We start from the raw sequence: 288,358 nt of genomic DNA on the forward strand, positions 1-288,358 counted from the left end.
TACCAGAGTCCATTCCTCCAGCTACTCCTGCGAGGCCCTCAGGATGCAGTATAGCCAAGACCAGCTCCTGCCATGTTGTTAGTTGTGGGGGAGGAGGTGGGGGTCCGCCGCCAGTCCTCTGAACTGCAATCTGGTGTCTTGAGACAACGGAACGTACCTTCCCCGTAGGTCGTTCCACCTCTTCCTGATGTCATCCCGTGTTCTTGGGTGCTGTCCCACTGCGTTTACCCTGTCCACAATTCTGCACCATAGCTCCATCTTCCTAGCTATGGTGGTGTGCTGCACCTGTGATCCGAATAGCTGTGGCTCTACCCGGATGATTTCCTCCAACATGACCCTGAGCTCCTCCTCAGAAAACCTGGGGTGTCTTTGCGGTGCCATGGGGTGGTGTGGGTGATGTGTGGGGTGGTGTGTGTTGTGATGTGTGGAGTTATTTTTAGGGGTGTGTGGTGTTTTGTGCGTTGGATGTTGTGTGAGTGATGGTGTTGAGTGCCTGTGGATGCTAGTTTGTAGATGGTGGTGTCTCTCTCTGGCTTTCAGTTGCAATTGTGGTCGTAATGGTTTGTGGGTGATGTGGGCGTGTGTTTTATATTGTATTGGATGTGTGGGAGTGGTGTGTGTATGTATATCAGGTGTGTGTATTTGTAATTGTCCAATGTGGTTGTGTTTTGTAAGTGTGTGTGTATTTTGAGTGCGGCGGTGTGTACCGCCAATGGAATACCACGGTTGAAAGACCGCTGCGTGGATTCGTGGGTTGTGATAGTGTGGGCATATTCCTGTTGGCGTGATGGTGGAGGTTTTGTTATGGCCAGTTTATCACTGACCTTTGGTGTGGCGGACTTGTGTGGGTGTCTGGATTTTGGCAGATTCCGGGCTGTGGGTCGTAATAGCTGTGGCGGAATTCCGCAGCCGCGGTGGTGTATTGTCGGTCTTCTGCACGTCGGTAAGCGGCATTTACCGCCAATGTTGTAATGACCCCCTATATGTCCTACCTTAACCATACCCTGCACCCTGCCCTTGGGGCTACCTAGGGCCTACCTGAGGGGTGGCTGACATGTAAGAAAAGGGAAGGTTTAGGCCTGGCAAGTGGGTACACTTTCCAAGTCGAATTTACAGTTAAAACTGCACACACAGACACTGCAATGGCAGGTCTGAGACATGATTACAGAGCTACTTATGTGGGTGGCACAACCAGTGCTGCAGGCCCACTAGTAGCATTCGATTTACAGGCCCTGGCACCTCAGGTGCACTTTACTAGGGACTTACTAGTAAATCAAATATGCCAATCATGGATAAACCAATCAACAATACAATTTACACAGAGAGCATATGCACTTTAGCACTGGTTAGCAGGGCTAAAGTGCTCAGAGTTCCAAAACCAAGAGCAACAGGTCAGAAAAAATAGGAGGCAGGAGGCAAAAAGATTGGGGATGACCCTGCATAAACTCAAAAGTCTAACACACCCCAAGATGGGTCTCGACAGGGCCTGGCATAGCTGCCAGGACAAACTTCTGGACATCTCTGGGCCTCTCACAAAGATTCTGGAGTTGGTCTTTCAGGCTAAAAAGAAAAATGGGCCCACAGAGCCTGATCTTCTTGTGGGGTGGGCATAATGTGCAATCTGTCAGTTGGGTAACGCCAATGTCACCATCTCCACGTAGAGGTGGCAGTCCATTCTCTTGTGCATAAACCCAAAGCTCAAGGACCTAGCCTCTTCTGAGGCAGAAGCTGTGGCTCAAAGCCTACTTTTTGGTGGTAGCTTTGTCAAAGATGTAGGCAAATTTGAAGCAACTTACAACACCTTGGACAAGGCTCAACTCTTCTTAAAAAATGTTTTCCGCAATATCCTTTTTGGCAGGGCCGGGCGACATAGGGGACATCCGTCAGGCCAATGCTACTACTACCAAGGTTTCCAAAGAGATTTCTCCTTCCTTTCCTTGGTTGCAGTTATGGACAGTACCAGTCCTCAGGCAATACACTCTAACCCACATGTTCACATGGAGGATGTCCAGGTTCCGCAGAGAGTACAAGAAAGGTCAACAGGGGACTTCCCATGACCCTGAATATGCAGGTGAGAATTATTACTCTTTCTGAAATAATTTTGGGGGGCAGGACATGTCTATTTGTTCACAATTGGCAAACTCTGATTCAGGACCATTGAGTGGTCATATCCGTCCAGGGTTACAAACTAAAGTTCCACAACACTCCTGCCCAGCCTTTTCCTCAACTAGAACTATCTTTTTCCCTATGAGAGCAAGAGGTCATCTCAGCAGAAATCCAAGTGCTCTTGCAAAAAGGCGCTATCTGCCTTTCTTTCCCTCATCCCTGGAGTTTCCCTGGTCGACAAAACAGGGGGTGGTTCTCGCCTAGTCTTAAACTTAAGAGATTTCAATACCTGGGTAGTGTACAGGCCTTTCAAGACGGAGGGTATTCATCTCCTCTGAGACATACTACAAGAGGGCTACTGGATGGCCCGTCTGGACCTGAAGAACGCGTACTTGATGATACCCTTTTTTCCCCTCCTTGTCGATTCCTCCAGTTCTGTTGGATGGGTTGTTGCTTTGAGCTCAAAGTTCTTCCCTTTGGCATCTCATCAGCTCCTTGGTGCTTCACTACGCCAATGAGACCCATAGTGGAAACCTTGTGGCCCAAAGGGGTGAGACATCATCTACTTTGATGACCTTGATTCTTATGGCACAGGCCCCTTAAACTGTGACTCTGTACTTGTCCTAGACAAGTTTGACTACTGTATGGCCTGGGCTTTGTCATAAACCAACCGAAGTCTTGTCTCGTTCCCTGTCATCAGAGGGAGTTTTTGGGCGTACAAATAGACTCGGAGGCGTCCCAATTAACTCTCCACACTCAAAAAATTTTGAACATCAAAAAAGAGTTGAGGTCTGCGTTGTGCATTCCAGCAATATCATTGAGATTGGCTGCTCAAATTGTGGGTCTCCTGGCTTCCTCCATCCAAGCCATTTTTCCTAGACCTCTCCACTACGGGGCTCTGCAGACTCAAAATTCAACATCTGCAGAAGGACCAGGTTTGCCTCTCAGATGATGCTAAGATGGCGATAACTTGGTGGCTTGAACACATGGATGCCTGGAATGGCATTGCGAAAATCGGAATTGGATGCCAGTAGATGGGGTTGGGGAGCCAGATGTGGACCCCTTTCCATGGGGGGTAGATGGTCAGAATCCGAGCTGCAACTGCACATCAATTGTCTCCTGCAGAAACAGACTGTTGCATATTTTTGATGATGGACAACACCTCAGCAGTCCAATAAATCAACAAACTAGGTGGCACAAAATCTCAGATGTTGGCAGAGATTGCCAAAGATTTCTGGCACTTCTGCCTCCAGAATTGGATCTCTGTGATAGCAGAGTATCTCCCAGGGGAGATCTACTCAGTGGCGGACTGAAATTCCCATTACTTACGTGGCTTCAGCGATCGGAGACTTCACCCAAAGGTATTCTTCAGCCTCAATCGCAAATAAGGACCTTGTTCAGTAGATCAGCTTCTCTCTCACCTCAATCGACAGATTCCTCAATTTTTCAGCTGGTGCCTAGATCCAGAGGCAATCGCAATGGATTCCTTCATACAGGATTGGTTCTGACACCATCATAATTTCTCATGTCCTGTCACAAGTTTGTCGACAGAAGGCAGATATCCTTCTGTGACTCCACTCTGGAGGGCTCAGCTGTGGTTCCCCTTAGTTTGGAACTGTATTTTGATCCTGTTTCCCAAGAACCTCTTGCTGGACACAGTGGGTCTTTATCATCCCTTAATCCTTTCAGAGCAGTTCTGACTGGTGGCCTGGATGGTTTCCCGAGTGTTTGGCAAGTGCCAGGCATTTCTCCACAAGCTTCTGGCTGTATCAACTAAGCCTGAGCTTCAAATGCCCATAAACGTTATGCGTCAGCGTGGAGACAGTGGGTTCATTGGTGTGACAAACAGCACTCTGATCCCACTGGGATGGTGTTAGCCTGGTGATTCATTTCCTCTCTTCCGTGGCAGTTTCAGGTCTGGCTTACAGATCCATTAATAATTACTGCTCTGCCATTTCCCTGGGACACCCACATATTGGGGGCAAACCTGTAGGTATTCTCATGTGCAATCCTCCCTAGGCCAGATATTCTCTTTTGTGGGATGTCAATATTGTCCCAAATTTATTGAGAAGTTGGCCATAAAATAAATACCTTTCCCGTAACCAATTGCCAGTTAAGCTAACCATGTTGCTGTGTCTGACCTCTTGTAAAAGAGTGTCTGAAGGTCAAGCCTTAGATCTTTCTGCCAGAGTTTTTTCCCCGGACGGGGTTTCCTTTATCATCTCTAGGAGGACAGAATGTAATACCAAGATGGTATATTATTGAGCATTTCCCAATAATGCAAAGTTGTGTGTAGGGCAATGCCTCAAGGCTTATGAAGCCGCTACTAGTGAATTTTGAGGGGACAGTTACTAATTGCCTTGCACAAACCTTATAAACCTGTGTTGGCTGCTACGTTAGCCAGATAGATGTATTGGCAGTTATCGGAAGCTGGCATTGACATTTCCATTTTTGGTGCGCTTTAGGCCAGAGGAGCGATGGGTTCAAAATATTTTTCCTTAGGTTTGCGCCTTGAGGATATTTTGAAAGTAGCAGACTGGTCATCTGAATCTACCTTTAAGGCTTTTGGCTGTAAGTCGATTGTGGATGTGGTTTCAGTGCTGGTAGCACAGCTTTAAACAAGCATAATTGGAGCTTCCGGTCATGACACAGAATGAAAAATGTTCTTGCTTATGCAAAAAGAATTTTCAATTCTATTAAGGACATGGAGACGAGGATTATCCCACCCTGACTGGACACTGCTCAATGCACATACGTAAGGTATAAGTACATTTTCTAATGTTTTTTTCTGTGGTTATATGTATTGGATTGCTACTAAAAGTAAATGTTATGCCTTACATCAGCCTAGCCCAGAGCATGCACCAACAAATGAGACGGGTTGTCCTCACACACCACCAGGTGTCATGCTTCATCATAGGACTTCCTGTGCTCTTCAAAAACCCGGTTTGATGAAGCGCGGGCCTACACCTACATTCAGAGAGGCACTTTTATTTAGCTGTCAACCCGTGACTTAGTAAAAATTGAAAAAACAATCTGGTATGCCCCACTGGACTCGTTTAATCGCGGCATACCACTTGGTAGTAAAAATTCAGTGTGGAGATAAAGGGAAGGACTAGTAACCCATCACCACTTACACCGTCAACGTTTCTTCCTGTTTGTTCAAAGGGAGTTCACTGCATTCTTCAGGACGGAAACACAGGGTGTCTACAGTGCACACCATCTAGTATGTATCACTATACCTCTATTTATAATTCACATACCACCGGCAAGGAAGAACAAGTGTTCCTGGGCCTGATGATCCCATTTGGAGCCAGTGGTGTAGAAACAAGATTCCACAATAAAGCGACAGACATAAACAGTTGATGTTTACTGCTCTCCACCCTAGAGCTCTGTGGGATAATCTTCCAGTAGGACAATGCTTGAGGGTAAAGCGAAACTGCTCCTCCCTGACGACCTTTGAAACACAAGCCACTGTCCTTGAGGAGAAACTTCACGAACACAACTACCCTGGAAAAATAGTGAGTAAGGCACGTAAAAGGGCTCGGAACAACAATAGAGAGACTTTGTTAGAAACTCAACAGAAGGTAGATACTGAAAGAATTGCATGTGTCACTATGTGCACCCCTATATCTGACAAAGTATAACACATCATTATGAAAGTTTGGAGGATACCTAATGGTTATACCAATTTACAGGATTTACTGGAACACACCAAGGCTATAGCACCTGCCATGCCGAGGCAAACAGCCCTCTGGAACACCCAACTCCTGGTAGTGCACTATCCATGTGGCAATTGTGCGGCATGTCAATTTACAAAACCTACAGAAGAGGTGAACATTAAAACGGGGAGGCCATGGACATTGAATGCCTTGACAAATTGCAACAGTGAGAAAGTAATATACCTCATAACTTGCCCATATGATGTGTTCTATATTGGGATGACAACCCGGAAAGTAAAAGTGTGCTTAAATGAACTTCGAAGCACCGTATGATGCAAGAAAAACACCAGATTGACACGTCACTATCTAGAGGCCCATCAAAATGACAGGGACATATCCTGGATGGTTTTGGAGAAAATGGCTACGAACACTCCTGAGTTCTACGACAGTCTTTTTGTGTGCGGACAGAGATGGGTTTATTGCCTGAAAACCTGGAAGAATGGACTCAATTATGATATACCATGCATTCAGTTGTAGCTATTCCTATGGATTTGAGTAAGGTGGTGCAGAAGGGGTCTGAACTGTATGTGCTTTTGAAATCCTGAAGAGCTATATGACAGACGATGAGGCCACTTACAGTAATGTGCCTAGGTAGGGTCACTGGACATTGTCCAGTAATGGGGACCATATTTTGAATTTTTATTTTTAAGGTAAAGGTGAATCACATCTCCCTCGTAACTCCTTTGTCCCCAATATATATTGTTTCACGTAAAACACCACTTCCCATACATACAAGTCTAATCCTTTGTTGAGGGAAGGAATATATGAGTGGAAACATGTCACGAAAATTAGCTAACCGAGAAAAATAAAAAAGAGAGGGGAGAGTAGGGGAATTAAAAATTTGCTAGCATTCGCACCAAGAATGTTCAATTCTATTAAGGACACGGAGGCAAGGATTATGCTTCTCTTTCTTTACTACTCTACTTACAGCAGCCAATCAAAAAACAAAAAAAAGTCAAACTACATTTCACAACATGCTTTAGTCAACATGTCCACCAATCATGCATCCCTAGACCCTACATCAGCCAGAACTCCTCTTTCTTGGCTCCGCAGAACTCCAACATGATGAAAATGCAAAACAAAACTTGACAAACATTTGCAAAGGAAACCCATCTCAATGAAGAAAGTCAGTCGTCGAAGATACCACGGTTCGCTCCTCCAGATTCTATACAAATCCTCGTTTTCTCCGACTTCTGCTCAGACCCTAAGAAAGAAGGGGAGAAGTAATAATAATACCATGGTAATCCTAATCACTAACTTCATATCTCAGGAGGGCAAACGTGAAATTACATACATATCAGTCACGCAATACATTGATAAATGACACTGTGAGATACAATGGGAGGGATAATCCTTGCCTCTGTGTCCTTAATAAAATAGAAAATTCTTGTCGCGAATGCTAGCAAATTTTTCATTCAATGTCAGGACCGGAGGCTCCGATTGTGCTAGTTCAAAGATGCCTGAAAAACTCTAAATGCAAAATCATCCACTGGTTTATAATAAAACTGCTTAAAAGTAGAATCTGAAGACCAATTAGCTGATTTCATAATTTCCTACACAGACACTCCCAAATGCACAGATTTAGATCCCCTAATCAAGTGTGCACCAAATAGTTGAATATCAATGCCTGCCTCAACCATTATATCTCATAACCACCTCGCAATGGTGGCTGCGAGACAGGTTTGAAAGGTTTACCCAATGAAATCAGTAATTGACCCGCCAGATCAGACCTCAATGTTCTAGTACAATCTTCATATGCATTCAAGCAATTGACAACACACAACTTCATAGAAAAGGAAATGCAAAATACTCTATACTCCTAGACATTCTCTTAGTCCTTCTAAAGATAAAAAAAGGGAACACCTTCTTGTGTAAAAACTCTACCTGCAAGATCCAGAGCTTTCACATCCGATATCCGTCGACAAGCTGCCAAGCATAAAAGCATTGCTAACTTGGCAGACAATTGTTTCTTTGTCAAACCAGAATTGTCTGGCCAGCTCTCATGCAACCTGAGAACCAGATTCACATCCCACAAACATGTGTACTTTGGTGCAGGAGGATTGGAAACTCTCCCGCCCTTAAGAAGTTTAACCACAATAGGATGCATGCCCACTGAATTATTGATTTTGACATGGCCAGCTGAAATGGCCGATCGAAAATTATTTACCGACCTGTACGACAACCCTTCGTCCGCTTTCTGTGATAAAAATTTTATAGTTTGGACAATCCCACTTGCCACAGGATGCAAATGCCATTCCAGGCACCAACATTGCCACGCTCTCCAAGCTGAGTCCTACCTCTTCCTAGCAGATTGTGCTCATGCTCTACCGATAAATTCTGCAGCTGATGCCGAAATGCCTGGCAAATGCCACTCTTGCCGGAAAGCCTCCAAGCCATCAGGTGCAACTGTCTCTCCACTACCAGGGGATGTCTCTCACCCTGAGGACCCAATAGTATGTCCTGAGACCAAAGAAGACATAGAGGGGACTCGCATGATAGCTCCAGAAGTAATGGGAACCAAGGCTGTGCTCTCCAAATCAGAGTGATCAACACTAGTTCTGCCCCGTGCCTCTTGACCTGAGTCGCCACTCTTGGAATCAGGGCGAATGGAGGAAAAGCATAATTGAGAGATCCTGACCAATCCTGAACATCCGAGGCCCTTGCGCAAGGGTCCGGCCTCCAGCTAAAGAATTCCTCCAGCTGACTGTTCAGATGCGAAGCAAAAAGGTCTATCTTGCACTGACCCCCACAGTTGTTGAGTTAACTGGAATAACTAGGGAAGAAGCTTCCAGTCGCTGCAGTCCCTGAGGTGCCTGGAATTCCAATCCGCTACCACATTGACTTGACCCAGAATATACTCCACTGTCACTATCAACCTGTGGTCCAAGCAATGCCAAACATCCTTGGCTATCTCGGCCAGGGCAGGCGACCAGGGCAGGCAATTTGTTGATGTATCTGACTGCCGAGATATTGTACATCCGCAGAAGGATGGAACACGAAACTTGCTTGGGAGATAAGGTCTTTATCGCAAATGGCCCTGCCAGCAACTTCAGACAATTGATATGCATCTGAAGTTCCTGCTGTGACCATCTCCCCCTGTCGAGATGTCCCCACATCGCGCTCCCCAGCCCCACTGGTTGGCATCCAATTCTATCACTGTCTCCGGTTGGGAACAGAATATAGCCCTGCCATTCCACGCATCCACTTGTGCCAACCACCAACTGAGCTCTGTCCTGACCTCGTCCGTCAGAGGGATCAAATCGGAATATGTCAGGCCCCTCTGAAGATGCTGGATCTTGAGCCGCTGTAAGGCCCTGTAGTGAAAGGGGCCCTGGGAAGATCGCCTGAATTGACGAGGCTAACAAGCCCACAATACGTGCGATCTTCCTTAGAGACAGTGTGGGTTGGGCCAACGCTATCCGCAACTCCTTCTTGATGTCCCGAAGTTTGACCTTGGGAAGGATCAACTGGGACGTCTCTGAATTGATCACAAAACCTAAGAATTCTACTGTTCTGGATGGAGCCAGGATTGATTTCTTCTCGTTTACTACAAACCCCAGATCCTGGAGAAGGGAGATTGCCATTAGATCGTGCTGCCTGAGGTGGTCTTGGGACTGCGCCATAATCAGTATATCGTCCAGATATATGATCGAGCGAATCCCTTTTTCTCTCAGGTGCGCAACCACCGGTTTGAGCTATTTGGTAAAGCACCAAGGCGCCGAAGAAAGCCCGAATGGCAGGACCAAATACTCCATCCAACCGTCCCGTCACCTATACTGGAGGAATCTCCTGTGAGGATGACAAGTGGAAATAGTCAGACATGCATCCTTGAGGTCTAACCGCATCAACCAGTCCCCTGTCTGAACAAGATCTGGCAACAGATGAAGACCCTCCATCTTGAAATGCCTGTAAATGATGAAGGAGTTCAACTCTAGGAAGTTTAAGACCAACCGATGCCCTCCTCCCCTTTTTTGTACCAGAAAAATGTTGCTGTAGAACCCAGAAGGATGGGGTTCGCACACAGAAAATGCCCGTTTCTGGAGCAAAGTCTGAATCTCTAAATTGATCATGCTGGCGTCTTGTAGGGAAAAACTGAGAGGAGAAGGAGGGCCCTCCTGCTGTGAAGTCTGATAAAACTCTAGGTGAAAACCCTGTACTGTCTGTAACACCTAAGCATCTTGCGTTATTCGACATCAGTTGTGAAGAAAGTACTGCACATGACCCCCCAACTGAATGAGAGAAGAATTTATAAGTCTCATCTGTGGAAAAGCTTGATTGGGCGTTGGATCTTGAACCGCCTCTTTCCCCTCTGCGACGAATGTAGCGGGAGCGGGAGGGGAAGAAGGTGCCTCCTCTTGAATAGTCTTGGTCCTGGTTGACGGAGCCTCTTTGGGAGCCTTGGAAGTTTGGATGGCCTGATGAGTGGCCCCTGCCTCGCCCGGCCAGCCCAAAAAGGCCTGAATGGAATACCTTTTTTAGGTTCTCCTGCGCCTTATCCAAAGTTGTAAATGTTGTCACGTACGTGGCAATATCCTTGACAAACTTGTCACCGAAGAGACGACCTTCCGCAAGAGGACCTGTGTCCGCCGAAGCCAACTCTGTTAAGGTGGCATCCATTCTCATGAGGAGTGACTTCCGTCTTTCCGTAGATATGTTACAGTTGGCGTTGCCGAGCAGGCAAATCGCCCTCTGCGTCCACTTTGCTAGTGTCCTTTGCCTTTAATGCCATCTCCAATATCTTCGCCAAAGGGCCTGAAAGATCCAAGAGCTTGTCTTGGCACAAGTGCCAGGCTCTACCAATGCCCTTCTTCGGGTCCTTGGCGAACTTCTTGAGGAAAGTGAGCATACTAGGATCAATCTCTGGCATCCCTGCCACTCCATTAGGAATTTCGGGCCTAGGACATTCGGCCTGCAATCTACTGCATACCTCTTTGTCAAAACTCTTTCTCAATTTGTCATGTAAATATTCCGCCACCGCTTGCGCCGGGGCCGAATTCGCTGACCGAGGATGCACTATGTCCTCCGGGTTAAACTGAAATGGATTTGGAGGAGACTTAGAACTCTCCTTCGCCTGAGAAGAAGACTTCTTTGTCCTCTTGCGCTTAAGCATTGAACCGCTGGAGCGAGAAGAGTCAGAAGCGGCCGAATCCGAAAGAGATGAAAGCTCAGCCTCAAGAGGGGACTCTTTAGAAAAAGAAGGAAGGGAACAATATACATGATCCGAGGCGGAAGACTGAGTCAAAGGTGACATGTCTCCGTCATGAGGCGTTGCAGGGGCCTGAATTTTTGGCTTATGCGAAACAGAAGGACCATCTTCCGTCAGCTTGTCCTCCGGTAAAGGAAACATCCCCTGTTTCTTCACAAAACACTCAAACTGCTGTGTTAGAGGCTTCAAGGCTGCCATCACTGCCTGACTGATTTTCTGCGGTACAGAAACTGCTAGCGCCCTGCTGAGAGACTGCTGGACCGAGGCGTTGATAACCTCAGACATACCGTCTCCTAATTGTGGACCGAGGGCCTCCTCATAACCTTGCCCATACTCCTCCTCCTCAAAGGGCATCCACTTGGTCATTTTTTAATATTGTGCTACACAAATCAGCGAGGAGAGTTACACCAGCTAAACCACTGGAACAATGGGGGGAACCACCCCAGGTGCAAAGCGAAATTGGCCTTGAAACTGTGACTCCTCAGCAAAAGCTATGTAAATGTTATTTCAGCCCTCTTAAATGTATGCAGAGGGCGTCAAGGAGAGCCACAAGAAATACCAAATTGGATGATACAGAGAACGTGCACACCGCTCAAGAAGCAGGGCTTGCCCAGTTATTGCAGCCAGAGCTCGGTGTCTACTCCGTTGACAGGCACGTCAGGAATGCGAAAAACGCGCAATTCCGACAGCCATTCAACGGTCGGGAGGAGGAGAAATTGATGGAGAAATGTGTGTAGCCCAAAACCTACCAAAATGACCAATTGGGCTACGCGCACCTTCACAGCTCTCTGACCCGGGCCGAATGAGTGAAGGCACCGGGGAGCGCTGTAAGCGCAGTGTAGAAAACCAGGGAGCAGCCAAATCACAGGCTCAGTAAAGCGCCAAGAAAAAACAGAAAGTAACTGTAAGGGCCGGCGGGCGCAAATGAGTCGAGCGAACGCTTTGACCGTGCCCGACAGCTGCGTCTGCCAAAACGAAAACCAATGATCACCGAGGCAACTAACGCGCGCAGCCTGCGCAACACAACCAAGAAAAGCACAATTAGAATTGCAAGCCACTAACACCCTCGACAACTCAACACAGTAAAAACACCCAGAGGTGAGAGAGAGTACTTTACTTGCACAGGAGCAGCAAAGAAAGAGGAGTTCTGGCTGACATTATGGATTCTAGTAGGGACTAGGGATACATGATTGGCGGACATGTTGACTAAAGCATGTTGGGAAATGTAGTTTGACTTTTTCTGTTCTTTGTTTGGCTGCTGTAATTTGAGTAGTAAAGAAAAAGAAGCATAATCGGAGCCTCCGGTCCTGACATAGAATTAACACACCACAATGCTGTTGTTTAAACCAGAGTTAAACGGCACCAGCTGATTGGCACTACATTTCCCATAATTCAGGTGTAGGTGTAAGATCATGGATTAAGTTTATTGAAAGCAATGGGCCCACATCCTGAAGCTCCTCCTCTAGTGAGTTCCCACGAAACTGACTGTTGTTGAAGTTTGAACCCATGGAGAAAGAATGCTGGAATGGTAGGGCATTACAAACATAAACATGCTGAGAGACAAGGGTGTGCCCCAGCAATAACATAAAGGTGCGACAGCTGTATAATATATGGCACAGCTATACAATTTTATGGCAGGACCGGAGGCGAGGAGTATACGCTCATCTTTCTTTACAACGTTCCCATGACAACCATAGTCCAATCAACATTGGATACAACAATAGTATAAGTATCCCTTGATGCCTTCCGACTTCCTCTTTCTTCACTGCTCCGGTCAAAGATAAGTTGCCCTTTTTTCTGTCTGCCTCTGCATTCGTTCAACTGTTTTTTCGCTAGCATTTTTGGTTATTTGTGACTCCGAGCTTGCTTCTGTACACTTCCTGGAGCCGTTACCAGGACGCGTTCAAGCGCAGCAGGCTTTTCAGCCCGGGCACAGATTCACCTCGCGGTGACGTGTCAGCTCCTGCAGAGGGTACTCTTTTGCGCTGCTCGGGGTTACAGTGCATTTTTTCTCCATTCGAGCGCTCTCGAACGTCGGAAAAGTGCGCGGTAGGGGTTTTCTAAAAGCCGTGGCTTATTTTAACCCCTCAGACACCCACCAGACGCCTTTGTGGCAAGATTTACACCGCTTTGCACCAAGGGTTATTTGACCGACACAGGTATGCGCGTTTTTGCCAGCGCGTCAGAATATCGTTTGCCCTGTATTCTTTGGCCTGGTACTCGGACAGATAAGTGGGGGGTCTGCCCTTTATAACTGCAGGGCGTTTAGTCTGTCATCATCCGAGTCCTCTCATTCACCATGCAATCCACCCAAGATAGCAAATTTTTTTCCCTCCTTGTCCCCTGGGGAGGGCCCTTCACAACGTGCTCTACCCCTTGGGGTAGATGTTTTACTTCCGCAAGCTATTGCCCAGGCCCTGGCCCCTATTAAGGAGAGTGTAGCACAACTTGCTGAGAATGTGTCTAAGGGGACTGGCATGGGTGGGGAGATGGGATGTCGACCTTCGTCCAAGGCGGTCGTAACTCCCAAGAAGTTGCGCAAGCATGACGTGGGCACCTGGACAGTCTCCAGCGTCTTGCGGAGGTTTGTTCCAAGAATGAGCGCGCGCCTAAGCGCTTGCCCGGGAGGGATTGGCACCCGGACTGACAGGTGACTTGGGGCACCGCTTATTTGACTCTGACAGGGGGTCTCCTAAAGAGGTGGAGGAGGATTCGGAAGGGGATTCTTCCTCTGCGGAGGACCAGGATTCCGGTTGCCCCTAGCACCCCTGGGCCACCGCGCCAGATCCGCTGGAGAGTGAAGACTCCAGTTCGGACATGTTCGAACCCGAGGTCCTCAGAGTGGCAACCGGAGCAGAAGGTGGCTGAGTATGTAGCCAGTAAGATCAGGCAACCTCTGGACAAGGAGGTTAGAGCCCGTCTTAAGGCTGAATGCCCGCGTCCTACCTTGCTGGATAAGGTGGTGGCCACTCTGCATATCAGTTCAAAAATGTGCACCTCTTTTGCCAAATTCGCCAAGGACCCTAAGAAGGGCATCGATCGGTCCTGGAGGGCTTGCCAGGACAAGCTCCTAGATGTGTTAGGACCCCTAACGCAAATTATCCAGCTGGCAGAGCACGCCAGACACACTGACACTCCTCTGCCCATGGATGTCGTGGCGGGGTGGGCCCAGAGGGCAGTGTGTCTTTTGGGCAATGCGAATTGCGCCATCTCGGCAGAGAGACGCCGCTCCCTTCTCATTAAAATCGACTCCAAGTTGGGGGAGTTGTCAAATTCTGAGGCAGGGGCGATCGCCCAGGGCAACTTATTTGGAGACCCCTTTGTGAAGGAGTTGGGTAAATTTGTTGCCACTGTTTCGGCTCTAGATAATCCGCAATCATCAATCAAAAAGATTTTTCCAGGCAAGGTTTTTGGAGGGACCGGAGAAGGTAGGGGTCACTCTTCCGGTCGCCTCTCCCAGCAAGACTCCAGCTCATACAGCTACAGGAACAACGGCTGGCGGGATGGTCGCCAAGGCGCCTTCTTCCCCAATCAGGGTAGAGGGAAAGGTAGAGCCAGCAGAAACGCCTGCAGAACGCCCCAGGAGGCCCTTCCGGTAATGATTACCCTTTCTTCCTCTCAGCGTATAGGAGGGAGACTTCAGTGATTCAAACATATTTGGACACGTATAACTTCGGATTCTTGGGTTTTGCAGACTGTTTCAGGGTTCCACATAGAGTTCTGGGGAACACCGGCTCAGGAACAACCTTGATTTTCTCAGCAGTGGAGTCAACTCGAATAGATTCAGAAGTGCACAATCTTCTTCGGAAGGGGGCCATTCATCCGTCTGCCCTTCACCCCAGGGGTTTCCTGAGCAACCTTTTTCTCGTTCAGAAGAAGGACAAAGGGTTTCGCCGAGGTTGTCAATCTCAGGGACTCCAACGAATGGGTGGTCTACAGACATTTCAAGATGGTGGGCATCCATATGCTCAGAGACCTTCCCCTTCGGGGGGACTAGATGATCCGTCTGGATCTCAAGGATGCTTATCTGATGGTCCCAATTTTTTCCACTCAAGGCAGATTTCTGCAATTCCGGTGGAGGGGTCAGGTATTCGAGTTTACTTCTCTACCGTTCGGTCTTTCTTCAGCACTGTGGTGTTTCACCAAACTGCTCAAACCAGGAGTGGAATACCTTCGTGCACTGGGGATTTGTCTAATAATTTACCTGGACGATATACTTCTTATGGATCAATCTCGGTCGCAACGCTTGTCCAACGCGTGCATGACTATTGCACTTCTCCAGGATCTGGGTTTCGTGATAAATCAGCAGAAATTAGAACTGCTGCCATCGCAATTGATGATCTTTCTGGGTTTTCTCATAGACTCCCAGTCAGCTGTCCTTAGCCTTCCCGCAGCGAAGATCTCCAAGATCAAGAAGGTACTGACAAAGGTTTTGAGACGCAACCGAATCTCTCTCAGACAACTATCCTGTGTAGTGGGTCTGCTCTCATCCTCGATCCAGGCCATTTTTCCAGGCCCTCTTCACTATCGAGTGCTTCAACGTCTGAAGGCACATCATCTCAGATGTGGCCTCATCTACTCCGAACTCATCTCCCTTATGCATGAGTCGAAAACGGAACTCCATTGGTGGCTGGATCACATGGAGTCGTGGAATGGCAGGGCCATTTTCGGTGTCTCCCCAGACCTGGTCATAGAATCAGATGCCAGCCGGCAGTGCTAGGGAGCCCGATGTGGGAATCTCTCCTTAGGGGGACGGTGGACTCCACACGAACTCAACTTACACATCAAGGGTTCCTTCCCAATCTGATCTTTGACTCGGGACAGGATTTCCGGTGTGATCCTCCTGAGGATGGACAACGTCTGTGGTGCAGTACATCAATCGTCTAGGGGCACGCGTTCAAAGGCCCTCACCGAATTGGCGAAAGACTTTTGTCATTTTTGCCTCCAACACCAGGTCTCAGTGACGGCGGAGTATCTTCCGGGCTCCCAGAACACTCTAGCAGACTGGAACTCCAGGTTTCTGGGGGACTCCAGCAACTGGCACCTGGACAGTGTAGTATTTCAGGCACTCATGGAGCGGTGGGGTCCATTTTCGGTAGACCTCTTTGCAACCAGATGGAACGCCCAATTGCCAATATACTTCAGTTGGCGTCCGGATCCGGGAGCGTGAGCAGTGGATGCTTTCCTGCAAAACTGGGGGAACCAATTGGGGTACGCATTTTCCCCGTTCATTCTCATTCCGAAAGTGTCGGCCCAGGCCTGTCGTTAGAGAGCTATGGTGGTTCTGATAACTCCACTGTGGAGATCCCAAGTGTGGTTTCCGTCACTGCTGGAGCTCTCTTGCGATTTCCCCATGCTTCTTCCAAGCTCTCCTTCGATTCTCACGGATCCTACGGGCCACCACCATCCCCTGGTCCTTCAGGGTCACCTCGCAATAGTCGCACGGTGGATCTCTTCGCGTCCAGGTGGAACACTCATCTTCCTCGCTACTTCAGCTGGCGCCCGGATCACGGTGCAATGGCAGTCGATGCTTTCCTTCAAGACTGGGGTCGGAATCAGAATTACGCGTTTCCCCCCTTCCTTCTGATCCCGAGAGTAACGGCTCAGATTCGTCGCCAGGGGGCGACAGTGATTATGATCACACCGCTCTGGCGGTCTCAAGTTTAGTTCCCAGCACTTCTGGAGCTCTCTTGCGACCTTCCTATTCTGCTTCCGGTTCGTCCGAACATTTTGTCGAATCCAGAGGGGCAATTCCATCCGCTAGCTCTTCAGGGCCACCTCTCTCTGGTGGCCTGGAGGATTTCCGGGAGCGTTGGGCAGACCACAGACTTTCACAGGAGGCTGAGGATTTCATCAGACAGGCATGGGCCCCTAGTACTTGCAAGAGGTACAGATCAGCCTGGAACGGCTGGGCTCGTTGGTGTATGGCAAGGCACTTCGATCCCTTGGGGGCCCAGATTACCGATATCTTGAACTTTCTGGCCGGCCTATCGGCTTCTGGCCAATCCTATTGCTCAGTTAACTCTTTTCGATCCGCGATTTCGGCGGGGCACCCCCCAATTAATGATCCCCCCGTCGGGGAATACCCATGGGTGTGCAAGCTCCTGAGGGGCATTCGCATGGCTAAACCACTGGAACCCAGGTATGCCTCCCTGTGGGATGTTGACCAGGTTTTGCGCTTCTTGATCTCATGGCCGGATAATCAGTATCTGTCACGTAAACAGTTATCGGCCAAACTGGCAATCTTGCTTTGCCTTATTTCGTGTAAACGGGTTTCCGATGTCGGGGCTCTTGATGTATCTGCTAGAGTTTTTTCACCGGAGGGAATCACTTTCACGATTTCTGAGTGTACAAAATGTAGTACCAGGTCAGTAACTTATCCTGCTTTTTAACATACACCCAAGCTATGAGTGGTCAGATGTTTAAAGAGATACGAAGAGGTGACGGCGGAACTCCGGCCCCCGGGGGAGAGGCAATTGCTCATTTCGATCAAGAAACCTTTCAGATCGGTTTCCTCCCCTTCCATTGCCCGGTGGGTCAGGTGGATCCTATCGGAATCGGGCATTAATGTCCAGCTGTTCGGAGCTCACTCCACCCGAGGTGCCATGGCTTCTAAAGCAATCCAAGTAGGTGGTAGACTGGAAGACATTATGAATGCGGCCGACTGGTCTTCCGAGTCGACTTTTAAAAAGTTCTACTTTAAACCAATCCACGAAGCCGCTTCATTGGTGGTGAATAAGCTTTGAACATGCATAATCCTCGCCTCCGGTCCTGACATAGAATGAGAAATTTCCTAGCTATCGTGAAGGAAAGTTTCAATTCTATTAAGGACACGGAGGCGAGGATTATCCCACCCGCCACGGTGGCCATGGCGCCCACCCGGAGTGAATTCATCCATTTGAGAGGTGGTATATTCAATTTTCTTTACCTGAAATGATGATTGAGGTATGCTATCTGTTCTACCTATGTTGATACTTCAAGCTTCGTGTGCTATGTTGTTAGGAACACTAGGAATTTCGTTTGGTCTGATTTATTGACTTTCTTGCGGATACAATTGCTTATCTGTGGTTCACATTTGTTCTTAGGAGTGAATCCTGCGACTACCTAGCGACGATTCAGTTCAGTTCGCAGTGAAGACGAGGAAGAACGTCATCGCCTGGGGATATTTATACATACAGTCGGATGGCAGTGTGATTGGACATTGGTTGCCATGGGAGTGGGTCTCATGGGCATTGTAGTTTTTCTTTGTTGAACTTTGAACCTGCTATCAATAAAAGTGAAGAAAGATTGTGCATAATCCTCGCCTCCGTGTCCTTAGTAGAATTGAAACTTTCCTTCACGATAGCTAGAAAATTTCTCATTACTTTTGTCTTTCAATATCCAGAGTTCAGCGGCGTACTATCCTTGTTTGCATTCAGACTCACTGCAGCCTTTCCTCGCAATTGATATGTAAACAGTGCTCCGGGCCAATTGGGCTGAAAACGTGAAATGACCACGACACTCACTTAAAAGGGATAAAAGGCCGCTTTAATAGAACAGGTCTGGCAAAATACAACCTTGGCATAATAGCCTCACAAAACTACCCAAACCTAACTAATACAAATTCATCACCTAACCCCTCCCCCTCCCTCTAAAGTGACCCCACCGCACTACCCCTTGTCCCATCCCCACCTTGACCCGACCAACCCATTAACCCATCTGTCCTGCAGTCACCTTCTCCAGTTCCCCTTGTCTGTGCAAACTCCCTGCTCTCTCATCTTTCTGATCTACCCCTTCCCCCCCGAAAGGCCAACTGAGAACCAAAAACATATGAACCAACCAGACCTGCCTATCAGCGGCAGAAAATAAAAAACCAACCCTCCCTTATTACTAAAAATGCCCTTGAATCATCAACGCAACAAAACAAACAGCAATATATTTGTCCTGTTAAAACTCGAAACAGCTACCGCTGAAACCCTGGAAAAAAAACATAAAAAACCTAATAATTAAAAACCCAAACAACCCTTCCCAAAAGCAAAAAAAAACCACATACCGAAACATTTTTCGGGAGGGCGGGCGGGCACAAATACAAAAAACGCCCACTGGGTGTGACAACGGCCAAAGAGGCCACCCACACCCAGCCCCTACCTTTTATAGCCCTGCCTAAGCCACCGCCCCATCCTGTCTGCAGACCAATCACCGGTTCGGGCTTGTGGATCATACCAGGACAGCCCGACAAGCCCGGGGGGAGACAGGGCAAGCCCTTTGCTCCCCCCAATCCCCCATCAGGCTGAAAACGTGAAATGACCACGACACTCACTTAAAAGGGATAAAAGGCCACTTTAATAGAACAGGTCTGGCAAAATACAACCTTGGCATAATAGCCTCACAAAACTACCCAAACCTAACTAATACAAATTCATCACCTAACCCCTCCCCCTCCCTCTAAAGAGACCCCACCGCACTACCCCTTGTCCCACCCCCACCTTGACCCGACCAACCCATTAACCCATCTGTCCTGCAGTCACCTTCTCCAGTTCCCCTTGTCTGTGCAAACTCCCTGCCCTCTCATCTTTCTGATCTACCCCTTCCCCCCTGAAAGGCCACACAGGAAAACCCGCACAGGCGTTTTCCTGCCCCACCCAAAACCTATCTACCTATCCCATAAACCTTCACCCAATAACTCAGCAATCAACAACCGAAGCTCTAACAAATAATGCTCGTTACCCAAAAAGGATAAGTGAACTCCATCCTGCCGAAACAGTTCAACATCAGAAACCACAATATTCTCGTGTGTCAGCACCGAAAAACCTTGAGCCTTACAAAAACTCCTCATCTCCCTGTTTACCTTTCTGCGCTGCTTCTCAATCCCTTTAAAAGAATTGGCACCCCTCTATACCCTTCTCGGCACAAAACTCGTCCAAACAATGTGGGTGCCTGACCAACGTTCTTTAATCCTACCTAAATCCAATTTCATGACCTTCAACAAACCAATTCCTGAAAGTGCAACTAAATCATTTTCACCCAAATGTAAAACCAATAAATCTGGACAAACCCCTTGCTCCATCCTTTTAGCCAAAACATACAGCAACTCACCCCATCTCATACCACTCTTTCCTACCCAACTAAGTTTTATTCTGGCCCCATCAAGCCCAAGTTGCTTTCCAAAATGCCGTGATGCAGCCTGCTTCTCAGCCCAGCGAACAAAGGAGTGTCCTACAATCCAAACTGCGCACATATTGTCCGGGCCCCCAACGCAACCTACGAGAAAAATATATTGTAGGAAGTTGGCTCTGTATGTGCTATTTCAAAGTAAGGAATAGCATGCACAGAGTCCAAGGGTTCCCCTTAGAGGTAAAATAGTGGTAAAAAGAGATAATACTAATGCTCTATTTTGTGGTAGTGTGGTCGAGCAGTAGGCTTATCCAAGGAGTAGTGTTAAGCATTTGTTGTACATACACATAGACAATAAATGAGGTACACACACTCAGAGACAAATCCAGCCAATAGGTTTTGTTTATAGAAAAATATCTTTTCTTAGTTTATTTTAAGAACCACAGGTTCAAATTTAACATGTAATATCTTGTTTGAAAGGTATTGCAGGTAAGTACATTAGGAACTTTGAATCATTTCAATTGCATGTATACTTTTCAAGTTATTCACAAATAGCTATTTCAAAAGTGGACACTTAGTGCAATTTTCACAGTTCCTGGGGGAGGTAAGTTTTTGTTAGTTTTACCAGGTAAGTAAGACACTTACAGGGTTCAGTTCTTGGTCCAAGGTAGCCCACCGTTGGGGGTTCAGAGCAACCCCAAAGTCACCACACCAGCAGCTCAGGGCCGGTCAGGTGCAGAGTTCAAAGTGGTGCCCAAAACGCATAGGCTGCAATGGAGAGAAGGGGGTGCCCCGGTTCCGGTCTGCTTGCAGGTAAGTACCCGCGTCTTCGGAGGGCAGACCAGGGGGGTTTTGTAGGGCACCGGGGGGGACACAAGCCCACACAGAAATTTCACCCTCAGCAGCGCGGGGGCGGCCGGGTGCAGTGTAGAAACAGGCGTCGGGTTCGCAATGTTAGTCTATGAGAGATCTCGGGATCTCTTCAGCGCTGCAGGCAGGCAAGGGGGGGATTCTTCGGGGAAACCTCCACTTAGGCAAGGGAGAGGGACTCCTGGGGGTCACTTCTCCAGTGAAAGTCCGGTCCTTCAGGTCCTGGGGGCTGCGGGTGCAGGGTCTCTCCCAGGCGTCGGGACTTTGGATTCAAAGAGTCGCGGTCAGGGGAAGCCTCGGGATTCCCTCTGCAGGCGGCGCTGTGGGGGCTCAGGGGGGACAGGTTTTGGTACTCACAGTATCAGAGTAGTCCTGGGGTCCCTCCTGAGGTGTTGGATCTCCACCAGCCGTGTCGGGGTCGCCGGGTGCAGTGTTGCAAGTCTCACGCTTCTTGCGGGGAGCTTGCAGGGTTCTTTCAAAGCTGCTGGAAACAAAGTTGCAGCCTTTCTTGGAGCAGGTCCGCTGTCCTCGGGAGTTTCTTGTCTTTTCGAAGCAGGGGCAGTCCTCAGAGGATGTCGAGGTCGCTGGTCCCTTTGGAAGGCGTCGCTGGAGCAGGATCTTTGGAAGGCAGGAGACAGGCCGGTGAGTTTCTGGAGCCAAGGCAGTTGTCGTCTTCTGGTCTTCCTCTGCAGGGGTTTTCAGCTAGGCAGTCCTTCTTCTTGTAGTTGCAGGAATCTAATTTTCTAGGGTTCAGGGTAGCCCTTAAATACTAAATTTAAGGGCGTGTTTAGGTCTGGGGGGTTAGTAGCCAATGGCTACTAGCCCTGAGGGTGGGTACACCCTCTTTGTGCCTCCTCCCAAGGGGAGGGGGTCACAATCCTAACCCTATTGGGGGAATCCTCCATCTGCAAGATGGAGGATTTCTAAAAGTTAGAGTCACTTCAGCTCAGGACACCTTAGGGGCTGTCCTGACTGGCCAGTGACTCCTCCTTGTTGCTTTCTTTGTTCCCGCCAGCCTTGCCGCCAAAAGTGGGGGCCGTGGCCGGAGGGGGCGGGCAACTCCACTAAGCTGGAGTGCCCTGCTGGGCTGTGACAAAGGGGTGAGCCTTTGAGGCTCACCGCCAGGTGTCACAGCTCCTGCCTGGGGGAGGTGTTAGCATCTCCACCCAGTGCAGGCTTTGTTACTGGCCTCAGAGTGACAAAGGCACTCTCCCCATGGGGCCAGCAACATGTCTCTGGTGTGGCAGGCTGCTGGAACTAGTCAGCCTACACAGACAGTCGGTTAAGTTTCAGGGGGCACCTCTAAGGTGCCCTCTGGGGTGTATTTTGCAATAAAATGTACACTGGCATCAGTGTGCATTTATTGTGCTGAGAAGTTTGATACCAAACTTCCCAGTTTTCAGTGTAGCCATTATGGGGCTGTGGAGTTCGTGTTTGACAGACTCCCAGACCATATACTCTTATGGCTACCCTGCACTTACAATGTCTAAGGTTTTGTTTAGACACTGTAGGGGTACCATGCTCATGCACTGGTACCCTCACCTATGGTATAGTGCACCCTGCCTTAGGGCTGTAAGGCCTGCTAGAGGGGTGTCTTACCTATACTGCATAGGCAGTGAGAGGCTGGCATGGCACCCTGAGGGGAGTGCCATGTCGACTTACTCGTTTTGTCCTCACTAGCACACACAAGCTGGCAAGCAGTGTGTCTGTGCTGAGTGAGAGGTCTCCAGGGTGGCATAAGACATGCTGCAGCCCTTAGAGACCTTCCTTGGCATCAGGGCCCTTGGTACTAGAAGTACCAGTTACAAGGGACTTATCTGGATGCCAGGGTCTGCCAATTGTGGATACAAAAGTACAGGTTAGGGAAAGAACACTGGTGCTGGGGCCTGGTTAGCAGGCCTCAGCACACTTTCAATTGTAAACATAGCATCAGCAAAGGCAAAAAGTCAGGGGGCAACCATGCCAAGGAGGCATTTCCTTACACAACCCCCCCCCAAACGAAAGAGGATGAGACTAACCTTTCCCAAGAGAGTCTTCATTTTCTAAGTGGAAGAACCTGGAAAGGCCATCTGCATTGGCATGGGCAGTCCCAGGTCTGTGTTCCACTATAAAGTCCATTCCCTGTAGGGAGATGGACCACCTCAACAGTTTAGGATTTTCACCTTTCATTTGCATCAGCCATTTGAGAGGTCTGTGGTCAGTTTGAACTAGGAAGTGAGTCCCAAAGAGGTATGGTCTCAGCTTCTTCAGGGACCAAACCACAGCAAAGGCCTCCCTCTCAATGGCACTCCAACGCTGCTCCCTGGGGAGTAACCTCCTGCTAATGAAAGCAACAGGCTGGTCAAGGCCATCATCATTTGTTTGGGACAAAACTGCCCCTATCCCATGTTCAGAGGCATCTGTCTGCACAATGAACTGCTTAGAATAATCTGGAGCTTTTAGAACTGGTGCTGAGCACATTGCTTGTTTCAGGGTGTCAAAGGCCTGTTGGCATTCCACAGTCCAGTTCACTTTCTTGGGCATTTTCTTGGAGGTGAGTTCAGTGAGGGCTGTCACAATGGATCCATATCCCTTCACAAACCTCCTGTAATACTCAGTCAAGCCAAGGAATGCCCTGACTTGAGTCTGGGTTTTTGGAGCTACCCAGTCCAGCATAGTCTGGATCTTGGGTTGGAGTGGCTGAACTTGGCCTCCACCTACAAGGTGTCCCAAGTAAACCACAGTTCCCTGCCCTATCTGGCATTTGGATGCCTTGATAGAGAGGCCTGCAGATTGCAGAGCCTTCAAAACCTTCTTCAGGTGGACCAGGTGATCCTGCCAGGTGGAGCTAAAGACAGCAATATCATCAACATAAGCTGTGCTAAAGGACTCCAAGCCAGCAAGGACTTGATTCACCAACCTTTGGAAGGTGGCAGGGGCATTCTTTAAACCAAAGGGCATAACAGTAAACTGATAATGCCCATCAGGTGTGGAGAATGCTGTTTTCTCTTTTGCTCCAGGTGCCATTTTTATTTGCCAGTACCCTGCTGTCAAGTCAAAGGTACTTAAGAATTTGGCAGCACCTAATTTATCTATGAGCTCATCAGCTCTAGGAATTGGATGAGCATCTGTCTTGGTGACAGAATTGAGCCCTCTGTAGTCCACACAAAACCTCATCTCTTTCTTTCCATCTTTGGTGTGAGGTTTGGGGACTAAGACCACTGGGCTAGCCCAGGGGCTGTCAGAGCGCTCAATTACTCCCAATTCCAGCATCTTGTGGACTTCCACCTTGATGCTTTCCTTAACATGGTCAGACTGTCTAAAGATTTTGTTTTTGACAGGCATGCTGTCTCCTGTGTCCACATCATGGGTACACAGGTGTGTCTGACCAGGGGTTAAGGAGAAGAGTTCAGGAAACTGTTGTAGGACTCTCCTACAATCAGCTTGCTGTTGGCCAGAGAGGGTGTCTGAGTAGATCACTCCATCTACTGAACCATCTTTTGGGTCTGATGACAGAAGATCAGGGAGAGGTTCACTCTCTGCCTCCTGATCCTCATCTGTTACCATCAACAGATTCACATCAGCCCTGTCATGGAAGAGCTTAAGGCGGTTCACATGGATCACCCTCTTGGGGCTCCTGCTTGTGCCCAGGTCCACCAGGTAGGTGACCTGACTCTTCCTTTCTAGCACTGGGTAAGGGCCACTCCATTTGTCCTGGAGTGCCCTGGGAGCCACAGGCTCCAGAACCCAGACTTTCTGCCCTGGTTGGAACTCAACCAGTGCAGCCTTTTGGTCATACCAAAACTTCTGGAGCTGTTGGCTGGCCTCAAGGTTTTTGGTTGCCTTTTCCATGTACTCTGCCATTCTAGAGCGAAGGCCAAGTACATAGTCCACTATGTCTTGTTTAGGCTCATGAAGAGGTCTCTCCCAGCCTTCTTTAACAAGAGCAAGTGGTCCCCTTACAGGGTGACCAAACAGAAGTTCAAAGGGTGAGAATCCTACTCCCTTCTGTGGCACCTCTCTGTAAGCGAAAAGCAGACATGGCAGGAGGACATCCCATCTCCTTTTGAGCTTTTCTGGGAGCCCCATGATCATGCCTTTTAATGTCTTGTTGAATCTCTCAACTAAGCCATTAGTTTGTGGATGGTATGGTGTAGTGAATTTATAAGTCACTCCACACTCATTCCACATGTGTTTTAGGTATGCTGACATGAAGTTGGTACCTCTGTCAGACACCACCTCCTTAGGGAAACCCACTCTGGTAAAGATACCAATGAGGGCCTTGGCTACTGCAGGGGCAGTAGTCGACCTAAGGGGAATAGCTTCAGGATACCTAGTAGCATGATCCACTACTACTAGGATATACATATTTCCTGAGGCTGTGGGAGGTTCCAGTGGACCAACTATGTCCACACCCACTCTTTCAAAGGGGACCCCCACCACTGGAAGTGGAATGAGGGGGGCCTTTGGGTGCCCACCTGTCTTACCACTGGATTGACAGGTGGGGCAGGAGAGGCAAAACTCCTTAACCTTCTGGGACATATTGGGCCAGTAGAAGTGGTTGACTAACCTCTCCCACGTCTTGGTTTGTCCCAAATGCCCAGCAAGGGGAATATCATGGGCTAAGGTCAGAATAAACTCTCTGAACGACTGAGGCACTACCACTCTCCTAGTGGCACCAGGTTTGGGGTCTCTGGCCTCAGTGTACAGGAGTCCATCTTCCCAATAGACCCTATGTGTTCCATTTTTCTTGCCCTTGGACTCTTCAGCAGCTTGCTGCCTAAGGCCTTCAAGAGAGGGACAGGTTTCTGGTCCCTTACACAGCTCTTCCCTTGAGGGTCCCCCTGGGCCTAAGAGCTCAACCTGATAAGGTTCAAGCTCCAAAGGCTCAGTTCCCTCAGAGGGCAGAACTTCTTCCTGAGAAGAGAGGTTCCCTTTTTCTGACTGTGTTGCAGTTGGTTTCCCAACTGACTTTCCTTTTCTCTTGGTAGGCTGGGCCATTTTTCCAGACTCCAGCTCTACTTTTTCACCCTGTGCCTTGCATTGTGCTCTTGTTTTTACACACACCAGTTCAGGGATACCCAGCATGGCTGCATGGGTTTTTAGTTCTACCTCAGCCCATGCTGAGGACTCCAGGTCATTTCCAAGCAGACAGTCTACTGGGATGTTTGAGGAGACCACCACCTGTTTCAGGCCATTGACCCCTCCCCATTCTAAAGTTACCATTGCCATGGGATGTGCTTTAGTTTGATTGTCAGCATTGGTGACTGTATAAGTTTTTCCAGTCAGGTATTGGCCAGGGGAAACCAGTTTCTCTGTCACCATGGTGACACTGGCACCTGTATCCCTCAGGCCCTCTACACTTGTCCCATTAATAAAGAGCTGCTGCCTGTATTTTTGCATGTTAGGGGGCCAGGCAGCTAGTGTGGCTAAATCCACCCCACCCTCAGAGACTAGAGTAGCTTCAGTGTGGACCCTGATTTGCTCTGGGCACACTGTTGATCCCACTTGGAGACTAGCCATTCCAGTGTTACCTGGATTGGAGTTTGGAGTGGAACTTTTCTTGGGACAGGCCTTGTCTCCAGTTTGGTGTCCAGACTGACTACAGTTTCGACACCAGGCCTTTTTGGGATCAAAGTTTTTACCCTTGTACCCAGGATTGTTTTGTGAAGAGGCTCTGGGCCCACCCTCCTGTGCAGGTTTTTGGGGGCCTTTAGAAGACTCTTGACTATTTTTATTTTTGGCTGTCTCACCACCTTTCCCCTGGGGAGGTTTTGTGACCCCTTTCTTTTGGTCACCCCCTGTGGAAGTTTTGGACACCCTTGTCTTGACCCAATGGTCCGCCTTCTTTCCCAATTCTTGGGGAGAAATTGGTCCTAGGCCTACCAGATGCTGATGCAGTTTATCATTGAAACAATTACTTAACAGGTGTTCTTTCACAAATAAATTGTACAGCCCATCATAATTACTTACACCACTGCCTTGAATCCAACCATCTAGTGTTTTTACTGAGTAGTCTACAAAGTCAACCCAGGTCTGGCTCGAGGATTTTTGAGCCCCCCTGAATCTAATCCTATACTCCTCAGTGGAGAATCCAAAGCCCTCAATCAGGGTACCCTTCATGAGGTCATAAGATTCTGCATCTTGTCCAGAGAGTGTGAGGAGTCTATCCCTACACTTTCCTGTGAACATTTCCCAAAGGAGAGCACCCCAGTGAGATCTGTTCACTTTTCTGGTTACACAAGCCCTCTCAAAAGCTGTGAACCATTTGGTGATGTCATCACCATCTTCATATTTAGTTACAATCCCTTTAGGGATTTTCAACATGTCAGGAGAATCTCTGACCCTATTTATGTTGCTGCCACCATTGATGGGTCCTAGGCCCATCTCTTGTCTTTCCCTCTCTATGGCTAGGATCTGTCTTTCCAAAGCCAATCTTTTGGCCATCCTGGCTAACTGGATGTCCTCTTCACTGGAGTTATCCTCAGTGATTTCAGAGGTGTTGGTCTCTCCTGTGAGGGAACCAGCATCTCTGACTATTATTTTTGGAGTCAGGGTTTGAGAGACCCTGTTCTCCCTAGATAGGACTGGTAGGGGGGAATTTTCCTCCAAGTCACTATCCTCTTCCTCTGAGTTGCCACCCTCAGAGGGGTTGGCCTTTTCAAACTCTGCCAAAAGCTCCTGGAGCTGTATTTTGGTAGGTTTGGGGCCCATTGTTATTTTCTTTATTTTACAGAGTGACCTTAGCTCCCTCATCTTAAGATGGAGGTAAGGTGTGGTGTCGAGTTCCACCACAGTCACATCTGTGCTAGACATTTTGCTTCTAAAAGTTGGAATACTTTTTAGGAATCTACAACTGGTTCTAGAATCTAATTCAAACTTTTACAAACTTTTAAACTCTAAAAGAAATGCTAAACAGGATCTAACACAAGGCCCTAGCAGGTCTTTTAAGAATTTAGAAAACTTTTCAAATTGCAAAAAATCAATTTCTAATGACAATTTTGGAATTTGTCGTGTGATCAGGTATTGGCTGAGTAGTCCAGCAAATGCAAAGTCTTGTACCCCACCGCTGATCCACCAATGTAGGAAGTTGGCTCTGTATGTGCTATTTCAAAGTAAGGAATAGCATGCACAGAGTCCAAGGGTTCCCCTTAGAGGTAAAATAGTGGTAAAAAGAGATAATACTAATGCTCTATTTTGTGGTAGTGTGGTCGAGCAGTAGGCTTATCCAAGGAGTAGTGTTAAGCATTTGTTGTACATACACATAGACAATAAATGAGGTACACACACTCAGAGACAAATCCAGCCAATAGGTTTTGTTCATAGAAAAATATCTTTTCTTAGTTTATTTTAAGAACCACAGGTTCAAATTTAACATGTAATATCTTGTTTGAAAGGTATTGCAGGTAAGTACATTAGGAACTTTGAATCATTTCAATTGCATGTATACTTTTCAAGTTATTCACAAATAGCTATTTCAAAAGTGGACACTTAGTGCAATTTTCACAGTTCCTGGGGGAGGTAAGTTTTTGTTAGTTTTACCAGGTAAGTAAGACACTTACAGGTTTCAGTTCTTGGTCCAAGGTAGCCCACCGTTGGGGGTTCAGAGCAACCCCAAAGTCACCACACCAGCAGCTCAGGGCCGGTCAGGTGCAGAGTTCAAAGTGGTGCCCAAAACGCATAGGCTGCAATGGAGAGAAGGGGGTGCCCCGGTTCCGGTCTGCTTGCAGGTAAGTACCCGCGTCTTCGGAGGGCAGACCAGGGGGGTTTTGTAGGGCACCGGGGGGGACACAAGCCCACACAGAAATTTCACCCTCAGCAGCACGGGGGCGGCCGGGTGCAGTGTAGAAACAAGCGTCGGGTTTGCAATGTTAGTCTATGAGAGATCAACGGATCTCTTCAGCGCTGCAGGCAGGCAAGGGGGGGCTTCCTCGGGGAAACCTCCACTTGGGCAAGGGAGAGGGACTCCTGGGGGTCACTTCTGCAGTGAAAGTCCGGTCCTTCAGGTCCTGGGGGCTGCGGGTGCAGGGTCTTTTCCAGGCGTCGGGACTTAGGTTTCAGAGAGTCGCGGTCAGGGGAAGCCTCGGGATTCCCTCTGCAGGCGGCGCTGTGGGGGCTCAGGGGGGACAGGTTTTGGTACTCACTGTCGGAGAGTAGTCCGGGGGTCCTCCCTGAGGTGTTGGTTCTCCACCAGCCGAGTCGGGGTCGCCGGGTGCAGTGTTGCAAGTCTCACGCTTCTTGCGGGGAGTTGCAGGGTTCTTTAAAGCTGCTTCTGGAAACAAAGTTGCAGTCTTTTTGGAGCAGGTCCGCTGTCCTCTGGAGTTTCTTGTCTTTGTCGAAGGAGGGCAGTCCTCAGAGGATTCAGAGGTCGCTGGTCCCTTGGAAAGCATCGCTGGAGCAGGGTTCTTTGGAAGGCAGGAGACAGGCCGGTGAGTTTCTGGAGCCAAGGCAGTTGTTGTCTTCTGTTCTTCCTCTGCAGGGGTTTTCAGCTCAGCAGTCCTCTTCTTCTTTGTAGGTTCAGGAAATCTAATTTTCTAGGGTTCAGGGTAGCCCTTAAATACTAAATTTAAGGGCGTGTTTAGGTCGGGGGGGTTAGTAGCCAATGGCTACTAGCCCTGAGGGTGGGTACACCCTCTTTGTGCCTCCTCCCAAGGGGAGGGGGTCACAATCCTAACCCTATTGGGGGAATCCTCCATCTGCAAGATGGAGGATTTCTAAAAGTTAGAGTCACCTCAGCTCAGGACACCTTAGGGGCTGTCCTGACTGGCCAGTGACTCCTCCTTGTTGCTTTCTTTGTTCCCTCCAGCCTTGCCGCCAAAAGTGGGGGCCGTGGCCGGAGGGGGCGGGCAACTCTACTAAGCTGGAGTGCCCTGCTGGGCTGTGACAAAGGGGTGAGCCTTTGAGGCTCACCGCCAGGTGTCACAGCTCCTGCCTGGGGGAGGTGTTAGCATCTCCACCCAGTGCAGGCTTTGTTACTGGCCTCAGAGTGACAAAGGCACTCTCCCCATGGGGCCAGCAACATGTCTCTAGTGTGGCAGGCTGCTGGAACTAGTCAGCCTACACAGACAGTCGGTTAAGTTTCAGGGGGCACCTCTAAGGTGCCCTCTGGGGTGTATTTTGCAATAAAATGTACACTGGCATCAGTGTGCATTTATTGTGCTGAGAAGTTTGATACCAAACTTCCCAGTTTTCAGTGTAGCCATTATGGTGCTGTGGAGTTCGTGTTTGACAGACTCCCAGACCATATACTCTTATGGCTACCCTGCACTTACAATGTCTAAGGTTTTGTTTAGACACTGTAGGGGTACCATGCTCATGCACTGGTACCCTCACCTATGGTATAGTGCACCCTGCCTTAGGGCTGTAAGGCCTGCTAGAGGGGTGTCTTACCTATACTGCATAGGCAGTGAGAGGCTGGCATGGCACCCTGAGGGGAGTGCCATGTCGACTTACTCGTTTTGTCCTCACTAGCACACACAAGCTGGCAAGCAGTGTGTCTGTGCTGAGTGAGAGGTCTCCAGGGTGGCATAAGACATGCTGCAGCCCTTAGAGACCTTCCTTGGCATCAGGGCCCTTGGTACTAGAAGTACCAGTTACAAGGGACTTATCTGGATGCCAGGGTCTGCCAATTGTGGATACAAAAGTACAGGTTAGGGAAAGAACACTGGTGCTGGGGCCTGGTTAGCAGGCCTCAGCACACTTTCAATTGTAAACATAGCATCAGCAAAGGCAAAAAGTCAGGGGGCAACCATGCCAAGGAGGCATTTCCTTACATATATGTTAAGTGGTATATATTGAAACAAACATGCAAAGAAAAAGAAAGAAAACGTAATAGAATATACGAATAATAGAGGTACAGAAAGCCCGAAAAAAGGTTGAACTAGGAAACTGCAAATGAGCAGAAAAAACTCCAGAAACCTACTGCTTGAACGATCGAACATACCTCTGAAAGCAACTTGACCTCCATCTACCTAACTGCTTAATAGACTGATCCGATTTTCCCTGTCTCCTTGCTTCTGTAGCAGCCCCAATCCTAAAGGAATGTGTACCATAACCACTAGGTTCTAAACCCAACCTCCTAACTGTCAACCTCAGAACCGCTAAAAACTGAGATGCTAATAATTGCGACCCATCCTGATGAACAAATACAGATCTGAAAGAATGTGACCGCAGTCCCATAAAAGAAAACCAACAACTCACTGGACAATCCGGAGAACGCACTGCCTTCAATAACACCTCCTGACCCCTCCCCAGCTGGTCCCCTTTGGAAAAAGGTAACCATATGCAAACACCTTGATCCCCCACATGGACATTATCCTGGATGAGTCCCAGCCTCCCTTTTACCCCCAAAAGTTCAGAAATACGAAAAGCCCCATGAAACAACCATGACATGCAAAGAGCGAATAAACAAACCTCCCATTCGGAAAAGCAAACCTCACCTAAACCTCCCAACAATGCCTTCAGAAGATCCTGTGTGATAGGACGCCTACGATCACACCTCACACCACCCCACCTAGCCCAGCCAGCTAAAATTCTCCTACATAACTCACCTTCCACCGGATCGTAGCCCCAGAAATACTTACCATAAAACGAAACTCCTGATAACTTACCCGATATAGTAACCGCCGCCAAACCTGACTCAATCTGCTGCATAAGGAATCTAACTGCATCATCCTGTCTCCTAGATGTCACATCAAGCCCACCTATTCTTCTTACCGCACCTGAATCCAGAAACTCTGACCATGCCTGAAAATAAGTCTTCCTCGTCGACGTAGCTATAGATTGCTGAACTAGCTCCAACATCCTCAATCTCCTAGCGCCCACAACTCCCCAGGAATGCCCGTCTTCTGTGCATCTGCTCCCGGCGCCAAACCACGGAATCTCTGCCACTGAAATCGAGATAAGGCATCAGCTATATCATTCTTAATGCCGGGTACGTGTCGACCTTTGAACAGAATATTGCACTTCAAACAATTCAGCAAAAAAATCCTCAGCAATTTCAGCACCTTTTCATCTTTTGCCTTCTGGTAATTCACCAAATGTACCACAGTCTGATTATCCACATTGAAAACAACAGTCTTATTGGCTAAAAACCTGCCCCAAATCGCTAAAGCAACCACTAGGGGAAAAAATTCCAAGAATGCAATGCTAAACTTCGCCTGTTTCCAATTCACCGGCCAAGCCTCTGCTGCCCAATGCCCGTCCCAGAATAGACCAAATCCATGAGCACTGGATGCGTCTGAAAAAATCTGAATGTGCCAAAACCAATTCTCGTCCTCCACCAGCATCGTCACACCATTAAATTCCTTAAGAAAATCAATCCACATTCTCAAGTCTTCTTTAACACATGCCCGCAAGCGAATGTGGTGATGTGGTAAAACAGCTCCCCGCATAGAGAAACCGAGCCTATGGCAAAACGCCCTACCAGCCCTGACCACATTACAGGCAAAGTTCAAATGGCCAAGCAACGATTGCGCCTGACGCAACTCAATCTTTGATTTTGCAACGACTTCTTCTAACAGAGAAACCAACTGTTGTACTTTATTCCTAGGTAACCTCGCCTCCATTTTGTCTGAGTCCAATTCAATACCTAAAAAAGTAAGGCACGTTGCAGGCCTTTCTGTCTTATCAAGCGCCAATGGAACACCAAACATAGACATCAACTTCTCAAAATCCCTTAATGCTCTGACGCAATTGCCAGACCTGGGTTTGCCAACAAAGAAAAAATCATCTAAATAATGGGTCATCAACGTACCACTGCTGTGAAAAAGAAAACACCTTTCCAAAAATGAACTAAACATCTCGAACAAAGAACAAGAAACTGAACAACCCATAGGCAACATCCTGTCAACATATATGGCCTCATCCAATTGCATACCCAATAAGGAAAAATCATCCGGATGAACCGGCAAGAGTCGGAAGGCTGCTTCCACATCTGATTTCGCCATCTCTGCACCTTTCCCACACTTCCGTATCAAAGCAATAGCCTCATCCACTGATGCATAATGCACCATTGAATCCTCTGTTGCAATGAAATCATTTACTGAGGCCCCCGCGGGCCATGATAAGTGGTGTATCAATCGAAATTCTCCCTCCTGTTTTTTAGGAACCACACCCAAAGGGGAAATAGTCAAATTCGCCAACGGCCACTCTAGAAAAGGACCAACAATCCTGCCTAAATCCACTTCCTTCTTCAGTTTAGCCTTCACTACCTCAGGATGTTCTCTTGCTGACTTCAAGTTATTGGCCCATCTCCTTAACCTAGGGCCTTGGTAACATAACCTAAAACCATTTAAGAAACCACTAAACAAAACTTTAGCGTCTTCCCCATTTGGGTAAAACTGCAACCAATAGGCCACGACCTCCAATCTAATAGGCGTAGGGCCCTTTTCCTGTAACTTGCTGTGTAAAACCTCTGCCCCTGTCGCCACCTCTTGACGGCTGCCCGTGCCATGACCATTGCATCCCACCGAAGCATTGATACACGGGATGCCTTCGCCACAATTGGAGCAATCATGTCTAAATTTGCATTGCTGTCTGTTACAAACGCCGGTGTTGTAAGACCAGCACGCCCCATTGGCTTGAAATTGCCCCCTGTGCCCGAAACCCACCCCAGTATGGGTGGGACGTCCCTGAAAGGGCTTATATTGAACCGGCAAACCGCTTGCCGTATGCGTCGTGGGCGCATTTCGTGCTGTTCTTAACCATTGCATCCATAACTCATTATCAATTTCGCCCCACAACTTAGATGAATCCAAAGCCTTCCTTGCCCGAAATTCCTCGTCATATCTAAACCAGCCAAAACCACCGAAATCCATTTGAGCTCTCCGAACCACGTCCATGTATTTTAGCAAAGCTACGCATGAATCCTGATGCCTCTCACAATAAACACTCGCATAAATCAAAAAAGCCGAAGTCCAATTTTCGATCGTATTTGGTACTCTAGGCCTCCTGGCTAGCTCCCATTCCTCTTCCTTTGACCCTTCCTTCGCCTGAACCTCCCTATGGAGTAGTTTAAAAACGTCAATAAACTCCCCTTTCCAAATCTTTTCTTTCAGATTAAGAGTGAGATGCGCCCCCAAAGGCATCGACACTCCCATATAAGGTAGCTACTTTCACTTGACACCACTCACCACTTCTTTACCACCAGGATTAGCGTCCACCTTTTTCCCGCCTCCATCTGATTCATCCTTTTCAAGTACCCCATCACCAGTACTCCCACTTACCCCCGACTTACTAGCCAACTCTGTGATCTCACTCACCTGTATGGATGCGTCCACTGTGTTTCTTAATACCCTTGCACCACTCGTAGCCTTCGAGACCTCTGCCCGACCTGAATCCCCAAAACTATCCCGCCCCTTATGCAATCTCAAAGGCCCAACCATTCCTTCCTCACCTCTAGGTAAGTTGCCGGAGACTTCGTGCCGATGAGCTGGAACATGGCCGCCCTGGACCACACCAGGCATCTCTTCTGTCACCACCGCCTGCTTTATTACTGATGCAGGCACCTCTGGATCATCGTCATAATCGAGTAATTCTTCCTCCAAGGAAACACAACCAGCACCAGCGCCCTGGCTAGTGGATGGCTGTGCCTCATGCGGTCTATCTCTCTCCCACGAAGTCGGGTGGACCGCTCCTGATCGCACCCTCCCTTCATACCGATGTTCTGAGGGTGCCCTGACCCTCACCGGCAGCCTCTGATCACCGACAATCCGCCCAGATTGCCGATAAATCGCCCGCACCCCACGTCCGCCCAAAACATGGGATGTGTCACACCCAGTGGCTCCCTCAAATCTATCAGGCTCCCAAAAATCCAAGCTCACATATGCCCTACCTAAAGCACCCGAACTACCAGCCTCACCACACACCGTACCTTTTAACACTGACCCTCTCCCATCCACAAGCTCGATTTGCTCACCTAAATTAACCGCCACCTGGTTACCTACCTCCCATGACTGTACTCTATGAAGCATTGGGCTAACTGCCCTAGGTATCCACTGCATACACTTATTATACTTCTGACCTTGAAAACCCCACCTATCACTTAATTCTGGATCCAATAGACTTCCAGCGTCCTCCTGCCCTTCTTCATCCTCATCAGATACAATGATAACCTCTTTTGACACCTGAACACCAGGAACCAAAACCCTAACTGGCTTCCCTGCTTCAATTCCAATCGAAGCCGGCATCGACCGAACTAAATCCGTGGGCGGCGCCATCTTGGATGCGCCTGCTAACTCCCTTTCCTCGTAATTTCCCAAACCGCGCTCAACGCCTCTTTCTAAAGGTGATTGAGCTTGCGCGCGCGAATGCAACCGCGCACGCGCGCCTTTTTGCCTCGCCCCCATGCGGCCAGCTCTCACCACCGCAGGCTTGAGAGGGACGCCTCTCCCGCCCGCGTAGGCGCGCCGTAATAACGACGAACCTTGCCGACGGGGTAAAGAAACCCCTCGTCTCCCTCGTGACAGAACTGGAGACCCTTGCGGCACAGACAAATCAGTCACCACCAATTCAGGTGAGCTGGAAACTTTCCTTCCTTGAACGCTTTTAGACTTAAACTTTTTGCCCAATTTCGGCGATGAACAAGCCGCTACCGCGGCTGACACACCCCCAGCCGAACGACGCTTCGGCCTCTTCAAGCCCACCCACGCCTCTTCTAAAACACCTTCCTTTATTAAATCTTCCCTCCCCTCATCTTGTAATACTTTCAATGCCATTACTACCTTATTCGGTTCCATCCTTAAACACTCGTACTAAACTCCGCCCTGATAAACCAAATAAAAAACACCACCTAAAATCTCCTAAATCACATACCTCAAACTTTGGCACAAATACAAAAAACGCCCACTGGGTGTGACAACGGCCAAAGAGGCCGCCCACACCCAGCCCCTACCTTTTATAGCCCTGCCTAAGCCACCGCCCCATCCTGTCTGCAGACCAATCACCGGTTCGGGCTCGTGGATCATACCACGACAGCTGGACAAGCAGGGGGGGGGGAGACAGGGCAAGCCCTTTGCTCCCCCCGAGCCCCCAATCTGCTAGACTAAAACTCTAATTTAACTTTTGCTTATTGCGAATTTAGTACCTTTTACTGCTGTCTCGACGCAAAGCCATGCAACATATATATGCTTCGTTTATGCAACAGCGAAACGTGTATTTTCGAATACAACCTAGCAGTTCTGAGCTGTGTATAAAAAAAGCGTTTGTAAGACTGGGAATAGCTGAGTGGGGACTCCCCCTGCCGCTAGCACGTCAGAAGCTCCGTGACAGGGATTCCTGTCGTGCTAGGCTGCAAAACACCCCCGTTCGGTGCGCAGCAGCTTTTCCCTGCAGCACTTCTCTTGGCGCAGCAGAATCTGTGACTGCAGGGGGTGATTCATTCTCGTGCGCTCAGGCTCTGCCGCGCGCTGGATGGAATGTTGCTGTCCGTAAAGAACACACCTCGGCGATCTGACCGGGAATGTAGCTCAGGCCCTGGAATATTCTAGAAAACGCTCTTTTGTACCCTGAGAGTTGTTAATTATTTATAAGCACGAGTTACGAATAATCATTTTTTTTCTGACAGGAGACCATTGGAAGTACTGTTGTTGTTCATCTTCTCGTTTTTAATTTGAATATGTGCAGTAACTATGTCAGACAGTTTATAACACCAAAATTGGCGTCGCACATGACCGAACGCATTGGCGGACTTTCTCTCTAAGAAGCCACGGATTTCTTTCTCAGCGAGTAGCTGGTAGGTGAAAATGAATGTGAAATAATGGATATCCAATTTATAGTGGGTTTTCGTTCGATTCATTTAGTGCCAGGTGGATTTTTGAATAGACGTTTGTTACCTACAGGCCAGCTGAATAAACCTAGAAACACCGCTTTATTCGAAAATACTGAAAGTCAATATGCAAAACACAAATACTTTGGAAAATAGCTCTAAATCGCGCGTTAAATAGAAGGCATTTGCTGTTTTGCACAGGCGTGTTACTTTCAATATTCTTGCAAATGTCTGATTCCAGTTAGGACCGAATTCAGGTAACGCATGGCTGGAAACCGCATTTGCGTTGTGGCTCTCTTAGCCCCTCCTAGCTGGGGCAGATCCGGTGGTCTTTTTGTAGAAGCGCAGTTCATTCAAGCTTGTAAGTTTTTATACGAGTGTCGCTCGGGCACTGAAAGAGCTAGTACGATGAGCTACGCGAAATGACAAACATCAATGGAATATAGCCGCCATTTTCGAATGAAACCTGCGCCGTTTTCTTCCAGTTTCATATAGCTTGAGTCAACAGGTGCATTAAAACGATGAATGAAAAATCACGGATAGAAACGAAGTGTTACACGGTGCATAAATAGGTACGTTAAACACAACATATATATTTATTCTAAATACACGCTAGAACTGTTCATTAAATTATTTTCTGTATGCTGCACTAATATACGAAGGATGATTTAGTCGTTCTATTTTAACGCATATTTATGCAAGTGCACCTGGACAACGTATTACTTTGCATGATGGCCACTCTGTTTAGCTATCTCTAGGGGTGGGTGGGGGGAAGCACGGCACTCAAAATTGGGCAACTGTCGTCTTTCTTCTGTGTTGGTGTCGAAGTGGCCTCTCGTTGATGTCGGAAGGTAGAGGCAAAAGGGGAAAAAAAGTGTTGTGGCGTCACCGGGCGAGAAAGACTGTGGCAGGCCTGGTGACGTCTCGTCGCCAAGGCGACGGGTCTACGCTATAAGGGGGCAGGAGTGATGTAGGACGGCGTGGGCGGGGGCTGAGCGCCGCTTTCAGCACCAGGCTCCCGGCGGACAGAGGTCGCTCCGGCGCTCGCAGCCAATCTTCTCCTTGGTATCTGGCTCGCAGGAGCCAGCGCGGGCCGCGCTCTAACTGGCAGCGCACGGCGAGGACCCGCGTCCGGCACATCTCTCCTCTGAGCGGCTGTTGTGAAGAAGGGGCCCGAGGAAGGATCAGAACAGCATATCAGCAGCACGAGCAGGGGAGAGGTGTGCACCGGCTAGCAGCAATCCGGGGCGGCAGGATCGGGTGAGTCACCAACTCTATCTACATCACTGCCCCTGTCACTAAGCAGTGCTGCAGGCAGAGCCTTGAATAAACAGTTGGTATTAGTACCTGGGCCCTTAAATACCAGAATATCAGCAGAGGGACATTTCCAGAAATTGGCTAAGTGCTTTGTTGAAATCAACAAGTGGGCATTAACGCAGCGTACTTCAGCAGCCGGCGGCATAAGCAGCTTTCCGCTTTGAAAACCCCAGTAGTAAAAGTACCGTGGAACTAATAGAACATAAACTAACTATTGCTGATTGAGTAAGCGGGAACGATGGATGCATTAACAGTGCAGCACCTAAACAGTTCCAGATAATAAGACTAGGTATTCAAAGATGGACTGTCCAAAGCACCTGTGAAATGCGGGGAAGTGATCACCCAACCCATAAAAAAAGCACGTAGCGTAATTAATCATACCGCACTTAGTTCAGGGGCATTACACGGGGTTGCTGTGTTGTCTGTCACTTGTTGAATGCTATGTCACGTAAAATAATACAAGGAAGGCGCAAACTCTCAAAAGTACATACATGTCAGTCCTATTATCGTGTTCAATAACTTCTGGGGATTTTTTTATCTTTTTTTCTTCTGGCTATAAATTTCCGAATGTAATAAATAACCACGTCACCACCCGATTCACGAATTGTTTTTCCCCTGTTAATAGACAGTCCTGGTTCTTGATACAGAAGTGTCCTGTTTGCTCGGGACCGCACTTCTGAGGAAAGATAGATTCTGCTTTATTGTGGTGAACGATTGCAACTGAGTTATTGTCCTGGTCGCCTTTGAGGATGTTATTGTATAATTGGCATTTCCGCGAGAATGGCTCATCGATAGAATTAGCACTCTATTAAGTTAAGAAGAAACATACCTTCCAAAGAGCCGCGTTCACTAAGTAGACACCTCACAGTGTTTAATGTGGACTTAGACCAATCAATGGCCACTTTATTCTGACCATTGTACAGCGGGGCACAATGGCTAAAGTTGATGTATTTCAGACCTTTGGAGGAAATGTACTGACAACAGACACCAGGGTCAGATTGACCATACCACTACACGACATTTTCCCAATGTTTTCGATGTTTTCAGGGCAGGATGGACAGACAGATACTCTAGAAGTCGTAGCTTAGGCATCGTACCTTAGGCTTCACTTAATACGCTTTATGGCAAATGAACTGTTCGGTCGCCGCTCTAACAGATGAAAGGTATCGGTCTGGTGAAAGAGCAGCTTTGTGGTTGCAGGGCCCTACAAGTCCTATCTGTCTCCACTTCCAAGGTCACAAAATAAAAAACAGAAAGTATGTCAAACTTTTCCTAGCCACGAAGTCCAATAAAGTAACAATGGCGCTTCATGCGCAGCTCTGTGGAAGGAAGTGTGACAGGGGCTAACCCTCCACGCTAGACATATTTAGTAATCTACATTTTTCTTCTGGTCCCAAAAGAACCTATCCTCTCGGAACCTTATAATATACCGCAGTAGCAAGGTTAGGCGCCCCATTCCGTTTTCCATATTTAGTATGACTGCAGTGATTTCGTTGGCATGGCCGTTCTGTGGGGACACCGTTTCTAAACCAAAAGAAGAGGGTTCTTATTCGTTTCTGTTGTCACACGCCCCGATGGTCCTTTCCATTGGAGGGACCCGAGTTACCCCGTAGAGCCTGTTTTAAAAGTAGAATTGACGCATCTTTTCCCTAACGTCAGTCAGCGTCACTGTTGGCAGTATCATCATTTACCGGATATTTACAGCAGTACACGGGGTGTTTACCTTACGTACTTCAGACAGGGTTTTACTGTGGGTGTGTGCGCGTGCATAAGAAAGGATTTGCTTTCAAGTCTCTCTGCCAGCCTCCCGCCGCCCTGCGCTGGGGATAATGTGTGACCACTTTAAATCTTAACACACAACCTGCTTATTATCCCAGCACTAGGGCCGCAGTAAATGAAACACGCCTGAGTATTTCTATTTTCTGCGCATTAATCCAAATAACAGGTTAGGGATTGATTTGAAAGCGGAGCCGTTGAGTCATTTTAAAGGTCAGAATCAATAGCATTGTGGAGAAGCGTAGAATCGCAGGGAAAGGCAACAGCGCGTGAACCTACCCTGGTTAAACTGATACTAATGACTGCCATTCGCTTTTCGCATTTCATTTGTTGGGGGAATTACTGAATGTTGTGTCACGTCTGTTAAATTGAGCTGCACCCTTAAAACTAACTCGGAGGGAGGTGGAGAAATAAACACTGGGCAAGCGTGCCAGAAAATACGGACGGGAGGAAGACATAACTTATTTTACAGTGTATCGTTTCGTACCAAACGTCTGACTTCTAAACCCAAGCTATAATAGGTGATACTATTGCCCAGTTTATCGGCCTCGAAAGAATTGACGTCTGAGTCGGCTTGCACCCCAACAGGTGAGGGTCCATCTCAATGAGAATACCCTGCCTGCTTTTAAATATAGGTAAGTCAAATATCGAACACATGCACAGGTCACTTGCAACCTTCTAGTAATCACGTCAGCAGTAAAACAATATAAGACAACTTAAAACTAAAGAAAATAAAAACACAAGACCGTGACCCTCCCAAAAACAATAATATGCCATCTCCTGCATCACAGGAAGCTCTTTTGAACCAGTCCTTTAAAGCTGAGTGTAGTTTCCCAAAGTAACCTTTTTCAGAATAAGAAGAAAGCACACAAGGTTGAAATTATTGGCGTAGGCAAGCACATAGCTGATATTTGCTTTCCCTCAGTTATGTGTCCTTACATAAACAAACAAAAATGTAACCTGATAGATACACTCTCCAGTGTTAAGTTCTCCATTGTAAACCAAGAGTGAGGTACCAGAAACACTTCTACAGGAATTAAGGCACATTGGCATAGCTTAGCAGACACCTGCTTCTTCGACAAATTTGAGTGGCCAGTTCTTTAAGAAGTGTAAAATTCAGTTGACATCCCATAGCTTGGAGAGTCTTAAAAGCTTGCATACTGTAGGGATTTCTCCACCTTTAGAAATTGGTATTGGAATATTGCCTGACGGGTAGCTGATCTGCAGGATTTAAGGGCACTTTAAGATAGAGCCTCCTCAATTTAAAAAGAGAGGACTCTGAAGACATTGATTATATCCGTCCTCATGGAACTGAAATCTCTTTCAGCAGTCCAAAAGGACCAACCTGCCTAGCCTGAAGATCGCTTGTGTGCCCTTACACCAGGCTTGCCGGATGCAACTGGCATCCTGTTATGAAAGACCTGGGACATGCCATCATCCCTCAAAATTCTCCAGATCAGTTGAGGTAAGCTGACTTCTACTAACAGCTGCACCTGATGTAGCAAAGTACTTGTTAGAATCATCAAAGTCTGGGATAGATGGATTTGAGAAGTCCACAAAGTTTTTGGTAGGACTGGAAAACAGATTTGAAATCTCCAAAGGAGACTCACTCAGACGATACGATATCCTCACACTGTGTCTGATTTGGGATTTGTTTAACCCTTGGTATCATTCTGAACGGGAGGATACTATCATGCTGAAACCTACTGCGCCCCTTGAAAAAAGGCATCCAGTGCTTGAACTTCCAGCTTTAGGCTCTAGCCTGAGATTCTCAGAAGTTGCTTTTTCAGTCTGGAAGCAAATTGACCGCTGTCACTGTGCCCTAGTTTAGTTGCTGGAGTCCTTGAGCAATCTGGAGTTACAGACTGCTGTGATGCTGGGCTTCCTCACAAGGTACTCCACTATCACTGACAGTCTGTTCAATCAGTAACGTCAAAAGTCTTTGGCTATGTTCGTTGGATGCGTTAACAAGGTCACTGATACCAAATCAGAACACTTAAGAACTTCATCTATCTCTTTGGCTCCTGGTCTGACTTCAGACAGTTGATATTGAATAATAAGTCCTGCAGCAGTGATATTACTATCTATAACTGACTAAGTTGCAAAGAGTCTTCGACATAAAGATCATGCCGTCCCGATAGATTATCTCTTAGAGGTATTTAACCACTGTTCTCATCAACTTGGCGAAACATCAATGAACTCAGGATAGACTAAAAGCTAATAGAATGAATTTGAAAGACCCCTACCAATGAAGCTGAAGAATTGTTTGGTGTGGGGCAATGATTGAATTTTAGGGAAAGGCATCTTTGAGGACTGGGCCATCCAGTTTCCTTCTCTAACGGTCTCACTCAAGGGATGAACACTCACAAATTAAAATTAGTGTATAGGAATCATCCGTTGAATATCCTCAAGTTTATCACAATTCAAAAGCCCTTGAATTTCTTGTTACTAAAAAACATTGCCACAGAACCCTATTTGAAGCTGTAAGAAAGGAGTGACTGCCTCATTCCATAACAACACATTAACTTTCGCCTGCATTATAACTTTTTCTTGAAAGGAGATGTTTTGCTGTCTGCAAGATGCCTATTGACACATGCTCCCTTAGTATTCTTAACGATGCATGTGTGGAAGTCACCCATCAGTATATTTTCGGCTGCACATGAATGCAGGAATTCTAATGCCATTTTAATTGGTGCATCACATTTTAGTCAGATAGTAATACTGCATTAGCAGTACTTTCTTTTCTTTGATGTGTCCCATAAGTGCCTGGTCACGAGAATATTTAATCTTTCCTATTCCTACCAGAGAGAGTAATGCTAATCCCCCACTGACTCTTCCATTCTTTCCTTTGATGTAGATCCAAGAGAAACAAGATTTATACACTCACATTTGTAAAACACCATGTTTCCTCAAATATGCCATATCATGTCTATTAAGTTTCTCACCATTCAGAGCTATCAGTTGCTGGAGTGGAAGATATAATTCCTAAATTATAATAAGAATGCAGAAACTCCAACATGAGTGTGTAGCAAAGTACAAATTACAGTTTAAGGGAAGCACCAATTGAGCGTTTTAAATTAGAGGGTCCTTGGAAGCCACTTATGATTTAGGATTGAAATTAAACAAAGGAAAAGGCTGCATCTTCTCCATGGTTGGAATTGCTACTGTAGTTACTACTGTGGAAGTAAGAGGGATAGATTCATGTCAATAAAACTGAAATTGTAAGGTAGTAGAATCTCTGAAAACAGCAGCCAGTTGTGAAATGAGAGAGTGCAGGCAATGACTTTGAACCATTGTTTCTCCTGGGCAGAATCTCAAAGTGTTCCTGAATACGAAGGGCTTGGCTTTTGTTGGTGATATGTGTGGGTTCTGATCCTTTTAGAAGATAAATATTTTGAAGGAATTTCATTGATGACAACCTAAACCTCTTAGTCAAAGGTGCCACATTTAAATTACTAATAAATTGGGGAAGCTACGAAATAGAGTGTTTGAGACCTCTTGGGTTGTGCCTCTGCTATTTGTTTATGAAATGATCCACATGCTGTGAAATGTATATGAGAGAGGCCATTAAATCTTTTTTCGGACATGCAAAAGGATTCCTCGAAGTTGTCACCTGATGCCTTTTCTACCAAGTGAGAAATTTGGGACATTTGTTTCTTATTTTTCTGCATGGCTTAGTACTAAGCAGACTTAGGGGGTCGTTTTGACCATGGCTGCCGGCGGTAAGGTGGCGGGAACACCGCCAACAGGCTGGCGGTGTCCCGCCAGCTATTATGACCGTGGCGCAAAAGCCACGGCCATACCGCCGGCCCCTCCACTTTACCGCCAGGTCTCCCCCTGGCAGTCATAATCCCCAGGGCAGCGGTGCTTGACTGCCAGCCTGTCCGTGGCGGTAAACACCGCCATGGAAAGGCTGGCGGTAAGGGGACTTGGGGTGCCCCTGGGGGCCCCTACACTGCCCATGCACTTGGCATGGGCAGTGCAGGGGCCCCCAGGCATAGCCCCGTCGCACATTTCCGCAGTGAAATGTGCGACGGGTGCTAATGCACCCGCTGCACATCAGCATTGCCGCTGGCTCCATTACGAGCCGGCAGCAATGTTGATGTGACATTTCCGCTGGGTCAGCAGACGGTAACACTGTTACCGTCTGCTGGGCCAGCGGAAATGTCATAATAGGGAGGCAGGAATACCGCCAGCAATGGCGGTATTCTGTCTCCCGCGGCCTCAGGTCGTAATGATCCCCTTAGTGTTTGACCGTTCAATATGCTGCATGGGCAGTGCAGGGGCCCCCAGGCATAGCCCCGTCGCACATTTCACTGCCCGAATTTCGGGCAGTGAAATGTGCGACGGGTGCTAATGCACCCGCTGCACATCAGCATTGCCGCCGGCTCCATTACGAGCCGGCAGCAATGTTGATGTGACATTTCCGCTGGGCCAGCGGACGGTAACACTGTTACCGTCTGCTGGGCCAGCGGAAATGTCATAATAGGGAGGCAGGAATACCGCCAGCAATGGCGGTATTCTGTCTCCCGCGGCCTCAGGTCGTAATGATCCCCTTAGTGTTTGACCGTTCAATATGCTAACTTCAAAATCAAAAATATAGCTTTTTCATGTTTTAACTTCAGAAGACTACATTAATGTCTTTTTTGGAATAAGCATGAATAATCAGTTTTTTCTGTTTCAATCTCCTTTAATTCCTTGTACAATAGAGGACAACTCTGTGACTCCATTCTGATTCTCCTTTCCACTTTTTGGAATCTCTATAGTTCTGGAGTAAAGACTGTGTATGAGGTCTGACGGAACTTTTGTAATGAAGAAAAACATCATGAACACTATACATAGAGTAACTGAGTCTTTCCCCACAACCTTTGCCTGTTTCATGTGTCACTCACATATTGGATCACGGCACAATGAAGTACAACTGTCTGCATTTCCCTATTGTTGGAAATCGGGCCTCTAGTTGGCAGAGGTTTGCTCTTTGTCCAAATAGGGACAACAATCCTAGTCAGGTCAAGTAAGATACACACAAAAAGTTTACCTGTCCTCACCCCTTGGGAGTTTGGCACAGAACAGTCAGGCTAAACTAAATAGGCAAAGTGTAGAGTATTTGTGCACACTCACAGTAGCACAGTGAAAACACCAAAAAAGGACTCCACACTAGTTTGAGAAATAACCAATATTTATCAGAGTCAAACAATAACAAAATGGCAAAAATCCAACATATACAAGTCAAGTTATGATTTTTAAAAAGGTTAAATCAAAATGCAGTGCTTAGAAGGCAATAGCTATCTGGTCGTGCTGGACCGGGGCAAATCCAAAAGTTCAGCCTGACCGTGATGGAATATGGGCTGGGTACAGGAGTCATGCAGAGCCGTTGACAGTACCTTGGTTGCATCGAGGCTCGGTGACGATGCATTGATCCAAGGAGGGGATGTTTTGTGCTTGTAGGCAATGCGTTGTTTCCTGATCAGGCAACGTCAGTGATCAGGCAACGTCAGTGATGCAGTGATGCATCAATGTCGAGAAACATTGACTACTGGTTCCGATGCATCGGTGCTGCATCGGCCAAGCTGTGTTGTAGGTCAGTGTTGTTGCATTGCCCAGTTGGTGAACGATGTACAGGCTTCAGTGTAGGCAGTGGCAAAGCGGCGTTTCTGCAGCGGGATGCGTCAGTTCCAAGTGACCCTCTTGTGTTGTTGCATTAGTTCTTGTGTTGCAGCACCACACTGACCTCCAAGGGCTGAGGACTAGATTTGGCACCACTTGGCAGAGCAGGACTCACAGCAGAGGAGCCCAGGAGCTGGTAACAAGATGCAGATGAAATCTTTGGTATCCGTGAAAGTTCAGAAACCGGAGGCAAGCTCAGACTGGCCCTTGGACACACTGTATATTGCAAGGATGCAGAGAGTTAGATCCAGTCCTCTCACTCCCAGGCAAGAAGTAGCAGGCAGCAGGTCAACCCAGCAGAGCATCCAGCAAAGTGGCAGTCCCTCCTGACAGCCCCATGGTCCTTCTTTCCAGTAGAATGACCTCAGTCCAGAAGTCTTCTGAGTATATGGTGTCAGCGGCCCAGTACTTTCGCCCAAATGTACCTTTGAAGTGGTGGAGACTTCAGAGAATGGTTTTGAAGTGCCCCAGTTCTCTTTCAGCCCAGTCCTGTCTGCTAGGAGATCTGTTCAGGGGCAGGGGGTTATCAGTCCCTTGTGTGGCCTCAGGCCACTACCCTTTGAAGTACAAGTGAGAACCCCTCCACTCTTCCTACCCAAGAAGACCCATCAGTTTGCAGATGGAATGCAGGGGCAGTTGAGTGTCCTGTATTTATGGCTCACTGAATGGAATGCACAAAGGTAGCTTTTACTATACCTTACCCAGACCAGATGTGGAATTGGAGGCAGGCTGAGGCACAGGATGGCTAAAGTGAGAAAATGCCAACATCTGAAAAGTGGCATTTTTAGACCTGCAATTGAAAAAACACCTTGTCCCAAGATGTTTCTAAATTGTGAGCCCAACTCAATTTGTCTACCTTTCCCCAATTAGAAATTACACTCAGAAGATGTTTTAAGGCAATCCCTATACTAGCATATGGGAGAGACAGTCCTTGCAATAGGGGTGTCTTACATGTAAGGAAAGGGAAGGTTTGAGGTCTGGTAAGTGGGTACACTTGCTAGGTTGAAATGACAGTTTAAATTGCGCACACAGGCTCTGCAATGGCAGGCCTAAGACATGTTTGAAAGGCTGCTGTAGTGGGTGGCACAACCAGTGCTGCCCGTCCACTAGTAGCATTTGACTTATAGGCCCTGGGCACACATAGTGCACTCTACTAGGGACTTACTAGTAAATCATATATGCCAATCATGGAGAAGCCAATGTTACCATGTTTTAGACACAGAGCACATGAGGTTTAGCACTGGTCAGCAGTGAAAAAGCACACAGAATCCTAAAGCTAACAAAAACAGGGTCAGAAGAAGAGGAAGTCAAATGCTCTGGAAATGATCCTGCAGAAAGTGTCATTTCCAACACCTATGTTTTGTTGTCCCCTTTTCTTTCTACTTTTCGTGCAGTTTTCCAAGCGTTTTCCTCTTCTAACTCACTTCAATTTCAAAATGACAATTCTGCTAACAAGAGGTCACCCTCTGAGCAGCAAAAGACAATGTTTTCAAATAATTAAACTTTTTTGTGTTAATTGTTTTTACAAGCAATATTTTTTGAGGTGAAGTAACTTTTCTATTAAGCTTATTTTTGGAAGAGGCATAAGAGACTTATAGATCAAAAGGAAGCATTTCCTTCCACTGTGGTAGAATGAGTGTTGGCCTCTGGAGCGGATCTTGAAGCTAGAGACCCATGGTGAGGAAAACAAAAAAAACAGCAAATTGTAGGTGTGATGCACAGTTTTGTGCAGATTTTGATGTTTGGGCTCATTTGTATCTTTTGAAAGATCAGAAGGCCTTGTATTAACAATTTTTTTCTTTACCAAAGGAGAGGGTGGATTGGAAGCCTCAAGCTCTTACCAATTCATTTTGTTTAATAAACTCGGGAATACTAGAGGAAAATATAGTATTAACTATTTAGAAGTAAACCTTTCAGTGAAGTCCCTTGGAGAGGTGATGACACATTTGGGACTATGGGATAGTTGGAGGGAGCTGCACCCAGAGAGCAGGGAATACACTTGTCATTTCAGAACACATAATACGCATACCGATTGGACAGGTTCCTGCTGGGAGGTCTTAATCGCTCGCAAGTACTAGATGTCACGCATATGGGTAGATTCTTGTCCGATCATGCACCGGTGTAGTTACAGTTTTAGTGGGGTGCAGCGACTGCCTCTCTAGTGCGTAGTTGGCGCATGCCTGCGCCCTTCCTTACTGATGCGGGGTGTTGTGAACGGGTGGGTGAGGCCATTAAACAGTACATGGAATTGAATTGGAACACGACACAGGCTAGGGGCCTGGAATGGGAGGCTATGAAAACAGTAATAAGGGGGGAGTGTATAGGGATCCTACTGCGTTGGAGGAGAAATTGGGGGATTTGCAACACCAGGCGCGGAAATGGAAGAACGGGAAGAACTTATGTTATACAAGGAGTTTAAGAGTTGTTGGGATACTTTAAGCCGGATCACTCTTAGAGGGTATAGACAGCGAATGCACTGTGAGGGAGATAAATCTGGCAAACTCCTGCCGTGGATTCTGAAACGGGAGCTGGAGGCCTCCTATACTGCATATTAGGAATGCTGACGGCGAAATGCTCACAAAGCGTGAGGATGTTCTGCGAGAACTGGCGGCGCACCTTTAAAGGGTTTCGAGGGCTGGTGCTGTCTCATCTAAGGAGGGTGTGGGGGGGTTTCTGAAGCAGATACGTCTTCTGCACTTGTGCTTGGAAAGTAGGGATGCCCTTGAGACTGTGGTTACTATTGAGGAGGTGAGTGAGGCAGTTGCTGCAGTGGCTAAGTCCAAATCCCCTGGTAGTGACGGTTTTCCTGTTGAGTTGTATCAACCGTTTTCCTTGTCTCTATGGGAGAAGCTCCTGGAGGTCTTTGAGGAAGCTCAAGTGCGTGGTAGGTTGCTGGCATCCATGCATCAGGGTATTGTTTGCTTGATGCTCAAGGCGGGTAGACCCTGGAGACCCCTAGTTGTATCGCCTGCTTACCATGTTAAACAGTGATGTCAAGATACTTTGTAAGATCTTGGCCACCCGGCTCCGGGGGGGGGAGTCGGGGTCTAGTGCATGAGGACCAATGTGGGTTTATCCCTGGTTGCAGTACATCCTATAATTTGCACTGCTTGGCACATATCCTGCACGAGACTGAAGAAGTGAGGACTGAGCTGGCGCTAGTGTCCGTGGACCTGGAATAGGGCTTTGACACAGTTGAGTGGGGGTACCTCTTAGAGGTTTTGCAGGGCCCGGTTTTTGTGGTTGGGTGCGGTTGCTGTATACTGCTCCTACCTCACAAGTCAGGGTGGGAGGAGAACTCTCAAATACCTGGGAGATCAGTAGGGGCACGAGGCAGGGATGCCCACTTTCACCTCTTTTGTTTGCTCTGGTGGTGGAGCCACTAGCGATTTGGCTTCGTGAGGAAATGGAGCCATGGGGGATCCAGGTGGGACGGTCTACACATGTAATCTCCCTGTATGCGAATGATGCATTGTTTTATGTATGGGACCCTTGTGTCTCGGTGCCAATGCTGTTGCGGAGGCTGGAGGTTTTTGGTGCTGTCTCTAGTCTTAGAGTCAGCTGAAAGAAGTCGCTCCTGTTCCCCTTGGGGTCCCTTTGCGGGATTTTGTGTGTCGACCTACCTGGAGCAGGACTTCGCTGGGAGGTTTAGAGTTTTTGGTACTTGGGCATATGGGTCACTCATTCTTTGACTGCGCATGAGAAACACAATGTCGAGTGAGTAGTAGCTGGCCTGGAATGCTAGGTCTCCTTTGGAACAGGTTGCCTCTATCTGTGATGGGCAGGGCTGCGGTGGCTAAGATGGTGTTCTTAACACAGTGTCTGTACTTGGTTCAGAACTCATTATTTCCGTTGGCTGCCCGGCTCTTTCGTTGTTTGGATAGTCTGCTGATCTCTCTGGTCTGGGCTGGTCGGCGAAGGAGGGTGGCATTGCTGGTGTTGTAGAAGGATCTTGAAGGGGGCGGGCTGGCGATCCTCAACATTAGACACTATTATTACGCAGCACACTTGCAATGTGCTGCTCAGTGGATGACGGACGCTGATAATTTGGAGAAGAGGTTGTATGCAGGATCGTGCGATGGTCTGTCATTGGTGCACATATTGATGTCGGGGTAGATCTGACCCCGGGTCGGGGGTAGATCTGACCCTGCTGCGCCCTACCTGGTCAAGACCACTGCTGGGATTTGGGAGCAGGTAGTTAAACATGTACTCAGACGTGCCCCCTTTGATAGGGAGCTGAAGTTGTGGGACTTAGCCCCATTTCGGGGCATGGAAAAGTTAATGTCAGTAGAGGCTTGGAGACTCAGAGGATGTGAGGTGGCTGGGGATCTCTCCCCTTATGGAGAGTTTCTCTCTGACGCTCAAGATTTGTTTGATCTGGGTTCGGGTCAATTCCTGCAATATGCGAAAATCGAGAATGTGGTCCGTGAGATCTGGAGTAGTTTCTCGGTCGCCCCTTAGGCCTTGAACGGACTGATTAACTGGGGTGAGGGGACGCATTTGATTACCTGGTTTTATAAAGCCCTACAGGAGGATCAACCAGGTGTGATTAGTGTGGGACGTAAGGCATGGGAGGCTAACCTGGGAGAACCCATGACGGATGCTGACTGGGACTTGGCTCTTTATTTGGTGCATGTGGTATCCTGCAATCATAGGTTTAAGCTGCTACATTTTAACTTTGTGCATAGAACATATCTTACACCCAGTCGACTGAACAGGATCGACCCCAACCGTAGAGCGTGCTGTCCTAGGTGTGGTATGTTTGATACTTCCTTCCTTCATTTGGCTTGGGCTTGCAGGGCAGTATATGACTTTTGGCAGGCAGTGGTAGCAGCAATTGTGGAGGCCAGGGGATTGGGGTTACGGGTGGCGCAGATGACCTGTCTTCTGAGAGTGGTAAGGAAGCACAGAGGTCGGGGCATTCCATATAAATTGGAACAGCTGGTGCCGGTGCTGGCCAAGCGTAGAGTAGCAATCAGCTGTATGAGCTCCCGGAGCCCAATGCTCTGCAGTTGGATCAGGGACTTATTGGAATGGGGTGCAGCCAAGGAGCAGCATATGCGCCTGACACGAAGAGATAAGAAGACACTCGCTGATGTAGCGGCTTGGGGAGCCTTGCTGGAACGGTTCACTGGGGGGAAGACATAAGCTCCATAAGCAGTGCGAAGGATGGGGTGGGGTGGGGGGACACTCCCTGTGTCGTATGAATAGGGGCCGGCCAACTATGGTTTAGATATGTTCCTGCTTCCATAAGTTGTTTAATGTTTGGTCTCACAATGCTCTGGGTTGGGGTGGCGGGATGGAGAGTACTGTTCATACAGTGGTTATGTCTCTCACATGACTTGAATTTGGACTTGAATGGGCCACTGGTGCTCCAATGTAAGGATGATGTATTGTCTTGCTATTATCTGCACTGTTCATATGCTCTTGTTGGTTTTAATTTACCAAAATTCAATAAAAACAGTTAAAGAATTGATGTAGTTTGATAATCATGGGACTACAGTCACAGTGATGTTGAAATTAATTTATATTTATTGTTCTTTTACCCCACTCACACTGCACAGTATCTACCAGCAACTCACTCCTAACTAGGACAATTGACACATTTTTGTGAAAAATGCCTCTATTTGTGATCCTTGAGTTTGACTTGAAGTCATCTTTAATGGCATTCATGCCAAGTCTTGCTTGTATGCAGATCTTCAGGCATTGTCAGTGATGCACTATTCTGAATTATTAATTGAGATGAAGCTGTATGTGCTTCCACGCAATTAGAAAAGCTGTTCCTTGTTAAGTGAATACAGTTTCAGTGAGAAAAGCTGGGCCCTAATAGCTACAGGACAAAGTATCATGCCTGTCCTCGTAGAAATGTGAGTAAATTATTTAAGCAGCACCAGAACAGTATTAAAGTCTAGTTCTAAGACAGTAGAATTACCAAAGTGATTTATTTAAAAAAAGAAAAATTATTGAACAAAACGAGAACAAGATACCAACTGTTGGACCTAAGAAACTGGAGAAACGAATTGGTAGAGTTTAAAGTAAAAAAAAATCCCAAGAAACTGCAAAGCATCTATGGATGCGGTGACCAGGTCCTAGCAATGAATAGAAGGAAGGTCTACTATTAACTCCTCCCTTCCTACTTACCAAAGTATTGCTGGCAGGCCCAGCCTTTTTGTTCTCTCACTGAATGGTATTTAATATATCTAATTTAGCCATAGAGAGTGTACTGAATTTAGCACTGCCTGGATGCAAAGGTATGTAATGCCTAATAATTAGATTAGTATGTTCCTGCAGTGACAGTGCAGTGGTCCATATCCTGCAGTTACAGGATATATATTTAGTGGTAAGACTGTGTTAGGATTTTCCTATTGTAAAAGCCTACTTGTGAACGAAAGTTATATTTTTTATCATACATGGACTTGCGTAACAACTACAGAAATAATGATTTCACTTTTGTAATACTTGTCAAAGATCACTACAATACAAAACTTTAGGTTATAGGAAATGTAGGGCCGAAATCGTGTTTAACCAGCTGTCCTTAATATAAAAGACAGAATTATTGGCTCGTATTTCGCACTGTTGATCTCCAGTAGGTCTGATTACAGGACTGGCTAGTACAATGAATTAGTTTACCTAACTTTTCAAGCAGCTGTGTTTTTTCGTTAAAGAAAAGAAGACTGTTGAATGTTTTTTTAATACTTTTACTTGAGCAAATATTTCGAATGTCAAGTGCCTCGTTTCACCCTTCTGGATTTAGCCCCGACCTTATTTGTTCTCTGTTTATGCCCTAAGTGTTTTTCCATTTTAGAGTCAGGGTTTCAGGTCAGCAGTCTGTTTTCTGGCACAGTTATCTCTGCTTTTATGTCCAAGTAAACTTCAAGCTCTGTGAATGCAAATCTACAACATGGAAGAGCAAAGAACCGGGCTGTACAGCAGCGGGCCAATTACGAGAAAGGAACACCAAAGTACTTATAACATGAGAGTGGTCCTTCTCTCATTAGTGTTCTCGGCAATGATCAACGAGTACACCCTTGATTAATGTTAGTTATTTGATATGTACATGATCGCTACTTGTATTGGGACGCCTTCAACAGTGTTTGTGTGGTGGACATCACTCATGGGGATGTTTTCTATGTGCACTGACTTAGGTTTTTCGTGATCAGCTCACACAAATATTGTGACCTTTCAGATTGACTCTGAAACATCGGCACATTGAAGTTAATAATGGAACATCTACCCTTACTTTGAAAATCTTTTTGGATTAGATATGTTAGTTACAATATACAGGAGGGTCAGCAGTGAGACATACAACTGCTAACGAAGTACATATTTATTTCCAAGTGCACATTCATGGTATCTAGCAGATATAGGAAATAACAAGTTCATGTACACAGCTGCCAATTTCACGTGGATGAAGTGGCACTGGCAGTGTTTCACTCCTAGTTACAGGGGTATCCATAAACAGTCATCAAACAGGGGCTTTTCTCTGCGTGGATAATCAAGCTTTCATATGCCAACCTTCTGGTCCCATGCAGAACTTAATTTCCTTACTCCTTGCCCCTGCCAATTCTTTGGGATTACAACAGACCTTGGTCTGTTGCATCTCAGTAATGAAAACCTGTGCATTAAGAGGAACAGCAAACTAAATCTGGCCCAGAGTTCCTAACCAGAGCAGAGTTTTGGTGAGGGGGTTACTCTTTAACAAACGTGACGGATATCCCATCTGCCCTATTAAGATCCCATAATAGGCTATGGAGATTGTAATACAGTGGCCCGGATATCTGTCACATTTGTGACGGAGTAACCCTCTCTCCCAAACTCTGAATCAGGCCCTCTGTTAAACCATGAGAATGGTCTGGTGAACACATGTGACCTTCCAGATTCCCCTCAGAAGTGGCACAGCAAGAAAATTAGGAACCGTGGGCTGGCAGCCTAGGCAAGGTAGGCATTAGCATGTCACGACAGTGTAGCTGGGAGAATGGAGTCTGTCTTATTTTTAATTATTTTGTTTTTGCAATTTTATATAGCGCTGACCTGGCAGGAAGGCATCAGAGCGCTTTACTACACACAGAATACAGAGTTACATGGCTTACATTAATAGTAATTGAACTTGAACATTTATGTCAATGTATGTATACAGGGATTACCACAAGAGACAGTTACAACTATAGGGCGGAGGACATGAACAGTTAAACGAAGCAGATCAAGGCACATTGGAAAAAGTAAATAAGTCTGGTTGAGGGTGAATTACCCAAGATGTCGGTCATACAGGAGGAGCTTGAGGTCCTTTTTGAAGGTTGCTAGGTAGGTAGTTAGACGGAGTGGGGGAGGCAGAGAGTTCTGGATTTTAGTGGGGCTGTCAGAAAAGGGTTGATTCATGTATTGTTCTCACCTGAAGGTTTGGGGTTCCAGGCGCAGGAATTGGGCATTTCTGGAATCCCTATTTGCTCCAGAGAGTTTCAGTTTCTTGTTTAGAAAGGAGGGTGAGGAGGACTGCAGCGCTCTGTGGGTGATGCAAGCGATTTTTTAAGTGGGCCCACGCTTAAATAGGTGGCCATTGAAGGGTTATCAAGGCAGGGGAAATCTGGTTAAATTTCTTGAGACCTAAGACAAAGCGTGCTGCAGTATGTAGTGTTGGTCTCAGTGGACCTAGGTGAATTTTGGGAACGCCTGAGAGAAGGGCTATTCCATAGTCTATTCTAGAGAGAACGAGAGACTAAAACACTGTTTTGAGGTCTTGTTCCGGAATCATTTGCCCCAAAGGTGCCTAAGTTGGTGTTGTGCATAGTTGGCCATGGCTGCTATGTGGCTGTGGAGATTAGGACGATTGTTCAGAGTGATTCCAGGTGCTCTGGCACTTGTGACAATGTCAGGGCAGCCTACAAAGGGGGGAAGGTTGGCCATCCATTCTTGTACATGTGTTTTTTCTTTCGGGGGCGAAATCAAAAGAAATTCTGTTTTAGTTGGGTTGAATTTTAAATGGTAGTTAGACATCCAGTTTTGAATCTTTGAGAGTGTATTTGAAAGCAGGGCAACATTCTCTGGGGATGAGATTTTCAAGACTATTTGAGTAGGTGGAAGAGAATACCAGAGTTTCTGAGAATCACACATAATGGTTGTAGCTAGAGGTTGAAGAAGATTGGGGAGAGGATCAAACCTTGGGGGACACCTTGGTGAACGCTAACTGGTCTCGAGAATGAGTTGCCCTTTTTCACAATTTGGAAATGGTTGGATAGGTAAGAGGAAAACCAGTTGAGGACCATTCATCCCATGCATAGTTCAAGAATACAAAGGAGACCATGATGGTTAATAGTGTCAAATGCGGTGGATAAATCCAGGAGGACAAGGATACAGGAATTGTCAGAGTTGAGGATGCTAAGGAAATCATTCACTATTTGGAGGATCGCAGTTTCTGTACTGTGACCCTGGTGGAAACTTGATTGGAGAGTGTCTAGGAGGTTGGTTTTTTGGATGTGTGAGGGTATTTGGGACGTTACACAGCTTTCAATGACTTTGCCTAAAAATGGGAGTGTGGAGACTGGGCGATAGTTGTTCAGCCTCTCTGGATCAAGAGGTTGTGTTTTTTTAAGAGCTGAGTGATTTGATCCATTTTTAGTAGTTTGGGGAAGATGCCCTGATTAAGAGAGGAACTGACCAATGTGGCCCATATGGTGAGTAGGTGTGTGGCAAGAGATTTGCTGATAGATCCTGGAATAGCATCCTGATGATAGTTTAAGGGGTTTTGCTTTGGAGATAGCTCGTATTAGGTCCTGCTCGGAGACTGAAGAGAAAGATGACCATAGTTGTATTGATTTGCATGGTAGAGATTCAACTGTTTCAAGGAATCGTTGATAGGGAAGCAAAATATGGATGTCTCTAACTTTTTTATCAAAGAAACTTATGAACTCATCACAACGGGCCATGGATGGCTTGGGAGCCGAAGTGATAGCGGAGTTAGTAAACTGTGCAATAACCTCGAAAAGACACTTTGGTCTATTCTTTGCGCAATTCATAATGGAGGGTTTAGCTGAGGATTTGGTCTTTGTATTGTTTTCTCACTATGTGACGCTTAGTCATACTCAGGAAGGATGGTGCTTTTCTTCATCCTTTCTCATATTTTCTGAAAAGCTTTTGTTCTTCATAAAGCTCTTTAGAGAACCAGGGCCTAAAGGGTTTTGGTCTGGATATTTTGCACTTCAGTGGTATGCATTTGTCAATAAGGGATTCCATGCAGGAGTTCAACTTGTTGGTGGCCTCGTTGATGTCAGGATGGGGTGTAATCGCAATTAGGATTGGAAGGGCTGTGATGGCCATGGCTCCTGTGTCACGGTTAGATGTGTCTCTAAACCATATTTTCTCTTTCTTGGGTTGCCCATAAATTTTGGTGTAAGAGCCGGTCAAAGATAACAGGATCAGCACGTGATCAGACTAGTCTGCTGGAATGGGGTCACATGTCTTTAGGTAGTGTGAATTGGAGATTATCAGATCCAGAATGGTGCATTTGTGGTGTGTAGGTTTATGGCAGTGTAGTTTGAGAACGTTGGCGTTGTGAAAGGAGGTAGAAGTGTCCACAACACTATTGCCCATGTCTCCCCAGTAAATGTTGAAGTCACCAAGTAATATATTGTTGTCAAAGCTGTTGTCAAATCTACAGTACTGATCCTTCACTTTAGGATAAGAACCGGAGAAGTTAAGCCAGAGCACTTTGCTGGGATATTCTTCGGTTACATTCTTTGTCATTCCAGAGACAGGAGCTTCCTGAATTTCAACGACTAGGCCTGGAATGAGATCCAAAGCATAAAACCTTGAGCGCTTGTTGAGGAAAGCATTCAGATCTTGTAGCGGGGCAGAGCGATTGGCAGGAGAACTGGGAGAGCTTGTACCTACAGGCCTTAGCCCCCCAAATGCTTATAAAGTCATGACAGGGGTGTGTCCAAGAAACTTCGGTACTCCACGTTTTAGGTGGAGTCAGCAAACTGTGTTTGTTAATCAGCTGGACAGCAGACTTCCTGCCAATGCAACCTTTGATATGTCAGTGTTGTGATGTTATGTCATGGATATATTCGGGACTACGAATCATTGATTCATATATTATAGGGCTCATAGGTAATGCGAGTTATGATTGGCAATGTGAAAGATTGTTTGTGTCTGTTTTTTTTTTTTTTTAGTTACCTTGCTTCCTCCCAGAACTGCACCCTGCTGCTTTTAACTTCTGGTATACTGTTCCGGTAAAGGACCCCTCGAGACGCACAATTTTCCCTTTCTTGCTCCCTCGTTTCCAGCCCTTGGCTTACCTCTTACAAGATGTACTAGGTGACTTACTACGCAAGAGGGGAAAAAACAAATGTGCGTGACACTAGACTTATTTATCTTTCTTGTGTAAAACAAATAAACTGACGCACAACCGCACATTTGTCAGGACCGCGCAGGCAATTGAACATATGTATCTACAGCAACACGTACCTCCCTCGGGGTGATAATAATTACAGAGCTTGGCACAGACATGTTTTATAATGCATGAGTGTTTGGCAAAAAGGGTATCGTCGCACGTTTCAAATCCCACTTGTAAGCAAATATGAGCATCATTCCAGAAGGATGTGTCAAGCATAAGCGAAAACACAACGACAGAAAAACACCCACGTATTTCAAAACAGAACACACAGCATCCGTCAGATATTTTCTCTAGGCTTGTGGCAGATGCTATCAGTTTGACGTTGCCATTTCAGGCAGGATGCATTGTGCGAGCTGCTTGACTTCGCTGCGGCTTCTGATTGTTAATGCCTACATTTTTTAAGAAATAGGAAATCTGTTTCCAGTTCGGTCCAAACTTTTCATGGTTATCAGTCACCAAAGAAATCCTGGGGTCTGATCAAGTGCAGTTATTTCTCAATTTGTGTATGCCGTCGCATCTTTGAAATAATTGAGATTTTAAGAAGTTGATATTTTCATATTGTAGTCATGTTACATGTTATTTATTCAACCAAGTATCTCTGTGTAGATTCCACTTGCATCGTGTTGACTTTCAAGATGTTCCAATACTACATAAAGCGTGTTGATGTTGCAAATGGTGGTTTCCTGAATATTGATAAATTGTATGGCAGTTTTAACAATGTAATCTTCATTCACATTGGTCCCAGTGGGTCGCACGGATTGTCAATCGTATGCACATGTGCAGTTCTGTTATGGTTAAATATATATTGCGGCTTACTGTACAATTGTTGATATGATTAATATACTTTAAATTGTGGACTGCTCTTATTGTTTTGGCAATAAAAAACTGTTTAGGTTTGCACGTCATATACTACCATTATTCAAAATAAAATTCTAATATGGAATGCCGTGAATCATATGTGTCTCTGCCTTTAAATCTGGCGAAGATGGAGGGTGGGTGCATTGAAACCATCTGAGGCATGGAGCCAGTTCCAAGCTGTATGAGCCATGCTGGTGAAGTCATCATTTCCAGTGCTTTTGCATCCAAGGAGAGGCACTTTGTAAAATACCTTAGTGCAAAGCCGGATTTAAGCTTTCATTTTTAAATCCTTTAATACAACATCACTTATGGTGGTCTGGATGGTCATTTGGTGGCAGGAGTCGTCTTTGCAAGTACAATCAAGGAAATCATTAAAGTACATTTAATTAATTATGTTAACTTTCACTTCCACTTTGCCAGGTTTCATAAGTACATCATACAGTCTACCTGATATTCCACGAGTGACGTAAATGTATGCATCTAGCCTGTCTCTTCGGAAGTCTACTATTTCTGCCTTTGTCAGAACATATCGACCCTGTATCATACAGACCTAAGGGCTCATTGCTGGATTACAGTCTCCCTAGTGCACCCAGTAGGGGTGATTCTCCATAGGTTAAGAACCCAAGGTTCGACTTCTGTGTTCCTCCTCCAACCCTTATATCTGCACTGAGCGAGGTGAAACATGGAAATGATGGATTTACCAAAGTACATGTTGATCTCCAGTAGGTCTGATTACAGGACTAGCTAGTACAATGAATTAGTTTACCTAACTTTTCAAGCAGCTGTTTTTTTTCATTAGGGAAAAGAAGCCGGTTGAATGCTTTTTGGTTCATATTTGTGGACCTTCAAATCAGGGAAAATGCGCCTTTCTAGTATATCCACACTCAGTGACAACTGGTTTAGTGTACTCGTTGGCACAGAGAAGCAGTTGTTATCCCTATCAGAAACGTCTGATGGAGGAAACAAGATGAGTGAAGAGGAAGAGCATGTCTGCATACATCAAGTATCTGTTTCTCAGGGTAAAGAGAAACCACTGAAATGGGATTCCGTCAATTGACTTCCTTGACTGCGTCACCTAGGAGGGAGATCCAGTATTCTCCACCTGGCCTGGCTAGTATGGTTTCTGGATAGACAGAAATAGAATCTACACTTGCCACAAAAAGTAGTCTGGAACATACAAGAAAGAAACAAAGTCTAATTTTGCCTTTATTACAAACAGGAGTACGCAGATACTAAATGATCAAGCTTGAACAAAGGGTGGCAGAAGTAGAACCTCATATCAATGAACAGGTATATCAGGAAGCTCATCATACTAAATTGGTAATCGTGGAATGGTGCTCAGAAATTCTGTAAATCAAACATTAACTTAATATGGAAGCTGTGTCAAATATTCTATATTTCTAAGGGATTAGGTAGTAGTGATGTATTGTAAAGTCATGTGAAGCTGCATTCAACTTTACAGGGGAAGTGTTGGATAAGCTTGTCAGACAAGAAGGAGGCCAAAGAGAAGCCAATTGCGATAAGGAAGTCATATACTTCTTTTTTGTTCATTGTAGGTTGAGTCTGCCCGAGTGCTGTTACGTTGGATGCTTGTTCTGCTGTCTATTACAGCCAGGGATATGGGTAATGCGCTGGGTTTGGGGGATTGGAAAGTGCTAAGTACAAGGTCAGTGTGGATGAGAAAGGTGAGGTTTGGTGCACAAGTGGTTGGTTAGAAGCCCAGAAAAACAGAGAAAAAAGTATTAGCATATTTTTGCTTGCAGTATTATTAACTACATTTCTTGTGTTTATCCATTTAACATTTTTCACGTTGAGTGGTGAGGGTCTAAATAAATCAGAGCTAAACAGGGTCTGATGTAAAGTTCAGGTGTTAAATTCTAATGTGTTGTGTATATTAGAGACCCATGTACTGTGAAAGGACAAATGCAAGCCATGGACTTCACTACATATATTGCTACGTCTTTAACTGGTATCTATTTTTGGTGTTACCATTGTAATTTATAATAATGAGAAACCAAACATCTCAAAGACCAAAGTTAATGCCTGTTGTTGATGGGTTATCACATGTATCACTAGTTTGTGAGAATTCTGATTAATGCGCCATTTAAACGGCCCCAATATTGATGAAGCCTGATTTTTTCAAAGATTGGCTCTGAAGTTGGCAGGGTCGGAAGAACCACTAGCGATTGGCAGCGCTTTAAATAGCAGCATAAACATCAAAGTTCAGATGTCCATTCCACACAATTTAGGTGTAATGCAGCAAGTGCGATAAGCTTTTTATAAGCTGATGGTCAGAGGTTAGACCTTTATGTTCATGCACCGTGTGTACATCACCCCTTGATTTACCTTTTCTTCCAGTTAACATAACACATTCGTACAAGTTGCAAATAAGCCCACTGATTATGTCTGATAATTCTGTTTCAATCTCAATTCTGGCTAGGTAAGGTCTCCATGGCCAAAGAATGTTACCTTGCTACATACAATAGTGCATACTCAGAGATTCCCATGCAAGAATCTTGATCTACATAGATAACTCTTATCTAAAACTGCTGCACACACATACTGTAAAGTCTTGGTGTCTGTAAAACCAGCTCAGTTATTTCAACTCCGGGAAAAGTCCAGCTGGGCTTGTCTTTTATGGTTAAAGATAACATCATATGCAATGGTTAATGTGATAAAAAATCACACAGGCCAAGTTACTACAGAACTGCTTGCAGTCTTAAGTGTTCCACAACTACTACTCTGAGCTACATCTTGTTGCTAAAGTAACTAACATCATTTGAGATGCAGTAGTTTCTTGATGGTATAATGCTGATAACATTCTATAGGCATCAGTCCAAACTGCTTGAAAAGGGGGCTACAGTTATGCAGAACATTTTCAAACATAAAGTTGTTGGCCCAGATATCCTCCACAGCGAACCCTATATAAATTCACAGGTAATTCTTACAACATATCCCAAAATCTTTAGAAAAATATCTGTCAGACTCCCTTTCACAACCTTGCATTAGTAATCGTAGCAGCATCTTTTTGTTTGTGATGAAAATTCCACTTCCCACTTGACATAGGCAGGAGTGTCCTCAGAGTTTTCAGGCAAAACTATCTTTTTTACTATGAGAGGTCAAAAATAATTTTTTTGGAGTGGCTCAGTGGTTTTTGTGGGGAGTGGTGGATCAAGAAAGGTAAGGCTTTTCTTAATAAACGAAGGCTCTATACAAAGCTCTATATGCTATGGGTACAATTAACTGTTAATTTAATTGAGAGTCTCAGAATATGGTGTGGCACAATACATATTGTCACCCTCCCCAATTGCCCTCTTTTATTCTTAATGCAGTGTTCTGGGATTCTTCCTATTGTGTTTCAAGACTGTATTGCTAACTTAACAGCTGAATTTTGTTTAGATCCTGCCTGGGGTTTGCCTCCAGTTGAGGAAGCAGGTTCTTCAATTTTAGGGAATTTGCGGAATATATTAAACTGCCAGCAGAGAGTCTGGTTGTTTTGCCATGGGGGAACAATCGGAGGATTCTGGGTCACTTTATTGAATATCTGATGTAATGTTTAGGCTTTGCTACCTTAATATATCCAAGGAAGTAGTATTTAAAACTTTGATCAATTTGTTTTGTATCTGATGTGAAATCATGGGTTGTTTCATTACCCATAACCAACACAAAACGTCACCTATCTGGGCGCAACCCCTTGCTCCTGATAAGTCTCAAGATGGCAAAAATGACCTTTTGAATTGTTCTTCTTTACCTTGTCCAACTGTCTGTTGGTACTACTTTGAAATCATTCACCCAGTTAACTGCAAAATTTGATGTCCCCATGAGGATTTATTATATATTTCAGCTAAATGATTTTTATCATCATCATTCATGACATGAGTTCCTTCCCAATGTTCGTACATTTATTAAATCAATCTTGGGCTCTGAAATTCCATTATTATATTATCTGTCATTTCTTTCAATACTTCTTGCATACCCAGGCAGACAGTATAAAACATTGGACTGACTTAAATAGAGAGTTCTGTTCCTTATGAAATCCTCAGTCACTTCGTAATTTATCATCATTCAATCTCTGAGCATCTAAATAAAATCTTTCACAATTAAACATTCACGGTTCTTATCACAGGTATACTAATGTATCCAAAGGGAACTATATTGGAAGGATGCACTGTCGTGCGTGCTGCTCCTGATGTGGACAGACGTCCCATTTTTGTTAATTGCAGATCTATAGAAGGCTTCTGGAAGCAATTTTCAAATGCTTATGCATAGTGCTAGAGAGGCAACTGAAAACTGGCACATCATTTACTATGTTTGAAATCCCCAATACAAATACAGAGGCTTTGGTATTTTATGCCTTGCTTTAAGCTAGAGCTAGCAATTGGCCTCAAGGTGCTGGAGAAAGAGCCCACTATATTGAAACTGGTGGAATGAAATATGAGAGGTTTTTCTTTCTTTGCAGAAATTGGCTATCTTCTGCATTTGAATGAGACATCTTCAAATGGCGTGAACTACGTTTAATCTTAATTTAGGTCTTTGAAAGCTCAAACTATGTTATAATGTTTCAGTCTTCCAAGTTTTAGGGATTTAAATGTTGTTTTGAGTAATGACTTTGAGAATTATCTATTACTTATGTAGAATCATTTTTTGTATTGCTTGCTAATAAAAAAAAACAAAAGACATGCATCATTACCTGTGTTGTATTGCTTTCAAGAATACACCTGTTTATTTTGTGCATTATACTCACAAATTGAGCATGTTCGGTCAATAAGAAACTCAACTGTCATATGAAATGCTATTTTCATTGATGAAAGTCTTGTTCTATGAACTTATTATTACCCTTTCCCAGGGAGTTTATTGTCTTGTTAATATATTTCATAAATGTGTAGGTTCAGGATAACGTCATTGCTGTGTAACCACTCTCTTATCCGAAGGTTTTGGTATCTGAACCTCTACTTTTGTCTGTCAACATCTATTATACTAGGAGTTGTGTTTGAGAGTTTCTCATTTTTAGGTCATGTAGAAGGAGGGGGAGATCTTAACAATGATGTATGAGGTTAAATATTATGAGTCTTAATTACCAAAGCAAATCAAACATTTTAATGCCCAGAGCGTTATCTTTATGTGCATATTTTGTGAAATCAGTATATATTGTGTTATCATGATGCAAATATTTATTTTTAATTATTGTCAAAGGATATGCACCGGTTATGTACAGACTTTCAAAAGAGTGACAAATGCCCACAGCCGTCAACATGTTGTAGTCTTGGTGGACCACTCGCCAAAGAAGTTTGCTAGACAGGAATGCAAGACGAACTAACTCTCCCTACAGAACAAAAACCCATGTCTTTATGGCTTTCCTAAATGGAGAGTACAGTTTATTGCAGGTCAAATGATGATGGAGTGAGTTCCAAAGTCTCGCAGCCGGGACAGAGGAAGTTCTGCCTCCCCATCCTTTCTTGCGAGCTCTGGGGACAGTTACCAAGGTGTAATAAGCTGAACGGAGATTTCTCCCAGTATACCAATGTAACATAGCCTTAATTCCCTCTGTACTAACATGATAAAGAGCATAACACACAATGCAGAATGGCTTGGACACTATGCACGTTTTGATTGGGAGTCAGTGCAGGTCATGTAGTCCCTTGGACACCCACTGCTGTTTTGGAATGTCCAGGTTGTGCCTTAACAGTGCATTCTGCACTAAGTGCAGCTTGGCTTAAGTGTTTTTGTTGGGATCTAGGTAAAACGCATTACAATAGTCAATCTTTGAAGAGACCAGGGCCAAGACTACTTGTTTCCATGCCGGTAGGGGATGAATGGAAAGATTTCCTTCAGCATTCTAATGATCTAGAAACAGGTTGTTATAGTACTATTAACCTGCCAGTACAGTGAGAGCTCACTATTCAGAATCACCCCTAGATTCTTGGCAATGTCTGTTGGCGCTGATAAGATACCCATTGTATCAGGCCACCAATTATTGTTCCACATGTGTTCCGAAGGACATCACCTCCGTTTTCTCACCATTAAGCTTCAGATGTTTTTATCACCCACCCAGTTAAAGCTGTCATACAGTTGTTAAAGCTAGCTGCAATTACATCTGTGTCTTTAGGAATCAACACAATTTCCTGGCCGTCATCAGCATACAACACTGCTTGTAGCCCATAGGAGCGTCTGAGCCTGGCCAGTAGGGAGATGTAGAGATTAAATAGCGTGGGGCTCAGATGAGTCTTGCAGCATCCCACAAGGCATGGATAATGGGTCAGATTGGAACTGATTTACAGACTCCCTTTGAGATCTATCTTTAAGAAATAGCAGCTGGTATATTTCTGCCAAAAATTAACTATTCAGTAAAGTTAGAAAATGTAATCTTACACAGAAGATAGGACAAGAGAAGAGTACTAGGGTATAAAAAGAGGCTGTTGCATGTCAGCAGACTTGCACTTGTGACTGACTCTCCTTACCCTTTCCCCCATTTATAGTCACAAGTACTTTATGAAATTCCTAGATTCCAGTCCGAATATGTAATCTTTGTTGCTCATTGCAAAAGTATTCGGATTGGTAAGTGTATAATGAAACTGGGATGCACAAATGAGTATAACATTTAAGTAAGCTAATGGTGAAAGTAGAAAATAAAAATGTATCTTTTCACAAAGTTGACAGGATAGAACCTACACATTGAGTTCTCAGTATGAGTGTAGATGGTGTGTGTGAGAAAGAATACCTGGTGTAGTAGTGGATGCTAGATCTGAGTGGATGTTGATAGTGAAAGTGTGTATGCTGAGTATGAGAGAGTGGATGCCAGACGTGAGAGGCTGGATAGAGGGCAATTGTTTTTCAGAAACTACACTTATAAAGCTACTACAGCTCTAAATGTCACAAAACAGAATGTTCCTCATCAAGGCTTGGAGTAAGTCTAGCATCACATATAGCCACTCACAGGTTCTGCAACTCACTGCCATTGTAACTAATGGAGGTAGATACTTAAAATAGCACCTCCTGGGAAATAATGTTAAAATAATTCAATTAATTTTCTTTTAAATTAAATATATATAATTTGTAATGTTAAAAGTTCTAAAAAAAATAGAATATTATTTTAAAATGTAATACTTAACCCCTTCGCTGCCAGGCCTTTTCCCCCTCCTGTGCCAGGCCTTTTTTTGCCTATTTGGGGCAGTTCGCGCTTAGGCCCTCATAACTTTTTGTCCACATAAGCTAACCAAGCCAAATTTGCGTCCTTTTTTTCCAAAATCCTAGGGATTCTAGAGGTACCCAGACTTTGTGGGTTCCCTTGAAGGAGGCCAAGAAATTGGCCAAAATACAGTGAAAATTTTGTTTTTTTCAAAAAAATTGGAAAAGTGGCTGCAGAAGAAGGCTTGTGGATTTCCCCCTGAAAATGGCATCAACAAAGGGTTTGCAGTGCTAAACTCAGCAGCTTCCTAGCTTTCAGGAACAGGCAGACTTGAATCAGAAAACCCAATTTTTCAACACAATTTTGGCATTTTACTGGGGCATACCCCATTTTTGCAATTTTTTGTGCTTTCAGCCTCCTTCCAGTCAGTGACAGGAATGGGCATGAAACCAATGCTGGATCCCAGAAACCTAACCATTTCTGAAAAGTAGACACAAATCTGAATTCAGCAAGGGGTCATTTGTGTAGATCCTACAAGGGTTTCCTACAGAAAATAACAACTGAAAAAGAAAAATATTGAAATTGAGGTGAAAAAAACATAAATGTTTCTCTACGTTTTACTCTGTAACTTTTCCCTGCAATGTCAGATTATCGAAAGCAATATACCGTTACGTCTGCTGGACTCCTCTGGTTGCGGGGATATATAGGGCTTGTAGGTTCATCAAGAACCCAAGGAACCCAGAGCCAATAAATGAGCTGCACCCTGACGTGCGTTTTCATTCTATACCGGGTATACAGCAATTCATTTGCTGAAATATAAAGAGTAAAAAATTGCTATCAAGAAAACCTTTGCATTTCCAAAAAGGGCACAAGATAAGGTGCTGAGGAGCAGTGGTTATTTGCACATCTCTGAATTCCGGGGTGACCATACAAGCATGTGAATTATAGGGAATTTCTCAAATAGATGTCTTTTTTACACACTCTCCTATATTTGGAAGGAAAAAATGTAGAGAAAGACAAGGGGCAATAGCACTTGTTTTGCTAATCTATGTTCCCCCAAGTCTCCCGATAAAAATGATACCTCACTTGCGTGGGTAGGCCTTGCGCCGGCGACAGGAAACACCCCAAAGCGCAACGTGGACACATCCTAAATTTTGGAAAAAAACAGAGGTGTTTTTTGCGAAGTGCCTACCTGTAGATTTTGGCCTCTAGCTCAGCCGGCACCTAGGGAAACCTACCAAACCTGTGCATTTCTGAAAACTAGAGACCTGGGGGAATCCAAGGAGGGGTGACTTGCGGGGCTCGGACCAGGTTCTGTTACCCAGAATCCTTTGCAAACCTCAAAATTTGGCTAAAAAAACACATGTTCCTCACATTTCTGTGGCAGAAAGTTCTGGAATCTGAGAGGAGCTACAAATTTCCTTCCACCCAGCGTTCCCCCAAGTCTCCCAATAAAAATGATACCTCACTTGCGTGGGTAGGCCTAGCGCCCGCGACAGGAAACACCCCAAAGCGCAACGTGGACACATCCTAAATTTTGGAAAAAAACAGAGGTGTTTTTTGCGAAGTGCCTACCTGTAGATTTTGGCCTCTAGCTCAGCCGGCACCTAGGGAAACCTACCAAACCTGTGCATTTCTGAAAACTAGAGACCTAGGGGAATCCAAGGAGGGGTGACTTGCGGGGCTCGGACCAGGTTCTGTTACCCAGAATCCTTTGCAAACCTCAAAATTTGGCTAAAAAAACACATGTCCCTCACATTTCTGTGGCAGAAAGTTCTGGAATCTGAGAGGAGCTACAAATTTCCTTCCATCCAGCGTTCCCCCAAGTCTCCCGATAAAAATGATACCTCACTTGCGTGGGTAGGCCTAGCGCCGGCGACAGGAAACACCCCAAAGCGCAACGTGGACACATCCTAAATTTTGGGAAAAAACAGAGGTGTTTTTTGCGAAGTGCCTACCTGTAGATTTTGGCCTCTAGCTCAGCCGGCACCTAGGGAAACCTACCAAACCTGTGCATTTCTGAAAACTAGAGACCTAGGGGAATCCAAGGAGGGCTGACTTGCGGGGCTCGGACCAGGTTCTGTTACCCAGAATCCTTTGCAAACCTCAAAATTTGGCTAAAAAAACACATGTCCCTCACATTTCTGTGGCAGAAAGTTCTGGAATCTGAGAGGAGCTACAAATTTCCTTCCACCCAGCGTTCCCCCAAGTCTCCCGATAAAAATGATACCTCACTTGCGTGGGTAGGCCTAGCGCCGGCGACAGGAAACACCCCAAAGCGCAACGTGGACACATCCTAAATTTTGGAAAAAAACAGAGGGGTTTTTTGCGAAGTGCCTACCTGTAGATTTTGGCCTCTAGCTCAGCCGGCACCTAGGGAAACCTACCAAACCTGTGCATTTCTGAAAACTAGAGACCTAGGGGAATCCAAGGAGGGGTGGCTTGCGGGGCTCGGACCAGGTTCTGTTACCCAGAATCCTTTGCAAACCTCAAAATTTGGCTAAAAAAACACATGTTCCTCACATTTCTGTGGCAGAAAGTTCTGGAATCTGAGCGGAGCTACAAATTTCCTTCCACCCAGCGTTCCCCCAAGTCTCCCGATAAAAATTATACCTCACTTGCGTGGGTAGGCCTAGCGCCGGCGACAGGAAACACCCCAAAGCGCAACGTGGACACATCCTAAATTTTGGGAAAAAATAGAGGTGTTTTTTGCGAAGTGCCTACCTGTAAATTTTGGCCTCTAGCTCAGCCGGCACCTAGGGAAACCTACCAAACCTGTGCATTTCTGAAAACTAGAGACCTAGGGGAATCCAAGGAGGGCTGACTTGCGGGGCTCGGACCAGGTTCTGTTACCCAGAATCCTTTGCAAACCTCAAAATTTTGCTAAAAAAAACACATGTCCCTCACATTTCTGTGGCAGAAAGTTCTGGAATCTGAGAGGAGCTACAAATTTCCTTCCACCCAGCGTTCCCCCAAGTCTCCCGATAAAAATGATACCTCACTTGCGTGGGTAGGCCTAGCGCCGGCGACAGGAAACACCCCAAAGCGCAATGTGGACACATCCTAAATTTTGGAAAAAAACAGAGGTGTTTTTTGCGAAGTGCCTACCTGTAGATTTTGGCCTCTAGCTCAGCCGGCACCTAGGGAAACCTACCAAACCTGTGCATTTCTGAAAACTAGAGACCTAGGGGAATCCAAGGAGGGCTGACTTGCGGGGCTCGGACCAGGTTCTGTTACCCAGAATCCTTTGCAAACCTCAAAATTTGGCTAAAAAATCACATGTCCCTCACATTTCTGTGGCAGAAAGTTCTGGAATCTGAGAGGAGCTACGAATTTCCTTCCACCCAGCGTTCCCCCAAATCTCCCGATAAACATGATACCTCACTTGCGTGGGTAGGCCTAGCGCCGGCGACAGGAAACACCCCAAAGCGCAACGTGGACACATCCTAAATTTTGGAAAAAAACAGAGGGGTTTTTTGCGAAGTGCCTACCTGTAGATTTTGGCCTCTAGCTCAGCCGGCACCTAGGGAAACCTACCAAACCTGTGCATTTCTGAAAACTAGAGACCTAGGGGAATCCAAGGAGGGCTGACTTGCGGGGCTCGGACCGGGTTCTGTTACCCAGAATCCTTTGCAAACCTCAAAATTTGGCTAAAAAAACACATGTCCCTCACATTTCTGTGGCAGAAAGTTCTGGAATCTGAGAGGAGCTACAAATTTCCTTCCACCCAGCATTCCCCCAAGTCTCCCGATAAAAATGATACCTCACTTGCGTGGGTAGGCCTAGCGCCGGCGACAGGAAACACCCCAAAGCGCAACGTGGACACATCCTAAATTTTGGGAAAAAACAGAGGGGTTTTTTGCGAAGTGCCTACCTGTAGATTTTGGCCTCTAGCTCAGCCGGCACCTAGGGAAACCTACCAAACCTGTGCATTTCTGAAAACTAGAGACCTAGGGGAATCCAAGGAGGGCTGACTTGCGGGGCTCGGACCAAGTTCTGTTACCCAGAATCCTTTGCAAACCTCAAAATTTGGCTAAAAAAACACATGTCCCTCACATTTCTGTGGCAGAAAGTTCTGGAATCTGAGAGGAGCTACAAATTTCCTTCCACCCAGCGTTCCACCAAGTCTCCCGATAAAAATGATACCTCACTTGCGTGGGTAGGCCTAGCGCTGGCGACAGGAAACACCCCAAAGCGCAACGTGGAAACATCCTAAATTTTGGAAAAAAACAGAGGTGTTTTTTGCGAAGTGCCTACCTGTAGATTTTGGCCTCTAGCTCAGCCGGCACCTAGGGAAACCTACCAAACCTGTGCGTTTCTGAAAACTAGAGACCTAGGGGAATCCAAGGAGGGGTGACTTGCGGGGCTCGGACCAGGTTCTGTTACCCAGAATCCTTTGCAAACCTCAAAATTTGGCTAAAAAAACACATGTCCCTCACATTTTTGTGGCAGAAAGTTCTGGAATCTGAGAGGAGCTACAAATTTCCTTCCACCCAGCGTTCCCCCAAGTCTTCCGATAAAAATGATACCTCACTTGCGTGGGTAGGCCTAGCGCCGGCGACAGGAAACACCCCAAAGCGCAACGTGGACACATCCTAAATTTTGGAAAAAAACAGAGGTGTTTTTTGCGAAGTGCCTACCTGTAGATTTTTGCCTCTAGCTCAGCCGGCACCTAGGGAAACCTACCAAACCTGTGCATTTCTGAAAACTAGAGACCTAGGGGAATCCAAGGAGGGGTGACTTGCGGGGCTCGGACCAGGTTCTGTTACCCAGAATCCTTTGCAAACCTCAAAATTTGGCTAAAAAAACACATGTTCCTCACATTTCTGTGGCAGAAAGTTCTGGAATCTGAGAGGAGCTACAAATTTCCTTCCACCCAGCGTTCCCCCAAGTCTCCCGATAAAAATGATACCTCACTTGCGTGGGTAGGCCTAGCGCCCGCAACAGGAAACGCCCCAAAACGCAACGTGGACACATCCCATTTTTTGAAAGAAAACAGTGCCTACCTGTGGATTTTGGCCTGTAGCTCACCCGGCACCTAGGGAAACCTACCAAACCTGTGCATTTCTGAAAACTAGAGACCTAGGGGAATCCAAGATGGGGTGACTTGCGGGGCTCGGACCAGGTTCTGTTACCCAGAATCCTTTGCAAACCTCAAAATGTGGCTAAAAAAACACATGTTCCTCACATTTCTGTGGCAGAAAGTTCTGGAATCTGAGAGGAGCCACAAATTTCCTTCCACCCAGCGTTCCCCTAAGTCTCTCAATAAAAATGGTACCTCACTTCTGTGGGTAGGCCTAGCGCCCACGAAAGGAAATGGCCCAAAACACAACGTGGACAGAACATATTTTTTCACAGAAAACAGAGGTGTTTTTTGCAAAGTGCCTACCTGTGGAGTTTGGCCTCTAGCTCAGCCGGCCCCGGGAGGGGGGGGGCAGAAATGCCCTAAAATAAATCTGCCCCCCCCCAGCCCCCACCCCCCCCCGGGAGCGACCCTTGCCTACGGGGTCGCTCCCCCTGCGTGACATTGGCGCCAAAAAACAAATCCCCGGTGCCTAGTGGTTTCTGCCCCCTTGGGGGCAGATTGACCTAAAATCGGCCAATCTGCCCCCAGGGGGGCAGAAATGGTCTAAATACAATTTGCCCCCCAGGGGAGCGACCCTTGCCTGATGGGTCGCTCCCCATCTCTAAAAAAACACTCAAACAAAAAAAAACAAAAATTGCCCTGGCGCCTAGAGGTTTCTGCCCCCCCCCCGGGGGCAGAACGGCCTAATACTAGGCCAATCTGCCCCCCGGGGGGGGCAGAAAAGGCCTAAAATAAATTTGCCCCCCCAGCACCCCCCCCGGGAGCGACCCTTGCCTACGGGGTCGCTCCCCCTGCGTGACATTGGCCCCAAAAAACAAATCCCAGGTGCCTAGTGGTTTCTGTCCCCTTGGGGGCAGATTGACCTAAAATCGGCCAATCTGCCCCCAAGGGGGGCAGAAATGGCCTCAATACAATTTGCCCCCCAGGGGAGCGACCCTTGCCTGATGGGTCGCTCCCCATCTCGAAAAAAACAAACAAACAAAAAAAAAAAACACAACAAAAAAAATTGCCCTGGTGCCCTGAGGGTTCTGCCCCCCCCTGGGGGCAGTTCGGCCTAATAATAGGCCGATCTGCCCCCAGGGGGGGCAGAAATGGCCTAAAATAAATTTGCCCCCCCCAGCCCCCACCCCCCCCGGGAGCGACCCTTGCCTACGGGGTCGCTCCCCCTGCATGACATTGGCGCCAAAAAACAAATCCCCGGTGCCTAGTGGTTTCTGCCCCCTTGGGGGCAGATTGACCTAAAATCTGCCAATCTGCACCCAAGGGGGGGCAGAAATGGCCTCAATACAATTTGCTCCCCAGGGGAGCGACCCTTGCCTGATGGGTCGCTCCCCATCTCGAAAAAACAAAAAAAAAAAAAAAAAAAAACACAACAAAAATATTTGCCCTGAGGGTTCTGCCCCCCCCGGGGGCAGTTCGGCCTAGTAATAGGCCGATCTGCCCCCAGGGGGGGCAGAAATGGCCTAAAATAAATTTGTCCCCCCCCGGCCCCCACCCCGCCCCGGGAGCGACCCTTGCCTACGGGGTCGCTCCCCCTGCGTGACATTGGCGCCAAAAAACAAATCCCCGGTGCCTAGTGGTTTCTGCCCCCTTGGGGGCAGATTGACCTAAAATCGGCCAATCTGCCCCCAAGGGGGGCAGAAATGGCCTAAATACAATTTGCCCCCCAGGGGAGCGACCCTTGCCTGATGGGTCGCTCCCCATCTCGAAAAAAACAAACAAACCAAAAAAAAAACACAACAAAAAAATTTGCCCTGGTGCCCTGAGGGTTCTGCCCCCCCCGGGGGCAGTTCGGCCTAATAATAGGCCGATCTGCCCCCAGGGGGGGCAGAAATGGCACAAAATAAATTTTACACAGAAGTCATCGGAGGTCTAAGACTGGAGACTCGTCATCCCATAAGTCTCATTGGAAGAGGCGCCGGCACAACTCTCAATGTCGTTCTTCTAGAGGTTGATCTTGGTCTCCATGCAGATGGCGTCGTACGAAGTGAGAGGTTAGGCCCACTGTAACTCCCCAGCCTCAAAGTCCTCAGGCTTCGTTGGCGCCATCGATCATTGAGATGGTTGAGTCTCCAGCGGGTCCTCACTTTTCACCTGTGGTTCAAGAGTCAGTTCCACCAGTTCCGGATCCGGCCCAGGCACCACATGATGATCCAAGGTTTCCTGCCCTCCCGACTCCGGGAGCGGATCCAAGGTTACCTGCCTTCCCGACTCCGGGAGCGGATCCGGCGGCATTTCTGAATGCCATTTTCACTATCTTCAATAAGGCTATGGTCCCACGGGTCCTTTGGCATTCTCCTTGGGCTCTCCGGCTGCATACAAGTCGGCTCAGTTCGTGCCTTTTTATCAGGCTGAGGATGCTGGTTTGACGCCGATGACATCGCCTCATAGGCCTCTGGCTCATGGGTGAAATCGACGCATCATAAGCCCTTTTTGATGCACACTCGCCCGTGCAGGGGTTATTTTTGACGCACCCAGGTACATTTCATGCTAACAGCGAAAGCGTTGTGTTTAAAATTACATGAAGACTCTTTTTGGTTTTTACTTGATATCTTGACTTGTGTATTGTAGAATTTTGTCATTTTTATCTTGTTTTGTGTAGATAAATATTTTCTATTTTTCTAAACCTATGTTGTGTCATTTTGTAGTGTTTTCATTAAGTTACTGTATGTGTTGGTACAAATACTTTACACCTAGCACTCTGAAGTTAAGCCTACTGCTCGTGCCAAGCTACCAAGGTGTGAGCGGAGGTTAGCTGAGGGTGATTCTCTTTTACCCTGAGTAGAGTGAGGGTCCTTGCTTAGACAGGGGGTAACCTGACAGCCAACCAAAGACCCCATTTCTAACAGTAAGTATATATGTGCTATTGCGAGGTCGGTTTTCACCTGTTCGCCTCAAAGGCACGTAAAAAAGGGTGAAACTGACATAAGCAGGCTGGCGAGGACCTCTTATTGCCACAGTGACGTCAGATGGAGTCGCGTACGGAGCCGTGCATTTGTGACGTTCTCGTCGAAGTGGAGAGCTGGGAAGAACATTTTCCATCGAATGCTGGCGCATTGGGAGAATTCATAAGGTGAGGAATGCACAGGTAGCTAGTGTATCCACTAGTAAAAGCGTTACCGAAGGCAAGTTACTTGTTTGTTAAGTCTAGACTTGGAAATGGTGAATGTCACTACCTACGTACGTGCAGGAGCAGATTTATGCATGAGTAAATTTGCATATGTACAGTTTCCTTGTGAATTGGCCCCAAAATGCATAAGTCCTTTAGCATTTGCTAACGTCTTTGCTACCCAGGTAATACTTATTTCTCCATGACAATGCCCCTTACTGTACACTCTCACCATTTTTAGGGGGTAACCACACGCTTGTGAGTTCATGGGTGTTTATCATCTTTTGGAGGAGCCCCCGGTCCTTCAACCCCCCCCAAAATCATCTCATCTGAGAAGATTTAGGGCCTCATTTTCAGTTTGGAGGAAATCCAAATTCTGGATTTCTGGAGGAATATCTAAAAATGAAGTAGAATCCTCTGGCTGAATTTTCTTCACAATTATGTCCCAGTGTTTGAGGAAAGTCAGCATTTGGATTTTACTCATATTTAGAGTTCCTTCCAGGCATCCAGACATTTTCTGTTCTCTAAACCTCTAAATGAGGCCCTTAGTCATGTTTAAGAGTATACCATACTGGGGTAATTTTACATGTTTACACATCAGTGAGTGCAAATTCATATTATGCGAATAACAAGGTTCTGTTTGTTCTGCTGTTTTTTAATTTAAATGACATATGTGTGCGCTGTAAATTGTGCCCTTTAATTCCTCTGTGCAGTTTTCTTGGATTGGAAGCCTGTTGCTGCTTCGAAAAACGTTGGCATGGATGTCTGACTGTGTGGATAAAACAGTAGTGTAACATTACCTCTGTACTATTCCAGAACTACATATCTCCTTTTATATACATCAGATGAAAGCCCTTGGTGTTACTTTTTATTTATACATCTTTTATTTTCACTTAAACAATCTCTCAGAAATAAAGCCAAAATACGGCCGAGGTCTAAATAGAAAACATATCAGTGATAAGGGGCTTGCTAGAGTTAATACACATGAAAACAATTACAATTACAGGGCGGATTACCCTAGCACAGAAAAATATTCAATCATTATACAAAATAGTTGTTCATACTTTACAACTTGCACAGGTTCTTTATCTTCAAGACCCCTCAACCTGACTAGTCTCTAACTGAACGTCCTGTATTCCCTCTGCCCTTGTTGCTACCACATGATCTCTTGGCCAGGCAGTGGGGAAACAGGAAGCGGGTTCTAGTTTGGGCAAGATATTTGAAACAGTTGTCCAAATCCATGCTTGAACCAAATGGTGCAGCTCCCATACAGTACATACTATAGGCGTGAGTGGGGGAGAGGGGAGAGGAAACCATAAGAGGAGAGGGAATTTGAAATGGAAATGGATTTGGGAGCATGTGCTCACAAGCCCTCTTCCGACTTGGACTTTGAGGTGGGGTGTAGATACCAGGTCTGGCCCAAATAGATGTTTTAAGATCCAGAGGAAGTTTGAATAGTCTGGAATTTATATGGACAACCTAGCCTAATGGGACAGGAGGAAATCAAATGAGCCAAAGATGATGTTTCATAGCTTCTGCTAACACAGGATTCATGGTTGCATGCCAAGAATAAAGTGATCATTAAGCCTTGTGGAAAAGTGCTAAAGAATTTGTACAGTTTAGTCTGATTGAAAGGTGGCTCATTTTCAAAAGTATTGTGGCTTAATGCACATATAGATAGACCCAACCAAGCAGCCTTCATCACATTGAGAACTTGCTCTGAGGAAAAAAAAACAATTCAGAGTAACTTCAACATGAAGGAAAGAGATCCATTTGGACCCCGAAAGTATGTCTGCCATCTAAGGATATTGCAGACAAAGAGACAGAGAATTCACAAAAAAGAATGCCAGGATGACGGAAAATCAGACACAGAGTCAAGACTCCCGTCCTCATGTCATAGAAAATATTGTGTAAATAAAAGCACAGATGCCCATGGTAGGCACCACATTCTCCATCTGATGGATTAGGTATTTCTTAATAAGGAATGATAGAAATGTATCCTATGAGACTCTAGTTATAATAAATAAAAGGTTTTGGCATGGCTGCACTCCAGGTTTGGCCATGGTGTGCTTAAGGGTCAGAACATCCAAGATGTATACAAGATTGATGGTGCTGGTTGGAGCATGGGGAGGTCTCTGGATTTTGTCCTTCCAGGCACCAGAGTAAGCAGTCAGCAAAAGTAGTTTAATAACAAACATGAGCCCGGTACACCAAGAATTGATAATGAAGATCATTTGGGCATTTACTGGAGGAGCCAATTGCATTAGATAAACCACAAATTGATTTGTTTTCTAACCTGCTTGTGAAAAAGATTTGCATTAATTAATTCTTGGAAAAGAGGTTTGATCCCATTGCTACTCTGAACACTAGGAGCAACGTTTCTGTACAAAAAGCCAAGTGAACCGAAGTGAGGTGACTTGATGGCATTGAAAATGATCTGATACAAGCATGGAGAGCTTTACCACAGATTTTGCAAGACCCCTGAAGGCTCCGCATCTGCAGGTTTTCACCACATTCTTCTCCCACAGACTGGATTACTATGAAGACGCTGAACTGTAATGTGATGGCACTAAAGAGAGTTAAAAAATTGTAAGATGCAAAGGCGAATAGTAAATCTAAAGTGGGTGAAAGGTGTACAAGGTCTGCCACATGGCCAAACAAAAAATCTATTTCAGACCAATCCACAAATCAGTTCATCAACTAGAAATGTCTGCTAGAGCTTAAAATATTAGCTTTTCACAGCTAATCAGATAGAGTTCAAATTCAAATTCTAGGTTGTGTTTTTGGTAGATAAATCCAGTGTACTCAATCTTTTTGGTAATTCAGAAACCATGGACTGTTATACACCACAGTACAAAATGCACTTATATGGTAGTGACCTGCCTTTTTGTTTCCTTCAAAGGTATTTCATTAGTTTTACTACTTCAAAAAAAAACAAGCCTAAACAGGCCCAGAAATAATGTAAAGTGAAACAAAATACCCCCTGCCTCCTCCCTGCCCCACATCCCCCTTTCAGGTAAACAGTACAGCCTTAGGAAACATCTTTCTAGCAACTCATAAAGTGAACCTGTCATCTACTTAACCTCTAGATTCACATCCCCTGCTGAGATCATGGCGACCAGGGATCTTGGGCTTCCCAAGGTTGCCACGTACGTGAACAAATAGTCCACAAGAGACCGCCATGTTTTTTCATATTTATAGTTCATTCCTGCAGATCACAAGTTAGTTTGTCCATGGCAACAAGGACCATAGTTTATTTGCCCAGTAATATATTGTCAGAGTGGAAAGTGATTTCCACTGATGTGTGATTGGTTTGCTGCCAGAATCATATTGGTAATTCCTCCAGTCTGCATTAGTGAGTCTCTTGTAGACCATGGTTCTTACATGCACCAGTATACTAGCCGGGTTGGGTCTAGGTGGGTAACGTAACACCCCTTTCACATGACTCAGTATCTCTTTACAAAACACTTCAACAAAGGGCAAGACCACCATGTATGCATATTCTCTGCCTCTTGGCAGCACTCCCTCCAACACAACCCAGAAGTGTGAGGTCACATTCCTTTTAATCTCATAGGTATTAAATGCCACAATGTCATATACCTGAGGTTTATCCACTATGCTGCACTCTTTTAATCATGGATGTAAATTCTGACCAATGTTTATTCCTTTGTTTCATTGGGATCTCACTCTTCAGAATGTGTGATCATCTCTTTATATAGGTCACAGTGTCGATGGTTGTTAGCAACACATAGATCTCTTTTTACATTTCTCTTTATTGATTTTTATATATTTTACAACTGCACATTTCTAGGGACATCAACAGTACCTTGTCCTCATTTTCCGTAGTTCATATTTATGCCACCTTGAGCATGTGAGGCAACAAGACCAATTGCTTAATAACTCATAAACAATTACATAAACAATGTTAAACTGTTGCCTGGTCTTGTCTCTTCTCTGTGTGTTGATTTAATATTGCTGTTGAGTTAGCAGTAGTCATCCATGTCGCAGTCCAAGAGTGTCTCATCTATGTGTGTCTCTTATCTCATTTCATGATTACTATAGTCTTACAACCTGTATGTTGTACATATGTTTACAGCCTAAAACACCCACAACAGCGGCACAAAGAGATGTTAGACTTCTGCATCTGGCTGTCTACAGCCACACTGAACAGTGATTATGGGACAGAAAAAAGCTTGCCTCAACTAAGGGGTCTCTTTCACCTTGAGCAACAGACTGCAGTTTCACCCTTCACCTCAACCATCTAAGGAAAGTCAGCGCTTCAGAAAGATTAATCAGTAGCTCCTCACAGCAACAGGCCTTATTTAATTACTAAAGGAGCACTGTCCTCTCCCCCCACTTCAGCTAATAGTCTCCTTCTTCTAGTTTTAGGAATGTCAGAATGCACTTCCATTGTCTGGGATAACAATCTCAGCATAATCTTGTGCATATGCCAGGCTAGAGGCTTCCAGAATGGATCACTTATTCCTCTGTTACTCTGGCTCACTCATATATACAATGCATGTACTATGCAGACTGCATATACAAACATGCACAACATATACTTTGGAAGTTAGCGCCAGGATTTAGGTTAGCATATAGAAGCAAAACTTTACATGAGAAAGTCAGTAGGCCTTCACTCTAGTGATGCAGGTCTGGTCTGGTCATTGCTATAGATTCACAGGACATGGAACAGAGCCATAACCACTATACATCCTAAACCCATGCAAGGACAGTAGTCCACTGTAAGAGTAATGAAGGCATGCATCCCTGGTCACAGGATTTGTCTAGGACCACACTCTTGTCAAGGGTAAGGCTTCTGTGTGCACACACTAGATTAGTGTGAGGATAAAGCCAAACATAAAAAATTAGGACACCTGTCACTCACAGAAGGTTACTCAGGGCAAGGAAACATGACTCTACACCATACAAGGGACATTCCTGTCCCAACAGGACCTGAGCAATCATCACTGTCTGAGATCAATTCAAGTATTCCTTGCATCACCTTCGTTGGATGGATTTAGTCCCAGATCTCTGTACTGGGGTGAATGTTTGACATTGTTCAGCATTCCGTCCAACACTTGTTCTTTTTGTATTTGTTGCCCCAAGTGGAAAGGGTATGCCCAGACGTGGGTCCCTTGCTCCCCATGCTACTGGAGTCAAGCTAGCCTGGCTGATGAAGGGTGATACCCTGAACCCGGTCCTAGGATGCTTGTTTCCAGTCCAGGGAGGACCTGGCTTGGCAGTTCGGGCTGGACTGTTCTCATGGGGGACAGGGTCAAGACTGATTTGCATATGGCTGGGTCCGAACTGGAATGGGAAGAGTGGCAAAAAAACGATGGATTTAGGTCAAGATCTCTGTACTGGGGGTGAATGTTTGACATTGTTCGGCATTCCGTCCATAACTTGTTCTTTTTGCATTTGTTGTCCCACTGTACTGGGGGTGAATGTTTGACATTGTTCGGCATTCCGTCCATCACTTGTTCTTTTTGCATTTGTTGTCCCAAGTGGGAAGGGTCTGCCCAGACGTGGGTCCCTTGCTTCCCCAGCCACTGGAGTCAAGCTAGCCTGGCTGATGAAGAGTGATACCTTGAAACCGGTCCTAGGATGCTTGTTTCCAGTCCAGGGAGGACTTGGCTTGGCAGTTTGGGCTGGACTGTTTTCATGGGGAACAGGGTTAAGACTGGTTTGCATATGGCTGGGTCCAAACTGGATGGCAAAAAAATTATGGATTGAGGCCCAGATCTCTGTACTGGGGGTGAATGTTTGACATTGTTCAGCATTCTGTCCATCACTTGTTCTTTTTGCATCACCTTCGTTTATTGCAGTAGATAACCTAAATGTGATGAGTTTGCCCAATATCAGTCCCATGCTGAATGTGCCACAGGTCTCAAGCCCCTCTGATGAAAACGGTGTTGGATTGCTTGTGTTCCCATCTGAAAGGGACCTAGCCTGGCAGTTCGAGCTGGACTGTTGCTTTTGGAGCAGGACCGAGACAGTTTCTTCTGGCGAGTGCCTGTCCAAGGTGGCATAGTGGGTGAAAAATAATGCTCTGGAATGTGTCCTTGAGTGATCACCAGGGGCTGAGATTAATTCCAGCATTGCTTTCTTAATCTTATTGTTTGTTAGAAGACAGAGGCACTAGAAGACACATTATCTGTGGGATAAACTTGACCAGATAGGAAAAAGCACCCTGTCCCTTTGCTTTAGAGTCCCAAATGGGAAAGTGACTAGAAATGAGGAAGTGCCAGACCAGGTGGGGAGATTGAAAGGGCTTTCCATCACTCCACTTCATACCTCTTTGAATTTCACTGTTTCCATTGGTCCCCAAGAGCAAGGGGGCTAACGTGGTTTTGCACTCCTTTTTCAACTTGTGATCCTTTTACAGGTTTTAAGGTTGAGAACTTTGACCCTAAAGCGCCACTAGGATCTTTGATGTCGAGTCCATTCTCACTGTCAATGGCTCCTTCCTCAGTGTCACCAACCTATAGTAATGTGTCACATTCTGCGTCAGAGTTGGGAAGATGTTTGATCCTCCGGCACAGTTCAGTTTCAGCCTTCAAGCTATCAATTAATGTGAGGATCTACTTTAAAAACAAAAAAGCAGGGGTTTAAAAAACCTGCGTGTAACAAGAACTATCACTCATACTCGCCTCTAACCATGCTTTCGTGAAGCTTGATATAGAGAAACGATGTAGATTGTCCTATAGAATGACAAAGTATTATGATGTACAGAATAAATACACCAATAGCGAACTGTTTTGAAGCTTTTCACCCTAGTAAGAAAAAAAGCATGGGAAAACATTCCAAAACGTTGATGGAACAAAGACATCTGTTTCTGCTACTTTGTATGCAAGAAAAACGTAAAGGCATTAAGGTATACACTAGATATGAAAACTGCAAACAGATGGAAACAGGAGACGTTCAGGTTACAGGCTTTGCACCAAATTCTTCTGCAGTTGCAACATAAGGATGGATGTGCGGACTACATGTTTGATGCATACCTTTTCACCACTTTCTCTCATTGCTGTTATTAAGAAGGGGTGGAAATGGCTGAGGTCCAAGGACAACAACCAAAACATACCAACTTGAGTAGTAGCCTCCTCATAATGTTATGCTACCAGTAGAGATGGTAGGTCTTGAGTAATTCAGGTGGTACATCTTCTGACCACTCAAGAGGGAAAATTCATGGGAATGCATCCTGAAGCTCCAATAAACCCCAGGGTTTTGGAATAATGATGGGTGCAGGGTTGAAGTATTAATGAAGGGGTGAGGGTGAAGTAGAAGGATTATAAAATTGGAGAAGGGCCTTTGGTTTTACACCAATGGAATGAGGAGGTCAAGTAGACACTGATGTCTTTCTCAAACCATTGCTTAACTCTATAGGTTCTACTCTGTACTCTCATATCTTTCTGGGAGAACCAGTTACATTAAAAAAACTAATCACCTATGTTGAAATGGATAATTGGGTTGGTAAACCTCCAGATGTTGATGCTATAGATCGTGTAAACATAGTTTCAAATTTTGTGGCCAGCTGGCAGGTAGTGCTATATGTCCTGCACAGGTCAAATAAAAGCTTGTTCCAAGAGGGCCTCCTTGTCCACGGCGTTTCACTCTTCTATCACATAGCCACCATTCTAACAGATAAGGCTTAAATGGGCAACACCCACAGGTCCTCCGGCAGTTTTATGTCTGCTATCAGTACCCCACACACAGCTCTCCACCTGATTCTCTAAATGTTGGCCTCCCTGAATACCTCAATGAAGCATACCATCAGCACTGACGATGGGCATTTCAGCTCAACAATCAATTGCTGAAGTATCCACAGTGAAACCCACGCCCCTATGGCCCTACAAGTTTGCAGATGCATTTCATGTATTCACAAAAGCTGCATGAACACTTTACGTCATAACCTTCACCATTTTCAGGCTATCCCTGGGTATGTGATAGTAACTGAAGATTATTAGTGAAAGGCATTTGCAATACTTTTTTCTCCAATTGTAGCCATTTCTAATTTACAGTTGTTCCTTTTATCGCATCAAAATGTATTTTTGAGTGCTATCATGTTAACGTAGTAGAACATTGAAGTATCCATCTACTGCAGTTAGCTCAAGCATAGCATTTGCAACCTCAGTCATAATAATTGCCCTAGTGGTGCTTGAGGTTTCAATTGTTTTGTAATTGTTTCTTGTGTTTTTGTGCAACTCAGTGACTAAGTGACTATAATTTGTCAGTATCTTCTACTCACATTTTAAATATGTTTGGAGACTTGGGCACTGAACCGATATTTTAACATTTTCAAATGCCCGTTCGCGTGCTAGAAGTGTGTATTAAGATGCTTTTATCCCGACAGGATTTAAAGAGTTGACAAAACTGTTCTTCTTTTTAGTCGGATCTTCATAGTGTAACTTATAACTGTTATTCTTGTTGAGTTGTTGAACTTTACTAACCTGACATTGCATCCTTAAGCACCTATGTTTTTGTTTGTTTTCAAATGGTGTAACATTAGGTAAGTGTGCATAATATTTTACCCTTTCATATGAACCTATTTGCTCCAGGAGAACTCAATAAACTGCTTTATATAATTTGCTGACCTAATATGTCAACAGAAATACATTGGATTGTTTTGTAAACTGCAAACATCCAAACTCTCTGACTCACCTAGTATGTTTAATTTTGAGAAGATAATGTATTGGACTCTCTTTTATAAGGCTAAGATTGATGACTATGTGATTGTCTAAGTTTTTTTAATAAATGGCCTATTTCATGTCAAATTTTGTAATCTTCATTAGATAATTCATTTCCTCTACCCATGACTGTTTACATTTATCTCTCAGTTTCTGTGCACTCTGTACTTTTTCCTCTACATGTGACTGCTTAAATCTCGGTTTCTGTGCACTGTGTACTTTTTAAACTGCTCATGTCCTCTAACTGTGACTGTTTAAATTTATCATTTGGTTTCTGTGCAAGTTATACTTTTTTCTTCAAACATCCAAACTCTCTGACTCACCTAGTATGTTTAATTTTGAGAAGATAATGTATTGGACTCTCTTTTATAAGGCTAAGATTGATGACTATGTGATTGTCTAAGTTTTTTTAATAAATGGCCTATTTCATGTCAAATTTTGTAATCTTCATTAGATAATTCATTTCCTCTACCCATGACTGTTTACATTTATCTCTCAGTTTCTGTGCACTCTGTACTTTTTCCTCTACATGTGACTGCTTAAATCTCGGTTTCTGTGCACTGTGTACTTTTTAAACTGCTCATGTCCTCTAACTGTGACTGTTTAAATTTATCATTTGGTTTCTGTGCAAGTTATACTTTTTTCTTCAACCGTTACTATTTAAATTTCTCTCCTGGTTTTCCCCTAAACTGTGCTAAGGTTACTAAAAGGTAAGCTTCCCCCACTTTTTTGTACAAACTAAAAAGGTAAAATGCATCCCCAATACTAACCAGAGTGTGTTTAATGTACTGCTCAATCTGTTTTGTGGTTTCAGTTATGTTTAGAAAGCGTATATAGCACTCGTTTTTGGCCAGAAAAAGTGGTTAAGTGTGCGAAAAGCAGTATTTTAGTGGCTTCTGATTTTGGCCTTACCTGCAAGGTTGAAAAGAAACTACAAACTGTCTGTTGGCTGTTTGTATCCAAGGAGATTCTGACTTTAGGAGCACCCTCTTACCCCCTGCACGCCAGTTTGTGCTTTAGTGATTGGGCCTCAGGCATCTGAGCAGGCCTGAACCCCCCTCCTCTCACACATGCACAGACCCTTAGGTTTAAGGTCACATACTCTTTAAATAGGTCTCGTATTGGTTGTTATATCTGTGTTCTGCCTGGTTCCTAGGGCTTGGGTTTCTGTTGGAGTTAGGGCTTGAGTTCTGGTTAGCTGATAAGGCTAGGTTTCTAATAGGCTACCAGGGCTTGGGTTTCTATTGGACCGAGAGCTTAGCGCTAGGGTTCTGATCGGTGCAAGTCATCTGACCACTAATGCTATTTAAACTTAGGGCTCAGGGCATCTCAGTTTTGCGTAGAGGCTAAGGGCAGAGAGGACAAGGGCAGTTGTCTGTTTGAACCTGGTCGGGCATTCAGGCCAGACATGCTGCCCTTTTAACCGTTTACCAGCCACTCACCAACAGTACTTTACATCCAAATCTTTCATAGACATTCACTACATCAATATCTCATCTCACTACTCCTCAAAAAACAAGACAAAATACACACACCACCACAGCAAAATCTCTCTCACACAACTGTATACTACTTTCCAGTGAAACACCCACTCCCACCCTCAGGGCTACACAAATAATACAGATTCTAAACCAACTTTACTCCCAGATTTTCTACCTTCACCAAAACCTACCACAATACCCCAGCACAACAACACTCATTCACCTGCCCCTCACCCATTGCACAATTTAGAGCGTTAAAACGTGAGGCACACATGCTCCACCACCATCGCTTCCACCCTAAACAGAAAAAAACTAAATAAACAGCATACTACTTTTCACAAGTTTGCATCTCCTTGTCTGTCTATTACACACCAAGACTACTCTACAACAAAACATCCACCAACTCATTCTCAACCACCATCTCCACCACCTGCACACTCAGACCCAACAAAATGCCTTCTAAGCCTGCTGGAAAAGGATTACAATATGGACAAACAACACTATTGCTATCCTGATACAGGTAATATCTACACTAATAATACACCTGCTACAAATTCAAAGAATACTACCCACTATTCTAGAAACCAAAGTCACACCACCACCAAAACACAATCTACACACTGTTGCCTAATAAGTGCTTGAGCACTCTCTATAAACAAGCACTACATCTACAACCTACTATCTGACACACAGCATGACTTACTCTTCACAACTGACTCATGGTTGGGAGTTGACATGGCTTCAATGTTGCATGAAGCTGTCCCTCCAGGCTATCAAACTGTCACATAGAATCACATTCACAAAAGAAGAGGCAGACTATCATTTATATTCAAAGAAACAATAAAGTTCACAAAAGCTAACAGTGTTTCCATACCAGATTGTGAGGCCCTCATCGTCAGATGGAACCCTTCATCAACTTCCTCCTTTATCTTTCTCCTTCTTTACAGACCACCACTTTGCAATGCATCATTCCCAGACATGTTTCTGGACACAGTTTCAAATCTTATGACACTACACTCCAAACTATGCATCGCTGGTGACCTAGACATATGGTTTGACAAACCCAAAATGCCCCTTCCAAGAACCATCATCACTAGCCTAAGCAAACAACCTACATCAGATCATCCACAAAGTCACACACATCGCCGGACGCATCCTAGATATCATTTTTGCAAATCCAAAGCTAGTTACCTTTAAAAGGATTACTCCAGTCACATGGTGAGCCCACCATCAGGTAGCTTTTGAGCACAAAATTACACAAATCACCACACCTAAAGCCACCTTACATACAATCCCATATCAACTTTGGACCATCCTCCTTGTTTTGAATACTTAAAAAACACAACTAACATCCAAAACATCCTGTGGCTTCGGGAAGCTTCTGATATCCTAATGCCACTAAAAACAACAAAACAGGACAAAAGGAAACAAGCACCTTGGATGAATGCAGAGGTAAAAAAGATAAAACAACAAGCTGCAAAGCTGGAATGCACCTGGCACAAAACAAATAAGAGTTTAGACAAACACCATCTACACAAACCTAATAGAATATACAAGTTAATTGTCAGAAAGCTAAAAAGGTACTATTTAAACGGAATTCAAAATGCTAAATGTGCAAATAAAGAATTTTATAAAATTATCGCAGAATTTTGTAAACCTAAGTACACATGAGTAGCTCATCCCATTTCTCAAGAATTTACTGACAAACTGGAAAATCTTTGCACAACCAAATGAGACATGTTGAACTCCTATTTAAAACAAAGGAAAATCATCAGCATCAACCCATTTCTGCAATTCTTTCCAAGAATAGACCAATGTATGCTTTACTGTCCTTCAAACAATTATCAGAAAGTGAATTTATGGATCTTGTCAAAACAATCAGGCCAGCTGGCTGCCCTTCTTATCCTTGTCCACCACAAGTTTTCTGGAAAACTTTTTAAACTATGTCTGCTGCCACACATGTTAGAACAATCATCAATAATTATTTAACTACAGAAGTCTTTCCAGAAGACATAAGGCATACATGCACCCAATATCAAAGAACACAAACCTGAACCCATTTGACCCAAACAACTAAAGACCAATTGCAAATGGACCTTTCCTGGACAAACTGATAGAGCAGCATTTACTCAGGTGTAAAAATTCATTGAAGATAACTCCACACTTTCCGACTTCCAATTGGGATTCCAACCAGGAAGAGGCACAGAATATGTCCACATCACCATCTGGGATGATCTTAAATACACAGTAAACCGGAACAGGGTCACTGCATTACTTCTCCTAGACCTTTCAGCTGCCTTCAACAAGGTTGATCTTGATATTCTAATCCAAGCACTCTAAGAAGCCGGCATAGAGAGAACTGCTCTCGACTGGATCACATCCTACGTTCAAAACAGAATAAATAGCATCCATATTCTCCCTTTCTCATCCAAACTGTACTTCACAAGATCAAGGGTCCCTCAAGGCTCTATCCTCTCACCCATGCTTTTTAACATCTACATGATATCATTACCGTCAGTGTTCAATTAATTTCAACTCACATGCTATAACTACTCAGATGGCAGACAAATACTTCCATAACTGGAACGCCCCAAAGACATTGGAAACTCAAAAGTCTTCAGTTGCCTCCAAGCCGTTGATCAGTGTATGACATGGAGCCATGTCAAACTGAATGCATCCAGGCTGAAATACTCACATGTGGCGACTGAAACAATTATGAGACACTCTGCATCTGGCATGACGATTTGGGGCCACTTCCTAAAGTATCCAAGAAAGTAAGATACCTTGTAATTACCATGTACTCCAAGCTACCAATTAATGCCTAAGTGGATAAGTTAGCAAGATCAAGCTTCGTTACTATGAAAACTCTGCACTATATCTTCCACCACCTGTGATTTCCACACAAGATCCGCTACCTGGGATTTCCACATAAGATCCAAGCCACTTTCTCTCTTGTACTGTCTAAACGTGATTACGCCAATGGCCTCTATCACAGATCATCGTTATCAACTATTAGAAGAATACTTCAAATTCAGAACTCTGCTGCAAGACTACTCTTGCATGTAAAGCCACAAGCCCACATCTTGGGTCCCTTGGGGGCCCTACATTGGTTACCAGTTGTCAGAAGATCCACCTTCAAGCTTTGTTTATATCACCCATAGAGCAATACATGGAACAGGTCGACTTTTCATCAGGAATAAAATCACCAAATACATACAACAAATGAACCACCACCCCAGTTTGGCACCTTGCTTCAAAACTCCAGCATATAAGAAAACAACCATGGGTAGGTCTTCTTTCTCTGTGGAAGTCACTACCCCCAGAAAAGATATACAGATAACTATCTTATCTTCAGAACACTACTCAAGAGTTGGCTCTTTCCTACAAGACCACTATATTCGATATACAAATGAACAGTATATATCTGTGTATATAAATAAGCACGTATGATTTGATTATATGTATTTGTTTAGATATGTGCATCCAGTATTCTATCAATTATATATACTACTTAGAGGTCTGCTTAACAAATGTATAAATTGCTTATGGTAAAGATGAATATATATGTAAATGTTTATATATGTGTGTATATGCATACATTTATATATAATTTTATGCTTAACGTGTATATAGGTTACCGCATAAGTTAATTATATGCTTATGGGTCTCTGTCTTATTTTATTTTATGTATCACAGTGGTAACATACGATAACACCAATTGTATCTCTAAGTGCTTCACTATTGAAATTTTGGGGAAAATATGAATTAAAAATAATTAAAAAATAAATAAATAAATAAACTTTCACAAAAAATACAAATAAATTAGCTTTATGTACAACAACACTTGAAATTAGGCGTATTACTATTTACCCATATGCGTGCATATGGGACTTTATATAATATAACTTTAAATCTCTTTATTATTTTCCATATACATGTATACTTTTCTATGTAGTTATGTATCTATATATTTATCACTTTATGCCTAATGTAGAAAAGAACACTTAAACTCCAAATCACAACTCTTTTTTATCCTACACCTCTTTCAATATATTCTCTACCTCCACTCGGACTTATCCCAAACCTCATTGTACCACTATGATCTCCCTAATAAACCTTTCTAGACTCTTTACTTCTGTATCCCTCCTTTAACTCATCCCAAACCTCTTTGTACTACTAATATTTTACAAATAACACTTTCTAGAGTCTTCCCTACTCTATTCCTCCTTTATCCTATTCAGCCAACTAACAGACTCAAATGTCCACCGCTTGACTTAACATTTTATATTTCCCTATACTAAGTCACCACTAATCCACTTTGGGTTTTGGAGTAGCATGCTACTAGCCAAAAAGCACATTAATGCCTCATCAAGGTAGTATGCGGTATATAAATACAATTACAGTATGTTTGTCATCAATATTTCCTTGTAAGCCTAATGTTTTTGATTCTGTAATATCATCTACCAGTAAATATAAAACCTTTCCAATTAGTTACTTTACTAATTTTTTTAGGTGGCTGACTTTTTTGGCTGATAAATGAACCAATGTTTGAAAGGGATGTATTTTGTATGATACTGCTTTTATACATTAGAATTTAAAAGTGCTTCAGGTGTTTTTCACATTACCGTTGTATTACAGACAATTCTTATCTGTATTCTAGTTTTACATTTACTGTAGCATATTTGCATATTGTTTCATTATATTTTAATCAGTTTTACCTAGTGCTACCAAATATACTGCCAGTTGTTGTCATTTATGCATTCTTGTTCAATTTGTTCTGTTTGGCTAGCAGTTTGTACTTTGGAGCAATGAGGCAGCCCTGTCAGGATATACAGATTCATTTAGGGAATTCTCAGTTTAGAAGGTTTGTTCGTATTTCTTTGTCATTTTAATTTTTCAACATTTGGTTTGCTGTTTTTTTGGATGAAGTTATAAGTTTGAGATTCCTGCAACATGCTTTTTTCTCCCAGAAGCATGTTGCAGTAATCCAAAAGACTGTATTTTCATTGCTTTGTCTGTTTTTTTTTGCATAGTGAATGAGGCACACTGGAGCCTGAATTTTTACTATGATATGGTCTGAGTAGGCATAAAGAGGCAAACCATTTCTGTGCAATTGAGTGACTTTTTTATTGTGGTATAAACCAAAATGGACATGGCTCAATATTTTGAAGTAGCTGTGTTTTCTTTTATTTTTTGGTTTCACGTTTAAAATTGGTTTATACATTATACATTATGATAACGTTGAGCACATTTATTTTTGAATATTGTAAATGAAACTTAATAGACATTGCATCACTGTTTTCGTTTCATTTGGTTAATCTTTGATTTGCTCTGCTTTTATGATTCCTTATTTTTGAATAGGGATAATTTCTTCTGCTTTACTTCATAGGTTCTGCCAGAATCATACAACGTGAAAATTGTTTAAATCAATGATAACTTTCTTCGTAAAGTACAAATCTCTACGAGGCTGCATTTCCACTCTCCACCAAAAGTAAAATTACCTTTTTTCATAGTATTTTTAAAATCATTTTCTGATACATTTTAGTTACTATTGTACTTTAATATTTAGGACCCCATCACAAGTTTGACGGGCGGTGGAGGCCGCCTGCCAAACTCATACTGCCATCAGGCCGCCAGTGCGGCCTGAACACTACCGGCCCTATTAGGAGTTGACCGCATGGATGGTGGGCAGAGCAGTGTTTCAGCCCGCCGACCTTGCGGTGAACAGGGCCTTAACATTGATGTCGGCTCGTAATCGAGCCAGCGCCTGTGCGCTGGTGCAGCAGCACCTGACGCGCTGCCCACTGCCTGTAATTCGCTTTCCACTGCCCGTAAAGCATGACGGGGCTGTCCATGGGGCACCCCCTTTCCACTAGCCTTTGCATGGCAGGGCTACCGCCATGCAAAGACTAGCCGAAAGGGGACTCGTAATCCCCAGGGCTGCGCTGCCCTGGCGGATTACAACCACTGGGCAACCTCCTGATGCCAGCGGTCCGACTGGCGCTTTCGCCACAGTCGTAATGTCTGGTGACCAGCAGGGTCATAATGAGGTCCTTAATCTTTTGTACGCTTGGGCTATATAATTTAAGTTGCACAGTTAACAGTTTTCGGACAAATTCTCCCCAATGTTTATTAAATATGCTAATTCTTTCAGAATGTGTATTTACTATGCCTACCCTGGATGATTGTTAATTCTTTTATAGGGTAAACCTGTCATTGCATTGTAAGGAATAGAAGGTTTATTATTTTTTTCTGGTTCATTTTAGTGATTATTTTTACATTCTCCACATAGTCTTCACCACTTGTTTGTCATTTTTGTTTATGATGGTACACTGTAGTTTGTTGTTGATCCTGTAAAAATATTTAAATGAATATTTTGAATATTTTATTTTTGTTGGCACTATAAAACCAAACATATTATCATAGGTTTATATGTCTATATCAACTTGTATGTGGTTGTATGTGTGTTTTATTGGATCTCTGTTTTTTTTATATAGAATGAATTGTTATACGGTTCCTACAAATCAAGTACAACTGTGTATCTACTCCACATAAGCATTAGTGTATAGGGACTGAGTCCAGCTATACCATCAGGAAATGTTGACACAGCTCCTAGCTAGCTCACAATGCCCCATCTGAACCCCTAAACACACTGGGGTACCAGAAGGTATTTGCTACTTTGAACACGACTACTCAGATTCCCAAGAAAATCGTGAAACCATTTAGGTCCTCATTACGAGAATGGAGGGCTTACTGCTGCGGACCCGACGGTAAAGACTGCTGCATTACAAGTACAGCAGTGTGGTTGAAGCCACACCACCACAACGCTGCCAGGCTGCCGGTGCGCTTGCACGGTGTGGCCGGTGGTGAGCTCCTCCGAGCCGGCGGCAGGCCTCAGACCGCCAGCCGTATTAGAAGGCAGTACACCACCAGGCTTTTCGCGGTGGTTGCCCTGCCATGAAAAGCCTGCCGGTAACATGCTGGACGACAGGAATCCCCATTCCTGTCACTGGCACACACACACCCACACTTCCACAACATGCAGACACTCCCCCACCCATACACACACTTGCAACCCCACCACCCAACAGCACATATCCATACAAACGCCCCACCTGCTCTCACACTGACATACACACACCCCCACTTGCATTCACACATACTCACCACCGTCTGCAATCATTCACACCCCATCCCCTCTGAATTCATGCACACCCCCACCTCCTCCATGCACATATACATTTGCACAATCTCCCCTCCGCATACACATACGTGCACACACTCCCCCATCCGCACACTTGTACACCTCCCTCATCCGCACACTTGCACACAAACACACCCACGCACTTGCATACCTGCACACAAGCACCTCCCACTTGCAAGCATCCCAATCCTCACACCTACTCACTCGCATCCCGACACACCACCCTGCCCTCTGTATACAAGCAGACACACACCCCAACCGCACGCATACATCCGGACAACCCCACTCGCTAACTCAGAAACACACACTTAGACACCCCCATTTGCACACATACAGGCACTCAGACACCCCCATTGGCACCCATACACACACTCAGAAAGCCTTGAACGGACTGTACAGACTGGGTGGCAGCAACACTTACAAAAAACAAGCTGCATGTACATTGCTTTCTCAGTACATTTATCATAGTACTGGGAAGTCATGTAAAAAGTCACCTTCAGAAATGAAATGCTAAGTTAAAATGTGCTTTCTAAAATGGAGATACTAAGTGGGCCCTATGGTGCGTTACCACCCCTCCCAAACTATCTCAAATTAAAATAAAATCATAAAAGCTAACCTAAAATACATTATTATTATATGAATATACCTGTAAAATATCAAATGTACTTTAATAATAAAATCAAGCAAATGCTTTCTAAAAAAATATGGCAATTAAAAAGCCTTAAAAAGTAATAAAAACAATTTGCTTAAAACCAGGGGCCAAATCAAAAGTCCAGAAGGCCCCAACATATTTCCATGTCCAAAGTCAATGGGATTCAGGAAGGAACCAGCAACCACAGTTGACATCCACTGTGGCCTGAGAAGCAAGTCCCAGTGAACAAGCATGGCAAAAATCCAGCCAACTCGCCAGATGCTGAAGGTGATACAGCTGATGGTGTAATTGCAGCATTAGAGCCAAATCCTAGGAATCCAGGAGCTGAAGCATCCATGTCAACCGGAAGTGATAGCTCATAGTACGCATCCAGCAGCAATGGCAGCCTCATAAGACAACACTGAGGCTAAGTCCATAACAAACTTGTGTGCAGTTTCATATCCACAGATTGAACCAGTTATGTATCCAAACTCAAGTGGTTTTATCCCACAACAATCTTGGTGGTTCAGGGCCAAGAAACTCCTGTTCAAGAGTAATTGGAACACTGACTAAATCAAGGAAACTGGTACGCCTGTCAGATAACATGCCAGGGTGGCCATTGACGCATTGCACGCACCATGCAGTGTTAGCTCCACAAAGTAATGAATGGCCAAATTTTTACATTAATTTCCCCTAAGAAAGACTTAAATTTCCCCACGCACACACTAATCGAAAGGCAAAACCCAGGCCTCATGAACAAAACTATCCCCCATACCTTCATATCTGCCCCCTTGATAGTGTTTCAAACAAGATGTAAATTGAAATGTGGAGATTAGCAATGAGATAAAGCCATGGATTACCCACGTGGCAGAAGGTGTTTCAGCTACTGAAAGGTTACTTTTTCTAAAAGCTCAGTTTTCAACATGGTGTAAGTTGCATCTTTTTTTACCTCCAGTCTCTGTATGCGTGTTAAATTGTGTGGCAAAAACAATTCTCTTGTGTTCAGATACTTCCATGCTATACAATTAGATTTGTAAAACCTGCAATGTCCAACTTAGTTGCATAATTGACCTCAGTTGGCTCTGCCTATGCCATAATAAGGACATATCATTATGTATAATATTGAATGCAGATGACCCAATTTTATTGAAAGAATAAATGCTAGTTTACAGCCTAATTATACCATTGTCCACAACAGTTAATGGTTTTTCTAAATTTTCCTTGTCAATCTATGTTAACCGTTCAGCAGCATCTTACTGAGAAATGTTACAGGTTCCATTGTAGATGGCATATAGGACGCATTTTGGATGCAGTGATCTAGAATCTTGTAAATCCAGATCATCAGAAAGGGGAGATAGGTATTCTTTAACTGCAGCAAATGTGGAATGCTGTAATCATTGCTGGCACAATTTCCCTAAGCAAATACGTTTTAACTGCTTCTGAATGTCTTGATTGTAAGTACCAGGGATCTGGTTTGCTAGCTTTAAAACCCAAAGTGGAGTTTAAAACATGTCCATGACAATCATTAGTGTCGACTGGCCACACTAACCACCCTTCTGGACCTGAAATTAAAGAATTATGTGTACCATTCTGTATCATGTCATTTGATTGCAGTTCTGTGAAGTTTGTTACCAAGTGCCAAATCATGCAATGGAGGGAATGCTAGGTATATTAATTTATTTAATTTTAGCTAGACCCATGCAGGTTGTTGGTTGCACTGTTGTGTTCAGGAAAAACATTTGTCTAGAAATTAGACAGGCTCTAAACTATACATCTGTGCCCTGTACTTGCAATGGCATCCTAAATTAATTTAAAATCAATATTACTATTCCAATATTCATTACCCTGTAGGTTCAGTTGAAATATGAATGAGTCTGAATAAATTAATTTAGTGTGGGTCAGCATGCTTTTCTTTGCTGGGGGAAGGGGTGCTAAGCTTCTAATAATTTGGAGTCTAAGGGGTTGTATCCTGAAAAATATGAAAACCTTCTCATATAGGTTTTTGAACTATCCACTGGTAGTGCCGGGTAGTGTTCCCATTGTGTGTAATTAAAAACTGCATGTGGAGAACTCGATCTGTGTAAATAGTGATGAGCATAATGATAACAGAACATTTCACCTTAACTGGCAGAATTCAAATACATATCCTCAGTTTCAAATACAGTGTAGCATTCCAATTTGGAGACCATATTCTTCACAGTGTTCATATCCCATTCATTGTAGATTTCACCAGGAACAATGATTTTGTCCATAAATATCTTGAAAACATATGGTATCTGCAAAGCTTCTATAGGAGCATAAATATAAAATGGGACCTTTTCCACACAATTCGATCAGAAATAGGAAATGCAGAAATATCCACAAGGAGCGGGTCTCTTTGCACTGTATGCGAGGTAAAATGAGGCTCCAGCAGCTCAGCTAACAGTTTCAGAGAAGTGCATTCTGGAAGGTAATGTCCATACTAAATCAAGAAGAAAATTGTAACAAATCTAATCCAAATAAAAAGGAAAAACATCAAAATGGCAATCCAAATAGGACCATGGAGGGAGTAGGTAAGGTTTTTTTTAGCTAAAGAATACAAGCACATACTCCATGTAGAAAAGTGTGTGATGAGTGTCAAGAAAAATCATCGAAGAAGATTGAGTAGTCACTAACAAAAACACAGGTAATACACTAATTTATTTATCTGAAACAGCAGTTGAAGAATATACACTCACATCTGGAGTGTGTCTTCTATTGGCAGTAGCAACAGGGACAAGTGGGAAACCAGCATCTGAAGTCTTCAGCCGGGGAGAATCAATATTTGTATTGCCTAATTCTTGTAGCGGGATCCCATGCAGGGTAGAGAAAGCAGGCAGATAGCTGCCCAGGAGCACTCATGGCCTACTGTGTAATTTGACTAGGTCAATTGACACAAAGTGTTTATTTTTACAATCATCAAGTGGAGGCAAAGTTACAGCTCTTGTACCTTGAATTCCTAGCTCTGGCACCGGTGCTTGGTATAATGGGCCAGATTCCTTCTTGTTGATGATCTTCTCTCAGACTAGATCCCCAATCTTTGGAATCCAGGTGGAAGATGCTGATTGCTCCTTCACTTCATGAGTTGCAGAACGTTTAGTAGTTCAATTTAAGCGTTCATCTTGGAACTTCCTGACAATGAAACGTTCATTGATGTCAAAAGGCATGTCTACTACCACTGTGCCAGGATTATCAAGATCTGGAATGTACATCTGGATCCCAAAGAGGACCTCATAGGGTCAGACCCCCCAAATATGATGTAGGCTGATTATTTAAAGCTCTTTGGACTCCATACAAGTGATAGATCCAACTACGACCTGAAACTAGACCTCTAGCTGTTAAAGATTGCTTTAAGTAACGGTTCTTCCTTCCCACCATTGAAGTTCCCTGAGGATGATAGGGAGAGGAGTATGCACATCAACATCCAGGGTTCCCATGGTATCCCTGTAAACCTTAGTGGAAATCACAGGCCCCTGGTCTGAATGAAATGCTGCTACAAAGACGTGCAAATCTTTAGTCACAGTTTGAATGTCAGCTGATCACTGTGGCCACATCCATAGGAATCTAGAACATGAATCTCCTGCCAGTATAATGAATTTATTTGTACCATCAGAATTTAGAGGGCTGCAATGATCTAAATATTCACATTGGAGGAGTGTATTTGAAATGAAGAGAGGTGTCTGTGGTGGGCGCACTGCAGCAAACTTGTTGGCAGATGTCACAACCGAGGACATACTGTTTAGTCTGCTTGTACAGACCATACCACCATTAGCATTTTGGAAGTAAGGAAACTGTAGCCACCACACCAACATGTGCAGACGCCAATCCCTTATGCACTGCAACAATTCATTACTGAGGGCCTGGTTAGGTATCACTTGATCACCCTGCCTGGGAATGCAGGTAAAAGGAATATTTTGGACACTGAACAGATAGGAATATTTTGCTGGATATTTTTTAGGTAAAGGAGCGCTACTGCATGAAGCAGTGGTAGCAGGTATGATGTCATCATCTACCCTCGTGTGTGAATGAGTAATCACTGCTACTAGACCAGTCTGGACTGCTACTTGTGTGACTTTATCAGCCAGTAAATTCACTGGAAATGTATTCCAACACATTGATGACTCAGCGTATAAATGACATGAGGCCGTGGGAAGCACTCTTTAAGATACGCCACTTTTCCCCAAAGTAGTTTGTGTGTGACAGTATTCCCCTTGGAGTCCCTGAATCCATGTAGGCGCCAATAATGCAAATTTCCATTGTAAGACGACATAGTAATACAAATCGCACACTAACAGTGTGGGGAATTCAGTATCTGTATTTTTCAGTGCCAGAAACAGTGCTTTTAATTTAGCCAGCTGGGCAGTACAGTCCCCCAAGGACTATGTAAAAGTTTTTATTGGCTGAAATTTTCAATTTTTCTTATCACCGTGTACCGCTGAGAAAGCAGCAGAATATTGCTCTTTGATGTCAATCACAGGCTGGGCTGAACCATCCGTACTGATTATAAAATCATATTGATCAAGAGGCAAAGTATAATTTGGCACAGGGTATTCTTGTGTGTATTAAACAAATTCTTGAGTCTGCAAATTTGGGTCAAAGACATAGGCTCTCATTCTGAGTTTGGCTGGCGGCAGAGGCCGCCCACCAAACTCATACCGCCGGCAGACCACCACTGCGGTCTGAATACCGCCCGCCCTATTACGAGTTTAGCCCACGGCCAGCCGGCGGAAACAGTGTTTCCATCCACCGGCCCTGCGGTAAACAGGGCCTTAACATTGACGCCGGGTCGTAATCGAGCTGGCGGCAATGTAGCGGTGTGGTGGGTGCAGGGTCGCGCTTTCCACTGCCCATAATTCGGGCAGTGGAAAGCGCGACGGGGCTATCCATCGGGGCCCCTGCACTGCCCATGCCAAGTGCAAGGGCAGTGCAGGGGTTTTCATGGGTCCCCTGGCCCCCCCTTTCCCCTGGCGGTGTTGGCAGTCCGACAGTAGCGGCATCACAACGGTCGTAATGTGGCAGTTGGACCGCCAGTATGGCAGTGGTCCGACCACCACCACGAGTCTGGCGGTTTTAAGACTGCCAGATTCGGAATGAGGGCCATAGTCTACAACAGTAGCTGTTAAGGAAGTGGCCCACTGTGCCCATCTCGGTTGTAAGGCTTTCGCGTTAGGAATGCTCTTCTTGGTGACATCCTCTATGACTGAAACTGAGGTTACATCAGTGATGTGTTTCACCCAAGCCAATGGTCTTTCCTTTATAACAGCCATTTGAACGGCAGTCAATACTTTTTCAGTGGATGCAAAACGCATTTCAGCGTTTGAATATAAATCCAATTTTTATGCATTAGGCACTGTGTCTCCTTCATTGAAGGTGACATATGCATAACCAGTGCATCCTGCAATGATGTGTATCACTGGATTTGTTGTGTTGTGGAGGCAAGCATGTCAGTTTGCAATGATCTAAGTATTTTTGTATGTTCTGCTATCCAATGTGCACTGGAAAAATCTGGGCATTCTAAATTATACAGTGGTTTAACCCGCTGTCCACAATCTCGAATATATTTTGTACAAAAGTTCAGAAAACCTAACAATGATTGTAGTTTTTTTGTAGTGTTTGGTGGTTGTAAAAGGACACATTTCTCTATAAAATGAAGGGCAAGACTATTGCCTTCATTGGACAGCTTGTGCCCTAAAAACAAGACACTGAGGAAAGCAGTTTTTGAATATTGAATTTGTACTTGTAGTTGGCAAATCCCAATACTAGGTGGTCTGCTTTCGTTAAGTGTGTGTTCAAGTCATTGCCTGTCTAATTACTGTCATCAACATAGGATAATCTGAATCAATTTCTTGTAAAATTGATATTACTCGAGCAGCAAACAGGCCAAAACTGTCTATATGACCCTGGTGCTGAGCATACCGTCAAATCTCTGCTTCCAGACGCTATAATTTGACTGAAAAAAAATCAATGAAAATGTCCAATGTCATTTATTATTTCTTAAAGACTTTGTTGTTCATTAAGGCCATACTGTGTCAGTTCTGAATTGCAAAAGTGCGTGTGTGACTGTTTAAGTCTTTAGTCTAAAACTATGCCATAGGAATGATCAGAAAACCTAACAATGAGGAGAAACGCAGGGTTCAGTTACTCCCTGGTATTCAAGTTGTGAGTGAATTTTTCTCACTGAATCTTTTGCTTCATGATTGATTTTGCATTGTGGTTGCGTCTGTGGACTAGAGAGTATGGGTATTATGTGGTGGTGGGAGCCCTTATCCCAACCAACATGATTTTGGTATGGTGCAGGGGCTTGTGCAAGAGCCTGATCTTTGGCATACACTTGTTTAACTGCTGCAGGAACAGAAATAGAGGAGGATGGTATTACGTCTTCTCCTTGTCGGAATTTCCTAACAAAAGTCAGTTTGTCAGTCTACCTCAGCCAAGAGAATGTCATAGGTATATGTTAATTTTTCCCAGGAAATCACTTTGAAGTGCACAGTATATTGCCCTTGGTTTGAATATCCAATTCATAAATGTTAGAAAGTCATCCATTTAGCATGTTCACCCCAGTGCCTTCTGACTAATACTGGTGGTAACTGACCCTGACTGTGCCATGTGCTCTGCTAAACAGGCCCAGGGCCAGTGTTTTGAATAAAAGGTATAGGGTAAAGTGTCACAATTACAATTAGCAATGCCAGACCCTTTAAGTCCCTAGTAGATAATAGGGCAAGAGGGATTTAAACTATCTATAAGTCCCTAGTATATAAAGGAGCAGGGAAAGTTAGAGATCCAGTAGATTTCCTGCACTTCAGTGTGCACTGCTGTGTTGCCTGCTGTCATTTTTAAAGGCAGCCCTGCCTTGCAAAATGAAGTAAAGAAGTAAAATGTGTACAGATTCGACTTTGGAATTTAAGGACCTCCCAAGTGTTAAACTACCTTCTTTTTACGTAGACACCCCCCCACCTCCCCAAGGTCTTCCCTAGATGCCTCAGGGGTAGGGTGCCATGTAACTATAAGCAGGGACATTATAAAAAAAATGTATTATCCCTGGTGAGGGAAAACTGCACCTTTCATTTTCCCCCATTGTAGAAAGTTAGCTTCATAAGCTAAAATTGAAATAGTTTTCATAAGTATTGCTAGGAAGGAGCTAAAAATGGCATGAAAGGACTCAAATGAATGATAATGTTAAATCCAACAACTTGACTTTGTTGAATTTATCATAACTAATGCAGAAAATAAGTTATAAGACTTTCTTTTGTGCAAGCCAAATTGCAGTTGTGTCTCCTTACTGGTCAGCCCTAACATGATTAACAAGGCTGCTTTGATGGGGGGATAAGTGGCCTGCACTGAGCAGAGGTTATCTGATAGGGGGAGTGGCAGATGCTGAAGCCAGGCCAAGAAGGGGCTGGGTAAATCAAGTTGAGGTTTCAAAGAAAGCCAGTCAGAAAGGAAGGCAGCCAGGGCTTCCCGCTCACCCTGTACCCCTCAGATAGTGGGCTTAGGAAAGGGACTTGCAAATGCCCAGAAGGGGAGTTAATGGGAATGAGCTACACCAATGGGTTGGTTTAGACAGGTCTTGGTCCTCTGGAAGAAAATCCTCTGTCTTGGAATGTTAAAGTACTATGCTTCATGTGACAAGATGATGCCACACTTTGGAGGACGTTATCATGCTTCTTGGTGGCACCTTGCAGGTCATTGGACAAGTATGCTCACTGACTGTCCCCCAAGATGATTGAATAAAAGTGGCAGATCTGCATTGGAATTCAGATCTGCTGCCTGAAACCACAAGAAGAAGAAAGACTGCCCTGCTTGAACCCTGGTCTGCAACCCAGAGGACTACACTCTGAAGCGCTGCTCCTATTGTACCATTAAACCACAGCCCAAAGAACTTTGCCTTGCTTTAAGAATGACTCAGGAGAGGATTCACTGAAAGCAACAGGTTAAAAGAGCTTCCCTGCACTAACTTCTGCTAAACTCCCCAGCCTGGAGTGCGTCGGGTGAAGTTGGAAGTATCTGGGCAGGTGCATTTTGGGAATTGAAGTCCCAAACTTCCTAAGGAGGCTGACCCGTCGATGAGAGTCAAGCTGCCGACATCGAACTGCGACCCATCCTGGGTTTATGGTTTGTCCTGCTGAAGGATCCAGAGCTTCAGACTTCGACCGGGGCTTCACTGGAAACAAGCCGTCGACTTTGCATCGGCCTGGAGTTGAACTAAGGGCTGAAGTTTTGAGACCTTGACCAGACCTAGCACTGTGTGGGGGCATTACTGCTAGTGGTAAATGGGTACTTACCTCTACTAATTACCAGCCTCCAACAATAAAGTCTGTCAGGCGGGCTCACCCGCTGATCTGATATTTCAACTTGAACACATTTACTAGTAGCTCTCAACACCAGAAACTCTTGAAGATTCCAGAGAACGATTGTGACCTCTGCTGCGCTGTCCAGCAGTGCCAAAGCCAACATCTTGTTCTGAAGGAGTGTTCGCAGTATGTGTGGCATATGTAACAGAAATACCAGACATTTTCTTCTTTTTAAACTGAGTTTTTTGTTGTGGAAATTTCTCTTTCTTTTTTATGATGATGTCAGTTGAGCGTTGAGAGCTCATTTTCAGTTTCACATACTCTTCATGCCTGCACTTGGGTCATCCTCCCCTTTCAGAGCGTTTGTCAGGTGAGTCCTGAAAGGAGTGAGAACCACGTGTCTCAGTATACGGATACTTAGCAGGCTGTTTAAGTGTATCACATTTACATAAATGATAATGCTTTTCAGTGGGCTCCGTTTGTGGAGATCCACCCCATGCTTTTATTTTATCTTTTATTTTTGTTTGTTTGTCCCAGTGTGTTCTAGAGGACTCAGGTGCCTGTTTGGAATGATCTTGCTCAGATTTACCTTTAGGCTGTGGCTTTTTAGTCCTGGCTACCAAATGATATCAACCCATAGGTGTATAGGTGTCTGCAATAATTTTTGGTAATTCTCGCTGTTGGTCTGCTACAGGAACCTATGCGAGGCATTGGGGCACTGCCAAGGCTGCTGCTTCCCCTTTCATATTATTTAACATAATTGAGAAAGCTGTGGCAAAATTGCCAATTAATTCCCAAGTCTAGGGCAGGGACAACCCCATATTTATTTTCAGTCTTTTTTAGCACCTCAGGCAAAACAGCTATCGATAGTGTACCATATGGTATGGTATATACAGCAGCAAAGTTAGTGCCCCAAGTGGCACAATTTTCAATCTGGGGAACCGTACCATGTTGTATGCACATAGCAAGAATGCCATGTTTATCTTGGGGTCCCGTGTGGGGAACACTGCTTCCAGCTGGTTTGTTCATTCTGCAATCCAGAATGGAATTTCCTCCCACCTGGTAGGAACCATACCCATAATTGCGTTCATTGTGACAATACTAATTGCAAGCACGGCTAACTGTGGCTGCACAGCTTGAATGGCTCTGACTGGGGAAGTTGTTATCATTTGCATAATAATCTGTGTTAAACGTCAACATTGTCTAACTAAATGTATGTATAGTCTACGGAGTTCAACATTTAATGGTGCCAAATTTGGGTATGGTGTGTAGCCAACAAGGACAGCCCAGATCATCCTGTCATTACTTCTCCTCCTGATATACTGCAGTCAAACACTGGAAGGAATACTGTTGTAATCGAATGGTACAAACACCATTTTATATATATGTAAATGTTCACTAACCCCGAAATAACAGATTATTTATTACAACAAACAAAATATACTATTGCTCTGCATGTACTAAGAAGAATGCAACAAAGTTTACATGTCATGATCACAAACACTTGGACCTACACTAAATATCAAAATTTATTTGATGGGATCATTGTTATTTCCATATTATTGGTGACCCCCCACTCTTCCACCAACTGAGAAAATGTAATATTAAAGTTAATCCCCTAGTTATATATATTTCTAACTGTGACTTGATTTTAAAACACTATGTACAATGATGTTGAAAAGATAGAGGCCTTCATTACAACCCTGGCGGTCGGTGTTAAAGCGGCGGTAATACCGCCAACAGGCTGGCGGTAAAAAAAGTGGGTTTGGACCCTGGTGGTTTTCCGCCATCCGACACCGCCACTTTAACACACCGACCGCCAGAGTGGTAACAGCCGCTGGGCTGGAGACTTCGGTCTCCAGCCTGGCACCCACCCTCGGCATTACGACCCGACCTACCGCCATAGTTTTCGTGGTTTCTGTACCACCACGAAAACCATGGCGGTAGTCACTGTCAGTGCCAGGGAATACTTTCCCTGGCACTGATAGGGGTCCCACCTGCCCCCAACCCCTTCCCCAGAGTCCTTCCCCACCCGCTTCTGCCCCCTGAACATATACACACCCACATGCGCACCCATATACACACATGCACACAGGCATACCCACCTCCACCCACGCATGCAAACATACATACCCACACACCACAACACACACCAACATACCTTGTCACACACACGCATCCACAACACACAACACTCACAATCACTCATTCATGCATGCACCCGCATGCACGCATCCTAAAACATACGCCCCCAACCCCCACATACACAAAACAACACCCACCCCCCTCTCCGGTCGGAGAACCAGACTTACCTGCTTGCAGGGGGTCCTCCGGCTGGAGAGGGTCCACGGCGCTGCTGTCAGTAGCAGCATCCGCCAGCAAAATACCGCCAGGCAGTATCATTGCTCATGATACGGTCGACGGTGTTTTGCTGGCGTGGCGGTGCAGTTGTCAGCAGCGCCGCCTTACCGCCGTTAGCCGTCATGATGGGTGGCGGTGTTCCGCCAGATTTCTGGCAGAATACCGCCGGCGGTCATAATACGTATTGCCGGCTGGTAGCCACGGCGGCGGTATGTTGGCGGCCGCCGTTGTGGCGGTAGGCGGTCAATACCTGTGTGGTGACGTTCCGTAGTGATCCTGCAGGGATATAAGAGCATGATTATTGCATCTGTGTGTGTAATGGTGTGCAATGGGTGGGTGTGCGTGTACCCCAGTGCAAGAATTCCTGTGTGTGGGTTTGTGTGATGATGGTTAGGGGGTTGTTATGGGTATGTGCAGTGAGCATGCTTTGGTGAGGGGTGACCATGCTTAGTTGTGTCATGCAGGGCTTGGTGTTGGGATGGGAGGTTTGTGTTATTAGTACATTAGTGAGGAGTTGGAGTGATAGGGGAGCGGGTGAGGGTGGGGGTGTGTGATAGCATGCAGGTAGGGTGGGGGATATGATAGTTAAGATTTGACTTACCAGTGTCCATTCCTCCACTGACTCCTCCGAGGCCCTCTGGATGCATGATGGTCAAGACTTGCTCCTCCCATGTTGTTAGTTGTGGGGGAGGAGGTGGGGGTCCGCCGCCAGTTCGCTGTACCGCGATGTTATGCCTGGAGACCATGGAACGCACCTTCCCCCGTAGGTCGTTCCACCTCTTCCTGATTTCCTCCCGATTTCTTGGATGCTGTCCCACAGCGTTGACCCTGTCCACGATTCTGCACCATAGCTCCATCTTCCTGGCTACGGAGGTGTGCTGCACCTGTGAGCCAAATAGCTGTGGCTCTACCCGTAAGATTTCCTCCACCATGACCCTGAGCTCCTCCTCGGAAAACCGGGGGTGTCTTTGGCGTGACATGGGGTGGTGTGGGTGATGTGTGGGGTGGTGTAAGTGTTGATGTATGTGGTGATGTGTAGTGGTGTGTGGTGTTTTGTGCTTGAATGTTGTATGGGTGATGGTGTTGTGTGCCTCTGTGTGGTGGGGTTCTCAATTGCTGTGCTCTCTGTCTCTCGGCTTCCTCAAAATTTCTGGTCGTAGGGGTTTATGGGTGATGTGGGTGTGTATTTTATATTGAATTGGGTGTGTGGGAGTGGTGTGTGTATGTGTATCAGGTGTGTGTATTTTGAATAGTCCAATGTGGCGGAGTTTTGGAGATGTGTGTGTATTTTGAGCGCGGCGGTGTGTACCGCCAATGGAATACCGCGGTTAAAAGACCGCCGCGTAGATTCGTGGGTCGTGATAGCATGGGCGTGTTTCTGTTGCCGTGACGGTGGAGGTTTTGTTTTTGCCAGTTTATCACTGACCTTTGGTGTGGCGGACTTGTGTGGGTGTCTGAATTTCGGCGGATTCCGAGATGTGGGTCATCATAGCTGTGGCGGAATTCCGCGGCGGTGTTTTGGCGGTCTTCTGCACGGCGGTAAGCGGCTTTTACCGCCAGTGTTGTAATGACCCCCTAATTGTTTGTGGACAGTACACTGTTGTGTACTAGGCCACTGGGTCAACAGGGAAGGTACATCAGCATGCACCAACTTTCATACCCACAGTTACTCATCCAGTGTGTCACACATGGCTTTCACCAATCTTTAGGGGGGGTGGCAGACTTAAACACATCAACTTGGGAATATGCATATGACGTACCCTCCCTTGTAGCTGCTGTGCTGCCCTCAAATGCCCATCAAGCTCAGGGTAGGCCATTGCCAGAATGCGAACCCTTACGGGGTTCAGGCTTAGACGTGCCCATGTTGGGAGGACAGCCCCAGCTGAATCTCTGAGATCTTCCAGGCCTAGCTTCTCAGGTCCTCCTACCTCTTCTGACAGATCCCTTGTTTCTGATGTGCGTTGGCCTGTATGGATGCAAGGGACAAATCCAAAGGTTGCAAATCCATTTTGTTTGGCCAAATGAATGTGTCACACACATTTCAGAAACACCAAGCACAAAATGTCTTAATTGTCAACACACCAGAAGAGTAAAGCACACATTCTGAGAAGTGCACAGAGATAAATACACACTTTTGGAGTCATCTTCAGACTAACCCACTACCCCGCTCATGGCCTACACTGACTAAGCAAGCCTACTAACATCAGGTAGCCCAGGCAACATGTACTGTGATGTGAGACCAAATGAGACACGACTCACCATTGTGGCCTTCTGGAGGGTAAACTTCTTTGGCCTGATTGGACAGACACATTTACATCCAACCACATTGACCCAATGCATACAGTCTGTACAGGCAACTGCCATACTACCAAATTCATCCTAAGACCTAAGTGACTGACAGGGCTGCCATGGGTGGCACGGAAAGTCTCTTTTCTGTGCACGTGTGGGCTACCCAATGCAAACTCATAGCACTACAGGGAGGGTTTATGTGGTGTGTACATGTAGCACAGAATACACCTTTTACAATATGTGGTGATCACATGTCATGCCCTCCCTGGAATTAGCCAATAATCTGCAATGTTGGTTTGTCACTTGTCCACTTATGACTTATGTAAAGATGACAGCAGAGCCGAGAGAGTAAGGGACCTGTCTTATATAGGTCAATGACACACATTGACAATGAGGCAAAATGCACATATGCACTAGGTCAGGGAGTTACCTCAGTACGCACTCCTAATGTAGGCAATAGACAAAGGACTTCAGGCCAAGTCTTGCCACTGGGGACCCATTTTGGCCACATGCCAGGATTTGCAGGTCTACAGGGAGTGGGCCCGGTGCCACATTTGCATAGCCACATTAACTCGCCCCCAGGCTGGCCTATGTCCTATACAAACATACATTTGACAGGCCCTGGTCTTTGCAGGCTGAGCATTCAGAACCTACATTACACTCACATTTCCATCACTTCCATTCATGACAGTGCATCATGTGCCCTTCCTCTGTGGGTTTTGGCTTGTGGGGCACTCTAAAGTGAGTTTTATATGGTTCTCATCCAACAGTTTGGCAAGGCCAGATGTGGGCTGAGTGCTCTGTGGCAGTATACACATTGCTAACAGGATCCTTACATGACTCAAACAGTATGCAGAGACTGCTCATGATGTGATGCACGTATATGTTGTTTGCCATTTACAACCTCCATATCTAAAGATATGTCACTGTATGGCTGTAAATTCTCCTTGCCTATTTATTTATATATATAAATGCAGCCCAAGAATGATCTAGGCCTCAAAACACATCACACAACACAATGTAAAAGTGAAATACATAGTGTACTTTTCTCCACTACCAACTCCATGTATGGCACACAAAGTGTGACAACAGGCACCCAAACTTCTAACTAGCACACAGAGGAACATTGTAGCCTAGGAGGTAGGGATGGATGATATTGAAGAGTCAAATGTGCCTATGAGGTTCTTACCTGCTCCTCTGGTGAGCCATAGAGCAGACATAGGAGAAGAACGTCCTCAATGAGCCTCTCCAGCGCCTCAGGACTGAAGGCAGGGGCCATTTCACCTGCTTGGCCTGGCATGAATTCTCCCAGAGGTAGCAAGCAGCAGCTGAAGTGGTCATGTTGTTGATGGCAGCAGTGTCAGGATTCCAGTGAGTGAACTTGAAAAATGCAGCGTAAATGTACGCCATTGGCCTGCGACTGTCACAGGCACCAACGTCAGTCTCTGGCTGTGTTTGCCACATTTGAAACCTCCCACCGTGTGGTCTACTTCTGCTGCTGGCGGTTCCTAATGTTCAGTGTAGTAGGCCAGGTATCCGCCATTTTGACAGTTAGAAATACAGTACTGGGCCCGGATAAATGCAACACCAATATATGTGTCTGATCATCACAAACATTCCACATCAGCCATTTTGTGTAGGTTGTACTACACAATCACCGGTGTAGTGTGTTGCTGGGCACAAATGACATTTTACGGCAGTGCACTATCCACAGCCACTGATGATAATTTTGGCAGTCGGAACAGAGTGTTACATGTCGGGGGCATTTGAGGAGCAGCTAGATGGGTGTTGGCAAAATCCATGTTGTGGACACGTGTAGACAACTATGGGAGTCACAATTGGCCCTTTTGTATTTGATAGCTGTGATGTGTACGGGGTGTAATGTATTTCCAGTCAGAAATGCTTTATCACATGATTTTGGTACTATCCATTACGTATGTTGTTGTGGACACAGTGACTAATGCTCCAACTTATGTGATTTCACAAATAGGTATCCTAGTCCAGGTGTTAAGTGGAAAGAACAAGTGATTTAATTAGTGCAAACAAAAAAACTATATACATTGTGAACAGTTCAGGGGCTGTAAAAGTCCACCTGGCATGGGACACATTGACTTCATGTGCCCCAAACCCAGGACAGTGTGGAGCTCAAACCCTACGCCGGCCTCGGCCAGCATGGCTGGTACCTGGGGTGTCAGCAGTGCCCTGCCTTGCGCTTCCACTGCGCAACACCCTGGTGTCACTGGCAGAGACACTGCTGACGGTGGAGCCTTCCTCGCTATCTTGCGGCGTGTCGCCCGCGCCCCTGGCCACCTGCTGTGCCTCCATTAAGTCAACAGCGTGGCTGAGACGGCCCAGTCCACGTGCCACGTCACTGGCAAAGTGTCCCATGTCCACTTGGAGGCTGACCGTACGCCTAGAAAGACCAGTAGTGTTCATGGCCAGCCTTACTATGGATGATGACATTCTGTCCAGGCGGTTCAGTAGCTGCCTGTCCCGACGCCGTGCACCCTCTGTCTGCGTTAGGAGTCCAGCCACAAGTTGATGCATGAAGAGTGCAAGGTCACCCATGTGTATATTTATTTGTTGCAAATCTGTATGCACAAACTGCATGCTATTGCCTTGATTGCGCTCCACGCGCCGCAATGCCCCTGTAATCCTCCTAATCTCTTGTGTTTGCAGGCGCTGACCCCGTAGGATTGCGGCCTCAGCACGTGACATGGAGGCCTCCCCTGACTCTGCCTGCCGCTGTGATGATAAATTTCCACGTCACCTGCGACGCAGTGGAGGCTCTGTGACGTCTACTGTGGCACTGTGGCTGGGACCTGGTGCAGGATCACTCACCAGTATGCCAACTGGTGTCTCATGAGGGGACAGGGTGTTGGTGGTGCAGGTCTCAGTGGTGGCTGGTCCTGATCCCTCTGTTGGCTGCTGGCTGACCAGTGGCCCCTGGCTGCTTTGGCTGGTGGGGGTGTCTTGTGGGAGACCTGTGGGACATAGGGAACACACTGTCAGTATCTACTATCTGTTGTCAACTTCCTAATAAACTGTTGCCTATAAACTGCCTACTTGACTACATTGCCCATAATGCACCATTCTGGTGATTGCTACTCTGAAATGGAGCTATTTTGGTTGTGCATGCTCCTGTGTACTAGGTGGGTGGGGGTATGGCATTAATGAGGGTACATGCATGTCTCATGGTACTCACCGGTTGATGGTCCTGGCTCAGATGTGTCCACCTCTCCCATCCTCCCATCCCGCATACTGCCTCAGGCTCAAGAATCTCCTCTACCCTTTCCTCCAGGGGTGTGGGTGGTGGTAATGTGGACTGTCCCCCTCCAGTGCCCCTCATCTTCCGGAGCCGCTCTGCCACCCTCTCCTTGGTCCGGGAGCGCAGGCCATACCACCTTTTTTTTAGTTCTTCGATGCTCCGGTGGCTGACACCCAGGGAGTTCACTTTCTCTTGGATGCCCATCCATAGTCTTCTTTTCTCCACCTCTGGCACAGTGAGGGCTGCCCTTCCAAACAGTTGGTCATGGTGCTTGCAACACTCCTCGGTCAACACCTCCAGCTCTTTCTCTGCAAACTTGAGCTTCCGCTTCCTTGGTGTCTCTGCAATGGTAGCTGCTGTTCTTTCTGTTTGCAGTTCTGCTGTTTAAATGGGTGTGGTCCTCCCTCCTCCCAGGTGTATTAGTAAACTTCCTGGCTGTGATGACATCATCATGTGCCAGGAAGTGTTTTCCAGAGTGTTCTGCAGCACCTGCATTCAATTTGTGGCACAATCGCAATTTGCGACACCCACTTGCAAATTGCGTGTCTGTTTTTAGCGCTGTCGCAAAAAGCGACCTCGCAAACAGCGGACTCGCTATCTGCGGTGCGACTTCATTTGCGAGTCGCAAATTGAAGTCGCATTTTCTTCTTGCATTACATTTAGCGAGTCGGAAATTGCGAGTCGCACCGACTCGCAATTTCCGACTCGCTAATTTTTCCCTACCTACATCTGGCCCTTACTCTCAGGCAGACTTTTCACATTTCCAACAATTAATCAAACACTTGGTAGACCGAGACTCCAGTTTTTTTTAGTAATGTCCACTTCAGCTGTCTTGATTTCTGTAAAACTCCAAGAATGCAGTAATTTGTACTTTTTTTCACATCGCTCTTAATATGCAACAGAAGATCCTAATTTCTTCCCTGCTGTGTTATCATTAAGCCAAAATTCTGTAAACAGTTGCCACATGGATAATAACAGCAATCAAAGCTTTTAGCTATGAAATCTATCGACCAAATGGCACAGTTGAAAAGACTTATTAGGGTCGAGCCTACTAGTGCATGCACCAGCGCATGCGTCTTACATGCAAGACTCTGTTTTGTTCCATAAAGGGCTTAGAGCCAGCCTGTTGCTCACCATTTGTGGATGTGCATGCCCCTCTTCTTTACAGCTTTATAACTTGTCAAGGCATGTCTGGCATCATTTCCGTTCCTCTGGTGGGAGCAGGTATCGAGCACTAATTGATTTAAACTTAATTAGTGCCCATCCACTGCTCCTGGCTTGATCAAAGTACTATTTTGTTTTGAATTCCAGTGACCCACAAACAAAAGGCTTGTGACTGCCAAAAACGTGCAAACAAAATTGCTAAGTTTTATTTTTTTAATCTAACTTTATTATAATTTGTTAAGTCATCCTTTCTCAGTTTCCACTCGTTTTTTTTTTTTTCGCTCATGAGCGCTGTAGTCAAAAGATAACAATTAACTTATCCGAAAAATGCGAGACCCATTGCATTGCAAATGCTTGTTCTTTTATGCCACTCAAAGAACCAAATTACAAATATTTGTGTTTTAGCTTACACACATAACGAAACATTGCACCAGAATTGATACAATGCTCTACAAAGTCAACAGCATTCTTCATTAATTCTGTAAAGCTTCTTTCAGTATATCATCTAGCAAGTGACAGGAAGCACTTCTACACCAATTTAGATTGGCAAAATTTGACCTTTAAGTTTTTATAAAATGCTCCCTCCACCTTACTGCATGCCCTGTTGAATGTGTTAGGTAAGAGGGAATGTGCCAGAAAATTACCCTTTTGCTTTAATCCCTCATTCAGAGTTATGATTATTGTGGCACAATAGATTCTAAACACTTACCATGTTTCCTACTCTGGACGTCTTTAGCTCAGGGTCCTCAAGTGGTGGTCCTAGTTGCCTCTGGTTCTGTCCTTGCTGTCTTTTGAAGAAAATCAAAAAGTGAGTGTTATATTTATAATTCAGGCAATGAAGTTAAATGTGCAAACTCTAGCATCTTAAATGTTATATTTATAATTCAGGCAATGAAGTTAAATGTGCAAACTCTAGCATCTTACTTGCTGACCTACACAAGTCTATAGAAGCTACATTAGCCCACTGAGGTGCCTTTGCGTGGAAAGTCTTGAGCCAGCAAAGTTTCTACCTAGAAAGTAGGGAGGCCTGAACTCGTGAATTTACCTCATTCCAGCACTACCAGATACCTGCAGCTGGCACTTTGACCTTTTAGGCACTATTTTTCACTAAAAACGTTCATAATTCAAACCCCTGGTTCTACTGATTGGATTTAATTTGTTTTAATGTCATTTTATTTATTAGAATTTACTCTTTTTCTAAATTAGTTTGGGATTTTTCTTGTGTTGTGTTTTCACTTCGCGGTTTGTGAGCTGCATAAATACTTTGCACATTGCCTCTAAGTTAACCCTGACTGCTTTTGTGCCAAGCCATCAGAGGGGTAAGGACAGTTTAATTGAGTGACTTTTTTGTGCTTCACCCTGACAAGGATTGTGTATGATATTTGCGTGGAGCTTCCACCCTCTCAACTACTTACCCAATTCCTTGCATTACAGAGATGAGGTTAAGAGAAAGGTAAGATAGTGAGAGAAAAGTGCAGAAACCAGAAAGAAAGAGAAAGAGGTAGAAGTATGCGGGGAAAGAGCAGTATAGAAAATGGGTAACGTTTTACAGCAATGTTCTTCAAACTTGTTGATGCTGGCAACCTTGTATAAAAACAGTGGTAAGGCCCCTAGAATGACAAACATATTTTCTTGCAATCATTCTATTAAATATACACATACTTAACTATTGAAACATTGTGGTTGTGTTTAGTTATGGTTTTTACAATTGCAATCAAAATAATTGATGGCCAACATGCTATTTGACCCTTGGTCTCCCCAATGGTGTTAAAGTATCCACAGTTTGAGGCATTTTGAGAGTTTTTTGGATTTGTCTCCCCCTCCACATTGTCACCTCTAAAATTGGAGTGAGGCAGATAGCGGTAGAGAAAGAAAAAAATAAAGGTGGAGGAAGTGAGAGAGAGTGTGTGTTACAAGGGCTGATTTAGAAGGAAGTATGGCACTGCACAAAAGTGTACAATGCTGTATCAAATGGATCCCTAAAGAGAGGGATTAATGGTGTAGACAAAGCAAATCAGCAAGAATGTGTGATATTTCTGTGGCGATACTGAGATAAACAAAAGAGAGAGATAGAGAGAAAGGTATTGATAGCGTGAGTTGCAATGGAGGAGTTGCAAAGCGAAGTTTAAGGGAGGAGGTGGTGGTGATGATAGAAAAAAGAGGTAGAGAAAGAGAAGTAGCAAGAAAAGAGTAAGGTATGAAGAGAGGGAGCAGGTGTGCAAAAATGAGAGATGCACAGGTGAAGTAGAAAAAAATGTGAAATGAACCGAAAGGTTAAGTAGTATGGGAGATAGATGGTGAAAGACATAAAGCAGTGAGAGAAATGTGCAATGGATGGAGTAGTAAAGTAAGTAGAGAAATGAGTAATGTAGAGGGAGCTAGAGAGCAGAGAGGCTTAGACAGCTGTGAGTTTGAGATGTGATAGTAATAAATAGGCAGTCAAAGGGGAAATGAGCTAGGTGGTAACCTAGAGTGTGACGAGGTAGGAGGTGGGCAGAGAGGGGTAAATAGTGTTGAGGTTTAGAGAGGTGGGATGAACAGTGAGAGATGAGGTTGAGACAGAGGTGAAGTAAAGTGAGGAGAGACACAGGAAGAAGCGATAGAAGCAGAATATTGTGGTGCAGATTGAGGCAAGAAATAGAGACAGAATGTGTAGGGAGATAGAGAAGAAGTAAAATATTATAGAAGAAGGATAGACGAATCCATGGGAGAACGAGAAAGGTAGAGATAGGTGGCTTGAGGAAGAGAAGAGGGCTACAAAGATGAGGTGGAAGGAGCTAAGAGCAGGGCGTATGTACATGGAGAAGCAGAGATAGGTAAAGCCGGAAGAGTGATATAGAAAAGGTGAGGTGAAATAGAGATAGAGAAACATGAGAGAGAAAGGCGCTTTTTAGTGCCAGCGTTTTGGGTGTGAGGTTTAGAGATGGGCAGGCAGAGTATTGACACTAAGCTTTACACCAACCTGCTGGGCTTGGACACTAAACTTTACACAAATTGGTAAATTTCAAATAGTCCGATCTCATATAACCCATTTTAGGGTAGTACTTTTGATTTGATTGTCCTGGTCACTCTATGAGTAGGGGGCTTGAAAGATGTGGGCCGTGGGCAATTTCCTGTTTTGCCCATGCTTTGAAATGGCTCTGCCTCACCCCACCCACCAAGAGCAGCTTGCTTTGCGAGATCGCACAAGGCAGCCTACTGTTGCATGATAGCAGGGCCAAGAAGTGCACCGCCCACCCATATCCTCTGCTGCCAAGGCCTAAGGCTCTGTCTTCTGGCGCAACTTGCTACCTGGAGCTTCTACACGCAGCAAATGGAATCCAGACCATAAAATAATTCTCATGAGCCCAGGATTAACTGTGCATGGGGTGCAAGGCACACCGACATACGTTAATCCCAGAAGTTTCCTTCCTTGATATCACACTGTTCCAGAGGATGAGCTCACAGGATTTCATTTAAATGTGGTTGAAGCGTGTGCAAGGTTGTTGATATTTTGCAATCCAGGTTATTGCCTTGTTGCTGGGCGTGCCTTCCCTGGAGGGGAGATGCTGAGGCAATGCCATGGCCATCCAGCGGGCCTGAAATTCAGCATAATCACCTAGATTTGATATTCTGGAGTAAGGGATCACCCTAACATAAAGGGAATCCAGTGGATTCCCTTGCCCATGCTGCATGGTACCAGAAAGGGAATTCCTGGGATTCCCTTCATGTGAGGAGTGCTCCTGCGCTCCAGACAAGGTAATCCTGATGATCAGTTTGTTGGTGAAAAACATGACCTTGCAGGAAAATGGGCTAGAAGGTGCCGACGCTGCCCACATGCCACCCGCCTCCACCCTATTGGTGCACCTTGCAGCTCTCGACATGGTGCCACTGCACCTGCTCTACAGTGGCGTGAGTGAACTTCACAGTGCCTCTCGTGCAGGCAACTGATGGAATGCTCAGTGGGCCCCACAAAAATTGAGGGTTGAGCTAATCTCCAGGATTTCCTTGCCTGAGGTACATGGGCACCGCCACAGAGCAAGAATCCCCATTCCCTCTCCCTTACAGAGTAGAGCCAGGGAGCGAAACATCCCGGATTCCCTTAAAGTGTAGGGACGCTTCCATACCTCATGGAAAGTGAGGTGAAACACTGCTGCCCATGAGATTCCTGCCACTGAGTGACAAATGTGGAATGCTTCCCCACTGAAAATGAAAAAATTGACCCACTCCCACTGATAGTTGTAGTGTACACTGGTACAACTTGCTTTACTTGAGATGGTGCCACTGCACAGCAGGAGCCACATACAATTCCCGGTCATGCAGTAAACTGCTGGGGCACTCAGTGTACCAAAAAATGTAAACGAATCCCAGGATTCTGTTGCCTGAAGTAGAGAAGCAATGCCACAAAACAGGAATTAGAAGGATTTCTTGCCCGGTACCTCATAGTACCGGAGTGAGGTGCTTCCACACCCCGAGCAAGGTACTTCTAAGGATTACTTTGTCTGCAGGACATTAAGCCACACTGTGACATCAATACCATACCAGCCTTCACCACACCTCTTTTCAAAACGAGAACACCATGAGAGTGCAGAATATTAAAGTGACATTGGGGAACACTGCTCGTGATTAGATATAGCATACCTTTTGGAAGGAGTTCACTGTGTGCTAGGCTGGCGAGCTTTGTCTGCCTTGAGTATGGATCCAGGTCAAGGTAATTCCAAGGATATGTATGGCTTGGGTGTTTAAAATGCTTACAACCCGCCCACTAATTACTTAAAGCAATGCCTCTATCTTCCTGGAAAGGGAGGAGGAGGGCAGTTAAATGGTCCCCAAAACACAATCTGCTGCCTGCTTGCACTTGTACTGTTTTGGCTCCCTCCCATGTCACACGTGTGTAGCTGCAGGCAACTGCAAAGATATGTGACTTTAGGCTTAAACTGGCTCAATTGTTGAGTGTCAGTAGGATTTTGGCCAGGATTTTCAGTTTAAACCGATATCCGGAAAGTTTATGAATGATGGAGAAACCTTAGGTTCTCACACGTTTTGGCAACAGACCTTTGAATTAGACCATAACATATTTGAAAGGTATGTCAGCAAATCACACCAGTTGCGCTTACTCTCTACCTTGTTTAATTGTACTACTGATGTTCTTAAAACTTCACTGGGAGCTAAAGTGTGCACTATTTAACTGTTATCATACTAATTTAGACTTGTTTCCAGCTCTACACTGTTTCTATTTTGTATATGTACACTTGTACATGAAGTGAAGCTATGGTGTATATGTTTATGGGCCATTTACCACCTATTAAAAAAACAGATCAAGCTGTTTATAGAGCTATATGACGAGCATTAACTTGGATCAAGCCATCAGTAATGTAATCAAAAATGTCATTTGAGATATAATCAGTGATTACACCAACTATGTAATTAAACATGTCAGGAGTGATGTAATATTTAAGGTCAGAATCTGTGTATGGTGTAGGTGCAAGTTATTGCTAGCTCAGTAAAATATAACTGGTGAATTTCAGTGTTTTTTTGTTTTGTTTTGTAAACTTTATTGTATTAATTGAGCACCTAACTATAATGGCACTTTTACCTTCCTTTTTTTAGTGTATGTGAGTGTGTGTTTTACCATGTCCTTCCCAGCCCCCTCTGAAAAATGTTCTTAACCCCTTCCATTCAGTAAGTATTAAGTATTTACCCTTTTCCACCCTCTTACGCTTGTCCCTCTCTTGTAGTCCTGTGTATGAGATCTCCACACGTGGTTGAGACCTCTACCCAGAAAAGATAATAGAGATAGGCAACAGAGCTTGCCCATCAACTGTGATAGCCGCCTGACTCTGGAGCTCCTCACTGTCGTGTTTGCCTGTGAGTCTACGGCACCTTTCCGGGGGGCATCCAACACTTTAGGCCCACCAGCCATACCCCTTACCACCCAGAACGGGGATTGATGCCTCTGTTGGCCTGTGTGGGGGACTACAGGGCTGACAGATCCTGCCAGGCACGGCCTTGGTGACGGAGCTTGCGGAAGGTGAGGGGACCCGGACAGAGCCTCGCCTGCTCAGAGACTCGCTGTCCTCCCTTATTGAGCAGAGTTCCTGGCCTCCTCTGGGGTGCTGCTATTACCTGCACGGTGCCTTTGTGGTGTCCGCTCCATATTGGGGGTCTCCTGCGTCCTGCTATGACCCTGGTGATTGGACTCGACGGACCTGGCTGCACCATTCCAGGGCCCGTTTTCAAGCCTCTGCCAGCATGCGGATGCGGAGCCACAGCTTATTGTTGAGGCTTCCCTGGGGGCTGCCATTCTCGCTGCTGTGCCCCATGTGGCACCCGCTCCACGTTGAGGGACTCCTGTGGCCTGCTGTGGCCCAGTCCATTGGTCACCTAAGACCAGGCTGCAGTGTTTCATGGCCTACCTCACCCTGCTGCTATGGGGTCCCAGCAAGGATTACTGGTGCTTCCCCTCAGCCACATTGCTCCCTGCTGATGGGGCTCTCTCCCACCTGACTCTGGTGAGTGTTGGATCACAGCTCTGGTGGATCCGACCCTGCTTCATAGAGACTGCATAGGTGTTTGGGGCCCACCATCCTACCCTTGAAGGCTATGCAGCGGGGGGCTAGGAGTCTATGCCTAGCTGTTCTGCCACCTTCTGGCCCCCAGCTGGTCAGCAGTATGAGAGTGCCACCTTCCTGGTCCCTGGTCACCTTACCGACCCTGGCCTCAAGTAGTAGGTTTCAGCTTCACCAGGATCCTTTCCTTATAGCTTCTATCTGCCGCTACCTGTTGTCACCAGGAAGGCATCCTGTCATCTGCTCTTCACTGAGGCAGTGGCCCACCACAAATCCCCCACGCTGACTCTGTCGGGCCACTGTGACGACTGAAATGATCACATTTTTCAAGAAACTACGGCAGTGTGCCACAAGCTCGAACTGATGGATGCCAAGATCATGGATCTTAGCACCATTATGAAATCCACCCAGGCGGGAACCAGAGTGTTCCAGGCCAACTGGATGGCATGCAGACCTGCCTCATTGTGCTGGAGGTGCATGTCACGGACTCCTCGCCAGGAGGCTGAACTTCGGTGCCTTTCTCCCAAGATTTATGACTTGGAAGACAAAAGCCTGTGGAATAAAATTTGCTTCTTCGGATTCCTAGAGGAGGTGGAGTAGGCTGGGCGCTTCCTATGTGACCTCCTTGCACATGTCATGGGGTTCTTCTACATGCCTCCCCTGGAGATCCAGTGGGCCCAGTGCATCCGTGCCTGCAGGCCAGTGACTTTGGTAAGCCTCTTCTGCTCATAGCTTCTTTTATGCGGCACCCACAAGTGTGCGGCAGTTCCTGACCACGGCCCACTCTCATTGCCCCACGATTACAAAGGACACGAAATCTGCATTGCTGGGGACTTCTTCAGTGGCTCAAATGACAAGTGCTGTGCTTTCCTGGCCCTCCTCCTGGACCTGTATTAATGGGACATCAAGAACGTACTACTTGAACCGTCTCAAATGTGGATCACCATCCATGGTAGAAACTTCCTGGAACCAGACGATCTCAAGGCCTTTCTTGACTGTCTGTAGGACTCCGACATTGATACAGCTCCCTCATCTGCCTCAGACAAGGACCAGCTCCACCATAAGTCTCCTGGCCGGCCAGTCGACAGGGCAGTCTGCAGGAGTGGCTTTACACTCTCCACTCTCGCAGCAGCAAGGATAGAGGGCGATGATTGAACTCATGCTGAAATGGGCAGGGACGAGTCCCACTCACCACTTAAGGCTTCTGAGGCCACTGAGCAGGACAAGGGGAGAGCCACTGCCCCCTGTGCCACTGACTGGATGAGTATCCTGAACTGTTTCTCTATTTCCCTTGCTTCTGCTATTGTGTGTGATTCAGCTGCTGGCTCCGGCCTGCACAACAGACTGTTTTCTTCTGGTTTTGCTGTTTGCAGGGTTGATCTGCTGTTCTCTGCCTTTCCATTGTCAGGTTCCAGTGTTCTTGGTTGTTCTTCTTGTTTCTGTTGCATTGTTTTGTGGGGAGGGATTGCACTTTGGGAATCCCTTCTTTCCCCACATCCTCCACCGATCAGCGGGGGTGGCTGCCCAATGCACCCATTTGTACTTGCCCTTTGATACATGAGCTTCCTCACTACCAGTGTATGGGGGCCCTCTCCATGCACCCCACACTTCTCACCCTCCCTGCAGTTTTGATTGCTCCAACGACCCTCTCAGCTTGGGTTCCTTTGCCCCCCCCCCACCTGTTTTCTCCTGGCCACAGCCTGCTACACATGGCATTGGCGCCCCTGACAGTCCTGTCCTGGAATATCCACATTCTCATTCACTACATCGAGCAGAAAAAAGGTCCTGGCATACCTGAACTCAAAGAGGGCAGAAATCGCCTTGCTTTAGGAAATGCACCTTACGAGTCCCGAGGCCGGTAAACTAAAGCATGACTGAGTGAGGAGGGTCTTCCATAGCAGCCATGCCTCACAGCCACTCCTGTGGATGTGCATCTGCTGCAAAAAAGCAGGATGGCCACCTTACTGCACAGGGGTCTCCCCTACTCAATTCTCAAAACGTGGACAGACTTGGAGGGGAGATTTGTCTTTTTCCAATTCAGGGTCCTGCACATGGTCTTGTGTGTGGGGTCCTTCTATGCCTCCATTGCACGTAAGGTGACTTTCCTTCTACGGCTCATCCACATCATCATGGAATTAGCCTCCCCTCTTTTGCTAGGGGAGGACTGTAATGTCACTCTGGGTTCTGTCCTTGACTGTACCAGCCCATTCAACAATACTGCGAACCCAGACCGGGCCCTTCTGCTCCATCTTTGGAAGGACCACAGTCTCCTGGACAGCTGGCACCTCCTTCATCCGACTGATAATGTTCTACATGCATCTGCCATCAGTGCATGGCACTCAGTCACAGCTGGACTGTTTCCTGCTCTCTCAGTCTCTCATACTGGTGGTAGTTGATGCCCACTTTTTGAATGGCTTGCTTTCTGATCATTTCCTGACGATTCTGTTGCTTGACCACAGTCTGACTCACCCAATTCAGAAGTCTTGGAGGTTTAATGCCTATTTTTTTTGGTTGCTCGACCAGAAACACCTCTAGTCTCATCTCATGAGATATCTCGGGTTCAGTGGAGTCCGTTCTGGGTGGCAGTGAAAGCCACTATCAGGGTGCAGCTCATGTGAGATGAAGTCCTCCATAACAAATGTAGGGTGGAGCAGCAGGCCTCTCTGCAGGTTATTATATGGGACCTAACTCGGCTATACACCGCCAAGACTGAATATGCCCTCTGCAAACTTTGGTATCAGCTTTACCAGCAGGGCGAGAAGGCATGCAGCCTGGTTGTGGCTCAGGTCCACCAGCGCGAGGTGGCCTTTGCTGTCCCGGCTATTAGGGGCCCTGATGGCAGCCTCATCACGCACCACCAGGGGTTTGCGGACACCTTAGCAGAGTACCACAGCTACATATGGACGCAGGGGATTCCGGCTGACGAACTGCACATCAACCGCTTCCTGGATGCAATTACTGTCCCTTGGTTGAATGAGGATGGGAGCGCCCTAATTTCGGAGTTGATAACCAAAGATCGTGCATGCCATTTCTGCCGCTTGTTACAGCAAGGCACCCTAAAAGCACGGCTTCCTAGCAAAATTTTATAAATTGACCACCGGTGAAGCAGCGGAGTCTCTTGCAGTGTCATATGCTGAGGTGGAGTGGAGGGGAGGGGTGGCCTCAGCTCTATTTCAAAGGATCTCCTCACAGTGCTCCCATTGCTGGGCAAGGACCGCTGCTCTGTGACAACTACCTCCACATCTCGCTCCTGAATGGGAATGTTAAGATCTTGGCCAACGTACTCAAGAAAGTAATACCCACCCTGATTGACCCCACTCAGATCAGCTTTGTTCTGGGCCAGACCTCTTGCAATCTTCTTTGGACTCTGGCTCATGCTTTTTAGGTGGCTAAAGACCTGCTGGATGAGGTGCAGGCCCTCCATCAATGCCAAGAAAGGTGTTCAACTCCATATAATTAGGGTTTCTCTTTGCGGTCCTCCGCCACTTTGATTTGGGTGGTGACTTTATTACCAGGGTTCAGTGGCTGTATGGCAACCCCTTGGTGTGGGTGAATTGTGGGGGATTTCTGTCTACTCCCTTCCATATACGGCGGGGGATACATGAGGGTTGCCCTCTCTCACCACTCCTCTTCCCGCTAGCCATGGAACCATTAGCTCTCAGCTGCCCAGCGATCATGGCACCCCATTCCCGGGAGATCCCTCCTCCATCCTCCTTTATGCAGACGGCATTCTGCTGATCCTTAATGACCTCCCTTGATCCTTTACAGCTTCCTTTACCTCTATAGGTGGCTTCACGCAGATATAGGGCTATAGGATCAACTGGGGTAAGAGTGAGGACGTTTCCATCTCTTCATTCACAGTGGCAGCTGCTGTCCAGTGCTGTCAATTCCTCTGGATGCTGTCCTGTCTCAGGTATCTAGGGATTTTTGAGAGCAAGGGGCTGGAGTGCATGACAAAGGACAATATGGATCCCCTGCTCGAAAGGATTCAGGTAGACTTTACCAAATAATCATATCTCAGTCTCTCACTTTGAGAGCATGTCCAGGAGATTATGATGGTTACTCTCCACAAGTTTACGTATGTTCTCGACTTTTTGCCCCACCAGGTCTATATTTCTCTTCTTCATTCTGTGCACAGACTTGTCAAGGGTTTCATAGGGGGCGCTGCTCGACTACGCCTGGCAATCTCCAGAATGATTGCCATAGGAAGTAGAACATTATGCTCCGGCATCTGGCACAACCCGTTAATATGCTGTGGGGAGTGACATCCCTCTCCTTTTGTGTTCTGATAGGACATAGCCTATCCAATAGCTCACCCAGCCTTCACCCACTCTATGTGGACGGTACCTTCAAGGCGTGCTCTACTAACCCAATACTCAGAGCGATGGCCCTTGCCTGGGAGCGGGCACATGTCCTTTATTTAGTTGATCACTGTCTGCACGCCTAGGCCCCCTTTTGACGGAATGCCGACATACGTATTGGGAACTGTCCGCCCGACTAGCCTGAGTGACGACAGTTGGGTATTGAAACGCTCTCCCAGATCCTTGCTGATGGCTCCCTCAAACCCTTTGTGGCCCCTAGGGATGAGTTCTACCCGACTCTACATCATTATATAGAGTCGTCTGGGGGTGCTCCTGTGGGACTTGGTTTCCTCCCCTTGTTGTCGCCTACTTATGGGCATGAGGCCACTACCATGGAGTGATGTCAGATCTGAATAATCTGATGACCCATCACAAACACTCCCTAACCCAGTTGCGCCAGTTGTGTACCTCGTGGACGATGTGTACCTCGTGTAGGTGGACGATGATGAGAAAGACTGGGCCAAGATGATAGGTGGCCTGGATGGCGGTGTACAGGAGGCCGGATTGAAGTTTTACCTCAGTGTAGGATTGTTACTGGGTACCCTCCAAACTGGAGCACACCAGTATCCTCCACCTCTTGCACAGTTTGCGATGCAACCTCCGAGGTCGTTCTGCATATCCTGTACGATTGTCTGGACATCCGTGAACTGTGGGCAGAGGTGGAGGCTGTCCAACAACACAGAGGCTATGTTGGGTTGGACTCTACTACTTCCCTCCCCACCCTCTTACCCCGCTGTGCTTTTACATGACTTGACAAATGCCCCCAGATGTCACATTACAATCGCCAATTCTTTGCCTCGGCCTTGACATTGGTGAAGCTGTGCATCCTTCGGCACCTGTGCTCCTCACACATACCCAAGTGTGATGAATGGCCGGTAGAAATATTAAGATAGCATCCTTTGAGAGGATCGTTTATACACTTAACGATAAACTGAATATCTATCTGCAGGTGTGGGCCCCGTCCATCTCTGATGACAAGCGATTGAGAGGGGACGACTGCCCGAGGGTATCCTGTGTCTTATACCAGGTTCTAGGCAATTATTGTTATCGTCCCATAGAAGTGTTGAGTCACTAGGTGAAACCGCTTAAATGCTCAACTTATGTGTCAAACAAACTGGTTGAAATAAACACTAGTGGACACTTGTCAACTGTTACTGGCCCTCAAGGGAAACGTCCCTCTGCCCTTTTATTAGGTCCGGTTTATGTCACCGTCCATACCACTTTACTTTCACGCTGCGGGGGAGATTAGCTTCATCTCCCCCAAAGCAGCGAGAGTCATGGGCGACCCCATGACCAAAACACAACATTCCTCCTTTACCCAAAACAAAAACATAAAACACATTTCACAGAAAACTGTGATGGTAGCACGTGCTCACACAAAACATGGTATGTGTAACACACGCCACATCTGGTCAGTCTACCACAAATCCGTGCAGCCTGGTTGCACAGGATGGGTGTGGAGGTAGACTATAACACTCCAACCCTTGTCTTGTAGTTGATGAGCTAACTGGCACAATTTCAGGCACCTCAGGCTCTGAAGCTTGAGGATGCTTAAAATTCTGCACATCTGTGCTCCTTGGACCGAAAGACAGAAGATCATCAGCAGCTAACACTTGACTCTGATATGTAGAACCATTGTCATCCACCATCCCTCCATCACCAACCTCACCTGAATTGGCTGGTGACATGTTCTTCTCCATTACCATATCACTGTCTGTCATACGAACTACTTTAAAGAATGAAATGTTCCTTGTGACAGTCTCCTGTTTCCTCTTGGTGGTTACCATTATGCCTTTTATGCCCCTCACCACCCGCGGGTCCTTCTCGAAAGGCAGCATAAACTTGCTTCCACCTCTCCTGTTCCTTACAAGAACCAGATCCCCTATGTGGATGACTCGCTTTTGTGCTCTCCGTTTCATTGACATCTTGTAATTTCCGTCCTTCCTTTTTGACAGCTTCTTCCCTACACCATCATGGAGTTCAGAGGATTCCAGTACATGAGGAATAGTATCTCGTACCCTTTGATTTTTTGCAGAAGGAACTGAGCGTCTCGCCAGTGGTAGCATGAGGAGTGAGTTGTTGATACTCCCGCAAGAAAGCATATACAGCATGTTAGAAATGGGGTCTTTGGTTCACAGTCAGGTTACCCCCTGTTCAAGCAAGGGCCCTCACTCTAGTCAGGGTAAAAGAGAATCACCCTCAGCTAACCCCTGCTTACCTCCTTGGTAGCTCGGCAGAGCAGTAGGCTTAACTTCAGAGTGATAGGTGTAAAGTATTTGTACCAACACACACAGTAACCTAATGAAAACAGTACAAAATGACACAACACCAGTTTAGAAAAATAGGAAATATTTATCTAAATATTTATCTAAACAAAACAAGACCAAAACGACAAAAATCCACAATAAACAAGTCAAGTTATCAATAAAAATGCAAAAAGAGTCTTTAAGTAGTTTTAAACACACACCAGCAGAATGTCGTTTCTTCTCTCCGCAGGAGAGCGGTGCATCGATCCGGTCAGCACTCTCGGGTCCGGGAAGGCCTTGCGTAGTTTTTCCACACACGCCGGTACTTGAGTCGGAAATCTAGCCGCACGATGATCCGAAAACCCCGCTGCGCGGGTTGTGATCTCTAGCCTCCGGCAGTGATGCTGCGCGTCGTTTCTCCTGCTCCGTGCATCGATTCTCAGCTCGCGTTTTCTGCAAGCGTCGTTTCTCAGCTGCAGAGCCGGTGGCGCATCGTTTCTTTAGCCGCAGATCGGAGTTGCGTCGATCACTTCCCCGCACGGCGCTCTATGCTTGGATTTCCTTGTCTTTAGGCTACCAGCTCTCCTTTCAGGGTCCCAGGAACTGGATGTGCACCACATGGCAGAGTAGGAGTCTCTCCAGAGACTCCAGGTGCTGCCAGAGAGAAGTCTTTGCTGTCCCTGAGACTTCAAACAACAGGAGGCAAGCTCTAGATCAAACCCTTGAACAATTCTTCTCAAGATGGAAGGCACACAAAGTCCAGTCTTTGCCCTCTTACTCTGGCAGAACCAGCAACTGCAGGATAGCTCCACAAAGCACAGTCACAGGCAGGGCAGCTCTTTTTCCTCAGCTCTTCAGCTCTTCTCCAGGCAGAGGTTCCTCTTGTTTCCAGAAGGGTTTTCTAACGTCTGTTGTTTTGGGTGCCCTTCTTATACCCAGTTTCTCCTTTGAAGTAGGCCTACTTCAAAGTAAAGTCTCTTTGGAATGTGAAATCCTGCCTTGCCCAGGCCAGGCCCGGACACTCACCAGGGTGTTGGAGACTGCATTGTGTGAGGGCAGACACAGCCCTTTCAGGTGTGAATGACCACTCCTCCCCTCCCTCCTAGCACAGATGGCTCATCAGGATATGCAGGCTACACCCCAGCTTCCTTTGTGTCACTGTCTAGTGTGAGGTGCAACCAGCCCAACTGTCAAACTGACCCAGACAGGGAATCCACAAGCAGGCAGAGTCACAGAAATGGTATAAGCAAGAAAATGCTCACTTTCTAAAAGTGGCATTTTCAAACACAATCTTAAAATCAACTTTACTAAAAGATGTATTTTTAAATTGTGAGCTCAGAGCCCCCAAACTCCACATGTCCATCCACTCCCAAAGGGAATCTACACTTACTCAGATTTAAAGATAGCCCCCATGTTAACCTATGAGAGGGACAGGCCTTGCAATAGTGAAAAAATAATTTAGCAATATTTCACTGTCAGGACATATAAAACACATTACTATATGTCCTACCTTAACCATACACTGCACCCTGCCCTTGGGGATACCTAGAGCCTACCTTAGGGGTGTCTGACACGTAGGAAAAGGGAAGGTTTAGGCCTGGCAAGTGGGTACGCTTGCCAAGTCGAATTTACAGTTAAAACTTCACACACAGACAGTGCAGTGGCAGGGCAGAGACATGATTACAGAGCTACTTATGTGGGTGGCACAACCAGTGCTGCAGGCCCACTAGTAGCATTTGAATTACAGGCCCTGGCACCAATAGTGCCCTTTACTAGGGACTTACTAGTGAACCAAATATGCCAATCATGGATAAACCAATTACATACACATTTTGTAAAGGAGCACTTGCACTTTAGCACTGGTTAGCAGTGGTAAAGTGCCCAGAGTAACAAAAACAGTAAAATCAGAGTCCAGCACACATCAACAACCTGGGGAACAGAGGCAAAATGTTAAGGGGGACCACGCCAAGGATGAAAAGTCTAACACAGCACAGTCCACATTGCGACCACCAGCTACTGCAATTCGTAGCACTTTGTTGAGAGTTCTCATGAAACGTTCCACTTCTCCGTTAGCCTGAGGCCAACGAGGAGTGATCTTCTTGTGGACAATTCCTCAAGACTGCAGATACTCAGCAAATTCTTGGCTGGAAAACAGCGGTCCATTACCTGTTCGTAGCTCCTGTAATAACCCATGGGTGGCCATGATCTTTTCGATACTAGGAATGATCTGAGAAGCCGTAGTGGACTCCACAATTTCGACTTTGGGATATTTTGAAAAATCATCTATCACTACAAACGTGTAACGACCATCTGGCAAACCTCCAAAATCGGCACTGACTCAAAATCACAGGATAAATAGCCTCAGTAAGAACCAGTGAGGGATTTTCAGCTGGTACAACCGCCTGACACATCATACACAGGCGCACTATTCTTTTGGCACGGTCATCAAGTCTGTGGAACCACACCTTACTCCTCAATCTTGATTTTGTCTTGACCATTCCTTGGTGTGAGGAGTGTGCCAGCTCCACTACCGGATTTTGCAACGAGATCGGAATCACCAACCTGTGGCCTCTTAGTAGGTATCCTTCAGGAGACACAGCCAACTCATGTCTGACCTTATGCAATGAGGATAACATCATCCTGGCCTCTGCCGTCCTGCGGGTCACATTTTGAAGAACATTGTGTCATTTGCCTGAAGCCACTGCCGGCATCACCAACTGCAGACATTCATCATCATCCGTGGCTGCCTTGATTTCATCAAGGGAAATGGGCAACGGTTGAGATCTTTCCACAATCAACCTCACATATTCCTCTACCTCATTCGCATCCGCGACCTCACGAGGAGTAGCAGGCCGGGCATGTCGCAACAAGTAGTCAGCAGGATTTAAGGATCCAGGTCGGTATACCACTTGAAAACGATAATCTTGCAACTGCAAAATCCACTTTTCTATTTGTGGCGGGGGTTTGGAAGAGGATCCGTTAAACAAAGGTATTAGGGGCTTATGGTCAGTGTGTACTATAAACGGCTGGCCGTACAGATAAAGGTGGAAGTGCTTGCATCCCCAGTGCACCGCAATGGCCTCCTTCTCAATCTGAGAATAACGTTGCTCAGTTTCTGTTAGAGCACGGCTGGCATAGGCCACAGGGGCCAATTCCCCATCTACTTGTTTCTGTGGTAACACTGCCCCCAAACCAGTGGGGCTGGCATCCACAGATAGCTCCGACTCTTTCTGGGGATCAAAATAGACCAGTGTGGTGTGTTCTGACAAGGCGGACTTAGTAGGTTTGAATGAAGCATCTTGTTCACTTCCAGACCGCTTTGGCCTTTATTAGGTCTCTAAGAGGGGCCGTAAAGGCTGTCAAGTTTTTAATAAAACGCCCACAGTAATTTATCATGCCCAAGTAGCTGCGAACACCAGATACATTGGTGGGGGCCGTGGCTGATTGAATGTCCGCCACTTTTGGCAGGATCCGGCATGACTCCTTCCATAGAGAAACGATAACCAAAAAATGCCACCTCTGTCTGCAGAAAAGTACATTTGTCTCTGTGAAGGGTTAGGCCATTTTCCTGAAGTCTGTAGAAGGTCGTTCTGAGATGATGAAGATGTGATTCTACGGTGGGAGCATGCACTAGGATATCATCGCTGACGATGACTTCGGGGAGACCCACAAACACCCCACGATTAGTGTCCTGAAACACCTCTGCGGCACTGGAGATCCCAAAACACAAACGCTTATACCTCCTGAGACCCACATGAGTGGAGAAAGTTGTTATGCCTCTAGAGTCAGGATGTAGCATGAGCTGATGGTACCCAGCACGCAGGTCCATTTTCGAGAACCATCTTGATCCTGCGACCTCCACAACAATATCATCCACAGTAGGTGTCAGATGACGTTCTTGCTTAATGGTGACGTTTAGCAGGTGCATGTCGAAGCAGATCCTCACCTCTCCCGGTTGTTTGGGTTTCCTTGCAATCACAATCGGTGACACCCATGGTGTAGGACTGTCAACCTTCTCAATTATGTGAGCCTGCTTGAGCTTTCTGAGCTCTTCCTCCACCTTAGGTCGCAGATAGAAAGCCACTCGGCGACATTTTAACGTCACAGGCTGTATGGACTTATCAATGTGCAGGCGTAGCATGCGGTCTTTCAGGCAACCAATCCCTTCTAACAGCTGTCCAAACTCAGTTAACAGACTCTCCACGGTTCCGAGGTGGACACTGAAAGCGAAGGAAATGAGGTTAAGTTGTTCAGCCGTCCTGCAGCTCAGTAGCATGTCAGATCCAGTTTCTGTTACAAACATTCTGGTTTGCACAGCATTTTCCTCATGAAATAAGGTGGTGGTGAAAACACCTGCTAAAGGCGGTGGCTGCGAGGACCCAAACGCAAACACCTGAGTCGTTGTAGGTCGCAGTGTAGGTTGGGTGGGAAGACTTTTCAAAAGTGATTGCGCCAGTATGTTAATGGAGGCACCAGTGCCAATCAAAGCATGAATCTTTTGACCTGCAAGGAAAACAGGACATCGTGGTACTCGCTTTCGAGGATACCCTCCAGGTTGCAAAGCATGTATCACATGGACAGTTCCTTCTTCTTCTTCATCGTCATCCAGATCATCGTCTTCTCCTGTTACGACAGGTGGCTGGACTAGATTAATGGCTGTGGACTTTTGTGACTTTGGACGGACGGATGACCGGCATACCTTTGCGAAATGAATTAATTTATTGCAGCTCGAACATTTCTTGCCTTGAGCAGGACACATGCCTTGATGAGAGAATGGGCCACCACACAAAAAACAGGTCCGTGAGTTTGTGGAAATCTTTTGCCGGGCTTTCTTTTTTTCTGCGACTGCTGTAGTGATGGCATTCACTGGCTCAACCTTGACCTGGGTTTGCAACGCCGCTTCCATATGGGCTGCACATACTTTTGACAGTTCTTTGGATCGGCCCATCGGGAGAATATTTGCCATGGACATACCGGGTACCTGTAGTATACTCTCCCTCAGTTTTACAGATGTACATCCCTGTATGAACTGCAAACAAATTTCATCTTCGTCATCCAGCAACGTACAGTTGCGCACTAGTTCCTTCAACCTGGCATAGAATGTATCAGCTGATTTGTTTGAGAGCTGTCTGGCTTGTCTTAACAAGAAACGTTCATAGTCCGGATTAGCTAGGGGTTCGAAGTGGGCCGTCAGAGCCTGTTTTAATGACAGATAGGTGAAAGGTGGGCACTTTTCTGCCACTGACCTTACAAGTTTATCAATAGCTGCACCTCCTAGGTGTAGGAGCATGGGGCAGCACCTCTCGTTGTCCAGTGCCGTTGCCCCAAAGTAGGTTTCCAACCTATCCACCCACTCCTTCCACCGAGCTGCTTGAGCAGAAGGGGGACCCTCCACGACAAAAAGTTCCAACGCAGGAACTGACGACATGACTGCTGCGTCGCAAAATACAGGCCTCTGATTTGAACCTCCCTTACACCTGTGTTGTGCGCGTTACTGGATCGCCGGACGTCGCCTCCGCAGTTTAAGAGAATTTCTGTCACACCCACAGCAACGTGCAGCGAGCTACAGTGTAGATATGCACGTGTGATAGGGTCCACACCACTTTAGGAGTTATATATGGTGCTAATGTAGCATGGAGACACTGATAAAAACAAACTCCCATGCGTATAAATCTTGTGTCCTTTCAAGGTGCTTTAGTGTTCCACAGTTGAGGTTTATTGTTTTTTAAAACATTTTAGTTTATTTTGCAAGGTGTAGAATACCTGATGGACCTCAGTGTGCTTCTGCTTACTTGGCACACCAGCGGTACACTGTGCAGCTCCTTTGGTGACTTTTCAAACTGGAGAATCATGCACGTGCACACAGGAGACAAAGGGGCCGCCGACTCTCAGCGCACACGGAGTCCCTTCTGACTCTGAGACCACGAGGCAGTAGGGTTGCTCCAGCAACCGCAGAGGACGCGTTCAATGCGCAGGCACCCAGAACACGGCCGACACCACCTCCAGCACTCAGTTGTGACGCTCACCGGCAGATGGAGCATCAGGGCACGCATGCGGCCGTGCAGCAGATGAAGGCCGCAGTGACACAGCTGTCTGCAGCAGGCGGCACCAAACAGCAGGCACGGGCACAAGGGGCACCGGGAATGCTATCCCTCCTCGCCTCCTCGCCAATTTGTTGAGTCACTGGGTGAAACCGCTTAGCTGCTCACCTCATGCATCAAACAAACTGGATGAAATAAACACTCATGGACACTCGTCAACTGTTACTGGCCCTCAAGGGAAACGTCCCTGGGCCCTTTTATTAGGTCCGGTTTATGTCACCGGCCATACCACTTTACTTTCACGCTGCAGGGGAGAATAGCTTCATCTCCCTCAAAGCAGCGAGCGTCATGGGCGAGCCCATGCCCAAAACACAACAAGAAGGACGCCTGTAGGCTTGTCACCACCCATACTCCCCTACCTCCTACCAGCACTCTCCAGGGGGTCCCCTGCCTTCTCGCTCGCCCCCCTCACTTTCCCGGCTGCTCCCTTATAGCAACTTTTTGGTTTGGAAGTGCTGGCATTTCAGATGGAATGTGTCTCATCTGCTGCATCTGCTGTGTTTTTTTGCATTTTCCAGTGCCATTGCATTGTATTGCTCAGACGACCCTGTGCTTTTTATGTTGAAAAACTAAGATAAAGACTACAACAAAAAAAGATAATATAGGCAAGGCAGAGGTCTCCGACTATATGATTGCGAATTGCATTTTGGAGTACATGAGTACTACTCCTGTAGTACTACTTTATGTACTACAAAATGCATTTTGTAAATGTGGCCCTCTGAGTCAAGGTCCAGAGTGAACGTCATTGGCTCTGAGTGATCCTAGCCTTTCAACCAGTCTAGACTTAGCAGAGAGAGAGTAACGGGTGGCCAATGGGTGGTACTGTGTTGAAATTATACTGCTGCCACCCACTTTGAGGCAGTACGTCCCCAACACATCTATAGTAATCTCCTGCCCCAGTCAGGAACTTTCAGTGAAGAAGCGGGCTATGGCAGTAGTAACGTTACAGTCTCAACTCTCAGTGGGCTCCTGGGCAGACTGGAGGGTGAATTAACATAAGGCAAACCGAGGTGCATGCTACAGGATGCAAAACATGCTGGCCTCCACACAGTTGGCTTTTCATTAAGTCATATTTCCACTTTGACAACTAAAGCTACCAGTTTCACCTTTTATAGCTTTAGTTATTGATATCCAGATAATATATCAACAGATATAGAACAATAAACAAGAAATAACAGCTCTGCAGTATGCCAAAAACTTGTAGAGTCCCAGTGTCAGAAATACAGAAATACATTGAAAACGAGACTACACCATGGAAGACTGATATTCCGAATATGTAAACCATGTGACCCAAACCTTATGGTGCTTACCTGCGCACCCTCTGGACTTGTAAATGTATTTTCCTGCTGCAGCAACAAAGTCCATTCCCCAAGCTCATTCGAGGAAGGGTGGGGCCAGTCTAGAAAACCAATGACAGGCAATCTCCCTCTTTGCAATAATGAAGCCTAGACCAACTAGCTGTCAGATGTGGTGCCTCCTTCCCCATTCGTTCAGCAGCCCAAGAGGACTAGTTTTGTATCAAAGGGTACCTCTCTACTCACAATCTAGGAGAATGTAGTGTAGAGTCATGCCCAATAGGTTTGGATAACCGGACAGTCCCAGGTTATATGAATGAAGATGCCTGTTGGGTGCGGGCACCGCCAGCATCGTGGAGGCAGCACACCACCACATCCTGTGTAGTCATGAGGGACTGAAGTACACCCTGTGGAGGAAGCTCAACTGGATAAAGCAAAGTTTCATCGAAATTGCTAGGAGTCTAGGGGCCATTTTAGCATCTCTCCAGTCATCGTCATCTGGGGGGAGGAGGGGCAAGTCCTCCTCCCATTGTTTGCATGAAGGTACTGTGATCAGGGATATTGTTCAGTAATGAACGGTAGTGGCATGAGACTCCCTTCCTAGTTAAATAGGACTCGAATAGGGGTGCCTCTAAGCGGTCTACAGGGGGAGGGGTTTTGAGGATTCGAGTGAGGCCTCAAGCGCGTGCCGTAACTGTAAAAAGCAATACAGTTGTGTTTTGTGCATTGTGTAGAAGTCAGTCAGGTGCTGAAAAGCAAACATAGACGTCCCCATCCAGAAATCGCCCACTGTTTAGATGCCTATGGAATCCCAGGCACGGAAGCCCTCCAGCGAGGCTGTTTGACTAACCCAAATTCCTGCCCAGAGTGGTGTCATTGGCGTCGGTACTCCATGCCAACCAATCCACCGCAGCCACTGGTGCCTGGCAAGTAAAGAAAAGATGGTGGCAGGTGTGTGGAGGTGTTGCATCCGTAAAGAAGACAGAGTGTACTTTGGCTTTTCAGTGTCCCATGTTTCACCAATATGGAGTGGTTGTTATGGGCCGCAAAAAACAGTCAGTTATAGGAATAAGGCAGCTGGCCAAGTAATATAATTGAAGGTTAGAGAATTCCAGCCCCCCACCCCCATCATATGGGAGTAGCATGCTCTTGTAAAACGAGATCTGTGGCAAACCCCTGGCCCAAATGAAGTGTACCACATTAGAGTGTAGTGTACAGAAGAAGTAAGGTGAGATGGGATGGAGTAGTTTTGTAAGGCTTGACGAACAGCACAACCATCTTAAGAGGTGTTCCCCTGCCCGCCACATTAAGAGGAAGTGTAGCCCAATGTGCCTTATCCCTTTTGGCCCCAACTACCAGAGGCGTCACACTAAGGTGGGACCATTGAAATGGGAAAAGGCTGTAATTGATATAATTGCGGGAGCCCCAGAAGGAGATGTAAATGGATTTGAGCCAATTTACAGTGAGACCTGAGGCATCAGCATAGACTTGCAACATGTATAAGAGGTGGGTGACTGAAGTCCCTGGGTTGCCCATGTATAATAAGCGGTCCTCGGCATAGAGTAAGACAAGGTCTGTGTGGCACGGCTAATGAAATCCAGAATTGCACATCCCTACAGATCCATTCCACTAGGTGCTCAATAGCAAGTGCTGATATAAAGGGTGATGGGGGCAGCACTGCCTTGTACTGTGTGGTATGGAGATAGTTTGGGAGGTCACCCCATTTACCTGGACTTTTGCCCAAGGTTTGGAAAAGAGTACACAGACCTATCATCAAAAAAGGGGGCCAGAGTTCATTCACTCCAGCTAACGAAACAGGAACTGCCGGCAAATTGAATCAAGGGCTTTCTTGAAGTCGATTGAGATGAGGGCCTGATAATCCGCACTGTCCCCTAAGAGTGCGATTGCCTTATGTAGCCATCTGAGGCAAAATTTGTGTGCTGAAACCCGGCATGAAACCGCTCCGGTCTGGTGAATGAGGGAAGTAATGACCTACACCAGTCGGTTGGCCAACAACTTAGCGGGAATCTTAGATTCCATATTCAGGATGGAAATAGGCCTATATGACCCACACTCCCCTGGAGGTTTCCGTGGTTTGAGAGTGGCCCCACTGTAGCTAGTGGCAGTGGTTCTTCATACATTGAGAGCCAGGGAAACATGCCTCAAATAGATGGAGGAGGAATAAATCTTCCATGATAAGTTTGAAGCTTTCCGCCTCGTGCACCTGGTGACTAGCGTAAAGGTGGCTAAAGTAACAAACAAATTCCTGTGCAATTATGTGTGGATCCAACACTTCTTGACCGTCTTGATCATCAGAGCGGGAACCAGCTGGAGGGATAAGTCCCTGCTCTTCAGCCAGTGCAGGAGCTTCCTGGCCTTATCCTCCATTTCATAAATCCTGCCTTGTGAGGCAAGTTATGCCGAGGTTGCAGAGTCTAGCTGTTCCTGGCTAAGTGCCAGCCTCTTCAGTTCCCCTGCATGCCTCAATGGAGCAGTAGGATTTGCAGCATAGGCCTCCTCCGCCAAGCGTAACTCGTGTTCGAGGGACAACACCTCCCTACATCTGTGGGACCGGGCAGCCATCTGATATGATTTGACCTGTCCAGGAAGAGTCGCCTTCAGGGTCTCCAACAGGGTGATAGAAGAGTCCACTGAGTGAGTATTAGCTGCAAAGCAGTTGCAGATTTGTGTCCAGAAGAAGTCCATAAAGTCGGAGTCTATCAGCCAACTCTAGCTGAGTGGCCAGTGGCAAACTTGCTGACGTCTGGAGGACCTGAGGGCCATGGTCTGTCGATGTGTGTGGGAGAATAGGGGGGTTAACCAGCCCCGTTGTATCTACGAAGGGTGTAAAAAAAGCAATTCAGCCTGGTGGAGTAATTGTTGGGATTGGGAGTAGAAAGTGTATTCTTTGGTCTGAGCATGAAGCAGGTGCCATGCATCAGAGAGGGTCAGGGAAGAGGCGCAGGCCGCCAAATCATGTGTCCGACACGGATAGGGATTACTGGAGTCCATGTGAGGGTCCATCACAGAATTGAAATCACCTCCAAGAAGAGTGGGCCAGGGTGGAATTGAAGGAGTAAAGGTCAAAAAGGCCTGGACCATTGGAGGCACAAGCATAGATGGAGGAGTAGTCCAAGGCAGTCGTCCATTAGACTCCTTCCATATCACCTACCACCAGGGCAAAGCAACCAAGGGCATCGCAGTGGGATCTCCTAATGAGCAATGGGAGCCGTTTGTTTATAAGAATGGCAGTGCCCCAAGAGGCGGCTGTGTAACCAGCATGGTAAACTTGGGCGTAGCCCCCTTCTCAGGATGGGGCAGTGGTTGCTGAGCAGGTGGGTTTCCTGCATGAGCACCACCGATGGGGAGTAGCTTTTGAGATATTGAAATACAGCTCCACGTTTGATTTGATATTTAAGGCCATTGACATTCCAGGAGTGGGTGATTAGTAGGGCAGTGGAGTCTGTCATGGGGAATAAGTTACACAGGGATAGGTGAGGGGGAGAGGGCAGAACATGCAGCAAACCACAAAAAGAAGGAATAAAGCAAAAAAACAAAACCATTGAAACAAAGGGACACCCCTCCCAACCTACACTTCCACCCCAGAAGCATCTATTACCCCAATAGACTACAGCCAATAACTAGGTGGAAAACAAGTCAGAAGAAACCACCCGAGTCCCAACTCATCCCAACCAAAGCAAGTTTGAGGGAAGGGTATGATGGTGCTGACAGTACTAGTAAAATTAGTAGGCCGGTACAGTCATTGGGATGGATCAGGCAACAGCCGGTAGTCTCTAGTCATCCAGGGAGCTGGACCGGAAACAAGCATCCTGGGACCTGTTTCAGGGTTTCACCCTTCATCAGCCAGGCTAGCTTGAATCCAATGGCACAGTGAGCAAGGGACCCACGTCTCGCATACCCTTCCCACTTAGGGCAACTTTAGCAACACAAAAGGATGATGGACGAAATGCTGAACAATGCAAACACTAACCCCCAGTCACAGATCTGGGTTTAATCCATCGTTCTTTTGCTCACCATGCCACCCCAGTTTGGACCCAGCCAAATGCCAATCAGTCTTGACCCTGTTCCTCATTCCTCCCTGGACCGGAAACAAGCATCCTGGGACCGGTTTCACTGTAGTTCAGAACCTTAGCTAATAAGGAAACCACCCTCATCTCACCAATCAAGGTTTCCAGAGCAGAGTGTGAGGCTTGGATGGCCTGCAGGATGGTGTCGCTCTTGGAAGGCTGTGTGAGCAATGCAGGGCAGTCTGGTGTGGGTCCCTGAGGGTCCATAGCAGGATCAGTGTAGCGATCCAGTTTGGTTTGTGACTAGAAAGTGGAGGGTTTGTTGTGGCCCATGGCGGCACAGGCAGGGAATTGCCAGGAGGCAGAGGATCCTCATCATCCGTGGCACATCTGCTGGGTAAAACACTGTACAAATACATAGGGGTGGCTAACGTAGGTGAAGCAGCCTGCAAAGAATCTCGTTCCTCCAGCCTGGCCCGCTTGCCACCCAATGAAAAGCAAAGGAGAACGTGGGGGGTGGGGCAGCACAAGCAGCCAGGTCCCAGCCCAGAAGGCAGCCACAGGGAAACAAAGAGGGAGGCCTGGAAGAAAGCACAGAGTGAAGAAAGGTCTCACAGTGGGCCCATAATCCCAAGCCCAAGGGTGGAATCTCACAGCACCGAGACTGTCAGATTTAGCAGGCTGCCATTCTCATGGGAGAGTGAGGAGTCAGTGATCGTCGCAAGGCTCCTCTAATCAACCCCTGCCCCCCACCCCCAAGGGAGGCAAAGCGGCATGAACTGCTGCGCAGGGCTGTCAACAAGGCCTCCCTCCAGGGTGGGTGGTGGGTGGGGCAAACACAACATAATGATGCAGGACCAAGTAGGGCATCCCTGCCACCTGAGAGGTCCTCCGGTGCCCAGCAATACGAAGGTGAGGGTGCAGGCACTCATTGGAGCCACAATTTCAGCATGGCCTCACCAAGTCAAGCCACACAGGAACATGTCCATAAAGCCCCCCAATGAGTGGGCAAAGAGTAGTCAGCAAGACATGGTGGCTATTAGGCCATCTTTGCCTTGGAAGAGATCCCTTTTCCGAATGGTAAGAAAGGGAGCATGGTCACCTGCCAGCACCCTAGCCACAGTGGACCTCATCTGGCTGCTTCTGTGTGGCCAACCAGTGTAGGCCTTAGCATGGTGCCAACCTTAAGGGTCCACCTCCGAGGCCCAGCACTAAAGTGAGTATGTAGGGCCTGTCAGACCTGCAGCCCTCCAAAGCCGTCCCCTGGGGCCCAACAATGCGACAAGGAGGGTAGGCGTCTGCTGACATCGGGGTCGCTGCAGCTTCACACCTGGTGTTTCCCCTGGGAATCGCTGCAGCGCAGCCTCATATAGTCAATGGATGTGGATGCGTGGAGGAGCTTAGATGCTCAACGTCCGCGAGTCACCTCGATCTCCAGGCTCTGCAAAGGCCCACTTTGTCGGGCGTACGCACCGGCTGCAGAGTGCCAGGAAAAAAGGTGAAGGAATTGTCCCCAGTATGGTGGGGAAGAGCAGAGGGCAGCGGCGTGGCAGAGTTCCAGCCAGCACTGTATATATTAGATCTTACAGTTCCAGTGCTCTGATATACAGTGATTGTTGCTTTCACTGGCCCATCTGCTGACAGTCCCAGGCCGTCCCAGAATTTCTCAGCCACTGAAACATTGGCAAAAAGAGTAATGTTGAACTTATGCAAAATGGTAACGCTAATGATTGTTTCTTTCACTGACCCTCCTGCTGACCGTTCCAGGCCGTCCCAGAATTTCTCAGCTACTGAAACATTGGAAAAAAGAGTAATTTTGAACTTATGCAAAATGGTAACACTAATAATTTATTCCTGTAAGCCATCACCATAAAGGTAGAAAGATGAGTTTATTAAAATATGGACTTATTCGTTGGTATTCAAGGTAATGTTAATTTTAGGGTTTCAACAGAGCACTTGTCAAACTTCCCTGTTGCTAAGAATATATATTGAATTGACTTGAGGTCAATCCCTTTCACCTATTGGCTTTCTTAACTTAAGTCTTTTCCTGCCATTTGCTTGAGACTTTGTCAAGCATGTCTTAGATCAGCCGAATGGAATATTCATCTGTCACCTACTGCTATTAGCTGTTTGGGTGTATTCTTCCACATTCACTTGAGTGCTTACATTGAGGTACTAATTTACAACAATAGCCTTATCTCTCCCCTCCTGTAGGCTCCCGTTTGTGTGTCTCACTCTGATATGATAATTATTAGAATTTAGCTGCATAGTTAGGTTTATTGGCTTTGCCAGTGCTTGTTCATTTTTGGCAGTTAAAAGAAGGACTTGCTCACAAATGAAATATGCATTTGCAATCCAGTGGGTCTTGCGTTTGCTCGAGTTAGAGCTATTAGCGTTGTAAACTCCTAACCAGACATTTCTTGCCACATAAACTGAAAATGAAAAGTAAAACAAGTTCACATAAGCGAGTCAACAGCTGCCATTAGTTCGAAGCAGACACACAAAGGGAAACAGAAGTTAGCTCGCAGTGAAATGTATCAGCAAAAGTGCAAATATCCATGTAACCGGCAAAAGTGCAATTATCCATGTAACAGGGTCGATGTCATGGAAATCGCTCGACTACTGCCCAGCAAGATCGTGGCATTGTGCTGCCTACGAAATAAAGAGAAAAAGTAGTCCAGAAACCATACAGAAAACATGGAGCCTTGTATGTTTTCAGTAGTTAGCCAGTGCGCTCGAAGCGGGCTAAACCCCAGAAAAGGCATGACGTGTGCATGCCTTTCACTAATGAAATGAAGCAAATTTTAAAAGGCAAGCCAATGGACCAACCAAACTGATGGGCGTGAGATGGACGTGGTTAAAAGCCCACACAGAGATTACACCAGGGACAGAGCGCTTTGCGCGCTCAACCCTAAAAAGGAAGGAATGTTCATGACTCGGTCCCTGATCCTCTTTGTTTCTTCCAGGTGAGTCACAGCCAGACTCCCTAAGCCACAGGGAGGAACTATACGTTTATGCCTTTACCACACTGTAAATTGATGCTGTCATGTGCATTGCTGTGTTGCTTGAATGTAAATGTGTGCGCAGATACCTGAAGATGTTTTTGTGAGTTCATGGGAGCCTTTATGTGAGTAAGTGCCATGTATATTGGTATGGGGAAGGGGTGTTTTTGTGTGCATGGGTGTCTGTATCGCTGTAGATGTGTACTTTAATCCATGTACGTATGTTAATTTGTGTGAGTTTGTGAATTCCTGTAGATGATTAACTGAACATGTCAGCATGGGTATCTGATGTGTGTCTGTGCATGCATGCTCTCACACAGGGGTGATTGCATGTTGTCTTTGTGTACATGTCTTATACACGACCTACATCTATAACACTCCCACAAACTAACTTTGTGGCCATTGTGTTATGCTTCACATCCGGTAAAATGTACATTCCTGCGCTTCACAGAAGTACATCTCCCTACTATATCCTAGGTGGGTAGGTGTCAGATAAGAGTTTTTGTCTACTGGCAAACAAATTTGTAGCTGTTTGCAAATTTTCAAGTCTAAACAGGCCTGGGAAAACCCTTGTTCATCCTCTTGCATGGGGCTTTATTCTGTACATTAGGTGACCGTGGTGTAGTATAGACTACTAAAATAATTTGTTCCTAGTAGGTCATATTTTATGAATTCCTTGCTGATGTAAATTCATACTTGACTAGAGTGAGTGTCCATACTTGGAAAGGGAGTAACCTGACTGCCAACCAAAGACTCCATTTCTAACATTGGTGATCAGCGGTGAGGACTGCGCTTTTGACACACAGTGATTAAGTGTATACTACTGTTTTCGGTGCAGACCATTATGTGACCACATACTCCTTGTTTTTGCTTTTTCTCTTTGTGGACTTTTCCTGCTTCCATATTTTTGGTGATCTTTTTATTGATTCCTGAACTTCTCATTGGGAACTCTTTTAACTCCCTTGAAACTTTGCACTTTTGATTTGCCATCATGTCTCAATCTAGAGATGGACCAGCTGGAGCAGCTTTTGAGTTAGGGAAACTGGAAAGTTACACAGTTGCGCAGTTAAAACAGTTCTGTAAGGATCTTGCCTGTCCCATTAAGAGTTTCAGCAAGTAGGAGGAGCTGCAAAAGGCACTGAGAATCTGGGTGCCAGCCAAGGAGGAGGGGGAGGTGGGGACACAAAGGAGGAGGATGAGGATGGGGATGTGCAGATTGTTCATAATGTGGTAGTGGATGTATCTGTTACGCCTGGGGGAGGGTCCCAAGGGCGGGTAGCAGTGTGTCATTCAAAGTTGTGACTCCTGAAGAGTTGCAGGACAGACAGGCAGAGAGGTCTCAACAGTTGGAGTTAGAGAAGTTGAGGATGAAAATGAGGAGAGAAATGCAAGAGAGGAGGCTGGACGTAGAGGAGAAAAGGATAATCTTGGTTTATGAACTAAGACTGAGAAAGCTGGAAGCCATGAGGGCTGAGTCCAGTTCAGATGGTGGCAACAAAAGTGTTACATCTAATATTGATGAAGAAGTGCACATGCCCAGAGACTTGGTGCCAAACTTGAAGGAGGGGGTTGACATAAACCAGGAGGTTCAGGGGTATGAGGTAGCTTCAGTGATGCGCTAAGGTCCCTGAGGTGGATTGGGGAACTGGCACAGGGAGTCACATTCCTTGTGGTGGGAGGGACACTCTACTGGTTTTAGGTGAGAGTGACAGGGAGAGGGGTTCCCCCCAGCTAGACATCCTGGTTGTGGAGTGTCGAGACAGCTCAGAAGAGTTGGGGTTGCGTGTCAGGGACAGTCAGGTACTGTCTCACCAATCTCAGGAGGGTGTTGTGGGGTACATTTTCAAGGCTGAATCACTGGATGGTTGGGTGAAGGGTAGTTTGGTTAACTCAAGTGATGGGCTGTGTGATGTGATTGCTGCAGAGCACATATCCAGTTCTTGTTTTCCAGAGCTATGACAACATCAGGTGGAGTGTCAGTTCTTTGACTCCAGGGATATTGCACTGGAGGCAGACCTCTGGGTGAGTGCCAGAGAGTCTGAAGAGGCATTTGTGGGTGCCCCTGAAGGGGGTGGCTTAGGTATTGCCCAACCAGGGGAGGTGGGAAAGGCATGCAGTGTCCCAGGTAGGTCCCAGTGTAGTGGGATGGGTGAGGGATCTCATGTCCAGTCTCAGAGAAGAGGGAATGGAGTTGGGCTGAGTCCCAAGGTGCCCGAGATCCAGTCCCAGAACCGGGAGGGTTCCATGAGTGAGCACCAGGAGGGGAGCCTAGCATGTACCGTAGGGCCATCCGATGAATGAGACCCCATAGTGTCAGGAGAACTTGGGGCGGGGGACAGCAGTAGCCAGTGTCTCACCAGTAATGGTATCTGGCAGTACCACTCCTAGTGAGGGGGTGCAGGTGTCCAGGCAGGGGGCTGAGAGGCCCCAGTGGAGAACCTGGAGGGCCAGGGGTCAGCTCTGAGGCCAGAGCTCCCCTGGAATGACCTTGGTGATACCATTTCTGGGCTTGTGGGAACCAGGCTCTGCCAGTTAGGCAGAGGTCAGGGGACCAGCACCAGCCAGACTCTCATGTAGCCCTTCGGGAAAGTGTTTCCCTTGTGGGGGTGGGGGGTAGGTGTGCTCCCCAGGAAGTTCTGGCTTGCCAGGCAGTGGTCCCACCCAAGGGTGGTGACTCTGGGTTGGGTGGTCAGGTTCAGGGGGTGCACTCTGACCTGATGTGGGGTAGGTGTGCTCCCCAGGAAGTGCTGGATTGCCATGAAATGGTCCAGTCTGAGGGTACATACCCTAGGCTGGAGGGTCAGTTGCAGGGGGTAAACTCTAACTTCGCGGGGGTTCAGTTTGCCCAATCACCCTCCCCATGTGACTTCTAGGGGTACTCTGTATGTTGGGGGGTGCAGAACCCTGGTAGTAGGGGCAGGGGAGGGAGAGACTCACCCCTGACCCCAGTACAATCCACAGTTACAGACACTGGATTGAAGGGCAAGGTTCAGGGTGCCCCCTTACCTGGAGGTACTGCAGCAGTGCCCCTGCCATGTTGGATTCTGGGGGTCCACCCCTAGTTGGGGGGTGCAGGACCTCAGAAAGTGAGGTAGGGGAAGGCTCGCCACTGACCACGGTCCAACCTGAGGGCATAGACCCCAGGTTGGAAGACTAGTTGCAGGTTAACATCCCTGCACTGGTAGGAGAATTGTGCAGGGCTGCTTTCTTAAGCTCGCTGACAATTCTGGATTCTGGGGGGGTTACCCCTAGTGGGAGGAGGGGGGTTCCAGGACCTCAGAAAGTGGGGTGGGGGGGAAGCCTCGCCACAGACCATGGTCCAACCTGAGGGTACAGACCCCAGGTTGGAAGACCAGTTGTAAGTTAACTTCCTTGCACTGCTAGGGGAATTGTGCAGGGCTGCATCTAGGGGGAGGGAAGCCTCGCCCTTGACCCTGGTCCAACCTAAGGGTACAGACCCCAGGTTGGAAGACCAGTTGCAGGTTAACATCCTTGCATGGTAGGAGAATTGTGCAGGACTGCTTCTACAAGCAGCCTAACAGTTCTGGACTCTGGCTCTGGGGGCGCTGCTCCTAGGGCAGGGGTACAGATCCCCAGAGGGGAGTACCAATGCCAGGCTGTCATCCCCGACCTGGTGGAAGGGAGGGTTGTCAAAGGGTGCCAGGCAACTAGGGCAACTACCCCCCACTCTCCACTGTTTATCCATGATTGTCATTTTTTAATTACTTGTAAGTCCGTAGTAAAGTGCACTAGAGATGCTCAGGGCTTGTAAATCACATGATACTAATGGGCCTGCAGCACTGGTTGTGCCACCCACATGAGTAGTAAACATGGCTCAGACCTGCCACTGCAGTGTTTGTGTGTGCAGTTTTAGCCTGCCAATTCGACCTGACAAGTGCACCCCCTTGCCAGGCCCAAACCTTCCCTGTTTATTCATGTAAGGCACCCCTAAGGTAGGCCCTAGGGTGCCCCATGGGCAGGGTGCAGTGTATGTTAAATGTTGGACATTTACTGATGTGTTTTACATGTCCTAAAAGTGAAATACTGCCACATACGGTTTTCACTGTTGCATAGCCTATCCCTCTCATAGGTTAACACAGGGGCTGCCTTTAAATAGTTTGTGCCTGGCAGCTGCTACTAGAAACTGAGCACTAGTCATCACCCAATCACAGGAGAGCTTTACATACTCTTGACCAATCATTGGCAGAGAGTATACCCAAGGGCAGTGCCTCCCTTTAAGAAGCGCTTTGATTACAAGAAGAGCGTCAAAAATTAATAAGGGCAACAAAATGAAACAAGCAGCACAGAAGGAATGTGCCCTATCAGCCACTCTTGCATATTTTATAATTGCCTGTAGAGCGAGCCGGGCAGAGCAAAAGAAAGTGGGATGGCCTCCTGAAGTTGCAGCTATGATTACAGATTAAGCGTGGCAGTCGTGAATCGGAGGCCGCGCTGATGTAACAAAAATTTAACAATGGGACTTGTGAACAAATTAATTAATAAGCTAAACTCAGAGCAAGAATGCTCTGCAAATGAAAAGGGCAGCTTTCCTGGACAGAAGCAGGGAAAGAAGTATAAAAAAGAGTCTCCTACATACCATATAAACAGGACAAAGTGTAATTATACCGTAGTTTGTCCCTGCTCCCACACAGAAGGAGGAGGGATAAAGAGGCATGACTGACCACTATCAAGCAAGTTTTTTTGATTGACACCTAAACTAACAAATGAAATAGCTGCAAGCCCCCAGAAGTATACTTAAGTATGCAGGAATTCGAACGCTTGCGCTCAACCTAAAAACTACAGTCCACAGAAACAAATTAAAAACCTACCAAAACAAAGTCATTGTTTGTTTCAGCACATTCCAGATTTGTTAGGCTTTGATGTAAGCTCACTTGCAGATTCTATAGTGTTATTGTAAATAATTACTGAACTACTATAGATATGCTAGTTGGACCAACATGCGCCTGTCATATCTTATGTAAGTTTGTGCTCATACTATGCTGATTTCTAGTCATGTTTTTAAATTTTTTCCCCTTTTGAGAGTCCTTCTGCAATGTGCCTTTTATTTGCTTAATTGTTAGAGTGTCTTTGGCTTCTATTTTTAATGTAGAAGATTGTATTATATTTATCTGTAACATACTACCGAAAACATACAGAAACAGTGAGTTATTTTATTATTTGTAGTCTTCTACACTATCAAATAAAAGGATAATTTGAAAGAGCACAAGGAGCTTGCCAGGTCTGGAAGTAGCATATTGCACGAGGCCATTAAGCCATATTTTAAGGTCTAGTCGAACAGATCTTTAGCTCACCGAGCCAGACTTGATACGAAAAAGCAGATGAATCAGGACTTAAGACTTTAAGTCCAGAAAAGATAAAAACACAATTGATAATGTTAACACCATAGCAGACAGTGAACACATCTCCGTCCTCCCCTTAAATGATGCTCATCTGTGGGGTTAACAGAAATGGAATGCCTGGCGTAGGCAGAAACCTGGCAGGGGAACTTGTAATAGGTCAATCTTATGTTTAAAGAGTATAGGCACATAATACAAAACAAGCATTTGCAATGCAATAGGTCTTGCATTTGCTTGGCGTTGTAAATGCATAACTGGACTTTTCTTGCAACATAAATTGGTGAACCCTGCGCATAGTTTTGTCTTCTTTGCCACATAATTCCAGTGGCCCTGCATATAAAGCACTTCTATTTACCTTCTTCCTCTATCTGCAGCAAAAAATGAAAATGTTGCCGTTATTTATTATATTCATTTAGATTATTATTTTGCTCCACCCCGCCCCCCCCAACGGAAAGAAGTTGATTAACACTTGCAAAAGCAGAACAATTTGATGTGTTTACATTCATTTGCTTTACAGTGGTTGGTAAAAGAGGCAGGGATACAACCATTACATAATCCCTTGGCTTGATTTGGTATATAAATTCACATTTTTTCGGTAGAATGCAAGTTGTCATCAGAGCAATTTACCTGACCTGTGATGGCGGTAAAATAACGTGTCTGAAAATCCATGATTCGCTGTGAACAAATATTAAACTAGCCACATTTAAACTTAATCGCAAAACGTTAACATAATGTTTGCAGAATGTTAAGGTAGATGGGAGCAGATAAGCTCTTGCATATGTTGGTGCCATGGCAATTTAAAGCTTGAATTGGTGGCACAAATGCTAGCCTGTTTATTTGGCTGCCAAAGCATCCAGGTGGGCCAATAACGACTTCATGTATACTTGCTGCTGGCGAAGAAGCACAGTGTCAAATATGAAGAGGAGAAAGTCCAGGGAGTGGGAGGGGTGCAACTATGTGTTTATCATTACCAGACTTATCTGTGGATGGTTTAGCAGCCATCCGTGCCAACAAATGCCTAAACAGAGGATTGGATGGATTCCACTTAAAACTACTACAGTCCAGATAAGCAGCAGGTGGCATTGGAAACTAAGTGAGGAACAGAAAACAATCCATTCCTGCAGCTCTCCCAACACACGAACACCAAACTTTGACTCTTTCAACCACGCCAAACATTTCTACCCCTCTGCACATATAAACATAAATCCCCACCACAGAAACTAGGTCTTACATCCAGACTTTACTACAGAGTGAGGAGGAAGCTGGATGACCCTGCACAGCAACAAGTGTGGGACAAGTCTCTTGGACACTGGATGTCTGAAGAACATGCTGCTTAAATCTAGGCAAGCAACATGGTGTAAATGTGTAGTGAGTAGTAATGAGTCCAAAAGCACTAGGCCACTGATCATGGGATAATCTGTCACAGTACGAAACTTGTATGGGTAGAGAATTAAAATGCCACTAGATTGAGTGCCAATGTAGGGTCCAAAGCTTAGAATGAACCCCTGTCTTGTTAATTGCGGGACAGTGCTTAAGGAGAGAGGCAGGGCGCCAGGGTGGTGATGCTGAGATGTTCTGCCTTCACAAGAACGACACCATGTTGTTTTTTAGCAAAATGTTTCTACGAGGACATCTTTCTCTGAGTCACTAACAGTCTTGGCATTGGGAGAAGATGTGCAAGAATCAGGGAGTTCTCAGCACAGACCTCAGGACAAAGCCAATGAGGAATAGACAGGCCAGGCATTACAACAGCAGCTAAATAGGGTAACAATCTGCCATTTCTCTCCTGTTCTGCAACACTGTAATCAAATAGGCTGCAGTCAAAAAGCTGAAAAGTTGAAGTACATGTTAGAAATGGGGTCTTTGGTTGGCAGTCAGGTTACCCCCTGTCCAAGCAAGAACCCTCACTCTAGTCAGGGTAAGTCACACACAATCTAAATTATCTGGTGCCCACCCTCTGGTAGCTTGGCACTGAGCAGTCAGGCTTAACTTAGAAGGCAATGTGCAAAGTATTTGTGCAATAAATCATACAATAACACAATATAGCACCACAAAAATACACCACACAGTGTTTAGAAAAATACATAATATTAATCTGGATAAATGCAGGTCAAAACAATTAAAATGCAATAACAATATGTTGAGATATCACTGAAAAGTGATTTAAAGTGTCTTAAGTCTTTTTAAAGCAAACAAAGTATCTTTCAAGCACAAAGTACCTGGTTCGCGTGAAAAATCTCCGCAAAGGACCGCAGAGGAGGAGATGCGTGAAAACAAAGGGTTGTGCGTCGATTTCCCGGGCCGCACACAGCGATGCATCGTTTCGTTTTCACGCAGGGGCGGCTGTGCGTCGATTTCCAGTGCTCGTTCGTAGATCCTCTTCGGGTTGGAGGGTTTTCAGACGCTCCGGGGACGATGCGTGGATTTCTGATGCTGCTAGCATGAAGTCACAGGAGCTGCGTCTATCCGGTAGGCGTTGCGTTGAATTTGCTACCGCACAGCAGGCACTGTGTCGATTCCTCTCCGGAAGCCAGGCTGCGTCATTCTGGCTCGGCTGTGCGTCGATCCTGTGAGGCCATGCGTCAAATTTCCGGTCACTAAGCTGGCGCTGCATCAATCTTCTCATTGCGTAGTCGGGCTGCGTCACACCGGTTTGGCTTGCGCTGAAATTTTCACTGCGGGGCAAGCTGTGTGTCGTTTCTGGCAGGCTGTGCGTCGAATTTCGCCGCACAAGGAGTCCTTCTTGAAGAGATGAACTCTTTTTGGTCCTGAGACTTCAGGGAACAGGAGGCAAGCTCTATCCAAGCCCTTGGGGAGCACTTCTTCACCTCAGCCAGAGAACAGCAAGGCACCAGGGCAACAGCAAGGCCGCGGTCCTTCACAGAAAGCAGTCAGGTGAGTTCTTTGGGCAGCCAGGCAGTTCTTCTTGGCAGGATGCAGGTTCTGGTCACAAGTTTCTTCTCCAGGAAGTGTCTGAGTTGGTAGGGGCAGAGGCCCTGTTTATATACCAAAATGTGCCTTTGGAGTGGGGGAGACTTCAAACAGTGGCTTAGAAGTGCACCAGGTCCCCTTTCAGTTCAATCCTGTCTGCCAGGGTCCCATTAGGGGGTGTGGCAGTCCTTTTTGTGAAGGCAGGCCCTCCACCCTCCCAGCCCAGGAATACCCATTCAAAATGCAGATGTAGGCAAGTGAGGCGGAGTACCCTGTGTTTGGGGTGTGTCTGAGTGAATGCACAAGGAGCTGTCAACTAAACCCAGCCAGGCGTGGATTGTAAGGCACGGAAAGATTTAAGTGCAGAGAAATGCTCACTTTCTAAAAGTGGCATTTCTAACATAGTAATATTAAATCCAACTTCACCAGTCAGCATTTTATATCACCATTCTGGCCATACTAAATATGACCTTCCTACTCCTTTCAGATCAGCAGCTACCACTCAAACAATGTATGAGGGCAGCCCCAATGTTAGCCTATGAAGGGAGCAGGCCTCACAGCAGTGTAAAAACATATTTAGGAGTTTTACACTACCAGGACATGTAAACTACACAGGCACATGCCCTGCCTTTTGCCTACACAGCACCCTGCCCTATGGGTTACCTAGGGCATACCTTGGAGGTATCAGATATGTAGAAAAAGGGGAGTTATAGGCTTGGCAAGTACTTTTAAATGCCAAGTCGAATTGGCAGTGAAACTGCACACACGCAGGCCTTGCAATGGCAGGCCCGAGACAAGGTTAAGGAGCTACTTATGTGGATGGCACAACCAGTGCTGCAGGCCCACTAGTAGCTTTTAATCTACAGGCCCTGGGCACATATAGTGCAGTCTACTAGGGATTTATAAGTACATTAAATAGTCCAATTGGGTATGAGCCAATGTCACCATGTTTTAAGGAGAGAGCATATGCACTTTAGCACTGATTAGCAGTGGTAAAGTGCGCAGAGTCCTAAAGCCAGCAACAATTAGGTCAGAAAGAGAAAAGGAGGAAGGCAAAAAGTTTGGGGGTGACCCTGCAGAAAGGCCATTTCCAACAGTACATTTAACAGGTTACTGCTGTGTTCATTCAACTACCAATAACATAAACTTGATTATAGCACTATGTAGAGTTTATGCCTTAAGATTGTGAAAAAATCCACAATGTCCCCAAATCACGTTTTAATTAGAGGATCTGTGTGATCAGAAACAAGATTCTAAAGTTACCACAGCAATATGTGTAGCAGCCACCTGTCTCGGGTTACTAAAGTAAACAGAAGTTAAAGAAATGTGCAATATACTGATTTAGTTAACTTTCACAACAACGGATTAATGGGCAGTTGAGCTTGCTGTGTCTCCTAATGCTACAACCCACAGCAGGATTTAACCTGTAAGCAGTGTCATCTGCCTATAAACAAACTGCCAGAGGTTAGAGATTACGGCACACCAAGGCACAGATCGGGGTTATTGTTTCCACTTTATAAGTAGTTACGATAGGATGAGCAGTAGAGCACTGCAAAAGAAGTCTTTAAGATGAATTATTTTGTTATGCAACTGCCTTAGAGGGCTTCTTTATTATGAATATAGGATTTGCTGAACTGAAAGATTGTGCACTAAGGCAAAAAAGGAAACCTTCTAGAAATATACATACTATCAAGCATGCCTTTTAGCTTAGGTATGTATTCTCTTCCCTGGCACTTCTGCTAAACCTTGTGATCCTTATGAAGACCAGTCTTACACGAGAGGTACTTGTCCATTAACGCTTTGTAATAACCCTTTACGTTAGCAGTGCTCCCTGACATGGAGATACTGCCATCTGTTTGGGACAGAGTACGATCAAGTTCACGCTATTTAAAACTTGAAAGCACTATGGAGCGTTCACAGGAGAGACAAAAAAAAAAGTGTTCCTCTCACAGTAAAGCATATCAGCAATTGTGTAATTATCCATGTAACAGGGTCCGTCCCCAAGGCGGTAACAAAGCAGCCTCAAGGCAGGACAAATGTAAAGCATTTACCAATGATATCAAGGGGTTTTTGAAAGGCAAGCCCACGAACGAGTGAAAGTAATGGGTGTGAGGTGGGTGTGGTTAAAAGCCCACAATACTAACAACAGATCAGAACCATTAACAATTGAAAAAGATTTCGTAAGAAAGTTTAAAGAGCTGTTTGCGTGCACAAACCCTCTGAATTTAATGCTAATGTTTTCATGAGACAGCCATGTTTCCCTGAAAATGACTGCTGAGAGCACTACACCTTTCAGATATTGAAGTGCAAATGTACAAACAGTTAATTAAAGATAGAAATATATATTAGGTCGTATTATTTCTTTATCAAACAAAACATAAACCTGGATAAATAAATACCAAAAAAATAAATAAGGAAATATACAGATCGAAATCTAGAAATACTATAACATTTCACGTTCTAACTGTAGGCAGGGATGAGTGAGTGCAACACATAACAACATTCTCAAATTTAGAAGTGATATTTTTGCTCCAAGCCTCTGAAAATATATATTTTTTTTTATTCCATTCTCATATATGTTTTTTTTTTTCATCAACCTCAGGCCTTATCTGGGCAGCGTCCCTAGTATCTTGATGGTCAGTTCACATTTCAACTGAAATTCCCTTCCAGTATATGCCTATGAGACGGTTACTTTGCATGTAGCAAGAAAGTTGGAAACATTCTACATCCGGCGTGAGACAGCACCCCCAGGTGTTCAGTGAACGGTCAGATTAAATTCTATGTCAGGACCGGAGGCTCAGATTATGCTTCTCTTTCCATGCTTTATCATCCCAACAGCCAATCAGAGAAGCTTATCTTCAACAAAACATATCCCATAATTCAATAGATCACATGACCAACCATAGAGCTGAACATATATGGCTGTAACACCAAAACCCTTCCTCTTTCTTTGCTGCGTCCACAGCCAGTTAAGTGCCATTAATGCTATTGTGAAATTGTTTTGTATTGTTGTTATTGCGGTGTATTTGACAAGCGTTTATTTGTTTTCTCTCTGGTGGAGCGGACTGCGGAGCTTCGTGCCCCCAGTCCTATTTTTAGTCCCTCGGGACTCAAAGCACACGCGCATGCTTGTTTTTTCCGATTATCGCACGCTTCAGTGAGCGCGGCAGTTCTCGGGGACGAGCAATCGAGCTGCAAACTTTAAAAGATAGAAGGAAGGTTCCTTCTCTCTGAGCACCCTGCTTGTATGGCTAAAATATCAGAATCAAATATCAGAATCAGTTCCAAAGTGCTCTTCTTGCTCCCTTACGCCCCGAAGCTCTGGATTGCTTAGGGTTATAAATTTGCATAGGCTTTGCCTAGAGTGCTGCAGGCAGCTTCCTCCACGCTTTATTGTTCACCTTGGCTAACCCATATTTGGCAGTCCTTTGGGATCCCTCAGAAAAAAATTATGGCTCAATCATATTCCTACGATGAGGATGAATATTTTGGTGGTGACGTTCCCTCTTTTGAGGAAAACCTGATTGGGGTCTTAGATAACAGTGTACAACTCTCTGTCAATAAAGCCTTAGTGAAGGCTCTTGGACCCCTTACCCAACATTTTGAGAGTTTTGCCCGGCATAAAGGTTGGCTGCCCCCCTCTCTCCATCAGATGACACGCAGTCTGGACAACCAACAACCTCTAAGGGCAAATCAAAAGCCAAAAAATGGGCCCATTCAGAGATCTTCGATAAATTATCAGCCTCCATTCAGAAAGAACATGGAGATAGTGCCTCCCAACAACAAGATTGACAAGGGGCTGATCATCTGTCAGACCAGTCAGCCTCGGATCCCGCATCAGATTCCGACTCAGACTCAGATCAAAGGGACCGGCCTGGCCCAAGTAAGTGAAAAAAGGCTGACAAGTCCAAAGGCCAAACTTCGAAGGTTTGCCGACTTTTGACATTCAACCCTGAAGACATTGTCCATCCTCACGCATCTAGTTGGACCCCGCCTCCTGAGGTGGCAGCATACATCCAAGAACACATTAGAGCAGGTTTTGATAAGGAAGTGAAAACCAGACTTCGAGCAGATTTCCCCATACCGGACCTGGAAGGAAAGGCCACTGATGCCCCTGATATCGATCCCACGATGGCCACTTTCATGAAGAAATGGTCGAAGGATCCTAAGAAAGTCCTAGACCGTGCTTGGAGGTCTTATCAAGACAAGTTACTTGATTTTTCAGGTCCTCTCGCAAAAATTGTGGAGCTGGCCTTCATGGCTAAAGAATCTAACTCCCCTATTGATCCTGATATTTTAGTGGGATGGGCTCAAAGAGCTATTTGCCACCTGGGTAATGCTAATGTGGCAATCACCACTGAAAGGAGACGATCAATCCTAATGTGAATAGACCCCCCACTGAATGAACTCACTACCTCAGAGGCAGGGCCAGTGGCCCAGGGACTTATTTTTTTTGGAGCTCCCTTCATCATGGATCTTTCAAAATTCGCAGCTATATTTAATTCCATGGATAAAGCCCAGTTGTCTCTAAAAAAGGTATTCCGGGATACTCTTTTTCAAAGGGCCGGACATATGCGGGATCGCTCGTCGGGCCGTTACTGTTACCAAGGCCCCATACATGAGTCCTTTGGCCAGGGACGAGGTTATGACAGAGGGCAAGCTACAGATCCAACTTTCTGCCCCACTCGCCCCCGTGGGGGACGGTCTAGATACCGCAACAACTACTATAAAGGACAGCAGAATGTCTGGCAAGAGTCCTCCAATGCAGGTGGGTATCATTCCTTATACAGAGGTTATTCTTGGGGGCAGAGTTCAGTTATTTCTGACAGAATGGCAAAAATTTACCAAGGATCCTTGGGTGTTGGAGACAGTGCAGGGCTTCAAACTGGAATTTTATCAATCCCCTTGTCAGCTTTCCCCTCCCCCGTTCTCCATTTTTCCCTTCACGATCAAGAGATTATAAGCTTAGTAGTGAAAACTCTTCTCAAAAAAGGGACCCTTTGTCGGTCTTTTCCACATCCTAGGGGCTTTATCAGCCCCACCTTTCTGATAGACAAAAAGGGAGGAGGGTCAAGGTTAGTTTTAAACCTCTTGTCAGTTTTCCCCTCCCCGTTCTCCATTTTTCCCTTCATGATCAAGAGATCATAAGCTTACAAGTGAAATCTCTTTTCAAAAAAGGGGCCATTTGTCGGTCTTTTCCACATCCCAGGGGCTTTATCAGCCCCATCTTTTTGGTAGACAAGAAGGGAAGAGGGTCAAGGTTAGTTTTAAACCTAAAAGAGTTCAATGCCTGAATAGTTTACAGGCATTTCAAAATGGAAGGGATCCATCTTCTAAGAGATACCCAACAAGAAGGAGATTGGCTGGTCCGTTTGGACCTGAAAGATGCGTATTTGAGCATTCCGATATTTCCTCATCATTGGCGTTTTCTCCAATTCATTTGGCTAGACCAATGTTTCGAATTCCAGGTCATTCCCTTCGGACTTTCCTCTGCTCATTGGTGCTTCACCAAGGTGATGAAACCTGTAATAGAGTCCCTTCGCACCCGAGGGGTCGACGATCTGCTCCTCATTGCTCAGGACCCCTTAGTTCTTCACAAACACCTGTTGTGGACGATTCAACTTCTCCAAGACCTGGGTTTCTTGATCAACCAATCCATCTCTTGTCTTCTCCCCTCCCAGCAGATAGACTTCTTGGGATTCCAGATAGACTCTGTGAAGTCCCAGTTGGTTTTACTCCCAACAGAAAGTTTGCAACATAAAGAAAGAATTACACCTTCTGTTGTTCAAGCAACTTGTGTCCTTAAGGAATTTAGCTCGGATGGTTGGACTCCTATCGTCCTCGATCCAAGCTATCTTCCTGGGTCCCCTCTACTACAGAGCACTTCAGAGGCTCAAGATAGCTCATCTTCGAAGTGGATTGACATATGCGGACAACGTCCCTCTTTCAGAGGAAGCAAAGACGGAGATAGCTGGGTGGCTCGAACATATGGAGGCCTGGAATGGCAGGGTGATCTTCGGCAATTCTCTGGATGTCATTCTGGAATCCGATCCCAGCAGATGGGGTTGGGGAGCCCGTTGCAGGACCCTGACCACAGGAGGCCAGTGGTCGGAGGATGAACTTTAGCTCCACATCAATTGCTTGGAACTACTAGCGGGTTCCTTTGCGATCCAGAGCCTTTCGCCCCTTTGGTCAGATTGTTGCATTCTGCTGAGGATGGACAACATGTCAGCAGTAAGATATGTCAAAAAGTTGGGTGGTACGAAATCAAAGATGCTCGTGCAGATTGCCAAGGAATTCTGGCACTTTTGTCTACAACACTGAATTTCAGTGAGTGCGGAGCATCTCCCAAGGGTGAACAACTCTGCAGCGGACTGGAATTCCAGATTTCTCCGTGATGGCAGCAATTGGAAGCTCCATCCGAGGGTGTTCCTCTAACTCAACCAGTGTTGGGGTCCATGTTCGGTGGACTTGTTCGCCTCGTGGCTGAACCACCAACTTCCAAGGTTCTTCAGTTGGAGACCGGATCCGGGAGCGTTAGCCACAGATGCTTTTCTTCAGGATTGGTCCCCTCTCCTAGGTTATTCCCTCCTTTCAGCATGATTCCATGAGTTCTGGCGGAGGTTCGCTGGCAGAAGTCAGAGATTCTCATTGTAACCCCGCTATGGAGGGCTCAAGTTTGGTTCCCTCTTGCTCTGGAACTATTATGTGACTTTCCCCTTCTGATTCCTTTTCAGGACAACCTATTACAGGATCCGCTGGGGAATCCTCATCCCTTGATTGTGACAGGCAAGCTCCGTCTGGTAGGATGAAGAATTTCCAGCAACAATGGCTCCTGCCAGGCATTTAAACACAGGCTTCATTCTACATCCAACAAGCTTGGTCCTCTAGCACACATAAGCGATATGCTTCATCTTGGAGACGATGGGTACATTGGTGTGCAGAAGCTGATGTCAATTTAGTTGTTAATTTTCTGGCATCTCTGGCAGCATCTGGTTTTGCTCATAGGTCTATTAATAACTATAGGTCGTCGATTTCAGCCGGGCATGTACCTGTATCTAGCAAACCAATTGGTGAACACTTGGTGATTTGTAAACTTATGAGGGGTATTTGTTTATCTAACCCTCCTCAGCCTCGTTATTCGTCTATGTGGGATGTTAATGTGGTGTTGTCTTTTCTTATATCCTAGCCAGAAAATAAATATTTGTCGCAGAAAGAGCTGTCGGCCAAACTCACTTTACTTTCATGTCTTATTTCTTGCAAAAGAGTAGCGGATGTTAGGGCTTTAGATTTAGCAGGAAGGATTTTCTCCCCTGACGGGACTTCCTTTTTCATTTCCAGACGTACTAAAACAGGTACTAATGCGGTGTCTTATCCAGCGTTTCCACACAATTCTAAGTTATGTGAAGGCATATAAGGCAGCTATGAGTGAATTTAGGAGGAACCCAGGTGGTCAGGTCCTTATTGCTCTCCAAAAACGGGTTAATCCGGTTTCTTTTGCTACCTTGGCTAGGTGGATAAAATGGTTACTATCCAAAGCAAGCACTAATATCTCCATTTTTGGTGCCCATTCAGTTAGAAGAGCTATGGCTTTTAAGTTTTTTAATTTGGGGGTCAGGTTAGAGGATATTATGAGAGTGGCAGATTGGTTGTCTGAGTCAACATTTAAAGCCTTTTATTACAAGCCTATTTTAGATATTGCATCAGTGGTGGTGGATCAACTTTGAACTAGCATAATCTGAGCCTACGGTCCTGACATAGAATAAAACAATTTCGAGCTTACGTGTCACGAATTTTCAATTCTATTAAGGACACGGAGGTGGGGATTATCCCACCCTATTGTAATTGATGTATTGGCTTACATTTTACCTTAAAATTTTAATTTGTTTTACCCCCGTTATGATAAATGATATATCAGTGATTTTCACTTGTTTAAGCCTATTACAACCTTTCGTGGATCTATCATTGGTTTTATGTTGTTTTTTCCTAGGTTTTGAGCAGAAATTATTCTGGAATCTACAGTTCGTGGTGGTCGTTGGTCTATGTTCGTTCGCCCTGAATGGCATGGGACTCTTTTCTTGTTGGAATACTTGGTTCGATTTATGGACTTTGTTCTACTGTGCTTATTGACTCTTTTGTCTGTTAAAGGTGTTCGCAAAGAAGGGTTTTGGTGTTACAGCCTTACATATATGTTCATCACTATGGTTGGCCATGTGATCTATTGAATTATGGGATATGTTTTGTTTAAGATAAACTTCTCTGATTGGCGGCTGGAATAATAAAGCATAGAAAGAGAAGCATAATCCTCGTTTCCGTGTCCTTAATAGAATTGAACATTCCTGACGCATAAGCTAAAAAAAAAATGTATCGCCTCTGAATCAACAATTCAGATCTTTTAAAAAAATGAGTGGAATTGGATTAACTGTTTAAGGGGATTAATATATTGGCACATGAATGGGGTATTTAGCGGCGTGGAAACTCTTAATACTACTAGTAGTAACTGTTATTAAAGCTAATCCTGACACAACTTCTGCCTCATGAGTCCTGTGACTCTCCTCTCAGTGAGGCGTTCAAAGGCCTAATGCTACCTGTGGGAGCGTGCGCGGGTGTCTGTGTTCGTGTATCGTCCTGTGTGTGCATTTGAAATCGTGAATGACAGGGAGAGCATATGTGTGCCCATGTGTTATGCTGTTTGTGTGTGCATGTGCACATTTGTGGGAGGAGGTGAGCACACGTCTGTGTTTGCGCAAGTGTGCAGGCGTGTACCTCGTCCCACACATTAGGGTACATACGTGCGCGGGTATGATGGCATCCTTGTTCTTGTCTTTTACGTGCAAGAATATTATAGGCTGGCACCAGGTCATGACCTTCTGGCCAGCCACACTTGTCAAAATGTTTTGTGGCCGTAACCTGATAAGTGGCTGCTTTGACAGACGGGGTCTTTCCTCTGGGTGTCTGACTGGGAGAGATGGCCCAGTGCTTGACACGTCGGTGTGTCGATAAATAGCTGTGCTAGCGCGTGGTGCCATCCTGTGTGACAATCTTCAGCTTTAAGGAAAAGGCATGCGGGAGCTGCGGAGAAACTGATGTTGGGTTAAAAAAAAAATCACATCCTGACCACCGCAGGCTTTCTGGCCATGCTGTGTATGGAATCTTATAACACATGTCCCTGACATGGAGAAACTACCATCGGTTCGTGACATCGAGTGTGATTGAGTTTGTGGCATGTAAAACTTGAAAATGGCATGGAGCCCGAAGGGGCGAGACAAAAAATGTAGCCCGATCACAGTAAAGCATATCAGCAATCATGTAATCATACATGTAACAGGGTCGGTGCCCAAGGCGGTAACAAAGCAGCCTCAAGGCGGGACAAATTTAATGCATTTAACAATGACATCAAAGGTTTTTGAAAGGCAAGCCCACGGACGAGTGAAAGAGATTGACGTGAGGTGGGCGTGTTTAAAAGCCCAAGCTTGCGCGCATGACCTAAAAATAGGTGGGCCTCAGATACCTTCCAGCGATGTGCCCAATCAAGAGCTGGTCTCTGCATTGGAGGACATTTTTTCCTCAGAGTAGCTCACTGATCATTGGTAGAAGCTGCTTTGGGCAAAATAAAGCATACAGCAGGTTTGGTATGTTATGGCCTTCACTGGTTTTGAAAATAACTGATTTCACTCACACATCGAAAGTTTTGTATCCGTTACCACCATGATAGTTAACGTCGTTTCAGGTTCATCGTAAAAGAGTTGAACCATGTCTGAAAGGCTGCTTCACACCCCATATTATCTCTGACAGCATTAGGTCTGCTGCAGGGGATTTCTACTTAGAAAACAGACAGCTGCTACGAAATGAGGGAGCTCTGCACGCTCATTCCCTGTCCTTTACATGAGAGGGGGGGACCAAAGAAGGACACAAGGGCACATCTGCCCCATTTTTTGTAGATATCCAGTTTCCACCGTCTTCTAAATGACTTCTAAATGTTTACGTATTTTAGTGAGAGGATCACTGGCAGCCCTAAACGTTTTGCACAGGTGCAGCACTGAAGCTGGGATTATACACATGCTGATGCACATTCATTCAAAACCTTTTTGAAGAAATTGACACTTGTCTGCCTGTTGGGAGCATAGTTACTTAAACTGTGGTGAGGCAGTTCCAGATTGCAATGACCTTCTAGTTTACTGCAGTTTCTCAGTATGTGGATGCTCTGAGTGACAGCAGCAGTTTTCAAAGTGCTAATGGAAATTCCACCTACGTGAGAATGGTGCCAAGACTTGTATTTTCCATACATGCCAACATTTTAAAATTGGAAAGTGGGACATTTTGAAAAAAAAAAGCTTTCCCCATTAACCTGTATTAAAGAAGAGGTCATTGCAGGAAGGAGACAGTTAAAACAAGGCTATTTTTGCTTTAAAAATCATCCTAGAGTCCCCATTCTGAATTGGGTCTGTTAGCATGTTTGCGTATTCACTTACTCATCCAACTATACATGCCTCTCAGTGAGTTAAGCATTGTTCCAAACATTTGTATGTAGTCTACATGTTACTCATACCTTAATTTTTCATGTTTTGTGTGCGATGAAAGCTTTTACAACTCTGCAATGCTGGATCTATTCTGAGCAAATGGAAGATTGCACATATTGCCTTCTGTGAGATAGGGGAGCTTGTTTTGCTATTGTCATGCTGTGTCTATTTTGTGAGAAAATAAAACTTGCACTGCTGTTGCCCAGTTTGTACCAGCTTGTGCTGATACTACCCTAGCTGTACCTGTTTTCTGAAGAAGGGATACTTGAACTGTTTCCGCTGTGTACTTGGTCTATGAAGAGTGGTATTTCCTCCGCTGTTGCCCCCGTTGTATATAAAAAAACAAAGGATGATTTGAATGCACTTGCATAACATGCCCAGGCAAGTCAGAAGCTCTCATTGGACCCTGGGCAAAATTAGTTGTGGGGCACTGACCCCAGAGACCCTTGTTTTAATCATATCTTCTCAGCGTGACTTGACTGTATGACCCAGGGCAATTATCTTTATTCCTTCTGCTTCCTGTTCAGGGATAATAACATTTGAGAGCAATTTGAAATAATTTAGCTCAGGATGTGCACTGTACAAAATCCTCTCTTGTATATGGTTTAATAGAGCATCATGTTGCTCAATCCATAAAAATAAAACGAGTTTTATAGGAGGAAACAAGACAACTGACTTGCCTCTTGAGTCACTAATAAAGTTGTCATAGCATAAAGTGTGTGGTTCACAAATTTTAATAGAGAACACTGAGAGCAGTGATATAATCTGAGGTGCTGATGCGAACCAATCCAAAATGCACTTTTTTATGGAAAGGTTTGTAACCCAGCTATGAATAATGTGTCAGTCACAGGCATTTGCAGAACAGTGGGAGGCCCAGACTGAACCAAGACCTGTTCCCTTAAGCCTCCAAGGCACTGTTTTTCAAGACAGGATGCAACACAGATCGGGCTGTCACCACCTCACGGCCACTACCCTATTGCTGCTTGTAGTGAGGCAGGAGATCCTTTAGTGTTGGGCGCATTGTTTGTGGTCTCAAGTCATATACACTCCTGCTGCCCACACCCAGTGAATCGCAAGTGTGGTTTGTCAGCAGGGGCGTGGTCTGTTTCATAGTGCAGGCTGTGATTGCAATGACTCTCTCTGGGAAACATGTTGCTACTGCTAACCTCACAGGTAGCCCTTTGCGAGGCCTATCCCATCACCCCTCCCACCTCTGAAGCTGGTGAGCATGCCATATAAAGCATGTGTTGTTTCACAATATTTGATGTCAGGCACTTATGTCACTGGGGAAGAGGCCTCAGCCCAAAGGAGCAATATTCAAGTACAAAAACGTGTTGACCGAAAAGATCAATGGGGTCGGTTGCTCAGTCCTCCCGTTTTTAATCATGTGGTAGGGAGTCCTCGGTAAAACATTTATAGTTCACCCACATACAATTTTAATATAGGCTGGACAGTTTAACAAAGATAGTACACGAATGCTGACATAAGTGACATCATCTTACCAAAATTAGGGAACCATAACCAGTATGCAGTAGTACACTTGAATGCTTTCCAGAGTAAGATATATAACCCACTGGTAAAGCATACCACATTAGGTATGTAAACATTCACGATATCTGACATGATATGAATATTATATGAGTATATGAATGTTTAGTAATTCTATTACAGGTTTGGCTATTTCTTGGAGGAGTTTTGTACTTCCTCTCCAGTCCTTTAATGCCTCTCACTCACACTTTAGTGCGTTAGCTACCTATGTTCGAACGGTCCTGTATGTGTGAGAGAATCATGTTGTAGGAAGCTGGCTCTGTATATACTATACCAAAATGAGATATAGTGTGCACAGAGTCCAGGGGTTCCCCCAGTGGCTTTACAGAGGCAATAATATATAATACTAATGCTCTATTTGTGATAGTGTGGTCAAGCAGTTAGGCTTATCAGAGGGTAGTGTTAAGCATTTGTTGTACACACTCAAGCAATAAATGAGAACACACACTCAGTAACTTAACTCCAGGCCAGTAGGTTTTTATATAGAAAAAATATTATTTTCTTAATTTATTGTAGAATCTCAAGATTAAAATTGGAGGTAAGTACATTAAATGTAAGGTACTTTGCATAGGTATAGTTAGGACTTTGAAGCAAAACAGTAATGTACAAAGTTTTTCATAAAACGGCAATAAACTATTTTAAAAGTGGACACAGTGCAAAATTCAACCGTTCCTGGGGGAGGTAACTACAGTTAGGTTAATGTGGTAAGTAAAGCACTTACAAGTTCAGTCTCCGGGGCAAACCCAAACACCCAGCACCAGCAACACAGGGCCGGTCAGGAGCAGAGGTCAAAGAGGAGCCAAAATAACATGGGTGCCTATGGAGACAGGGGGTGCTCCGGTTCCAGTCTGCTGGCAGGTAAGTACCCGCGTCCTCAGAGCAGACCAGGGGGGTTTAGTAGAGCCCTGGGGGGGGGGGTCCAAAGTAGGCACACAAAATACACCCTCAGCAGCACAGGGGCGGCCGGGTGCAGTGGGCAAACAGGGCATCGGGTTTGCAGTAGATTTCAGTGGAGGAACCCGGGGGTGACTCAGACGTTGCCGGCAGGGCACAGGGGGGCTTCTCGGGCCAGCCACCGACTGGGCAAGGGTGAGGGCCGCCTGCTGGGTACTACTGCACCAGTGGTCGGTTCTTCACGGGCCTGGGGGCTGCGGGTGCAGTGCTTCTTCCAGATGCTGGTTTTCTTTGTCCCAGGCAGTCGCGGTCGGGGGGTCCTCGGGATTCTCTCTGCAGGCATCGTTGTGGGGGTACAGAGAGATTAGCCCAGGGTGGACACGTCGTCAGAGTTGCCTGGGGATTCTCTCTGGGTTGTTGGTTTCTCTGGACACGGGCCAGGGCCGTCGGGTGCAGAGTGGTGGGGAGTCACGCTTCTGGAGTGAAGTGAGAGTCCCTTTAAAGATGGTTTGTTCTTGCTTGGTTGGACAGGTCCGCTGTCCACGGTAGTTCTTGATCCTTTGTAGTTGCAAGGCAGTCCTCTGAGTCAGCAGAGTTTGCTGGGCCCGCATAATGGGTTGCTGGTGCAGGTTCTTTGAAGTTGGAGACTGGCCGGTAGGGCTGGGTCCAAAGCAGTTGTCCACTTCCTTCTGCTCTGCGGGGTTTTTCAGCTAGGCAGTCTTCTTCTTTGTGGGTCGTCAGGAATCTGATTTCCTGGGTTTAGGGTCAACCCTGAATACTAAATTTAGGTGTGTATTAGGGCTGGAGGGCAGTAGCCAATTGCTACTGTCCCTAAGGGTGGCTACATCCCTGTGTGCCTCCCCCCTTTAGGGAGGGGGACACATCCCTATTCCTATTGGGTTTAAATCCTCCAAAACAAGATGGAGGATTTTCCAAGGAGGGGGTCACTTCAGCTTTAGTCACCTTAGGGGTGGACCTGGCTGAGAGGGTGACTCCTCCTTGTTTATCTCATTAACTCCCTGGATTGCCACCAAAAGTGGGGGCTGATCTGGGGGTGGGCATCTCCACTAGCTGGAGTGCCCCGGGGCGCTGTAACACCAGGCTTGAGCCTTTGAGGCTCACCACCAGATGTTACAGTTCCTGCAGGGGGAGGTATGAAGCATCTCCACCCACGACAGGCTTTGTTCCTGGTCACAGAGTGCACAAAGGCACTCACCCCATGTGGCCAGAAACTTGTCTGGAAGTGGCAGGCTGGCAGAGACTGGTCAGCCTAGCACTAGCAGTTGGGCTGGCATGCAGGGGGCATCTCTAAGATGCCCTCTGTGTGCATTTCTCAATAAATCCCAAAACTGGCTTCAGTGTGGATTTATTGTGCTGAGAAGTTTGATACCAAACTTCCCAGTATTCAGTGTAGTCATTATAGAACTTTGGAGTTTGTGTTTGACAAACTCCTAGACCATATACTCAATATGGCTACCCTGCACTTACAATGTCTAAGAATTGACTTAGACACTGTAGGGGCATAGTGCTCATGCAGCTATACCCTCACGTGTGTTATAGTGCACCCAGCCGTAGGACTGTAGGGCCTGCTAGAGGGGTGACTAACCTATGCCACAGGCAGTGGGTTGTGGGCATGGCACTCTGAGGGGAGTACCATGTTGATTTAGTCTTTTTCTCCACACCAGCACACACAAGCTGTGAGGCAGTGTGCATGTGCTGCGTAAGGGGTCCTCAGGGTGGCTAAATACATGCTGCAGCCCTTAGAGACCTTCCCTGGCCACAGGGCCCTTGGTACCAGGGGTACCTTTTACAAGGGACTTATCTGTGTGCCAGGGCTCTGCCAATTGTGGAGACAAAGGTGCAGTTTTAGGGAAAGGACACTGGTGCTGGGGCCTGGTTAGCAGGGTCCCAGCACACGTTCAATCAAAGCTGGCATCAATAAAAGGCAGAAAGTTAGGGGGTAATAATGCCAACAGTGGCATTTTCCTACACATGATGTTCTTTATGCTATTGACACCTGACCTTAATATGTTAACAATGTTACACCGTGGCTGACAGTGTTATACCTTTATTGTGTAGTGAAGCTTGGTATAAAACCTACTACACACAAGAAAAAAAAGTCCACATTGCCAATGCATGTTTTAATGAATGCTCTAAGTGAAATAAGGAGTGACCCCTCCTACCATATGGCAGCAGAGTTTACGTCTGGGTTTACTTGTGAAATAAGCAGTTTTTGAAAGCGAGTGGGTGACTTTATAACATTTTAAAACATAACGGGCAAGTAACTTCATACCATGCATAATACCTTCAGCCAATTCTATTTTAGTAAAGGTAGGTAGCTTTACATGCCGGGATTTTGAGCTCGAGTTGCGAACTGCAAAATAAAACATAGGTCTAGGCTTTCTGGATTTTCCTTGTAGGCAATCAAGCGATAAACAGCCCAATGGGTGAGAGGGCAGACTTTCAGAGGCAAACTTCAGCCTAACCTACTAATGTGGTATATATTTACACCCCTGGGAAAACTGGTATACTAAAAGGACCTATTTACCAAAATAATGCGAGCATCAGCAAGTTAGACGTCATGTCAAGTAATAACCTTTGGCCACCTCTTCTCCAACCCATCCTCAGGATTTCCATGATTTAGGTGGTGTGCTTACAACATCACTGTGAAGCCCTCTGCCTCAAACAAGTGCAGCAGAGGCTGCAGGTGCTGCGTTGCAAGGGCCGTCCCCAGGGCGGATGATGTATCAACAATAACAATAATTAATACACTTACATTGCACGCTCTGGTTGTCTTTCTTCTCTAGGCATTGATGCAAAGTGTTATTTGTTATTATTCCACAATACAATACTAGTGAGTTTATCAAACTCGAAAAGATGTGCGGCAAAGCGAACCAGCTAGGAACTTGTCACCTCAAGCTTATACATAGATCTCTACAATAAATGTGTTAGTTCACTGAGATATTGTGCCACTTTCACTCATTGGGAATAATAATAAAATATAATTCCAACCCACCCTCAAACACAACGCAATAGCTATGTTTCGAAACATAAACAATATATTAGAAAGGTCCGTATGGCAGAAGTAGTGTCAGTCTCTTGTTAGGTGCTGAACGTACACTATATCCAGGTGCAGCCCACTTGCTCACAAGCAAACAAGGTGAGGTCATTCTCCAAGTCATTTCAAATTTTTGGCTTCTCTACTGGATTGCCAACAAGTGGCATTCCTATTTGATTAAAGGTAGTGTCGCTTGGCTAAGACATTCTGATACAATAAAACAATTGCAGTCTTGCTGAGTATTGCCAAACTATCTCAATAATGTAGAGCATCAGGACTTAAAAAGTTGTTCTTAGACATTTTACAGTAGAACGGCCGAGTTGATTTTTAGTAGCGTCGTTTTAAAGGGCGTCAGACCTACTAAGAAGTGCTGATATTGCTCTTTAAATTTACAGTCCTTTTGGGAAGATCCAACAAACTCCCATGAGAAACCTGGGAGCTCTGCTTAGCATGATCTGTCCCATTCCAGGCAAAGGATGGCTTAGTTGCTGAGAGGCATCAATACTGTCCAATTAAAGGCATAATAGCACAAGCACAACTAGGAAGTGCCCAAGTCAGGGTTCTCCAACAGGGAGCTGTGGAGCTACTGGCAGCTCACCAGTAGCCTGTAAATAGCTTTCTGAAGTCTAGCCAAGCAAAGTACGAAATTCAGACGCTCTAGCCATATTTGAAGAAGGCAGTGCAATCATCTTTGTATGGTTGGAATGACTTATCAAAACAAGTGTCAGGGCTGCACACTGTGACAGCAACATTACCTCCCTTTTCCAATCTCAGTTTATCAAAGTCACACAGAGATTCGTCACTTTCCAACAATTATTTTGCAAGCCTTTGCAAGTATGTGTGAAAACGGGCCCAGAAAAGAAGTGCCAATAATAGTTAGATTGTGGGATTACCAGAGAAAGAGTGGAAGTGTGTGAGATTTTGCACTGATAGCATGTAGCCAAGGCGATCAGAGGCTTGATTGAGAATAGAGACAAGTAATGCCATATAAACCAGGTATAGCTTGTTTCAGATATTGCAAATGGTTTGGACATTTCTGTGCGTGTACTTTGTGAGGAAGTAGATTATTAGTTGAGATGGATGGAAGTCCACTACATATAATAATGTCACTATCCTGTTCCAAAAAAAAGATTCAGTAATTTAAACCTGAGCTCAACCCCTGGTTGCTATGGCACAGAGGCCATATGAAAATATGCAAAGTATTTAGAAGGACCAAAACATTTAGTTAGTCAAAAACACAATGCAGCAAAAATTCCCTTCCAATTCATAAAAGTAGAGAATAATGTAATGAACGAAATGGCACCAAAATGACAAAATTCCAACGAGTGAAACAGGAGATATGAATTTTAAATGTTTTAAATAAAAATAGTGCCAAAAAGACTTATGCGCCACTGCAGATCAACTGGTCGCAGTAGACCAGGAACTTGGCATGATTTTAGCCAGACTGCGATGGAGCCCAGCTCAGATACATCTTATCAGGTTTGACCTAGTCAGAGATTTTACCTTCAGACTTAGTTTTGAAAGGGGAATACAAAGTCATTCGGCATGGTAATGGAGCAGGCTGCATCTGAGAAGGCCCCCATGATGTCAGAAGAGGTCCCTGTGAAGCTGTTGGTATAGGTGTGAAAAACTCAGAGCGGGAAAATTCAAAATTCACACCCGGGAAAGCCCTCCACAAGCTGGACACTATTGTCGCCTTTGTATTTTACATTCGGACCTAGTCACTTTTTTGAAGCTCAATTCCCTCCATCGGAACAAGGTTGCTCACTGTAGCTAAAAGCGTTCCAGAAGCCAATGTGCCTTTGAGAGGTCCAGCTGAAACAGATTTGCTGCTGCGGAAAAGCTCAGAGTAGGAGAAACCTTAATCTTCAGCCCATCAGCAATTTACTTTGTTTCTCCAGAGGTCTTTTGAGGCAAAACATTTCCATGCGTTAGGATTTACAGGATGTTAGGATGGGTACACTTTGGCATAGCCAAGGGTCCGAGGCAAGGATCTCAGTAAACGCACTTGAGGGGCAAGGCTCAGACCAGCAGAAGCCACCATCAGAATCCAGGGCAGGTCCAGTCGGAACCTGTCAGCTGTGCTCTTCAGGAAAAGGCTTGTTGCAGCTTGTGGTTCTGTAGCTTAACATGACATCCACCCTCAGTCCCTTAGAGTCAACTTCTTTGTCCTGGGTAAAAGTGGGAGCAGGTCCAGCCCTTCAGGTATCCTCATAGGTCTCAAACAGCAGGTGCAGTCCTTCTTCTGTTCCCCCGGATGTCCAGAGTGTTCTGAAGAGGGTGCAGGGGATGTCATGTTTATGCCTGGCACTAGCTTGTGGGCGGGAGTGACTACTGGACCCTCCCTTACCAGTGTTGAAAAAGTTCCCAGGGGAAACCCTACCTAGTTTTGCAGCAGGTCCTACTGCAAACAATATCACAATGCCCCTCTCTGCCTAAAGCAAAAGACGGTACCATTATTCTCCCCTTGTGCATAGCCTGTGTGCCTTCTCCAGAGGTGTGGCTGTGGAAATGAGCAACTCTGTGGTTACTTCATACCAATTCTGGGGGCAGCTCCCTCCTCACTGACGTTAGAGCCTACCTGAATGGGGGAACTAAGAAGGGGACTGCCCAAGTGTCATCTGACATCTGTGACGGGAGAGGTCACTTTGCAGTTAATTAAGTTTCTAGGCATCGCCCTAATGGTCATCCTACCAGAGAAACAGGAACACCTCCCCACACACAGGCCTTTGTATCTGCTTTGGGAGCAGATTTTGCACCTCATTCAGGACCTGAGGCTTACTACTGGAGGGTAATGCAAATTAGCCTCCAGAGATTTTATGCAGGGAAAAAGTAACTTTCAAAAGTGCATTTTCATTTATATTTTTTAAAAGTCCAACTTCACCCGTGAATTGGGCTTTTACTACATATTGCTGGGTCCAAGAATGAAATTTGTATTTGTTTCTTAGACAAATATGGAATTCTTAAATGTAGTAATGCATCTCATTGTTTCTTTATGGTACAGCCAGTCTTACTACAGTGAAAATAACTTTTAAGTGCTAGTTACTGTAAGGACATGTTTAATAATTTTTTCGACATCCCCCCATTTTAAATACCCTGCCTTATTGCCTTTAAGGCCTACTAATGGATGACTTACTAATATTTGAAAGGCAAGTTTAGATCTGTCAAAAGTGTTTATTTTGCATTTATTTTGACGGGCCGAATCGCAGCTGTTAAATTGCCACTGTCAGGATACAGTGCTAGACCTGAAGCCATATTTAAACTGTTATTGTAGTGGATAGCAAAAGAGGTGCTGCTGTCCAATAGTGGCATTGAACTTACAAACCCCGGGTAACCTTGTACTATATTGTAGGTACCTACTGCAAAGATAATGCCAATCAGGAATATAAGCAATTTCAACATGTTTTAGGGGTCAAAACCCATGCACCAGGGGCCTGGTTGGCAGAGTCCCAGTGCACAGAGTCAAAAAACGAACAGCATAAATTCACAAAAAATGGAGGGGTCCATATGAAAAATAGCCCCTTTCCTACATATTTGTTTAAATGTTTCTGTGTGCATGTGTATGCATATGTGTGCTATATTGTACATGTTGTATTTTAGGCTGGCATATTGTCCGTCCTTGAAAGACGTTGCCTCTTCCTAGCAGCCATTCCTGGTGTGCGAGAGCACCAAATGTATATGGTGCCCCCATTATAAGGTGTTAATTTCTGGCACAAATATGAATATTTCTGAGGCAATGTTGGCAATTGCATACTGATGGTCAATCATTACATATGTTGGGCATCCTTGAATTCATCATAGCATAATGGCAGCAATTCATTCCATATTGCCATATTGTGAGTATACTTAGTCTAATTGTGGCCATCCATCACTCAATTGTGGCAATGATTGGAATGCTAAAAATCACAAGCTAACAATTGGGGTCTTTGTATAAAAACTAATTGTTAGGCAAACATTCATGTTTTTTTCCCAGAAAAGTGAACATTTCTTTTGAGTGTTTTAACCCAAAATGGAAAGTGCTTGTTTGATAGAAAAGCATATATTTTGAGAAACTGGTGTTTGGAAACCAAAAAAATGAAAATCCAGGACATATTTACAGCTGTTCTTTGAACGATAATTGTTACCAAGTAAGAGAGGTTTATAGCTCCTAGTATTTCCTTCGTGCTAGTGGGCACTTGCTTCTGTCTTTGTTATTTCATCAGTTATGTAGAGATATTTTATATTAATAACGATTTTCTTAATAACCCTGTGTTATGTATTGGGGTGGTTGGGGTTTTACTGTAATATCAACTTTTAAATATTGTATGCAAAATGTCAACTTTCACAATATGATGAAATTAACTAGATATAGGTAAGTTTAGTTTTATGTACGTTCTTATCCCCTCATAATTTTATTTTGACAATGCATTTATATTTCCAAGATAAGCCGATGTAGAGTTAAGAATAATGATTCAGTATTCTCCACATATGTATGTATGTTCATAATACTGTATTAGTCATTATTCTGGATATATTATTTTGGTGCGATGTTTTGTCACTTGATAATATGAAATGCATCACATGAAAAATAGCCCCTTTCCTACATATTTGTTTAAATGTTTCTGTGTGCATGTGTATGCATATGTGTGCTATATTGTACATGTTGTATTTTAGGCTGGCATATTGTCCGTCCTTGAAAGACGTTGCCTCTTCCTAGCAGCCATTCCTGGTGTGCGAGAGCACCAAATGTATATGGTGCCCCCATTATAAGGTGTCAATTTCTGGCACAAATATGAATATTTCTGAGGCAATGTTGGCAATTGCATACTGATGGTCAATCATTACATATGTTGGGCATCCTTGAATTCATCATAGCATAATGGCAGCAATTCATTCCGTATTGCCATATTGTGAGTATACTTAGTCTAATTGTGGCCATCCATCACTCAGTTGTGGCAATGATTGGAATGCTAAAAATCACAAGCTAACAATTGGGGTCTTTGTTTAAAAACTAATTGTTAGGCAAAAATTCATGGTTTTTTTTCCCGGAAAAGTGAACATTTCCTTTGAGTGTTTTAACCCAAAATGGAAAGTGCATGTTTGATAGAAAAGCATGTATTTTGAGAAACTGGTGTTTGAAAACATAAAAAAATGAAAATCCAGGACATATTTACAGCTGCTCTTTGAACGATAATTGTTACCAAGTAAGAGAGGTTTATAGCTCCTAGTATTTCCTTCGTGCTTGTGGGCACTTGCTGCTGTCTTTGTTATTTCAGCAGTTATGTAGAGACATTTTATATTAATAACGAGTTTCTAAATAACCCTGTGTTATGTATTGGGGTGGTTGGGGTTTTACTGTAATGTCAACTTTTAAATATTGTATGCAAAATGTCAACTTTCACAATATGATGAAATTAAGTAGATATAGGTAAGTTTAGTTTTATGTACGTTCTTATCCCCTCATAAATGTATTTTGACAATGCATTTATATTTCCAAGATAATCAGATGTAGAGTTAAGAATAATGATTCAGTATTCTCCACATATGTATGTATGTTCATAATACTGTATTAGTCATTTTTCTGGATATATTATTTTGGTGCGATGTTTTGTCACTTGATAATATGAAATACATCTAGTTGGTAACTACTAGAGATCCTGCAAGGTGTGGTCCCTGTTGTAATTGTATTTAATGTGGTCACTACTGAAACAATATTCAAAGTCATTAGTAGTTTGGGACTATTTATATGGATCAGAAGTTGCTCCTTTTATAGTGTAGTGTTAGACCTGACACACGCAGGTAGTGTTTCTCCATTTTTACTTTTTCTAGTAGGTTTTACGGATTCTCCCTTAGTGGCATTAGGGCCCTGGGACTTTCCCTCTGTAAGTATAGTGTGAAAGTGTACATGCGCCTTCCTACATATGTTAGGAAGTGGCGCTGGCCAGTGTGTGCTTGCGTGCCCACTGGTGTTTTAAACATGCATCCAGCCTGTCACAGCAGGCCTGTGTGTGCGCACCTGCACCTATGGTGTTCTTAAACATGTTTCCAGCCTGCCAATGCAGGCTTGTATGTGCGCAAGGGCAAGTATGCCCAGGGAGTGAAGACTACAGATGTGTGTTTTCACTACACATGAAGGCTGCTTTGCCCATAGGTTATCATGGGGAAAGGTTTTGTCACTTGGCCTCTCTGGGCCAGAACATGGCCCCACCAAAGATTAAGATCTGCATTCCACAGCCCCATGACAGACAGGACTGAAATTTAGGGGAGACATCTGTGGTTCAAAGGGGAACCCTCTGAATGTCCCCCAGATTCAAAGGCACACAAGTTTAATTACTGGTGCCACACTGCAGCAAACTAGAGATGCGCTTGTTGGGATGCAGGATGGGAGATACTGGACTGCATGGTGCACACTGCCAGAGGAATCTGCTGTGCACACAGGGTAATTACTGCCCTTGGAAGGGAATGCTCACCCTTCTTGAATTGTGGCTGACCAGAGCCGACTGCCCGCTGCTGTGTGGCACCTTGAAGTGTGCTCTCTAAGGGCTTGTTGGCTTGCCCCTTGTTCTTTGGTGGCGGTCTCAAGGCTATTATAAACCTCCTGTGAGGAACTTATACCTTCTACCTATGTCTTCTGGAGAGCGGTACCCTTCCAAGTGCCCACATCATGTGGTAGCAACGGTGTGAGCGTGGAACCAAGTATTATGCCTGTAGACCGGTTTGCCTTGTGCAGAGCCCTCAAAGTACTTCCCGCATTCAAGAAGTGTGATCTTCATCGTGGGGCCACGACATGCATAAGTGTCTTGCTAATGGTGAGCAGATTCGTAGGTTGCTGGCCCCCGCATGGCCCGCTTCGACAATCGTGCCACATTTCTCTCGTGCAACACACCAACTGCATACTCATTGCATGCTGTGTCTGATTCAATGGTTGAGACCATCTGAGGTGGGGGCATACCCATAGCAGTGACGTATTCTACCTTGTGTGTCACCGTTGAGCTTGCACCTCTGCTTGTGACCGGAATTGTCTAGTGTGACTCAAGTCATCGCGCACCAGACAATGTGTCTCATTCCAGGGAGGTACGGAATTGGTTACTCTTCGTGTGTGATCGGTATTGTCTGGTGCGACTCAAGTCAATGCGCATCAGACATTGTGCCTCCTTGCAGGGAGGTACGAAATTGGTAACGCTTTGTGTGTGATCGTAAATGTCTGGTGCGACTCAAGTCATCACACACCAGACGTGGCTTATTCCAGGGAGTTACAGAATGGGTAACTCTTCATGTGTGATCAGAATTGTCAAGTCATCGCACCCCAGGCATTGTGCCTCGGGGGCGTTGAGAAGAGGATTTGTGTACTGGAGTGCCTGGTCTGGGAGGGCGCTATTGTGAATGGCATGTGTCCTACGATGACCCTCTACCTATGCTTTGCAGAAGAGGGGCCGTGCCAGAAGGCATGGTGCACAGACCTTTGAGTGAACTTACAGAGTGGGGACCAAACCTCCAATAGTGGACTGCTTCCTGACTGGCCCAGGACCCTGAATAAGTGTGAGTCTGGCCCCGATGGGCCTAGTACCCGGGGAAAGGTATCTTTCATCTCCAGCCTTTGTGGGCAGGGTAGTAGAGGTTGAATGAAGGGTGTAGGAGGGTTTGGGCCCACGGGCTCTGCAAATGCAGTAACAACTGTCCTGCTGGATATCAATATACCACATTAGGGTGCTGGGAGTGATTGGGAGCAAGTGAGTCCTATACAAGCCTCCCTGATATCTGTGGCACTGTGTAGTGGTGGTGAGTGAGTCTGTGGGAGAGACTACATGCAATTAACTGCAGCCATAGAAAGAATCAATTGGTGCAAAGTGCACTTCCCTCTTACTCTTTTATGAAGTTGTATGAAAGGTTGCATTTCTCTTCTCATTCCCTCAGAAATAAGCGTTTCACTAATGAAAGTTGCTCCCTTATGTTGATTTCGATGGATCTCTCGAGTATGGGAAGAATACCTGTCATGGTATTGGTAACTGTGATTTTCATTCAGACAGTTTCAGATGCAACTGAAGCTGAAATGTTGATTTGGGGGTGTCTGTCCTTTGGCACGCTAGTCGGAAAAAGCGTGAGTGGAGAGGACTTTGGGACCGTAATTCCCAAGCCTCCATGCATTTTGAGGGTTCACACTGGTGCTGCATCATATCTTTGGATTAAAAAAAATAAAGCTGCAGTCATCATTAATTACGAGGCAGCTAACATGGTTAATTCCTCTAAAATATGCCATAAGCTGATCATCCATGTTTTATCTTTCCCTGCAGGACATATTTTTTCACACTTTGAACAGGCTCGCCTCATATGAAAGGCCCCATCTCAATTTGAGCAGAATGTTTTTGGATTTCCCCAATTCTCCAATCCTTACTAAAGAATGAAATTTTTCTTTAGACTGCCTTGCACATAAAATGAGAGTAATGAGAAAAAGACGTTCTGTACAAGAAATGTTAGCTAGTAGACAGGTAGTACGAGTTTTGGCCACTTTATACTTTAGAGTATGTGCCTCGGGTAACGTTATTTTTAACGATGTCCTTGTTATATAATATATCTAAAGAGAGGTTAAAAATTCACAAGTGTGCAGTTTGTGTTCTTCACAACACACGGTAATATTATTTTAGAGTTTGTTTAGGTAAGTGCTATGCTTATTAGAAAAGTAACTCGAGAAACACAAGTAAATGTAGCAAAATAATGTATGATTGGTAGCTGCCAAAAAAGTAGCCAGAAAAATAAAGTATCCCCCACTATAAACCGTAGAGCAATGAGTGGTCAAGTAAAGACATGATCCCGACCCTTTCTATAAAGGTGGGTGGAAACTGTTCCCATTTTCTTTCATTCCCTTCTTTTATTGTTTGTTCCTACTTTGCTTAATTCTTTTCATCCTTCTTGCGTGCTTCATATTATTCTTTCTTTCGTTCTGTGCTTTCTCATTTCAATCCACCTGCCATTCTCTGAGTCTTTCTTTCCTTCTGTTTATTTTTCCTTCATTCAATCTTTCCTGTTTTATATCTTTTTGCCCATTATATGTTTATTTCATCTTCATACTTCATTCCATCGTTCCTTACTTCCTCCCTTTCTTCTATCATTCTTTTATCCTTTCTTCTTAAAACATTATCCTTCCTTCACCCCTTATTTCACTTCTTAATTTTGTTATTCCTTCTCTTTAATTCTTTCTCTCCTTTCCACTCCTTCATCACCTTTTCTTCCTTTGTACCTGCCTTCCAACCTCTTCCCTTCATTCTTTCTGTTTTTCGTTCCTTCCTTTCTTTTTTACATTATTCCAGTCTATGTTTCTGCTTTCCGTCTTTATTTTCCGCCTTCCCTTTATCTTTTATTATTTCTTCATAACTTCTTTCATAGAGAATGTGATTGACTAAAAGAAAGTTCCACAAGGTCGTTGCGATTCCAGAGAAAGGACAGTGATGATGCTGACTCATTCTACATTTTGGAGTTGTAGGAACAGAGAGCTTCGGCTTCTCACTTTATCCACCTAATATGTTGAGAAGGTTAAACAAGTACAAGCTAAAACAAGTGGGAGTGTGTAGGCAAAGAGACTTATAAGATAGAGATTCAGTTTTTAGTCTGATCCTTGCTTCAGTTAGCAGGTACTGAATACTTGGAAGGATAGGCGTCATGTGGTCAAACATGTTGGTGGGAGAATCTAATTGCTGAGTACAGTATGGATTGCAGAACACTGGCATGAATGGCCAAAGGAGAGATCGGAAGAGCATAGGTTCTTCTATTTTGAGTTGAATGGGTGACAAATATTTCATTTTTTGAATGAATGGAGAAGAAAATTGGTCGTTTTCCCAACTTTGTATATGTGAGATTCTAGGGATAGTGAGGATGCCAGGTCAAGTTTTAAAATGTCATTGTCTATGCAGTGGAGGAGGAAGGATCAGTTACTTTGAATTTGTCAAGGAACCTTAGGTCAACCATACTCTTGTGGACATAGGTTATACAAATGAACTGTGAGGCGGATTCAGCTGTTAGAACGTGTAAGTATTCCTGTCTTACTCCTGCATTCTCAGGTTAAATCAGGAGTACTCCACACATACTCCTGTAATACTTTAAGTCAAGAGTTGTACAAGAGTACAGCACAACAAAATATTTGTAAATTGGGCTCTATGCCATCAACAACCAGGCAGCAAAGCTGGCCACCATCGACCCTAACTTAATTGAAATGCCACTCATGTGGGCATTTGAGAGAACCATACATTTTCTATAAATGCAAATATGAAATTGCTGTGATAGATTCCTTTAATTATTGCCACTCAAAAAGAATTAAATTAGAGCACGTTTTAAAAGGTGATTTCCTTGAGTAATTAACCACTTTGCATTACTGAGTAAGGAAAATATGACATAGAATCAAATGTCAAATATTGAGCTCAGCGCTCCTCGAGAACATTGCTCTTCGTATTAATCTTTACAGACCATGCAGCACTGTGCCTTGTACTTCATTGTTTGGAATGCACTTCAACAATTAAACTCCTGTTTTTTGTACTTTAAATGACATTTACCCAGGGTCAGCTCCTTAACTATGGCAAAGGAGCGTTGCCCCACTGGCTGAGCCAGAAGCAGAAAAATAAAACGGTAGTTTTCTATTGTTTTATTCTTCTGCTCCTGGCACAGCCAGCAGTGCAGGGAGTGGGGTTGCTGGGCCATGGGAGGTGGGAGCGGGAAGGAGGGGTGAGTGCACCTAGGTCTGCATGTGTGTTTGGCTGTCTGTCTGAGGCAGTAGAGACCCCAGGCTTGTGTTTGAGCAGCAATGGCTGCCGCTAAAACCAATCCTGGTGCTGTTTTCATGCTAGGTTTTGCATGAAAGCAGCACCACGATTGCTGGAGAGCCTGTGCTGGTGTCCCAGCAAATGCTGGGACACCACTTCGACGAAAGAGAAGCGACAAACGAGGCTGAAGCGTGCCTAACGCTAAGTTTAATTTATTTTATTTTATTTTTTATGTTCTCTACTCTTGTCTGCCCCCACCAGCACAAAGTTAATGCACATCCTCAGCAAAACAAGCCAATCCCATAGCATAAGTATCTTACCCAAATGCTATTCCTCGATTGTAAGGAGCAGCTTTGAAAATCAGATGTTAAATAACATTTTCAAATAATATTTTCTTGTGTTTATTATAACAATACCATGTTAGTGCAGATCTGAAGAACGACGTTGATGCTATTTTACAATACAGAGATAACTCTAATAGGTGACACAAAAGTGCTGTACTTGTTTGCCTTCCTTAAAAAAGATCGTTTTTACATCTGAAGTGAAACTGACTTGAGAGACGCCAAAAGCTGCTTGTTTTGAATAAATATCAAAGCATTACTACAAGCACGAATGGCAATGCGCTGGTAAAAATACAATTGGAAACGTTCAGAAAAATTACATAAAAGGGAGCTAATTCTACGTCTGAACCCATTGTATTTAAAGTCAGAGTACATACTGATATACTGCATTCTTCCCTTTATATATTCCATTATCAGCAGACTTTACAGATCGTTCACACCGTCTTTTCCAGGAGTGTTCATGTTACACACTTGATGATCTTTGACAATTTTATGCAAAGGAAGTTAACTATAAGCCGTATGCTTTATTGCTCCCACTCACAGCAGCAAAACTAAAAATAATTTGGAACCCTCAATAAACTTCCAAGAAGTAGTAAAACACCAGAATGCACAGCCATTCTCCTTCTTTTGTTGCTGCTGCTCACAAGATAATTAGCTCTTATACTTTTGGATTAAGATGAATAATAGATTGCTGTTATTGATGAAGTGAAGGTTATGTTGTAGATGGATAAACACATTAGTGTTTTATGATATTTATAGGTTTGAATGAGTTTTAGTGGTGTTATCAAATGTCAGACTTTTTAAATGTGAATTTTATTTACTTTAAATAGGTTTGGGTTTTCCTTTTAGACAGTTTTTACAGAAGCATTTGTGTCGATGTTATATAGTGATCAGATAGCTTACTTGTTATTTTTGATAAAGTGCTAGTAGCATTAGTGGTTCTAGCGTGAGTCCTTTATATATTGACTCTCGTTGCGCACCACAAGTTTCAGTTATTGAGCAGATCATCTTTTATTTAGGTCCAGGTAGTTGTGAGGTGAGAAGATTTGCAAGGGAGAAGTCCCTCAGGTGCAGCAAATGTGAATGAGAGAAGGTGACTAAAGATTGTTCGATCTTTGTACACATAAAGGAAAATCCCTTACCCAGCCATGGCTGTTGTTTTTTTTTTTTAAATATTTTTATTGAATTTTCAGTTTAGATCTGTTTCCAACATTTAACATTTACAGTTTCAGGATATGGTGGATCTGCTATGCAATTTTCATACAAATAAACAATAAAAGTTAACTTAGGTCTTGTCATTATACTCAGAAGGTGTTCAGGTGCGGTTTCCTAATGATCAAATTAACCATGTGGTTTTAGTGGACTTGTGTGCCCCGGCTTAGTAATGCTTTTTCCCTGGACTATGCAGTTATTTGCTTTGGTGGGGGAGGCCCAGTCTAGTGACAGTTTGTGGTGTATGGGTCCCCTTGACTTAATGGTCCTGTGCTGGGCACTAGATCCGCTCTTAATGATGACTATGGGTTACATCAGGTGGAAGAGGTGGGCGTGGGAGCGTACTCTATTTTTATAATTTGTCCCGTCCATCTTACTTAGGGTATGAAGATTAGTTAGGTAAAAGTGTGTTTGTCTCGGGGCCACCATATGTTCCAATTCATGACGGTTTCTCATCGCTCTTGGCCTCTAGTCTACTTATTAAAGTTTCCCAGACCTCGCTTCCCGTATGTTGTTGGCCCTCCCTTGCTGATTTTCGCAGTACCAGTGATTCTGCACTAGCCCATCGCAGTGTCATGCTGTGCCAGGTTTTCAGATCTGGAGCTGTGGCCGCTTTCCAGTTCATCGCTATCAATCTTTTGTACATCACGTATGCTAGGTCTGTGAACTTGTGTAGGTGCTTATGTTTCTTATCTCTCTGTCTCAGGCCCAACAGGCAGGATTTAGGGTCCACTGTGAGCGCCAGCCCCGTCAATTCCGATACCCTCTCCACCACTCCGCTCCACTCCCTGGGCACCTGGGCGCATTCCCAAACCATATGGTAGAAGTGTGCCAGTGGGGCCTTACACCTAGGGCAGGTTGGGTCCGAGCTGGGGAGCATGCGTTTGATCCTGGCTGGTGAGAGGTACGTTTGATGTGTGTAGTGGAATTGCGTGTAGCGGAATCTGGGGTTTCTCGATACCCCCTGTGTGTAATGTAAAGCGTTCGGCCACTCCTCTTGCGATATTGGGTTTGGAAGAACAGCGTTCCATCTTCCCCGTACATTCTCCAGGTTGGGTGCAGGGTATTTATTTAGGGCTTTTTATAGATTCGACACAACCTTTGTCTGATTATCATATTGCAGCATATGGTGCAGTGCGGGGGAGATCGTTGGTTCTTGGTTTCCTGCCGACCATGTCTTCTTGATGGAATGGCATATGGCGTAGTATGCCATAAATTGCCCAGGATTTACTGATGAGAGGGTCCGTACCGATTCAAAAGACATTAATGTTCCTTCCTCAAAACAGTCTCCTACCGTCAGTATGCCCGCCTGTGTCCAGGCCGCTAACGAGTGTTTTCTGTCCCCTCTGTCCCATCCAGGGACTAGTCCTAACTGGAGAAGCGGCGAGTAGGGGAGCACGCTGCAGCCATTTTGAATATATCTCTTCCAGCATGCATGCACCACTAGCATAAGCGGTTTATCAGATGCACCCTTCGGAGACCTGGTTGCCAGCCAAGTGACCAATGGTTCACCGCGCAAGCTCGTCAGTACCCAGGCAGACTCCGCCTGTGTGGGTCTATGCATCCAGCTCAGTATCCACTGTAACTGTGCAGCCGCGTAGTAGAGTTCAAAATTGGGGGCACCCAGGCCGCCCACGTTCACTGGGCGCTGCAGTGTAGTGAGTGCGATGCTCGCTCTACCCCCTCCCCATATGAGCTGCATCAAGGTTCCGTTCAAATCTCAGAAGAAACTCCTGGGGATCAAGAGTGGCAGTGCCGCGAAGTAATATAGAAGCCTTGGTAATATCAGCATGTTTGCTATGGCCACTCTGCCCATCGGTGACAGTGGTAGTCTACTCCAGAATCGTAACAACCCCATTATGGAAGCCAATGCTCTCCCCAAATTTCCATCTCTGAGATCGTCTGGTCTGTGATATAGTTGCACCCCCAGGTATTTGAACAAGTCAAAGCACCATTTTAGGTGACCAGTCGGTGTTGTTTCTCTGCTTAACAGGGGCCGTACGGTCAATGGGAACACGCACGATTTTTCCCAATTCACCACCAGACCTGACATCTCTCCGAATTCAGTCAGGAGTGAAATTACTAATGGAATTGTCTCGCTTCCCTTCCGCACGTATATTAAAGCGTCGTCTGCATATAAAGATATTATATGGTGCGCCCCATTCCGGAATATACCCCAGCTGCCCTCCATAATCCGCAGGCGGGTCGCCAATGGTTCCATTGCTATTGCGAACAGCAAGGGGGAGAGGGGGCATCCCTGTCTGGTACCTCTAGCAATCGGGATGCTATCAGATACAACTCCCCCCGTTTTCACACAAGCTTGTGGGTTAGAGTACAATGTCTGTACCCATTGTATATAATTAGGGCCGATTCCCATTTTCCGCATAGCGGCAAATAAGAAGTCCCACCCTAATGTGTCGAATGCCTTCTCAATGTCTAGTGAAAGCACCATTTCCTCATACGCCTCCGGTGGAGTGCCCCCCAGCACACCCAACAGTCTGCGGATATTTAAAAAGGTGTTGCGTTTGGGGATGAAGCCATTTTGGTCGTCGTGTATCAGAGTGTGTATGACGGGTGCTAACCTATTAGCCAATATTTTACCCAGGATTTTGCAGTCAGTATTTAAGAGTGAAAGTGGTCTATAGGATTTAACATCCGTGGAGTCCCGCCCCTGCTTGGGTAGGACCACTATCATAGCCTCTCTCTGCGTGGGGGGCAATACCTTGTGGTTCCAAGCCTCCTCAAATACTTTCAACAGATGAGGCTTTAAATGCTTTGAATATTTTGCATAGTATTCTAGTGGGAGGCCGTCTATTCGTGGCGGTTTATTCCTGGGCATCTGTGCTAGTGCTACGTCCAATTCCTCTGCGCTCAGAGGGGCCTCTAGTTTCTCGCCATCTACCTGAGATAGTTGTGCCAATTGAGCTCCTGCAAGAAAGGATGGAAGCTGTGCGGGTGTACAGGCCAATGGTTTGGCATAGAGGTTCGTATAGTATTCCCTGAATGCCCCATTTATCTCTTCTTGCGTGGTGGCTGTCTCGCCGTCGTCTAGTTTTATAGCCCCTATTGGAGACTGCTGTCGGTCCTCCTTTAGGAGCCACGCCAGCAGCCTGCCTGATCTGTCTCCCTCCAACTGTAGACGCATTAAATTATATTTGTGGTCGTGTCTACGAAGGCGAGAGTCTACTTCATTATATTTTATGCGCGCCTCCTTTAGCGTGGTGTAGGGTGTCTCCTTCCTTGCCACTGCTATTTCAAGTGCTCTCAGTTCCTTTTCTAAATTACTAATCTCTGCGTGTAAGCTACGCCTCACCCCCCAAGTGGACGATATGCAGTACCCTCTGACTACCACCTTATGTGCCTCCCACTCTGCCGCCCTTGAGCCAGCGAAGTCTGTGTTAATTTCCCAGTACTGCCTCAATGCCGTGTCCAGTCCCTCTGCGTATGCCTGGTCTTGGAGCGCTTCTGGCTGTACTCGCCATGTAGGGATCACTGAGCGTCTCCTCTCCCAATTTAATGTCATTCTGAGCGGTGAGTGGTCCGATAATGTCTTAGCCAGGTATTCTGTCCCGTTAGTCAATGTGCATATGTCTGCAGTTCCCCAGATTATATCTATTCTAGTGTGCACTTTGTAGGGTATTGAGTAGAATGAGTATTCTCTCTGTTGGGGGTGTTGCATGCGCCATAAATCGTGTAGTCTCATATCTTCCGCCCATGTCTGCAAAGGGCACTTAGCACTTCTATTTGTTATTCCTTTCTTGGGGGGGTTTGATCTGTCCAGTACTGAATTTGGTAAGCTGTTGAAATCGCCCCCCCATATGGCCGAGGCTGCGGGGTTTACTAGTAGTACCGGGGAGAGTGTACCCAGGAACCCCGCCAGTGCATTGTTGGGGGCGTAAATCCCTATAATCGATAAGTGTCTCCCATCTAGTTGACCCTCTACTATTACGTATCTGCCCCCTTGGTCTAACTTATACGAGGTTCGGACAAATGGGACGCCACCTGCTATCCATATTAGTACTCCCCTAGCAAATGCTGAATAGGCTGTGCCTTTTATCTGCCCACCCCATTTCCCATGGATCTCCTGTAGCTCAGGCTCCAGTAAGTGTATTTCTTGTAGAATAGCTATGTGAACTCTCTGGCGTCTGAGACGTGTGTGCACTCGCGCTCTTTTGCCTGGCGTGCCCATGTCCCTCACATTCCACGTGACTATTTCATATTGGTGTGTATGTATATTTACGTGTTGGGACATGTATTATTGTGTCGTGTACCTCTGCAACACCCGCTCCGGATTGTGACTTCCTTCCGAGCTCCCCCCCCATCTCGCTGAGTGTGTGCTTAAGACTGATATCCGCGGTAGTGTACCCTGTCCTCTGAGTTGACCTATAACATACAACTTAACTCCTCCCTTCCCTCCCCTCCCCATTCTAATTATTGCCCTTAAACAACTGCAATCTCGCAGTGAATCACACCACACACTACTACTTGGTGAAACCTGTATCCGTACGAATACCTGTGAGGGAGCCATTTTGATTGCCATATGTGTCTCTTATACGGAGCTCACATCCTTCCTCAGACCTAGTCTGCGTGTATGTATATGTGTGAGTGTGGGCGCTCCTGGTATGTTAGCCCCCCCCATTCCATGTGCTCTCGATTATTAACCAGCATTCACAACAGGTAGGGATTAATTGTTCAAAAGATACTCTTTATAGCCACCATTGCTGGCAGTTCGGTTCCTGCTGCAGTCACTCCTGTTCCCTGGCCACTTGTCACCCCAACAGGGCAGTGGAGGCAGTCTAGTTATTACCGTTCACAGTTCATCTGCAGTTCTAGGGGTCACCTCCGGGCCCATGAGCGCTTCTGTAATCGTGGAGTCCGAGCTAGCCGAATCCGAGTCCGAGCCCGCCAAGGGGCCCATCCGGAATGCCTCGAAAGAGTTCTGCATGAGCAACGGGATTTCTTTCAACACTTTTGCCCTTTCCTCTGCTGCCTGTCTCTCCGTGGGTTGACCTTTGGGGCGTCTCCTGGGGCTCTTCCTCGGTGAGGAGGTCAGCCATTCCTCCACTTCATCTGTACCTTCGTTAGTTTGCGCTATGCCTTTAGCGTGCATCCAGGTTCTTCAGAAATTACTCTCAGTTTTGCCGGGAAAAGGAGAGCTTATTTAATATTGTGCTCCCGAAGTCGTTGTTTAATTTTTACATATGAGTTCCATTGTTTCTGTACCTCCTGTGTGAAGTCTGGGTAAGCATGAACCACTGAGCCCTCATGTCGGAATGGGCCTTTGCTGCGAAATTGCTGCAGTATCAGGTCTCGGTCCCTATAATTTAAGAATCTCGCTATTAATGGTCTGGATGGTTGACCCGGCGATGGCGGTCGCACCGGGACTCTGTGTGCCCTTTCCACAGAGAAGAACTTCAAGGGGGACCCACTCAGCACTTCTTTAATTAGCCATTGCTCTATGAGTAATTCCGAGCTCTGTTCTGTGATTTCTCAGGAAACCCTAAGAAGCGAACATTACTACGCTGGGATCTACTTTCTGCTTCTTCGGCGCGCCTCCATAGGATCTTCACCTCTGCGTCCAGATGCTAAATTTGTTTCTGGTTTTCCAAAACTATAGGACTCGTCTTGCTTAGAGTATCTTCCGTCGTTTTCACTCTCTCTGTCAAGCTCCGATGGTCCACTCTGAGTAAGTTCAGATCTTGCGACACTGTGTCTATTCTGAGTTCTAACAATGATTTAGTGTCCATGATTGCCTGTAGCACTTTTTCAAATTGTATAGAGTGGGATTGGAGTGTGCTCTCCGGCAACTGCAAGGTTGGCATTTGCTGTTGGTCGCTGGACGCCGGGCCAGGCACATTTCGTTCTTGGTTTTTGGCGGACTTGGACTTCCCAGCCATTTTTATATCTTTTGGGTAACTCTCACAGCAAGGGGGCTGCTTTATTGTGTGTTTCTTGAGCGGCCGGGTGCCCTAATAGCACTGGTTCTTCTTTCGGCGTATGTTGCCCTACTGAGGTCCCTTCAGCCTGCCCGAGGACCCTGTCTGCCAGGCCAATCTATGGGACATTGAGCTGGATCATTTGGGGGGGAGGGCCCTGCTGCTAATGGTTGGATGCTCCAGTCCAGGGGTGCATATGGGTGCTCCCACGGGGTGCCTACCCTGCATAGAGCCGTTGGGGTTCTGGGTGGCCCAGGTGCCCGCAGTGGTCCGCCTCAGACACCTCTCCTGCGCGTGTCCGTGGGCACCTGCCAACGTAATGCAGGGAGGCCTACAGAGGAGGTCGGCTTTATCAAAGGCGATGGTGCGGGGGTGGAGGGGGAAGCCTCCTGGCCAATCCACCCCCTCGCCTATTTTCCGCAGTCCATATTGTTGCCCCCTTTTCACTAACCCCTCATTGCTGGGGGGGGGAGAAAGGCGTTAATTTCTTAATTGGGCGGTGGGGGGGGCTATCCCCGAAGCGTTTGGGCGCTGCACCCTTGGGTCGGGTGAGCGCCCGCAAGTCCAATGCGGCTTCTGCAACTGTCTCCTTTTTTTGTTTTTTTTGTTTTTGCCCCTTGTACCTGCCGTTCTATTTGCCCAACGCGGCTGGGCCGTCCCTGGCGCTCAGCCGCAGCTCCACCGCGCCGTCGCTCCCCCTCGCACTCCGCGGGAGTGACCCGCCCAGCAGAGGAGAGCCGATCCAGCCGGGCCCTCCAGCACGATCCGATCGCGTCCGCCGGGGTGGGGTGAGGGAGGGGCGCAATGACGAGGGGAGAAGCTGCTCCGATGCGCGAGTCCCGCTCCTCAGAGCCTCCCCTTCGCCGAAGCCACCCCACCCCTTACCCCCGCCCCTCAGACACCGGGGCACTCCGATCCATGTCTTTGAGAGCTCGGGCCTCGGAGGCGCCGCCACGCCACGGCCTCACTCGCGCCTCGATGCCTGCACGTCCCCAGCTCCTGCGCTGCTCCGCTCGGCCCCCCGGCTCCGCGACTGACCCCAGGGCCGGTTGTAAACTTAAGGGCTCCAATCACCCCGTCGGGAGCACCCTACAGGATTGTTATTTTGGGCCCGAGTCGGAGCTCACAGCTTAGGCGTCCGACCCGGCCGCCATCTTGGCCCCTCCCCGCCATGGCTGTTGTACATGTTACTTTTGAGGCATCCGACAGTCATTTTTTTAGTTTGGCAAATCATAGCAGAATACAACAAAGGAGCTATATAAATTGGGTTTGTCAATTTTAAGATGAGTCATTGTTAGGCTGGTTTTATGTGAGGGTTTTCTGGTACATGTTAGCGCTATGACAAAGGGAAATATTGATTTGGTTCTGGGTGAAACAAAATAGAGAACTCTGTCAATAGGTTAAGGTTTGAGAGCTTGTGGCCTAAGTTGGAGCAAAAGCTGATTGAGGCAGGGGTAGAACAAGGACTTAAGGTCAACCAGGGAACAAGCTGAAGTGGATGGGTAGGTAGCGTATAAGATCTGATTTCAAAGAAAAAGAGATGTATCAGAGTGGATGACTCAGGCATTTTATGAGTTGTATTTGAAGATCAGTATAATGTGGCTGGTACTGTGGTGGGGCAGAAGTTATGCCTAAACTGTGTTTCCACATACAAGCAAATGGAAGCAATAGCTATGATTCTTTAGGAAGCAGAAGAGACTCTGAGAATGAGCTCTTGTGCTCAGATGAGGCAGTTAATTCCTCAACATTTGAACTTGTAGACCCATTTGGTAATAATATGTTAGACCCTTTCCTTATAAAAAAAACATCCTTTATCCCCAGAATAGATATAATAAATTTATGTGGCCCAGTATGTGAGCCACAGCTATGGTTTGAGTGATCAAGGCAGAACTTAGTAGATAAAGTTTTATCCACTCCAGGACCGGTGCCAAGGTCTTGGTGTTCATTGGTTAATGGGGAAGGAATCTCCTCAAGGCCCTCTACAGAGGGTTGAGGTCTTCCCAGCATCGACTTTTGAATGTTATTTGTCCACCAACACATTTTTTTGAGTTGACAGAGGATGCTTAAGCTATTTATAACATAATGTTTGTAGATGAGTTGTGCCAGTGGGTCCAGCTTTTAATATGTTGGGCAATGCAAATACTGCCCTGTCAGGTGAGAGAAGGAAAACCATTCATCTTAAAATTGACCTTAATTTGATGATTAGTCTGTCAAGTGCAGAAGGCGGGGTGGGGGGCTTCTTCTCAGGGTTGTCTTTTGGTGATGTGTTTATTAAAAAAATTGCAAAGTTTGCAAAGTTGATTGAAAACTGTTTGCTGTCGTTTTTGCAGCATTTGAAGAAGGGGGATGGCTGTGTATTCTAATGTTTTATTACTTCTTACAATTTGACTGAGTTCCACATTCTTTTGTTGCTGCTGTGAGTGGTGGCAATAATAGACACAGTGTAATCTTAGTGTCTGTGACTTTCATATAATTCAGATTTTCTGCCCACCAGGCTGTGGAAAATCTACATTTTTCTCTTATAAAAGTCATTTTCACGACCTCCTCCATTCTTCATACTCTTTGAGAAGACCTTATTATGAACATTGCTGCTTATCATATCCTTTACCTATACTGAATAGTTGTCCAACCTGTTTACATCTTTAAAATCAGTTCAACTGTATTCGCTTTCTTATTATGTTATCAGCATCTACGCATGCACACTTGTTCTGTCTGCATTGCTTTTTTGTATAATCCAGTACACATCGATTACTCGCCTTAGTGTGAAAAGAAAAATGTGTTCATTACTGTCAGGGCTCATTGCAGTGTACTGTGTTTATTGAAGTGTATGCCCTTGACCTTTGACATGTATTTTATCTCACTGGCTTGAACGGCTGTCCAAAGGGTCCCTAAGCATATTGTTTTACACGCTTTTATTAGCAGCCAGTTATGTAGCTTTTATGTAATGCTATGTGTTTAAGGGTGTGGTTTGTTTAAGCCAACTTGTGAGTAGTTCTAAGGTTTATAATGGTATGAGGAGAGGGACATGACGTTGAGCTAGCACGGTTTTGCCAAGTATTGAGAGTTGGTATAGCTGCCTAAGGCATAAAGATCTGTGACATCTTACATATGTGGCTTGCCCTTGACTAGAAAAACAACTGAAATGTGAGTAAATTGAATTGCATCTACCATAATGCATTGCTCGAGTACTGATGTGACATAAGAGCATGAACTGCACTTAGCACATTTTTAAAAGCGCACATTCTGAGCAGGGAGAAAGTTCTACATCAGCTAATCGAGTTTGTGGCATGCACCACAGCTGATTTTGTTTTTGATTGCAGCCATATAAACAGTGGAAGAAACCTTATTGTCTGAAGAATGATAACAACGAGGAGGCACAGATATTGGGAGATTTCTCGTATTGCTGAACAAGTATTTGCCTGCAAAATAATTGAAATGTGAACCAAACGCTTTGGCACAGCTGTGAAGAATAGTATGCATTGTTCTGTCTACCATCTTCTGAAGGGTCTTTGACTGTTCTGATGAAATTTGGACTGTGCTGTAGAAGCAATGTGAACAGTACAACAATGTAAGCGTCACAATCATAGATTCACAGATCAGAGTGTAGTCATTTACTTAGGATAAAATATTGAATAGGCAAAGATGGTGTCCTAAGTACCCATTTCTGCTGCCTTCTCAGGTGTACTCGCAGCAGTTCTCCATCCTTAAAGGTGGAATTATTTTGCCGTTCATTTGTGTCTGCTGTTCTGACACCTGTACTTGGATGACCAATGTGATCCTAATGCAGTATGAAAATACATCCACATAGGCAACGTTTTCTGGGAAGAGGAGTTGTTAATGTTCTTCCATATGCAGGAATGCTTTCTTAAAGAGGTTGCTTTTTAACTCAGTCTCAAAGTTTAATTTGTATCCTTGATTCCTTTTTATAATGCTTAATGTGTACGTCATAATTTTGTTCCAAATGCGGTCCTAAAAACTAACATTAGTATTATACACCATCCTTCCAACATCTAACAACGCCATATATCTGATGGAAACAGCTATGGTCACTCTGTGGCACAATATGCGTGAAAGAACTGGTGGGGACTAGAAAATATAATACATGCCCGAGTCTCACTACTGCCTTCAATGAAATTAAAAAACTAAATTGCTACTCAGTGTCTCGGTCCCTGATGTTGGATTTAGCAAAGTTTATTACTGTTTCGGCTCATTTTAATTTATATATGATCCCACTGTTCCATTTCATAAAGATTCATATGCTACACTGTAACCTGTATGTTGATTACATGCAATTATATATATTGATTGTGCCATAATGCACCAATGATGAGTGAGTACTGCCTACAATTGAGATACACCAAGGTAGAAGCATTAATTGTAGTCACCAGCAGTATTTAGAAATGTATAGGTGGCTTGAATGAGATCTACCTTCATATATATTGAGGGAAGTGACCTGAAACGGTTCTTATTACATAGAGGCCTCCATGAGTGACCATTTGCATATGATATCTCAACATCATCGCATTAATCCTGACCATTGTCCTAGAATCTGTATAGCCACACCTGATCCCTCGTCGAAACTGTGCACCTAGCCCAAACTTGGCAGGCACCAAACAGAGGTACAGCCAGTGTACACAATCGAAGGCCTTCTCAGCATCCACGGACAAGAGAAGTGCTGGCAAATATGAGCGTTGGTAACTCATTTTTTAAAGATCTATTCTGACCCCAGAACGGCACCATCGAGGTCAGACTATGGTATTGTCGAGGAATCCCCAGGGGAATAAAGTGGCCTATCATTTTTTTTAGAGGAGGTCAATTGGGCTTTTACTAACAGCAAGGGTAGGAAAGTGCCGGGGCCAGAGACTATCCCAATCAACCCTTTTAAGGCTAATATATCTCTTTGGGGACCCATATTGACTAAAGTACATGGGGCCTGCTGTAGATCAGGCCTTTTGAATTCACGGTTGGACTCTGATTGTTCCCATTTATAAGAAGGTGATCATTCAGCAGCATGTTACCACCCCATTTCCCTATTATATTCTTTGATGACTGTTACAGGTAGAATACTACTGGAAAGGTTTGAAGAATGAGCGGAAAAGAATGATATTCTGTCTGACCTACAATATGGCTTCCATAGGGTTATGGGGATGATCGCGGAGGGTCTGAACCTAAACCTGATAATTGTGAAGTACATTCAAATAAAAAATGACCAGTTGCTCTTAGCATTTGTCAACCTGTTGAGTGCCTTCAACTGCATAGTAGACAACAATTTTTGAAAGATACTGTCTGAGCTAAGGGTGGACCATCCAATGTTTTCTTTCTTCAGAAAGATGTACCCTTGGAGCAGGACATGGGTACATTATGAATTGGGGAAAACGCACTCGCAAGTTCAGCAAAGAGGGACGGATTAGACAGTTGCATTGTCGCCCCAATATTATTCAGTCTGTACATTAACAGCTTGGGCACAGTCTTGACTGTGGTGTTGGGACCTCCCTCAGATTGGGCGTCACCAGGTCCTAGACTTCCTCTGTGCTGATGACGCAGTGCTCATATCTCGTACTCCCCTGGGTTTGCGGTGGTTACTCACCTGCTTTGCCAGTTTTATACAAGCTTTTGGTTTGAGTGTAAATCTGGGCACGTTTCACACGTTTATAATGAAATGTTGGCCTAAAACTTTGAAATGATGTGATTTTAAGATTGATGATGTTGAATTAAGTTTTGCTCCCACCTTTTCCTACTTAGGGGTTTTATTTGAGGCACACAGCTCATGCAAACAGGCTATTGTTCTCGTATATTGGCCTTTGTAAAAGCCTCTGGTGTAATTTTATAACTAGGCTTGGTAAGAATTCCCCTGAACGAAATGATTATCATTTGTAAAGCTAAGTGTGGCAGTGTGGGGATATGGTAACATCAGTACCCTCCAATATGCAGAGAATGCCTTGTTTAGGAGAATCCTTGCTGTCGCTAAAGGCAGCTCTTCCCATGTTTGCCATAAATAACTCGTTTCGCGTTTCGCTGACATGATCAAAGTCCAACTGATTTTGCTATGGGATATAATCTGGACCTGCAAGGGCACTGACCTAAATAGAAAGACTGCCAATGACTGCCTTGTCGGTACTGTCCTTACAGACTTCATGGTTGAAAACCATGAGCATATTTGCTTGGAGTTAGGCCTACCAGAATATTTCATAACCTTGATTCTTTACATCACATAAGTAGGTGGAAGTTAAGTGTTGTATATCTTTATATGAAGGGCATAGGTTATCCATGGAACTAGTTAAATTTAGCATCATAAATAACCGAAAGATGCTTACTACTGACAGTATGTAACCTTATCTTAAACATTTGTGCAACCATCAACAAAGGTTTGCTCTGACAAGATTTAGATTTGGCATTTTCCAGCGACTTGTAACTTTCCCTAAAATCAACAACTGGTGCGCCACTTTAGCCAAATGCCGGTGTGACGGATTATATGATCAATGCTCATTGTGCATAATGTTTTATATAGATTTTATAAGATTCAAAGGAAGCATTTTATTTTGCCTATTTTACGAGCTATAAATGTAAGCAATGTGACCCTACTTTGTTATTGTTTGCAACAACTGACATCTTTAACAATTTGTGGTAAAGTATCCAGCTATCAATAGTATGTAATTTATATCAGGAGAAAATTGGAATACGTGTATTAATCAGCTAGATTTTATGGCATTGCTTTTTTTTCAATTCATGTGCAATATCGTTATGATGTATTTTTAATGCACTGTTATTGTATTTTATTGTATGTTTTTGGGATTGTAACCAAAGTCAAATAAAGCTATAACGACTGATTGAATTCTTGATTTATTTTTACTCTCCTTTATTGCTTTATCACTCTGTCCCCTTGTGGATTTCGGTTTTCAAAATGTTCACCCCTCTTTCACCTTAAGCTACTGGACAGATGTTTAAAATATATAAAAATGTGCTTGCATCATTAAATAAAGACATGAGCATCCTGGCCGCACTTGTCAACTTATAGGCCCTTGTAAAAGATATAAAAATATATATTTTTAAAAAACATTAAAACACAGCTAGCGGGATGGGAAGTGTGGGTGGGAGAATCTGGGAGTTGTGGGAGTAAAGAGAGAAAACACTAGAGGGGGGAGAAAATGGGAGAGAGCAAGGAAACACATGTACTCCCATGGACTGCTTAACAATTTTTTTTTTTAAATGGTCCCCTCCTGTATGCAGTGGAAGGATACAACACATCCATTCAGACCTTTGTGAGACTGAAATGACCTGAAAACAAAAACAAGAATATGGAAGAAAGCTGTTGAATCAGGAGCAGCCAACAGAGCTAGCAAGGGGCTGACTCAAATCCCACTCTAGGTCTAGGCTATATACTGGAAACAGTAGGTCTGCCTACAGACTGTTACGTCTATAACAGAGACTTAAAATACTTCATTAAGTTAGTAGAACAGTTATTTTTCGTATCGCTACAAAGATATAAGGTAATATTGGGCCATTTGCTTACAGAGGTGAACATTTTGAATTGGAATGATGGTCATTAGGCAAAACTGATAGAAAAGTTAATCACTAGTTCCTTAGCCATGTTTAGCCATGTTTAAGAGCCCGCCACAGGACTTGCAACAGCCACCGTGTTTTACTCCAATGCTTTATATTTCCAGATTGTTATACATTTGTTCGAACAGTTTATGCCAAATGCAATTTTCATGTAGCTTAGGACAATAAATGTGAATTTGCAAACTAAGCATATGTGTCAGCATAAGTTTATGCAAGACCAGTTTAAATTTCACTGAGATGTTAGTGATTTTATGCTTATCTGAACCATTTAAATTGTTTTATATTGGTCAATAAGTATTGGGAATAATTTATCACAAAGTTTGCAGACACCCTACTTTAAAACTAAAAGCAGCGTAATAATGCATTTCAGTATTTATGTTTTTCTTTCCAAACGGCAGTGCTGTTTATAGAATAAATAATAACGTGAACGTGGAGCGCAACAGGTTTTATAGTGTGACACGTGCCAACATGTCCGTAGGAATTAAGAAAGTTAAAACTTGGAAAAATAGTTTATCAGCACATGTTCTTATGCTACATCTGCATTCAGTTCATGAACCCCCATCCATTCCTAATTGGAGAGAAACGTAACAATGTTTGAGACTATGCCCAAACAATATTTCTAAACATTTTGCTAGGGAAGGGGCCGAATAACACAGAACACTGACTTGCTTTGGGAGGTAAATAACACTCCTGTACTGCAATGTTTTCCCACATTTGAGGAGAAGCTAAACCAGGAGCAGTTCCCTTGCTAGTTTTAGAGGCCCTGCATTGCAGAGACAGAATTATAACTGTAGGTGTTTGCAGGTTCTCTGGATGGACAAGCAGAACCTATCCATGTTTAGGAGCTTGCTCAATTCGCTCTTCTGCTGGAATGCAATTTAACAGTGGGAAATGTTGACTTCTGATCAAGATTGTTAGCTGCAGATTCCTCTCTTAGAATGTTCACCAGGCATCAGCCTAGATTCAGAATTTTTTGTGTGGTACTTCTGCGTGCCGGTAGGTGGCATCATGTGGCTCTACACTAGAACCGTTCCACTCTAGAAATGACATGCATAGCCTATTTAGGTGACACTCCTGCTCGCTGAGGTCAGTTTCTTTCTTTCTGCGCCGCCAGACATGGATCGGGAGCTACCGCTTGTCTCTTTGAGAACCTTACCCCATTCAAATTCTCCTTTTCAGTGTACACGGGACATGTCACCTCCCAAAAGGACAGTTTTTAAACCCTGCAAGGACTGTCACAAACAAATGTCTGTGACAGATCCTTGTCAAATGTGCTTGTAGTGCCTGGGTTTGACCCACTACTCTAAGGCCTGCAGTGACTGCACGTTAATGAACCGCATAGTCAATCAATCAAAGTCAGCTTTATTTGATTTTCATAAAAATCATAAATACATGCGGTGCAGAACAAAATGCATGGGTAAAATACATGTTTAAAATAAAATCATTTTAATAACACACAGTTACATGTCATCGCTAAACAACCAGCGTTTTCCTTAACTGAACCACTGAGCTTAAAAAGCTAGTCATTTTACAGCAGATAGCAGAAGAGGACAATTGTTGGAAAAACAAAAGTGCACGACAACGTTGGTTAAAATTAATTTCTCAAAGGATAAGCAGTATAAAGTGTTGATGTGGCGTGTCATCAAATTTACAAAACAGAATAATGTGCAAAGTGCCTTGTCAGATGTGTTGTCGCTAGACCATTTAGTCAAAACATTAGCCCTATCATTGATTACCTGAAAGCTGACTAGATGATGAAAAATGTCTAACCTGAAGCTCATTAGCAGAAACCTGTGTCAGGATTTCTGTCCGAGGCTGAGATATGGTTGCACCCTGTTAGTTTCAGGGAGCAACTGGTTTTTAATAACACTAGGTTTCTACAGTTCATGGGTTAGCCTTCAGTCTTCAAGTACTTCTACAACAGTTCCCTAAGGTTGTTTCTACCAACAGTGTGTAGTGATTCTGGTGCAGCAAAATATTCTGCATGTCCAATATCTAATGCAAACTGTTTAACAAATTTGAACCAGGCTATAAGGTGAAAATCATTCAACCTACAACAATAATCAATAAGTGATCCATTTAAAATGGTATGTTCAGAGGTCCACACTTTATGCCACAATAAAATTGACTGGGTTTTAACCATGTTGGCTAAGAGTCTCACCCCCAGTTCAAAATTACATACACTAGTGGAACAGCTTTTACAAACCGATAAAAGATTTTTAAAGAAGCCATTGTCAACTATCTGGAGTTGGTTAACATTAGCATCTCCCCAGAAGGCAGCCCATAGAGAGCAACAGAAACACATTTTGAATTATAAATGTTAAGCGTACCACTCACAGGTTTAGTGCATAGTTTAGCAGCAAACTTTTAAAGGGCATTTACGGACTTAGTGAAGCATGACTTTCTAGTATTCACTGCAGGAGACCAAGTACTGTGCTCATCAAATAAAATATCCAGATAAGGGAACATTGGGATAAAACTCAACTTAGAGTCACCTGCCAAAAGATGTTGGCACTTCCTTGTGTTCCTCTCACATTTCATAATTAATGTCTTGTTTTTGTGACAATCTGGCCAAGCTTAGACATATAGTTAATAAAGCAAGTGAATGATCTCTGTGAGCCCAGAGGGATTCGTGACGTGAGAACAGCGTCATCAGCATGCATAAGACAAGGGATTGGTCTGTGGCCAATTTAAGGAAAATGTTGCCACTTATCGTTTAATATAGTGCCTGTGCTATTTGTGTACAGAGTGAACAGAAGAGCCGCTAAGAAGCAGCCCTGCCTGACCCCTCTTTCTAGCCTGAAAGCAGCAGTGGACTTGGCCTTGCGACCAAAGCGCACCCTAGCCTTGTCACTGGAGTAAACTTCTCTAATAAACGCAGTTATCGAAGGGTCCATCCCATTCTCCAGTAGAATAGCCCACAGTTGGCTGTGCAGGATACAGTCTAACGCAGTCCCGTTCAAGATCCAGAAACCACTGGAGTCATTCCAGGGGTCAGTCTTCATCTCAGTCCAAATTCTGGGGTAAGTCAAATAAAAAAACAAGAACTCTAAGTGGGACTTGGTCCTTCCTGCCACTTATATTCACCTGAGAAGACAGACACAGGGGCAATGCCATATGTCTTGATTTCACTCCCACAATTGTTCTACTTTGGAGCCAGTCCTGCAATTTGTTCCGGAGCAACCATAATTTCCAGGACCTTCTGCCACTCTGAAACAGATCGAGGAGTTTCACGAGGCCATGGTCTGATTCTTTCGATTCTTGCCAACTCCATCTGGTGTGCTTGTGGGCCCACAGAGTTGTGTCCATCTGGACTACCACCAGCAGGTTCATCCTTTGTGCCAGCTGGACCCTCTGAACCCATAACGGGGCCAACTCTGGCTCCAGACTTGACTCCGTCTCTGGTGCATCAGTCCACGCTGGTCCCTGGCACCTCGATGCCGATCCCAACTCCATCAATACTGGAAGATGAGACCTCATTTTTCCTCTCTGATGTCAAATTGAGGTTGGTCCGACTGCTGTAGAAGACCCACTTCCTCTATGTGTTCTGCCTTCACGATGACGAATGCACACCCTTCCTTCTCTGATCGGCATTGATTCGGACAATGACTGTGTTATGGGTGATGAGATTGGCCAACCACCATCAAGAGAATTGGTATGATGACTTCCAAATACTGGAAGATGAGACCTCATTTTTCCTCTCTGATGTCAAATTGAGGTTGGTCCGACTGCTGTAGAAGACCCACTTCCTCTATGTGTTCTGCCTTCACGATGACGAATGCACACCCTTCCTTCTCTGATCGGCATTGATTCGGACAATGACTGTGTTATGGGTGATGAGATTGGCCAACCACCATCAAGAGAATTGGTATGATGACTTCCAAGAAGCTAGTTGCCTTGATACTTTCCCTCAGGGCTTCTCTCACCCCGTGGTCATGCCACCGAAGCGAGGGCTTCCTGCGCCATGGTAATGTGTAGGGAGTGTGAAGTCCTTGAGCTCCAGCTCCCTACCTAGGAGGTCAGGACCAATGTTCATACAGATATATACTGAGCCCCTCTTACCTTCTAACAAGGCCCTTACTGATACCTGGTTGAGCCAAACCTTGCTTTGGCTGCCTAGTCAACTGCCAAACTGCATGACCTGGGTGGTGCTACGTTTCTACTTCAGCACCCTTCACCTGAAACCTTGGTGGTGCATGCATTTGCAGGCAAACCTAACCCCAACTCATTTCTGACTACTACCCCCCTACCCCCACCAGTAGGGAGTCAACAGGTAGCGATATTCAGGAAGAGAGCCTTCTAGTCCACCAGCTTGGTTAGTAAAAGCTTTGGATAGTAAAGGCCAACTGTCTTCTGGGGTGCTGTTTCTTCATCCTTTGGGATTCTGTGGCTCAAGTCCTTGCAGGTGTCCCTGAAGATCTTCAACCTGTCCTCATCCAGTCCATACAGCACAGTTGTGCCATGGCCAAGTTGACAATTCATTCTGGCTTCAACACCACCGACTTTATCAGGGAGTTCATTGCTACGCAGGTCACCACTTGCTGCCGTGCTTGGCTACGGTCCACTGTTTTTTCAGGTGCTGTCCTGTCACACCTCATCAACATGCAATTCAATGGGGTTTGCCTGTTTGGGGACAAGGCAGACTATGGTCTCGAGCAGTTCAAAGAGAGCAGGGCCACAGCATGTTCCCTGGTCTTATCTGTCCCACTTCGCCAGCCTCATCAGTCTAGTGATCCTTTTGTGGCTTTGGAAGAGGTACCCCATACCACCCCCCAATCCAACCCCCACAAGTTGCCCAGCCGTTTTGCAGTTGAAGATGTGGTGCCCACTACATTTATAGTCAAGGTCATTGAGCCACCCATTCCACTACTTCCACTGGAGCCCTACCTGCAAAACCACTTTAGTGTGCCCTTAGTGGAGCACTGGCACAGGATGAGAAGCAGAATCCAAAGTTTCTCGTTGGGTTGGTAGATCATAACTTCAGACAGGTAGGTCCTGCAGATTGTTCAGAAGGGCGACACCTTATCTTTTTTACCACTGCCGCACCTTCCACCGTACCCCCAGCAACTGATGGAGCACCATCTATCTGTTTTGCAGCAGAAATTGCAAGCCCTTTTGGCCACAGGGGCTATTGAGAGGGTGCCAGAAGATGTACATGGTTGAAATTCCCGCTACTTTTTAGTGCCCAAGGAGTATAGAGGCTGTCATGCGATTTTAGAAATGGCCCTCTCAATACCTTCCTCTGTAAGGAAAACTTCAGAATGCTTATGGTGACCCAGGTTTTGTCTGCCCTCGACTTAGGACACTGGATGGTAGCTTTGGACCTGCAGTACTCCTATTTCTATGCACCAGTCCTTTTGGCCCATTGGCGCTATCTGCAGTACATGGTGAGACAGAAGCATTTTTAATTTGATGTGCTCCTCTTTGATTTCATCAGTGCTCCTAAGCTGTTCACAAAAGTGATGGCGGTGGTAGCAGCGCAGCTTCAGAGGTCAGGGGTCTCAGTCTTCCCCTACCTTGACAACTGGCTGTTGAAGGCAGGCTCACCCAAGGCAGTCATCATTCACTTCCAGACTACGGTGTACCTTTCAACATGTTGAAGTTACACCTGACACCTTCTCAGATGTCATCAGAGCTATTCTGGACACCGTTTATTTCTGTGCCTTTCTTCCTGGAAAGAGACTCCAGGGTATTCAGGCTATGATCCCTATCTTTCGACCTCATTCCTGGATTTCAGTGAAATCAACTCTCAGGCTGCTGGGACTGAGAGCCTTCTGAATTCCTGTTTGTTGAGCAGAGTAGGCGCAGCGGGATCTGACGCCAAGATTAAGAGAACCTCTCCGACCACTATCAGATTTCCTGAGAAGACTGCAATAGATCTGCAGTGTTGGTTAATAGACGGTGATTGGGCCAGTGGCAGACCCCTCTTCCTTCCCCACCAAGAGCTGACAGTGATGACCAAGGCATAACTTCTGAGATGATGTGGGCATCTGGGAGTCCCAACTCCATATCAAATTTCTGGAGCTGAGGGCCATCCTTTTGGCATTGAAAGCCTTTCTTCTATCCATCAAGGGGAGGTTGGTACAGATGCTCATGGACAACACCTCCGCCTTGTGGTACTGCAACAAATAGGGTGGGGTGGGATCACGGATCCAGTGCCAGGAGACCCTGTGGATCTGGAAGTGACAAGACCATCAAGGAACTTTCCTGGTTGTGAACCACCTGGCAGGATCATTGAATGCCAGGGCGAACAAGCTCAGCTCTGGGCACCTAGTGGAACATGAGTGGCAGTTGCGCCTGGAGGTGGTGCAAGGTATCTTCCGCAAATGTGAAGAACCTTGGCCCAGTCTCTTTGCTGCCGCTGAGAATGTGCACTGTCAGAACATCCGAGCATTGTATTCCTAAACGTCTCCCTAAGGGTTGCTTTCCCCCTCGAGTGGAACTCTTCACTTCTGTATGCCTTTCCGCTGGTATCACTCCTGCCCCAGGTTTTCAAGAAGATCATGGCAGACCTTCCCCAAGACATCCTAGTGGCCGCAGACTGTGCACGGAGAGTATGGTATCTAGAACTTTTGGGTTTGAACATGTGTCCTCCGATCAGACTGCCCACCTGAAAGGATCTGCTGCCGCAGTAGCAGGTCAGGGTTCCGAAGATTGAGCGGCAATACCTTTGGCCTTTCTCTGGAAGGGTTATGTAATCTTGGTAGCTCGGCATCCATCAACAAAAACTGTATATGCCTGTCATTCGTACAACTACGGTGCTCAGCACCAGGCAGTGTTATCAGATGTTTTGTTGTTTGTTTATACCCTGGCATGACAAAGCCTTGTTCTGGACACAGTTAAAGGGTAACTTTTGGCTCTTTTAGCGTTTTTGAGGTTGCCTGGCTAGCTTTCTTTGTTTAGGCCTCCAGATGTTATGTATTTTTTTAAAGGTTTAAAACGTGTTTCCTCCCTCTATCTTTTTCATACCACAGTAGACCTTAACTTGTTCTTCACATTTTTGATGTGCACTCCCTGTGTGCCCTTCACAGCTGTTATTTGTGGCTTCTCACCCTCAAAACAGGGTTCCTCGCTGCCATAACATTGGCACAACATGTAAGTCAGCTATTTGCTCTGTGTCAACCAGCTATACACCACCTTCCTCCCAGACAAACTTGTTTTGTGAACATGGGCATTTCTTGCCTAAAGTTGTGATGCTGTTCTACGTAGTAGAGTATAGTATCTTCCCACGTCCTAATATGCACACCCATTATCAGAGAGAGGAGTGTTAGCAGGGAGGACAGTACCTGGACAGCAGACTATGTAATCCCAGAGAGAGGTCTCATCAGAGAGGCAAGTCTCTCTACACGCAACCTACTACGCACACCTGTCATCTGAGACAGAGTTATGACAGAAGAGGCCAGTTCATGGACACAGCTTAATATGCACACCTGCCATCTAACAAAGAGGTCTGACAGGAGAAGCTACTCCATATATACCCTCTACTATGCACAACCATCTTCTGAGACAGAGGTCAGACAGAAGAGACAAGTCCATGTATATACCATACTTCATATACCCATCATCTGAGACGGAGGTCTCACTTGAGAGGCCAGTCTCTCTCCACACTCCCTACTACGCACACCCTTCATCTGTGAGAGAGAGCTGGAAGGAGAGGCTAGTTCATGTACACAACCTAGTATGCATGCCCATTATCCGAGCAGGATATCAGACAGGAAAGGGCAGTCCATGTACACATTCCTATATGCACAAAGTACAAAAAAATATATTTTATAAAACTAGAAGGTAGCTCTGAAAAGACCTGTTTTAGTTAACAGTTTAGAGGCTCTCGTGAGAGTAATGACACCCTAAAAATAAATTGCTGGTATCATGTAGCCATATGAGAGTTACGAGAACTGAGCAAATACGCTTTCACTTCTGAAATATTGAATGTTTATCTGTTTAATACACATATTTTACAAATATTTTGCCAAGGTTAAACCTTACCCTGTTATGATGCGTGGGAAGAGATTATACTCTACTCACAAAGCTTACAAAGCCAGTGGGAAACTCCTTCCTACAGTAGCAATTGTTCATACTACAGTGCATTCAAAGATCGGCTACTCCTTTCTACTGTTCACATTCCTGCATTCTTTTTGCAAAATATGTAAGCACTGCATATATTACAAAATCATTCTACTATACATAGACACACATAAATAATGAATAACATTTAAACACATTTACAGAAGTAACATTATAGTTAAGTGTAATTAAAAAATATCTGTTTTTGTTGAAAAAAGCCTTAGAAATTCACTGAAAAAATCAAAGGTTAAAGTAACGTTATAGTTAGGTGGATTTCATACTGACAGTGTTTACTAACAAAAACAGAGAAATTCAGCAGTTATAGTTAGCAGCACTAACTATAACATGCAGTTCTTCCATGCACTGCTTGTGACCTCATTACTTGTTCTATGTTGTGTGACATCATTTATGACATCACTGATGATATCACTGATAAGTGTGTTAGTTTTATAGTTTACATAGTGGCGAGTAACTAGCATATTATTTTTCTACGTAATTTTGTATACCCTGTGTCCAGCTAGTCGGTATAAGTGTTTACAAAACGTATGTGCTACTAATGTATCAAAGGTGTATAGTTTGCAGGCCCCGACACGACCCCTGCACTGATAAGTTAAGTGCGGCAGTCTCCCTGCGGCGTAGGACGTGGCTCTTGCGGGAAAGGAAGGAAACCCTCATCCACCAGTTGTTCCAAGTGAGAAGGGGCCGCAGAATTGGCCATACCAGGACCCCAGCAACTGTGTAGGAGGAGGCTGCTGGGCATTGACATGACTCCTGCGTGGCACTGATAAGCTCTGCAGTCTCTCCGCAGTGTGGTATGCGTGCAGGCCACACCCAGGCCAAGGGATGGGCCCATCCATGCCTGTCAAAGCCCAGATAAGACTGGGCTGGGCCTATCCCCCGTTTTTTCACATTAGGTAACTTATGCATTAAGGTACTTGATCTGTTTAATTACTGGGCATAAATACTGTACTCTGATTTAATATTGCCCATCACCTCTATTAAACCTGCATCTGATAACTATTTAGTCACTACTCTGGACATTTTTTGAAGATTGCGGGACTGTTGATTTTAGAAGTTGCTTATTTTCTGATACACCTCTGGGTCCCTTCCTCATTAAAGACGAGGGTGCCGGTGGAAAGGCATGTTATTTTCTCTCTCTGCCGTACATGCAGCCTCATGACCAGCTTTTTGGGCAGAATTAAGATTTGATTGCTTTATAACTGAGACTGGGGGTCACCGGTTTAATTGGGACCTCTGGATCACATCCTCTTTTAAGAGGAGGGTGCTGATGGACGGGCATGTTTTTTTTCTCTCTCTGCGGTACATGCAGCCTTATAACTGGCTTTTTGGGCAGACTTGAGATTTGATTACTTTATAACTGAGACTGGGGGTGGCCTGATGAAAACACGTAAGCCTTTAGGCCATTTTTGGACTGCTGACTCAGGGGAAGCCGCTATCTTTGCAATATTCATTGTCGAAGATCACGCACAACTATGCTGTGTCTTTTTTCTCCTTATATTGCATTTTGAAATAGGGTAACTGTCTAGTTTTCCAATTCCCATAGAGTGCGCACTTTCATAAATTTATTACCACTTACCAAAATCTACAACTTACCTTTGGTAATTGATTGTATTTTCTCTGCCTTAGGTGGCTATAGACAGAATGGATAAGCATAAGGCAGATTTTCCAAACCCAAACCCCAAATCTCCACTCTGAGTTACTACCTCTAATATCGCATCCTGTCCCTATACCAGTCAGAAATTAAACATCATGTAATTTCTTACCTCAGCTGCGGGGCTCTAAACAAAAAAATAGTCATTTGGAGGAGGAACTGGACAGAATTGAAAGCCCTAGGGATGGTGTTATGTGAAGGAGAATATACGGTGCAGGTTGATCTTTTCACTGAGTCAATTTTAGTGGCACTAGATCCCCCATTGACATTTAGGCAAATTACCTCAATTTGGTCCAAGCCAAGGTCCATTTTTCCATTGAGGGCCCCTCTTATGCAGGTACTGCGACCCTTAGGAAATGACCCAGGAAGCCAGATCTGCCTGTCCGGACTTGTAATTCCGGGAGGGGGGAAAAGGGAAAAGAGAAGTCTAACCTGGGGGATGTTCCTGTTACACAGGCAAAACTGAAGATTATGTCAGTGGAGCTGTTTGTCAAAATGGAGACACTGATAAAAAATTATTTTGACTCCTGCAACAAGAAACAGTCGACTATTGAATTAACATTGAAGTTGGGAAGAGCAGGAAACAAAAGTAATGACCATAGACCTGGTGGCTGCGAACGGCTGCTAATCCCCTCACGAATAGTAGCACCACTTGGTAAAGAGAGGGGGCCCACAACGAGTCGATAAGGATACTCACTGATTCCAAAACTAGTCTGTGCATTCTTCCAGCAAGAGGCGTTTGTGGGCTTCAGGCAAAAGAAAGCCAATTCATAACTCATTTTCTCCATACTTCATATCACATTATGTTAAATGAATTATTGACATCTCTGAGTCTAACGTCTGCCTCAGATTTTTTAGCCATTGATGCCCCTCACCACCCGACATTTATTGGTAGCAGTGCTTCCTCAACCATAGAGCACATTCTAGTGTTGACCAATGTTTTAATATTACAATGTGCATATCAGGTGATTCCTACCCGTCACAGTGATCACAGAATAGTTTCATTATAGCCATGGATAAAGCCTTCATACCATCAAGGCCTCTGGCACAGCCAAATAGTGTTGAGGCATTCGGTACCAATGGAGTTCTTCTGAATTTCTTACATGTCATAATACAATATTAAACTGATATAGACACTGGATTGTCAGAAGAGGTGGAGATGGCAGCATTGAATTGACGTTTGAACAAATATGTGCCCACACAAATTAATTGTTGACTGCCAAACCGCTTTTCGGTAATCAGCATAAAAGTCTTGGGTGGTTTGATTCCGTGTGTACTTAAGCACACAAACCCTTAAAATTGGCCCTGCATGCCTCGCAGAGAAATCGGAAAAAACAAAACAGATAAATATAAGGTGGCATTAAAAATGGGAAAGCCGTTTTGAAAGACGAGACGTAGGAAGAACTAGTAAAGGCAACAACATTAAAAGATACAGGGTGTTTTGGGCAATGGTTAATTGTAGTTATTTAAAGGAGGAGAGCGATGGTAATTGGCACAACGGGAGAGGCATCGCTACTTACTTATCTACATTTTTTGCTAGATGTGCCTAGTTTGAGTGTTATTGACAAGACATTAAAGTTTGACCTCGAAGAGATATGGAAGGCAAGCAATAAGAGCAAGGCGGGCAAAGCTGCCCAGATTGGGTCCATTAGATGTCTATAAAAACAGCATCAAACTTTAGGCCACATCTCTAACCAACCTTTTTAGTGCAGCTGCCCAAAGCATTTTTCCAAGTTCCCATATATAAGAAAGGGGACCTTTCAAGCCCAGAATGCCTTATAGCCCTTCTAGATATGCCACTGAAGACCCTCTCGAGGAGGGTCCGCTTGAAGAAACTAGAATTATGTGCAGAAGCCAATTCAATTATCACTGCTCTCCAGTTTAAGTACAGGAAGGGCCTCGGGTTCCAACAACAGTGTCTCAATTTGGAGCTGTTCATTGGGAAATATACTAGGGCAAAGGAGGGTCACTGCTACCTCAGCTTTATGGACCCCTGCAGTGCATTTAGTTTGTAAACTATGCGAAATATGATCGGTCCTATGTGACATGGAAGCCAACAGTGAAATAATTTACTTGATGAGTGAGATTTGTAACAAGGCTACTGCTGGGGTACAGTTTGGCTGGGGTGGAAAGCGTACCAAGCCATTCAAGGTCGATACAGGAGTGAAGCAGGGATGTGTCCTTGCCCCACTCCTCTCTACTCTCTTTATTAATGAACTAGATGCGCTTTGCTAGAGTTTACTTCTGATCTACCAATGGTACAGCAGCGATCAATTCCGGTGCTCATGCATGCCAATGATACTGTGCTTGTGGCATGCATGCTTAAGTCTTTGCAGCTATTATTTGCTGGCTTCACTGCATACATGAGTGATATAAACTTGAAAGTGAACATCAAAAACCTTTTGGAATAATTTTCTGCAAAATGCCACGCAGAAAGGTATATTTCATCATTGATGGTTCCAGAATCCCTATTGTCCTGTCATTTAACATTTTTAGGAATTCTTTTTGACTCCAAGGGGGACCTGGAACCCCCAGTTTGTTTCAAAATCAAAGCAACTAAATCATACAACTATGGCAATCTTTAGTTTTGCATCTAAACTATACTAATGGCCTATCAGACATATGAGGACGATATATAGCACAAAGAGTATTGAGGAAACAACGTATGGAGCAGGCAGATAGGGCTATACCAACCTATCCAGGTTACAAAAGACAGAAAACGCCATATTAAGGCAGCTTCTGTCTGTTTTGCAGATAACTCCATCATTTGTCTGTCATCACTAAAAAGGCCTTCCTTGAGTGGCTGATGTCACAGAAGTAGGGCCCATCCATCTATGGCATTCCATATGGACCAAGGTAAAAACGAGCCTTAATAAGACCCTAATTCTAGATTGCCTTTCCCTGGATCACCCCTACAAAATACCCTAAGGAAAGAAAGTCCAACAGGTCCACGAATATTTGGGCTTGCAGTCTGATCTAAAACAATCAGATACAATCTTGGCCATGTCAAAAATGGAGTTAAAAAATGAGTGGAAAGATGGATCCAGTGCTGCGAGGCTGGCTATAGAGGAGAGAAAGCCGGCTGTAAGTAACTATAATATACCTTTAGAAACAGGGCTTGCACACCTATTTTTCAAACGTCTCTGATAGGTGTAATTGATTTCTTCTAACAAGATTTAGGGCCTGATTAGGGACATAATGGATCTTGTAGTACGGCGGCAGGATATCTGTCATGTTTGGGACGGAGTAATCCCCTCTGCCAAACTTGTAATGAGGCCCTTAGATTAACCATAGTACACCATCTGGTTGCTTTCCCAAAGATAAGAGCCTGGATAAAGGCCCAGGAGACCTGCTCTTGTGACTCAGTGTCTAAACAAAGTACAATCTGCCTGTTTTTATTTGTCCACTCAAAGAGCCAGATATATCAAACACCATATGTTAGGTTACATACAGCATAAACCAGCACTGTTGTATTTACAGTTACTTGGGAATAGCACAACATTGCTTCATGATGGTTAGCTTTATTCTTGTGGCATAAAGCAGAGGAAATTGCTTCCTAACTTTTATATCATGAGTGAAGATACAAGTAGATTTATTATGGTTGGGGAGTGACACTAATTACGGCTAACATGGCGAACCGTCTGAGGTTTTTGTGGTCGTAAATGGGTTGAGACACATAAAGAGAATGAACACACTGTACAAGATATTCTTTAGGTAAAATTTTAAAATGTTCTTACTCCCAATTAACATACAGATGCTGCTTTAAATGTGGGTAAATTTTTCTTACTCCCAAGTAACAAACAGATGCTGCTTTGTATGCATTATTGTGATTTATTTAAAAAACATTGCATTAAGGGCACTACATAGTTCAATATATTGTTATATAGTTATATTTTCAATTTTATTTGCAGATTATTACATGTTGTTATATCATTTGTATACTGAATTATGATTAAGTAATGTAATTATTAACCTATTAAAGACCAGCCTCCCCAATGAGACTTCTTTACGGTAGGAATCTGGAGAAGCTGAGCGGAGGAAGATCTGAGCAGTCTGTTTAGAATATAATGAGAAGCTAAAGAGCTCAAAAGGAGGGGAACTCTCCTGTGGAAGCTTTGTGCAATATGCATAGGGGTTTGGATTGAATACGTTGTTGAACTGGCAGCCAATATAAGGTCTCAAGGGCTTTTTCACAGAGTGATGTCTTGGCAGATCCATCAGCAGTCTGGTGGCTGCTTTCTGCACCATCTGCAACCTGGTGGTGACATATCCTAGGGAACCAAGATTTAAGACGTTGCCATAGTCCAGTCATGGAAGGATAAGGGCATGTATAATAATTCTCCTTGCTAAAAAAAGGAAGAATAAAAAGGACCTTTCTCAGAAATCTGAGTATGGTGATATTACAATCCAGCCATGCTCTGAGGCTTTTTACCACTGCCTTAGGGCTCAGCAAGCCTTTTAGATAGGCTGAAAGGGTGGTTGGAATCCCTTTGCTGAGGAGTTTACCTAAGATCATAGCCTCAGTTTCATCCTCATTCAGCTTAAGCTTGCTGGAGGTCATCCAGCTAGACACTGCTTGTAAACAAGCCACCAGATTATGATGACTGGAATGAGAATCAGGAGAGATGGACATCACCAATGAGTGTCATCAGCATAAGAGACTAGGAACTCTCCAACGTAATGCACAATTTCAGCTAATGGTAGCACATGTAGATTGAAAAAAGTGGGGCTGAGGGAAGAAACCTCCAGCACCCCACAACTTAAAGGAAGACTATCTGAGTAGCAGGAGTGGTCAAGAATGTGAATGGTCCTATTTTCCATAAAGGAGGATAGCCACTTTAAGACAGAACCCATGACCCCATCCTTAGTGATTCTGTAAATCAGAATAGAGTGGGCCACTGTCTCAAAGGCGGCGCTCAAAATATAGGCTCAGAGATGCTACACCTCCACGGTACATTAGAGATTTAAGTTCCACAACTATTATGAGCACAGCTGTTTCAGTACTATGTTGTGGCCTGAATCCTGTTGTGAGGGGTGAATTATATTGTTCACCTCAACAAAAGATGAGAGATGTTTGTTGACGTGTTTTTCAAGAATTGATGATAGACCTTGTAGTAAAGAGATAGGTCTAAAATTACTTAGGCAGGCTGGCTCAAGCCCCGCTTTCTCTAGTAGGGGTTTGACTATGGCATGCTTCCAATGAGAAGGAACTTCATCTATGGTGAGGGACAGATGCAACAGGTCTGCCAAAAGAGGAACAATATGATCATGGCCCTGCTGCAGAACATGTAGAGGGGAAGGATCCAGGGGAGAGCCAGATCTGACTGAAAGAAGATCAGCGAGGACATTAACTGAAAGTAGAAGAAAGGCTGCTAGGGTCTCCACTGACTGTGCTGTCCCTGTTGGCTGCACAGACACAGGCACAATGCCTGAGGTGTCCACACTGTGGGATGGTTTGGAAAAGAGGAGTAAATATCAAAGACCTTTCCCTGAAAATAAGCTGCCAATTTGTTGCTATATTCCAGTGTTGCTTCCAAAGCCAAATCCCTGGACTTTGTTTCAGTAATGTCCTAAGAATCTGAAAAATCTTCCTGGGAGAATTGGCGGAAAGCTCAATTTTCTCTGAATAGTAGACAACCTGTGCCAATATTGTAATATACAATCTGTCCGTGACGTTTTATCACATTCAGAGCGTTCTTTAAATTTAGTAGTCTTTTTTCAGATTTATAGGAAAGTATATATATATGTGAACATACGAATACTTGCCATCTTAATGTGAAATTATCCAAGATGAAATGAAACTAGAAAAAAATGTTTACTCTTTTTGTAGTATTTCGATCCACCAGCACTCTCTTTGTTAAAAGTCACCACTTTGTAATGAGGGTCTTATTACTTCATACACTGTATACATAATTGTGTCACATGTATGACCCTCTTCCAAGAAATGGTTGTGGTATTTGCTCTCTCATCCTTGTATCTGTGCTCATTTACTCTGAGCTTAGCATCCATGATGTTTGCCCCATTTACCTCTCCCCACAGGGACATTTCAGGTAATAAATTACTCCTTTATACATGTAATTCTCGTTTTGTTCTATTATTAACTCTTTTCCAGTCATTGAATGATGTATTAAAGATTCCTTTAACATACTGCTACACATGGAACAACTCAAATACGAATAAGTTCTCATATGCGCGTTCTCAAGTAATACTGTTTTTGGTGTCATCACACAATTTTGATTCAATAACTTTTCAAAAGGCATTTCTGTTTATATATCATCGTTTTTTCCTTATTCATTTCAATTTCACATCTCGCCTGATTAATTTGCAGTGTTTTAATACCACTTTAAATATTTAAATACTTTAGTGCTCTGTTGAAACTAGGGGTTTGGTTTTTGTTTGTTTTTTTGGAAAGAGCAGGCTATAATTGTGTTTTTTTAGGTCCTGCTGAGAGCTTTAGAGGAAAATTCATCTGAATAACCATGATCTTAAATTTGTTCATTCATTTTTCTACAGTGTAACTATGTACATATGAAATAATCCTGCATAACTTTAATACCTTGTTGCACTGTAGATTTGCAATATATTTATGAGGATGAACTTGTTTTAAAATAGCAAACTATTCTGGTCATTTTAAATGAACAAATTTGTTAATGAATTATCCTCAGTTGTAACAATAGCATTGTGTATGAAATGCACACCAGGAGAACCTTCTGTTCTAGCAAATTGAATCAAGTGATGGCATTCTTTCAGATATTCATGGAATCCTTTCAGGTTTTTTTCTGCTCCCCAAAACATCATTTAATAATCATTAACAGCACATCATCTGTAGTTTCCAGTTCATATTTTCTCAAAATGTAAAGTATATTTCCATATATGTTAAGAGTATATGGGAGCCACATTGTACGCCAAGGCTACACCAGTAGTTTGTGGAAAAAAGTCCGTCAAATTTCAAAGACTAGTCTCAGGGCTTAATGTATTTTTGGTAGTTTACATCAAGTAGGTATCCATATGTTTTTGAGCTTGTTACAAATTACCCATTGTCTATCAAAAATAGGACTTCTTTAAATCTAATCAGGTATATTGAATCTCAATGACAGTCAAAATGCACCCACAGGGGCTCTGTCCCTTTTCGAGAGGAAAATAAAAAGGTTGCTTTCAAGGTTGTATGGGAAAGCACCAATGAAGAGGCTTTTATTTAATTATTACTTAAAGCTGCCAGATCTGTACACTTTCAGGAAATCTGTAGAAAAAGAGTTTAAACGTTTTGCCCCCAAAACCAGATCAAACCCCTCCCTGAGACTTTTATATGTAGACTGTTAATCAGGTTTGCCTTGTGTGATGTTGGGATGCAGTTTGATGTGCAGATTGATTATGAAGCCTGTACGTTGTTTACAACTCACTGGTTAATGTAACTATGCTGTCAGAATATAGTTTGACTGACCGAACGTTGCTCAGTTGTACATGTTTTTAATGTAATTTGGTCATTTGGCAGTTCTGGACTCGAGATTCCAGCACCTTCTAAACAAACATACATTTTTAGGTCTGTCCTAGGGATCGCTTTAGTTGTTTTACCAGCTTCATCCAATAAAAAATCATAAATAAAAAATACAGACATATATACATCCAGGCAGGGGATTTGTGGCAGGCCTCTTTAGTCATTGATCTATTTAGTTGGCATTCACATTTTGCTTCTGCCCTCCATAGTATGTTACAATGAGAAATTGGACCGGCGACTTAAGATATTGATTTTCTTGTACTGTGAGTGAAAGCATTTAGCCCCATCACACTTGCACATCCACCTTAAAAAAACAGTGGGCTTGAGTGGAGTGTGAATACTCATTTTTGCCAATGCTTTTTCTGTTTATTCTTTATTCTTTTTTTATTCTTAGTTACCCTTGCATGTTTAATTTATCTTAATATTACGGTACTTTACAGCTGATAGTACCTTTTCGTTGCCCCTATGCCTCCTGTTCCTGTTCTAGAGTGAGATGACACAGTTGGTTTACAAACGGACAGATTCCATACCCATCATTCAATTCTCAACGCAATCCTCAGCTGGAGTTGATGCGCCCCTAATTACTGGACCATCTTTCAGTAGGTGGGGACCTTCAAGAACACAGTGCTGCAGCTTTTTTTTATGATCCCTGGTCCCTCTAGAGTGCCTTTGGTCTCTTTGGCGCCACCTGGGCCCCTAGGTAGATTTCCTTGGTGCTTACTAACCCCCTCAGGCCTCTACCCCCCCCCCCCACCTCGTTCTGGTGGCACCATGGCACACTTCAGTGTTTTTTTCTAAAAAACAGCTGATTCTGACCAGTTTGGCTCTGGCCCCTGAGGTACTGTTTTCTTATATATTCCCAACCTCAGATGAGGAAACAACTTCTGCTAGATCTCACCCACTGTCTGGTTACAAGCTCACTAAGGCACAGCTTTCAAGGATTCTCTGACAGTGCCTTTGCCTCAATGTCAGTATTTCCAGCACCTTGAGGCCATGTTTGATTCAGATGAAAAGCAGGACCTTTAGAATGATGAGAAGGGTGAAGAGGAAGCTGACTGTCTGATACCCCCTTCTCTGTACTGATGGTGGTTTGTATTTAGACCTTCAGAGCGCTGTTTGTTATGTAACTTTACCAGAGATGGAATTGCGGTCAAAACTGTTTCAAAACTGCAGATGGGAACTGTGAAAACTAAAGCAATTATGCTTATAGAAATCTTTCAGCCTGGCCCTTCCTCTTCAGAGCCTTTTGTAACGTTCACTGAATCCCTGGCAAAAGTGTTGACGACATTGTATTCAAAACCATTGTTCATTGCCTCCAGTAAGTAGTCCCATCACTATGTGCCAAACAAATTCTCTAATTGATCTGGTATTACTGAAAGAGCATACTATGCCAGAAATCCTGGCATACTTTGGCCTGTAAGGTGAGCCCAAACACTTGCAAACCACAGACTGTGTGGGCCATACTATGGGCACTAGTGTTGTGATACGCCATCATGTCTGGATCCACATTTTTCAAGAGATGTGCAGGCATATTTTATGAATATGCCTTCGAATGGGCCTATGGTGTTTTCTAGTTGCTTGGAAGATAGGCTTGCTACAACCTGCTCCTTGGGCTTACTATGCCCACCTGCCAGTGCTGTCAATAATATTGGAAAGGTGTGCTGCTACCAGGGCCGGGCCTACCCTTCTCAGCCTATTGATCACTCATTTAGCCCTTTTGTTGCTCTAAGGCAGAAGATGGGGTCACCCACAAAGTGAGTCTTTCCCACTTGATCAGCTCCCATCAAGCCACTCTCATTTTGGGTGAGATCTGCATCTAGGCGGGGGTGGATATGATTTTACTTGCTAAGCTGGCATACAGTTACCTTGGACCGGTGGGTCCTTCAAACTCTTGATTGCTGGGACAGAAAAGCCCAGTCCATCCCCAGTACTCAGCCACATTCCTACGCTAACAATGTTTGGAAATAATGCCACCTTAGACATGGGACCAGACCTCCTTGTGTGGGTGTGAGGGGTGGAAGGGGGAGGATGGTATTGCTTTGAGATCAGTTCAAAAGGTGGGGAACGTGCAGTTAGAAGTATCCATCAGAACAAGTACTTAGTTTTAGTAGCATTCTTGTTGGTCAATACACTACCCCCACATTACTTACCGCCATCCCCTTCCTCATTCTGTGGAGTGGACTTCTAAGTGTTAATAAGGTTTCATGTTTAATCTAGCCCACTGTCACAGTTCTCGCTCAGTTACTGATGCTCCTGGCTACAGGGGTGGAATGCTTGTAAACTGTCTTCAGCATTCAAGGGTTACACCATTTTACAGTTCCACGCTGTCATTTTTGGAGGTGGGACAGGGCTGCCACGGAGACTGATGGTGACACATATTTGCCTGTGGGAGCAGTTGCAAAAACAATTCCAGATACAGTCTGATGCCTCAGGAAAGTGAAAAAGTGTGGAATCTGCTGTTAGACATAAAATCCACCAGAAAGAGAGCTACCAGAAGAATGCAGTTTGTGCTTCTTCTCCTTTGGTACACATAGTTGCCATCTGTGCTTTTAGTTTTTCTGTTGGGTACACATTTCTCAGAGGGTATCAGAAAGTGCTTCTTTGTATGTGGTCATCCCCATTTCCATTTTTTGAGGACTGATGCTGGTGGTTTTTTGATTCTGTGCACTTGGACTCCGCTAACCAGGCCGAAGTGCATGAGCTCTGACCCATTAAACATGTTGGAATTGGCATGCTCCTAATTGGCTTATTTATCTTACTTAGAAGGACATAGTAAACGGTGTAACAAAATAGACTCATGGCATGTAAATTTGAATGTCACCTATGGTCTACAGCACTACTTTGCCATCCAATTATGTGACAGGACAAACATGACTCCAGGCCTACCTCTAGGTCTGGCTGCAGCAGTTTTAAAACTGCAGCCTAACTTGTAAAATAATTATCCTTTATAATGAAGAGAAAACCTCCCTTTTAAATATTAATAAGTCCCCCTATACAGGCCTTGTAACCCACAATGCAGGCTGCATAGTATTTAAAAGTGGTCATTTGGAAAATTTAAAGTTAACATATCTATAGAGTGACTAGCACCCAAAAACTATTTTCACTTGAGGAAGGCTGGCTAATCCCTAGGGAAATACTGTGTAACAATATTAAATAATAATTCTGCTATCTCAGACTACGGATAAGCTAGAAAAATGATTAAACAACTATCTTTAAGTTTTTATTTAAAGCCCAATCTAATGGTGAAGTTGGAGTTTTGATACATGCTAAGGGAAATGGACTTTAGAAAGTTCAATTTTCCCACTTAAAGCTCCTCGAGGCTAATTTGCATTAGCCCTATAATTGTTACCCAGCTGATGAATACCCCTGATGACGAATGAAAATTGCTCCCAGAGCAGAGACAATGGCTTGGGTGCGGGGTGGTGCTTTTGTTCCTCTGAAAGGAAGACCAGTAGGACTATGCCCAGGAACGTAATTTACTTCAAAGAGGCCTCTCCTGTTACAAACAAATGTTGAATGACACCTGATTAGACTATTCCTATGTCCTTTCAGTCAGGAAGGCTTCACATAGAGTAGGGGGGAAGCTACAACCAGAACTGGAGTGAAATGACCACAGAGGGGGTGACTACTCATTAGCCAGGCCACATCTCTTCATGAGCACACAGACTCTGCACAAAGTGAGAAGGGTTTCTTCATTTTAGGTTTAATGAGTCAGGGATTCTGTGGGATTGTTTGAAGTAGAGCAGACAGGAACTGTTGCAAAAGTTGGTAAAGTTACAGCTGGAAAGGTTACTGAGGTGCCAAAATTCGCTCCCACCCACAAGCTAATGCAAAGCATAAATAAATGTGGTACCCCAAGACGCTTTCTTTGGAACTCTCTGGCACTTTGGAAAAACAGAAGAACTGCACCGGCCTGTGAGGAACCTTAAAGGGGTGGACCTTCTCTCAATTGTATCCAGGAGAATTAACTGGACTCCAAGGGTCATTTGTCTGGCCTGTGTAAGCTATAGGACCACACCAAGCTGCAAGAGCCCTTTTACCTGAAGTGCCCAGCTGACCATTGCCAACTGGACCTGACCTGCAGTGCAGAGGTCATGGGACTCTTGGCTGTGTCTAAATGATCTTCTACTACCACTCCTGAAAACCTAGAACTTGGACCATTCTTGGACTTTCGGATATCCAGAGGACCGCAACAAACCTACCAAAATGATCCTCCCAAGATGCAACCAAGCTAGCCTTAAGAAACAGTTTTCCTCCCCAGTCCGGACCTTCTCGGCCTCATCGAGAAGGTATCTGGCCTTATGGAGCTGTGGTGAGACACAGCCTTACCAGCAGGAGGATACCAAGCTCCAACAAAGAGACTAAGGCCCTCATTTCGACAATGGCGGTAAAACCTGCCTACCGCTGCGGCAACGGCCACAAAAAGACCGTCGCCATGGCTACCAGCCGTCTGCCGTATTATGGCCACAGCCGGATTTCCACCAGAAGGAAATCCAGCTGTGGCCATGCCAGCAGATGGCGGTAAGGTGGCACTGCTGCCTCCAGCAGTGCCACACCAATACTCCGCCGCCAGCCGTATATGACCCATAATACGGCCTGGCGGTGTTCTGCTGCTGGACGCTGCTGCTGGCAGCAGCGCCCCGTCCCATCTCCTGCCGGAGGACCCCCTGAAGACAAGGAAGTAGGGTCTCCGACAGGGGAGGGGGGTGTTGTGTGTGTGGGTGTGTGTGTGTATGTATGTGCGTGGATGCGGGTGTGTGTTGCGTGTTGGATGTGAGTATGCATGTATGTAAGTGTGAGTGTGTGTATGTTGTGTTTTGTGAATGCGTGTGTGCGTGTATGTTTGAAAGTGTGTGAGGGTGTGTGTGAGTGGATGTATGCATGCGTGGATGTTTGTGGGAAAAGGGTGTGTGTGTGTGTCAAGGGGGGGCATGAATGTAGGAGGGGGTGGGGGGCTTTGGAGAGGGAAGAAGGGTGGGGGGTTAACTGGAGAGGGAAGGGGGGGAGATCCCTATCAGTGACAGGGAAGGAATACCCTGTTACTGATAGTGCCTACCGCCATGGTTTTCGTGGCGGTAAGGAAGCCACGAAAACCGTGGAAGTAGACGGGGTCATAATCCCACAGACGGAACAGTGACGGCTGCCGGGCTGGAGATGTATATCTCCAGCCCGGCGGCTGTTACCGCCGTGGCGGTCGGAGTGGTACATTGGTGGGTTGGCTTCAGCCAACCTGCCAATGTCATAATATGGCGGTAAGTACCGCCAGCCTTTTGGCAGTACTTACCGCCATGTTACTGCCAACCACCGGGGTCGTAATAACCCCCTAAGAGCCTGATTTAGATCTTGGCAGAGGGGAATACTTGGTCACAAACGTGGCGGATATCTTGTCTGCCGTATTACGATCCCATCATATCCAGTGTAGATTGTAATATGCGGACATGATGTCCATCATGTCCATAGGTAGCAATCTTGACCTGTCAATGATGCCAAAATTATCCAGCTAGCGAGTGGACTCCTCTGGATGCAAAATCTGAATTTTCCCACTTGGAACCTTTGTGGTCAAAACTAGAGCCACACCAGGACCTTGTCCAATGCCTATCAGACATCATGGAGTCCTCCTGCTATACAGCCTGCTTCCTTGCCACGCTGAAGGATTTTTACTTCCATTTTTGGGACTAAGTCACAAGATAAAACCTTGGACTGATTCTGGTCGATCCTGGTTGGTGTATATGACTCCATGCTCCATTGTGGTTGGCCTGAAATCGCTTTTAGATCTTGGTCTACCATGACTAGTCAACCAGCATTGTCGCTTAGTGCTTTTTTGGCACTACTTTTAAGTAAAGCTTCTAAAATTAATTTCATTGGTTCCCCTTATCAGATTTTTGTTGTGCTGCTGTCATTTTTTTCAATAAATGATCCTCTTTTTGCTAATCCGAGTGGAATTTCTACTGTGTTGTGTTTTTGACATTTTAACTGTTTTGGTGCTTCTAAATACTTTATACATTTTCTATAAACTAAGCCTTCCTCTGTGCCATAGACACCAGTGGTTGATCTCAGGTTTAAATTACTGAAACCTTTAATTAGACCTTCCAATATGGTGACCTTATTACTGGACTTTAATTCTCCTCACTTAATAACTCACTTATAATTGACTTTCTCACAAAGGGACATACATTATTTTCTGCTAGAGATAAATAATGCTTCAAAGTCCTATCTTGGATCCTGAAACACTACCATTTTCCACAAGTTCCCCTCAGAATGGTCTTTAAAGCCTATAGATTACTGGAAACTTTGGGAAATTATTTTGTAAATGGGGGAGGGGGATTATGCCCAGCAGTGGTGGGGTAATGCCCAGCAATAAGGGAGGGGTTAACTAGGGTGCTGCCAACATATGTCTGGGACTCAGTCATCACCTATTCATGTTGAGTCATTATATGCCTCAAGAGGTCATATTTAACTGCAGTGCACAATGACAATCACTGCATGCCTAATAATTATCCTCATTACTTTTTTGCTCCTATCAGCATTTACCCGCAAATCATGGAACTCCTCATATAAACATCATACATAATTTGTAGTCTTTGTTGTACTATATCATTGAAACCCAACTGCCCTATAAAGCACATGACTTAGGATACAATAGAAATACTATTTTATTTACAAAGTACCATATGCTTGGTAAAGTTGCTAGAGGGACTGACGGAATGACGATTGCCAGTGGTATACATGGTAGAGCACAGGAATGCACACACTCATTGAAATGTCGAATGCATTTCCCAGATGTCTCATGGAGAGTCTTGCTGTTTATTTGCTGCTGTATTTCCTAGAGTGGCCATGCATGGGGCACTCCTCATGACACAACCAACTCCTCCTTAAGCACATTGGCCTCACCTCTAAAAGCAGTTGCCCAATGTCTTATTTGCATAATACTATGGGGGTCGTTATGACCGTGGCGGACGGCAGTAAAATGGAGAAAAGTACTGCCAACAGGCTGGCGGTACTTTTCCCCATGTTTAAGAAATTGGTGGTTTGGCTTGAAACCGCCAATGTACCACACTGTCCGCCACGGCGGTAACAGCCACCGGGCTGGAGACTTCAGTCTCCAGCCAGGTGGCCGTCACTAGGCCACCCGCGCGATTATGACCCTGCCTACTGCCATGGTTTTCGTGGCTTCCCTACCTCCACGAAAACCATGGCGGTATGCATTATCAGGGACAGGGAATTCCTTCCCTGTCACTGATAGGGGTCTTCCCCACCCCTCCCCAGGTTTTCCCCCACTCCCCCCACCCTTTCCAGACCCCCCCATGAAATACACACACCTTCACTCAGCAACAAACACACGCATACACACACTCATACCCACATTCATCCACGCATGCATACATCCATTCACACACACATCCACACACACCGACATACATGCATGCATACACACATGCACACAACACAACATACATGCGCTCACACATTCATGCATGCACACACAGACAACATGCATCACACACCTGCATACACGCACGCACAGACATACACACACACCCCACCACACACACACAATACCCACCACCCCCCTCCCCTGTTGGAGCACCCAACTTACCTGATGTCAGGGGGTCCTCCGGCAGGAGACGGGACGGGGCACTGCTGCCAGCAGAACACCGCCAGGCCGTATCATGGGTCATGACACCCTCTGCGGCGGTCTACTGGCATGGCGCTGCTGCTGGCAGCAGAGCGACCTTACCTCTATCCGCCGGCATGACCACAGCCAGATTTCCGCCATCCTTCTGGCGGAAATCCGGCTATGGTCATAATCCGGCTGATGGCTGGTAGCCGCGGTGACGGTCTTTTGGCAGCCGTCGCCACGGCTGTAGGCGATATATACCGCCAATGTTATCATTTGGGCCTATATGTTTATTTGTTAATTTGGTTGAATGTGAAGTTCCTTTGGACCTAGTATTGTGACATGTCACTTTTCTTATTAAGTTTGGTTTACTGCCTATCACGCACATCGATCAAGATTTTGGATCCCAATAATACTGTATACACAGTATATACGAACGGTGTGGAGGAGATGGGATCACTCTATGGGCTACATCCACTTTGGTTGTGAACCTATCAACGGTGCCACCAGGGCGGGCTCATCTTCACTTTGGACTACACCCAGAGTGAGTTACTGTGTCCCAACTAAGTAAGTTTAGGGCATGTTCTACCACTTGCCCTCTGGGTGTAGCCCACTGTGAGGTTGAGCCCGCCCTCGTGGCACTGTCCTACTAGGGTGGGGATAGGGGGTCTATGATGAAGCATGACACTATTAAGTGTGTGAGACTACCTATTCCAAGAGGAGGAATCCCCCGCACAGGTTCCAACACAACAGTCAAAAAGAGAACCTAAATGTTTACAGGATCACAACCAAAGTGGTTGTGGCCCATAGAGTGATCTCATCTCCTCCACACCTTTTGTGTATAATGTTCTGATGTTGGGAGGACGTGTAGAGGTTTTACATCTCATCTCTCTTCTTGTGTAAGGTGATCCCAATAATACTGACTGATCCTTCTTTACTCCCTAGTTGACTATGTCACAACACTATAAGTTAGTCACTTGGAACGTGAAAGGGTTGGGATCGGTCCACAAACGGCATAGAGTTCTAGCGCAATTTCATCGCCAGAAGGCAAACATTGTTTATTTACAAGAAATTCATCTCACTGCTCCAGAAGCCACAAAACTGTGCAATAGATGGAGGGGCCAACTATTTGCCACCACCTATTCCAGGTTCACCCAGGGGGCAGCTGTCTGGTCGAGAGCAGGGGTCGCTTTTGAGGCACAGGAAATTAAACAGATGCAAATGGGCGCTATGTCCTGGTCTGAGGTCCATTGGATGGGGAAACTTTAATTCTGGGTCCTATATTCATGCCTAACACCAATCTGGAATTTTTTCTACAGCGGTTATCCACTGTTTTAGCAGAGTGGTCTCATCTTCCTTGGCAACTTGGAGGAGATTTTAATGCAGTATTAGATGTTGTACTTGACTGGTCTCACCCCACCCTACCACACACAGGAGCTGCTAAGCAAGCAAAGGCCTTGGGAAGTTGGGTATCTAATTGGTTCCTGCTCAGTATTTGGAGGGAACACAATGGAGGCATGCAGGAATACTCATTTTTTTCCTCCCCACACAGCCTTTATACTAGGATAGACTGTATATTGTGCACATCACACATGGTTGGGAACTTTACAGGGGCCACCTATCTGTGAAAGGCCTTCTCAAACCATAGTGCACTGGAGGTCATCATGACTTGGAGTAGAGCCCCAGCACCTCTTCCGACATTGTGCACTCAACCTACACTGCTTGAGGATGTGTTTTTTCTTGACACCATTGGTACGGCCGTAGACTCCTAGTTTGCAGACAATGAAGGAATAGCCTCCTTGCTGCTCGTTGAATTGAAGGCATTTAAGGTGGTAATTTGGGGGCCATAGCCACTGCCACAGGTGCCAGACACACTGTGCTCCAAGAACTGCATCCCTCGGGCACACAGCTGGGACACCTCAAACGTCAAACAGTACATGACCCAAAACAGCTCGAGAACCTCCACGATGCTTGCATAGAACACACAGAGCTTCTAGAACGGTTATGTCTCACTGACCATAAATCATATATACAAAAGATACACTCTGAAGGGTATAGAGCAGGAACATTATCGGCTCGCATGATACGTCTACCAATGTCTCCCACCTTGATCCTTAAAGTCACATAACCTTCAGGAAAACCCTGTACCACCCAGTAGCCATTAATACAGGCTTACATTCTTATTACTCAGAACTCTATAGAACCTGAACCCCCCACCCCCTGGTCTCAGATAGAGATGCTGTTTTGAATAATTTAGGACTCCCTCGGATCACAACAGATTCACAACAGTTGTTGCAGGCTCCCCTGACTCTAGCCGAATTGTGTAACGCCCTAAAAGAGATGGCACATAAGAAAATGCTGGGCGTAGATGGCTTGCCTGTTGAATTTTATTCCACGTTTGCTTCCCAGGTGATACCGAAGCTTGAGAAGTTATACAACACATCCATGGAAGTAGGAACATTACCTCCGACCACTAAACAAGCTCTAGTTACCTCACAATGCAGTACCCCACTGAGCTGTCTTTGTACAGACCACTCTTTGTCATAGTGACGGAATATAAAATCCTTAGCAAATTATTAGCCCACAGAATGCTCCCGCTGTTTTTGAAGCTAATACATATAGATCATTGGGATTGTGTTCCATGCCACAATACATCACTTAATATTCTACCCCTCTATCAGGTGATGGAAACATCGCATGGTGTCTTCCCAGATGCTGGCTGTCTATCCCTAGACCTCCAGCGGGCCTTTGACTCTTTGGATTGGGGTTATAGGTTTACAGTACTACAGATCTTCATTATACCCCACGCTTTTATAAATTGGGTTAGACTTCTATATGCGGTTCCGATGGCGAGGGCCAAAACAGGCGCACATATCTCCACAGAATACACAATGGGTAGAGGAACTAGGCAGTGGTGCTCATTGTCACCACTGTTATTTGTGTTGGTCATGGAACCGTTAGCACAAAAACTTTGGCAAGAATTGATGGACTGGTGCATCCAGAATGGGCCCCAAACACATGCAGACTCTTTATATGCGGATGACATGTTGGTTTATGTCCAAAATGTTTGTTCAGATCTAAAGCCAGTCGCTGCCTTCCTGCAATCATTCAAAGCCTTATATGGCCTACAGGTCAATCATGCACAGTCTTATGCCAGTTCCTTTCAGGATATTATCGCATGAGACACTATTGACATGGAGGAACAGACCCTACCGGTTGCCTGAAGCTCATTTTGCTATTTAGGCATCCAGATCTATAGGTCCCCTATATGCCTATTGGATGGTAAACTTCTCAAGGCTATTTTGGCACTCCAAGCGCAGGTAAAGTTCTGGGTCACATTGCCCCTCTCAGTGAAAGTCACTTTACCCTCTCAAAAATGGGAATGTTGATAAATTGCTTTATTATTTTGTTAATCGTCTGGTAATAGTTCCTCTTCGGGTTTTTAAAATCCTAGACTCCCTCCTGCTTGAATTAATTTGGAGCTCCGGTAGGAGGCCAGTTAGTCTCCAGAAGCTAGAATTACTGCCAGACAGTGGGGGGTTGGGAGCCCTCAATTTTCAATCCTATTGCTTTGCAGACCAACTGCAATGGCTTTCTTATTGGCTAGCTGGAATACACCTACAGGAGATACACACTTGTTGCTATGTGCTGGCTGTTTGTACAATCTGCTGTTTCCATGATTCATACACCTCCCTACTCTTCCCCTGCTTCTACACAATGCCCTATGGTACTGGAGAGCTGCGCTCCACTCCACACATGACAACAAATGTTATGCACCAAATATACCTCTAGATGGACTACCTACTCCACTAGGCAGGCTCACTTGAGCGAGATTAGCACCCTGGGAAGAAGCTGGGCTTACAGCGGCCAATGATATAGTTGGGGACATCATTCTATTATCCCGTTAGGACTTTACACAACTTCATGGGCTATTACGGACCCTTTTCAATACACACACTCACATCACATGCTATATTTGTCTACACTGGTCCTCAATGGGTGCCGACCGAATCACACATGCATTTGCTCAAGCTGTACATGACATGGGAACTGGTAGGTATTTATTTAAATTGCTGTACAGAGAGAGGCATACGATCCCACTTACATATTTCACTTACACCGTTGAGGGCTGCATGGGAAACAGACCTTGGCTTTGTACTCCACAACAAGGAAAGGAAGTTCCTGCTGGAATATCCAAGTTTAATACCTTGAAAAAGGAGGTTCAAATTCATTCTGTTCTCTCTGCTGCATAGGGCATGTGTTGCACCTTCAGAATTACACAGGATATTCCCTACCCACGCCTCCTCCTTCCCTCCCTGTCGTACGGATGATGCAGATCTACTGCACATGTTCTGCTCCTGTCCCGTGCTGCTTCCTTATTGGTGTGACATCAGGGAGGTCCTCGTTTCTCTTATGGGGCATCATGGAACACTGAATGTTGGGAATCTACCCTAAACCTAAAACATTAAAAACTGACAGTTTATAGACCCAGCGCTTCTTCTGGCCAAGCGGCAGATAACACGCCATTGGAAATCCTCCTCTGCACCTTTAGTGGATAGATGGGGGGAAGAGGTCTGGTGATGAGGATAGGCTGAGAGCTCTTCACTCCGTAGAGAGGAATACTGGGGACTGTCTAAACAACCCATAGGCATGCAGTGGGATGCCATGCTAAAAGGCGTAAAAAAGGCGTTAAAGCGCAGGGAGGGGACACTGACTAACCTATGCGGTACGATGTTGATGTACTTGGTCCACTTTAATATTGCTGAGGATCCCCTCCCCTTTCTGCGTGGTGCACACAGAGTTAATATTTCATCAGTTACACAATGGAACCTTCTCTATTTATTATTTATTTCTGACTTCTTTTTTACAAATTGCAAATTGCTGGGTAATATGGCAGATATGTTTCATTGGGGTATAGGGAAAGGGGGGTTTGTTTTACAGACATGTAGTACCTATGGTGTATTGTTATCTGCACCATCATGTTCCATATTTGTGGAAGCGAAACGTCTACCTGATGTTATACTGATTAAGTTGAATAAATGCCAAATGCACTTCTGATGTACATTCCACCCATTGCTCTCTGGTTGGATCTATATGACGGCCTTATACATGTCTTGTTCATTTTTTGTGTTTTTTTTTTTGATAACCCAATAAAATATGTTTTAGGTAAGTGTACTGCCTAAAAGCACAAAGTGCCACTTCTGGTTTTGGTCATGCAAGGCAAAGTGAATTAAAAAAATTAAGGACGACCTTAATGAGGCGCAGGCTAGATACAGGGACCAGATTAGTCCAGCTGAAAAAGTTACCTTCTAAAGTCTCAAACTAAGAATTCAGTTTGTGGAGGAGGAGGACTCGAGGAGCAGGAAGAGCATCATGGATGGTTGTTGCTGTAATGTGAAGAGCAGGGTGGGCTTTGCATATGGTTGTTGCTGTAGCACAAAGTGTTGTTGTGTCTCAGACAATTGTTGCTAGAGTTTCATGTTGGCAGTCACTTCAGACTGTTGACTTTGTAGCGAGAAGTGCAGATCTTACGTTGCTGGTCATCGCTGGCAGGCTCTGTAGCACAAAAATTAAGGTTCACCTGAGCTTACTGTTAGCAGTCGGTGCAGACAGCAAATCCTTGGTGCAAACGGAACCTGCTCCAATAGGAACAATCCATCCCGAACTGCCAGACAAGGTCCTGCCTGAATGAGAACACAAGGAACCCAGGACTGGTTTTGCCCTTATTAGGATTGATCAGTCAGGTATAGCTTGGTTCCAGCAGCAGAGTGCGCAGGGGACCCATGCCTGGGCATTCCAGCCACACTTAGGGTGTCAAAAATAAGTTGATGGATGTAATGCTTGAATTTATGTCAGCGACCAACAGTCATTCGGGCCGCAACCCAATCCATCATTTTTCACCCATCATACTACCTCAGTTTGGGCCCAGCTATGTACAAATCAGTCTTTACCCTGCCACAATGGAAACAGTCCAACCCTAACTGCCCTAAGTGGGATGGGCATGCCCAGATGTGGAGCCTGTGCTCACTGTGGCCAAGACTAATTTACGTATTGTGGGTCTTTTTTTAGAATGGCACTGTGGGTGAAAATGATGGTCTCGAATACAGCTCAGAGCGGTTGCCAGTAGGTGAGATTAATTCAAGCATTCCTTCCATCACTTTGTTGTTTTTGTATTAGATGCCCGAAAAACGTTGGGTATGCACAACTGTGGATTATGTGCTCCCTGTGCCATAGGACTAAAGCTATACCTCACTGATGATACCTAAGTAGGTCGAAACTGGTCTGGGGTTGCTTACATTCCCATCTGGAGGAAACTTAGTCTGGCAGTTCAGGCTAGACTGGTCCTGTTAGAGCAGGTCACCAAAGAATGAGTGCACAGTTCCACTATGGAGATAATGGATCTTCCCCCAGTCTGGGACAGATCAGTCAGACCCTGTGAGTATCCAAAATCAGGAACAAGAGCACTCACTCACCATTTGGTGATATGCTTCATCATCGGGCTTTGCTTCTCATCAGGCCGGCACTGCAATGCCTGACGGGCCCCTCAAGGGGGCTCTTTGCCGGAGATCTTTTTAGAAATATATGCCAGTGGTGAATGCAGACTGGGGGAATATCCATTCTCTCCATTGTGGATCTGTGCATTCATTCTTTTGTGACTTGTATTGGAGTATTGTGCACAGGACCATTTTTTTAAAATCTCCCACCATATAAGCCCTCCTTTCCTGTTTTGACCTGTTGGAGCAGGACCTAGACTCAATTAATCAATCAATCATTAGATTTGTAAAGCGCAGCTTAATACCCTGAAGGGTATCCAGGCAATGTGGGTTGTCGTTGAGAATCAGTATCCACTCCTCAAAGACCCATGTCTTGAGCTTTCTCCTGAAGTCGAGTGGGCAAGGTATGCAGGTGGGAGGGGAGGTCATTACAGATCTTGGCAGCAAGGTAGGAGAAGGAGCGCCCTCTGCTGTGGCTCTGTTGGACTTTCGGGACTTGAGCGAGGGTGACAGTTGTTGAACGGAGCTCGCTGGTGGGCTGGTGGAAGGAGAGTGGAAGGAGAGCCTGTGGTTGATGATATTGGGTCCAATGTTGTAGAGGGCTTAGTATGCGATGGTGAGAACTTTGAATTTCTGCCTCTAGTGCACAGGCAGCCAGTGGAGACCTCTGAGGTAGGGAGTGATGTGGGTCCGTCTGGGGAGGTCCAGGACAAGTCTTGCACCAGCATTCTGGATGGTCTAGAGGCGGAGGGAGTCTGACATAGCGGATGTTTCAGTAGTCTAGTCTGCTGATGATGATGGCTTGGGTGACTATATTTCTGGTTTCGATGGGGAGCCATCTGAAGATCTTCTGTAGCATGCAGAGGTTGGGGGAGCTGGTGGAGGCCACTGTGTTCATCTGCTGTTTGAAGGTTAGTTTACTATCGATGATGATGCCAAGACTGCGGTCGTGGTCAGTCAGGGTCGGGGGCTGTCTGAGCGTGGATGGCCACCCAGAGTCGTCCCAAGGGGGAGGGTTGCTTCCGAAGATGATCACCTCTGTCTTGTCCGCGTTCAGTCTCAAGCATTTGAATTTTGTTGGATTGGCATTCAGCGACGTGTGTCATGGCATTGCTGAAGATGTCTCTGAGGTAGGTGTAGTCTTTTGAGAGGGAGAGTGAGTTGGGTGTCGTTGACGTGTGGGATGATGTTGAGTCCATGGGACTGAACAATCTAGGCCAACAGAGACACATAGATGTTGAAGAGGGTGGGGCTGAGAGAGGATCCCTGGGGGATGCCACATATGTTGCTCTTAGGTTCTGAGGTCAAAGGTGGGAGGTGGATTCTGGGTGAGGAGGGCGTGGATCCGTTTGAGGGCGTTGCTTCAGATCCCGATGTGGTGGAGTCTGAAAGTGAGGGTGTAGTGGGTGATGGTTTTGAATGTGGAAGAAGTCTAGGAGGATCAAGGCCACCTTCTCTCCATGGTCGAGGAGGGACCTGATGTCGTCCATTGTGGCGATAAGGACGGTCTCTGTGCTGTAGTTGGAGTGGAAGCCACATTGGAAGGAGTCTAGTAGATTGTGTCTTTTCAGGTGTTCAGAGAGCTGTTTGTTGATGTCTTTTACCAAGACCTTGGCTGGGGAGGGGCAGCAGTGAAATGGTGTGGTAATTTATGAGTTTGCTGGGGTCGGAGGACAGTTTCTTCAGGAGCGCCTTGCCCTGTGCTTACTTCCATGATTCAGGGATGGTGGCAGTCTTTATGGAGGAGTTGAGGATGGGAGAGAGTATACTTCTGCTTTCCTTCTGTCCCAGGTTGAAGATTAAATGTGTGCATGGGTCATTGGGTGAGCTGGAGTGGGTCGAAGTCATGATGGCTGCTGGTTCCTGGATCAATAGTGCTTCCAGTCGGTGATCAGGTGGCTTGGGAGTCACCAGATGGAGCCAGTCATGGTTTTGAATGCGACCCAGACCAGTTGCCAGTAGCTGAGATTAATTCAAGCGTTTCTTCGATCACTTTGTTTTCATAGTAGACATATTACCTTTGACAATACTTGTGTGTTATAGAAATCTCTAGAGTTAATCTTTCTTTCCTTGAAGTATCTAGTTGTTCTTTTAGGTATTTAGGAAGATCATAGTGAACAGCTTTATATGTTGTACAGGCGAGTTTGTATGTGATAGGTGCCTATCTCTGCATAAAACACAGGCCAGGTAATTGGAGAATGCTATACAAATGCACATACCTTAACATAATGAAATGCATAAGGTACCTCTTTATTTCTGACACAAATCACTTTCTGTATTTGAAAAAAATACAGTTTAATCTTTTAGGCATTTAATTACTGAAAACATTTCTATGTGACTCCAAGGATTCAAACAACTGCACAGCAGTAAGGACCGTGTTATTGAAGTGGGTCATTTCAGTATGTATTTCCAGAAATATTTTTTGCTATTGTCTGTTTTTGTTTCTAGTTTTTTAGTAGTACCACTCTTCTCAGCAGTATGTGGCTGAGTAATGCTACTGACATGCTTCTGTCCTGTCTACTTAAATACACTTTGTTTATGATTTCATGCCATTAAGTTATAAATACTTCCTTGAACGTGCATTTTATCTTTGTTTCAGATCCCCTTGTGGATTATGATTTTATCACTGGCAAAATGAAGAATGCAATGGTTTCTGGATCTCCCCAGTGAATCATCTTTCTTAATCCACCATATGTCTGACATCACTCCTTCCACCGTAAGTCGTACTATTCTGACAGTTGTGTATTTAGTAGCTTGAGTGATAACAAAATCAGCTTTTTTTCTTTACATAAAAAAACTTGCTTGTAGTCATTGCATGCATAAGAGAGGTGTATGAATAAATGGCCATGAAAAGCTCTTTTATCAACATTATATCGTGCTTCTTTTTAATCAGACCATCCGTGCACTATATTAAACATATCTGGGTTTACTTTTTAAATTGTTTTAAATGGGTTTGCATTTTAAATTTTAAACCAGCGTTTAATTTGTTAAAACAAATAAATACATACATAAATAAATATAAATAAATAAGAGCCCAAAGTCCTAAAGATTTCCATAGGAGGGCAGTGTGGGCGGGGACTCTACCCGTGCTGCTGAAGCAGCTGAGTGCGGGATTGAAGAATACTGCCCAGACTTTCTTCCTCATGCCTATCCTTCTACCAACCTACACTTCGTGCTGATCGCACTCTTAGCAGTTCTTTTTCATCCCTGTTTTCGCCCTTGTCGCTGTTTTCACATCTTTCCCTGCCAGGCCTGCCTCCTTATTTCTTCCTTTTCTGTCTTTATCTGTATTGCTGTGGGTCAACGTGAATGAAGAAAATTAAGTTTCAGTACTCAAAAATGAAAAGAAAGCGTGGCGGGGCCCTTCCACCTGCAGACACCGGCACAAATTAAGCGCTGATTATGACCAAAGGCTTGCTTTGTTATTGTTCTTGGTTTACTGTATGTATGATATGTCCGAATTTTCTTTTCTCTGTCAGGATCCTGCACTCCATTGGTTTTCATCGTTACGCACCTCTGCCACCATGTGGAGAAACATTTGTTACTCTGGACTTTTTCAGTAACGTTTGTTATCTCCCAACCATCAAGCCAGGCCGAGGAATCCTTGCGAAGATACAAAGCACCTTAATCTAGTCATTCTTTTGAAATAAATATCTACCATATGTACCCGCGGATCAGTTCAGCTCAGAGTAGAAAAACGGAGACTATACCAGGTCAGGTTAGACGCTTTGATTCTTACAGTTATGTCGTCTGTTAAAAGTGTTCATGTCAGCTCGTGCAGGTGCCCTGCGAATAAACATATCTGCCTGTCTCCCTGATGGAGAAGAAATACATGTGTCAGCTTTGCAGTTGATGCAGCCAGTGTCAGTAACTGTATCAAACATCATCATCTCTAAAAACAAAAATATGAACGGTTGTTTTTATTTAGCATGTGTTTCCCTCATTTAAATTATTTGTTACTATATCAGACTTGACATTAGGAGTCTACAAGACGGTTTCCAGGCGTAAAGCAACATTTATTTCTGAAAAATAAGCACTGTATTGACTTTATTGTTGTGGTAGAATTCCCATCTTTCTAGGATATATAGATTATCCGTTGCATTTTCACCGTTCAGAACAATGATACCCTCGAGTAGAGTGCGCTCTGTAAGAATGCATAAACAAATAGATAAATTGTGTTATCCACAACCCTACAGCCAGGTTTCATTTTGTTCACTGATCAACCAATATTGTGATGAATTCTTGCTACATTGATAGAAGACGCGGTGGGGATGAAAGAACTGTTCAAACTTTTTATTGACCTTAGCAGCAGATTCCTAAGGCTGAGACCTGACGTTTCTGCAAGTCGCCCTCTAAAGGACACCATTGGCAGTCTTTCTGGTTTGCCGTTATTCCCTCTCTCAATCGCCACAATAATGTATGGAAGTCATCTGCGTCATTCCGTACGCAAGAAAACAGCATTAGTGAGCATTACAAATCAAATACTCTCCATTTGGTAGTTGGTCCCATGTTATCCCTCTCTCCTCGTGATTGCATACTCTCCATCATTTTTATTATCAAAGCAGCAGTATTTTTAGGAGCAAAGTCAGTAATTAACACAAAGATTACATCACATGACGTCATACCGGAAAGAGCGCAGAAGAAAAAAATGACTTGTGGTTTGTGACCCAGATGAGAACATGAAAAATATGCAATATTTTATAAGTGAATGTGCGAATCTAAACCCAATTAAACATCTCTTCATCATACAACAGATCAGGTCAGTGCAGTATTTGGAGTTGGGATCGTCCGCTCCTAGGTATTTTTATTCTGCCCTTTGTGAGTTTTTTTCCTTTGGATCCTGACATTACACTGCATGGGATGTTTTTTTTCACCACTGTTGTTCCAGAGCCGCCATACTGTTGCTGTTAAATCTTTCAGTGTACCCACTCATGGTTTCTTCCAAGAGGTGGCGAGGTTTAGGAACTTAAAACACAGTCGGATACTGAAAAAACGCTAGATGAGCACCCAGTGTGCGGGTACTGGGCTTTCCATCTACTGGGGAGAGGAAAGATGTGACGGTGATAATAACGTCCTTTTTTTAAAACCTGACCCTCTGTTTGTAGGGGAAAAGACAATTTGTATCCGATCCAGGTCCTCTGGCTTATAGGTTCTGAGGTTTTCTAGACAGTGATGGTGATTCTGATTGGCGTGAACAAATCCTGAGGTTTCCCCTTCTGGGACCTGGCCCACCAAAACGGCTTGTAACTCACCTGTGCTGGGCAAATGGTTTCCTGCTAACATTTAGACCTATTGTCCTGGGATGCTTTCTGTGGACTCTGGTTTCATCTGAATCGTTTGGCTCCCTTTAGAAAAGGTGGGGCACTTGAGGGGATGCAGGGAGTGGTATTGGTACACACGCTTTACTTTGATGTGATACTCAGGAATGCTCACAGTAAAATGTATCATTCTTAAATCAGTCCACACTCATTGATTGAAAAAAGTGGCGTCTATAAAGTTTTTAAAAATCCCTTTATCCAGAAACTCTCCTGCCAAAGAACACATGCTGTCCCACCAGCGAGGCAATCTAATAACAGGTGCTTGTTAACTCCGCATTCTCCAGAGTCCATTTAAGGACCCACTTGATTCTTCTGGTTATACACCCTCCCACTGTTTCCTCACCCATGATTTTCTTCCAGTAGTCAGACTGGATCTGGAACCTCTTTTCCCAGCATTACATGGTCAACATCACCGAGCGGCGCTACACAACTCCAGGTGCTGCTCATCCGCCCCAGGTGTGAGGCTCTGGTAGCACTGGCGGGCGAGTTGACGGTACTGACAGTGCTGCCATAGAAAAACTGTTTTTCCACGCTTCTTCGAAGAGGGTCCAAAGCTTGTTTTTTGTTTTAACTGATTAATTTAAATTCCTGTTCGAATCTGACAGTGAAGAGGCCAAATGTCACTTCCTGAGGTCTGGGGTGTAAACCGTGCCAATTATATCACAAGAAGATATCTTTACCAGGCAACTACGTGGCATTTAGGATCGAACGATGACCCCTCAACGTGTGACTTTCACTTTTCAGTGCACCTGAAGCCGTCGGGGAACGGTGACAAACATTTTGGGAAGGCCAGGGAAGGATACTCCGGGGCACAAAAATACCTCAGGAAGGAAAAGTTCTCTTCTTTGAGCAAATAGTCCCTCTCCTGGGATGGTTAGGAGACTTGACAGTACCATTCTTCGATGCTTGTCTTTTTCTTATTATCTGTGCCAATTCCAGTTCTGGGAAAGATGTTGGCGTTCCTTGTTCCATCCGCCCATCTGTGCCAGGTCGAGACCTTTTGACAGGCCATGTTTGATATTTTCTGGACAGTTCTGCTACTGTCATGGCCACTCCACAAGGATTGACCAAATCCGTCGTTTTTGGCATCTCCTGTGGCTCAGGTCCTGACCCATGATGTGCCCTTGATGCCGGTTCTAAAGAAGCTGCTGCCTACTAATTAATGCACCTGTCCCTACACCTTCGGCATAACCTATAGCATCATGACCTATGCCAGTTTCGGTGCTGCTTTCACCTTTGTAGCTGGGAGGTATTTTCTTAGTGGTGAACGAATGTGCCTGCTTCGATGATTAACCGCTACCACGCACCTTCCAAATGCCCACAGATCTGTACAGATGGGTGAAATCTTCAGATCAGATTCTGAGACTCTTGGCATGCTCAGTAGGATTTATGAGTGCACAGAGAAAGATGATTCTGAGGTTGACAGACTCCTCCTTCCTTATGACAAAGATGTTGGCACATGTGTGTATCACAGAAAAGATGAGTGCTGACAACACGTATGAATCTTTGCTATGTCGCACCATCCACAATGAATGAATAATCCGTGGCTCTGTATTGGCCATTATAAAAACGCATTCACATGGTGCTAGAGTTCACGTGCAAAGTGAACAAATGAGTGATGGCTCTCAGAAACTGGCACATGCTGGCATGTGCTTAGAACTACAAAGTGAAAGGGGCCTCGATTCGTCAGCGGAAGGGGCAATTCCTTACCCCACAGGCCCTCCATCAGAAGACACCTGGTCATTCACCTCTGTGGCTCCAACGAAGGCAGTGAAAGAATATGAATTAACCTTGCCCACCACTAAAACAAAGTTAAACATCTTAACCGAAATCTTTCAGCAATACTCAGCGACTCTGGAACCACTGTTGCTGCTTACTGAAGAGCCGGTTCTAGCCGCCACTCTAGACGAATCACAGATCGTCTGTGACCGTCTTGTACAGAAAAAAATAGAAATGAAACAATTTAACCAGCATTTCGACAGCCGAAATTTATTATTTTTTCTATTTCTCCATACTGTTCATGAAATTTATCATATGATTAGTTATAGATTTACGCCAGAATGAAATATTTGTAGTGCAAGCACCGCACCCTTTCTTTACCTTTAAACTAAAACTTTGGGGAGGGGGCTGTACCAACTAGGGGCTGCCTTTCAACACCCAAATCTAATAATTCTAAATGTGTTAAGGCAGTTACTTAACCGAATTCATAGGCCCACAACCATTTCACACAAAAAAATCGTATAGCAGCAGTTTAATTTGAGCTGGTGATTTCCGGTGCGGCACCGGCACTTATTTTTGAGGGCTAGTACTTATTTTCTGCCTGCAGCATTTATTGCGAGCAAAAGACACATATGGGAAAGACGGAGGAAGAGAAAAACTAAAGTGTCACGAAGGGAGAAAGCAGAAAGCTGCAAGAGCACTGAAGGGGGTGGGTGTGGCTATAAATGGATTAAAGATGCCCGAGATGGCTTCAGGATTACGCTGCCTCAGTATTCTGTGCTTGCACATTTAATTGCAGCAGCCACGTGTTTCAGAGGAGAGCTTTGGGCACTTTTATTTACAAACTAAGCACTGTATGAACACCTTTTCCACCACTTCTCCTTGAGTCTGAAACCATTGACTCCATGGGCAGAAAAGTTTTTGCATTGGACAGCCTAGCCTAATGCACTTTGCACACATGCAGCAATCTTGTTCCTTGGCCATACAAAAAAGCCCTTCTCTGACTGGTCAGCAATGGCTTGAACACCTTCTAAGGTCTTTGAAATGCGGCCTGTATTTTGCCAATGGTTCAGTCAATGGCCATGACTGTTACTTTATGCCATCATGCCTGGATGCGTCCCATAGGCTTTTCAGTGTATGCCCAGAAGGTATTAATGGATATGCCCTTCAGCAGTGAGTGGCTCTTTGGGGAGGGCTTCTCCAGAGGACTATTCTCACAGCTTTCCCACATGCAGTGGAGGACATGACGTACATAGAGGCTTTTCCTCCTCCTAAAAAGTTTGCCAATATTTGGGATAAGACTGTGATCCCTGTTCTGCAAGTCCTCCATAGTTAGAGTCTGATGGTTTTGTGCATCCTGTTGGTGCTGCATACAAAATTGTGTCTGAGGTCCCTTCAGTCGTGTCTAAGATGGCAGTGGCTGCTGCATCAAAGGAACCTCTTGGCAGATTTTCAGTTGTATTCTTCTCCACCACCTTAGTTGGTGAATGTGTACCTTCAAAGTCATGGAGGGAGGTCTCTTCAGTCCTCTGCACTTGCAGACCACCACTGTAAGGGACACCTTCTAGTTCAGCTAGCTACTCCCCAGAGTGACTTTGGTCAGCATCAGTAAAACAGGTTCAAGTAAATGTGCTATAGTTATGGACAGTCTGCCTTGCTTTTCTGGCATTTCTCCATTCCATCTCAGGAAATGCGATTTCAGTTATGTCCAGCAACACAACCAGTGTTAGAAATGGGGTCTCTGGCTGGCAGTCAGTTTGCGCTCTGTCCAAGCAGCGACCCTCAATCTAGGCAAGGTAGGGAGGTACACACCTAGGATAACCCCTGCTCACCCTGTTGGTAGCTTAGAACAAGCAGCCAGATTTAACTCAGAGTCAATGTGTAAAGTATTTGTACCAAAACATACAGTAACACAGTGAAAACACCACAAAAGGACTCCACACCACTTTAGAAAAATAGCCAATATCTAAATCAAACAAGATCAAAATGACAAAAATCCATCATACCCAAGCAAATATAAGAATTTTTAAAGTAAAAAGAGTCTTAATCCATAGAAATCAACAGATGTGTTGTTTTAGCACAAAGTACCCAGTGTGCATAAAAAAAAGCCGCGCGGGCGAGGGTGCGTCAGAAAAGCAATCGATGCATCGATCCTTACTCCTAAGTGAGGGCGTGCATTGATTCTTTCTCTGCCGGGCAACCAATGCGTCTATTCTTTCCTCGTAGGGAAGAGATTTCCGGACAAGCAGTCTCAGGTGTGTGCTGTGATGTTGCAGGTTTTGATGCCCAGGGACGATGCGTGGAAAATACAGACACACGGCAGTGATGATTCCATGCTGAGCTGGTGATGCGTCGATTTGACCGGTGCTGCATCAAGTTTATAGCCACGGTACAGGCGCTGTGTCGATTTTTCTGCTGCTCACCTCCTGTGCATGGATTTTCACCATAGGTTCACCAGCTTCTCCTCTCAAGGGCCCAGGGACTGGGTGCTGCACCACTTAGCAGGGTAGGGGCCTCTGCAGGTTCTGGAAGATGACGTTTTGATGGCCCTGAGACTTCAGAACAGGGGGCAAGCTCAGTCCAAGCACTTGGAGAATCTCTACAAGCAGGGTACACAGCAAAGTCCAGTCTTTGTTTTCTTTAAGGCAGAAGCATTGACCGCAGGCCAACCTAGCAAAGCACAAACAGCAAAGGAGCAATACTCCTCCTCCAGCTCTTCAGCTCTTCTCCTTGGCAGAGGTTCCTCCTGATCCTGAAGTATTCTAAAAGTCTGAGGTTTTGGGTCCACTACTTATACACATTTCTGCTTTTAAGTAGGCAAACTTCAAAAGAAAGTCTATGTTGTTCACAAGATCCTGCCTTGCCCAGGCCTGTCCAGAGACATACCAGGGGGTTGGAGACTGCATTGTGGGAGGACAGGCACAGCCTTTTCAGGTGCATGTGTCAGGTCCTCCCTCCCCATTCTAGCCCAGGAGAACCATCAGGATATGCAGAACACACCTCAGCTCTCTTTGTGTCTGTATCTAGAGGGTATTCACAAACAGCCCAACTATTAGTCTTACCCAGACATGGATTCCTCAGGGAGACAGAGGCACAGAATCGTTAAGCAAGAAAATGCCCACTTTCTCAAAGGGGAGTTTTCAAACAGACAATTTAAAAACAAACTCTACCAAAAGATGTATTCTTAAATTGTGTTTTAAGAGATCCCAAACTCCTTATCTCTATCTGCTCCCAATGGGAAACCACGCTTAACATATATTTAAAGGCCGTCCCCATGTTAACTTATGGGAGAGATAGGCCTTTCAGTAGTGAAAAACGAATTTGGCAGTATTTCACTATCAGGACATGTAAAACACACCAGTACAGGTCCTGGCTTTTAAGTACACTGCACCCTGCCCATTAGACTACCCAGGGCCTACCTTAGGGGTGACTTACATGTAGTAAAAGGGAAGGTTCGGGCATGGCAAGTGGGTACACATGCCAGGTAGAATTAGCAGTGCAAAACTGCACACACAGACACTTCAGTGGCAGGTCTGAGACATGCTTACAGGGCTACTCATGTGGGTGGCACAATCAGTGCTGCAGGCCCACCAGTAGCATTTGATTTACAGGCCCTGGGTACTTCTAGTGCACTTTACTAGGGACTTACTAGTAAATCCAATGGGACAATCAGGGATAACTAATCATAATCACAATTTATACAGAGAGCATATGTACTTTAGTACTGGTTAGCAGTGATAAAGTGCCCAGAGTCCTAAAGTCAACAAAAACAGGTCAGAAAAAATAGGAGGAAGGAGGCAAAAAGTTTGGGGATGACCCTGCAAAAAAAGGCCAGGTCCAACAACTTGCATCCATTACATTAGCAGAGAGGGTGGCTGTTGGATGTGGCCCTCTTTGCGGGTCACCCTCAAGCATTTAGCCTTCTCCACTCCTGTTTTCTGAACTTCTTTCTGTTGGCTTTTAGGAGTCTGTGCCATTTTTCACTTCTAACCAGTGCTAAAGTGCTTGTGCTATCTCCCTAAACCATGATAAAATTGACTTACACTTGATTGGCACATTTAATTTAATTATACGTTCCTATTTAAGTGGCCCTACATGCACCCATGGCCTGTAAATTAAATGCTACTAGGGGACCTGCAGCACTCAAAGTGCCACCCACTAAAATAGCTGTTTAACACATGTCTCAGGCCTGCTATTGCAGCCTGTGTGCAGTTTTAAACTTTCATTAAGACCTGGCAAAATAAATCTGTGCCAGGTATAACCTTCCTTCTCAATACATATATCACCGCTATGGTAGGCTGTAAACTGTTCATAGAGCAGGGTGCATTGTATTTAAAGATGTTTGACATATATTTTTAAGTTTTATGTGTCCTAGTAGTGAAAAACTATCACATTTGTTTTCACTACTCTAACGTCTCTCTCTCATTTGATAATATTGAGTTACCTTATTACATTTAATAACTGATAACATTTGATTGGGAGCTGGTCGTAATATCATGTTTACACTCAAATACATTGTAATTAAAATCCCTCATTAAAAGTAAAGTTGGATTTTAAATCACAATTATGAAACTGCAACCTTTAGAAAGTTGGCAGTTTCATGTTCTAACCATTTGGTGCCTGCAGCATGTATCTTGGTCACATGACTAGGAGTAGTTGGCAGTTGGCCTTTGTTTATTCCTCCCAGACAGTGTCTCAGAGGGGGACTGGGTGTTTGCAGGATAAGCTATCCTGAAAAGATGGGTGGGGACTGAGCTGTCACCTACCACACCTGCACTTCAATAGGGGCTACCCCCTGCACTCTTAAAGGACTTCACTCCAGCATTTTGTCAGCACAGACATCCTGGGACCAGGACATGGAGGAAGGAACTTCCAGAACCATCTGTATGGGGAAACCCAGACCTTTCTTCTACCGCAAAGCTGGCACCAGATATAAAAATAGGGTCCTCAGACCCACTCCTCAGTATACTCCTGGACCTGTGGACTCTACAGAAGAACTGCCCTGCTGCCAGAGGACTGCCCTGCTGCTTGAGGCCTGTCTGATCTCTGAGAAGGAAGGCTGAACCTGCTCCCATCATCCTAGGTCGAGTGACCCGAAGGGTCAGCTGGCTGACATCCTTTTCTGAGCTACAGTGATGCAACATGGTTCAGAGGCCTTCCTGCAGCTGCCCAGCTGGTCTGCTGCAGTGGACCTATCTTGACTTGCAACTGGACCTGCCTGAGCCCTGCTCGCCTCTGCTTTGAGAGAGTTCCTTATCCCAAGAGTTGCCTTCTCAGGTCCTGGACCCTTGACTAGCATCAGAGAGAACTCCTTCTGGCCTAACTGAAGGTTCCACAAAGCCCTGCCGCACAGCTGAAAGCTTTTTCTGGACTTGGGCTGAGTGATGCAGAGCTTTGCAGCACAGCTGAAAGCTTCATTGGTTCCGAAGCCGTGTGATGTAATGCCCTACAAAGCCTCTCCACACGGCCTCATTGGAACCAACACGAGATGATGCAAAGTCTTGCAAACCAATGCCACTCAGACCACGCACTAAGGACATAAGGTATAACGCTCAGTGGGCAAACTTAGTCCTGCACCTGGCCTGTGCTCCATCGCGGTCAATCTGAACTTGTGACTTTGTCCCAGGCTAGCACGACCAGATACCCTCTGTTGGGGCTTTGCGCCTTTTTGTGCTACTTTTATCTAAACCTTTAAAATGTAATATCTCCACTTCTGATGGCTGGATTTTTGTTGTTGTGGTCTCCGATTGTTTATTAACATAATCTATTCTTCTAAATTGGCTTAGGATTCTTCTTTTGCTGATTTTTCACTTTACTACTGTTCATCTGCCGCATAAATACTTTACACTTTGCCCCTTAGTTAAGCCTGACCGTTTTTGTGACAAGTTATGAGAGGGTGAAGCACAATAGTGACATTTGTGATTCACTGTGAAAAGGATTATGGATTATTGTTGTTGCGTGAGAAGGGTTTCACCCCTCCTCAACCAATACCCTAATTTCTCACACTGGTGTGTGGTCTTTGATTCTGTTGCAGTTGGCACTGCAGTGCAGTGTGTTCCTAGTAACCTACATCTTGCTGAACACCCTCAATATCAGAGGGGAGTCGTCTCACTAAAGGACCATGAATGTAGAATTTTGACGCAGTGGTCATGCACTTTACCAGATTTTCCGTGCATTAATTATTTTGCCATGTATCCCTCTGAAGAAGTTACTTTCATTAGGTAATTAAATTTATCCTCATGCAGATTCCTTACGTACCCTCCCTCCTTCTCTTATGACTGAGTGCTGGGGAGAATAAGTTCCCAAGATATGTATATGTGCTTCTGCTATTTTGTCGCTGTTGAAAGTCCCTCTTGGTTCCTTTCCAACTTTCCTCGATAGGATGCATCCTGGGGTGGATGAAGTAACAATTGGAGCCTCTTGGTACCATCTTGCGGTTCTGGAGAACAGTTTCTGGTTCCATTTTGGCACTTGTAGGAAAATGATAAGGTGCGGTGTGTGCAGGAAGATATAATGTTAACCAGAAATATTGTTATCAATGTAACTACCTTTTTCTAATATTTGCAAAGAGCGATTTGTAAATTAGTGGGACATTTTTCATTGAAAATACAAGTATTTATTTGCATCTGGTTTTAATAGGGTTAATTATGGAACGGAGAACCAAGAAATTCCTGGTTAACGTCTGTAATGACCTGGAGGCTTTAATATAACTACATTCACCAATACCCAAATCTGTCTCTCCACCAACCTTGGGAGGTCTTCCATGAGAGTGGCAATGTTCTGCATGTCCTCCCATTTCATTATTATATACCCAGACTGAAGACAGATAGTGAAAATAATTGATTCTCTCAGAGGACAGCATTTGCCCCTTATCAATTTCCCTCATGTATGGCTGTCTTACTTTGCCAGCTAGCTACCCCGCTGTGAAAAATCAGCCTCACTGAGGGTTTGCTCCCCTTGAGAAGATGAAGAGAAGGCCAGGTTTGCACCAGGGTGGACTAAAGGATCAGGGAAGGCAACTGAGGCACTTGTAAACTGATAAGGGCTTATAGGTGAGTCATGCGTAACTGGGACAAGCATACATAGCTTTTCAGCTGATTCCTAATGTATTACAATCTGCAGGAGATCCCACAAAAGGAGACTGTTGGCAGGCAATGAGGTGGTATAGACATTTTGTTTCGGCGAATAAACTCCTCTTCCTCTGGACACAGAGACAAAAGCTTGCAAGAGGACTGCTTCTTCACAGAATGGCATGCCATTTCTGCTCATGAATGGAATGGGATAATCATCAGGCTGTTTGTTCCCAGCTGCAGCGAAGGAAAGGAAATTAAAGTTGTTACTTGGATATAAGTGAGGTTGTAAAGGCAAAAGTAAAGTGTGTTGCTCATTAACTCTAAGACACCGATGACACTTGAACAAAGACAAATGCGACTTTTCATTGATACATTAGTGCATTTGTTGCTTGATTTGTGCCAATACATATGAGATATAATAGTCTATTACATGTGACTGCCACAGGTCCTTGGTTTGTCGACAGATGTAGAAGAGAGTTGGATCTGGGCCCATCAACAGGAAGAGCCTTGGTCTTTTTTTGTTGGGAAAGCTTTCCCTTTCACCTTCTTTCTTTAATTTGGTCATTTTTACTTTAAATTCCCCACTGTGCACACCTCCTACCCTGCTGCGTTCACTCTGTCAGTGAGCCCAAGCCACATGGTTACCTTCTTCGTGCCACTGTGGAAGCAGACCTTGTAGTTCTCTCGAGTGATCAACTGCAAAGTTAACTACAAGTTCTGATGTCTCTCAGAGAAGTTCCTTTCCTTTTTTAGTAATTTAGGTACATCCTTGAGGCCGGAGCTGGTGTCTGGCATTTACAGGGTAACATACTACAGGGATCATGATAGAACTCTGGTTGTGGGCTATATGTCTATGCTTTCAGAGTAATTGTTTCTCGAGTCAGTATATGATTTTGCTCAGGTGATTGCAGTTTCCCTATTTGCCTACATGAATAAAGATATACTGGATTTGGATCAGTTTCTGTTCTAGTTTGTTACCAAAATAATGCTTTTGAACACCTATGATGAGGATTGAAGTTAACAACATGAACCCAGTAATTATATTTGATTGATGTATTCATATTTTTAATTTAGGTTATTTATAGTATGTCGATTGTATTAAAAAATGAGGTATTCCTTGATTTACTTTTCTCCATGTGAGAGTGAAAACATAAGTTATCTTAAGAAGTAATATTCACATTTCAGGATGAAATTCCATATAGCAAATTAATCATCATTTATTTTAGAGATATTGAGTCCAATAAAAGAAAAACAATAATACAGTTATCAGCATGGTGACTGTAGGTCTAGCTTACTTGAATACATATTGGATGCCAAAGAATATCACATAGAGTAGCAGGAATAAGGTGAAACCTCTAGCCTGTTTTATATGATAAAGCCATGTGTGTTCATCTTGATTCAGGTTAAAATCCAATTCTGGACTCTCCTATAGGTAGATTTTGCCAAAGATGTAATCTGGCTAAAATGTACTTCTGTTGGAAAAGCACTTTTCATATAATTTGGTCATTTTGTGCTTTTACTGAGGTTTTGTACTTATTTTACTCTAATGCATATTAGGGAGAGTGAAATCTCTCAGGAAGGACTAAGGACAACCCCCCAGGACATATTGCTCAGGAGAGAAACACCCTGCCCCACACCCAAGGCCCCTTTGTGCCCATGTCTGAAAGAAATACACAACACTCCCCAGGAGAGCCATTCATGGTCATGTGAACCTGGACACTGGCAGAAAGACACATTTGATTTAGGGACAAAAATGGCAACTTTCTAAATGTGAAAGTTTCATAATAGTAACCTAAAGTCCCACTTTACCATTAAACTTTGAATTAGAATTCAAATGAGTGGAAGAAGTATTTATCTGTTCCCAAACTGAAGTTATCACCTATTAAGTATAATAAGGTAACCTATTGTTATTCTATGGAAGAGATAGCCTTACAACAGTGAAAAACAACTTTAAGAGTTTTTTACTCTCAAGACATATATAAACTTAAATATACGTCTTACCTTTTAAATACCTTGTGCCCTGCCCAATGAATGGATAGGGAGAGGATGTGGCTTTATGGACTGAGTTGCTGACTTTGGAACTGGGTAACCAGGGTTGAGTCTCGGTGTTGGCTCAACATCCTGTGCATCTGGGCAATTATCTTTATCTCCCTGTGCCTAAAAGAAAAAAAATGAATGCAACCTTGTGTAATGTAACTGGTGCACATGTGAAGTATTCCAGTACCTTTGGGTAGAAATCATGCTATATAAAACTGCAAAAACTGGTTAGGGAATAACCTAGGAGTGAGTTATAAGTATTAAAAAGGAATGTTTAAGGCCTGGCAAAAGGTTTAATATGTCATATCGAAATGGCGTTTAAAATTCTTCTACAAGCTGCAGTGGCAGGCTTGATACATGTTATACAGGCCACTTTAATGGGTGCAACGAGTGCTGCGGCCCTTTTAGTACCCTTTACTTGGGTCTTATAGGTAAACTAAATGTATCAATCAGGTGTAGGCCAATTTTACAATGTTTACAAGGGGAGAACAAACACTTTACTAATGATTAGCAGGGAAAATGTGCCAGAGTCATAAAAGCCAACAGAAATGGGTTCAGAAAAAGGAAGGTAAGAATCTGGGATGACACTGCAGAAAGGCATGGTCCAACACCAGGTTTATGTCAGAAGTCAAAGTCGCTCCAAAAGTCTGATGTTGACCTGTAAATTAATTGCATTGATGAATAATGTATTATGCATGTCTTTTCAAAAGATATGTACTGTTTTATGAAGTTGTATGCATGCATCCTCATTTAATGCTTATCCCATATTTTGAATTGTACAGGAAACCGGCTGATTCCACAATGACTGAAAGTTCAAATTGCAGATTCAGTAATCTCACATGGGATCAAATTCGGATTTTGGATCAAGTGTTAACTGAAGTAATTCCCATACATGGAAGAGGCAACTTTCCAACCTTGGAAGTAAAGCCAAAGGATATTATTCATGTTGTTAAGGAACAGCTCTTACAAAAGAAAATCCACGTTCGTGACATTCGATTGAATGGCTCAACGGCTAGTCACATTCTTGTAAAACAAAATGGAACGAGCTGTAAAGATCTTGACATTATCTTTGGAGTGGAGCTCCCAGGAGAGCAAGAGTTTCAGATTGTTAAGGAGATTGTTTTGGATTGTCTTCTAGATTTTTTACCAAAGTGTGTCAATAAGGATAAGATCACTGCTCTCACCATGAAAGAAGCGTATGTACAAAAAATGGTTAAAGTTTCCACTGATCATGACCGATGGAGCCTCATTTCTTTGTCAAACAACAGTGGGAAAAATGTGGAACTGAAATTTGTCAATTCTCTTAGACGACAATTTGAGTTTAGTGTTGACTCCTTCCAAATAGTACTGGACCCAATGCTAGCCATTTACAGGGACGGAGACAGTTCATTGAAAAAGGATTCCCATCCTACAATTGTTGCAGAAAGCATGTATGGGGACTTCAAGGAAGCAATGGACCATCTGAGATACAAACTTATTGCAACAAGAAATCCTGAAGAAATCAGAGGTGGAGGCCTTCTGAAATATAGCAATCTTCTTGTTCGAGACTTCAAGCCGGCATGCGCCACTGAAATCAAATCTTTGGAGCGATATATGTGCTCCAGATTCTTCATTGATTTTCCGGATGTAAACGAGCAGCAAAGAAAGATTGAGTCTTATCTGCGGAACCATTTCATTGGTGAAGAGACAAGCAAGTACGACTACCTGATGACTTTGCGTGGCGTAGTAAACGAGAGCACTGTTTGTCTCATGGGCCACGAGCGCAGGCAGTCTTTGAACATGATTACAATTTTGGCTTTAAAAGTGCTTGGAGAGCAAAACATCATCCCTAACACAACTAATGTCACATGTTACTACCAGCCTGCTCCATATATCAGTGACAGTAACTTCAGCAATTACTACATTGCTCAAGGACAGCCAGCCTTTTTCTTCCAGCCATACCCAATTCATATTCATATGCAGAGTGGGTTAGTGTAGGAGCAGAACATCGTGAACAGCTAAAATAAAAACCCCAGTGAAGCAGGTTTTGGCAAATTCACTGTTGTTCAAGGACTTTATTTTTGTGAAAATTGCCAAATCTTTTATGAGTATTTGCGTAAAAGCACCATTCAGCAGATCATGTAAACAACTGTGTTCCATCTAAGAAATAATTGTCCTTTAAGTGATACTCAGACTTTGCTAGAGATATTTGGTATTTTAGGTAGGCCTTCATTTCGCACAGCTACACTGTAACAGCTTTGTACAGAATATTCTTTTGATCTGAAATGAAATGGCTAATTGCAATGCTGCAGGCATTAGTACAGTTAATTACCAGAAACAATTATTTTCTTTTCTGATGTAGGAGCAAACGTGGTATGTCAGAAATGAAGTCTGTGAAAGAATGAAACATACAGAGGTGTTGTAAAAGAGGCAAATAGGTTGTTCCCTCCCTTTTTTTAGCTCTTATTAGTGCATTTCGTTTTTAACTTTTTAACTGTACACTGCTTGAAAAAGCACTTTTTAGCAGAACAGTCCAGTCAGCAGAAGATTTTTAGAATCACAGAAAAGATCTTCAGAAACAACGTATTGGATTTCATTCACAAAAAATTGCACAATGTGTTATTTCTGCCTTAATAAACAGGACTGCAAATTATGTCGTAAATTGGATGTTGGAGTGCACGAGAGCTGTTTGATGATAGGCTTTTCTGGCGCACCATAGAGGCTAGCGCCTGTTTTATGGATCTGCAGGTTATACAGGAAATTACATTATCTGAGTTTGTGCTTAAATCTGAGACAATATAGCTCAGAAACAGAAAGAGGCAACCCTTGCCCACTGTTTCCAAGCTGTGCTTTCTAAAAATAAAGCACTAACACAGAGAAATATGGAGGTAAATTAATTCACTTTACATAAAACAGGCGCTCGGCTCTGCGCTTTGCCGGAAGAGCCCATCATGATAGTCCTCAGATACAATTTTACATCAGCTTCTTCGAATTATATAGACTATACCAGAGCAAGCGTAATTTTGGGCCCACATGTGGACTGGTCGCTTGATACAAAATGCCATTTTTATAACAGTTCAGAAGGAATTTTTTCACTCATGCAGTCTGTTCAATCCAACCTCGGATGCTTACATATTGATTAGTTAAAAAGAGTCCTGTTAACATAACAAGTGAATAAGCCTCGAAGACTTTTGTAATAAGACACGATTAAGGCAGCCTCTGCGACTAGCTCTACCAAGTGCCAACTCTTTAATTCAATTGTAATTTCAGGTGTTTTACTATAATGCGCCCTTTACCTTTCCATCACAAAAGCGCGTTTAACAGCATAGCATGAACATTACTGTAGTGTTTCTAGCTCCAGAATCCATTAAGCCTAATTACTTTTGCAAAAGCAGTTTATTGTTTGTTTTCCAGAATTAAACCATTTACCTTGCAAAGATCTACAAAAAGATGAGGGAAAACTCCTGTAAGAGTTGTGCACCCTGTCTGAGTGATAGAAGCAAACATGACGTCAGGACGCCAGTGTGTTGTGAACAGCACCTGCTCAGATAACAGTATTTGGGAACGCCAACAGAGTTTGAGAAGCCTTGGCGATTAGTAATAAAGACAACATTCAGTTGGGAAACACAATAGCATGGCAGACCACTTTGGAACATTTAGGTCCATATTTATACTTTTTAGCACCTCATTTGTGTCATTTTTTTGACTTAAAAGCAGCGCAAACTTGCAAAAGATAATTGAATTTTGTAAGTTTGCGCCGTTTTTGCGTCAAACAATGACGCAAATGCGGCGCTAAAAAATAAAAATCAGGCCCATAATTGTATTTTGTAACTTTGCGCCCAAAAATGACGCAAATACAGCGCTACAAAAGCATAAATACGGGCCTTATTTTAGCTAAACGTGTCTTTGAAAAAGGGCCAAGTAAATGAATTACAATGACAGGGGTCAATTTTAGTGAGCAGATTGGAAACAAACGTGCTTCATGGCATCTGCTGTCCGTTATGATGAAACACGTCTTTTGCATGTTCATGTCCCCGGTGGAGAGTGAGTGTTCTTTCTGATGATTATGAAAACAAGCATTTCCATTTTTTATTAGTATTAATATATATATATTTTTTTTTTACCAAAGATGAATTGGTATATGTCACAGAAGTGCCTCATCGCGTTTGCTGCCACATTAAAGTTATGAATCACGTTTGAGATGGGCATCATATATAAATACTGTAGGGTTACCGAAACTTTTATGTCCATATATACTGTCCATTGTGTGCATGGCCGATGTAATCTTTGGTCCTAAAATACACATGCCCTACATTCACGAATGAGACCTACACTTCACATTGTGGTAGGGCCTGGGAAGAAAGTACAACTGCTGTCAGGTCTGTGCTGCTAATGTATCAAGTTATATACCTGCCACTTTCTCATTCATGTAGTTCTGCATCCGATGTGGTGGCAGGATCCGAGGTTTTACCCTGACCTCAGGCCTTTAGCCTCTGGAGTCACACTGAGTGAGAAGACTATTTCTACCCCTACACAAGCAAGTACAGATTTATTTTGGAGAAGAATGTTCATGGATAAGTGTATGGAATGTGGCCTCTTTGGATTGGGATTTTTTAAATCCAGCTGGTTGACGGTTTCGGCTCCAACTGCAATGGAATGAGAGCACCTTTAATGCAAATGTCTGTGCAGTGCTTAGCTGCACATGAGGACTGCTTTTTGATGGGTGTCATTGTATATGTGGTCAGAAATAACCCCTGTCTGTTTTCATCTGAACTAGGTCGAACCTGCAAAGTGCAAATGTTTTTTATGTGTGAATTGGGTATGCTGTTCCCTGTGAAGACTAGCCACTGGCCTCACCCCCTTAAGTGCAAATATTCAAGAGGCTCCATGTAAGCACCTATTGGTGTGCATCTACGGATATGCACGCACAAGTTCTCATTTTGCCTTTTCATAACCCGCACACATGAAAATGTTAAATTGTGCTTACGTAAGTGAAACAAAATAGTTTTGTGAGTCAGCCTCTCCTCATCTACCTACTCATTTGTCCGAAGTGGCCTGTAAGACATAGATGATAAAAAGGTTGATTTGTTTGTTTACATATTTCTGTAATCTACATTGTGAAATTAGCAATACCTAAAACCCTCCTGGGGCCAAATTACATTAAGTGCCCTAGTGGTCAAGCGGTATCTACACCCGCTTTCTGCTCCCCGGCTGCGCTTTAGTATTACAGATAATGCAGGCACACATATAATGCCAGTATGATTCAAAGGGGGGCATTCCCTCATAAGCATGGGGTGTGGCCTCTAATAAATGGGAGATACACTTTGCCTCTGAACTCTTATTGTATAATGAAGGCCGCCAGGAGCTGCAATGACTGTGTGCCACAAGGAGGTGGTGCACAGCAATGTCCCCCTCCAAACCCCCAGGCGGACTACTGCAGGGTTTGTATAGCAGGTTCCATGAACCCTTCCCCAGACACTACCCAGCAAGCAGATTCAGTCACTCACTGCGCCCACCTGCTTGGAATCCCTTCACCCCTTTTAAAAGCAAGCCAGTGAAACACAGATTTCTGTTTCCAATAGCTGGTAAATTTTTCACCAATACGCTGCCCCCAGAGCGGACCTGAACTTGCGGCTCCCTTGGGGGGAGTGCGTTAACTGCAGGCATACTCCCAGGGCAGTGCACCCTTTAAATAATACAGCCTCTGGTGCATTTCCATATCACCTTGCTGTTCATTCTCACTTCTCAAGTCAGGTCAAATGTATTCTGTTTACACAGTATTCTTGATTGCAACAGCTAAATACTGCAAGAAAAGGCTGGTCCTTCTGGAAAACAAGATAGTCTTTCCATAAGCAAAAGGTGTATTTGTTTTTAACCTCATTAACATTCTATGTATTCATGCACCTAGAAGGTACTTTACGTTTACATCATTTAACGTATCAGTGTGACTCAGTGTTTTATAATTGTGAGTATGGAATGTATCCGGACTATTCAGTATGTAATTTTTAATTGTATGTTGGGGGTGTTGGAAATCTACTCAATAAGTGAAGATATTTGGTGTTCATTCATGAATTAACAAACAGAATATGATATTGTTCTTTGTTTATGTCAGATTACTAATGAAATGTACGGTGAGGGATCCCTGTAATATATATTAAGGCTAATTTGATATTAGCTAGTTCTTGTTTGTATTTGCTATCTGATTCACTACATGATCTTTCTGCTTTATAGTGTGTAATGTAGAGCAAATGTCAGATGGACTATGCCTTAGTTCGTTTCAAACACACATGTTAGCTATGAGGCCCATTATTGCAGTGTCTATTATCTGTATGATGCTCTACCACAAACTGACCAAAGTCTTCTGCTGTGTTGCAAGGCAATCGCTTAGGTCCGGTGTTTTTGAACCAATTTTAAAAAATGACTCAATTGCTCTTTTTCTGTCTCCTGCTGCTCATGAGCCCCTTTCGTGAGAGTAGCGTCCCTCCAGCTATGCTGTTGTGTCCAGATATGTTGAATGTGTTGAAAGCAGCAGTACCCTTCAGTCAATGTTGACCAAAAAACTGCTTCAGGGTTTAATGAAGCACATTGTTCTGATCCAGTGGGAGAGCTGATTTAGGATATTTAATAATTTTAGGTAGAAATGTTTTGTGAGAACACTTTTATTAACAAAAGGATCGAAATGCACTTTAAAAGTTTTTTTTTCATGGAAATGTTTTTTAACTGAAAACAAAATATTATTTGACTCCACACCACCCCGTAACCTGAACATTACTTTGACAGTTACTTCAGCATAGCTACCCCCTAATTTTACTGGTACCTTGACCCACACTAGCACCCACATTGCAACAACTGGACTTATAATAATAAATTAGCCGAGGTGGAAATAGTGACTAAGAATGGTAGAATAAAGATTATTGGTTACAAGGAAGGAATAAGGTTAAAGAAAGAAACAGATATTTTGAAAAGCAGAGTCCGCCCTTCTATTCGCTGTCTAGTGTTGAAACATTCTCTTCCCTCGCGAATAAAAAGTAACAGGAGAACAGAGTGTGACATAAGAGTGAAGAATAACGAAACAAAGGGCCAAAAATTGTTTTTTTTTTAATGGAATTTAAAAACAAATCGCCTTACGTTTTAAGAATTTTAAATATGTAGCTCGATGTGTGTCATGTTCAAGAAAAATGCAATTAATTATAACTGAAAAACACTAGTGAAATCAAATGCTGCATTGAAGATGGCTTTAGAGTTCAAATTTAGCATGCATCATGTCCTGTGGCACCCTTGTCTTTTTACAAGTCTATTCTTGTGTGCTAGTTATATTGTTCTAGTTAGGGTACAGTTAGTAAAATCATAAACAGGAAACTGTAGTAAGCTAAATAGTAGTGATGCAGCTTTCTTTTACCACTGTGTATTTGATGTTTTAGATGTGAAGGATACTGTGTGATCACTGCCTATAGTTAACTTATGTAAATTATGTGCCCAATTTGGTATTTTAAGTTCTTATCTGAAGCACCCTTTATATATGGCACTTGTCATGGTGTATTTTATCTTTTCCGGATATTACTTTCACTTTGTCTGAAAAAAACCTTGGCATTCAGTTGATGTTTGAAGGTGCTCTATACTTACCACATCATGGCGATAATCCTACTACATTGTGCTAATACAGAACACAGAAAATTACGTAGCAAGTTTTTTAAACAAAACCTGCCATTCTAATCCATTCTACATATGTTGTCCGAATAGCTTTAATATTTTCTCAAATGATATAGGCTGTACAGTTATGGTGAGGCTGGAACATTAATGAAAAAGCTAGTGAAATAAAAAAAGCTAACATGATGAAGAGGGCCAAATTCACAGTATCTTTTTCACCAAACTAAGATCACTTAGTCAGAACAATTAACAATCTGCTGCAGTAATTTTCCAGAGCTTTTTTACCTAATTGTGCTCTACGGGGACTAACACCTGCCAATGAAACTTCTGACTGGGAAACAAACCTTCACATTTGGCAGATTTTCTGTACTTGGATTTTAGGATTTTTCATCAGGAAATTGAAGGTGTTGGAGGGTGGTCATAAAAACACATGGTTTAAACACAAAACATGTAATGTGTGCATTCACAAACACTTTTTGCTCACTTCAACTATGGAAGCACAAAGAAGTGTTCTTTAAAAGCCTGAAGTTTCAAGGGTGGAAGCTTAATGTGTACAAGCCACAGTTCATGTGGCTCAGTAAAAGGTGTTTCTTCACTAAGAAACATATTCTTTCTTTATAGACAGAAAGGCAAACATAATGTGCTTAGGCCCTACTCTTTATACTGCTATTTTTTATTTCTTTTTCACTTGTACTTGTGGGAATTTCTCTACAGTTCTTAAAAGACAGGAAGCTTCACAAATCTTAGATACCTGTGCATGATTCAACACATTCTGGCCTTTACTAAAACGTTTGTGAATCAGCTCATGAAAAGTAATTCTATACAAATTGATACAGGTGTGGGTTCCCATGTTCTTAAATTGTGCAGACATTTTGAGTCTCTGTGTTGTGAAGTATGTTCTTTACCATTCAAATATAACTTGATTTGTTTGTATATTGCCAAAGGATTGGCATCTCATACTTATTATCTCAATAGTTAATATTTTCCTTAATAATAATATTATAAAGTACACAGTCATATAATGTCTACTAATAGTTACCATCTGTATGGGAAACAAGGGAAATTTTACTGGTGCAAAATCCTATTAAATATGTAATACACTTATACCTCATTTTTCTAGATGAACATGCAATCAGTTATTTGTAGATGTTTTTGTTTCCTAAAGTAAGTGTATGGGTCCAGTAATGCCCTTACCCACTTACTGATGCATGTGGTGATTGAGTTATTTGCATTAATGAGTGGACCAAGGATCGAGAGCTGACACTAAAGCAAATAACATAATATTGCGTTCACTTAATGGTCGCCCCACGCCAAATGCCCTGAATGCACTTTAACCTGATTATAGATGGCCCTAAAGTCAAATTTCATACCCAAAACGAAGGAGCATACCAGCTGTGTTCAGAATAGATAATCAGGCAGTGTAATGAATATGCAAGTATGCCTCAGGTATTCATTGTGTTCATTTTATTGAGTTAAATTCCAACTTTATGTACCATTTTCTTGTATAAACAGGTTGATGTTTAGTAGATCTATAAGAGAAATATGTAGCTATGTTAGCTTTTCAGGATAAACAAGTAATTGTCATTTAAATAACTTTGTAATGCTAGCTTGCTAGGATGAAACTGAAGAAAATGCAACAGAAAACTCTTCTCTTTCCATAGCCTATTTTATATCACCGTGAGAGCACCTAAATGTAAGGTCAGGCGATCTTAGAAATGTTAACTGTTTCAGTGGTGATAATATCACTGTTAGATGTATGTCTTGTTATAGTGTCTTAGTATGAATCATTTAAAACTGAACCTTAACCGCAGCAAGTAAACAGATACATCATTTTCATATGACTCCAGCTAATTTTTAAATCTCTCTCAATAGTCAGTGCCATACATCCTAAAATCCAACCTGACATATCCAAGGGAGATAAACATTTGCCCTTAGCGTGTTTGCATTTTCAGTTCTGTGTCTCCGTTTGTAAGGTACCATTGACTCAACAGTGCCAGACTGCACATTGCTTTATTCTTATGTATGCTGAAGACATTATAAGACCTACTGGAGTAAAATTTTAAACTGGCAAGAAATGTAGAAAGAAACTTGCTGTCACAGTTAAAATCCAAACTCTTTTCTACGCGTCGTCTTTGGGTTATCTATGAATTTATGGATGATTTTGGGCTTCAGATCACATGCTCACCAACCAACGTACATCAGATGAAATACAGTAGATTTTTGAGCAAGAAGTTTTAGCTGAATGGCAAATCATCAATTATGGTTGGTAAAGACATAATTTACACATTTTCCTGAGTCTCGGACAACTAATGTCTATTAAAGTAGAAGTTTGGTATGGCATCTTAGAAGTGAGTTTATATGCAGCTAATACATTTACTCCGCTCCAAAATGCCCTGAGTGCCTTTCAAGAATCATTGTTTTAGAATGTGGTATTTCTTATTTCACTTTGAGTGATAACGTTCTCACTCAATATTTTTTAAACATTCACAATTTTAGCGTTCTGTACAAACGTTAGTAATATACTAGTTATTGATGTGATGTTGCTGAAGACAAGTGTAATTAAGTCTGACAGATCTGTAGTCTAATGAGGCCTAGTTTTTAGAAACAAAGTTATAAAAATGTTCACAAAGACTAATGCCCTCACTCATAGTCCATTTTAAGAAGTCAGTGAAATAGCACTCTGGCACAGATTACATTTACACTTTATTTGGCTGTTTTGTAGGCCGATGTATGCATTTTTGGGCCCCGGAGGTGCAAACAAATCCAAAGTATGATAATATGTATTTTGTGCCTGCTTGTCACCCAATTTTGCATTCGGGTTTAAAACCAGCTTATAGCTGGTTGTAAACCTGAGACAAAATGTCTCCAGAGTCAGAAACATGCGCACCTGACCTGGTGTTGTGATAGTACTACTTGCAGAAACGTTTGTGCATCATAGTGCCATTGGACCACACAATAATTTCAGACATCTTGCTGTGCATCTTCTAGTAGTAAATCATTAATCTAAAGAGTTTGTAATGTACAGTCTTACTGTAATTTCTATCCAGAGATTTACTTAATCACCCTTCTTGACGTAATTATCGTACAAGTGATATGGAATTTTACATGATCTCATTGCTGTAAAGACACAGCATCATGGTGGCCGAGCTTAGGTTCTGTTACAGTTCACTCTGATAGTCTCCTGTCTTTTTACCATTTCTCCACACGTAGTCATTTGGACATTTAAAGTAGGATTGTATTTAATCTTCTCTGGTAAGACTTCCAAATACAAGCTTTGCAACAAGTTTTAGTTTCACAACTCTGGTGTATAGTTCTCTGTACAACCTTTCCACAATGTAACTACTTCTCCAATAAAGTGGAAGAATTACCCTCCATTTTTAGCAAATTCATTGGTTGAGCATTCAGTACATATAAAGAAAGCACCACTGTCTGTGCTGTTAAATTGTAGTAACTTGATTTTACCACATGCTGAGGTCTTCTTTCTCATTTTAGTTTTGGGTTATTTTCAGTTCTTCATCTCAAATATCTTAAAACATTATTACAATAGGTGCATTTTCATGGTGTTAGTCAGTAATGCATAGCATTTCTGCAGCAACCTTACGACAGTGAAAAAAGCTGGTGGCAAAATAGTGTTTAGTACACACATATGCCAGATCAAATTGGATTGGTTACGTAGGCGGCGAACAGATTAACATTGGAAAGCAATGTAGGCAAAAGGGCGTTATGGGGGCCCAGGGCAAGTGTGTCACAAGTTGAAAGTGAGGTAGTAGTTCAGGGATGAAGATTAGCCAGTTGGGGTTCTGGTTGCTTTATTTTTTCCTGCTGCAAGACATTAGTTGTGCACCCTTATTATAGGCTTGTTCTGGTAATGAAAGCCCATTCATTTCACTGTAGTAATGCACACATTTTAAACTTAAGTGTATAACTCAAGAAACATGATCTCAAAGTTTGCGTCAGCATGGTAAGTAAAAAGTAATCAATAGATCAGTTAGCAAGTAGTGAGTGCCTCCTTATGCCATTGCAAGACATGGCTAGCAGCTCAAGCTTCCTTTTAGAGTGATAGGGCAAAGTTTACAACATGCCCTCTTGGTCGCATTGCCGTATTCCTGCAGCGTCTGTCTGTTACATATTCTAACAATCTCTCCACCCACTTTACAAATTAACCCTTCCACTGTTAGCATTTACTGGCCCCTCCCTTTCTCACTACATCTTTATGAGTTTAGACCCTTTATATCTTCTTCTGTTGTTGTCAGATTTACTTGCTTTCCTTCATTCCTCTGCAGCTCACCAGGCCTTTTTTCCCGAAGCTGTGGGCCATTGGTAAACCTACCATATCATCTAATCCATATTCCAGATCGTTTAAACGTTTTCCTAAGTATCAACACTTCCTCTCACATGGCTTTTTTAATGCTATTGTGCCTGTCGACTAGAAAAATCCTCTCTAGAACTGTTAGTTCTTTCCCTCCCGGGGAAAATCTATACCTTTGTTACGAAACCTTCCACTAATTTTACCCTATTCAGCGGAAAAGGTACTCATGCTGAAAATAATGAAACTTAATCTACTCATGTTCTTCCATCTTTGTACCGTTGCATCATCTCAGTATTTCTCTGCCCCCTCTTTATGAGCTTAGTATATCTTGGCAGGCATTTTGGCACCCACCACACCCGGAATGGTAACAGATGCATACATGCCACTTCTGCACCGCTCCACCTGCCCATGTCATGCAGATCCTTCTTAAGTAGTTTTATGAATTATATTCCATAATTTGTGTGAGATAATTCAAATTGTATAATGATGAGGTCTCTCTACTGATTAGTATGCGTATCAAGAGCAGTTCAGCCCACTGCATGCTCCTTGACCTTAACTATGTACTTAACTATGACCTTCTGAAGAAGAGCACATGTTCGAACATCCCTACCTTTACAGTTCTCGTTGCATCCCTTTTCCTATCAGTTTCAACTCCCTTATCCATAATACCTCTCCCTGAAACCTCCTATGTAAACAAGAAATCTCTCCACATGTGAAATTCGAATCTCCAAAATATAACTGTAAAAAATATAACTGTAAACAATGTATGAGGTACTCCAAAGTGTCTCTGAACTACATGTCCTCCAAGAGCTCTTCAGTGGCTGACTCCAATATGTCTTACCTCTTTTTGCTCTCTCGCCCTCCAAGATAAGCCTCCCAAACCCCTCCATTGTCTCATAACACCAGCCCCTAAGAGAATTTCCCATGAATTTCCTGCTCAGATTGCTCGGTGGGGCAATGATATCATGAGCTTAACCCAATCACCCCCACCTTTCCATGTTGTCCCTAGTTATGTCTTTCCTCATTGCATCCCCATATGGATTGTTTCTTTCCTGTGTGCGTGTTTTCACAGTTGGTAGGGTTAGTAAGGTCACTGCCAGTCAGAGAGCATTGCAAAGATTGCTCTTCAAATATTCAGTGTTAGTAGTACTGAAAGCCTCCTTTCTTCTGGTTCCAAGCTACAGAATCTTAAGCACTGCAAATGAGATAGCGTGTCTGCAGTATAGTTTCCAAGCCTGCTACGTGATTTGTTCGGAACTTCATGGTCCACCTCGAGCCTCCTAACATAAGAAACTTTGAAAGCCTTTATCCGCAGTGGTGCCTCATCCTCTGCTTACTACATGGGTAAGATCAATAAGATGAATCGCAGGTATGCAGTGCTGTGCCCCTTCTCCTATTATAAGTATGTGTTTAGCCATTGGTTAGAATGATCTCACAATACACACTTGTAGATATGATGAATGCTATAGCCTATGTTTAAATGTTTATGAGGGCTTTGGGCCTGCATTTTGGTTTGCTTGCTTTATCTTTTGAGTCCCCCGTCTGCCTAATCTCTCAATTCAGCAGTTTGAAGATATCTACTTTATCTTCTCTCTCAAATCTCTTCCTTTATATTCTGCTAGGAGTGGAGCCTCAGGAACTTTGTTACCTTCCTTTACTATATCTTGTGCATTTATTTTCATTCTTATTTTTTTCAATTTTTCTCCCTTTACTCTCCCTCGAAGTTTTTGTACTCCCTGTGTCCTCAGTGCATCCCACATTGGATACAACCTTTTGCCATCCTATCTAATTTGTAATTTATCAGTCAATGCTCTGCTGCCCTTTTACCTCAGGTACAGCATGGACTTCCCTTAATTTAGGAGGTACGTGTTCTAAATGTCCCACCAGACCTTGTGGTTTTGCTATATACTTTCAATCTCTTCCCCCCCTGATGTGTACCCTTGTCTTCTATCCTTACCTTTCCCTTTGACTCCTGGTCTCCATTCAAACAGTCTAATTTCCCTCTGTCCCAAAACTCTTCCCTGCAATACTTTCCCAAAGTTTTGATATCTCCCCTGCAGCTTCCCCTGCACTCATTGTTTCTATGTAGCTTGTTACCTCTTCTCCACTCAGATTGCTCCCCCCCCCCACACGCTGACTGCCTGGAGTCAGCATACCCCTTGCCTTTCAAATCTCTCCTTTATATCTCTCCCCCCATCCCATTCTGGGTTGCTCCATCAAATTATGTCCACGTGACTCTTCTATTATACCTCATTCGGTCTTCCTATTAACTAGTAGGTCATTTTTTGACCTGTCTAAGTCACTTTTCCCAGAGTTTCACTTTCAGATGTGCTGACATCCGAAACCTTGTTTCAGTGATTTTCTCTATACACATATCTATCCTGTTCTTTCGACATATCCTCTCATTGGTGTCTCCTCACAGTCCTTGTATTAGGGACAGTGCACACACCATCTTCGTAAATAATGTTCTTCCTCTTATCTTTCAATAGGAATTTAGCAAGTCTCCCATTTGAAATATGGCCATGACCTCTTCTCCTCCCCCATCAGGATGAAGGCAGTTTTCAGGAGAATGTGTGGCGTTTACATTCACAGTAAATGTCAGTATGCATGACATCACTTCTCCTTCTGTAATTCCAGTTTGTAACATGCACACTAGGGCCACGCTGCACATCAGTATTCAGTTGTGTAACACAAAATGATGGGCCTTCCCCACAAAACCTGGTGAGAGCTCGAGTGTTTCTGCAACCATCAATGTACCAGTTTGACCAAAAATGCTTCTCCTCCAATCACCCTCCACAAACAGAAACACTTTTAATGACAGTGGGATTCTGGCCTGTTGTCCAGGTCTGCAGCCAATAGAATGACCATTTGAACTGCACCCCGCTGAGGATGCAGGGGGGTGTACTTAAGGGGCTGCAGGGGAAGTTGGCATCCCTCTTTGTAATGGCTACATTTGACAGCTTCAGTTGCACATGAACAATCATCTAATAAATCCAAAGTCTTTAAGTATTATTTTCTACCTAAAGAGAAGTCAAAACAGAGAATGAAAAGTAAGACATGCGAGAAAGAAAAGGATTGTGGCAGATCGAGTTAAATAGAGAATGGTAGAGTGAAGAAGATAGTGAGCTTAGAGTCATGTCAGATTGTGGGCATTCCTGCTATTACTACAAAATGGCTAAAACAATTACATATGAAAGACGTTTTTATTGAACAATAAGATGAGAATCATAATATTTTTATTTGGCACAGCTCTTAATGCCCTAAAGTTATTTAATTATTATACACAGTATTTCAAAATTACTTTTTAACCTGTCTCGATGTAATTTGCTCATACTTGACACAGATGACACAGCTCTTACTGTCTAAAAGTTATTTTATCATGACCAAAAAACTGTATTTCAGAATGGAACATTACATTCCAATCCAGCTAGGGAATTCAAATTAGCTTGCATTTCCTGTGTATTACCCTTTACAGCTACACCATACTGATCTCCATGATAATGTGACAATATGTGCATAAATGCTCAGTTAAACTTCTCATAGTACTACATTGCTTTGGCATATTAAAGTAGCATTCTTGAACTTTTATTCAGCGTTGGATTTCCCAACGTTTCCCATGTAGTGTAACATGTGGATAAATCAAACTGCAAAAATAGTTTAGGGCTCTAGATGTAATCAGCTTTAGTCTAATGCCTGCAGTTTGTACCTTACACCATGCATACATTTCCTCTTGTTTCAAGCTTCCCGGTCAGGTTTTTCATGCTGTTTGCATTTGCCCTTCTATTTATCAGATAAGGGTGTAATATTAGCGTGTGCAAAATACAGCGCAATAATTCTTTGCTGCCTTGTCTGACCTTTTTTTTTTTAGTTACTTTGCCAGATTTATGCATCCTCCCAACAGATTGAGACCAAGAAGTGATGAAGGCGCACTCCTCTGCATGCATTGTTTTCTGCATTTGGCGATATTTGCATTTCTAGCTCACACCAGCTAAAAGCTAAAAAGCTTTTTTTTTAAGTGCAAATGCATTCGATTTGCACTAAGGTCTAAATAGGCACCAGTGCAAAAGCATGCACAAATACTGGATGTGCCAATTTTGGCACTATCATCGGTATCTAAATGATCCTTAAGATTTAGGTTACTGCAGAAGGCAAACCATAATTTACAAGGTGACCCACATTCTGGCGGAAAAACTCCCCAGTAAAGTTGCACAAGATAACTGCTTATACTGGTGCCTATTTGGCATTTTTTTTAAATGGCATAATGGAAGCAAACAGTTTTTGGATCTGTTGTGCGCCCTTTTGTATTATATCGTGTCAGTCTTTTACGACTAGCTTTGTCCTGAATGAGTGCAGGTACCTCTCTACTCCTACTTTCAATAAATTATTCCTTGCCCAAAGATGCCCAGAATCTTTTCTACAGAATCTCACACCTGTGATTTAGAGACAGAAATTGCCTCCTCATATCTTTTCTTGGGTAATCCTTCCTTAAACTTTCCTAACACAATTGCTTGCAGTGTTCTCATCTGTTAATCATTAAAAAGCTCTTTGAATCTTATTTGACGCCTGTGAATTGACACGAGAGAAAGGTGCGAAAAATCTAAGACGTCCTTATGGAGCTCATCAGATGACACTCAGAAACATTACGACACTACACAACATGAGCTGTGCTCGTACTGTCTCTTGGCGCTGAAACAAACACTTTATAGAATACAGTCGCCTATAGGTTGCCGATAAGTGTGGCAGAACTAGATGTGATGGTATTTATATACGATAGGTTAGCAGCTGCTAATTGGAATAAATACTTCTGACTGTCACACATTAGCACACGAAGTGGAATTTACAACTTTCCCCACATCAAGGGCTATACTTTACATTTGAAAACTGCTGTCACATTTAGTAAGAAAAATATATGATTGTTTTTCTTACTGGAAGTGTTTTTCAAAGAAGAACCTTTCTAGTACTTCTTTGGAAGTCTTCTGTTTAATAAGTGTATTTATTTTTACTCCAGCGACAGTCATGTGCTGCGGATTATTAAATTAAAGGAGTAAAAATAGTACGGATATTTTTCCCAGGGAAAATTCTGTCAAAGTCCTCTTTGTTCATAGCCAGAAAATATTATATATAGATCGTAAAGGCTAAAGTAAAGATTGGGCAGTCGATATGTCAAATGCTTGCTTAGCTGTAAATGACCTTCAAAAACTGTGTCCAAAACATGGAATACATCAAACCGTATTCTTTTGGAAAAGAAAACTCTGACCTAATGTTTGCTATGTACATTTTCGTATGTAATTGCTGATATTCTCTATATTTTTTATGAGTCGTATATATATTTCTGTATTGCTGAAACTTGCATGTTAATATGTTTGTAACGCACCACTTTACTGTTGGCAGACAGGTCATGTTATATTGACAATTGCTGAGTCAGTCTGTGCAAATTATTTTTTTAAATGATGTGTTTATTCGTTTTTTTAAAAAGTGAAATTTCCTATTTCATTGATTCATGTTGATTCATGTTGTGTTAATTTGGTTAAATGACTTCAGTGTACTGTGTTTGGTACATGATATATGATATTATTCTACAGAATTAAGAACTTCTTTTAAATAAAAACACTGTGAAATGTACAGAGAGGTACACACTGTATAATATAATTGCCTGCTTCATCATTGTGAACATTTTCTTAATCTTGTATAAAAAGTAACATTTGTTGAACTTACTAAAACTTTATTGTCAAGGTGACAGAAGGCCTAAGCTTTCAAGGTAGGACAGGCCTCTTCTACAGATAATATTCAAACATAGTTTTCAAGCATAATTGCAGTGTATTTTTTCAAAACACAAAAACTGTTTACAATGTGATCAATAGCACTGAGAAGACATGAAATGAATTTATGGAACATAAATTGCTCTCCGAAGCTGTCTGAAACACCATGAAACCTATACCCGGTTTGGAATATGAAATTGTTCTAATAAACCAATCACAGACACTTAAAAGCTCCTGGTAAGTAATCTGTGTTTGAATTTACAGGGGGCTTGAAGCTGACAGCTTCATTAACAGACTTTTTAGAGATAGTGGATTGATAAGCCTATAAACAGCCTTGGGCAGCCAAAGTCTGCAATAAATTGATGTGCTTTCTTGAAAAAGAATCTTAGATAGTCATATTATCTAATCAGTGTTTATGTGTGTAATGAAATGCCTCTTTTGGTATGCTCACCACCTAATGTTTCGACTTATGTTGACTCTGAGTATGCACTGAAGCATGCTAACCAGACCCCAGTGCCCTGACCTTAAAATTGTATGTCGTATTTACTATACCCAATTAGTAATGGCTAACTTGCCTGTTTGTCCCTAGTAAATGGTTCCCTGGCACCCAGGTCGTGTCAGTTAGAGGGGTATCCCAGGGCTTGCAGCACTAATATTGCCAACTTGGAGGTCCCCCAAGTAAAACAAGTCCTCATCTGCAGAGTGGTAGAATGCCCTGCACTGCTAGGCCAACTTTGCCGTTGAACACCACCATGAGACAGCTTTCTGCCCTCCTGGAGAGACGTGCCAATGCCTCTCAGGAAGGAGAACAATGAGGGAGTGCAGGCCAGGGAAGTGTCACCTCTCTCTTGTAGGAAGCCACTTAGATGTTAGCCCTAAAAAGCCAGCTTCAAAGGTGTAGCCGCCTCTGAAGAGCAGATGTGGGGTATGGACGGGGCTTCCCCATTGTTGAGGTAGACAGGCTGGCATAGGTAGCAGAGAGGGGAAACCCATTGCCAAAGTGATTTCCCCAGGGCCATGTATCCCTGAAGTAGCCACACCCCAGGGGTGGGCAAGGGAGGTCTGTCCACCAAGGGAGTGGTCATGCCATCTTGGTGGTGGGCAGAATGGTGCATCCTGGGCTAGCCAGATGACACACTCCACAGGGAGTGGTCACTAGTTGGGAGGGAGCCTGGTAGCCCATTGGATACCAACCGCATCCTGCCCTGAGGGCACTTTCTGAGCATAAAGGGGGCATCCTGGCACCCAGTCCTCAGATCTTGACCGATTCGGAAAGAAGACTGAAGAAGGACTGCCCTGCTGCACCAAGGGACCAGCAAAGAGTGGCTGCATCAACAAGGACTACACCTGCTGCACCTGGTGGGCAGTGAAGAGAGGGACTGTGCCTGCAATGCCCTGCTCCTGGAGAAGTCATCTCCAGGGGACTCCAATGGCCAGCTGACTGGCCTCCTGTTCGCAGCAAAGGGACAGAACAGCTGAAAAAGCCTGCTGGGGCAAGTTGATAGCCCAAAGCCTATAAGACACCACCATGCAGCACCGAGGACCGTGTGACTGTGGCAGTGAGCGACTTATACCCCAGTGGTGACTGGACTTCAGCCAGACCAAAAATGTCTTCATGGGACATTGACCTCATTTACCAGGACCCCCCTCACCACCTTTGTGGACCCAGTAATCCCTGCAGAAAGACCCCGTCGACTGCATCACAGCTACAGCAACCTTAGGGCATTTTCAGCATCCTTCATCCCCTGTATCAGGACCATCCCATAGGACTTCATTGCATCACAGGTAAAGTGCCCGGAACTTTTGAAGTACTGCTTCTCCTATGAAGGTAACTGTTCTTGAGGACCTTTACAAATTTGCATAACTGTATTAATTTTGAAAAAATATAAAACTCTTAATATAAACATTATTACTTAACATTATTATTATATATATATGTATGTATGTATATATATATATATATGTATGTATGTGTATATATATATATATATATATATATATACATATATATTTTTTTCTCTGAAAAAAACAAGGTTACACAGACGTTATAGTTAGGATCTGAATTTACTCGTACAAAGCCATAGAAATTCAGCAGTTCTAGTTAGAGCCCTCGCCATGCACAGCTTTTTCTAAAAAAATGTGACTGCAAATTTTTCATTTATAGTTTTGAGGACGTAATGGCAGTTGTCATGACTGCTGTAATATCTGGGGTAATTAGCAGTTCATGGGGAGGGCTCAAGTTATACTTACCTTAGGGCGTGTGTTATAGTTACTTGAAAGAACTCTAAATATAACTGCTGAATTTCTGTGGTTTTGCACAAGTAAATTCAGAACCTAACTATAACCTCCCTGTAACTTTTGTTTTTTTTCAGTGAATTTTTAAAGTTCTTTTTAATTATTTTTCCAAACTATAACGTCTCTGTAACCATTGTTTTTTTCAGTGAGATCTTCATTTTTTACAATGTAAAGTAATTTTTATTACTTTACCTTAATCCAACCACATAACAACCCAACCCTAAGCTGTGCACATACTTCAGCCATGTGCCTTGGGGTTGGCAGCAGGGCCTGGGCCATTTCCAGGTCCTGTGGCCAACCCCTATAGCAGCCCAACCCATTGCTGCGCACAGCCTCTGGCTTCGCACAGTGGGAGTTGGCCTCAGGCCAACACTTATAACTAACCAACCCTGAGCTGCACTCAGCCTTCGGCCGTGCGCAGCTGGGGTTAGGTGCAGGGCCTAGCATGCAGCCAGTCCCTGTGGCCAATCCCCTTAACAACCAAACCCTGCATGGTTCCCCCGGGGCCAATCTCTGGCCCGGGGACCCCATCCCCTGGGGCACAGCCTAGATATCTTTTTTGGTGGGGGGGAGAGGGGCCATGTCCATCCCCCCCATAATGTGGCCAGTCCCTGTGGCCAACCCTCCATAACAACCAAATGCTGCACAATCCCGCCACCCAGCCAGAACTCAGCCACAGGGACCCCATCTCCTGGAGCCCAGTCTAAATATTTGTTTTTGTTTGGCAGGAGGAGGGCCACGCGCATCCCCCCAGCCAATCTTCGTCCCAGGGATCCCATTCCCCAGGGCCTGGCCTAAACATTTAATTTTTTGTGGGGGATAAAGGGGCCACGAGGCACCCCTCCACAGGCTGATCTTGGCCCTGGGAACCCTATCCTCCAGCCTAAATATAAAACATTTTTGGGAGGGGAGCAGCATGGCCCCCCTCCCCAGGGACTATCTGGGCCCTGGGGACCCCATCCCTGGGTCCAGGTGGGCACCCAGTCCCAATGTTGTGGACCGTGGGGGTAGCCTGAAGGCCCAAACTGGCTCCCCACCTCCTATGGGAGCCAGCATTGCTGTCACAGAGAGGGAGCTGGTAGAGCAGCTCCCTCTCTGTGAGAGCAATTGTTTCCTCTGTCTCCCAGCCTGCATCTTTGCAGGCAGGAAGATAGAGACAACCTTTGCTCAAAGCATTGGAGAGCTGTTTGACAGCTGTCACTTGCTGCAAGCAGAGTATTTGCTGTGACTTCAAGCCAGGCACCTCGGAACATAGCCAGTGACGGCACTGGGCACTGGCAGTCCCCAGGGCCATCATTGGCTCTTTTAGGAGGGCTGCACTGCCCCCTTCCAACGAACAGCCCTAGGGAGGCACTCAATTTTCACAATGCCCCGGGGAGGTGGCAGTCTCTGGAGATGCGGGAGGCACACAGGCCCCCACACATATTTACACAAAAGCCCCGGGGAGGTGGTGGCCACTGGGGCTCCAGGGGGAGGGGCACGGCCCTCTGCTCATAATAACGGAAATGCCCAGAGGAGGTGGCGGTCCCCGTGGCTGCGTGGGGGGTGGGTGTCCCCCGTGTTTAATGTATTTAGAACCCAGGGAGGTGGTAGTTCTTGGGGCTGCAGGGGGACAGGTACTGAAGATCTTTCACTGTAGGATGATATGCATTTACAACTCAATCAAAGTGCTATAGTATGAGGGAATACCCCTGAGTGCTATTATGCCTACAGACTGGTGTTTTCCCACAATTCAGTCATACAAGCAGAAAAATAAAACAAAAGTTCTACAGCATTGAATCCTTCATAGAGTCAGTTGCTTGAATCATCCCTGTTGTTGAGCTGGGAGTCTTACTGGAATCAGAGTGAGCAGTGCAATGTTAAACAGCCTAGAAAGTTGTAACATGGTCACATAAGTTGCCTATTCTTATCTCTTCAAAAGTGCCATTCTTCAGCTAATCTAAGGAAAGCACAGTGAACATCACCCTCTTCAGAGGCCGACACACCTCAGATTACTACCGCATGCCATGTGTCAATTAAGTCTTCCTTGAGCTCTGCTTAGTCTTCAACAGACAAAATGGCTTCAAAAATTAAACTTATTCTATATTTGTGTTTCCCTGATTGCTCACTGCTGTGGCCTATGTCCTGACTAAACCTACAATGTCTGATACTTCTATGAAGGTCTTTTCGATCCAAGTGGAATCAGTAGGTAAAAGAGGCTTTAGGCACAAAGTCCTCACAGCGATTACATGTGTTGTTTATAAACTTACCACAAGTCTAAGGACTGTAAAACATGTCACATCTTTTCCACATAAACCATCAAAGACAGAGAGAGTAGACTTGTATTGTGGATCGAAAGATCAAAGGCTATGTGGTTCCATCTGCTGTGAAGGAATCCCAAGGTTCCTCAAAACATCTAAGAAAACCTTAAAAGGGCTTATTCTCATCAAGAACACTCCCCTAAACCAACATCTGCAGAAATGCCTTCCACTTCCAAGAAAAGACAAAAAGAAATTGAAAAGAAATCAGCCTGGGATCAAAGTCCAGCTTCTGAGATGGTGGTTTTGACTAAGAATTCTAAAATAATCTTCTGATAAACCTACCTTTGAACCTCCTACTCCAAAGAAGAAAATCCCCTTGAAAATGTTTCCTAGATTCAACTCATTAACAGGAATGTCAAATGACAACACCATTGACACCATAATCAAACAAGGGCTGTACCCTTGCCAGCAGGTGCAGCACTGTGAATGACAACCTCCCTTTGGCAAAAGCACCATTGTTGACCACCTTAACTCCAATGACACTGTCGACACCTACCATAATGACACAGTCATTACTTGACTCTACGATAACAGTATCACCTACAGCAATACTGTTGACGGAAACACCATTGACAAAATATGTGATCAAGACAACAAAAGGGTCAATGATCACTTTAATATTGGAGAAATCCGTTCCAATCCTTTTAATGCCTGAACCTTCTCTGCCTAGTAAGAGTCTGCCATGTTTTCCACAACGCCTATTTGAATCTGAGGAATCTGACAAAGAAGGACTCTTTGATCTAGCCTACAGTCCAACATAACTTTAAGTTAAGTACCAAGACCCTGGAGAAGAGGAAGTCTTTCACAATGAGCCTGACTAACAAGCTGAGGAAACTGCATCCAGGCATCCGTATCAACCCTTTGAGGAGAAGGTGAGAAATGGCACTATGATTAAGATCCATATGAAGAAAGAGCTCACTCCACAAGTCAACCCATGATCCCGGTGTTGGGTGTGTTAGTTAATGCCCTTTAGCAAATGCTTGCAGATTACTATACACATTTCCTGAACCTGCATTAGATGATTCTTAAAACAGCCTTCCAGACAAAATGGACTCCTCAATCAAGCCCTCAGTCATGCCCTTTGGCATCAGCCATACCTGTGCATCTTCCCTACTGAAAAAGTCCTTCAGTAACTTTGCCACTGTATTCACCATCAATAGCTCAACCTACAACACCACATAACAGATGACAGACAAGAAAAAGGGGAAGTTTAGAATGACCCTCCGCAATGTACATGCCTGGAATGGGAAAAATATGTAGTACAAGTAACAGGAGATACTACTCCGCCTCTGGCTGAGTCTTTTCCAGATGATATAGTAGGCTTTCACTGTTTAATTGAGAAGGCATCAAAAAGATTTGATCTAGCTATTCCTTTAACAGACATTGACTATTTCCTCTACAATTTTAAGGAGCCTACATGCAAAGCTGCAGGAGCAATACTTATCATTGATTATGTCTGGTCTGAGGGTTGCAGCTGTAGTGCCTACATAAGTCAAAAAGTACAAAGTGCCATAAGATTCAATTGCTTGTTTGACCATCGATCAGACTCTGTGGTAATGCAACCAGGCCAGAGATGATCCAGTAAAACCCACAGCTCCTTGTTTGGTGTCACAATACAGAGAAGACAGGAGCTGGAGAATATCTGAAAGAGCTTTAGCTTTTCTGCTACAGATGCAACATTGCAGCAAATGTAGTGGAAATTGTTGCTCAATATAACAGGTAGATGTGATTGGACTTAGAACATATCTAGAACTGTTGCCAGAAGACAAAAACATTGAGGTGAAGGCTATACTTCTTGAAGAAGAATGATATCTTCTGATGTAACCAATATCACTATGGATATAGACACTGGCTTTAGTCAGCTGGCAGATGCTACTATTTTGCACAGGCATAGATGGCTACGATATACCTCTTTCAGACTAGTGGTACAAATTAGAACCTTGGTCATGCCCTATGGTGAGGACTTTTTATGGGGACAACATTTTGATGAAGCTGTCCAATCCATAAAGCCTGATACAGGCATTGCAAGATCATTTGGAGTTTCACAGCAAAGATCAGTTTTTTCAAGGGGCTACAGGAAAGAGTCAGTATGCATTCAGAAGTGGAAATCAAGCTTACAGGTGTCAAATGCCCCTGCAAAAATACCACCAGCAATATATACAACAATACAGAGTTCCACTACCAGCATGTGATCAGGTTTTTAGTCTATTTTTTCCCCCATCATGAAAAAGTGTGACCAATCGGCAACGGTTTTACACCTGCTACCACTAGAGCTTTTCTCAAGAAACTAATATTTTGCATGGTGACTTTGCAGGAAGTCATCCGGTTATTACAAAAATGTATAAGATAACATCCCTACAGGTCACATACTTTGACTTTCCCATCCACCTAAAGTTTCTCTGTGACTCTTCAGCAGGCTAATTCTGACATTGAACAATGACAAATTGTACCTCACAAGAAGATCCAGCATATAGGTGCAGTTTTGAACACAAAATTAAACAAAGCCTCCCCATACAAGTGAAGAATATTGCTAACCACCTTAGCCAAGCAATTACAACTGGAAAATGTGATCAGCGTATGCCTTTTCGAGTCTCTTAGGGATGATTTTATCCTGCATCCCTTTAATCCCACACTGCGGTTTCTGTGTGGAGCTTCTCAAGAGAAACTTCACAAACAGTGCAAAAAAGCCAAGAATAATTCAACAAACTTGTCAAGGTGGCAAAATACATGAGGCAAGATTTGCCATGGTGGATTCAGCAAAAGAACACAATTGTAGATTTTACATTCCTTTCAGATAAATCTCAGTTTTTAATAACAACAGATGCTTCATAAGATAGAAGGGGGCATATCTACAAGGCCTTACAGTCAATAACATATAGCCATCAGAGGAAACACATCAGGAAACACATCAGTGTGCTAGAAGTAAGAGCTATATCGTTGGGTCTGCAATCTTTCCTCCCAAGAATCCCAAAATCATCAGTTCTAGTACAAGTGAATATAACCATCTATTATATCAACAAGCAGGGAGATCACGCTTATGCCTGCTGCAAAATAATTACAAGAGATTTGAGATTTGGCAATTTGATATCAAATTCAGTTGTCTGCTCAGCATGTGTCAGGCACAAGCAATGTTATGAGTTGCCCTGTTATATGTCTCAGCAGCTTTCGATATGGTCAACCATGATCTTTTGGTTGACTATATTCCTAGTATCAGGATAGCTGGCCAGGCACTAGCCCTACTGCAGTCATTCTTCTTGGGCCGACGACAATCAGTGTCCATAGGAACGTTCACTTCTGAACCTTATTCTTTATCTTGTGGAGATCCGCAGGGCTCGTCTTTGAGCCCAGTGCTGTTTAACCTGTATGTAACACCACTAGCTGCTATTAATAAATGATTGGATCTATCATTAGCATTGGATGCTGATGATACACAGATGGTAGTCTCTCTTTCAAAAAATGATGTTCAGTCAAGTGACCTATTTAGGAACTGCATGTGTGCAGTAAGTAAATGGATCGACTGCAATTGTCTGAAACTGAACTCCTCAAAGACCAAGGTTATTCTTTTTGGAAATAACACATCTTTTTGGTCCCTGACATGGTGGACATCCGATCTGGAAACACCTCGAAGGTTAGGAATCTCAGTGTGCTATTCGATAATGAACTGAAATACAAAAGTCAAGTGAATAAGGTCTCTTCGTCCACCTTCCATTCACTTAGAATGATTAAACAAAATAAAAAAAATGGTATATTCTTCAATCTTTTAAAATTAAAAACTGTGATCATCGCATTCATTTTGGCAACACTGGATTACTGTAACAGTCTTTATTTAGATCTACCCAATGTTTCCTGAAACCACAAACTCTTCTAAATGCTGCTGCATGGTTCCTCCCGAAAATCCCTAAATTTCTTTTTGCGAAACCGGCCCTAAGTAAATTGCACTGTCTGCTGGTTTAATACCGTGTCATCTCCAAGGCTTTAAGCACCACCTATATGACTCTTCATGGCCAGGACCCTACCTATTTCAAGAAGAATCTGAGGTGATACACGCCTGACAGGACTCTGCACCCCAGTTCTGCCATGTATTTGGTAGTGGCATCTTTGAAACATCCCGGGGTGGCAGGCGTTTCTTTAGGTCCATGGCATTACACTGGAACTTCCTCCCTTATAATCAAAAGCATCTGCTTCTCGCTCCATATTTACGAAATCTTTGAGAACCTGGCTCTTTGTCCAGGGAGGTGGAGGGGAAGGGTGTTCCAGGACTTGGCAGCTAGATGGGAGAAGGAGCATCCTCTGGAGTGGTATCAGTGGATGCGTAGTATCTGAGCGAGGTGAATGGAGTGAAGGTTGCTGGCGGGTCAGTAGAAATTCAGGCAGTGGTTCATGTAGGCGGGTCCTTGGTCGCAGAGGGCTTTGTAGGCGTGGAGAAGGAGCTTGAATTGGCATCTCTTTTGGATGGGTAGCCAGTAGAGGTCTTTCAGTTTCTGGGTGATGTGGGTCCTCTTGGGCAGCTTGAGGATCAGTCTGGCTGCTGGATTGTCTGGAGTCCGTTCATGAGCTTGTGGTGGTGCCTGCATACAGTTCGTCGCCATAGTCCAGTGAGCTGACTGGTGATGAGGGCCTGCACCACTGTTTTCGTGGTGCTGATGGGGATCCACTTGAAACCTTTGCTGAGCATGCAGAGAATAAGGAAGCAGGCTGAGGAGACAGTGCATTAAAACATTTAGATACATTTTCTCTGAGAGTAACAAGTTTCTGTCACATGATTATATTTCATTGACTTGTATTAGGTGAAAACCTATAGATACTAGTTTATTGATTTAGCTTTTAACCCCCAACTCACAGTTTTCTTGCTACAGCCTTGCTCAGTAGAAATAATAATTGTGTTTGATCTTCTGCTGCAATGCTTGCTATATTGCCGTGTATGTTAGTTGAACTTTAGGCTTCCCGACATGTTGTGTTTTATGTTTAATATATGATGCACATGTCGGCAAGAAATGCCTCAACAAAATAAGAGAGCAAGGGGAGACTGGACTGAGCATCACTTGACAACCCCAGCCTCTCCATGTAAAGGAGAAGTTTATCCTAGGAGACTGGGGTGGAGAATGGTCCTGTGCACAGACTGGCAGTTGGCTAAAATCCGAGCATAGATCAAACCCAAATTTTAGGTTAATTCTAACAGTGTTTATGGTTTGTTTTTTGCTTGCTTGCATGGATTTGCAACCAATGTTTTATGAAAAAAGGGCACCTACAATTGTTATCTGGGCAGAGACAATGCGAAGAATAAAAGGGAAATGGTTGGGTAGGTAAGATTGGAAAGAGTCGGGGAAAAAGGGGAAAGGATTATGAGTTTGAACCCATGGAGTGAGCACACCCTGGAAATAATGTTATAACAAGGAAGATAGGCTAAAATGCGGGGGTGTAGGTGTTAGAACTGTCAGCCTTAGGGTTGTCTTCCCCCAAACCTTAGGCCATCGTACTCCCTTTTTTTGCTGATCTCGTTTCTGCTGGCCCTTAGGACTCCTTACCACTGTTAATCAGTGCTAAAAGCCATGTGTTCACTCCTTAAAACATGGTAGCATTGGCTTATCCCTAATTGACATAATCAGTTTACTTATACATCCCTAGTAAAGAGGTAGTACATGAGGCCTGTAAATGAAATGCTACAAGTGGGCCTGCAGCACCTATTGTGCCATCCATTTAAGCATCTCTTTAAACATCTCATGCCTGACATTTCAGCCTGTGTGTGCAGTTTTTAAACTGCCATTTTGGTCCTGCAAAATAAACCTTTTGCTAGTCCCAAACCTTCCTTTTTATTACATGTCACCAATAGGATAGGACTGGAACATCCCAGAGGGCAGGGTGTAGTGTATTTTCTAAAAGGAGTGCATACACATTTAAGTTGTATATGAACTGTTAGTGAAAACGATTACATTCATTTTTCACTACTGCAAGGTCTCATAGGATAACGGGGTTACCATATTACATTCCAAATGGGACCAGGTAACCAGTTCTTGCAATTGTAATGAAAAACACTAAGTTAAGGTGAAGTCAGAAGTTAGTCTGGAGATAGAGCAGGGAAGGCAGGGTGACTATGGGCTTCAAAGGGAATTTCTAGAAGCTGCTGCCACCTTCCAGAGGTAGGGCAGCTGGGTATAAATAACGGACCTTGGACACCAAATCTTTAGTACCCTTCTGGAGTCATGTATACTCTGCCAGGAAGGATTGCTGTGCTGCTCAAAGGACTGATACTGTGCTGGACAGCTACTCTGAAGACCTGCTACCCTGCTGCGATGAGTGCTGCAGTCTTGCCTGGGTAAGGAGAGCTGCCCCTGCATCTGTTGAACCCAGTACATCAAAGTGACTCCAAGCTCTAGTTGGATGGCCTCTTGACTTGAGGCTCTGGGACAGAAGGCTCCAATAACCTTAAAACCAGCACCTGGACTCTGTCATCTGTGAGTCTACCCTGCCCAAGTGGTGACACCCCTGTCCTGGACCCTTGAACGAGGGCCTAAGATGCTCTGCCATCTGCTGTGGATCTAGCAGAACTGATACATCGCCTCTGCTGTGCAACACAACCCTGTGCAGAACTGACAAATTGTTGGTGCTGCATGACTTGGAAGTGACGCAAAGTCTGACATCTAAGCATGTCACCCCATCGAACCACCACTGAGTGACACATTCTCAGTACAGGCCCTCAGATCACTCATTGATGACAGCCTCGATGATAACGCTAGACTCCGCATTGCAGCCTCACTGCTCCTCAGAAAAAATGCATCACCCTGACTGCATGATGCATCCTCAACGCCAGGCTTCGCATTGCAAGCCAGCATCAAGGAGTAGTCTGTATGGCACATCTTCAACATTGATCCTCGCAACCGTCCGCAAATCATGATTTAAGGTACTCTATTCAGCTGGCATTTAACTGGGTACCTGAAGCTGGGCCATGCTACATTGCAGTTGGCCTGAACTTGTGACTTTGCTCATCAAACACAAGGGCATATCTGGGTGTCAATGAATGGTACTTCCCCTCCCCGCCCTCCAAAAGGTCAGTTGGAGGAAATAATAACTTAAGGGTGTGAGAAAACAGGGCTGATTGCAGAGGCCCCCTAACTTTTTGCCCCCATTTTCCCCTTTTGGCTGGTGTTTTCCTGACTCTGATGGTGCCCTGGGTACTGCTACCCGGTCCCAGGGCCTCTGCTCTGTGTAAAATCAGTATGCAAATTAGGCTAATTATAATTGGCTAAGTCAACCTACCTATAATTCCCTAATATATGGTAGGGCATGGAGGTTTAGGGACCACCGCATAGGTACTGCTGAGGTGCCCAGTGTCATTTTAAAGGCAGGCCTGCCTTGCCGGCTGCTTTTAAATTAAAGTTATATGCAAATTCGACTTTGGAATTAAAAGTAGTTCCAAAGTCTTAAACTACCTTATTTGTACATATAAGTCACCCCTAAGGTGTGCCCTATGTGCCCCTATGGCTGGGTGCCTTGTAACCATAAGCAGGGACCTTATAAAAGTAGTTTTATAAGCCCTGGTGAGATAAACACAGCCAAATTAGTTTTTCCCTCATTGTAGTGAATGGCCTTCATAGGCTAGAATGGGGAGACTTTATTTTAAATTTTAAAGTCCCCTTAAGTAATGGATACCAAGAGTTTGGTATCAAATTAATTGTTATAATAAATCCCACAACTTCCAGTTGTTCAGGTAAAGAGTTTTAAACTTTACCTGAAAAGTTGGCAATTTCAGCCCTGCATTGTTTTTGCTGCTGTGCCCTGATTGGCCAGCCTCTGGCAGCCTAGCCAGGCTGCCTTGATGAGGTGTGAAGTGGCCTGGCTTCACACAAAGAGATGTGCCTGTGGGAGGGAATTTCCCCTCAGCAGATGGTGAGGCAGGAAAGGGGAGGGCTGCCAAACTGATCTTCAAAGGCAGAGAAGGACATTTGGAGCACCCCAGCAACACCCCCACATCCTGCAACCCCAGACAACTAGGTGCCCCCTTGATTAGATTAGGAGAGGGCAGTAGAGGGGTGTGTTTATGATTTTTAGCCACACCAGTGGGTGGTCTCAGCCAGATGTAACCTCCAAAAATCAGATTCAGCCATGATGGATTTTTGAAGAATGTTGCCTCCTGGGATTGATTTTTGCCACACTTCCCAGGAAGTGGTCATCACAGGGGGAAGGAAGGAGCCTGCACCTGATTGGAGATTGGAGGCCCCCCCTGTTTTTCACCCAGGAGCAAGGATAAATCTGGCAGACCTGCACCCACACCTCACATCCCCATCAGATTCCAACAAGGAAGAACCAAAGGAGAAGAAGGACTGCCCTGCTGGACCCCTGGCCTGCACCTGGAACCTGCACTCAGAAGGACTGCACCAGCTGCACACTTGGGCTTCACCACAAGAAGGACTTTGCCTGGCGTCAACTGGTTCAAGGAGGGACTCCCTGTTTGCTACAGGGGAAAAATTGCTAACCAGAGTCCCCTGCACCAACTCCTGAAGAAATCAACCAGCTGACCACTGCCCAGTGGCCAAAAAGGAGTTTGCGCCATGTGCATTCTGGGAGTTGTAGTCCGCATCCCCCCCCCCCCCAAGGATCATCTCAGAGCTTCTGGAACCTTGGGGTGAGCTGTGGACCCCAAAAGAACCTTAAAAGAACATCTGGGAGAAGCCCCAGAAGTTTGGAGTACTTTTGAAAAAAAGCTCCATAGAGGGACCGACCCGCCGCAGCAACTCTAGCCGGCTTGCCTCAAACGCGACCCGGCCTGATTTGCAGGTTCGCCCCGGATGAAAAAAATCTAAAAAAAAAAGACTAAGGTGGTCATTACGACCCTGGCGGATTACTTCCGCCAGGGCCGCGGGACGCGGTGGCACCGCCGACAGGCCGGCGGTGCCCCGCGGGGCATTCTGACCGCGGCGGCTTAGCCGCGGTCAGAGAAGGGAAACCGGCGGTCTCCCGCCGGTTTCCCGCTGCCCCCAAGGAATCCTCCAAACCGGCGCAGCTTGCTGCGCCGGCTTGGGGATTCCGACTCCCCCTCCCGCCATCCAGTTCCTGGCGGTTCTCCCGCCGGGAACCGGATGGCGGGAGGGGGAGTCGCGGGGCCCCTGGGGGTCCCTGCAGTGCCCATGCCAACAGCATGGGCACTGCAGGGGCCCCCGTAAGAGGGCCCCAAAATGTATTTCACTGTCTGCCTTGCAGACAGTGAAATACGCGACGGGTGCAACAGCACCCGTCGCACCTTCCCACTCCGCCGGCTCTATTACGAGCCGGCATCCTCGTGGGAAGGGAGTTTTTCCCTGGGCTGGCGGGCGGTCTTTTGGAGACCGCCCGCCAGCCCAGGGAAAAACTCATAATACCCTCCGTGGTCTTCTGACCGCGGAGCGGTATTATGGAGGGCGGAATTCTGGCGGGCGGCCTCCGCCGCCCGCCGGAATCATAATCAGGCCCTAAGTCCGAAGGTAAAAAGTTGACCGGGACCTCCCAGCCACCAGCGTAGCCGAGGAGGGCTCCAGGGACGTCAGATCAAGATCCAGGTTTACCCCTGTCGAAGGATTTTCACCTTGAAAAAACAACTAAATCCGAAGGTAAAAATCTCCACTGAGGGCTCCCACGACACGTATCTGGAGAAGAGTTCCAGGAGGTCGGATTGGACTGGCAGGTTCGCCCCGCTGAAGAAAATCTTCAGAAAAGAGACTAAGGGGGTCATTCTGACCCTGGCGGTAAAAGGCTCTTACCGCCGGTCAGAAGACCGCCATTCTACCGCCGCGGCCGCGGTAACCCGCCACGGTCATTCTGACCAACAACTGCCAAGCCGCCAAAAACCCGACATCCACGGAAGTCCGCCTCATCAGCGGGCAGCGATAAACTGGAGATGACCAAACCTCCACCGCCACGCCAACACAAACACGCCCATGCCATTACGACCCACCAATCCACGCGGCGGTCTTTCAACCGCGGTATTCCATTGGCGGTACACACCGCCGCGGTCAAAATACACACCCAGGCTCCAAAACCCAGCCACATTGGACAATTTGAAATACACACACCTGATACACATACAAACACCACCCCCACACATCCAAGCAACTATAAAACACACACCCACATCACCCACAAACCCCCACTAGTTGGAAATCGGAGAGAAGGCGAGAGAGAGCGAGCGAGCGAGCACAGCAATCGAAAACCCCAACACACACAGGAACCCAACATCATCAACCACACCACATCTACGCACACATCACCACACACCACCACTCACATCACCACAAACACCACCCCACACCTCATCCACACCACCCCATGGCACCCCAAAGACACCCCAGGTTTTCGGACCAAGAACTCAGGGTCATGGTGGAGGAAATCATAAGGGTAGAGCCCCAGCTCTTCGGCACACAGGTGCAACACACCACAATAGCCAGGAAGGCGGAGCTATGGCAGAGGATTGTCGACAGGGTCAACGCTGTGGGACAGCATCCCAGAAACCGGGAAGACATCAGAAAGCGCTGGAACGACCTACGGGGGAAGGTACGGTCGATGGTCTCCAGACACAACATCGCTGTGCAGAGGACTGGCGGCGGACCACCACCCACCCCTCCCGAATTCACAGCATGGGAGCAAGAGGTCCTTAACATCCTGCATCCTGCGGGCCTCGCTGGAGTAGGCGGAGGAATGGACTCTGGTAAGTCTAATCTCAACTACTTCACCCCCCCAACCACCAGCATGCCAACCCACACCCCCACCCTCACCCCCAACCCCCCAGCACACATCCCCCCTGCCAATGTCTCACCAGCACAACCCACCCAACCCAAAACCAAACCCTGAATGCCAACACAAACCATGGACACCCATCACCTATGCATGACCACTGCACATACCCATCCCCCCCACAAACCACCCTCACAACTCCTGCCACAAGGGGATGCCAGCACTGGGGGACAAGGGCACCCACAATTCGCACACCATGGAACACACAGAAGCAATAACCATACTCTTTCACCCCTGCAGGGCCCGAACGCCAACACACCGGCCAGGAGGGTCCAGATATGTCCATCCCACCCCCAGAACAGGCCCGCAGTGAGGACAGCAGCTCTGTCGACCTGGAACCTGACGACCAGCCCGGACCATCGGGACCTCTGGACAGTCGGTTCCCCACACACAGACACAGGCCACAGCAGACCTAACCCCCTCTGGGAATATCACCACCGCTCCCACCCAGCGGGCCTATGCCTCTGTCTCCAGGACAGGTCAATCAGCGGTGTGTCCGTCACTACAGGGCACCCAGGCTGACCCAACACCCCAACAACAACAGGGACCTGGGGGCAGTGGTAGTGGGCACACCGTCCAGGGGACAGAGGCCCGGGGAAACAGGGCAACTGGGAGGGCTGCAGTGCGACGGGGGGGGGGAGGACAGGCCCAGGGAACTGACTCTCCAAGAGGCCCTCACCACCATCATGGGAGCATACCACCGCTCCCAGGAGACGATGGCGACGGTAATGGCCAGGTTCCAGGAGATCCAGGCACAGCAGGAGGAACGGTACATGGGGTACAGAGAGGAGCTCAGGAACATCGTCCAGGCCCTGAACCTAATAGTCACCACATTGCGGGACCATGTGGCACCCCAAAGGGCCCCTGTCACCAGCCCGGACCAGGAACAGCCTACCACCTCCGCCGGCGCTAGTGGACAGGAGGCCCCCACACAACGACGGGCACCCAGAACCCCACCTCCTGCTGAAGATCAACCACCCCGCAAGAGGAGCCTGAGATCACAAAGGAAGACAGAGTAGGATGCTCAGACCCCCGCCAGCCTAAGATCCCCCCGGATGTCATTCCACTGTCCCACATCGTCACCCTGTCCAACCTTGAACTGCCCCTGCTCCATCCTTTCACAGGTATATGGACAATGCACCTGTGCGACCGAGAACTGGACATGGACATCACTCCACCCCCACCCATCACCGTTTTACTATCATGGACCTATATGTAGCACTTTAAATAAATCACTTATTGCACTTAAAACACTCAGGAGTCTGCTTGTATTCTTAACAAATGTATTACACATAACGGGTCAAAAATGTACAGTTACATTGTGATGACAACATACCAATGTCAATTTGCTTTACTCCATGGCCGAACAAACCAGAAGTCACGCAGTGGGTCATACAGCTCTGAAAAGCCAAGGGAAAGTCACAATTCAGTTGAAAGGAACTGGGGGGAAACACAGAAAGTAGAGATGCAGGAGGCCAGAAGTAAATGTAAAATGACGTGGGGGATTCTTACCTGGGTGCTACTGAAAATACTGTTGTATGACCGTGTCCCTGTTGTCCGTGTCGTCCCCGTCGTCTTCCTCCTCTTCACTCTCCACAGGCTCCACAGCTGCTACAACACCACCATCTGGACCATCCTCCTGCAGAAAAGGCACCTGGCGTCGCAATGCAAGATTGTGAAGCATACAGCAGGCCACGATGATCTGGCACACCTTCTTGGGTGAGTACATTAGGGATCCCCCTGTCATATGCAGGCACCTAAACCTGGCCTTCAGGAGGCCGAAGGTCCTTTCTATGATCCTCCTAGATCGCCCATGGACTTCATTGTACCGTTCCTCTGCCCTGGTCCGGGGATTCCTCACTGGGGTCAGTAGCCACGGCAGCTTGGGGTAACCAGAGTCACCTATTAGCCACACACAGTGTCTCTGTAGCTGTTCCATCACATAGGGGATGCTGCTATTTCGCATAACATACGCGTCATGCACTGACCCCGGGAACTTGGCATTTACATGGGAGATGTACTGGTCAGCCAAACAGACCACCTGGACATTCATCGAATGGTAACTTTTCCTGTTTCTGTACACCTGCTCATCGTCTTTTGGGGGTACTAAGGCCACATGGGTCCCATCAATGGCACCAATGATGTTGGGGATATGTCCAAGGGCATAGAAGTCAGCCTTCACAGTGGCCAAATCACCCTCTTCAGGGAAAATAATGTAGCTCCGCATGTATTTCGTCAGGGCAGACAACACTGGACAAAACCTTAGAAAACATAGGCTGAGACATCCCTGATGACATGGCCACTGTTGTCTGAAAAGACCCACTTGCCAAGAAATGGAGTACTGACAGAACCTGCACCAGAGGGGGAATTCCTGTGGGTTGGCGGATGGGGGACATCAGTGCTGGCTCCAGCTGGGCACACAGTTCATGTATAGTGGCTCGGTCAAGTCGGTAGCGAAGTATTATATGACGTTCCTCCATTGTCGACAGGTCCACCAGCGGTCGATACACGGGAGGATTCATCCTTCTCCTCGCAAGTCCCAGCGGACGGTGCCTAGGAAGGACAACATGGAGCACAGAGTCAAACAACCCACAGGTACGTAACTACAGCTTGCACAGTACACGATTCTCAATGCATTGAATGGCTTGTATGAGTGGGAATGCAAGGCCTAGGCCTGTGTGACGCAGTAGAAATAAGCCATGTGGGCCCTTGAAATGGCGGCTGCCTGACCTGAGAAGTGTGACAGTGGGATGTGAGGTCAATGCGCTGGCGTGACACACCGTGGCGGTAGGCGGTCAAAGACCGCGGCGCAAAGCCGCATTGGTTAACATCAAACCCTATGGGTTTCACGAGCCAATGACTAGCTGCGCCGGCGGTCGCGGAACGCACCGCGGCCGCCATTTTCTATCTGATTAATCACTTGAGACCTGATCATCCACAGGAGAGGACCTATACTGCAAGTGCTGCTGTGACCTCGGTCTGGGAGATACAATGGCTGCTGCGACTGGGGAAAGGGCCCCTGCCTTCACTACAGAAGAGTTGGAGAAACTTGTGGATGGGGTCCTGCCCCAGTATGCGCGACTCTACGGTCCTCCAGACCAACAGGTAAGTACACAGTGTGCACGTTGAATGGGCTATGCCTGGGTTGTGTATGGTGGATGTAAGATGGTGGGGTGGGGGGAGAATGACGAGTGCAAGGCACGACAGATGAGAGCATGTGCCACATGGCAAGGTTGGGGAGGGGGGGCCAATCGCATCTATCGTGCGGAAAATTGATGATATTTCAATTTCCACCCTGTACATGTCAAATAGGTCAGCGCCCATCAGAAGATCGACATTTGGCGTGCCATCGCTAAGGAAGTCCGGAACCTGGGGGTCCACAACAGACGGGGCACCCACTGCCGCAAGAGGTGGGAGGACATCCGCCGCGGGACCAGGAAGACCGCCGAGTCACTGCTGGGGATGGCCTCCCAACCTAGGAGGGGTGCCAGTCGTACCCTGACCCCCCTGATGTCCCGGATCCTGGCGGTGGCCTACCCCGATTTGGATGGGCGCGTGACGACATCACAGCAGACACAAGGGGGTGAGTACCAGCACATTCAGCTATCTTTATGCGCAGTGGAGGTGCCTGGGTGGGGGAGGAGGGCTGTGGGTGACATTAGGCCAGGGCGCTTTCTGTATTGTATTCCTCTCCTTTAGCCATGTCCCTGTGCCCCCGCCCCCCACCTCTGTACGGTGCCAGGTACAGCTAGCCATGGTCCTGCATCACCCATGTGCGCGTTTGTTGTCCCTAGACCTGTTGGCCCAGTCACAAGTACTCAGTAGTGTATCCCGATTGCGCGGCTTAGTGCATGAGGCTCCTGTGTCTGTCCTCTCCGCCAACGGTGTTGACAATGCATATACTCAACCTTATATTATGTCTCCCCCCACCCTTTTCTTTATCTTCTTGTGCATGTGTGCTTCAGCATCATCAGGCGGAGGAGACTTGGCACCGGAGCACGAGGGAGCTGCGACTCACAATACCCCGGTGGGCCATGGCACAGACACCGAGGCCACCAGTGATACGGAGGACGAGGGGAGCTTCACAACGGGGAGCCGTGGTGAAACCAGCGACACCGACACGTCCTCGGAAGAGAGCTCCCTAGCGGTGGTGGCAACATCCGTGCCCCCCGCCTCTACAGGTACAGCCGCCACCCAGCGCACCAGCTCCGCCCTCCCAGCAGCCCCTCAGCCTACGCTTTGTGCCCGCTCGCCCAAGAAGGTGGGCATCTCCTTCGCCCCAGGCACCTCAGCCCCTGCCCCTGTTACCCCTGCTGCCCTCAGTGAGGAGGTCATTGACCTCCTGAGGACCATCATTGTTGGGCAGACTACCCTTTTGAATGCCATCCAGGGGGTAGAGAGGGAGGTGCATCGTAGCAATGCATACCTGGAGGGCATTCAGTCGGGTCAGTCTGCCCATCAACGATCGTTCAATTCTCTGGCCTCAGCACTGACGGCAGCCATTGTCCCTGTTTCCAGCCTCCCTCTTCTAACTGCCTCCTCCCTGTCTCTGTCTCCTGTTCCTCTGCCTATCCCATCCACACCATCAGACCAGCCTGCACACACCTCAACACCCAAGGGCAGCTCATCCAGACATAAGCACCACAGATCACACAAACATTCACCCAAGCAACACCCAGATGCAGACATGCCAACAGCCACTACCACCTCTGTGTCCCCCACCTCCTCGTCTCCCTCCTCCCTCCCTGTGACGTCTACACTCACACCTGCATGCACACCACCAACAGCCAGTACACCCATCACCAGCACACCCTCCAGTACGTGCAGTCACCACCCCCACTGCCGTTTAAACGTCCCCTGTGTCCTCTCCCACTGTGTCTGTCATCCCCTCTTCCAAGACACACAAACGCAGGCAGCCACTCACCCAACAGCCAACCACCTCACGACAGCCTGCAGCCCATGCACCTTCACCCAAGGACAGCACACCTGACTCTCCTACAACCACCTCCTCTTCCTCCACTCCCATAACCACTGCACCTACCTTTTACCTTGGTCCTAAAAGTGTTACCTCTCCAATCTTGACCTCTTTCCCTCACCTGACCCACCCCCTCCATCTGCTAAGAGTCCCAAGAGCACCTCAGCCACCACCAGCCCGGGTTCACGTGTCAGCGTAGTCCATGGATTTTGGAGTCCCCCCTTTGCCAGCAGTGAGACATCGGTCAGCAGCAAGGGGACAGCCAGCCCCCCCCCCTGGAAAGAGGACCCGGAAAGTGAGGGGCCGCCGTGGGAGGAGTGCCACGGCTGCCCCCAAGGATCAAAGTTCGGACACTTCACCTGCCACAACATCCAGGGGAGGCAAGGCCCAGAGAGCCACAGCGAAGGAGGGCAAGGGCAGCAGGGCGGAAAAGTCAGGCAGCAGGAGCGCGGACCAGGAGGGCCCCACAACCCCCATCCCGGGTGTGAGGGAGGACACCCAAGGGCCCAGGACACCGTCACCGAAGGGTCCAGCAACTGCACGGTCGGAGGGCGACTGAGCAGGGAGTCCTGCCCAAGTCTGACTCCCTGGAATTACAGGACAAACACCGCTGAAGAGGGCCCCGCCGTCCAGAAAGGCACCGCTGAAGAGGGCCCCGCCGTCCAGAAAGTCACCGCTGAAGAGGGCCCCGCCGTCCAGAAAGGCACCGCTGAAGAGGGCCCCGCCGTCCAGGAAGGCACCGCTGAAGAGGGCCCCGCCGTCCAGAAAGGCACCGCTGAAGAGGGACCCGCCGTCCAGGAAGGCACCGCTGAAGAGGGCCCCGCCAAGACAGGCCCCGCTCCGCTGGGCCCTTCCTGTCAAGCACCGCTCCGCTGGGCCCTTCCTGTCAAGCACCGCTCCGCTGGGCCCTTCATCTCAGGCACCGCTCCGCTGGGCCCTTCCTGTCAAGCACCGCTCCGCTGGGCCCTTCATCTCAGGCACCGCTCCGCTGGGCCCCGCCGTCTCAAGCACCGCTCCGCTGGGCCCTTCCTGTCAGGCACCGCTCGGCAGGGCCCTTCCTGTCAAGCACCGCTCCGCTGGGCCCTTCCTGTCAAGCACCGCTCCGCTGGGCCCTTCATCTCAGGCACCGCTCCGCTGGGCCCTTCCTGTCAAGCACCGCTCCGCTGGGCCCTTCATCTCAGGCACCGCTCCGCTGGGCCCCGCCGTCTCAAGCACCGCTCCGCTGGGCCCTTTCTGTCAGGCACCGCTCCGCTGGACCCTTCCTGTCAAGCACCGCTCCGCTGGGCCCCGCCGTCTCAAGCACCGCTCCGCTGGGCCCTTCATCTCAGGCACCGCTCCGCTGGGCCCTTCCTGTCAGGCACCGCTCCGCTGGGCCCTTCCTGTCAAGCACCGCTCCGCTGAGCCCTTCATCTCAGGCACCGCTCCGCTGGGCCCTTCCTGTCAAGCACCGCTCCGCTGGGCCCTTCATCTCAGGCACCGCTCCGCTGGGCCCCGCCGTCTCAAGCACCGCTCCGCTGGGCCCTTCATCTCAGGCACCGCTCCGCTGGGCCCTTCCTGTCAAGCACCGCTCCGCTGGGCCCTTCATCTCAGGCACCGCTCCGCTGGGCCCCGCCGTCTCAAGCACCGCTCCGCTGGGCCCTTCCTGTCAGGCACCGCTCCGCTGGGCCCTTCCTGTCAGGCACCGCTCCGCTGGGCCCTTCCTGTCAAGCACCGCTCCGCTGGGCACCGCCGTCTCTGAACCGCTCCGCTGGGCCCTTCATCTCAGGCACCGCTCCGCTGGGCCCTTCCTGTCAAGCACCGCTCCGCTGGGCCCCGCCATCTCAAGCACCGCTCCGCTGGGCCCTTCATCTCAGGCACTGCTCCGCTGGGCCCTTCCTGTCAAGAACCGCTCCACTGGGCCCTTCATCTCAGGCACCGCTCCGTTGGGCCCCGCCGTCTCAAGCACCGCTCCGCTGGGCCCTTCCTGTCAGGCACCGCTCCGCTGAGCCCTTCATCTCAGGCACCGCTCTGCTGGGCCCTTCCTGTCAAGCACCGCTCCGCTGGGCCCTTCATCTCAGGCACCGCTCCGCTGGGCCCCGCCGTCTCAAGCACCGCTCCGCTGAGCCCTTCATCTCAGGCACCGCTCCGCTGGGCCCTTCCTGTCAAGCACCGCTCTGCTGGGCCCTTCATCTCAGGCACCGCTCCGCTGGGCCCCGCCATCTCAAGCACCGCTCCGCTGGGCCATTCCTGTCAGGCACCGCTCCGCTGGGCCCTTCCTGTCAAGCACCGCTCCGCTGGGCACCGCCGTCTCTGAACCGCTCCGCTGGGCCCTTCATCTCAGGCACCGCTCCGCTGGGCCCTTCCTGTCAAGCACCGCTCCGCTGGGCCCCGCCATCTCAAGCACCGCTCCGCTGGGCCCTTCATCTCAGGCACTGCTCCGCTGGGCCCTTCCTGTCAAGCACCGCTCCGCTGGGCCCTTCCTGTCAAGCACCGCTCCGCTGGGCCCTTCATCTCAGGCACCGCTCCGCTGGGCCCTTCCTGTCAAGCACCGCTCCGCTGGGCCCTTCATCTCAGGCACCGCTCCGCTGGGCCCCGCCGTCTCAAGCACCGCTCCGCTGGGCCCTTCCTGTCAGGCACCGCTCCGCTGGGCCCTTCCTGTCAGGCACTGCTCCGCTGGGCCCTTCCTGTCAAGCACCGCTCCGCTGGGCACCGCCGTCTCTGAACCGCTCCGCTGGGCCCTTCATCTCAGGCACCGCTCCGCTGGGCCCTTCCTGTCAAGCACCGCTCCGCTGGGCCCCGCCATCTCAAGCACCGCTCCACTGGGCCCCGCCATCTCAAGCACCGCTCCGCTGGGCCCTTCATCTCAGGCACTGCTCCGCTGGGCCCTTCCTGTCAAGCACCGCTCCACTGGGCCCTTCATCTCAGGCACCGCTCCGTTGGGCCCCGCCGTCTCAAGCACCGCTCCGCTGGGCCCTTCCTGTCAGGCACCGCTCCGCTGAGCCCTTCATCTCAGGCACCGCTCTGCTGGGCCCTTCCTGTCAAGCACCGCTCCGCTGGGCCCTTCATCTCAGGCACCGCTCCGCTGGGCCCCGCCGTCTCAAGCACCGCTCCGCTGGGCCCTTCATCTCAGGCACCGCTCCGCTGGGCCCTTCCTGTCAAGCACCGCTCTGCTGGGCCCTTCATCTCAGGCACCGCTCCGCTGGGCCCCGCCATCTCAAGCACCGCTCCGCTGGGCCCTTCCTGTCAGGCACCGCTCCGCTGGGCCCTTCCTGTCAAGCACCGCTCCGCTGGGCACCGCCGTCTCTGAACCGCTCCGCTGGGCCCTTCATCTCAGGCACCGCTCCGCTGGGCCCTTCCTGTCAAGCACCGCTCCGCTGGGCCCCGCCATCTCAAGCACCGCTCCGCTGGGCCCTTCATCTCAGGCACTGCTCCGCTGGGCCCTTCATCTCAGGCACTGCTCCGCTGGGCCCTTCCTGTCAAGCACCGCTCCACTGGGCCCTTCATCTCAGGCACCGCTCCGTTGGGCCCCGCCGTCTCAAGCACCGCTCCGCTGGGCCCTTCCTGTCAGGCACCGCTCCGCTGGGCCCTTCCTGTCAGGCACCGCTCCGCTGGGCCCTTCCTGTCAAGCACCGCTCCGCTGGGCACCGCCGTCTCTGAACCGCTCCGCTGGGCCCTTCATCTCAGGCACCACTCCGCTGGGCCCTTCCTGTCAGGCACCACTCCGCTGGGCCCTTCCTGTCAAGCACCGCTCCGCTGGGCCCTTCATCTCAGGCACCGCTCCGCTGGGCCCTTCCTGTCAAGCACCGCTCCGCTGGGCCCTTCATCTCAGGCACCGCTCCGCTGGGCCCCGCCATCTCAAGCACCGCTCCGCTGGGCCCTTCATCTCAGGCACCGCTCCGCTGGGCCCTTCCTGTCAAGCACCACTCCGCTGGGCCCTTCATCTCAGGCACCGCTCCGCTGGGCCCCGCCGTCTCAAGCACCGCTCCGCTGGGCCCTTCCTGTCAGGCACCGCTCCGCTGGGCCCTTCCTGTCAAGCACCGCTCCGCTGGGCACCGCCGTCTCTGAACCGCTCCGCTGGGCCCTTCATTTCAGGCACCGCTCCGCTGGGCCCTTCCTGTCAAGCACCGCTCCGCTGGGCTCTTCATCTCAGGCACCGCTCCGCTGGGCCCTTCCTGTCAAGCACCGCTCCACTGGGCCCCGCCGTCTCAAGCACCGTTGGGCCAATGACTGTGCAGGTTCTGTGTCATGCTAATGTTCACGCTGCACTCGGCCCACCCTGCCTCCTCCATTGCCTGTGGAGACTGTTATCCACTTGATGGACTGTGACTTTGCACTCCCCAGGATATGACAGTGGGCAAGCCACCCACTGTTGAGACTTGAGAGACTGTGGCTTTGCACTCCCCAGGATTGGACAGTGGGCATGGTGGCCCCTTCTTGGATCTGGCATCGTGGGCTCATGTGGCTGTGGTGCCCCCCTTCCCTTCCCCCTGAGGTGCCTGTAGTTTTGTCATCTGATGACCCTGCAGTGTTCTCTCCAACGGACTCTGGGCTCCTGTGTGGGCTTTGCCCAAGTGTTGATACACTTCGGCCCACGGACATTTGCAATTTCTGTGACTGTGCGGGACTTTCTGCCTCTATTTCTCGGTCACGCAATGTTTACATTTGAAATCTTTTCCATCATTTACCTATTTTGCCATGTCTTCGATGAACCTATTTTGTACATAAATGTTGTTTCTCACTTGAATCATATCTTTTCATTATTCCGGGGGGTTTGGGTGGGGTCACTTTGACTTGGTGCTCTGCATTGGTGTGTAGATAGTTGGGGGGTGGGTGTGATGCGTATGTGTGTGCCCGTAACCCTTCCTCCTCCCCCCTCCCCTGTGTCGTAGGTGCGGTACTCACCGTTGTCGTCTGTGCCGGAGTTCGTACTCGTGGTAGATGAGCAGGTAGACGAGAGCGGGTAGGATGTGTAATTCGGGCTCCATGCTGTCCTCCGTCCTCGTGGAGTGTATAGAGGTGAGCGTTTTCCCATTCGTAGTCTGTTTCCGCCGTGTTTTTATCGGCGGGGCTCCCGCCCCGGATGAGGTGGCGGATTGGTGAGTTGTGATAGGGTGGGCGGTACATTGTCTGCCACCTGCCTGTTGGCGGTGACCGCCGCGCTGTTTGTCTGTCCCGCCGTGGCGGTCGGAGTGGTAAAGTGGCGGGCTCTGTTGGCGGTTCCCGCCAGGGTCAGAATTCCATTTTTGAACTGCCAGCCTGTTGGCGGGTTGGCCGCCGCTTTATCACCGACTGCCAGGGTCAGAATGACCCCCTAAGTCCGAAGGTAAACTTTTGGCCGAGGCCTCCAGCGCGCTGTAGCCGAGCAAGGCTCCATCGTGGTCGGCCTTAAACTTTGACTTTGCCCCGGTCGAGGTGCGACCAGATGACCATATTGGCGCTTTTTGTTTCTAGGCGCTAGAAAACAATAATTCTTTAAAAATTCATATCTCCGGTTCCCCTTATCCGATGTTATTCGTTTTTGTGTCATATTAAAGAGAAAAATATAATCTATTGTTATAAATTGATTTGGGATTTTCAAACAGTTTCCTGTGTTTTATTTAATTACTGTTTGTGATATTTGAATGCTTTACACTCTCTCCTAAGTTAAGCCTTGTCGCTCGTTGCCAAGCTACCAAGGGTTGAGCTCGGTTTAATTTACTGAGACCTAACTGGACCTAAGTGGAGGTTAGTGGCCTATTGCTAAGTGTAGGTACCTCCCTGTCCTTACCAATAACCCATTTTCCAACAAAGGGAATCCTATGCCATGTCCTTTTCCTTGCCTACCATCCTTCCATGGGATGACTTGAACTTGTGGGCATGCCTGCAGGCCCATCTCCCTTTAACTGAGTGTGAGTGGATTATAAAAAATGGTGATAGGGGTCGGACAATCTAAACGTAGTGAGCATCCGCCAAAAGGTGCCAACAGTATGGTAAACACATGTGCAAATACTTAAGCGAGTTGGTGACAAATGGGGAAAGAGGGAAGTCCTTACATAACCATGGTACCTTAGAAATGGAGACATTAGCTCATTTACAGATGTGGCTAAAAGATCCCAAAAATATGCCGAGGAGTGGCCACTCTTCATCAAGGGGCATAAGAAAGCACACAAACATAAGCATGAATCTTACACTCTGAGTATGACAAATACCCAGGAGGATTTGAAATACCAAATTAGTAACCTTAGGAACAGAGTCAGGGCTTGTGCTCCAGCTGCCCCACCTCCTCCCTACCTGTTCCCCCAGATCATTAAACCTCATGAGAAGAAAAGTGAAGATATGAGTGAGGAGGACTTATTGGACTTGTTCCCCATTCTTGCTGAAGGGGCAAGGGCAGGGGTGGCTGCTATGCATTGGCAAAATGGGTGTGTCCCCACCACTCATGCGAGGAGAAGAGAAGGGTGTAAAAAGCACAAACAAGTATCTTGGACAAAAGGTCTGGCTGCTCAGTAATGCAGCAAGAAGGGACGAGCTGGGAAAGGAGTTCAGTTGTGCATGATGAGGTGAGCTTTCCTCCTCAGCCTAAGGGAAAAGGCCAGAGTGCCTATGTAAATAGCAGGGTGTGGTCATTCTGCAGTGCTGCTGGAAATACATGCCCTGTGGGTGCCTAATGCTTTCGGTCAGGGAGGAGTCAGCAGAGTGTTATAGCAATGAGAGTGTCAAGGGGTAGGTCTGAGTGGGTGGTTGTTATTAAATTGTGACTGGTCGAAGGTACTGTGTTTGGATGGTGGGAAAGTGTCCAGCAGCAGAATTATTTCTGAAAGTGCAGGCGGTATCTGATGGCTACTGGACTTAGGGGGTCATTCTGACCCTGTTGGTCATGGACCGCCAGGGCCAACGACCGCGGAAGCACCGCCAACAGGCTGGCGGTGCTTCTGGGGCCATTCTGACCGCGGCGGTACAGCCGCGGTCAGAAAAGAGAAACCGGCGGTTTCCCGCCGGTTTCCCGCGGCACCAGGGAATCCTCCACGGCGGCGCTGCAAGCAGCGCCGCCATGGGGATACCGACCCCCTTCCCGCCATCCTGTTTCTGGCGGTTTTCACCGCCAGAAACAGGATGGCGGGAATGGGTGTCGTGGGGCCCCTGGGGGCCCCTGCAGTGCCCATGCCACTGGCATGGGCACATCAGGGGCCCCCTAACAGGGCCCCATTAAGATTTTCAGTGTCTGCTTGGCAGACACTGAAAATCGCGACGGGTGCAACTGCACCCATCGCACACCAGCAACTCCGCCGGCTCCATTCGGAGCCGGCTTCCTCGTTGCTGGTGCTTTCCCACTGGGCGGGCGGGCGGCCTTTTGGCGGTCGCTCGCCAGCCCAGCGGGAAAGTCAGAATGACCGCCGCGGTCTTTTGACCGCGGTACGGTCTTCTGGCGGTTCCCGCCAGGCGGGCGGCTTCCGCCGCCCGCGGGGGTCAGAATGACCCCCTTAGTTCGGAGTGCACTTGATTGTGTATACAGTGAGTACGATTGTTCTGTCATACCACTGCTTTGTTTGTTTTTAAAGACTACATCATTTGCTTGGGGATCTTTTTGGTTGCAGGTTTATTTATTCCAAACTCAACCCGAAGGCATTCACATCATCATGAGCATTATTTACTTTGCAGACAGACATATTTGTTTTTGTAGGCACTGAGGGATTAAGTGATTTGCCCAGAATCACAGGATTCTGAGCCTGGTTCCCGAGTTACAAAGTTTTAGCTCTAGTTCTAAGGCCACATCCTCTCCGCAATTAGTCTCCACTATTGGACTTCACTGAATGGAACAGAAACAGCGACTGCTATTTTCCACAAGGATCTCAAGTTTCCCATTTCCATGCGCAAGTAGCTCACCCAGCCCAGGGGCTTCTTTCATTTGCATTTTGAAATTTGTAGTGCAGATTTTCTAAAGTGATAAAACAGACTGCAAATCTCAGAATGAAAAGACAAAACACTTGGACCAAATGAGTTATTCCCAAGTGGAGCAGGTGAACTTCAAAGCTTGATCAGGGGCAGCATCAGCAACTTCTTCTGAAGACTGGAAGGGAAGGTCCTGCCTCAGATCCCTCTTCCACAGGTGTCCCACAGCAGAATGGAACATGGCACAAGGCAGGCAGTAAGGGATCAGTGTGGCATACCTCAGCTAGCCTGAGGACTGTGCAGTGAGTGGAGAGAGTGGCCACCAGAGCAACATGCTTCCTCTTACGCTGCAAGGAATGCCTACTGTACCAAGCACAGCTCCATTATAGGCAGGTAAGATTTGTTGCAAGTGGCAGGCGAGATAGTGTAGGCAGGAGGGGCAGACAAAGCAGAAGAGGGTCCCCAAAAGTGCTTGTGGCTCTCCCAGCCTGTCTCCCAGCACCTGTTTATAGGCAACTGATGTATTAGGAAGCTGCCATGTATCCGAGAGCAACTCAGACATGGGCCTGTTTTACAGTAATGCCATTGTAGGCAGCTGATTAAAAAGAGAAACACCAAGAAAGAACCAAGCCATATTTCTGTCTTTTGGACACCATTGTGCTCCAGGATCAGAAGCTCCTCAAATTGACTTTAAGGGTGTAGGATAGAAGGCTGCTCAACTTAAGGAGGTGTCTGACGTCATTGGTCATTGTTTCATATTTGAAGGCCATCGTAAACATCATCTAGAATTCTTGTTGACGAAAGGCCCAAAGCCACAGTTTAAACCCATTTTTAACATTTGTGGAGGGAGAACACACCAATTGTTCAGGCTTGTAGGCATTTTGAACAAGAATCTTATTTTTCTGCCCCACCACTTTTAGGGCCATATATCCGAACATATTTTCCCATAGACACAGAATGGGTAAAACCCTTTGCTACATCTGACCCTTAAAATCCACCAGCCCCTACTGGACAAGGGGTGCACCTGGAGTTGTAACTAGAAACTGAACAACACCTGCAAGAGTGCTCTGTAATGTGATTTGCAGACAGCAAAAACAGGTCAGAGGCTGATTCTACGACAGTGGCTCAGTCTAGAGTATTTGCATGCTCTGCCCTGAGGGGTAAGAACCAGTGAGGGTGAAGTCCTATAATCAATCTTGAAAGCTTGAGATAGACCAAATGGGGGCTTTCTAGATGACCTACACCATACTGCCTTTCCCCATCCAAATTATACTGATGATAACCTTCCATCATCTTTCACCCTTCTCCCTTTGAAGGACTACCCAGTGGCCCGGGATAGTCCTGTGGTCTTTGTCCCCTGTCCCCCTTCTGACTCAATATACATAAAGAAACAATTTCCCAACATTCAGGAAAACCAACTCAATTTCAAGAATTGCAGAATGTGTTTGAGGAGTACAGACCCAATTGGGCTGATATGAATCAGTTATTGTGATTATCAGTGCAAAGTGAAGCTAGAGAACGATTAGTGGAGAAGTACCATTGCCAAGGGTATATCTAGGAATGATGCATAATTGACTGCAGTGAAGAATGTAATGTTGAATACTCTACTTGTTAACAGGTTAAGGGCGAGGTGCCAGGGATTATTACCAAGTGTTAAGAATAATTTGACCACTGTGTGTATAGGATGGCGGACTAAGAAGTCAGCAAAGTTAGTGACCATTGCAAAATGTTGCATTGCAGGAGGTAAAAAAAGAGAATGTTTATTAAAAAAATTATGTCATTGAAACTGCAAAACATGCAGTAAGCAAAGGGGTGGAGCAAGTAGCTCAACAAAGGCGGCGGGGCAAGGAGGTCAGGGACATGTGAGGATTGGAAGAAGAAACGGAAGGGGCCGAGGATGGGGCCCCAGAGTTAGAAGGTTCTTGCTTTGCTTGTACTCTGCTGGAACATTGAAAGCAAAACTGTCCTAACACCGTTACCAGTGCATCAGGATCCCTGATCCACCTGGCTGTCACCAAATCAATTGGAATCCCAGTACATATTTTTAGACCACCCAGGAAGTTCTGACTATAATAAGTATACCTTGATACCTGTAGTTCAAAAGGTCTATTATGTGAATTGTGTCTTCGATGGAAAATACACCACTTGCTTTATTGAGACAGGCACAAACCGATCAGCTCTGAAAACACCAGAATTTACAGCGCATTGGCATTCCATAGACACAGTCCGTATTTCCAATCAAAGAGTTTCCCAATACATTAATGATCCAGTGTTCATTTCTGTAGGACCTATTAGTGGTAAACATTCCTTTTTGATGAGTCCATCTCCACTCACAATCATGCTAGTTAAGGATATGAACTGTAAATTAAACTCTACACAGAAGGGGTGTTGTTGAATATAACTCAGCAATAGAGTGAGGTACTTGCATTAGTATGTGAAAACTTGAGTTGTTCAGAGGAAGCAAGCCCTGCTGACATGTCTCCTGACTTAACAGACATATTTTCACATGTACAGCCCACACTGTGGTCAGCAAGGACCAATCTAATGATGACATTTAACTCATCTTTTCCATGGAATCATTAAAGATGAAGGTTGACCAAAAGAAAAAGCTACGCAGAATACCTTTGTGATAAAGTAAGGAGTTCTAGTACCTGTTGTTAGTAGATGTAACACCGTCGTTCTCCAGATCTACAGGTTCATAGAAGACCTTATTGATATTAATAATGGTGTGTTCCAAAGCTTTTCTGTGGTCAATTACCCAACCACCATTCTGTCCTGCATCTCGGCCAATGCCTACTGGTTTACTATAGTTGACCTTTGCTGTACTTCCTTTTCCATTTCAATACATGAGAAGAGTCAGTATCTCTTATTGTTCACATTCTGAGAGTCCCACCTGTTGTGGACTCTTATCCCTCAAAGACCCCTCAGTCTTTTCACAAACCCTAAAGAAGAATTTGAACACGCTGGTTTTCCTTCAGAGTTTGCTGTAATCCAATATGTTGATGATTTACTGTTGGCATCTGTTACTTTAGATCATTGCAAGGAGGGTTCAGTCTATCTCCTCACCAAATTGGCTAAGAAGGGGCATAATGCTTCAAAGGAAAAACTACCGTTTTGCCTCAAATTTGATACCATGGCCAAAATATTAATGATGGCAAGCGCCACCTGTCCTCTGGAAGAGCTTAAGCCATCTGCAAGTTGTTCCACCCTGCAACTGTTTCCCAGTTATATACCCTTTTGGGAATAAGCAAGCATTTGCAAGAATGTATTCAAAAAGACATCCCACACCCTTGCAGTGGCCTTGTGAAGCTGAAAATGCATAAGTAAAGATAAAGCAGACATTTACTTCCACACCCACCTTAGGGGCTCTTCAAAACTGTCCTTGCCAAATACCCTGGCAGCAGTCATGATGCCTTTATCTTGAGGCACTCAATTATCAATCAACGTTTCCAGGATGACTAGGCCAAATCAGTGGGAAAACAAGTTGGACAGTATGGAAATGACCTACTTGTAGGTAATATAGAGGACACTACATAACACAAATAAGACATATCGGTCAAACAATGTAAACACCACGCTCTGCACACAAGGATAGTGACTCATGCTCATCAACACATATGCAACAAGCATTACTCCACACATCCAATGCACATCACCCTCACATAGGGCCCTATGTACAAGATCCTTGCACCATTAGAGCATCACTTTTACTGATGCTGTGGTGGAGCAATGCCCACTCCACATTTACAAGGCAGTTTCAAGCCACTCTTTTGTGTCTCATTGCCGTCCTGTAAATACTGCACCTTCACATACATCACTTAGGAGCATATTTTCATGCCCCTTGTGATGTCTTAGCATCACGTTAGTGTCATTTCTATGATGCTAAGGTGGCGTTAAGGTGGCCATTCATCCGTGTCTTGAAACAAAGTGCTGATATGTATACATCGTGCCACTAGGCAAACTCATGCTCCACATCATCACTGTGTCAGGTATAGTGTATGCAAGGAGGGCATTCTCACGCAGGGGTGCCAGAAAATATGCCATAGTGAATTTTAAAATATTTCACTGTGCAATTGTTTCTGTAATTTCTCATGCCTGCTCAGGGCAGGCATAACATTGACACCCCATCATAATATATGGGATTCCCTGACCTTTACTGCACTAACATCAAAAATATTTTTGACACTAGTTCAGCAAAGTGCCATTACAGCATAAAAAATCTGACTCTGTTGTGGTAATGTCAGCCTTAGTGCACCAGATAGTAAATACTGCACAACCATAGTGGTCATGTGAAGGACGGGATATCTTCCTGCACATTATGAATCAAAACAACAACACAGGCATCTGTGCACCATGGTGCAACAGTGCCAATGTTGGAGCTTGGCAGCTGACTCAGTGCCAGTGCAGGGGCGGAGGATATAAATGCACTGTATCTAGTGGATTTGGGACATTGATGGCCTTTCACATTGGTGCAGGGTGGCACAGCAACACATTTCCTGCCCTGTCATGTGCCACAGGGGATCGCCAATCAGCCACAGGCATGGCGATATATCTCAAGCTACTATGCCACACTTTGCATGATATCTTACACATACACATGCATGCCTGCCAGGAAATATTGATAACAGGTCTGTGTGCAAGGGAGGCGTATCATGACCAAGGGGGTGGCACATGCAGCACAAAGAGTACAACATCTGTCTCATGCCGCACACAACACAAACTAGGAGAAATCTCACACAACATGGCTCATTGGTAAGTCCAATGTTACTGAACACGTGCAATAATCTGCAACATCATACACATCCCACATGAGTGAACTGGCCTGCCAAAATATTCACACATTCACCAGGCCCCTACGTCTGTACCCTTGACTGGAAGATGCATCATCACACACAACTGGAATCATGCATGCTTACAGGAAACCACACAAGGCCAGATGCAAGTCTGAATCTCTACGTCATGGATAAATACTGGGCAAGGCCAGATGGTTAGAAACACAAGGGCAAGTCTTACTCCGTCTCTCCTCTTCTACTGCAGCTGACCAAGGATATGGCATCCAGCCATGGGTGATGACGCCCTATGTCAATCCCCAGAGCAATGCAGAGGAGGCCTAAAATGTGGCCACATCCGCACATGGAATGTAGTGGAGTGGGGATTAGGCATCCTGAAGTAACAATTCTGATGCCTAAATCTATCATGGGGGAGACTGCTGTACTCACCTTCACTTGTATGTAAAATGATCGTTGTGTGTGCGTAGCATTGTCCCCTGGGATGAACAGGTGGAGGACCCCAGGGAGGAGGATGAGGACAATGATGCCCCACCTCCGGATTGGGACGGACAAAATACTACTGCTGGGGCATGCAGACGTGCATGCATCGTTAAGCATTTCTTCACTTTAATCTTGCAATTAATATGTCACTAACAATAAACTGGTAAATAAATTACTGAATCATACAAGTGTCTTGGAGCATCTGTGACACGCAACAGCAACTCATACACATCTAGGAAAGCAAGACTAGGCCAAATCTGTGGGAAAACAAGTAGGAACATACTCAGGAACACCAAACAACTACACACAAAGCAGTGACAATATATTGTGCGAGTGTAATGTTTGCATTGCCAGTTCAACATACATGTTACATAGCAACACATATATCACACAGGTCTGTTGGGTTGAAATTTGACAGAAGCCACATTGTTACTCCATATGAAGAATGTTATGCAGGTGTCGGCCCTTGTTAGGATCAGAGCAGTCAGTACCCACTACAGTAGGTCAGTGTCAGCTATGTGACAATACAATGTCTTAATGTCTCAGTCACAAGTGACAAATCATAACATATCCCTCAGTGACACCCACTTACATGACAAAAAGTGTGTGACACACAGAGGACACTGCACCACTATGTCTAGGTTTGTCCCACTCAAATAAGTAATCATCTCCAATGTATGTCAAACAATGTCATTGCATCTCTCATTCCTTTGGTAAAATCCATGCGCCTATCAGGACACAAACATATTTACATTTGCATGTGTGTACCATATCAGTCAGGACTACACATACAATGTACCCACAGGTATAATGCATCTGACAAAGGATGTTGGCAGCAGATGTGTGTGAGTGCCCACGTTAAAAAAACACATTTTGATGGACAGCTGAGACACTTCTGTACTGAACTGGCACAGCCACTTTGTGGAGGTGACTCAGACTACACAAGTGCTGTTCCTGGAGTCTGAGATGTGTGGATGTCACACATCCTGCATGCAATGAATATACTAAAGTAAATATTGCTTGCCCTGTAGCAAACTCAAGGTTCATTGGCAATTATCACATGGACAAAAACAGTGACATGAATGAAGGACTGGACAATGAAGATGATGAAGATAAGGGGCAAGCAACAATTGTCCAAACTGCACCAGCAGGGTGATAACTGAGGTCTACAGTACACTATCTGGCTTCTACAGGTGGGAATGTCTACAAACGCTCAATACATCAATCCACAATACAACATTGTACACGTGTAAGACCACACACATAAGCAGACACTTTGTGTAGGCTACTTAACATCCAAGTCACAGTCAGCAAGTCCACCTGTGTGTTTGCCCTGCTCAAACAAGTATGAGTAATGAATGTGTAAACTGACAATATCTGTACCCTGGTCTACAGACATGTCCGTGTACCACTATCTACCAATGGAGTGCCAATGCAATAAAGGCTCATATACCCTTCCAAATCACAGACACATATAATTCCCAGTAGATGAGAGTCCAAGACTGACAGAAATCCGCTGTAAGTCCCTAGTAGATAATAGGGAAAGGCTGACATCAACAACCTGTAAGTCCCTAATAGATAATAGGGCAAGGCTGACATCAACTACCTCTAAGTCCCTAGTAGATAATAGGGCAAGGCTGACATTAACAACTTGTACGTCCTTACTAGATAATAGGGCAGGGCTAACAAAAACAACCTGTAAGTCCCCCGTAGATCATAGGGCAGGGGAGTGTAGACGTACATTTGGAAACCTGCACTTTAGTGTGCACTGATGTGTAGCCTGCCATCCTTGTCTGATTGCAGCTCTGCTATGCACAGTGTATGCTAAAAGGGGCTTCTGTGCAAAAATACGTGGTGAGGAATTGTACTGTCAAATTTTCCTTGAGGAAACATTCTCACAAAACGCAATCTTAATGTCTCTCCTAGTTGCTCCAGGCTTTGTGTGGCCCAACATTATGAACTTGGACTAATGGTAAGAATCATAGCCAATTGTGTTTTGGTAAAACACCTCTTAACGCAAACAGTTGTGATGTACCTACAGAGGGTAAGCTCTCTGTCACTGACATGACCAAAGATATCACACTGAAAGTGGGTCATGAATATATTTGCACTGATAGCCCAGATATACCACTGTAGTAGGCAGAAGGAATCATACATGAAGAGCACAAACCAACCACATGCATGCCATGACAAACACATCCATGGTACATGTCTGTCCTGAACATCCCAACACTTGCCTCCATGAGAACAATAAGTTGTCCATATTGCATGACTGATGTCTGCTCCTTTGGATACACATTAGATTGTCACACAAATGCACCCTCATGGGGGTTGGTTAGCTGGCCACAATCTAGGGAAGTTAAAAAGCATCCCAGTATATACTCTTAGCAAGGATTGTTACGACTCTGTCGTCCCATTTCTAGGGGGCGCTGTAACGGGACTGTCGGCAGCCTGGGAATCACCTTCAACACTTATCTAGAGTCCCTTGCTGACTCCTGTTTCTCTTTTCTCCATGGTACACTTCTATAGTACTACATTTGCTTCCTGGGACTGCAAATCCCATAATGCACAGCCTGGTAGTCAGGAAAGCCCGGATTCTGTTTCCTATTGTTTTCTATGGGAGAAGTCCAGTTGCTCCTTTTCACCGGATCCTCTCCTCCAGGACTTGCAAGTGTCTGAAACAACACACACCTGAAACCTCTCCAGTGCAGCCCAGCTTGGAACTGCTTATAAGTAGCCATTTCCTCAAGATCCCCGTTGTGCATTGGACTTCAGTTCCTTTGTGTTACAGACCCTTTGTCAGATGGTGTTCCAGTTTTGTTCCTGTTCTGTTCCAGCTTGATCCTGTTTCCTGTTTCTCTGCCCTGCTCCTGATTGTTCCAGCCAGAGTCTGCTCCCTATCTCTTAGCCTTGTACCTGTTTGTTTCTTCCAGAGCCTGCTACCTGTTTCTCTGCCCTGCTCCTGCCTTGTATCAACCTGAACCTTCTCTCCGTTTCCCAGTCCTGTTTACTGCTCATTTCCTACTCTCTGTATTCTAGCCCTGTCCTTGCCTGTTCCAGCCAGAGCCTGCTCTCAGTTTCCCAGTCCTGTCTCTGTTTGTCCCAGCCAGAAGTTTGCGCCCTGTTTTCAAGTCCTAGTCCCGCCTTTGCTTCAGCCTGAGCCTGTTCCTAGTTCTTGCCTCTGCCTCTTAGTTTGTTTCCTTCTGTTTCTGTTTCTTCTTGGTTATTTGTGTCTCTATCAGTCTTCACCAGTGTATAAGTGTCCTCCTTTGTTCTGGGGTTGGCTCCTGGTTTCCAGGAGGCAATTCCAGCCCCCACCCTTGTCCAGTGTTATACGTTGTCTTTCGTGCCTACCAGTGACAGTGTGCTATTGCTGTTTTCTCAGGAATCGCCACTGTGTTTCCAGCTGGACCCACAAGAGCGTGTCTTGTGTATGTAAGTACTTTCCTTGTCTGTGCTCTAGGCTCTAGGGTCCAGAGACAGAATCACTTCTGCTGCCTCCTTTCTATGGGGCTGGCAGGGTGACTATCTGTAAGAGCAAACTGCACAGAGGCTTTGACATTCCCTGTCACTGTGGGAGGTTCTGCGCCTTACTCTGTGTA

The 288,358-nt window shown here is 45.4% G+C and overlaps 1 protein-coding gene and 1 long non-coding RNA gene across 2 annotated transcripts; both read left to right on the plus strand.

Moving 5' to 3' along the window:
- Positions 1–37,739: 37,739 nt before the first annotated feature.
- LOC138264884 (uncharacterized) lies at positions 37,740–221,179 on the plus strand. Its single transcript, XR_011199298.1, has 3 exons — positions 37,740–37,999; positions 220,066–220,182; positions 220,946–221,179. It is a non-coding gene; the product is annotated as an uncharacterized lncRNA (long non-coding RNA).
- A 13,235-nt stretch (positions 221,180–234,414) lies between these two features.
- On the plus strand, positions 234,415–236,374 carry TENT5D (terminal nucleotidyltransferase 5D). Its single transcript, XM_069212577.1, has one exon. The coding sequence runs from the start codon at positions 234,415–234,417 to the stop codon at positions 235,588–235,590; it is 1,176 nt and encodes a 391-aa protein (XP_069068678.1). The 3' UTR covers positions 235,591–236,374.
- Positions 236,375–288,358: the final 51,984 nt, after the last annotated feature.

This window comes from Pleurodeles waltl, chromosome 2_1, assembly GCF_031143425.1.
Source record: "Pleurodeles waltl isolate 20211129_DDA chromosome 2_1, aPleWal1.hap1.20221129, whole genome shotgun sequence".
NCBI lineage: Eukaryota > Metazoa > Chordata > Amphibia > Caudata > Salamandridae > Pleurodeles > Pleurodeles waltl.

What these genes read in the sequence shown, in the direction of transcription:
- TENT5D (XM_069212577.1), top strand. Translation starts at nt 234,415, where the DNA reads ATGACTGAAAGTTCAAATTGCAGATTCAGTAATCTCACATGGGATCAA.